This window comes from Trachurus japonicus, chromosome 23, assembly GCF_045865225.1.
Source record: "Trachurus japonicus isolate A0001 chromosome 23, Traja_1.0".
NCBI classification, from domain to species: domain Eukaryota; kingdom Metazoa; phylum Chordata; class Actinopteri; order Carangiformes; family Carangidae; genus Trachurus; species Trachurus japonicus.
Window position 1 is genome coordinate 15,550,329 of NC_140929.1, and position 288,358 is coordinate 15,838,686.

General features: G+C 42.3%; 10 protein-coding genes across 22 annotated transcripts; 6 read left to right on the plus strand and 4 right to left on the minus strand.

Moving 5' to 3' along the window:
- Positions 1–22,467: 22,467 nt before the first annotated feature.
- Positions 22,468–31,347, plus strand: wnt7ba (wingless-type MMTV integration site family, member 7Ba). The gene is made up of 4 exons (XM_085768627.1): positions 22,468–22,826; positions 24,175–24,401; positions 27,746–28,017; positions 28,965–31,347. The coding sequence occupies exons 1-4, from the start codon at positions 22,744–22,746 to the stop codon at positions 29,442–29,444; spliced, it is 1,062 nt and encodes a 353-aa protein (XP_085624753.1). The 5' UTR covers positions 22,468–22,743; the 3' UTR covers positions 29,445–31,347.
- Positions 31,348–31,410: 63 nt separating this feature from the next.
- On the minus strand, positions 31,411–40,436 carry atxn10 (ataxin 10). Its single transcript, XM_085768626.1, has 11 exons — positions 40,235–40,436; positions 39,582–39,764; positions 39,190–39,275; positions 38,993–39,089; positions 38,741–38,905; positions 38,521–38,601; positions 38,107–38,263; positions 37,857–37,974; positions 37,291–37,475; positions 35,117–35,180; positions 31,411–33,544 (listed from the first exon to the last, which is right to left on the minus strand). The coding sequence occupies exons 1-11, from the start codon at positions 40,363–40,365 to the stop codon at positions 33,360–33,362; spliced, it is 1,452 nt and encodes a 483-aa protein (XP_085624752.1). The 5' UTR covers positions 40,366–40,436; the 3' UTR covers positions 31,411–33,359.
- Positions 40,437–42,136: 1,700 nt separating this feature from the next.
- LOC146962744 (fibulin-1-like) lies at positions 42,137–55,671 on the minus strand. The gene is made up of 17 exons (XM_085768869.1): positions 55,420–55,671; positions 54,990–55,098; positions 53,829–53,964; positions 53,576–53,729; positions 52,813–52,884; positions 52,563–52,652; positions 52,307–52,444; positions 49,993–50,133; positions 49,744–49,887; positions 49,498–49,620; positions 48,859–48,984; positions 48,049–48,168; positions 47,813–47,944; positions 46,962–47,085; positions 43,632–43,774; positions 43,133–43,273; positions 42,137–42,997 (listed from the first exon to the last, which is right to left on the minus strand). Exons 1-17 carry the CDS (start codon positions 55,490–55,492, stop codon positions 42,858–42,860), a joined length of 2,106 nt encoding a protein of 701 aa, XP_085624995.1. The 5' UTR covers positions 55,493–55,671; the 3' UTR covers positions 42,137–42,857.
- Positions 55,672–56,848: 1,177 nt separating this feature from the next.
- LOC146962745 (transcription intermediary factor 1-alpha-like) lies at positions 56,849–68,142 on the minus strand. 5 transcript variants are annotated; one of them, XM_085769887.1, is made up of 19 exons: positions 67,298–68,142; positions 66,082–66,203; positions 65,821–65,968; positions 65,419–65,551; positions 65,011–65,127; positions 64,768–64,882; positions 64,533–64,679; positions 64,326–64,440; positions 62,938–63,077; positions 62,463–62,687; positions 62,218–62,340; positions 61,974–62,121; positions 61,824–61,881; positions 61,266–61,392; positions 60,292–60,596; positions 59,891–60,002; positions 59,711–59,785; positions 59,117–59,278; positions 56,849–58,403 (listed from the first exon to the last, which is right to left on the minus strand). In XM_085769887.1, exons 1-19 carry the CDS (start codon positions 67,569–67,571, stop codon positions 57,843–57,845), a joined length of 3,207 nt encoding a protein of 1,068 aa, XP_085626013.1. In that variant the 5' UTR covers positions 67,572–68,142; the 3' UTR covers positions 56,849–57,842. The 5 variants fall into 5 exon arrangements, with proteins under 5 accessions (XP_085626013.1, XP_085626012.1, XP_085626016.1 ...); XM_085769886.1 differs by having other exon boundaries at positions 62,463–62,708; XM_085769890.1 differs by having other exon boundaries at positions 62,218–62,280; positions 67,298–68,062.
- A 249-nt stretch (positions 68,143–68,391) lies between these two features.
- LOC146962746 (aldo-keto reductase family 1 member D1-like) lies at positions 68,392–70,834 on the plus strand. The gene is made up of 9 exons (XM_085769892.1): positions 68,392–68,488; positions 68,644–68,811; positions 68,959–69,075; positions 69,181–69,258; positions 69,653–69,775; positions 69,911–70,020; positions 70,107–70,272; positions 70,373–70,455; positions 70,555–70,834. The coding sequence occupies exons 1-9, from the start codon at positions 68,396–68,398 to the stop codon at positions 70,595–70,597; spliced, it is 981 nt and encodes a 326-aa protein (XP_085626018.1). The 5' UTR covers positions 68,392–68,395; the 3' UTR covers positions 70,598–70,834.
- Positions 70,835–71,594: 760 nt separating this feature from the next.
- On the plus strand, positions 71,595–90,526 carry kdm5a (lysine demethylase 5A). Of its 5 annotated transcripts, none has more exons than XM_085769558.1 (28): positions 71,595–72,992; positions 73,783–73,860; positions 74,278–74,400; positions 75,282–75,452; positions 76,301–76,492; positions 76,756–76,834; positions 76,954–77,045; positions 77,147–77,305; positions 77,475–77,594; positions 77,774–77,932; positions 78,847–79,028; positions 79,162–79,324; positions 79,426–79,545; positions 79,638–79,832; positions 80,635–80,816; positions 80,932–81,056; positions 81,448–81,598; positions 81,764–81,884; positions 82,050–82,226; positions 82,324–82,502; positions 83,876–84,194; positions 84,289–84,849; positions 84,986–85,144; positions 85,418–85,546; positions 85,644–85,791; positions 86,042–86,262; positions 86,445–86,918; positions 89,504–90,526. In XM_085769558.1, the coding sequence occupies exons 1-28, from the start codon at positions 72,846–72,848 to the stop codon at positions 89,867–89,869; spliced, it is 5,292 nt and encodes a 1,763-aa protein (XP_085625684.1). In that variant the 5' UTR covers positions 71,595–72,845; the 3' UTR covers positions 89,870–90,526. The 5 variants fall into 5 exon arrangements, with proteins under 5 accessions (XP_085625684.1, XP_085625685.1, XP_085625686.1 ...); XM_085769559.1 differs by having other exon boundaries at positions 71,618–72,992; positions 81,767–81,884; XM_085769560.1 differs by having other exon boundaries at positions 71,618–72,212.
- A 1,449-nt stretch (positions 90,527–91,975) lies between these two features.
- LOC146962748 (sodium- and chloride-dependent GABA transporter 2-like) lies at positions 91,976–98,592 on the plus strand. Its single transcript, XM_085769561.1, has 15 exons — positions 91,976–92,029; positions 92,349–92,540; positions 93,191–93,325; positions 93,494–93,634; positions 93,723–93,810; positions 93,924–94,056; positions 94,275–94,409; positions 95,207–95,310; positions 95,550–95,674; positions 95,795–95,907; positions 96,039–96,176; positions 97,351–97,453; positions 97,612–97,712; positions 97,867–98,037; positions 98,233–98,592. Exons 1-15 carry the CDS (start codon positions 92,023–92,025, stop codon positions 98,380–98,382), a joined length of 1,836 nt encoding a protein of 611 aa, XP_085625687.1. The 5' UTR covers positions 91,976–92,022; the 3' UTR covers positions 98,383–98,592.
- Positions 98,593–100,058: 1,466 nt separating this feature from the next.
- On the plus strand, positions 100,059–121,640 carry usp15 (ubiquitin specific peptidase 15). Of its 5 annotated transcripts, none has more exons than XM_085769637.1 (22): positions 100,059–100,217; positions 100,981–101,108; positions 101,459–101,589; positions 103,485–103,611; positions 104,245–104,390; positions 105,285–105,346; positions 105,841–105,930; positions 110,156–110,303; positions 110,765–110,938; positions 111,150–111,308; positions 111,597–111,821; positions 111,912–111,995; positions 112,331–112,425; positions 112,776–112,986; positions 113,086–113,182; positions 113,275–113,556; positions 113,873–113,943; positions 114,739–114,854; positions 114,955–115,104; positions 116,132–116,235; positions 116,732–116,820; positions 118,725–121,640. In XM_085769637.1, the coding sequence occupies exons 1-22, from the start codon at positions 100,129–100,131 to the stop codon at positions 119,109–119,111; spliced, it is 3,165 nt and encodes a 1,054-aa protein (XP_085625763.1). In that variant the 5' UTR covers positions 100,059–100,128; the 3' UTR covers positions 119,112–121,640. The 5 variants fall into 5 exon arrangements, with proteins under 5 accessions (XP_085625763.1, XP_085625761.1, XP_085625764.1 ...); XM_085769635.1 differs by having other exon boundaries at positions 112,776–112,964; positions 113,061–113,182; XM_085769638.1 differs by lacking the exon at positions 105,841–105,930 and having other exon boundaries at positions 112,776–112,964; positions 113,061–113,182.
- Positions 121,641–130,752: 9,112 nt separating this feature from the next.
- LOC146962750 (protein phosphatase 1H-like) lies at positions 130,753–154,782 on the minus strand. The gene is made up of 10 exons (XM_085769641.1): positions 154,382–154,782; positions 146,530–146,719; positions 144,008–144,382; positions 141,364–141,476; positions 141,075–141,159; positions 139,735–139,853; positions 135,345–135,408; positions 133,972–134,079; positions 131,607–131,758; positions 130,753–131,152 (listed from the first exon to the last, which is right to left on the minus strand). Exons 1-10 carry the CDS (start codon positions 154,615–154,617, stop codon positions 131,005–131,007), a joined length of 1,590 nt encoding a protein of 529 aa, XP_085625767.1. The 5' UTR covers positions 154,618–154,782; the 3' UTR covers positions 130,753–131,004.
- Positions 154,783–158,240: 3,458 nt separating this feature from the next.
- Positions 158,241–171,403, plus strand: il17rel (interleukin 17 receptor E-like). Its single transcript, XM_085769642.1, has 18 exons — positions 158,241–158,540; positions 159,796–159,823; positions 160,490–160,639; positions 161,749–161,855; positions 162,034–162,148; positions 162,501–162,545; positions 163,844–163,983; positions 164,359–164,430; positions 164,526–164,580; positions 164,689–164,852; positions 165,636–165,680; positions 167,336–167,393; positions 167,563–167,708; positions 168,793–168,852; positions 168,934–168,991; positions 169,748–169,876; positions 170,777–170,824; positions 170,938–171,403. The coding sequence occupies exons 1-18, from the start codon at positions 158,418–158,420 to the stop codon at positions 171,051–171,053; spliced, it is 1,659 nt and encodes a 552-aa protein (XP_085625768.1). The 5' UTR covers positions 158,241–158,417; the 3' UTR covers positions 171,054–171,403.
- The last annotated feature ends 116,955 nt before the right edge of the window (positions 171,404–288,358 follow it).

A 288,358-nucleotide genomic window follows, 5' to 3' on the forward strand; every position in this document is an offset into this window, starting at 1 on the left:
CGGAAATTTGCCAAAAGAGGAAGTTTACACTCGGGCTAACGTGTTTGGGAAGAGCTGGTGTAAAAATAAAAATAAAAATCCCTGTACAACAACATGAGCTAGACAGGGAGTTCATCGAGGTCACTTACAGGACTGAGTGTCAGGGTGGCGGTCCACTGGGTCAGTAGCAGCTGGGTGATGCTGCTGGCAATGGCCCCAAAATTAAAGTAAATCTACAACAGAATGACTTCATACAAAGAAAATCCATGTCGTGGAGTGGCCCAGTCAGTTAACCCAGCAGAGCTGCTGCCACTCACATCAGACATCCTAAAAACATGGCTGAGCTGAAGAGGCTGTGTAAAGGAGGAAGGGTCCTAAACTCCCCCTGGACATTGTGCAGGTCTGATCTGCAGCTATAGAAAACACTTATCACGTATTAGAGGTTGTTGCTGCCAGAGAGCTCTGGCCACTTAATTAAATCAAAGGCTTCAGCTACTTTTTCCAACAACACTGTAAATGTATAGTGGGTGTGTGTAATAAAGTGTAATTAACTTAACTTGTCTATACTTGTGACTTAGATAAAGATCAGATCACATTTTATTTTATTAACAAAACAAAAACAACTTGTGCCAACGGGTTCATATACTTTTCTCTTTCATGCCGATGTATTTGGATGTGTAAATGTTACACCGAGAAAAGCAAGTGCTGTATCTTATTCTATTTTTTCATTTCCAGTGGTAGGCCTTTCAAGAAAACCTATCGGATCCCATATCACATCCAGTGTGTCTGCTGGCCATGCTGTATGTGGAGTGACACCTGCAGAGGTCACACATGAGCTATGGCTCTGCAGGGAGAAGGGCAGAGGAAGTGGAAAGGGAAGAGAAACACCAGAGACTGAGACTATGAGGTGACCACCAGACTCTAATCAAACTGTTTTGTTATGGACTTATGGAAAACTTAGGTATTTTAGATTTTCTGTATTGCTAAAGCCATTTCTGTTTTGCAAGACTTTACTGTTTTACTCTACCAGATGAAATGATTCTGCACTTTCTTTGCTCTTTTATCCATCAGTTATAATTTGGTTACTTTGCCAATTATGTGTTAACATGCATATTGTTTATGCAATGCAAAAGAATGTAAACCTATATTTTTTCAACAACCCAACACTATAAATCATCAGCTCTTGTGCTGACTCAGCTACAGTATAAAAACTTTGCTTTAATCAATAATTTAACCGGAGAAAGGCATCAAGTGGCTAAAATTGTTAGACTTACAATAATTTGCTGCTTATACATCAAACCCACAGGGCAGGACAGGATGGCTAAAGTGCACTGGTGGTTCCAAGTCAAATCTCCATCCAGAACAACACAAGAAGACGGCTGAGCTACCACAACAAAATAAAAAAATGTAAAGAAAGTATTCTGTCCCACTCCATCAGTCAAAAGCATGTGCTGCAGCCAATCATTCAAAGCCACAGAACTTTATTTCACAGTGAAGTTCCTAATGGTTCCAAACATACTAAATATGTCACGCTGAATTATGGGGGAATGGTATAAATTGATGCAAGAGACATGCAGAATTTTTCCATTTGATGTAATGGTGGGGCCATAAAAAGACGGCTTCTTGAGGTGGAATATTTCATTCAATACAAGAATTAAATTCTGTGGCTTCAGAGAGGCCTCGTGTACAAAATACTGTTTTGTACGTGACTGTGTCATGTGTGTGGAGGAGGGTTTTTTCTCACTTAGGAAACACTTATGATTAAGAGGAACATCAGGTTTCGAGCTGCTTCAGTGAACTCAGTGAACTCTTCTGAGTCTGACATTGATCTTGCACTACTGGAATAATACTGCACCAGTAAGCCCCACCCATCTGGTAGCTCATGTAAGTAAAAACAAACATGATAAAATACTTGCAACCAGGATTTCACCCAGACCATTGACAGGTACTGCACTGCAGTTACAAGTGTTTTTGTCAAGAACACTATTTGTTCAGTTCTCTTGAGAGATCATGCACATTAATCTGACACTGTTGTCACAAACTTCAGTCAGGAATCTTTCCTATAACTTTCATTCAACTACTTTGGAACCAGAACTGTCCCCATTGAGTAAAACGTTACTCATTCACAGTACAATTCACAGAAAACCACATTTTCGCGTATCGTCAATTCCATGACTACAGCATAATGTTTTGATTCATGAGGAGTCAAAGACGTCAACTTGTTGGGATTAACTCCGTGGAAGAAAATAGAAATCTTAAATAATCACAACAACTTTATCTATGCCTGTAAGTCTTCTCATGTATGTTTACATCCCTCTAACTCTTTAACATAGTAACGGCACTCTAAAGCTAAAGTCAGGCATCTTTCCCCTTCTACAGGAAAGTCAAAGTGCTGACAGTGTTGCCGCAGCAGCTGCAGCTCCTCATTATGGTCTATTAAAAATATACTCAGGTGTATTGAGACATTAGACAGAGACTGTCAGTTTGAGCATTAATCCCCTTATTTTCTGTCTTGCTACCACTTACATTTTAACAAGAGATGAGGAATGATGCCCAGATTGTGCATTAGGCTTAGTGTATTTTTTTTGTCTTGCTCTCTAGACATAATATTAATGAATACGATACGCTATCTTTTAGAGAATTAATTTCAATTTCCATTTTATTCTTTACACTTTATATAACCTTACTGGATTCAAAATGCATTTTTCAAGAGAGTGTTTGACTGAGAGAGAAGCATGCAGCTGAAAGGATTAAAATAAATGTATTATTATTTGTGTGAGACAAAATAAAAAAGTTTGAAATATTTTAGGGGCACAATAAAACATACGCACGTAATAACAGTAGCTCTGACCCACATGCCCTCTAACCAATCTCAAAATTTCATTGTGAGTAAGATTGAAATTTGAAGTGCCATAATGTGATTGTTTTTGCTCCTATCTTTCTGCACAGCCTTAGTGGGCGTTGGTGCGTGTGTGTGTGTGTGTGGTAGAGTCCTCATGTACTCACCTGTTTTGCGGCATCCGAGGCCTCGTGGTTCCACATCCTCCTCCGCGTCCTCCTCGCCCTGCATCGAAAAACACAGAGAAAGAAAAAAAATCTCAAATCACTAATCAAACAGTGGACAGTCACCGCTCTGCTGTTTCGACCTGCACTAAAAAAAAAATTGATGGAGGACTGTGATTGATTAGGACGTGTGCTGCGTGGTTCGGTTGCGTGTTGTTCTCCCACAGAGCGCCTGGACAAGCTGAGAACAGGACATTCTTAGTGGAACATTGCTGCTGTTACATGTCAGTGCTGTTGGGCAAAGGACCAGCTGGACTTTATTCAAAATATCAAGGACACTTAATCTTTTCATGAAGTACAGTAACAAGCTTGTCTTTTCTTAATTACATCGATGATACCACAATAGAGGACATGTATATAAAAGAAGCATGAGAGAACGGTTTTATTTGCTTTGAGGCCATTCAAATGTAGATGATGCTATCAACAAATTATGTCCATTCTGAGTATAATAATGAAACACTTCACTGATTCACTTTCTGCCCTTTAGGAAGGTCAAGGCGCAGAGTCAGCCAGAGCTCGGACAATGGTGGACGTTTGCGTCAGGCTCAAGGGAACGTGGGTAAGGCAGTGGTTTAAATGGAAGCAAATCAGCTCTTCTGCTGCTGCTGCATTGATACAAGGTTACACATACAGTACACACAAGCAGTACAGGCAAAGAAAAGGCTGCTACATTATTCCATGAACAGTACAGTTGTGCATCTCCACTGAATGTGTATTCATGAATATTTCTGTTATACTGCTGCAGCAGCAGTGCTGTATCGTACTGCGGTCTGGTTCAATCTTGTAGACATAAACTCAAACAGTTAAAGATTTTGAAAGCATGAAAGAGGCTGAGTAGGTGGTTTCAGAATATCTGGTCCTATTTAATTCCTAAAAATCCCCTTTTACTGCAATATGTACAAGGAACCTTGAAGATGAGATTATCTGCAATTAGGGTTTAGGTCATGCTGTTTCAACATTTCTAACATTTGCCTTGGCCTGTATTTCATTCTTGGAATAAGTGTCATCCGACATGAGTTGTGACTGAGAACAAATTTAAACTCAGTGACCTTCAGGCTGAATAAATCCACATCAAGTTTACAACCAAAAAATTATTATAGCTTTGGTCCGAGGAGGACGATGTATACAAGCGGTCTTTGGTATTGTGGCTATGAAAGGAAATTTATTTGAACAATTTAGCCATTTATCTGTTACCCAGAAGGGTTTATCAGCTGCTTTTAGCTCTAGCTCTTTCCATACTATCACAGCTTAAAGGATACAAAGGGATCCAGAGTCTTTCACAGCACCTCAACACTTTAATAAAGCTAGTTTGTGTAGGTGTTTTATGTTGTTTTTTTTCTCCTCATGAGTACATAACGCGGGCAGCCTCTTTTTGCTGTGGGTATGTTAAAACTGAACCGGAAGAACCTGCACTGCTCCCCACAGAGCCCTGCTTCATTTGCTTTTCGTCTCTCCTTTCCTCTGCCCCCCTCCCTCCCCATGTTCTCACAGGACTCGTGAACTCTCCATAAACTCGCTGATTCCCTCCAGAACGCTGCTGTCTACCCGAGATCAGTAGAAGTAGAAATAAAACGAAAGACTGAGAAAAAAGCTGAAACCGACAATAAGGTATGGGGGAATGAAGAGAGGAAGAGGGAGGGAAAAACAAAAAGAGAGAGAAGCAAGCCAGATTGCAGAGGGCTGAATCAATGCAGCGGCCTGGTCCCTTTTTTTTCTCCCCTCTCTTTTTTTCATTTTTTTTCTCTCTCTCAAATGATTCACAGTGGAAAGAAAAGGCCTTTTCCCTGTCCTCAGTTGAACTCCACATCAGCTTCCTGTTAGAAAGGCAAGGAGGAAACACCCAGAGCAACGCGCGCGTGCGCACATACGCACACACAAATACACACAGAGGAAGGCCTTCACTAGTGGATTCTTCGCTGCCAGAGAAATTAGGTCAAGCACTTAAATGCCCTGCACTGAGATGCGCAGAGATTTAAAACGTGAAGTGTTTGGTGGGGACAGCAGAGACATACCAGAGCAACAAACATGCATGCACACAACCGCTGCACTTGGAAATAACCGCTCGCTACACACTACACTGTCAGCTCATGGCTTGCCACATTATTAATACCAAGAAAACTGAAATAATCGGTGACAGACGCCCACTGCTATTACTTTTAATACACCATCCATCTGTGCATATTAGAACAAGACAAGGTGGCTCGGGCACACACACACACAATAGAATAAATGATATGTATCTGAAAAAGAGGAACACCTTTTATGTCTCTTCACAGGGAGAAACCAAAGCACTACGTGCATGCATTCTCAAAATGCCAGATGACCTGATTAGGGAGTGACAGGAGTCTCTGTGCGCCTCTAAAACTCAGCTCAGGACAGGACAGCACAACACGCCACACTGCAGTATAACCGTGCGCGCCGAAAATCCCCCCCACCGCCCCCCCACCGCCGCCCTGCTACGCCAACCCCACCGCCTCCCGCTCTCTGACCTGAAATGCCCTTAAAGAAACAACACACCCCATCGCCATCACATCCAATCAACTATTCATAGAAAGGCTGGATTGCGCTGGGCCTGATCTTGCCGTTTAGGGTTTCAATCAATTGCGTGAGATATGAGAGACAGGGAGGGAGAGTGGGAGGGAGGATGAAGCTGTTCTGAAAGCAAATGAGAGAAATTTTCGGGTGAATCCAAGCCTCCTCTCGTCTCCATGTTGGCCACTGCAGATATGGTCCACAACGGGGCTCTGAGCTACAGGGTGGCAGGGTAATTCAGACAATAATCTCGCCAATTTTCACTCTGCAGCCATGTGCTTTCTCCTGTCCCACTGACTCACAGTGGAGAAATGAGCCCCGGTCCATTGTCTGAGGGCCACCTGTGTTTCTGCTCCATTTTCTCGAAAGCACAATGGCATTTTCCTGTTTATAACGGTGACTGCGCTTTATAAACATGCAATATCGGGGTATTAATACATCATATAAAAGAGCCTGTTTGCGACCGGGAGCCACGGCCAAAAGGTCATACTGACTCTCATCATATTCTCGCGTTTAACGGTTCCGTTTCTATTTCCAGTGAAAAGATGAGAAAAATAACATGCAGCATTAGACAATGCGATAACAACACAACGCCATGTTTCTGTCCATGTTCGGCCAGCACAGATCTTTTCCTGGGACACACTGTTGCATTACAATTTCGACACTCTCCAGTATGAACATAATCTTACCCAACCAGACAACCAACCTGCAGACAAAAGCTTTGATAGCACATGAAGCAAAATACATGCCCAGATGTGCAGGATGCCAGACACGATCTAAACGGACAAAGAACCCTTTGAGATAAACTGATAAAAGTGTGTTGTTGTGTGTGTGCCACTTTTACACTTTTGTGCTGAGCATAAGGTGTCGATGTACCATGGTTAAAAGTTATCTAAGGCATGGACAATATGTGTGGAATGATCTGAGGCAGCTAAACTAAACAGAGACCATGTCTGAATCCCAAACACAACATGGTGACATGTTGAAATGTCACCGTGTTGTCCACATCCCGCAATTTCATGCAGTGTAAAATGTAATTTTTTCTTTCTATGACAGTCAGTGCACTACTGTATTTTGTTTAAGTGTCTCACATCAAGATGGTGATCCAAACTGATAATTTTTCAGTAAAATGTGCAATTGTATCTATTAATTATTTAAATCTAAACAATTTAGGCTATAAAGCAAACTATATGAACCTATAAAGCACTGTTTTTGTTTTACTGTCCACTGGGAAAATCTACGTTTCCTACCTGATGAATGTGCAGCTCCTGTTATGACTCCCCACTCACACATACATGTAATACCAAATAAATATTAACACAGACATCCTCATTTTAATTTTGCCAAGAAATTAAAGTTGCTATCCTTTTTAAAATATATATATGTCCTAGTCTTTCAAAGAGGCTCGCTGGACATAAGAGGAAAAACAGCCAAGGAAGCTCTCCATACAGGCCTTTTAACCATTAAAAATACATTCAGCTACTGCTGACTTAGCTCCTCTCAGATTTCAATGAATTAATTTCATCAAAAACTTCTCTGAGGGAAACCACAGTGACACATCAGGGGAAACCGCACAGCTCTACCATATGTCTCATGTCTTACAGACACTGATTATCTCAGGGTGAACAGCTCGGGAAACGCCGCTTTTCTAATTAAATGCACATTTTACTGAAATCTTACAAATTGCTCACATGGAGAGCGGTCATGTTTTGCGCTGGATTGACGTGATGTGCCCGGCTGCCTATCTCTGCATCGGGGATAACAAAGGGAAAGATTATGCCTCTCTCTCCCTCTCTCTCCGCGAAGGGAAACTAGGGCAGTAAAAAAGGCGACCTCTTTTCTTGTATTGCGAGGGAGAATCTACAGCCCAGCCACCGTTTCATTTCCACATAAAGGCGAGACGACGTGAGGGGACTTGTTCTCACATTTACAGACGATTGTGTTAAGACGTTGAGCTGTTATTCCGAAAGCGTTTGTTTTTAGCACCCTGGAAACTTCCCCCCAAGGACCGCGGATCGGTTCAGTCATAACAGTGTCAATATGCACTGACCCAGTCTGAGGGAAACACACCGCTGCATGCTTACGCTTTAAAAAGTCCGTCCTCTTTGTTTTTTTTTTACGCATTTTACGCAAATGTAAACCTCTAAAAAAAATCACCTTATAAAGAGAAATGGGTAAATTAAACACTACGCACCGGTAGGTGACAAGTTCAAGTTGGATGGTCTCTTCCTCCGGGGTGTCCAACTCCAAGTCCGCGGGCTTTATATTTCCTAGACGGCTGCTTGTCCTCTATTATGTGTCTGGGCGATTTGAGAGCAGGAAATAAAAAAATAAAAAACAACACAAAGCGACAATATTTGTAGTCTGAGAGACAGAAAAGGCTCGTCATGTCGAATATGTCGGGAGACAATCTCCGAGAGCGACTACCGGACAATTGAAAGAGTTGCCCCCCTCCCCCTCCTCTCTCTTCCTCTCTCGCCGGCCATCCAGCTCGGTTCAATGGGGACACACAGGCTGCAGACTGCGCCGCGCGTCCTGCGCCGCCGATGAACCAGATGCGTCAAGTTCAGCTGAGGTGAAGCCCCGTTATACAACCAGCCTGGGTGTGCAGCAGCCTGCACTATCGCGCTGCTTATTTAATGTCTCCTAAAAGGTGAAAAAAAAGAAAAAACAGAAAAGGCACATCACACTGAAATATCTGCAAAAACTAGACTGTGTTGAGACATTATTAAGCTCTCCCTCACTACCCCACCACCCCCTCCTCCTCCTCCTCCTCTTGCCCCCACCGCGGATCTTAAAAGCACTGTTTGCTTTTGTGAATTTACCTGATGTCAGCCTTATGAAAAAGACATTTTAACAGTGACACTCACTACGTGGGAATTCAAAGACACCTAAACTTAACGGGGTGAATTTACGAACAAGCTAAATTATCATGTGGGAATATTAAAGGAATAATAACCTGCTGTTTTTTTTACGAGATTAAGTAGCCTACTAAAACAAGAGCACTATAGGGTCACAAGCAGTTTCTTTTTACACAGACTTCATCTCCACCTGGGATTATTTTAGAAAATAATACACCGTGTTTTTCATCTGTCACCCCCACTCCCCCCTCTGAACTTCTATGTATCAGAAAGCCTGCATGATTTAGCTTTAAAGTTGTATTAATATTAAAAATAGTCTATGCATTTCAAACAACCAGCAGGAGTAGGTTTAAAGAAAATTAACACACACAAGTCATCCCTAAAATCATAAACCTGGCTGTGTCGCCCTCACACAGTGTTTTAAAGAGCAAATAAATCATTAAAAGACAAGTGCATTGTCCTGTTAGCTCCATGATTAGCTCAGCAGCTAATTGTTGTGTTGAAGCTAGCCGAGGAAACAGCCGAGTGTGATTTAAAAGCTGCATTTCTCACACCTGTTGGGCTTACGTTAATGAAGCTGCTTCACCTCTGTCCCGTCTGCTGCTTAATGAAGGTCTCAGTTATCTGGTTGCACACCAGAGGTGACTCGGAGGACAAGCCCGGACTTGTTGAGTTAGAGCCGATTTGCCTCGCAGACACATTATTGATTAGGCAGCTGTGGTGATGAGGCAACTTAGAGCTGATAAAGGACCAGTCCGACATTCAGAAAGCTATTAAAATGACCCAATTGCAAAAAAACAAAAAAAACAAAAAGAAAAATAGGCATCATCTGAGATTAATTCAGCCTCTGATCTTGTTTTATGGGTCCTAATTTAAGTTATTAACACATGTGAAATTAAACAATATTCTTACTGTTTAGGGGCAATAGGATACAATACATTGGTTTTAAGCTTCCTCGTGAGTGGGTGACAATATTAATAGACCAGAGTGTGTTTTTCATGTTTGCTTTTTCTCTCTCTCCTTCTCTCTTTCTCTCTCTGAAATAGATAGATAGATAGATAGATAGATAGATAGATAGATAGATAGATAGATAGATAGATAGATAGATAGATAGATAGATAGATAGATAGATAGATAGATAGATAGATAGATAGATAGATAGATAGATAGATAGATAGATAGATAGAATCAACTTTTTAAAATGTAGATAGAATATATAGAACAGAGCAGAATGAAGACACTTAACAGGAAAATACATGTTACACTCCTTTAATGATGAGAACCAACTCCTGCAGAGACACCATTTAAAATGCAGAGAGAAATTAAAGTGCATCAGTTTTCAGAATATAGATAAGAATCTGGTAAAGGTACTTAACTTTTAATATGGACTCCCTGAAATTCTTATTAACACACTCCTACATTAAGAAATATAGTAATATGGAAAAGAGTGAATAAGTAGTAAAAAAAGTTCATTATTAAATTAAGTTGTTAATTAAAATCCTCTTACTGTGAAAATGACTTCAAATGATTTCATTTGAAAACTGTATTGTCCTTTACAATAAAAAAAAACACATTTATTATAATAATCTGTTAAGGAAACAGAAATACTTGAAATTAATATTTAACTAAAATGCTCTCGTTCATTCATTTATCGAAGTTTAAATGTTTGTGTTTGATTTTTTTCCCCCCTCTGTGCACGAGTCGAAGCATCAGTCCCACTGCACTGTGAACCTGCCCAACACAAACGAGTGTATCGAGTGGTGGTAAATTATATTGACAGGTGATATTACAGCTGCACTAATTGATTCTGCTCTGTGTACAGTATATCTATAGCCATCAGCACAGAGATCCTATAGGATTATGAGTAGTGTGTGTGTGTGTGTGTGTGTGTGTGTGTGTGTGTGTGTGTGTGTGTGTGTGTTCCTACAGCTCCACTGCCTATGGGCTGGACCTGTTGCTTCAGATAACAGGGATTAGAAGGTGACACGAGTTCATATTGACACAGATTCACCTGCTATGACTCTAGACAAACAAACACACCTTTTTTTTTTCGAGGGCATTAAAAATACTTTCACTGTGTTTCAAAGTAAAATGTAACAAGGCTGTATTACCAGAGACTGCTTTTTAAGTGAAAGCAGTGTGTGCACTTTTATTGTTATTCACTAATATGCTGCAAATTAATTTTAGCCAAGTCTAACCCTTTAAAATAAGAGTGTGTAAAAAAAAAAATAAAAAATAAAAAACAGTAGCCTACTAACTTTTACACTGTAAAAGCAAATATTTTAAACACTGCTGAATAAGTTTTTTTTCTTTCTTTTTTTTTAATAACAGTGACATTGTAGAATTATCAGTTTTTGCTGCTGTTTGTGTTTGTTCCAGATATGGGATTTAAACCTATAACTGCAGCTTCTACTGTCCTTTATATTATCACACACATACACACACACACACACGAATGACATATTACAAATGAAGGTATCGAAAGGCATAGAGCATGACAGTCATTTTAGCCAAGCCTAAAAATGTAGTGAAGGTTTGGTTTTGGTTTTTTTTTACTTAAATTTAATCTATAACTTTCCCCCCTAATTTGATATTACTTATTAGTGGTATTTATACTAAAGCAATTTATTATTTTATTTTAACCTTTTTTTTTTCCTTTTATGTCTGCAAGTTGAATATTTTTTTCAGTTGGTTTTGCATTAATTTGTTGAACACATAAAAGAATGAGACATTTTGTAATTCACTTTTTCCTGTTCTTTGTAACTTTTCTTTCACTTCCACCAACATCGGCTGTCAAAAAATAACAACAATGTCGTAAAAAAAAATCTAAATATGTCCATAAAGTGAAATGTCACTTCAGTATGACATTAAGAGATGTGAGTCCTGCTGATGGATATAATGTAGATAGGGTATTAAGCACTTGCCATTCAAAACCTTACACCTAAATGGACTTCAGCAGTCAATACTCATCAATCTTTCATTTTTTGATTTGTGCATATCCCCAATCCCTCACTTACATCAATTAAGAAAAATGTATTGACAAAGAGAAAGGTATCGACTGCACTTTTTATTTCCATGATTTGAACCGGCATCATGATCGAGGAGAGAGGCGAGGGGTTGTAGAGGTGGCCAGGACACTCCATTTGGCACTACTAATTTGCAATCAGACACTCTCTTTGAGCTCCCTCTCTACCACGTCTCCAGACAGTGTGGATGGCAGCTGAGACAAAGCTAGCATTCTCCGCCGCCCAAGACCCCTCTCAGTTTTATTTCAGGCCACTGCTCTCAGACACAAACCCTTCTGCATGGAGAACCCAAAGACAGCACCTAGAGACAGGAGAGGAGGAAGGGGCGAGCTCCGAGGAGGAAGAGGAGGAGAGGCGGAGGTGTGGGTTGGGGTGTGGTGTGGTGCGGTGTGGTGAGGAGAAAAAGTAGGAGGAGGCTTTGTTGAGGGGCCAAACTGCTGTGTCTCTCCCCCACCACCCTCACCACCCTCACCACCTACCCTCCTCGGATGGTACCCTGGCCCTGCTCCTCTCTACCGTACTGCACTGCAGTGCCACGCCCCACCTAGCACCATGAAAACACGCTGGTCTTGATCGATGACACTGCTCAGACCACGAGAGCTGATCACGACCTGTTCCGCCATTTAACCGCTCCGAGCAAAACCTGATTTGAGCAAAGTGTCAAAATCGTGTGGAGTCTGACAAACTCCCAGGCAGCTCGGTTTGGCTACCGCACATGCACCAAATAGAGAAAAATACAACAACGACACATTATACAGAAATGAACCGATCTGACATAATGGATCCGAATTGGGTCTGACCCAACTTCATTAAGCGGATTGGGCCGTGACATGACAGAGCCTCATTAAATTCAGTTTCTTTGTCATTGTAACTAATGTCACCGGCTTTAGTGCCACAGAAATCTGACACACATAATAACTTGCATAAAATTTATCCCAGTGGATTGCACTAAGAGAGGTACAGGTTTTAATGTGTCCTTGCAGACAAGAAGTTGGATTGGAGCATCCTCCACTTTCCCCCACATCCCAGCAGCCTCAAAGCTGATTTTTTGTCCACATCCTCCTCTGTGACTAGTATGCACTCAGTACTTTTTTATTTTTGTATTAAAGTTGTGTTTATACAATGTAGGCTGGCTAAGCATGCATGTTTTTACAGCAACGCCCTGTTAAAGGAAATAATAAAAAGGAATAAAGGATAATAGCTTTTCCTGGGGCTTCCTGGGATGAGCACATGTCCCTAGTGTAACCTATATCTGGTTTCATCTTTTAGAAATCAGTGCGAGTGCACATGCATGCTGCGCTACCGTCTGAATGTGTCCGTGCCCCTGCGTTATCGCTTTATTATCAGCAGTCCAGTGGAAGTACAGTATGTTGTGGCTTGGTTGCCACAGGTAACAGGTCAATGATTACCCACAGTGCCAAGGGTGTCCTCAAGCTCAGGTCAGAGCCACTTCCCCCAAGAGGGAGAGGAACAACAGTGGGCTGCAGCTGCCATCTGTAACTCTAGGCCTGTGTAGTTATCAGTGTCTTATCTGCTTGAGAAGCTGCATTGTGTTCACATTGTGCATGCGAGCTGTGTTAGGGCAGGGCCACGCTCCAGGAGTTGGTGCTATTTTATGCAATGCGGACATGACATGATTTCTTTATCTTGTAAGTAGTCGTTTGAAACGAGGAGGTGCTACCTTTTTCACGTGATTATCTCACTTTGGAGCCGACTGCCACATGTTTAGCTGTGACTCAATCAATGAATCAATGACTGGACCGTTGTCCTTCATTACGCATCCATGTTTGAAAGCAAACCCTCGAAAAGTGAAGCTAACAAAAATACAGAGGAGGGAAAAAACTGCCTCAGTCCTCTTTGGGTTTTGGGCTGATTCCCACAGGTTGTCTCACTTATTAGCTGCTTTCCTGCACTGGACCCGAAGAGCACAATCCCTCTCAGTCTCACTCAAACACATAACAATGCCAGGAATGGCTGCATTTGTGCAGTACGACCATTAGGCAACATCCGACTGCCTAATTCATTCAATTTCTCCCTCTGCCATGCCAGCACAATTGGCCTGAAAGGGTGCAGGTGGGGGGCAGAGGAGGCTGGGGAGGCTTGTTGCCGAAAAGCAAGCAAGCTAAAGTCGGTCACAGCTCTGGCTGTTTGAGGTCCGGACGGGTTAGAGCGCCGGTCACGAGACAGACTGTTGGGAAAATCGTGTCCTTGAGTCGATCCCTGCAGGGCTCCGTGGTCACCCTGACCCCCCACTCTCCGCTTGACCCTGACTATATCTTTAGCAGTGAACGGTACAAATTACTGGATCGCATGGCTCTGCTCTGTCCCCTCTTCAATCCCTTTTCTCGTTTCTCACTTTCTTTTTCTCTGGATGACCACAAACAGCCATTGTCACTGCAGACCACGAGAACAATTGGGTTCTTATGCTGTGGCTGGTCAGGGGATGGGAGGGTAAACTTCAGCAATGACTGCACTAAGTAAATTATAGCTCCAATGGCCTGTGTGGTTTGGAGAGGCTGCGCTTTGTGAGAGGTCCTGCAACTAAAACCACCACTTCAGCACATTTGTTGCCTCTGCAGTGCAAAATAACGACGGCACAGCAAACACATACGTTTTTTTCCTTTTTCTTAACTAAACTGGTGTGCTTCACATTCATGCAAACACTTTGATCTAACAACAGTAGATGGTTGTGAAGAAGCAGGAGCAGCTCTTTTCACTTTTTAAACTATACTGAGTTACATCTTATGAAAACTGATTAATTGCGTGACTGCAGGGCAATGAGGGATTGCCACAGTCCTGCTCCCTCTCTCCCTCCCTTCCTCTCTCCCTGTTCCCTCTCTCAGATCGAGGCTCCGCCTGTCGACTGTCCTCCCGCGCTCCAATCGCTCCACCCTCCCGCCCTATCCCCTTTCTACATGACATCATCTGCACATCTGTCGTCCCAACAGGGTGCTGGTGACACAGACAGGCCACAAAATTAGTAGAGCTTTCTCCCTCCGCCTTTGTCACCATCTCTTTCTTCCCCACTGGCTCTCGGTTTCTTGCTGTTGATCTCTTTCTCCCCGTCCCTCTGAACTCCTTCTTTTTTTCCTCTCTCTAGAGGTGCTTTTCTTTCTGCCTTTCTTTCTCTCCCTGCACACCTTTTTTTTTTTTTTTTACCCCTTTCCCCCTCTGCATTATATCCTGTAAATAATATGGTTGCACACTACATTACATCTCCCCGTTTCCTACAATGCGGCACGTACATTTGAGCAGGCAGGAAGCAGCCATTAAACTAAATGATCCATGGGCCTCACCCCAGCCTTGACCCGTGTGATTGTGAGCAAACTCAATCAGCAAGGTCAGCAGTAACATGATGTGACTCTTAGGAAAGTTTTTTTTTCTTGACTTTCTCTGATTTGAGCTATTAGAGCCTGCTAAAACCGGTTAAGAGGTCGTGGTTATATCAGTTTGTATGGTTGTGTGTGGTTGTGTGTGTGTGTGTGAAAGAGAGAGAGGAAGAGAAAGAGTGGGAGCGATTTTTAGTGGGTTTCAACAATGCCCAACCCATTAAAGGCTGAGTACTTCCAAGGGAATAGAAACTTACAGAAGTGTAACACATGTTTGATTCCCAAAGCCCCAGTGCAATAATTCTTCACATATGAATTACTAACAGAGCAAATCAAGTCATACTGGATCACACCAGCTGCAGTGGAATTACAACTTTGGGTGATGTATATGGACAAATACTATTAATTCTATAATTAACCAAGTTTCCTTCGAAACATAGGCACTTGTCATATATTCATTATTTACAAATGCACACACACACACACACACACACACACACACACACACACACACACACACACACACTGTATATTTACGTATATATGTATATATATATATATATATATATATATATATATATATATACAGTATGTGTATACATATACGTATCTGTGTAGGGCTTAAAGGGAGAAGAGGATCACATTTTCTTTGTAAAAAAATTAATAAATTAAAAAATCAAGAATACACATGCATGTGTGCAAAATAGAAAGCATTAAAAAAGACAGACAATCAGAATTATGAAAATTTAAATAATTGATCAACGACTATCCACAGCAGGATGTCAAGCAGCATCACTTTTGGTTTGGGGGCTGTGATCTGAGCCAGACAGTGTTGTGCATTTAAAAGATACCAGCACAGAGTAGAGCAGATGGGATGTGAACCCAGGATTACACAGGGGGGGATCAGGAGCTTTATGACTCACACACACCCACACCCACACTACCAACTCCTAGAAGTATTGCTCTTTTGTATTTATAACTCTTGGTTATCCTTTAAGTAAATCTTACTAATAGACATTTCATATTTTGGGAGCAGCATGTTGCCAACAGACAAACACAGTAGTGCAGTGTAACTGGATTCTGAATTTAGAAAGCACTGTGTGATTTAGATCTGTTTTGTAGTTACTATGGACACTTAAGCCGATCTAATGGGTTTTGAATTCTATTGTAAATTATTAGTAAATGGCTGCTTTTCCTATTGGTAAGTAAAGATGATTATAAAACTGTGAATTACAATTTGACTGCAGGTAAGTGAACACATCAAAATCTAACAGCTTTTGCCAGTGGTGAAATAATATGCAGGAATAACCTTTGAATTTGTGTTATTAAAAGGCTTTGTGTGTTCAAAGACCCAGGACTACAGCTTTGTGGGAAGCAACAATGAACGCAATTTCACTTTGATTTCATGTTCACTAAAAGCTCTGGGATTGCTGGAGAAAAGCGTCACGTGTCCCGTGTTTATACGAACAAACACGACGGTTAAATTTTGAAATTTCGATGGTAGGAACCAAGATGGTGGAACTACTGAGGGGTGTTGGGAGTGACGGGGCTGTTGGACAGCTTTGCCTCCCGTACTTTGAAACATAGGAGTAAAGAGCCCCCTTGAGGATCCCAAAATTACTAACTTCAAGCATTACTAGTGGCTCGAAAACTGCTGAGACATGATAATATCAACCCCTCCTCGGGTTCAACACTTAATATTTTGCCAAACATGCAAAGAGTAAGAAATAAATGGAATAAGAAAGAAGAAAAAAAATCTCATCTAAATTTCATCAAATATGCATTAGTAAGTTAATACTGGACTGGATAGTAATGCAATATGATGATAAAACTGTTTTAAACATGACGCTGGTGTCTAATTTAAGAAAACACGCCACGGCTGCGGTTCTGAGGCCGAGGAAGACAAAACGGTGGAGTGAAGAGGACGTGCTTGACCCAAACCAGAGAGGTCTGAGCTGTACGAAGCTCTTCTCTGGTGCTTTGTCTCCCTCTGCAGTTGTAACTGAATAAAAGCATGCAAAGGAAAGCCAATGAGGTAGTATTGTTGCAGAGAGTGGCACAGTAACAGAAACAGTAGGTTTCACATGAATAACAAACAAAGATTGAGAGAGTTTCCATCAGTGTCTGAGGGTGTTATTTTCTACTCAGTCAGAGACGGATGAGGACAGTAGGTCTTGTAATTTTTGTTTTTTGGTTTTGTCAACTTACTCATAAATTTGTTTTCCAAACCTTTTCTCATTTTCTCAACATCTGCAACATGTTTACTACACAAAATCAGCATCTCTACACCAAAAACCATAAATCCTCTTTGGATAAAAGAAATATTTTCTCAAGACATTTATGTACCTCGTGGCACTGTTGAAAATATGGTCTTCCCATCATCTTCTCCCAAAAAGGTTCAAGATGCTTCAAAGGCAATAATTGCTCCACAATAAGTGGAGCTGTTGTTCTGCAACATGGGAACAATTCCCCTCTGTCATCTTTTTGGGTTTCATAGATGCTCTGAACAGTGTAAATTAGATTTGATTACAAAGTCGTTTCTTTTAGTTGTGTCATAAATACTCTGTTGCCTGTTAACCCCCCGGGGTTGTTTTGTTTTTTATCTGCAACACTGTTTTCCCTTCGCAGTGCAGGGGGGTGAGATTCATTTCACCAACCACACTCAGATTTCTGGTGCATTCCAACATGCATTTTGCCCCATTACACATACAAGGACCATGTGTCTGTCTTGCCATATTAAAGTCTAAACAACGGCTCTGACATCGCAGTAAAGCTAGAGGGCCACTTGAGCGGCATGAAGCTGCAGTGAATTCAGAAAATATTCACATACTTTCACATTTTAAGTTGCAGGATTTCTTTTTTTGTCTTTCTTTTTTTGGCTAATTTATCATAAAAGTGAAATGTGAAACCTTTTGTGCAGGTAATGACTACTGCCTGCTGTCCTGCAGACATAACAGTTCGCAAAACTTCCCCTGAAGAAGGTTTTCACCGCTGTGCCGTAAAGCCCTGATCAGTGGAGTGATGCAGTAATGGTTGTGTTTCTGAAGGTTTGTCACATCATCACAAAGGATTTCTGGAGCTCAGCCAGAGTGACCTCTGGGCTATTGGTCACCTGTCTCCTCTGACTGCTTAGTTGTAGTAAGAGCTCAAAGATGAATAAGAGAAACTGAAGCTAAAAAGAAAATGTCACAGTGAAGGCTCTGAAAACTTATGTCAATGTGACATTTCAATTTTTCCTTTTTAATGAATTTGTAAACATTCTGATGAAGGGTGCTGTCTGGAGACTGATGAGGGGGAAATGGAATTAAATAATTGTAGCAAAACGCATGATGATGAAAAACATGATGGTAGTGACAGGGTCTAAATACTTTCTGAACGCGCAACCTTTGAATAGCTGTAAAGTATATAAACATTTTTAATGCTGACAATAAATAAATCTACTTAAAAAGTAATTTTCATAATAAATCTCTTTGTGTTTGTTTGCTATTGCCTGTTTAATCACAGTGTAAATGTGCAAGACTTTGACTGTTGGCTGTGTGGTGGGCTTTGGGTGTGCTTGTGTTTGCGTCCTTCTCAGTAATACTGATGACGGCAACAGTGCATTGGGTATTCTTTCAGTTATTATTCATTGTTATAGTTTAAGCTCTTGAGTTTTTCATTACTGTCTGGCTGGGAGAGAAAAAGTCCTTCTCTTCTACAATGTAATATCATTTAAACATTATTTCATTTCAATAGGAATAAATCATTTTTGATTTTTGTTTTCGAGCGCTTGTCATGTCATTAAAAGAATCTTTTGTAAGAGTTAAGGTCAAACAAGATGCTGTGTATTTGTTCAGTGTTGAATTTATGGAGCACAACGTATGACAACAAACATTAAACGTTGAATCTTGGTGAAATCCACTAGAATTACTGGTCATGTTGCTGGACATATGGTCACAATCTTCTTCTCTGTTCCTCAGTTACAGCACTGAATAACTGCCAGAAGTGTTTTTGCAGAACCTTATGATGTCACAGTGAAGCTGACCTTTGACCAGATATAATGTCACCACTTCATCATTTCATCGTATCAGCCATATGTTAAATTGTGTCATGGCTGGTGCATGGATTTGTGAGGCCACAGCGACCTTGACCTTTAACTACTGACCACTAGATTCCACTCGCTTCTTCATCGAGTCCAAGTGAATGTTTGGATTCAATTTGAAGACCTTTCCTTTAAGTTGTTAGGGAGCTATCACGTCCAGAAGAACAGGGCGTACGCACAGACCGATAAGCTGAAAACATAACGCGTCTTCTCTGCAGCTGACACCAGCATGGAGGCATAAAAATACCAAAGGATCAATGCATAAGTGGCAGGTTGTGGTGGCTGAGGCTGCAGCAGCTGCTTATAATGTTGGCGTGAAGTATTCAGCAGAGGACAGGTAAGGTCACACTACAACACTGACCGCAATAATGGAAAAGGACATGATATTGCATGCAGGTAATCATCACAAACTTGTCTTGGAAGTGGATGAGAAAGTGAGTGGGGACAGAAATGCATGCGTTAGTGAGAAGTGTCCGGTTATTATGGGCTGTACAGCCTCATGATGAATCTGACTGGAAGTCACTAGTCCGCTGATAACCACAACGGTGAATGAGCCAATAAATGAAGCAGCAGCTGATGCCAATCAGCTATAGTGGCTTTGGTGCTCAGCCTAAGGTTCAGTGTGCTTCCTGGAGTACTAATAGTTTTATCATCTGTTTCTCGAAACCACCAATGTAATACAAAATATCCCGATACTACGCTCTATTAATTTTTCCTGCTCAGCAGTCCATGAATTACTGCATGAATTTCTCCTGAAGTCACAGACTGCTGATGAGCTCTGCAGCACCTTCCCCTGCAGTTTGGGCTATGTGGGGATGGGTTGGGACTGCCAGCGCCTGACAAGTAAGTCCTGCTGCTGTAAAGAAAAGAAACGTCACTTAGGATGACTAATCAGGTGTTTACTATTATGATCAACAATCCCACGTTTCCTCGACAACCACTCAGGAACCCCGCTGAGGATTCTGGGCTCAGGGACAAGATAAGCGTAAAATCCCATACAGCCATAAAACATCATTATTAATCTGGACTTTTTAGGCTCCCGTCCAGCCTGAGGCCCCTCTGCGTCAGCGCTCCAGTCTCGCCCCCCTGCTCGTCTCCATGCCTGTCATTCATCACCGTAACGCGGATGATGCTATCAAAACCGTTTCTGTCAAAACTCTGACAGTTGTCCCGGGAGATTAAAAAAAAGACAAAAGTCATGTTAGTTTTACAGCCACTGTCATCACTGCGCTGATGTCCTGTGCAGCAGTAAAACAAATTCCTGCGCAGCCCCGCACTTCCCATGTCTCCCTGTTCACCTCGTCTTCTGCACAAAAATATGAAAAGAAACAGATATCGGTGTGCGAATGCCAGGACAGTGAGTGCACGCTGCTTAAGTGCTATCTTGGCTTTGGAAATTGTGGTTTAGGAGGATTATTTGGACAGAAAGAGAGGAGGGAGAGGGGGCGAGAAAGAGAGAGAGAGAGAGAGAGAGAGACAGAGGAACTGCAGTGAAAGTCATAGAGAACACACACAACACAAAGGGTTCTGGCCTCTGCTGCCCCGAGCCAGAGGTATTATCTGCTTGTTGTCCACTGGAATGGCTGTGAGATTGAGCTCCTGTGACGGGGGTTTCAACAACCAAGACCAATTTAGTGGCAAGGCTGCCTCTCATTCTCTGCAGCAGTGGGTACATATTCCACTGCAGCTATAGTTACACAGTCTGAGTGGGCACAAGGATCGGGCCAATCTTACAACAGCCAAAGAATGAAAGGTATTTTAGTCTTTTATTCTCCAAATCACTGCTATCTCTCAAAATGCTCTGCTGGCAGCTGCTGAGAATTTAAATTAAAAGGTTCATGTCCACAATACAACCCTCAATAATTTCCTAACAGAAGGTCCCACTTTTGTTCGGATGATTGATATCTCATTTTGGAACAAATTTTATTAATATTATCTCCTTGTGGTTATTTGCACAGCTCAAGTGAAGCTAAGAATGTCTCAATTTTCAGTCTCCAAAATGTCAACAACAAGCAAAGAAAATATGCACTTTGTCCTTGGTCCACTCTGTGAAGCAGACCTATAAAACGCCCCATCCTTTGAAGGTCCTTGGAACTGAACGGGACTGTCCCCTCCCATTGTACTTTTTTTAAACTGCACTTCAAAGTTCAGCAGCAAATAGGGCACTGTTTGCAGGGAACATCTTTAAAAGGAAGCAACAGCAAAAAATTCCTTTTGTGTTGCCCTCGTTGGCCTTTCCAACAAATTACACTTGGGCACCTCAAAGACTCCACACGGGTTTAACGAGGCTATTCACCACATAGAAGACTGTGACATATAGGGCAACTTTTCCTGTTGCTTTAAAAGGAAAAATGCTGTTAAAGACGTCTTTTTAAACTATCGCAAAGGGGAAAAAAAGCCTTATTCATCAAAAGCTTGATCAACTCTGACTTGCACTTCATGCATGTGTTTGAGGATCATGACAGTTTCCTTCATGTCACCACATGAGGGCGTATTGTTGGTGATACTACACCAGCAGAGCATACAGTATGAGCTGAGACCTCACAGTCTGATCAACTGACTGACTGAAGCATCTGCCCTCCTCAGGAGCCAATCAGCGACAATCTGAAGCTTCAGCACTGCAGAACTGAGGTCTGCACAGAAAAGGGGAGATTTTTTTTTCTCTTCACACATTCATTTTAGTCTCTAGTCGTCCGTATAGGGCTGCCGATAAAAATTATCAACATCATTTATTTGTTTGGTGATTGTTTTCTCATTGTCTCCTTCCTCATTGTTAAAAATGGCAATTATAATTCCCCACACTCCAATGTGCCTTATCCAATGGCCCAAAAACCAAATATATTCAGTTAAAATCCATATAAGACCATATTCAAGGCAAATTCTCACATCTGAGAAGTTGGATCCAATTATTTTTGGGGCATTTTTGCTAAAAATGTCATCAATTCAAGTCAATACATCCAAAAAATAATAAAATCCAACAGCTTTGCACAGTAATGTGTCCCACCCTTTTTTTCTCTCTCTCTCAGACATTATTCTATGTTATTTGAACACTTGAAAAATAAAACATATAGTCATGTGCAGCGTGATAAATATGTCAGGTGAAGTTACTGGGTGCCACTAGGATTCTCTGATTAGAGACGGAAATCCAAGTTAATTGATCAGGGTTGACAATAGTAGAGGGGAACGTTGACATGTTTTAATGTAAAATCCATAAAGGAACTTTTTGGGGCCAAGATGGTTTTAACTGTATCCAGAATATCATAGGTTTGTTCCCAGGCAGTGCTGGTGCTGAGAAAAAACAAAACAAATATTGACAGTTCAGATGTTCAGCAACTTTACCTGTTGTGATCAAGGCTGAGAGAGAGAGAGAGAGAGAGAGAGAGAGAGGTTGGGTGGAGGGGGTGAGGGAGGGGGGAGGGGGGCACTGTCTCCCACACTTCCAGTGCCACAACAGTCTCACTTTTGGAGACGTGAGCGACGCGTATCGGACATCCGGAACCCCGGCTGACCCCCCCTCCTCCCTCCCTCCCTCCTCCCTCCCTCCCCTCTTCTCTCTTTTCCCACCCAGTCCTCTATGAGCCCAGGTGGCAGAGCGCACTTCGGCCGAGGGATGCAGCCTCTCATCTCCAGCACATGGACAGCGGAGCTTGGAGCTGTCGCAGCGCGCCACGGCTGCACTAGCTGAAGACACCACCTCTGAACGGCGGGGAGAGAGAGACGACACTTGTGCCTTTTAAACTTCCCGGACGTCAGATTAAAAAAAGGGATTTATTTGTTCACACCTCATCCTCCTTTTTTTTTCTCTCCCCCCCTCTTCCATCTGTTTTTTCAAACCGCAAGAGCGCAGCACAAGTGGTGTTCAATGCGCAACCATGCTCATCATCTCGTCTCGCAGTGCGCTGCTGTCCGTCTACTACCCACAGATCTTCCTCATCCTCACCAGCGGTAGCTACCTGTAGGTTTCTTATCAATGTACTTGTTCAGTTCAATCGCCGCTCAGCTTGACTTTGAAGCTCACCTGACAGTGTGCAGGTGGCTCTTCCTTTACGCGCAAAATCAAATGGCCAATTACGCACCAGGAAATTGAATAGTCGCGTTAGATCGCGCGTGGCGGAGCTTAATGAGGTTGTTGCGGGGTTTTAATACGAGAGAATGTGAAACGTGCTTCTACAGCTTTTCAAATTTGCTGAATGGAAAATATGGATATAGGCTATTTTTTCTGTTTTTTCTTGTGGTTACATTTGGTTCTGGCGTGGCAGAGAGATGGATGGAAACGGAAAAAATGTAACTTGGAATATCCACTCAGCCAAAAGTTTGGAAACATTGGTAGGAAGTGCGTGACTTGTGTCGTTCAATCAACTTCATTTTTATTCCACAATGGAATCACAGACGACCACGGAACAAGGGCTGCAGGTTTTTTCCCTATAATATGAGCAGTAATGTCATTTTCATTCTAATATTGTGCCATAAATCCACAGCTTATTAAAAAAAAGTGCCTGCAGATTGGGTTGAATGAAGCCAATATTTAATCTACATGATTTTTTTTTACATGACTATAACGTGTGCAGCTGATGAGATAACCTGCTCTCATGGATTTACACATTACACCAGAGCCACTTTGTCATGGCAGCACCTGGTCAGACAAGTCCAATATGAAAGCAGCATATGGAAAAGAGTCATATTGGACTGATCCTCGCTCTCTCTATAGGAGCAGACCAATGTAATGAGCTCTTTCTTATGACATTCAAAGACCCAGGCCCTCACAAAGAGAATGATTGCTGCACCATACATGCTTCTCATTCATAACAAGGGCAGGTCCTGAAACCTAAAATAGCTGTGGTGGTTCATGTTTTCTGTAACAGACAGAGGGAGAGAGGGGCAGACAGAAATGAACTGGATTTAGTCCCATTTCTATAATTAACTATTGTTCTTTTTCATGTCTTTATGAAGGTCCATTAAAATACCTATAATGTGATCTGGGGTAAGGATGGATGACACAGAGTATACTCTTATTGTACCTTTCGATTTGGTCTTGTTTATCATCATTAATTTGTAAACTGGCGACTAAAATGAAAAGTTTGGTGAAACTTTAGTTTCTTGTAAATATGGTATTATTGTTTGGCCCAAATCAAGGATAGATAATGCTCAACTTAAATTCAGACTATATATAGAGTACGTTCACAGGTGAATCTTTGTTTTTCCGTTTCGTCTTCTGTTCTGCCTTCAGTGTTATCTATATGGCCTTGTAAAAACTGCTGCTGTTCTTTCTTCTGTCATTAATCTCCTTCTCTCCGTGCCTATAGGGCGCTGTCCTCGGTGGTAGCTCTGGGTGCAAACATCATCTGCAACAAGATACCGGGACTGGCCCCCCGTCAGAGGGCCCTCTGTCAGACTCGCCCCGACGCCATCATCGTCATCGGCGAAGGCGCTCAGTTGGGAATCAATGAGTGTCAGTACCAGTTCCGCTACGGCCGGTGGAACTGCTCAGCCCTGGGCGAGAGGACGGTCTTTGGACAAGAGCTGAGAGTAGGTCAGTCTGTTTGAAACTCAGATCTTAATGGTTTTACCTTAGGAAATCAGATGAGTGGAGTGAGTGATGGTAAGAAAGATGGTCCAAGGCCCCCAGAAGATTTCAATAACGTTTTGTGGGGTTCAAAGTTTTGTTTTGTTTTAGTAGATAGATGACAGGATATAAGGACAAAAACAGGAGATGACTTGTAACGAAGGTCCTCAGCTGGAATCAAACAAGGGATGATGGTCTTCAGAGACGCCCCAGGGGCAAAACTGGTTCTCACCTTTGTAAACACTAAGTGTAGGGAATCCCGGGGTTGTCCACATGTCCCAGACATTTCACAACACTTAGTCAGATTAGACTAAATGAGATGCAACCAGCAGGATGACAGGTACATAAACAAGAACAAGACCATCTGAGCAAAGCCTGAGCTGTGTGGCTTGGCTGTGATTTCCCATTCACAGAAACTGAAAGAGCCGAGCAGTGCTTTGACACCAGCCCGTCTTCTCATCTGTGTTGTATTGTTCTTCGACGTGTAAATCTCGTCAGTGACATAGAGGGGGAAAAAAAAAAAAAGCTGCAGCATAGCTCGACTCAAGCAGCGTGAAACAGACTTTGAGACGGGTGGCAAAACTTTAACGAAGACATTTCTGTTTTGCCGCGCAACCACAGTGAATTCTTGTGAAGACACACACAAAAAAAAGCCCCAACTCCAAAGGCTGTGCTAGCGTTCCCCAAAGAAAGTTCAATCTGGTTGATGTGTGGAACATCACTGTGCTCGCAACACACTGTCACAACAAAGCAGCCGTAAATGGATGGCGAAGTCTTCCCCTGTGAAGCCTCGTCTAAGGCCTATCTGGGTGTGCCATCTTCTCAAAGTATTTTTAACCACAGAAACTAACACATCTCCCTTGTTTTAGACAACATTCTTCACCGTTTCATTTCTCACAGAAGCCTGTTTGCTCCTAATGTGAACCTCTTATATAAATTGTATTTCAGTCCGAAATGTTTTGTTGCGGTCTTGCTGTGGGTTTGGATCCATGTTTAATCTAGCAGCTCTGGGAGCAATCACTTTCTTCTACACGGGAGACAGGGAGACAGACGTCTGGATCCCTTTATTTCTTTTGTCAGAGGAAATGTCTCTTTTCTCTTGTGGCGTGTAAACGAGCTTCGAGAGACACTTCGGGCCCAGCTACGTTCCCCCTGTCCTCTCTGTGTAGACAGCTTCGCCAAATAAGAATTAAGATTAAGGCTAAAACTAATTAGATCTGTCTAAAAACTAATTAGAGAGTTGTAGCTAACGGCGCAGAACGTGTCAGATTTCCAGGCATGTTCAGGGATACTTTGTAAAGCTGGTTAATTTTCTCATCCTATTCTTATCCATGTCTGCTTTTTTTTTTTTTTTTAAGGAAAAAATGTTAGACAAGGCCATACCCACCCCCCTACCCCCCCACCCCTTCTTGTGTCACACATATACCATCCGCCACTTCATTTGATTGACCTGCCAGGGCTGTGAACTCATTAAGCGTTGAGAAAGACCAGAGAGATTCATGCTAACCACTAATTGAAGTCAGCTCCAGCAGCTGGATGGCAACAATGGAACGCTGCATGCACGGCTGTACAATCAAAACAAATCACAGTGCGAGGAGATGGCTGTTTGGCTATTGCATGCGCCTGATGCCTTGAGAAATGCTCACCATACAATATATCTGAATGGGCCGTGGATTTAGCCTGATGAGAGAAGACTTCAGAGTTTGTTATGAGTTATGGACCGGGGGAACCGCAGGCCCGATGGTTTCAGCGAGTGAGTTTGTCAGGTTGGAAGGGAGCCATTAGAATCGCCTCTACAGAGACGCCATGCATTAATACTCTGGGCTGTTGAGGAGAATGAAGGCCCTGCATTATCCTGATTGGAGAGGGGGAATATCCTGTTACCGATTGTTGTGCCAATGAATTCACTTCCCCCCTCCACGCCATAAATATAAATGTGTTTATTCTGAAGTTCAAATGGTGACATACAAAGGCTTGGAAATGGGCATATCTCAGTCAGGCCTGGCCGCAGATTATTTCAACATGTAACACAGCGGTATCATTTGCTGTAATAATGTGGACCGCCTAAGACGGACACAGACTGACACTTAAGCCGCGTGAGAAATTCCATTGATGAAAAACATTAAGACAGCAACTCCACGAGTGCCGATCCAGAAAATAGCTCCTCCAGTCAGCCAGTAGATGTCACTTGTGTTTTCTTCACTATACAGATAATTGTTCTTACTGGAACTGAGTACTGATGCAGATCAGAGATATGACAGAAAGGAAAGAAATAGATATTATCAGATTATATCACACTCACCCGCACCATCACAATCTCTTATTGTAATTGACATTGAAAGGGATAGTGGGATTATTTCAGTTGAGGTGAAAGTGTAAAACTAGTCACTGCTATTGAGCAACAGGTACTTAATTACTTTTACAAACACATATAACCACAAAAGTGATCCTCCTCAGACCCTCCAATTCAGTGATGCACTTCAAACCAAGGCTTATCTTTCATTGAAGTCATCATCCGGAAATTAAGTACTGCACTAGAGTAAAGTTTGAGTTTTGCTCACAGGACACAGTTTCACCTTTCCCCTGTGTGATCAAAGATTATTTTTTACTAGTGTAGATCAGCCTGTATGGATTGACTGACAGTTTCCTCCGAATGCCATCACCCGTCAGTCATCCTGCCGTCATGCCTAATTATCTAGTTCCACTAATTTCACTATTTATAGCTGTTAATTATACAGAGTGAAGCAGACTTCCATCTGCACTCTACAGGTATTTGCTCAGGTTAAGCCACAGCGGATGGCCCAACTGGCTTGTTAGGGTGTTTCTGTTGATGTATTTAACACTGATTCTCAGGACTGTGCAAGTGTGTACAGATTCTGTGTAACTGACACATCTGTTATCCTCCTATTGGTCTTAGATGTGAGAAATTACATGTTCATCACTATTATAGGTTCATGAAGTTTAAGGAGGCCAAATAGCTCCAGCATAGCTTCTATAAGAGTTGATTTAGCTGTACCAGTGTGGAAGTACACGGCCTTTGGTGATTGAATATTAGTGTCGAGCTTAAGAAATGTTGGATCCTACATTTCACACTGCTTCAATTATTTTGTACCCAACATTTATAGTTTGGAACAGGGGCCCAGTGCTAAAAATATTGACTCTCAAGCCAAGACAACACTGAGCACTCCTTGTGACAAGAAAACAACATTTACATGTGTAAACTTAGTGCCGTATAAACAGCTAGAGCACTTTCATTATGCTACTTTCCTCTCCAAATCAGATTTATTCAGATCCCTCTCTATTCTCTTCAGGCAGCAGGGAGGCAGCATTCACATATGCCATCACTGCAGCTGGAGTTGCCCACGCAGTGACTGCAGCTTGTAGCCAAGGCAACCTGAGCCAGTGCGGCTGTGACCGAGAGAAGCAGGGCTACCACGACCAAGAGGAGGGCTGGAAGTGGGGAGGCTGCTCGGCTGACGTCAAGTACGGCGTGGAGTTCTCGCGGCGCTTCGTAGACGCCCGGGAGATCAAGAAAAACGCCCGTCGGCTGATGAACCTGCACAACAACGAGGCTGGGCGAAAGGTAATGCAAAAGTCTTGTACGCCACAGACTGTCCATGAGTATAAAAAAATATTTTTTAAGTTATTTATTATATATTTGTAACAGTAACTACATATGATTAAAAAAAACTCCTGTGCAGCAGAGTGTGGGTGGGTAAGTGTAACCGAGATGTAAGAGTTGGCAGATCCAGCTGCTAAATGTGGAGCTGTGCCACACTCCTAAACTTCATTGACTGAATTACTACACATCAAGTCAGGACAGAGGATATTATTGCAAGTCTCTCCCTCTTCCTTTCTCAGTTGCAGCACCAAAGACCACACTTCTGCACCAGCGCACACACTAAACCAACCAAATCCAAGAGCAAACTCCCACCAGAGTGTGATAGCAATTTAGGGTGCAGGGATTGTGTTGGGATGAGATGAGATGAAGTCATATTGTCTTGTGATCAAAATTTACCGACTATGAAATCAGTTATGTCAATATCGGGCTCAGTGTCAAGAGAAAGCAGTCACCTGTCAATCTGTCATGTGCGTCTGCAAAAATACAAATATTTTCAGATGACGCATTATAATATAAATCGGGCTGAGACCACAATGAAACTCTATCTGTGCACAGTTGCACAACAGTTCTGGTCAGTTTTCTCGGCCTGTCACGCCATTTTGTGGTCTGAAGAAAGGTAAAGTTAATTAGAGACTACAGTTTTTGGGGTATGAGTTATTTTCCCCAGGTTTTTGACATAAAGTTGGCACGCTGGTTCGTGTGCTGAAAGTTGAAATAGCCACAGAAAGCCCAGCTTACCAAAAGAGACAGATTTCAAGGGTATGCAATTACTATTAACTGTTTCAAATTCATGCCATGGACATATGAATTCAAAATGAAACAAAGTTAAAAATGTATGCGTTTCTCCTGCAGAATATATTTATAAATTTGGTTTATACTGACTGAACCTCTGTTCTATGTGTGATCAGATCCTTGAGGAGCGGATGAAGCTGGAGTGCAAGTGTCACGGTGTATCTGGTTCCTGCACCACCAAGACCTGCTGGATCACGCTGCCAAAGTTTAGAGAGATTGGTTACCTGCTGAAGGAACGCTACAGCGAAGCAGTTCAAGTAGAGCCCGTCCGGGCTTCGCGGCTCCGCCAGCCCTCCTTCCTACGGCTCAAAGAGGCCCGGGGCTACCAGAAGCCCACGGACACGGACCTGGTCTACCTGGAGCGCTCGCCCAACTACTGCGAGGAGGACACATCTACAGGAAGTACGGGGACAAGAGGCAGACTGTGCAACGGCACCTCGACCCACACAGACAGCTGTAACGTGATGTGCTGCGGCCGGGGATACAACACGCACCACTACACGCGTGTGTGGCAGTGCAACTGCAAGTTCCACTGGTGCTGTTTTGTGAAGTGCAACACCTGCAGTGAGAAATCAGAAGTTTTCACCTGCAAGTAGGGAACGAGGAATTGGGATCATGTGGCGAGGATGGGAAAACAGACAAAAGGGGTAGGGGTACGACAAAGTGGAATTTGAAGTGAAGGACTTGGAAGTATTTATTCAACATTTTGCACATCTTGACATCCTATTTGGAGTTCTTTGAAGCAAGGAAAGACAGACGTGAAATGGAACATGAGGTTTGGAGAGTTTGGGGAAAAACAAACATGAAGATTTCAGAAAAACATTTGCTTGCGTACTGGTGCGAAAACTGTGACATGATAAAAAACATGTTGCAGGTGAAAGGATTTGATCTTCTCTTATTTTCCTCCAGCAAAACAATACCTTGACAAGACAACATGACACAAAATGTAGCTCACGGATGTTGTGCAAGAGAGCGCAACGAGGAACTATCGAGAAGACTCGTTACACGCCAACTGGAAGCAAAGTGCTTTGGACTGCCATGAATGACGACCGGCTCCTGATGAAGACTGAAAGGTGGCAGTGGAATACGTTTAACTGTACGCTCACACTGTATTCTGTTTGAACACTGAAAATAAAACGAGATTATTTATGTAAAAATATCAAAACTTTCAAACTGTAAGTCTTACAGGACCGATAGCCAATTCAACTGCTCTATAATATTTTTCCTCTCTTTTATGATCTTCAATTGCTACTGATACATTTCAAGCTGGGAGTAACAGATTTATAGTTACATGGAGTCCCATTTTCAGCCACTAAAAATTCCTTTTTATATGTTTATACATTATCAGTGGTCAGTGGGGTATTTTGCTATATATAAATCCTTTTCTTTTGCACTCACATAGTCACATTCTTCCTTTTTTTTCTCCATTGGACATGAGTAATTTGGGGGGGCTGGTGCTGTCGAGTGCTGCTCTCATGGACATATTCCCCCTCAGGGCCCAGACCCTTTGTTACACAAAGAGCCAAAGAGGCAGAAACCACTGGCATACTATTTTAAGCATCCAACTTGTCAGTTTCAGCGGCACTTCCAATCCTGACTGCGTTCATTGTCTTGTTTTCAGAGGGCTCTTGACTTCTGAGAAAAGCATGTAAGCCTCAGTGGAACCCCATAGAGGTGCAATCATGTTCAGATACATCCAACATTCCCATGAACGGCAGAGACGTGGAATTCCACATCGTGGCCTCTGCTTACACAAGGCCTTCCAGCGCGGTTTAGGCCTGCCTGGGTGGATGGCATGTGCCCCAACCACACAGAAGGGGGTATGAGAGGATCAAAGGCCTCCAAGCTATTTTTGGACAGCACCCTTAATGTATTCAGAAATGTTTATTTAGGCTTTATATAACTTACAAAACAATTTGAAGAGTATATTTTTATATGAGGAACGTGGCACTTTATGTCATTTATAGATGGAAAACAAAGTCACTATTTACCAGTGTTTCTAATGTCATTGTATTCAGATTTGAGAGCTATAAATTATTTGGAATTTATGTCTTTGATCAAAGTTCCTAAATTGTAAATACTCCATGTGTTTTATCGCAGTAGCCCAGATTGTCTATATCGATGCGATCCGCTACAATTCAAAGTAGCTCCTAAAAGTTGAGGGATTCATTAAAGCATTGGAAAGTCCAGAAAAATCTTGTGGAAACCACTGTCAAGTATTTGATTTAATACATGGAAGTTGCTAATACATAGTACATTGGACGTTTCAGTAAAAAGGTAAATGTGCATCTTAGATTGAGGAGTTTCTGTGTTTCCAGTTGTCTTAATAGCGCTTTCAGTGACAAGGAGCAACTCTTTGCTTCCTAAAAGTATAGTTATATATAACTTAAACACAGATAATTTAAGTTTATTTGTTCTGTGGCTAAAACAAAGTCTGCATCACTTACAAAAATGGACAGTTGTATTTTTTCCTTTTTTACCAATAAAAATCTGAGCATCCTTTTAATGCCTCTTGAGTTTTATGTAATATATTAGCATTATTAAAATCATTACAAAAAGCTGTTTGTCACACATAGTACTTTATTAGACATTATGTAAACATATCATTTGAACCATTAGAATGAAGCATGTACTTTACACCCTGACAATGTGTTTTTGCTTTAGGTAAATATCAAACCAGAAGGCACAAATACAAAATAGTAGAGGCCTATGGAATAAATCGCTGATATGGGAAACAGAAGAACTTCTGGCCTTGACTGATGTGGTACTAATGTGTTAGGAGGTGAACAGACTACCATGGCCATGCCACCTCATTCAGCCCGGCTGACTCGCACAGCCTCTTTCCTGTGGGGCTGAAAAGCATTGCAGCCAGCCAGTCGAGCGCAAGTAACAGCTGTTTTGTTAGCTGTCTGAAATCCTGGGGACCGGAACCACATAAGCTCCCTTCACTATGCCGACGGATTGAGGGGAGAGTCCAGCCGATTGTTTCAATACATTTTGTCATTAAAAATCAGAGGCAGAGCAAACAGGGTGGAGCAGGGTGTGGGCAGGCCCGTAAAGCGCTGTATTGTTGAGGTGTCAGGACTGTTCAGCTTATCCAGCAACAGGAGGAGCAGGGAGGGATGTCATTCTGCAAACTAATGCTTCTGGTCTGATTCACTCACTCATTCACTCACTCACTCTTCGGACGTACACTTTCAGTATGCTCTCAACCACTGACTACTGATCCAGTGTCACTGATCAACAGAAGAAGCACAAGCACACACGCACATGCACGTACAGCTCGATATGAAGGAGAGTATTTACGGAATCCTAAAAATAATCTATGCAGTCAGGTAAAGGTCAAAAATAGCTCAGAGCAGGTAGAAGCAGTCCAAGGTGTAAAATATAAACTCCAAGTTGTGAGTTTATAGACAGTTAATGATCTATGATGCATGCCATTAGCTGTCATGCCTTATTTATCTACAGTACTGTGCAATAGGACAGAAACAGAGGAAGAGTTAGATGACGAAGAGTAAGATGAAAATTCATTATGAGGTGAGTGTAAAACTCATTGCTGTTGTTGCCTTAAGACAAGAAGTACTGCAAAAGCAAAAGCAAGCAGAGCTACAGCTACAAGCTCATGCTCTACCGATGGTTTTTAGACTACAAAACATGCATTGTTTATTAGTTTTAGTGTTGAAGTTAGCATTAAGACATTCTTAGATTAATATATTTATTATTATTTATATTATGTCAATTTAAATTAGCAGGTATTCAAAGCATCTGAACGAGGAAAAAAAATCTTTGTCTCTCTGGCAAAGACACCGCCATTTAATTAGGTAAGGCGGTGAGGGGGTTGATTATATCATGTTTTGGTCATTCTCTGTTTCACAGTTACTGCAGAAGTCACTATGGGCCTGGAATTAAACCTCCACCCCTGCTGGTAACATCAGTGTCAGTGAAAAGTGAAAAGCCCGAACACTGTGGTGCTCTTTGTCTTTGGATTAAACCGCAAAGCATAAGCCCTGCCAAAAGGTACCAGCATGTGCTCGTCTCTCCCAGACTCTTCATTTCCCAGACTCAGGTCAACACAGAACAAGAGCTTCTAACGGTCTGACCTCTACTTTTGTACCAGGGGGACCCCATGGGCCTTTTGTTCATCAAGAATACCAATGGTCCCTCTGAGCATGATTATAAATATAACGGAGGTAGAAAAGTAAGTTTTACATACTCTTCTGATAGAAATGTCTGATTCAAAGTACTTCTTTGCTTTCTATTCTGGCAGTGTGGCTGTCAGTTTTTTTCTGGACAGGCACAAAACATGTGTTTGACAGAGGATGAGACATTCACCCTCAAATGAAGCTTACTACTAGTACTAGCTAACAATAAGGAGGCTGGGAGCACTATAGGCGTACATGTTCACACAAGCGCATGCACATGTACGCATTTCCCTTATAGACAATTATTTCACATGAAAACCTGCTTGTGAGTTGAGGATCTCCTTTCTCCTGGCTCCTTCTCCCAGGTTTTTATGAGTCTTTCCTCGTGGGTTTGAGCAGCAGGCTTCCATCTCGCTCCTCCACCAGGAAGCCCAGCTCCCTGAGTGCAGAGTAGTCGGCAGGGCCTTGGCGCTCCAGGTCAGCGACCAGTTTCTGGTTCGTCGCGTTGTTTTCTAAGAGGTTCCTGATGGCGAAGATGGCCCACTGGCTGATGACTGAAGATCTTGAGTTAAAGTCAAAACCACTGTGATTGATACAGGCTGTGGTTCTTTCTGGTATTTTATAAACATGTCAATGGTTAAAAAATACTAAAACAGCTAATAACTAATAGCTTAAGTTCAAGAAGGAAGTTGTGATATATGATTTATTATGTCCCTGTACTGATTCAAGTAACGCTCCCACTTCGAACCAATTTCATCTTCCTTTACGTTGTAAAACATAATGTATGCTTTTTAGATAATCACATTTTTAAAAACTGCATAAATACAAAGGACAGTTAAGTGGAGACTTAACAATAAAAACGAGTAACATATGCCAAAGGTTTCCAGTGTCTAACTCAAGATGTTATGCTCTTGAGAGCCAGGTATTTTGCCTTTGGTCACTGAGTAAGCAGAGAGCCCAACAAACAAACGAGTTTCGCAGACAGGTTACGTTTTGTGATAAAAAACATTCTCAACTCACCCCTCTCTAGTTTCATGCAAAGTCCAATAAACTTTTTTGTTTGACAGTCTCTCTGATCAGAAACAAATGCTGACACCTACATGAAAATACAGTGGAAGGGGTGGGCAGCGTGTGTGTATGTAAGCATATACAGAGGCATGAGGACAAAGGCTTGGCTCAGACCATTGACCTGGGTAAAAGACAGTCTGGCACAGTGCCCTCTTCAGGAATCTAATACCAACTGGTAACAGGAAGCCCAGAGGGGCAACTCAGTGGCTGCATAAGAGTACACTCTGTGAGGGCACTACTTACAGTATGTACACTAAGTACATATGAACATTTCCTCCAGTTCAAGGTCATTATCATCTGGTCCACAGCCAAGTTGTTACAGTAACAGTATCTACATTTACAGCACAGAGGTGCCACAATATAACAGCAGATTAGTGCAATGTAATGCAAATCAATACTTCAATAAAATCATATCTCAGTGAATCTTACACTGTTCTGTTTTTGTTGACAATGGGTCAAAGAGATTTTGAGTGGAAAGCAGTTTTAGAGGCCATAATTAGTGGTGTTGTTGAATTAAGTTTTGTCATTGAGAAGTGTTAAAATATTGTATATTGTAATATAGTGGGGGCTGATAAAACATATCAAAATGCAATCTAATACAAAAGCACCACTGTGGTCTAAATAATTACCATAGTACTGATTTAATGCCTCTGACACAGTGTCAAGAAAAACAATATTATACACAAAGCAGCTCCAGTGTACTAAACAAACTCCGCTTGAGCGCTTCTCCAAACAAAGTAGCATTTACAAGCAGACCGACAACGACTGCATCCCATCAGTTGACACTGTTGACCAGCTGCAGGCAAAGATGAACTGAAAGATGGTGAGCAGGGGCCATGTTCAAATTTCAGCAAGTGCACACACACTGCAGTGATCAAGGCTTGATGCAGCAGTTATTTTTGGTTGCAGACTCACTAACCTCCCTGTGTAAACACACCAAATTCAGTCCCAAAGTGCCAGAATACAGGACAAATGTACTTATATGACCTCCAAACAAACTTGACATACATTTACACAAACACAGATGTGTCTCCATTTCCAGATCAGACAAAGGATACAAGGGTTGTTGCTGTCTATGTTGCAGTTGTCCAAGATGAGGGGGATGCCTTCCAGTTCTCTCACCTGTGGAGAGCAGTATATTGTTATATGTGGATCACACTTCATTTTCAATGACAGCATTTGCTATTGCAGACATCATATTATAAAACAAATGGACCTAAAGTTATTGACAGATTTGCTTTACTCAAGTGTTTTTTGACATTATTTACTTTTCCCACTCAATGTATCAAGCCACTCCATATTGATTGGTCTATGGATAAGAAAATTCAGGTTTTTATAACCATTTTCAAAGTAATAGGTGAGAGCAATATTAAAAAGGACAAAGAGATTTTGCTTTTCACCACACAAATCTGATGGTCTGAAAAAGCAAACATACCACAAGCGTAGATTGCCCATTCTTTGTGAAAACAGATAAAGTTCTCATCAGTACTATTCAAATCTTACACATAAACATTTCAGGGAATTGTAGGATTTGGTCAAGCAGAGTAGTCTAGCCAGAAATCACTGTTTTAAGAGAAAACAAACGAAGTTCCAATTCATTAAGGAAAGAAATTCTTTTAACCTAAGTGTCCCTGTCCTTAGCAGAGCCTCAGGTCCATGCAAAAGCAGCAGTGTGGTTGTGGTTCAGTCTGCGACCATCACAACAGGGTGATCTGCTCTGCATCATTTGTCTGATTCTATAGGCTTAATTATTGTCTTTGCTTGCTGTTGCCCTCCTCTTGCCATTGTGGTTTCTCTTCAAATATATTGGTGGGAGCACCAGCACACCACCAAGTGCTGAGTTTCAGAAAATGGAAATGTCATTTCAACTGTCAAAGAAACAAAGTCCACTAGCACAAGCACCCAGGTCTGCGTTTTCCACTTTCAGGACGACTGTCTGAAGTTGCTTATATTATGTCCAAACCCATACAGAGATGAATAACAAGCCACTGTACCCTGACTTCAGTCCGGTGCATGCAGTTCAGTGCTTTGCATGCACATCTTAAATTACAATCTCTCCCAAAGGTGAACAGAATGACATTTGGTTTACTGGAAGAGATCTTAGTGAAAACAGATATGGGGTGATTTCTGACCACTGACAGACCACAGATCAGCATCCATAAATATTATAGAGAGGCCAGTTGAGGGTGGCCATCCCACAGGCATTCCACAAATCTGTTTCTATTAAGTAGGACTGAGTCTATAATGTGCCATAGATAGAGGCCAACTCCTCCCTATTCACTTTATCTGTTTTTCATGTTAATAGCGAGATGCTGACAGATGGCGATGGAGACAAACTGATAAAACACGAGGGAGGGAATGTTTCACATTTCAGTGCAAAACCAAGCTGCTGTGCTGAAAGAACTGGTAAGCCTACAGCCATAGGAACACACAACCTCATGCTCCATTAGATATTACACTAATTGTGCTCCTCAGTTCCTCTCAGTCCTCTGGAGATCATGTGGTTTGGTAGTACAACAGTCCATTTTTCAGAACCAGCAGTTTAAAGATGCAACTTCAGTGTAGAGACAGGTCTGTAAAATCGAGACAATGATGGCCTCTTCTTGACCGTTGACCCCACTGTGTTAGATGGATTAAGGTGCTCACTACATTTCAAGAGGCCCCACATCCGATCAGTAGAAGGACCCAGTGGATTAGGAAAATGTGGAAGAAAAAATACCAACTGTAAAATAGAGTCACTAATAAGAAACTGTCTAAATCACAAATAAATTTCCTTTGCTGGAATTCCTTTTTTTTTTTTTTTTTTTTAAATCATAAACACTTAACACAACCATAACTTATAAACAAAAGGGGAAAATGAACACTTACATTTAAGCCCAAAAGCAGCAAAGATTTAACACTGTTCCTTAAAAAGTGACCAACAATTAACACATTTTAATATTTGTTTATGGTTGATGTTCTTTAAAATAACTACCAACTTTTGAACTAAAATATCTTTTTTTTTGGCTTTGATACATTACAATTGCAATGTTTTTTTAACCCCAGAGCAGGAGATTTCATGCATATTTAAGGATAAAGAACAAACTAATAAAAACATGTTCTTATTTTTTAACCTGCACAGAAAATCTGTATAAACTCTAATTTGATTTGTTTGGGCTATGTGGGTTATGTCCACATGTTTAACTTTAGGCATATTAATTGACAATCATTCATGCAGCCATCCATTTCAAACCTTGTTCTGGTTGTTAGCATTGCTGTAACAGAGGTTTCCTATCAGCCGGATGAGGTGAGCCTTGAAGCTGATGACAGGGGAATGGGAAGAAATGTCTCCATCTCCACTGAGGGAGGAGAAGTTCTGAGCAGCGCTGAAAATGTTCTTACTGGCCTTCCCTATGGCATGTACCTGCTCCAGGAGCTCTGTAGTGAAAAAGCAAAAGGGTAAAAAGCAGAAACTGGTGAAAAAGAGAAAAAACACACATAAATTATCTCAATCTTAAATTTAAACTACTAAAGCCAATTACAGATTAAGAGGGAATTTGATTTCTAGATAAATTTACTTTAGACAAGTTGTTCTAGCCATGTTTGGACTTGGTTGGGTCTTTTATCGCCTGTCAGCATGGAGGAAGACTGTGTGCAGGAATTGTATTTCTGTGGCTGATTTGATGAGAATCTGGATCTTGCACAGCACAGAGAGCCTATGGTGTATGACATATTTACCCTGAGACAGCCAAACTGGACCCACAGACTCCATTTGTGGATCCGATCAGTGAGGTTATGTGAGTATGTGTTTTCGTTTACCAACAGTGGTCACTAGAAGGTCAGGGTGGTCCTGTAGGAACATGAACTGCCTGTGGTCTGAGGTCATCTCACAAAGAACGTCCAGCGCACTAATTACTGTCAGTGCCTCCTGCAGGACCTATAAGGGATTACAACCAACAGGTGTCGGTCACACTGAAAGGATGTGCTCTTAAAATAATACTAAAAGAAGATTGAGAAAACGTTTTACATAGTTCAGGTCAAAGTTCTTAGGGATCTGGTTTATCTGTACCTCATCATTGGAAGCAGAACCAGTAGCAAGTGAAAGCACAGCTCCACAACCTTTCTGGAAGGAATTAGCCAGGAAACGAGCTACACTAGATGGGATGCCACACTCCTCGGAGTCATCCTCTCTCAGCTGGGCAAATAGAAGCTCTAGAAGAGTAAGTCTGAAAAACACACATCTGTTAGACACATCTAGAGTACCTTTCAGTATTAAACACCAGTTTTCTGGGTAATATTCTGTGACAGGTAACCTTTCTGTACACTTGATGATATTCTGCTGTATCACAATCAATTATTAAAAGGACTTGTCTAGATTGTGATTCAATAAAACCGTCTTTATCAGCATGCCATTTTCTGTAAAGGAGATGTTGGTCCATCATATTCTTGTTTATGCATCTGTTTGTAGTAAAAAGTAAATTACCTCTCATGGTGAGACATCCCTGAGTACATGCTCTCCACCAGAGCTGAAGACTTGAGGAAATGTTGGGTTGCAATGAGAACCCTGTAAATTCAGAAATAGCAAATAAAAACGTTTATTATGATTAATTAGTTATTACCAGATATAAGTAATACCATTAAATGACACAGATTTTTGACTCTTTGTACACAGATTACATGCATTCAAACACACACACACTTACGTCCAGTCCAGATCAGGCTGAGTCCTACAGAGCTCCATCACCTTGAGTGCCAGCTCAATTTTGCTGGGCTCTGACAGCTCTTCCACCTTCGCTTCATCCAGACATGTGTGGAGCACCATGGATGCATAGTTCACCGTCTTCTCATCATCAGAACTGAGCAGTTGCCTGTTGACACATGGCCGGGTTGACTCATTGTGAGGGGAAAGGAGGGTAGTTTAAATTATATCGGTTTTTACTAATATTACAACTTACAGGAGAAGATTTGGGAAGCTCAGCTGCCAGATGTCGTCTTTACACAATTGGTTTCCCACAGCTAAGTTGCCAAGGAACTGGATCCCACAGCGGAGGGCTGTACAATGCGGAATAATTAATATGAATAGGTTAACATTAAAAAGTTAAAATATGAAGATCAACTGATATTATTAGGGGTGGAATGACCAAGGACTTACGTTCATATACGGCATCTCTGCTCTCCATATTTGTGTTCAGAAGGAAACTCAGAATTTTGAGGGATACATCAACAAACCCAAGCTCCCTAGATGAAAAAGAGTATTACATTATGTTGTGCATTATGTATTATTAGATGCTTCTTTTTGACAGGCTGCTGGAAATAATCTTAACACATATAACACAATCTAATATAATAACGTTGTAATACAGCCAACAATTTTGCATTTTTTATCAGACTGTCTCATAGTCTACTTTTTGAGACCATAGGATTATAAGTCAAAAAACATATGACAATTATTTAACAAAAACAGTTTCTGTAGCTGATGTTCATCTTGACCATTCATTATTCTGTGTCACCATCTCAATGACACATCACTGTGTCTTCAAATACCTGAGCAGAGTCTGGTTGCGTGTGCTCTGGACACAGGAGTTCCTCTGGGCCCTGAAGCACTCAGCAATCAACTGCAGCTGCAGGGCGGCAGACTCATCGTCTCCGTCGGCGGTCTGCAGGTCATCACTGAGCCTGGTCAGGACCTCATGAAGACGGGAAAACGCCTGCACCTCCACGGCATCCCTGGAAACATAGAGTTCACCAAAAAAAAGAGGCAACAAATGGGAGAAATGTCCAGTGAAAACAACATTTAAACTGCAGGCACAGGTGTAGCTAGCAACATTGTTAATTGCCCCTTTCAGTTTCAATTATTGCTATGATAATTAGTTCCACCTGTGTTTTTGCTGCTATGACAATTCAAAATGTCTGCTATGAAAATATTACTGTCGTCATTGTCATCATGTGTAGCGGGGAAGCCTCTTTGCATTTATATCTGTAAACTCACCATATTGCTGAATATATTCTCAAACCTACATTTTAAGTAAGTTAACACGGTGACAGAATAAAACTGGCCTAATTAAGACATGACAATGGGCCAGTCCGCTGATATTTGACACTACGTTGTCAACGGCTGTTACTTCAGGCTAGCTTAGCCGGTGAGCTAACACCCTCGGTTTCCGTTCTCAAAAAGCAGTGAATGACATTGTCCGTACCTGTACTGCCTGTCCCGTAACGCAGTTGTGAACGTTTTCAATGCCTGTAGGTGCTCAGGGCAGTGGTTTTCATTCAAAATATCAGCGATAGACGCTAAAAGGTCCAGGTTGCTGTTGGTGTCTGCTGCCATGTTTCCCCTGCTTCATGCGTAATGGGCAGGACGTCCGGAGGAATCTCTGACACGTGATTGGTTGAAATCAGGGCGAGGGCGGAGTCAAAGCATGTGCTGCTGTTTTCACACAGCTTCACTGCTGCTGGATCATGCAGTATGCCTACTCAAGAGTAGGAAGAAATTAGTTGGTATTGTCTCTCATTTGAAGTAGTTATAGCTATTTATTTGTTTCAAATTAGTAGTAAGTATATTAGTAAGATACTCTCAGCCCCAAACTGAGTCTGTCTGGGCCAAAACGCTGCTCAAACTATTGTTACATCTGTGTAGGCTACAGTAGCCTATGTGAATGTGTGTGTACAACTGTCATGTGACTGCGGCTGCGACCAGCACTTTTTAAGACCAAGCCAAATTCCCTCTTTGAAAACAATAAAATTCACCTCATAATCTTAATTTAGATCACACTATCCTCCAATTTATAATTTTTGTTATGTGCAGTGTGGAATAGGCCTACCAAATGGGCAATGCTGCTCCGTTATCACTCCAATAATAGTCCTTACTAGCTCTGTAATTTGGTCAAATACAAATCTATTTAGGAATATTGAGCATGAAAGCACAAAGCTATAATAATCAAATATCTAAACAAGATTTTGGGACCCCATCTCAAATGTCAGAAATCAAAGAAGAAACTGCCTCTTTAAGCACTTGTGCTTCTTAGTTCCTATTGCTATTGCTTCATGAATTAGTATAACCAAAACACCAATTCTATCTTAATCATAGTTCTTTCCAGTGTGATAAACAACTTCACCCATAATGTCCCCAAAGGGAATTTTGTCTCGGAGCAAAATTAAACACAAAACACGCACAGCCTTGAACATGAGATTCATAAAACCTGATAAAATACAGTAAATGTTAAATCAAATGATGTGAACATGAATACTAAAACTTACCACACAAGCCACAGAAAAGAAAAGAAAAAACACATTAACTGACAACATCTTATAAACTTGGAGCACATCTAGCCATCTTCATCCAACACATCGCATAATCATCATTGCTCATGCTGTATTTAGTCACTCACACCCCACAATATTACCAATGATACGCTCAATAATTTCTGAGATATACGTTTTCTTCTGGCTATACGTTGCAGCTGCACCCACATCTTAAATCCCTTCACCAAAATCAGTGTTTAAAAGGTCTGAAGCCCATTTCATTGAGCGCAGACAAGCTGGGGGACCATTGTTGCAGCTGCAACAACAAAACCATGGGTTGGGCCTTTGGGATTTCTATGTAAAATGGCAAATTTTAGATCACAGGAATTTCCTCTGTAAGGTTGTCCCCTGTGTTTTGACTGGCCAAGCACAGCACAGCGCAGTGGTGAAAGACGTATCGATGTGGAAGAGAGCAGATTATGGATGGTAAGATGTATCCACCTCAAGCAATTTGTCAGCTTTAAGATGAGGTACTCCAAGAACCAAACATTCCCAGTATAGGATTGCCATTAGTCATTCTTTGAGGGGAATAACTGGAAATATCCTCACAAACTGGAAGTGGTATGGTATGATTGGGAATCTGAAGGGTTTGAGTTACAGGAATAACAGGACATCCTATCAGCTTTTAGTTATTCTGGAAACCTCAGTTATTCTAACTAGACGATGGTTAGTTTAGTCTGCAGTGGGAACGATCTTCGGCACAAAACATGAACACAAATAACTGCACCGAGTCTGTATTACTCACAGATGGTCGCTCAGCCTGATGGTACAAAACAAAGTCGGTGCTGAAAAGCAAGTTCATATACAAATCATTTTATTTTCAAATGAAGCATGTTACATCTGGTCTGTCAACAGATGAAATGGAGCAAAACATCAAACAGCTCCACAGGTTCACCAGCAGTCTATCATAGTGGCACTCGTAACAACAAAGTCTGACTTCAAATTAAACGCAGAAGACAGTGGTTAAGGAGATGACAGCTGGCTTTTGCCTTGTTAATCGTTGATTCTATTTAATTCCTCTCATGTAAACAGCATTTGACATTCAGCATACATCTAGGTTAGAGGTATTAAATGAGAAAAATGTCCGTTTTGTTGCTTAAAAAATAACTTTTTAGCCATTCTGCCAACATGGCTCGATGTTGAACAGTCGGTCAACCCATTACTTTGGTCCACACTGAAACATGTAACCAACTGTTGCCTGTTCTTCATAGGCTGGAACTTCTTGAGTTCTCCTCCAGCACCACCAGCAGGTTGACATTTTTCAGTGACAAAATCCTTAGACTAATGTGTTGTGTAAAAAACATGTTGAAATTAAAAAATACCTATTGCAAACTAATGTTGATGTCTTGCTGTAACTGAATCCGGTGCAAAAATCTGCAATATCATCAACGTCTAAGGCTTTTTTTTTGTTAAACGTATAGGCTACAGCACAATAAACGTGGCATCTCCAAATAGTCAAAATTATAAATTATAGTTGCCAAGTTATGTGTTGTGTTTTCATCCCCTTCTTAGCTCAACTCAGAACCAGAACTCAGAGATAAAGATGTGGATGATGACGACGTTGCGATGGGAAATCACTCCTGACTTGATATAATTCATCCCCACCTCCAACACGAGATTCCTGGGGCCGATGATCGGTTTCACCTGCTGAACAACACCTGAGGAGGAGAGGACACAGACTCAAAATGTGTGTTTTGCAAAGACATACAAGAAGTACATGGATGTTTGTGCATAATAAAGTGATGTGATACAAGATTGACTGGCTGATTCCAAGTGATACTCTTTCCTCTCACCCATAATCATTCCCTGGTGGGAGCGCTTCACCACGTCGAAGGAGAACTGCTCATCTGTAGTCATGATTTCAAAGAGAACATCGGTTGTGCCCAAGAGAGGAGCAGGGTCGGCCGCCACAACTGTCCGCAGGAAAACGATGTCTGTTGGACAAAATGGTTTGAAGTTTTTATTAGTCTGATAGAGGCAAAACCAACCACCAATCAGCTCTTCAAATCAGATATCTATCCTACGATTAGACAATTTCCCTGTGGGTTGAAATATGCAATTGATTCTCGTGTGCTGTGGCAAGTTGGTGGGTGGAAATAAGTCGCAAATAAGTTCTGAATGTGCTATTACAAGCTACTGAGTTAAATAATAGGATACCGAAAATGAGAACAAATTCATACTGGCATCACACATTAGACATAAAAAGCACATTACACAATCAAATGCAGCCGTAAATGTTACAGCGAAGGCATCGGAGAGCCGTTTCTAAGGATTCATTCCACTTCATCGTACCCTCTGGTCCACTGAAGTCTCTGAAGGTTGGCAGAGAGAGGACGGTGTGGGTGAGGAGGTGGATGGGGTCCAGAGTACAAATGGTGTCTTTAAATTGGCAGGCCTTGATACAACGTATACCGACTGAAGCCTCAGGTCTGGATCTGAGAGACAGACAGGCGTGATATAAAAGAAGTATGGGGGAAAAAAACAGGAATTAGGACATGTGGAGGGGAAGAAGAATATAGAAATGCAGATACACTCACTCTATACACATATATATGGCAGCAGAAATGTCAGAAAGATGTTTGACCAAAACTGCACAGTTGAGTTAAGCTAGAAGAAACCTGGCAACACCTGAATAGCCCCATAGACCTCTATGGTTAACCAGGCGATGAGTGCCGTAGGAAGAGGCCAAACCCCGACTCCAAACCGTGGAATCATATTTGCGAGGGTTCCCCAGTGTGAAGACAGTAGCGCTTTCAAACGCAACCTCAAAAACTGCTGCAGGAGCAGAGCCATGTAATTAGCAGCGAGCAGGTGAGTCCAAGTAGTTCGCAAAAAATCCGGAGGCCAAAGCCGCAGAGATGATTGTGTGGTATTACGCACCAACTGAAACGCCACCAAATGCCAAACCAACAGAGGGTGAGGGTAAGAACGGATGTCATTTGATTTGATTCGGTGACATCATATTCACAGCATAGAAGGGAAAACATTTTTGACATAATCAGCGACGGAAATACAACTCCAAATGACTGTTTAAACTCTTTCCCCAAAAAAAGATATTAATTTCACTATGAAGCTTTTCACTGTCTTGACTTTATATAATCCAAAGATCTGGAAGAATTACAGTCACATTTATTTCATAACTTCTCATTTTCAATCAGCTTCCAATATGCACCAAACCCGAAAAACCACCAGCATGAATGTGGACCAGTGGAAAACACAGCTACAAGACTTTTGGTATCATTTACAGCAAATTAACTGATAACCACCCAATACCAACACTAAAAGCACCATCCATCATGTGTGCTGTGATGCCTCTGCACCACTAATTGAGCCCCCATGCTGGCTTGGCCCCAGGTGCCCATAAATAAGTGCCACGCTTATTTTTCTTTCTTGTCCGCTAAGGCGAGGCCCGTTTGATCCTACGGTGAAGCCGCCTGGAACAGATCGTAGGAAAAATAGGTCTCTGTATTAAAAAATGACCACAGCGGAGGAAGCACAAGAGCAGTGGCAGAAACCGCTCACAGTGTGTATGTGTGTGTGTGTGTGTGTGTGTGTGTGTGCATGTGCTAAAATATTTAAGAGTGAAAAGCCATTTTTATCTGTCACTTTTTTAATTCCAAATACATAGGAAGTACAAATAAAAGGAAGCTGCCGCAGAGACATGAGGTAGACTTAATGCATATGAACAATATTGACACAGTGTTGTAGAGACCCTGAGCAGTTAATGAGCCCCATCTAGTGGCAAGTGCAACGTCCTAATATACTCAATACCTTCTATCCAATGTCTGGATTGTTTTATCCTTGCAGGGTCATGGGAGGCTGTGGCCAATCCCAGCTGATCTAGGGTCAGGGCAGGGTGCACCCTGGACAGGTATCCAGTCTATCACAGGGTTTATATAAAGAGATGAACTATGCACACGCACTCATTAACACCTATGTACAATTTAGTGTTGCCAATCAACCTAGTGTGCATGTTTTTGGACTGTGGGAGAGAAGCCATGCTGGCACAGGGAGAACACACAATCACCACACAGAAAGGCCAAAGACCCAGGGGCGGTGCGTGGCGTAGTGGTTGAAGGCCAAAGGCCCAGGAATCGAACCCTGAGCCTTCTTGTTGGTGGCAGTGCTAAGTAACCACTGTTCCACCATATCACCCCCAACAATTACTGGGCCCCATTGAAGTTTGAAGTAAAATAGCTTAAAGGGATAGTTCAACATTTTGTCAAATTGGCACCTTTAATTGTCGGTGCAAGCTATTTTTAGAACGGCGGAGCAGAGCCGCAAGCTGCTCAGAGCTACGCTACGGAGTTACGCTACGGAGTTGTTGCCCCGACGGGAACGCACATCAGCAGTTTTGCATGAATTTACCTCGAAAACAACTCTGTCTCGTAACGTCCCGTTATTATCTCATAGTGTGGTGAATGTTCAGGTCACAACTTGTCCACAAGAGCATTTTGGAGTTGTTGGATTGTGTATTTGATGAGTTTGATGAGGGATCCCAAGAAAGAGCCTAGCGTAGCTCTGAGCAGCTCCGCCATTGTAAAAATAGCTTGCACCGACAATTAAAGGTAACGAACCTACTCCTAAAACTATAGGGATTATGGCAATGGGCCGATTAATTTTCCTTCTTGGGTATAATCAGTGAAATATTAATGTGAGACAGTTACAGCCCCATGTTGTCTAATGTAACAAGAAGATGCCAATTACATATTAATATAAAAAAGTTTTTTTTCAAATAAACTACACAAATTCACTTTAAGGGACTTGTTTTTGGCACTGACACAAGAATTGTAGATGTTGTGTGAAGATGAGTGGATGGGAAGCTGTAGTTATTAAGAAATATAGATGGATGAAAATGAAAAACAAATATAAGAAGTAAGAAAAAACACAAACACAATAGAAATGTTGAAAAGTATTCGTCTTAATTCTACAAAGATTGTTAATATGGGAATGTTCTCGAGGGTCGGATCGCCTGCTCGTAGGTGACAAACACGGCAATCTTGGCCATGTACAGATGTGCTCTTCCGTAACGTATCAGCCTCATCTCCACGGTAAGAAAGAAGTCCCGGGGCTCGGACAAGGTGCGGCGCAGAGAGATCACTCCTCCGTGGGCCTGCTGCTGCACCATGAAGTACCCCTCCTCGTCTCCGGACGCTATGTTCAACAGCATCTGGTCCCCGGGGACCGAACTGGAGGGTCCCATCCGGAAAACGTCAGCAGGGACGGGGGTGTTGGTGGGGAAGCTGATGTTGTAGAAGGAGATTCTCAGCGGAAGCGAGAAACACGACGCAGGGTCCCGCGTGAACTCGCAAGTTGCGCGCTCGCAACGGCTGAAAGGGAAAAAGTAAAAGGTGGTGCTCATTGAACGGAGGGCAACAATGGCTTCACGCACATGGGCGGATGCAGGAGTCGAGTTTGTGACCAAAAAGCTGCGAGCAAATGTAAAAAACCGTGCACCAAATAATCAAACAAAATGCACATCCCAGGACATGTGAGTGAAATAAAGAGCGAGTGCAAAATGAGAGAGATGACAGGACGGAGATGCATCATGCAAACCTCAGCGGGCAATCGACCGTATCATTTCAAACAATTTGCTGCAACCCAGCAGCCGTCAGCTCTTACCCCTGTGCTGCTTGTCTGAAGTTTGGAGGGCACTGGAAGGACAGGCAGCGGAATCCTCCCTGGATGTTGACGCAGCTCTCGGAGACAGAGCAGGTGTGGCTCCCTGCTGCACATTCATCAATGTCTGAAAACACAGGAGGACACAAAGAGGTCAGACATTTGGGGCGTCATATAGCTCAGTAGGTCCTTGAATCCCCCGGTGGCCCTTTACTGCTGCGTGTCATCCCCATCATCATCCTCTGTCTCTCCATTTCCTGTCTCTCTCTGACTATCCCATCAATTACAGCCCCCCCTCCCAAAAAAAAAAAGGTCAGACACCCAATAATGACCTGCACATTCACCACCCTATGAAATAATAACGGAACGTTACAAGACAGAGACTGCTTTGCCGAAAAACTGCCCCAACGGGAACGCGCATCAGCGGTTTTGCATGAATTTACCTCGAAAACAACTCTGTCTCGTAACGTTCCGTTATTATCTCATAGTGTGCAGGTCACAACTTGTCCACAAGAGTGTTTTGGAGTTGTTGGATTGTGTATTTGATGAGTTTGATGAGGGAAACCAAGAAATCCCATTAGCCTCCGTAGCGTAGCTCTGAGCAGCTGCCGGCTCTGCTCCGCCGTTCTAAAAACAGCTTGCACCAACAATTAAAGGTAACAAACCTATTCCTAAAGCTATAGGGATTATGGCAATGGGCCAGTTTGCCAAAAATGTTGAACTATCCCTTTAAATCTATAAAATTATCAATACTAAAGAATATTTGCTTCTACTGTAGATATTGTGTGCAAATGAACAGATGTATTATGTTAAAAAAAAAAAACAACTGTTTTGGTTCAGATTCTTCCACTGACCTTGACACGTGCGTCCATTGGATGCGAGGGTGTATCCGGTGGGTGGACAGGTGCAGTAGAAACTTCCTGGGGCGTTGGAGCAGCGGTAGGAGCACACATGGCCTCCAGCAGGCAGAGCACACTCATCGATGTCTGAGAGGAGCAGAGGAGGAGAGAGGCAGGTCATCGTCTCTAGTGGACACCCCTGATATACGTATATATACTGTTTTTCGTGAGCTGATGAAGACCAACAGTACCTTCACATGTTATCCCATCAATGTCACTCAGCTGGTAACCACGGCGACAGTAGCACTGATATGAGCCGTAGACATTGGCACATTCCTGGCTACAAGGGTTGGCCTCACACTCGTTCACATCTGTCAGAAAACAAACAAAGGTAGGATATGTTTTTTTTGTTTTTGTTTTTTACAACTTAATCAGCTCACAGAGGAATTCTTACTTTCTCCCTCGCTGATGTCCAGCAAAAGGATCGTGGGATGGAGCAAATACGAGAACAAGCAAATACGAGAACATTGTGTCAGGGTGAATTTAGTATCTAACAGAAGCTCAGGTTTAATTAGAGCAGTACTAAAGAACTTTCAGTTTTGGTTGAGTTTGGCGGTGCCTGTGGACCAAAGCGGTAGTGTTTTGCCTGAAGAAAGACTCCATTTCCCATGAACACTAGCGTGAAGCCCTGTAAATATCCTGCCTTAAAATTAACAGAAGACATCAAAACTAAGTTTCTGTTTCCAGTGGATCATTTCAAAGTGAAAACACAAACATAATCCATTGCTAAAGTACCGTTTTGCCTGTTCCCTCCTTGTTGTGACTCGCAAAAGTGAAAGTGAAACTTAAGTGAGAGCAGGGTTCCTACCATGCTCCTCAAGGCTGCTTAGTGCCAGAGAAAGAGATACAGACCCCCTCAGGCCATGACAGAGGTGTCATTCAACTTGTTGTAAGTCGATGTATCATCACAAAAGTTATGAAAATATTTTATGAAGGTTGAAAAGTTCCTTAGTGTTGGTTTAAAGTCTAAATGAAATCAATCAAATGAAAACACATTTTACCATCACAGTTTCTGCCATCATGGGACAGTTTGAAGCCGGTGGTGCAGCTGCACTGGTAGGACCCCTCTGTGTTGTCACACTTGTGAGCGCAGAGACGTCCGGGATAATGCCTGCATTCATTGATATCTGAGGAACATGAAGGGCAGGTCGTGAATGATAAGAGATTTACAAAATTGCAAAATCAACCTTAAATTGAGATGATTGTGAAAGTTTGAATTTAAATAAAATATCAAAATATAATGTTAATAATACACGTATGATAACATCTTAATGACACATGTTTGGACTTGTGGATATTTGCTTTATCAAATCATCTGCATGCCTTTTCACAATCCATTAAGTGCAATTAACTCTGAAACTCTCTCTTCTTCCCTACACTCATCCGAAAAAAAAGAGAGAAATCAAACACAAAACAAAGTTAAAGCTGATTTTGATTGACAGCACTGTTAATATTATGATTTTCAAATTTTCTGTAGGTAGCACAGTAATGTTATCACCATGAATTCAAGTGTCTTTTAATACTGTGAATAGATTTAATTCCAACTTATTTTATACCACTTTTTTTCACCTACCCAGTTTAATTTAATATTAATATACAATATTGTGGCGAGAACAAAACGATAATGATAAAGATGGTACCTTCACACAGTTTGGTGATGCTGTTGAAGATGAAGCCAATCTTGCACTCACAGCGGTACGATCCCACAAGGTTCACACAGCCATGGTCACCACACACGTTACCTATACGACACTCATCTACATCTACAGGAGGAGAGAGGGCAATAACAATTCTTTATATTAAAAAAAAATTAGGCATTAAGGTGACAGAAAGAAAGAGTGTGAGAGGAGAGTGGAGCAAACAGATTTTGTAGGGACAGTATCTACCTTCACAGCGTGAGCCGTCCATCGTTAGATGATAACCTCGTCCACAGGTGACTGAGTTCCTGCGACAGGTGTAGGAACCTATAGTGTTGATGCAAGTGTGGCCTGGCAGGCATGGACCGCTGTTGGCCACACACTCATTTATATCTAATTAGATTTAAAAAATTAAAACAAAATAAACAGTCAACAAGTCAGCTCCTTTTTTTTTTTTTACCTGTGAGATGTTTTTTTTTTACTTGACACTGAACTCACCAATACAGCTGCCGGCAGCGTCCTGAATGTAACCGGTGTCAGCGCACCTCTCCTTCGGGTGGCAGCGGAACGAGCCGGCTGTGTTGGTGCAAGAGAAGTCTGGTCCACAGTTATGGGTTCCCAAAGCGCACTCATCAATGTCTGGAAAGTGCAAGATCATCATGAATATATCATGTAAAAACACGTATTACACAGTTGCACATTGCTCTTTTTATTCCTATTACAGCCTACAGGATAATTGTGGTTTAATTTTCACGGTGACATGTTTGGAAGAGATTTGTCAATAAAGTTTTGAGAAGATACACTTTATCTATTAAAGGGATAGTTCAACATTTTGGCAAATTGGCCCACTGGCCCATTGCCATAATCCCTATAGTCATAGCAGTAGGTTTGTTACCTTTAATTGTCGGTGCAAGCTATTTTTAGAACGGCGGAGCAGAGCCGTGAGCTGCACAGAGTTATGCTACGGAGGCTAATGGGATTTCTTGGTTTCCCTCATCAAACTCATCAAATACACAATCCAACAACTCCAAAACGCTCTGGGGCCTCATTTATCAAAGAGCGTGTAAAAGTCCTCTTAAATTTTCAGTATGACGGAAAGGCAAAATGTGCGTACGACCAAAAAATATACACTCTTTTCAGATCTATCAAACTCCACGTACACACGGCTGCACGGTATTTCCCTTGATAAGTCACACCGGACCTGAGAAAAGCGTGGATGAGAACACGCCTCATACCCAGCCCCCTAAATGGCCCCACACAACCATATGTGGTCAATGCAAATCAGTTACGTGCATATTAAGTAGCCATGTGCACTCTGGAAACGTGTGGAATGACGTCAGGGGAAGACGGTGAAGACAACAGACGGACGGAGAGCGGAGAAAGAAGCGGAATTTCTCTGAAAGCGAGATACACGGTAACACGGCAATATCAGTCAGAAACATCATCTTGCATTGAAAGGCTACAATAAAAACAAAAAACTCCCAAATCTAAATGAAACAGAACAGAAAGAAGAAGAATCATATTTATTCTGCCCCTTATTTTAGATTATGTCATAATAATTTAAAGCAGGGTTTCCACTGCCAGTCAGTGCTACTTTGCACCCCTTTCCACTAACCCCCAACTTCCGTTCACTGGAAGACTTTGATTTTCATTTGTGCATAGCTATATATTAAAAAAAAAAAAAAAAAAACATTGAAGTCCACCAGTCTGTGACTTTTCCTAAAATGATGTTGGGCAGCACCCATTTTTGTTAAATACAATAAATATTATTCACACAAAAAATATCGATCATGTTTTCTCATTTGCTTTGATTTGCGCCGACATTATTGGGCTTGCTGCTTGCTTGTGTGTGTCCAGTCTGGCTACTTAACACACGCACGTTGCAGAAATTATTTTCCAGACTGGACAGACTGGTTGTGGAAGAGTGTAGTCTACATGCAGGGGAAAAATATCAATTTGATATCAAAAGAAAACGAAATTCGTTTTATAAAGCCAGTATTTAGGAGCAAACTAGTGTAAATGCACAGGGGAAAAATCAGAGTCGCTGTGCTTTTCATGTAAAGTGCCGACGTCAACACGTGTGCGGTGGAGGGGGGGTCATCATCACCACCACTTGCTACTTCAAACAGTGTCCGCGCTCCTCTCTCCCTCGCACACTGCAGTTCTCTGACTCTGCAGCGGCGTCGCCAATTCCTCCTGTTCTTCAAAAAGCGTGTAAATGCCGGTACGCCATGGTCGGACTGGTCGTAAATTTCGGCACTTTCTCCCGACAGGTTTTGGTTTGATAGATCCCAAATTAGGCGGAGAAAAGTGCGTACGCACAAAACGGGGGAAAGAGCGTGTAAAAAAACGTGTATCCACAATGATAAATGAGGCCCCTGGTGGACAAGTTGTGACCTGCACATTCACCACGCCATGAGATAATAATGGAAAGTTAAGAGACAGAGTTGTTTTCGTGGTAAATTCATGCAAAACCACTGATGGACGTTCCTGTCGGGGGCAGTTTTTCGGCAAGAAGTCTCTGCATTTGCCTCCGTTCTTAAAATAGCTTGCACCGACAAATAAAGGTAACAAACCTACTGCTATGACTAGCCTATAGGGATTATGGCAATGGGACAATTTGCCAAAATGTTGAACTATCCCTTTAAGATAAATAACATTGTCACAATCATTTCATGAGAAGAGGTAAAAAAACAACAACAACAACAAAAAAGAACAATTGCAGATTTAGAGGGGATTGACAATTACAGTCACCTCTTTTGTGATTTGGGGTTTTGTTTTTGTCATTTCTACAGCGCCCCTGCCTTGTTACCTTGGCAACTGTTGTTGTCTTTGAGTTCATACCCTGTGCCACAGCCGGCTTCCCTCTGACAGCGAAAGGAGCCCTCGGTGTTGATGCAAATTTGGCCGAGGATGCAGTTGTGACTGCCCGTCAGGCACTCATTCACATCTGAGGAGAGAGAGTTGAGAGTTTTTCAGGAGATTGCGTCGACACGTTTTAGATTTAAGATCTGCTTTTCAGCTGTCAAACACTGTGGTGAAATCAGGCCTCGGTTCACACAACTCACCCTCACAATTCACTCCATCCTTTTGCAGTTGGTACCCATCGTAGCAGGCACACGTACCGTTGCCAACGCACAGCTGGGAACAAGCGGAGCCTGAAAACAGCACAGAGGTAAATGAAGATGTCATGGTGTGTGTGTGTGTGTGTGTGTGTGTGTGTGTGTCCCAGATTGTAGGATGATGGAAGACAAAGCCACCACCGGGCAGACGCTTAAACCTCTTACAGCTCGTACTATAAGGAAGGAGATCACAAACCTTTACAGGCACCCAGTTCCTTTGGAGGCTCGGTGGTGGTGATACTGGTCTGAGGTTCTGCTGTGGTTGTAACTACAGAAAAAAACGCACACACAACACTTTACAACCATGTATCTACAACAATCTAATTCCCAGCAAAGGCGAACAGGGGTCAAACACCTTGAACTCCAACCCCAGAACTCAAACATACATCCATATGCTCTTATCACTCTGGCCTTTGCACCACATGAGCCAGACAGCGATTTGCTTTCCTTGACAAACACTGTGTCTTCCTTGATGGTGCTTGTGCTTTTTCACCTGCAAGCCAACCAGGCCACAAAAAAGCTACAAGCCACGACAAGTCACCATTTGGCAGAGGGTGTCTGACTCTGCAGCTTAGCCTAGTGACTGCTGCTGTGACCCAGTCTGTCTGTTTGTTTGTCTGTCTGGCAATCTGCTCCACAGCTGCCACATGACGGCCATTCATTCATCCAGCCCTTTATGTTAATAAGGCTGCCTGAAACCTACTCCTTTAACCCTCTCACCCTAAACACTTATAAAATGCATTAGTTTCTGTCAGAGTCAATGTTTTTTTGCCCTCAGAGGTTAATAAAATCATAATGTGCTGAAAGCCTTTTGGCTCTTATAGTGTGCAAATGGCCGTGTTTATTGATTGTTTTACAAAGGCCTCCATTGATTTGAGTGTCACAGACATGATAAGACAGAGAGGAGCTAATCAAGACATAAAAGGCTGAAAGAAGAACAGATATTCTGTTTTTTTTACCCTGATCATTTGCTTTCACGTCCTCTGTTGTGTTTTGGCCGCAGCAGGTTTTCGCCGTGTGCACGCACTGTCTCCCCAGCGACAGGCCCGGCAGCTCGCAGCCCGAACCCCGGCTCGCTGCCATCAGGCCGAGCATGCAGCAGTCACAGCACGTCTAAACAGGGACACAGTTGTTTTTTTTTTTTGCAAAGTCAGACGTCATATTCTCAAGAAAACAAGTGACAAAGCCTCAGCGTGCTGCGTTTGAAACCACCTTCGAGATCTGAGTCTCCCAGGGCTCCCCTTGGAAGAAGGGCCTCTCACACGCTCCTTGACTTCGGCCCATTTTGATGCCATTGTCGCAGAGCTTGTCCGCCACTGCTGAGGCACAGCACTGCTCCTGGCTGATCCTTGAAAAAAAAAAACAAAGAGCAGACGTTTAGCACCAAACCCTCGTCGGGGACAGAAACAGCAATCTCAGCTCTGTGAGGACAGACTCAGATAAGAGGCATTGTAGTGTCGGAAACACTTTCTATTTACATTAGATACAGATGACCAGCTGACTGCCAGTGGATCTGTGTTGTAATATTTCACTCGCAGCAAGGAGTTAAGTACTTAAAACTCAACACAAAGTGACTACAAACAACAGATTTGTCACTTTTCTACCATTTTTTTTTATATAAAGTGAAATTCTTCATTTGGCTTGGGAGTGAATTCTTGCTCCAGTCTCTCTCTTCCTGCCCTCCCTTGGCAAATGTTCCTTCCTCTGACCTCCATGTGTCGACCAGGTGTTCCTCTACTTCATCAATCACCACCTCCACGTTCTCAAAGTCAAACGGGGGCCCTTCGGTGTTAAAAATGCTCCAGGGGGCCACTTAACGCCTGTACTTACTATGTAGTTATTATCCGGCAGTCCTCCCCCCCCTGCAGCGGGATGGCCGGCTAAAGGGGCTGGGGGTATTTCCTGCTTTTAAAGACGCCATCGCAAGCACAGGCCTACAGGATACTCAGTTTCCAGTGCAGAATTCCACTCACCGTTTTGAAGATTTTTCTACCTCTAGTGTGATTTAATCATGTGTTTTTATATATTACAAAACTAGTCAGTATACCAATCAGTTAGCCTACCACTGGTGAAGTAACACTCCCTGCTCCTCCTGCTGACCCTTCTTTGGCCTCTGGACTCATGGACATAGCCTATGATTTAACAAGCCTGCCAGGCCTGGACTCAGGGGGCCCCAAGGCCAGACCCCCGGTTTGAGTGACTTTTCTTATTGGGAAGTTGGTGAAATAACTACTAAAAAGACACAAAATAACAGAAACTCATCTCTTTGGATCTTTGGACCTCTAGCTCTTACATCTGTACCTGTCATGATCCGTCAACGGCCGTGACCCCCCCAGAGCTCCGAGGGGGTTGGAGAAACCAGGTGTTGCTTACCTGCAGGTGTGGGAGGACGAGATGAGGGGGAGGACTGTGCAGTCTTGTCCTCCCAGGGCACGGTCCCTCCCGTCCTCACAGCACTCCTGTACAGTGGGAGGCTGGATCTCTGCGGGGTCTGAAGGCGATGTGCATGGAGATTAGAAATGTACAGCAGCAGCATGCACACAGGCACAGCGGGTGGAAAAACCAGCAAAGGCTGCCCCCATGATGAGTGCCAGTGACTGAGTCACAGTTAATTAAAATGGGCTCACACACTCTGAGAAAGTGTGGAAAATAGTCTGAGGCTGAATTTCTTCAGCACCTTGAGCTTGGGTTAGAAGATTCACAAAAACATGCAACCACAGGATATGTAAAGCTCTCACAGTCTGAAAATGTGTCACACATTCTGCACCTCCATGATAAACTAAGTTAGGAAACGTCCTCTTACCTTGTCCACGCACAACTCCGTACAAAGACAACAGAAGTAATGTCCACTGCGCCATCGGACTCAGTGTCGCCATTTAATGTAACTGTCACAACCGCAAAGTTTGTTGACTCAGTGAGGTTTTTCTTTAAAAAAAATATTATTTTCAAAGTAGCGGTTGAATCAGAGCAGATGACGGCGCGAGGCTCCTGGTGAAACGCGCCCCGTCACGGAGGAGAACATCCCAGAGTCACAGCGGCTCCGGGCTCCGCGCTGGGAGGCAGGAGACACGGGGGCGGGGGAGAGAGGGAGGGAGGAAGGAGGAGGGGAGGAGGGGATAAGGGAGCCGGGTTTGACTGGACGACTTCACCAGCAGCAGCAGCAACAGGCTGCAACAGAGCCAATTAACGTGAGCAACCGGCAGGACAGGGATTGAATGACCGAGGAAATGTCAGGTTTATCTGTTAAAACTGGTAAACTCACACTTATAATAGTAGCCTAATCATTTTTATATTACAATAATGAAACCCAAATTAGACTATTAAATGAAATAAATAAATACATAGACAAATAAGCTACAAACGAGCCAAGAAATCCAAACCTGTTAATGAGAATATAAAAAAAAACTTTTTTTTTTTTTTTTTTAAGAATATTAAATAGGCTATCGGTTGCCCCCAATACGGACTTTAAAAAAAACAAACAAAAAAACCTAATTAGACAATTAAAGAAAATTGAACAAATGAAATTCAAACCTACAAAAGAAAATAATTTGCACCTAGTTTTGATTTTGTTTTGTAAAATAATAAATAAGCAGAGAGCAGATTCAAACCTAAAAGTAAATGAGTAATATAGATATTGTCATATTATGATTTATTTTTAGGAATATTTTTTTAATAAGTGAAGTTTAAGATACCTATGACATGGAAGCCCAAAAAACACCCCAATTAAAGGATGAAATGAAAACATAATTAAAATTAACTCAGTATTTCAAACCTGTAAAAGTAGTTTAAACATACAGAAGTGAATATAATAAATGCAAAGAAATTTCTATGCTTTGGTTTTGTTTTTTAGGATATTTTATAGCTACTACGAAGGACACTTAAAAAAATAATAAGGAAAGAAGGGTGGTAGGAATAAAAATGTTTATGTGGTTTGACTTGTTTGGAACCAATTCTGAAATAAATAAATAAATAAAATCAGCCTAAAAATGACAATGGCAGGCGCCGAGCAGCAGTCAGATCTACATGTAACACTGTTTATTACAAAGACTGTGAATGCAGATGCACTTAATGCTTGATATTGTCATTGTCAGGTCCCGTAGAAGCTGTGAAACTGGACAAAAAACAAATCTAGTGTCAGTGTGTGAGCTGACCACAAAGGAGTGTGTAGTTATCTGAAACATCGGTCAAAACAGTGTTTGCTTTTTTAAAAATTAGCCAGATGTGTGCAATTACATGGATTTTGGATTATTCCAGGAGGAAACACTGAAGCACTGAGGTTTGTGGCTAACGTTACGTATACAGGAGTGATTGTGATGCAGAGGGACAAGGACACAGTTTTGGAAAACACTGTCGTCAGAGGCTGATAATGAGAGAGTGATAATCACGTCTCTGAATTATCTATGACTGCAAACATTTAAAATAAAGTCTGAGAAGAAATGTTCTCTTGATAGAAACGGACAAGGCGGCTGTGTGAGAAATCATCTTTGGGACTCTGGGGGTTGATAAGAGGCCTCAAACTGGCAACAAAGAAATTAAACCATGATAGCAACTTTTTTAAAAGCCAGTTTTTGGAGGAACTGTTACTGCTATATGTGTCACTTCCCTCTGTCCACAAACTACAGTACATACAGCAGCCCTATTTGTTGCATACACAGCATCTTTTTTTACAACACGAATAAAATAAAAAATAATACTATTGCAATAAAACATAATTCATTTATGAGCCAAACGGCTAGCACAGGTGGGCTAAAGTCTATAAACACAAAAATGTATTTATATTAAGACATCTTGCATGCATTACTCATCCAAAGTCTTTTTTTTTCCTAAGTATGATTGCAGCATTTTGTGACTTCAGTCCATCACATTATTATGTACAGGAGATAAGCAAAGTAACTAAAGATATAACTTACACATGATCCTATCAACAAAGAATACCATTTGTGTGCTTCTCGGCGTCGTCGCCAAAGAGAACGACTTCCTTTGTTACAGTAAAATTGTAACGTCTGTCCAGCGACGACGCAAACAAAAACAGCTTATTTCCTCAATTCAATGTGCATCTACGGCATCACTGATACTAAACACCGTCAGTTTAGTGCAGCTGCGCCTTTCGTCTCCTATTGCAGATATAACATGGTACAAAACAGTCTGAATGCAGCATGTGGGTCCCCACTGGGGCCAATTCTGTTGGAAGACTGAAATCATCCATCTTTTCACGTCGTAGTCCCTCTATCCCTCCTCTTTGGCTGTGTCTGCTGGAGCCGCCCCCTTCTCCTGGGTAACGGGCGGATCCACAGTCTGGTCTGTGGGGACCTCCAGCTTCTCCTCTTTTGGGGAGCTGGGAGCAGCTCCATCTTTTGTTCCACTATTGGCAACAGGAGGAGAAGGAGAGCTTTCCGACGCCTTCACAGGACTTTTCTCATCCGGCTTCACCTCCTCTGCAGGGGGCGGGGCCTCCTCAGGAGCCGCTACAGTTTCCTCTGTCTTTTTCTCACCTGTGCCGACGGCCTTCTCCTCCTCTGTTTGTGATTTTTCTTCCTCTGTCGGGGCTGGCGCTTCTTCCAGAGGAGCCAAATCCTCCTCTACGGGGGGGATTCCTTCCCCTGCGGGACTCTTTTGCGCGCCTTCCTCCATCATCTCTTCCTCTTCCTCGTCTATCTCGTCCTCCAGAGGGGGGATCATCTGCTCCTCCCTCCCACCGGGGAACACCTTCTCTGGGTAAACCAGCTTCAGCTGTTCCTCAAAGTAGTCCTCCAGGTACAAGCCAGCACTCCCCACTTCTGAGGTCGCCTGTAAAGTCAGTGCACAGAAATGTCACGATGCGTGTGCTCTTATGAATATCTGAACGTTGGCAGCTTTGCATGATTATTAAAGGGACAGTTCAACATTTTGGCAAATTGGCCCATTGCCATAATCCCTATAGGTTTAGGAGTACCGGTTACCTTTAATTGTCGGTGCAAGCTATTTTTAGAACGGTGGAGCAGAGCCACGAGCTCTTCAGAGCTACGCTACGGAGGCTAATGGGATTTCTTGGTTTCCCTCATCAAACTAATCAAATACACAATCCAACAACTCCAAAACGCTCTTGTGGACAAGTTGTGACCTGGCAGTTTTTCAGCAAGCAGTCTCTGCATTTACCTCGAGAACAACTCCGTCCCATAACATATAATTACTATCTCATAGCGTGGTGAATGTGCAGGTCACAACTTGTCCATAAGAGCATTTTGGAGTTGTTGGATTGTGTATTTGATGAGTTTGATGAGGGAAACCAAGAGCGCAGCTCTGAGCAGCTCGCGGCTCTGCTCCGCCGTTCTAAAAATAGCTTGCACTGACAATTAAAGGTAACGAACCTACTCCTAAAACTATAGGGATTATGGCAAAGGGCCAATTTGCCAAAATGTTGAACTATCCCTTTAAGTGATACTATATGATAATAAACAGAAGATGTGTTTCCTCATATTAGCTCGATCGGCTTGAAGGTTAGAAACAAAACCGATGCTTACCTTGTAGTACTTTGCACAGTTGAAAAATATGAGCCTGACATCTGCAACAAATCCCTCTGGATTACTGTAACATTCACCGTCCTTCATCTTCGACTCCAGTCTCTTCTTCACGATCGATAAATCCATCGGTGTCTTGATCAGCTCTTTGTATCTTTTAGTCTCCTACATGAAAAAAAAACATTAAAACATAAGACCCTGATATGAGAATGCAAAAAATGAAGAATAAACACACTGGCGTAGTGGTGTCACTGTAACTGAGCAACTTTTTATGTTCATTTTTTAAAGTAAATTTTGACTGATGTCGTGTACTTTACCACATCTATCAGAGAACATGTTTCCTCATAATGTAGCAGCTGCTATACAAGAGAAACAATAAATGAGGGTCTTAATTATAAGTAATGAAAATGACACCCAATAATCCTCAAAGAACTGATAACAGAACGTCTTCTACTGTATTTTATTTTCTATTGACTTTCCTAGATGTGTAGGACCTTGTAGTTCTCTGTTGAGTGGTTTAGTAATATTTGATGAGCTATTGTGTATGTTTTTTGTTTTGAACTTCACAGCCTAAGTACTAAATGAACAGTGTCTTACCGATGGAGAAGGCGCCTGCTGGAAGTCCGTGCTGAAGTCATTGCAGAACAGACGCAGCAACAACCTCTCACACCTCTGGATGAAGAAATGAGAAAGTATTGTCATGACACAGGACGATAAGGCTCTGGGACACATGGACATGAAGAGTAAAAAAAACATAAACTTTGTGTTGGAGCGTACCCTTCTGTCGATGGGTGGGAATCCCTCTGAGACGGGGTCGTTCTTGCTGTCGCAGTCGTACTCCATCTCGGGCGACGCCAGGTCTCGACAGAACGAACAGAACCACTCGCCGCTGAGGACAGAGAAGTGCGGACACAAGAAACTGTGAGGACGTGTCACCGTGCAAGGACTGAGCAGACACTGCAGAATAAGTCTGTGCTCACAGATTCTGTCCTTATTCTTTTCTAGTATATCAAAATGTACAGTAAAAAGCTACACAGCATATTTCATAATTGCAGTGTGTAGATTTGAACACAAGGACCTCCTCAGATTTACCTCCACTCACTGTGATTAAATTTAACTTATAAAAAAAGTAATTATTGCCCATTATACTTCAGTAACACAGTATGTCAATCTCTCACCTGGGAGACTCGTTCAGTGTGGGGATGTGGCAGGACAGATGGAAAACTTTGGGACACTTGTCGCAGCAGAGCAGCTCTCCTCCGTTTTGGCAGACGGCGCACCAGTCCTCATTAGGATCTTCCTCTGGCTCCGCTCTCTTTTCAGACTCCTGCTGTGCCGCCGCCTGTGGACGCTGCTCTTTCCCAGCTTTGGACTCTGATGATCCAGGGACCGAGACTGAGACAGACACCTTTGGCAGCTGCCGGGGCTTCGCCTGAGCCCCGGTGCTGCTGTCGGGCAGGCTGGAGCCTACGGTGGACTGCACCTGTACGCGATGACAATCAGGATGGATGCAGTTAGATACAATGATATCAGAAAACAGGAAAGTGAGAACTTAACACTATCAAATCAGGAGACAGAAGAGTCTTTTAATTTTTAAAAACTGCCATTTTGAGAGCTGAACTAAAATGCCACACACTTTATTACAATATTCAAAAACAGTCTCGGGGGCGGTGTTTGGCTCAGTTGGTAGAGCACCCGCCCCATGTGTTGAGGCTATAGTCCTCGCTGCAGGCGGCCCCGGTTCGAGTCCCGCGTCGGACGGCCCTATCCTGCATGTCGTTCCCCCCGTCTCTGCTTCCCATTTCCTGTCACACTCTCGACTGTCCTATCGAATAAAGGCATGAAAAGCCAAAAAATATACTTTAAAAAAACAACAAAAAAAACAGTCTGGACCAGGGCCGGCCCAAGGATTTTGGTGGACTGAAACAAGATTTTGTTTGTGGCCCCCCTAAACACCCCAGGTGCAAACACCGAATTGTTCTTGAATTGCCCCTCGGGGATAAACAAAGTTTTTTTGAATTTGAATTTGGATTTGAATACACACACTGCTTACAACTGAATGGACAGACACACACACAGAAAAGTGTTAAATGAATTGAATTGAACGCCGGTTGGTTCATTTCAACTCATGTCAGTCAAGTAATTCTCTTACAAAACGAACTTCATCCTCGTCCTCCGGTTCATCCTTGATGACGATGACGGGCCCTGGGGACAACCTTCTTCGTCGCTTGGCTGTAGGGGCAGATGGCTGCTCAGAAGTCTGCCTCCAGGAAGACGTCCTTCAACGCGCAGATTGCCAGAGAGAGGAGGAGGGAAGATTGTGACAATTACATATTTTAAAAAGAGAGACGAGCTGGCCTTGTTTTCATCAGACGTTTTGGAAGATAAGTTTGTCCTCTGAATGTCAAGCTGGATGTCACGAATAACAGAGCTTACTGGAGACGTGGACATAAGTGTCACAAGGACACAGCGTGTTGTTAGGGGAACCAGTTACACTGTAGGCTGTGATAACAAGGCTGATAATAAAAAGCGATGAAGTCAACTGTTACAAAAATAGAGTTTCATTTCAATATTGTGTATTTAAAAAGGCTTTTAATCATCATGTCTATCTTCTTAACTGGAGCAGCTTCTAAACAAGTCCTGCCTAAAAATTAAAAAAAAAAAAAATCTACAATCTGATGACCCAGATTTGTTGGGAATCTTTTCTTACCCTGTGCCTCTGTCTGTAGAAGATGGCTTGGACACTGGGGAGTTCTGCCTTCCTTGGGCTTGAGAAAAGAAGGCAACATTTTTTTTTTTAAAGTGATGACAAAAAATGTAAGTTAAAATGTATTCTCATATTCAGGACATGGATACAGACCTGTCGCATGATTAAGTGTGCTTGTTTTGTCTGCGCTCGCTGAGGCTACACTTGGAACGTAGCTGGGTTTGGGGATAGAGATGGTGATGGAGGGGACGGGTCCGCTCGGTTCACTCCTCTTCAGGAAGGAAGACTCAGGTAGGCCCCGCTGAAGGAAATAAAACAAAAAAAAAATTATTTATTACTTTCCCTCTGTAGGATCCTCCTGGTGTTAGACTGAAAGTCTCTCTGGTCCCTCTCTAACCTGGTGTAGTGACATCTGGGTGGCTGCTCCGGCAGACTGAGGGTGTGGGTAGCGGGATGTACCCTGCAACACATCCATGGGTTTCGGAGGAAGGCTGGAGCTATGGATCAGATCTCTCAGAGACTAGATGTAGAAAAAGAAATCAAGTTTAAAGAATAGTTCAGATTTTTTTTTTTTAAATAATCTGGCTTCACCTATAAGTCAAGTCGTATTGCTGGTCTGTCTCTGATCCTTGTCTGTCTTACCTGAGCAGGTGGGAATCCTGTGTTGTGAAGCATGGAGGAGGTGGGGCTTCTGGGGGTGGGATGGGAGCTCCCATACCTGCGTCCTACTTGTGTCATGTTCGGGGGTCCCTGGGAGGGGGAGGAGCCGCCGTGGATGGGCCTGGTGGGGGGCGGAGGGCCGGGGGGTCCCGGGAGCCTGACGTTCTGGTACCAGGACCAGTGGTTGGGTGGGGGCTGTCTGTGGGGCTGTTGGGAAAGCTTGTCAACCTTGGACAAAGGGGTAGTTAACATTGCTATTAGAGGTACTGCCCTCTGTTGACATTATAAGCTATGATATAAAAGAAGGTATGAGTAAAAAGCACTGAGGATGTCTCACAGAATCAGAGCAGTAAGGGTGAAGGACAGACAAATGTATCCCTTTATCCTTTCTAATGACGAAAACTTGTTATTAATTAACTCTTGACGTATTTCAAACTGTTTGTTCTGGGAGTACAACCTGCATCTGGAGCTGAGCCAGCGTGCTCTGTCGCTGCTGAGCCGAGACCGACAGATTTGCAGGAGGTGCTTCAGCTCTTGGAGCCGCTTGATGGTTGGCGAGGGGCGGCCGTCCTGGTCCTCTCTCTACAACCAGAGACCCTGGACAAAAAAAACAAGCAGTTTAAACAGTCAGTAAATAATTACAAACCGGCTGAACACTTGCTGCGTGTTTCCATTGCAACGTCAAAAAAAAAAAAAAAAAAAGCGGCGAGAGCTGGATAAGAATCACAATCGCCCAAAACTTGCAGTTTGTCAACGTGTCTTATCTCATGATCAATGAGATAACCTATTCTCTGGTCGTGTCGTTGAACAGATGTTTTACCCTCCAGCTGATGATCTTTCCGACTGCTTCTCTCTGATATCTCTCAACACAGTTTATCCAGAGATTTGCTGATATTTCCTTTGAAACCGATGCCGATATTGCTGAAAACGCTAGATTTCTCACAGGAGCATGGCCTGCGTCAGTCCTGTGGCCCGTTTTTCCGTTTCGTATTTTTGACCCGAGCCTAAATTCAAATATGAAAAACCATGCATATTTTCATTTTTTTTGTTAGATTAAAAATCAAAACAAAATAATCCGTCACTTTTTCATTTTTTGAATTTTGATTGCTATTGAAAATAGAAAGAACGAATGATACACGAATTAGCAGGCTACACAGACATGACAATGACACCACTTCTTTTTGTTGAACAAGGTAACCGGACTTGTATCCAGTAGTTCCCCTTTAAAATATTGTCTCCTAAAAACAACAGAACACCTAACAAGTGCATTAACACGAGTGCTGCTGTCCACTACTCGGAAGAACCTGAAGATTTTGTTTTAAAGAAGCTAAACAGCAGCCAGTGAGAAAAAACGCTTCAGTAGTGATAGTTGTGTTTAAGGAGCAGTAATGATTACAGCCTAATCTAGTTTTTTTTTTGTTAGTTTTTTATGTACATACATGTTCTACCATGACAAAAGAAGATAATGTAGAAGATAATATATAGTATTGTCAGGTCCAAATTCAAGATTAAGAAAAGTATTTTGACCAGATGAGATTAATAGGCTGGAAGACGTGGTTGCAAAAATAATCTTGTACATTCAAGAGCACACTGACAAAAGATAAAATCAAAGTAAAGGACGACATGGCCAACACGTCTTTCCAGGAAACGGCCATGTACTCATTACTCTGTTGACTTCCTCCCTTCCTTGGCCGCTGTAGGTTATTAAACATCACAAAATCAGTGGGGGTGTTGTATCTGAGATAATTCGCAATGAGCATCACTGGCAGTGTGTATGAAGAAACATTCGGTTGACACTATTCACTGCTGCGTGACTCGTACTGTCTCAGGTGATGTCAGTCTTACCGAGGTCGACGTTTGTGGCCCAGAAACCAGAGCGGCACTGGAAGCGAACAGAGCTCTGAGGGACGATGGAGGGATTACAGCTCGCTCTCATCAGGTAATGGATCTGGAAAAGGATCTAGGAGGCAAAAAGTGAGATGATTAGTTTGAAAGTGCATCTAAAATAATAAAAAGCATTGTAAGCTTGTGTTATACAATGTAGATACGCACCAGCCTCTTGCAGTACAGGAGCGCTGTTCCGCTGTGGCTGGCTGTGGCCCATTTGGTGAAGCTAATAACGTGGTCTAGGTGTCTGCTCAGAGAGTTCACATCCTCCTGCTGCTTTTTCAAACCCAACTCGTGGTCTTTAGTCAGAGCCTGAGGGCACATTTATTCATGAAATATCAAGAAGCATCAGAAAATCAAACATGACTGTTGACACAGTGCAGAATTAACCACCTCATACCTCAAGCTGGTTAACCAGGATCTTCCCCTTCCTGTTGATCTCCATTATCAAATTACAGATGGACTTCTTTATTTCATTCGTTACACCCTTTCGGTTTTCTTCAACTTGTTGCAGCCTGGGGGATCAGTGGTGGAAATAAAACTGTAAAACGTTGATAAATAATCCAACATCATGTTTGAACGTAAATGAATTAATTCAAACCAAAATCTCAAAAACAGTTCCAGCTGTGAAGGATAACGTTACCCAGTGCTGATGCAGCCAGAAACCTCCTCAATGGCTTTTCTTTTCTCTTGCAACTGCTGAGTCATGTTCTCCAGATACTGCCTGTGGTTTCTGTACGCATCCTCCAAAAACTGGTAGCTACAAAAGAAAATCAAAATAGGAAAAAAAAAAGGGATGAATGGTATTTTTTCTGTCACATTAATTTATCTTAAAAAAAAAACACAGAACTTTTTTCTGGTAGTAGTCGGATTCTGATGTGACATATGATCTCAATAAACCTATAATATATATCAAATTTGCTTAAAATCAGGATCACATTGGTGTGACAAGCTGCATAACTATTGTGAACCCTAAAGGGACCTTACACCTATTAATATTTGTTTGGGAAGATAAATGGTAATACACGCTGTGATGCAGTAATCCACCTACTTGTGATCCTTGTGCTTTAGCAGCTGACAGTCTCGGCACGTGAGTCGGTCGCACGTCTCACAGAACAGCTTCAGTGGCTCCTGCTTGTGGACATCACAAAACACGGGCTTCTGTGTGGAAATACCTAGAGCCTCTGGGGTGCAGATAAAAGGGAAATTTAAGAACACACACACAGAAGGAACACATTTTCTACACGACCCAGGACTCTGGCAGGTAGAAAACCATTTTGGCATCTTATCTAAACACCTGATAGTGAACCTGCCTCTCATTGTCATTATGCATCTTTAGGCATGCATGACTTCCTGATGATTGTACGCAGGAATATCCAGCGCTATTTGACAAATTATCTTAATTCAATATGAACAGGTATTCATTTTGATGATTTGATTGCTGTGAACACACCTGGAGACATCTCCTCCTTCTGACGTATGGTGTGATCCCTGGTGAACTTAACCCTCTGATGAGCCTCGATGCATGTGACGCACAGAAACTCCACACACTCCACGCAGTAACCCGTCGCTTCTGTGTTGTCATCGCAGCTCATACACACCTGTTGGGGATGAGAGTAAAGAACAAAATGAGCAAATTAATACCACCAACACTACAGCTTGAGGGAAAGTCGTTGCCATACAACCAAATCTGAGTAAGCAGGAGATGACCGACCTGGCTGGTTTTCTCCACAGTGCTGCTCGGCACCTCAGCAGAGTCCTTGACAAAAAAGTTATCCAGCACGTCCATCTCCCAGCATTCCTGTCTGCATACTGGACATCGGATAGCGCCCACCACTGCAACGACAGACCAGCTCCATTTAGTCAAAGTGTCAACCCACAACTGCTTACATGGTTTGCATTTGTGTGTTTGATAATAAAGAAAACACACAGTTGGACAACAAAGCATCTAAAAGAGTGATTAAATGCTTTCAAACAAGGATGTAACTGCACTCTGAGTGTACATGTACTTTATGAAATTGTTGTTTTTTTGTATTACTGCTTTATGTTTACGCTTTGCATGTATATTGTATTGTTTGTTTCAATTATTGTAATCAGGCCGTCATTGGAGAAGAGACTCTCAATAGGCTTTATGCACAACTCCACTACTTCCTGAACTTAACCCTCCTGTTTTCCTCCTGGGTCTAGGGAGGAAGGACAAAAGGAAGGAAGGAAGGATGAAGGGAAAGATGGGAGGAAAGAAGGAAGGGAAAAAGGAAGGAAAGATAGATGGAGGGAGGGAATAGATTGGGTCAATTGGGTCAAAAAGTAAGGATGAAGGGAAGGAAGGAAGGAAGGAAGGAAGGAAGGAAGGAAGGAAGGAAGGAAGGAAGGAAGGAAGGGAGGGAGGGAGGGAGGGAAAAATGATTGTGGAAAGAAGGAAGAGAAAAGGAAAGGAAAGAAAGATGGAGGGAGGGAACAGATTGGGTCAATTTGATCAAAAGAGGAAGGAAAGAAGGAAGGGGAAAGGGATTGTGGAAAGAAGGAAGGGAGAAAGGAAGGAAGGAAAGAAGGAGGGATGGAGGAAGGGAACAGAAGGACAACAGGAGGGTTAAACAAGCTCCTTTATTTCCTGTCTTACATTACTGGACAAACTGATTAATCCAGGTGTGTCTGACCATTGTGACTACTCAGACACACCTGGATTAATCAGTTTGTCCAATAATGTAAAACAGGGAATAGAGGAGCTTGTTTAAGTTCAGGAAGTAGTGAAGTTGTGCATAAAGCCCATTGGCCCTTCTTGAACAAATAAAGGTAAAGAAGAAAGCAATGTGATTATCATTCCTATTCTCTGGCTAACCCAGCCTGCTTCACTTCGTAACCTGCTCCCATCACAGCTGCTGTTATCAGGGAGCTACATGACCTCACATCAACAGACAACTACTTCTCACATGGTTTACTGTTGTCGACTTGACCTTGCGAGTCCCGCCTGGGGTCGGCGCTCCTGAAGGGGGCAGGCAGACACCTCTTGCAGAAGGAGTGGAGACACGGCAGGAGTTTGGGCTCTCTGTTGTGGAAGCTCAACTTGCAGATGGGACATGTGTCCATCAGTCCGAAGGTGCCCTGCTGTTTCAGTCTCTCCTCCTCGGCCGGCAAACTTTCCGCCTCGTTTTCCACGATGATGACAATGTCGTCGTTGTCAACATTGTCCGCACCTTCTTCCATTTTTTCTTTCCTTTTGTTTTTGTTTTTTTGACACCGCTGCTTCCCGATCTTTCCAGGCAACCAATCAATATATCGTTGCGATGGGAAACAAAGGAGCAGCCTAAGATTTTAACTTAACAAGGCAGATAAGGGATGTTAACAGTCATATCTTTACATTAAAACATCACAGGCTTTCCCTTTCATCCTGAAAGCTGGTTTATTGAGCTGTACGAGGACAGCTTTAGTTTGAGTCCATTTGTTTCCGCTTTGGAAGCTAATTTAGCAACTTAGCCTGTTTTAATTGCACATATGCTACAGCCAGTAAACACTGCATCCCCCGGTCCGTGGTGGCTCTTATCATACTGGCGGAAAGATAACGGCGTGAAGTCACGTATTAAAATAAAACCATCCTACATACATAGTGTTTTGAAGCTCATTTGTCCATGGGAAAGGCGACCATCTGTGCTTTCGTAGCCCATAACACATACCATATTACCCAGAATGCACTGCGGCTTTCCTTTAAAGCTACAGTGCCCCGTTATGGCCAAACTACTACATCGTACAAAGCGCAATTTTAATTCAGACTTTCACTATCGTCTGCACCCTGGCTGTTATTGTTAAATCAGCTCTTTGTGAAAGTTAATATTCAGTCTGTTTGGGACATTTTTCGGCGGTTATTTGCGTCTTTTTGGAGGGGTCTGCTCTTTGTGCCTGGGAGGAGTCTCACTGTGTCAAAAACCTCCTCTCCTGGAATTGCATATTTACTACTTTACTCTGGGGGATACTATGACACAAGGAGCGACTGTGGCAAAAGTTTGATCCCGAGTAGCCACACTTTAGCGAGGATGAACTTGACGGCTGAGATGCACTCTATTCCTCTGAGTGATGGGAACAGCATACCCCTGATAGGACTAGGGACTTACGGAAATCCCCGCACGGTAAGACATATTTTGATATTTTGTCATATGACATGAATTAAGAATCGACCTGGTAAGAGTTAAATATGCGCACTATTCACGCATTTATTTTCGAGATGTTATTCACACATAATACATATTGTTTTGTTTTGTTTTTGTCTTTTTTTTTTTGATAGACCCCTAAAGGAACTGCATATGAGTCAGTCAAATTGGCTATAGAAACGGGGTACAGACACATTGATGGGGCTTTGGTCTATTTCAACGAAGATGAGGTGGGACACGCAATCAGGGATAAGATTGCAGATGGAACTGTGAAAAGAGAAGACATCTTCTACTGTGGAAAGGTTGGCAAAGTGTGATTGTTGGGTGTGGGAGCGTTTGGAAGTTGCTGACCATGACTTTTTTTTTTTTTTACACACACCAGTCGTCTTGGCTACAAAGTCTGTGCAGCTGTTTGCAACAACAAGTTTTTTTTCCTTCCTTTTCCACAGTTGTGGAACACATTCCATCCTCCTGAGCTTGTGCGTCCCTCTCTGGAGAAAACTTTGGTGACATTACAGCTGGATTATGTCGACCTCTATATAGTAGAAATGCCCACTGCCTTCAAGGTACACACATTCATTTCAACAACAAAAAAATGTCATTTTTTCTTTTTTACTCTGATTTCACCACAAACTATAGGCTACTATAAATAATCCTGTTATTTTCTTAAGCCAGGAGATACTTTCTACCCCAGAGATGAGAATGGGAAGTATATTTATCACGAGACAGACCTGTGTGCTACTTGGGAGGTGAGACTTGTTTACCTGGACTTATCATTAAAGAATCATAAAAAAATGGTTTATGGAAAATATTTTCCATTTTCTAAATCTACGATTAAGACTTACAAATTATTAACTATTGGAATCCACTGTCCCTTTCACTCCATTGTAGTTTTATTTGACTCAGTGTAGCTGCAGATATTTATTACTAGTTCCAAAGGTTAACAGACATTACCCAATCATTATGCTGTGCTCAAGGTCGTTGGCCAACCGTCAACATTGACCAAAAATGGTTGACGTTGACCAAAAAAAAGAGGAAGTTTACTGGCACACAGTTAAAGATCTGTGTGCCAGTAAACTTCCTCTTCTTTTCTTTCTTTTTTTTTTGTTAATTTGTTGCTAATTTGTGCTTAATCTTGTTCAGGCGTTGGAGGCTTGCAAAGATGCTGGGCTTGTAAAATCTCTTGGAGTATCAAACTTCAACAAGCGACAACTGGAACTGATTCTTAACAAACCTGGGCTGAAACACAAGCCTGTCTCAAACCAGGTACACTCACATTAATGTTCTGAAAAACAGATAAAGGACAACGAAAGAGGTGACACTCAATAAAATCTCACTGCCTTCTTATTATACTGAGTCTATCCTAAAAACTAACAATATTTATCATTTGTTTAAACACAGGTTGAATGCCATCCCTATTTCACTCAGCCAAAGTTGCTTGAATACTGTCGACAGAAAGATATTGTCATTGTGGGATACAGCCCCTTGGGGACATCTAGAGATGCATCCTGGTAAGTGTAGTTTACACCCAGCATGCACTTGTAAATTAAAGATTTTTTTTAAGCAGTGTAAAGTAAAACACTGGTATTTAAAACAGGGTAAACCTGAAATGCCCCCCACTGTTGGAAGATGAGCTACTGGTATCAGTTGCGAAGAAGTACAACAAGACCACAGCCCAGGTAGCTCTGAGGTTCAATGTGCAGAGAGGTGTGGTCGTCATCCCAAAGAGCTTCACCCCTGATCGCATCAAAGATAACTTTCAGGTTTGTTTTCACAGCTTTATAAAAGTGCACTTGAAAAATCACTTAAATCACTTAGTAACATCCAAAGTGCATTCTGAATCATTTGTTTTATATACTGCAGATATTTGACTTCTCTCTTTCTGAGGCCGAGATGAAGGCAATTGAGGGGTTGAACAAGAATATTCGCTTTGTGGAGCTACTCATGTGAGTATAAGGCAAAATCTGTGAGTGATTTCCTAATTCTCTAATAAATAAATAAATAAATAAATAAATAAATAATATTTCTCTGTATTGACCCAACAGGTGGGCTGATCATCCAGAGTATCCATTTCATGATGACTACTAGACACCACAGATGTCTAGAGTTCACAAAGATGTGATCCAAAAACACAATTAAATGTAATTATTTACTTTATAGATTTTTGGGCCTGCATTTTGAAAATAATTTTGATAAAAATGTTTTTACTTATTTCATGACACATTTCTGATAAACAACGTGACCAGTGTGACATCCATATTGCAGGGAATTTTAATATTTAAATCCAAAGCAATATATAGCTATATATATTTTATAATTCTGTCAATATGCTTTTGCTGTCGTTGTTTGTTTTTTCATTTGAAAGTTGCATGTCTTCATGAAATAAAATAAAATAAAAAAAAGTTTCCTTGTCACCCTCATCACTTTGTTGGACCCATAGACTGTAAAAAGAGACCGTCTCGCCGCTGTGATGCGGAAGTGGAGGATGAGTAGGTTACTCACCTGCCGTAACCTTTCTTAGAAACATTAGCAACAGTAAAATGTGTAATTTTCATTGTAATAAATGCATTTGTATTATTATTATTGACATATCTTAAGCAAAAGAGTCAACTGAATAAATCTTGCATGCAGCTGAACACAGATTTATTTTGTCTTTATAATGAAGCTTTGTAGAAACAATGCTGCATTAAAGTACAGTAGGAAATATACATTTTTCGCCTGTTGAAAATATAGTGAAGTTGTACAAAAAACAGTCAAATTCATTATGAACTGTAAGTGACCGCTAAGTTGTTGCATCTAGAATAGTAACCGTGCAAATAAAATTACCAGACGAGTGTTTGGTTGCAACATTGTAGGCTTATCCTCATCTACTTGGCGAATTGCATTATTTCAAGTAGTTGACACAACTAATAAGATCACCACACAGTCCTCTATATTCAACAAAACAACAGCTACCTGTCTTTATTCATGGTAAAAGTTGTTTTACTCTGTCATTCACAAGTAAGACGCCACCCTAAAGTTTTTTATTTTATTTTTTTAATCTAGGCCTATTTACACAACCACCAAACTCGGAAGTGATAAGAAATTTACGACTGTCCATGAAGGCACCACAGAAGCTCTCCCAACCCGTGCTAGTTGTAGCTAGCAACGTTGGCTAACGCGGCCACAGTATCTACACACGACGTTAAATAATAGGGAAAGTGACTGTTGGCGAAACAAAGCTGAAGGATTAATGCCCCTTTTCTGTGTGTTTCCGACCGACCCACTGAAGCCACGGCGGACCACCCAGCTCGGCCGACATTGACAGCTAACGTTAATGTTAGCTGCGCAACGGGCAGCGGCAGCTAAGCTGATTTTTTTTTAGCATCGCCAAATTAGCCGTGTGTGCTAGTGTATGTTTGCTTCAATGAATGAGGGTGGATGCATTGAGTGAAGACGACCAGTCAGTCAACAATGTACGCTTGCTGCTACTAGCCTCCTCCTTGTTGTGGTCCGGCTTGGCTGGTACTTTGCCACCGAGGTGCTCTGCTCTGCTCGACGAAGTGGACGAGTTTATTCTGGTGGGAGAGCCGACAAGCGAGCGGCGTGATTACGTGAGCTAATGAACACTGTGAGCCGCTGCTGGTAAGCTACAGGACTTAGCCGACCGTGGATAAGTTTTGTTGGAAATGCATCATCAAGAAGAAATCATAACACTACCCAGGTACGGAGACGTAGCAGCGGTAGCTATGTTGGCCTCCTTCTCCTCCTCCTGCACAACATAAAACACACAGCCGACGTTGTAACATAACGCCTGATTGTTTTGTTTTGAGTGTGTGTTTGCAAACTTCAGTTTAAAATCCCGTGACCGTCTCTGGTTTACGTCTTCGCTGCTGAGTTGAGGTTTTTTTTGGTGAAGCTGTCCTGTCGTCTGCGAGAAGGAATGATGGCGATCCGGACTGACCCTGCCCTCCGTCCCAGGTAGGGGAGTGGTGGTGGTGGTGGCGGCGGCGGAGGAGACTCCCCGGCCTGGACCGGCCCTGCTGTTTACGGATGATGAGGATGATGATGATGATAAATACAACACCAGCACGGTAGCCGCTCGGTTGTTGTATTTATGCCTTCACTCTCAGATCAGATTATGATTCGCCATCGCGACTGGGGGATGCCTTGTCACTGAAATGATTTTGCCATTGAGGAGATTTTAAAAGGATCATGATGGACACAGAGGAAGTTCCACAAGAAGACAAAAATATTGGAAATATAATCATGATGAACTGTTGAGCTCAACTCGGTGCATTTTTTGACCTGCATTATTATTTTTTAAAAGACTGTTTTCACTGGAGCCACTTCAAACATGTCTACATTTGCTGAGTTCGTCCCACCTCCTGAATGCCCGGTCTTTGAGCCGAGTTGGGAGGATTTCTCAGACCCTTTAGGATTCATCAACAAGATCCGACCCATTGCAGAGAAAACGGGCATCTGCAAGATCCGACCCCCCGAGGTAAACTCTTGTCATCTTAAACCGTGGATTAAAACCTTTTGCGGATTTGCTTCGTGTTGTCTTGCGTAGGTAGCGCTGCTTTACTTCGGGCCTGCGTGAATTTTGCAATAGGCAACGACTGTTGCCATTACTCTAATAGAGGTCAAATAAGGCTTAATTTATCCGCGCTCAAACGAAGATATGTTAACAAATTTGGTTCACATCGGCTTTTTTTATGTGTTCTTCAAAAAAAAAAAAAGTTTTTAAAGGGGCAAAGTAAATTCAACAGTTCACACAGTGGCTTTGTTTTTGTTTGCCTGGTGGCTAGCTAAGTTACAGTGCAATGACTGGACCACGTTAGCTGCGAAGATGCGACACTGAACCATATGCAGGCCTGTAGCTGCTGTCAGACATCTACCCATATAATAGGTCTGCTGTGTTTATCATGTGTTTTATGTACATAATAAGAAAACCACTCGACTAGATCTTCTTTTTCTTTGACCTGTGATATTTTTGATCCTGTTGCAATCTGTTGCATTTAGAAAATAGTAGGTTCAGATAGAGGTATGTAATACTATATGTACACTTATACTGTACTAAAATAGGCTCAGTAGTACTTGTGTATGAGTGGTGGTGCTGTTGTTATTAGTACAGTAGTTGTAATCCCCCCACCTCCCCAAATAAGCTCTGCTCATGTCCTTTTTCTTTTGAGCAGCATTGGTTTGTTTCATTCAGTGTTGTTCGTGACATTGCTTCATTGTTGATGTTTTGCTTTGGGCAGAGTTGATGTTTCTGTTTTCTTGTCTATCAGGACTGGCAGCCTCCATTTGCCTGCGATGTGCGTAACTTCCGCTTCACCCCTCGTGTACAAAGGCTGAATGAGCTTGAGGTGAGTTTGCCAGGGCAAAGCATTACAACACATCATAACTATGATAATGAATGAAGGCGTGTCTAAAATGTTGTTTACGGAGAGGCTGAGCACAGATACATTAAGAAAGGAGGTAGGTGTTTGGGAAATTATTCTAAGTGAACCAAGTTTTTACTCTCTTTCCACCAACTTTGTCTTCTGTCTCACACATGTTGAGGTTTGGATATGTATTCATGACAAATTGCATGTTAAGCAAGGGACAGCAGGATAGTTTCAGTACCAGAGTTTTAAGGTTTTAACTTACCGGATCAGTACTGTATGTCCGTGCACCGAAGTGCAGTCATTCGGACATAATTCCGCCCGAGGTGTCCAGTGTGTAAAACAGCAGAGCAGTGCACTTAGAGTCTGACCTCTCTCCCCTCTCCCCTGCCCGTCCAGGCCCTCACTCGGGTTAAGCTCAACTTTCTGGATCAAATCGCAAAATTCTGGGAGCTGCAGGGATCCAAGATTCGGTTCCCTCACGTGGAGAGAAAGATTTTGGACCTCTATCAGCTGAGCAAGGTAACACTAGATACGTTTAGAAGGTTTTACTGTGTGTGTGCTGTTGGTTAGAATACATATATATAGCTTTTATTTTTGTGCATAAATTGGGATGGATGTCTTTGTTGTGCTACAAGACGTTTTGACACACCCTGAAAATATCTGTGATAATCCCAGTTTTTATTTGGCAGATGCTGTAATTCAGTGGTTCCCAAGCTTATTTGTCATGTGAGCCTTTTTATCATACCATGAGTCAGGCCCTCACTCATACGTGTTGTGATTCTCCAAAAGTGGTCATATAAAATGTAACACAATTGATTATGAAATGAAAATCATTTCAATTTCTCACCTGTGTTTTATTTTATTGTAAATAATAATTCTCTTTAATTTTTGTTCTTTTGTACTCAAATTAAACATAGAGAATAAGAATCAGTCTGCCTTCAAAATAAAATAAATAATTTATAAGAAATAAACAATAAGCAACCTTCGTTTGTTCTATTAAACTCTTATAACATTCATAACATATAACATTCAGCAGTAAGTGGAAGTTTGAGCCATTTATCAATATTTGGAGTAGCCTTGGCATGTGTCTTCACAGAGTTGTGCCACAGGTTATTGTCTCCCCAGGGGAACTAGTTGTGGTGCACATGTACCATTTAAGTAATAGGCTTATGAAATGACTAGGAATATTTACTTATCATCTTGGAAATAATGTATGAATGCTTCCATGTCCCCCTGCCTGTAATGTGCTCCTGGTTGGGAGTCACTGCTGTAATTGACTGCTGCTGCACTTTGTTTGTTGTTGTTGTTCCACTTGAGTTTACCCTGTCGTAAAAAGAAATTCCCTTATCTGCTGTTTTGGACTTGACCATGTGTACACCTGCATGCTGTGTACTTTCCAGATTGTGTCATCTGAGGGTGGCTTCGAGACGGTGTGTAAAGAGAAGACATGGTCCAAGGTGGCCAGCCGCATGGGCTTCCCGTCTGGAAAAGGCACCGGCTCACTGCTGCGTTCCCACTACGAGAGGATCCTGTACCCGTACGAGCTCTTTCAGTCTGGAGCCACACTAACTGTGAGTGATGCTGATGTCAGTTTCTAATTCTGTATCTGGTATTCACCACTTTATTTTCCCATGATCCATTGCGTCACACCACCCCGGAAGTCGGTTGTTTACGTAGCAACAGCTAGCGGCTAACGTAGCAACCGGACATCCACAACTCTTGCGATTGGCTTTATGGTCGTTACAGGCTCCATTCATAAAATCTTTAACTTTCCTTGAGTTGTTTGTGCATCCAACAACAGCACATGTCGTACCGGAGGACATTCTATGAACTTGTAATAATAATAAAAACACTTCTAAGACAGACTGCTAGGCTAGCTCCATTCTGCTTGAAGTGAGACAGAAGTGCGAAACCGACTTGTCGGTGAATTGAGTGTCATGGCGACACCCAGCGGCGTTCTACGGAAAGTGGTGAATAAAAACTGTAACTAACTAAAATTCATTAAAACTTAAAAAAAAAAAAAAAAAAAATGTAATAAGCAAGAAAACAAGCCCATTTGTTCGTCTTCTGCCAAAACACAGTTTTGAAGTTTGAAAAATCCACAAAAACATGTTGTTGATGTTGCACGCAGATTCATGAACGCAGCCATTTTGCACTATTGTGTACAAACACCCAACATGACTAATTGGAACTATACAGGCATGTACAGCATGTGAGTGGGTGTTGATATTGAAATGATTCTTTTCCCATTGAGCTAAATTTGTTTTGGCTGCTGCCAGTGTCTCTACTGTAGGACACCAACCAAACTTCATTGAACCAAATCCAACACTTCTGCAAATAACTTGTTGGCTAATAATAACATCATCCCTTATTTTCCAAAACCCGAATTTGCTTTAACCCACCTGCATTCTCCAATCAGGGCATCCAGCGGCTATATGACGAGGGTGACGATTTGGAGGAAGTAGATGAGGGAGTTGGTGAGGAGGCGGTGGAGGAAGAGGAGCAAGACGAGGAGGAGGAAAAAGAGAAAGAGAAGGATGGAGAGAGCGACCCAACGCAAACCAAAGATCGAATCCTGCCTGAGAGACGGTCCAGGCGCCTTAAGTCTGAGGTAAACACGGATTGTTTCTGCTCCACCGTGAAGAAAGTTTCATTCCTTTTGTCACAAATTTGTTGTTTTTTAATCAGAACAGTCATTTCACCACAAACAAAAGCTTAGTCCTTTTTAATGTTGGCTAAGCTGCTGTAAGCATCCCTCCCTGCCCCTGTGCAGATTCCCAGCTGCGGCAGGCAAGCTCCCCAGAGTAAAACACTTGGCCTCGTTGTGGGAGTACGGTTTCACAGTGTGCTGCTGTTGTTGCTTTGTTTTTCCAGAGAGAAAACAAGGAGCCGAAAGGCCTCAAAATCTTCAGCACAAGTCCCAAGATGGTTGGCTTGGAGATTGTGTCAGCTGGTATGGATCATATTTTGTTGACCTGTATTTTTACACACGGGAGACACCGAACGGCAACGAAGCAGACGTTCTATGAAACTATGAATGTTTGTTTTCTTACATCTGCATTTCTCATTTAGATGACGGATTCAACAAGAAGCAGCGTCATCTCAAAGCTCAAGCCTTCGCCATCAAAATGAGGCCACGCAAAGAAACCCTCGAGGTCAACTTTGTAAGGACCAGTTGTGTTTGTTTGACGGCAACGTTCACTGTATCTTTTGTAACTCTGTAAAATGACCACGCCCTGTGCGTTTCGTGACACTGATCCCCCAGATCGACCTCTACCTCTGCCTGGTGTGCGGCCGCGGCGACGAGGAGGACCGGCTCCTGCTGTGCGACGGCTGCGACGACAGTTACCACACGTTCTGTTTGATCCCGCCGCTACAGGATGTGCCCAAGGGGGACTGGCGCTGCCCGAAATGTGTCGCTGAGGTAACGCATGAACGCCCTCAAAGAAAGTTTTTTGATGATAGTTTGAAAGAGGGTTTTAAGTCATGAGTATTGCTTCCTTACCTCTGTTGTGTAATTAAATGTCTTTGTGCTGATTGCACTTAGAGTAAATCCCTGCTGTAATGAATACGTTGTCCATCTTCCCTCACAGGAGTGCAGCAAGCCCAGGGAGGCGTTCGGCTTTGAGCAGGCTGTGAGAGAGTACACACTCCAGAGCTTTGGAGAGATGGCTGATCACTTCAAGTCTGACTATTTCAACATGCCCGTGCACGTACGTAAAAATCAGATTTTAAAACTAGACCAGACGTCCGCCGTTTCATGGATGCTCTCCTGTCATCTAGCGGCGCCATGCTCTGCTGTGACACTTACAAGTTACACGTGTTCCTCGCAGGCTTTTGGAGTGGAAAGATAAAAGCGGGGACTTGAATTAGTTCCACTTTGTGCCCACAGATGGTCCCCACTGAGCTGGTGGAGAAGGAGTTCTGGCGCCTGGTCAGCAGCATCGAGGAGGATGTCATCGTAGAGTACGGGGCTGACATCAGCTCCAAAGACGTGGGCAGTGGATTTCCCATCAGGGATGGCAAAAGGAGGCTGCTGGGAGACGAGGAGGTGAGAGAATGGCTAAACAGTTTGTGTTTCTCTGAACTTTTCAAGTGTTGACTTTACAAATCTTCAAATCTTAAAGTCTTGTTGTATTTTTCAGCACATCTACAATCTCTAATAGGTGCTTATACCCTAAAGTGGAATATCAAAAATGACATGCTTTATTTTTAGTCTTTTTAAGTCTTTTTTAGCCCTGGAATGGATGTGGCATCACAAATCTTGTTGCACTTTGTTTGTTGCAAAGACAATAAAGGCTATTTGAATTTGAATTTGAATTGATTATTTAATAGAATATATCAGAAGTGACCATATTGACAAAGCAGGGTACTATCTATGTGCATTTTAAACCAACAGAAACGTCCACATGTTGCTGTAGTAACTTTCACCTGCTTCCTACACTCTATCTGAGCTTCATGTTCCAAAAAGTCAGCCATTTGGCAAAAATAACTATTTATATATCTCTGTGTCCCTGCCACAAGCACCTCCACTGGGAGGCTGTGAAAGCTCCAGTGGCAACACCACAGGGCCACAGGGCCGCAGGGCCACAGGGCATCCCTGAACCAGACACTGTTGACACATGCTCCTTTTCCAGAACCTGCAGTAGTGCACTTTTCTTACACCGCCCATGTTATTATTATTATTATTTTTTTCGAATTTATGTTCAAAAACAGATTTTTTATTTTGGAAGCAACTGAACTGGTGTTCATATTTTTACAGTAAGATGTTTTCTGTGTGTTCAATTGTCTTCAAATTATAATTTTTTAATAAAACACTACAGTTAGGTACGAGATGCCCATGAGTGATTTTATTCCTCAGACATCCATCCAGTAGTTTCCCTAAAGACTTTTCCTCTTTTATTAAGTAAAAACATGACATTTCCCCCGAAGTGAAATAAAACACTTAATTTCCTCTCTCGTCAGGAGTACGCCAACTCAGGCTGGAACCTGAACAACATGCCGGTCCTGGAGCAGTCGGTGCTCACCCACATCAACGTGGACATCTCGGGTATGAAGGTGCCCTGGCTTTATGTGGGCATGTGTTTCTCCTCTTTCTGCTGGCACATCGAGGACCACTGGAGTTACTCCATCAACTTCCTGCACTGGTGAGATGAACAGAGCGCAGGACTTTGTGACAGCACTGCACCATTTATGCTGATGGAAACTGTGTTTTTTGGTGTGCCACCTTCGATAAGTAGATGTCTTTCACGTTAATTACTGTCTTTCTTTGTTTTCCAGGGGTGAACCGAAGACTTGGTACGGAGTGCCGGCCTCTGCGGCAGAGCAGCTGGAGGCTGTGATGAAGAAGTTGGCTCCAGAGCTCTTTGACTCGCAGCCGGACCTCCTCCATCAGCTGGTCACCATCATGAACCCCAATGTCCTCATGGAGCACGGTGTCCCTGTATGTAGTGGGACCTTTGGGAAGATATTAGATCTTATTAGTTATTGATTGCTTGTTCAACATTTTTATCAATCATGTGCGTATTTCCTGCTGTCTCTCAGGTGTACAGGACCAACCAGTGTGCAGGAGAGTTTGTGGTGACCTTCCCCAGGGCCTACCACAGTGGCTTCAACCAGGGCTACAACTTCGCGGAGGCTGTGAACTTCTGCACTGCCGACTGGGTGAGGGAAAACAGATATTCTTCTTGAATTTAAACTTTTTTTTTAACCCTAACCCTAACCCCTAACCCTAACCCACCGCTGTTGTCGTTCAGTTACCTATGGGTCGTCAGTGTGTGGCACACTACCGACGGCTCCAGCGCTACTGCGTCTTCTCCCACGAGGAGCTTCTGTGCAAGATGGCTGCTGATCCAGAGAGCCTGGATGTGGAACTGGCTGCTGCTGTATTCAAAGAGATGGGAGACATGATGGAGGAGGAGACTAAACTGCGCCAGGCTGTCCAAGAAATGGTAAGAAGTAGTTGTTCTTCAGTAGACAGATGCTGGTAGTTTGTGGTGATCAGGTTGTAAAGTTAGATCAATATTAACAGTTTTCACTCGTGCTTATCTTGTTCCTAAGTTTTATAGGCGTGGTGAAAAAAATGATTAAAGATTAATCGCAATTATTGTATGGATTATTATTGCGTTTTTTAAATTGTAATACGAACCAGGGAATACACAGTGACTCCTGCGGTTGCTGTCATGCAGGATTTACCCACAGCTCCATCTGGGCTAAAAGCAGCGTGTGGATACATTTTGTTTTTTTCTCCATCCATAACGTCCTGTAAACTTTAGCTTTATGTCCGATAACGTGGGACTAATGTTGACAAATGATGATTTTATTGTGTCAAATTTTTAAAGTTCCAAAGCTGAATCTTTGTTCTGTAGGAAAAACTATCTTAACTGAAACTATGGACATTTATTTGCAAGTGTGGACATTGTTTTGTTTTGTATTGTTTTTTTGACTGTGAAAGACTACATCTAAAACAAAAATGAATGAATTAAAGATAATTTTTGGTTGGTTTGAGGACTAACTAAATAAAAGAGAAGTTAAGTAATTCAGCAGCTTACTGTTTTTTAAATGGTTCAATAAGTTTGTGGTATATTTTGGTTACTGTTACTGTCAAATGGGAAATCAGTGATCAACAATAATTGAAAATCGAATCAAGACCTCAATAATCGTAATCGAATCGAATCGAATCGGGAGGTCGGACCGATTAACCACCCCTAAAGTTTTGTGTGTTCACCACTTGTTTTACCTCCTTACCTGCAGGGCGTGCTGTCCTCTGAGCAGGAGGTTTTTGAACTGGTCCCTGATGACGAGCGCCAGTGTCACAAGTGTAAGACGACCTGTTTCCTGTCGGCGCTGACCTGCTCCTGCAGCCCCGATCGCCTGGTCTGTCTTCACCACGCAGCAGATCTCTGCGACTGTCCGCTCGGCAACAAGTGTCTTCGGTGAGAGGAATTGCTTTGTGGCCCAATACCAGTTTGGTTCAGCCTATTAAATGAATATCTCTTCATTTGTAAATGAATCGGCGAGCAGAACATTTACTTGCATGTTATATTTCAGATATCGCTACGATCTGGAGGAGTTTCCATCCATGCTTTACGGAGTTAAGACACGGGCTCAGTCCTACGACACCTGGGCAAAGAGAGTCACAGAGGCCTTGGCTGCCGACCAGAAGAACAAGAAAGGTTTTTCATATTTTATTACTACTACAAATACATACATGTTGTATGGCCGCTCCCACACACTGGGACACTTAACCAGTGGAATTACGAGCCATCAGTGACCTGGCACTCTTCAAGACCAATCTTAAAACTTTTTAATTTAGAATGGCTTTTAACATTGATTGATGGTGCGACATCTCCCTGTTTTACATGTATTGATTTTTTAAAAATGTTTTAATGTTTGTTTTATTCTTGCTGTGCTCTTAAATTCAGATTTTTACTTTATATCTTTTTGTAAAGCACTTTGATCATCATTTTAGATGTTGTAAAGTGCTATATAAATAAACTTTTTGATTTGATGTGATGCGTGTAATGGTGTTTTGTGTCATGCCATGATTCTTTTTATTTGTCTCAGATCTTATTGAGCTCAAGGTTTTGCTGGAGGATGCAGAGGACAGAAAGTATCCAGAGAATGCTCTGTTCCGACGCCTCAGGGAGATGGTCAAAGAGGCGGAGACGTGTTCCTCAGTAGCTCAGCTGCTGCTCAGTCGAAAGCAGAGGCACAGGTCAGTGAACATGGATACACACAATCAAATTCAACAGAAAAGCAATTGACTCACAAACCAACATGCACACACTAGAAATTCATTTTTTTACTTTTGAAGATGAATACTCCATCTGCTCAGGTTTAAAGGCGAGCTCAATCTCTCTTTTTCCTTGTGTGTCTGCAGCAGCCGCCTGCGTTCTGAGAGCAGTCGAAACCGCACCAAACTGACTGTGGACGAGCTCAAGGCCTTCGTGGATCAGCTCTACAGGCTGCCCTGCATCATCAGCCAAGCCAGACAAGTCAAAGTTAGTCCCATCTATAGATGCGTGCTAACCCAAGGTCACGTGTTGCTAGTGATCTACAGTTCACACCCTAATTTCTCCTTTTTCTCATCCTCATTCCCTCTTTTTTTCCCATAACACCCTATTTTCCTCAATTAATATGATCAATCTACTATCATCTGTTCCCAGGAGTTGCTGGAGAATGTAGAGGACTTCCATGAGCGAGCCCAGGCAGCGCTGTCGGACGAGATGCCCGATTCCTCCAAGCTGCAGGCGCTGTTGGACCTGGGCAGCGGCCTGGATGTGGAGCTGCCTGAGCTTCCCAGACTCAAACAAGAGCTCCAGCAGGCCCGCTGGCTTGATGAGGTGGGCCCTGATTAGAACCACAACCCTCTTTGTGTTGTTTCAGTGTGTCGTTGTAGTTGTGGCCTCATGTGAACATGCTGTCCTGCTCCTGTCCCAGGTGCGCGTCACCCTGGCCGAGCCCCACCGGGTCACCCTGGAGCTGATGAAGAGGCTGATAGACTCGGGGGTGGGTCTGGCTCCCCACCATGCTGTGGAGAAGGCCATGGCCGAACTGCAAGAGATCCTCACTGTCTCAGAGAGATGGGAGGATAAGGCTCGTGCCTGCCTGCAGGCCAGGTAAGGCTGCATATATACAAGTTAATGCAAAGACATTTGCAAAAACTTGCTGAGCATTTTTGCATCCTCCTGCCATAATCCCTATAGTCATAGTAGCAGGTTCATTGCCTTAATTGACCCTTCGCCAACTCCTCCCACAAACGGCTATTGTCCAATCCTACGTTAGCAACCGTAACTATAGGCCTGGCAAGCTTTCCGCAGTGAGTCATTACGTTTGCTTTTGTGGACACATTTTGAGACTAGGACGAAAAACATTTGTTTGTAGAGAAGGATGTTGTTGTTGCTGCTGCTACTACGGCGGCAGCGGCGGCGGCAGCAGCAATATAGAGATGTTCAGATACGAGCAGACTTTTTTTTCGACTTGAGCAAGTGTAAATATGGGGATAACCATATGTTCACCTCCGAAATGACAGCTGTACTTTTACCGCGTTTACCTGGGCTTTTAGGCGAGGGATCCTCCAGGCAGGGACTGCTTTCACTGACTGATACAGCGGTGGGAGAAAACAAAACAGCAGCCAAAGCTGTATGTGGTTCACAATCGCCCAAAAACTTGCAGTTTGACAACGTTTCATGACCAGTGAGATGACGTAAGTCTTCGTGGGTTGATAGACGGTAAAATTACCGGTCCTTACTGCTGCTCTGTACATTGTCCAGTCGTGTCGTTGAACAGATGTTTTATCCTCCCGCGCGAGTCACGTCACTGAAAACTATGAATGATCTTTGTGACTTCTTCTCTCTATTATCTCAGAACAGTTTATCCAGAAATTTGCTGATATTTCCTTTGAAATCGATACCAAATACTGCCAGGAGCATGGCTGGGAGTGAAAGCTTGCCCGCCGTAGCAACAGTAACCAAGGGGGCGGGGCTTACGCGAAGGGTCAATTATCAGTGCATGTTGTTTTGAGATCCACGGGGCAGAGACGGGCAGAAGTGAACACAATGGAGGTGAACGGTACTGGTCTCCTGTCCCTCATCAAACTCATCAAATACACAATCCAACAACTCCAAAACACTCTTGTGGACAAGTTGTGAACTGCACATTCACCACGCTATGAAATAATAATGTAACATTGTTTTAGAGTTGTTTTCAAGGCAAATGCAGTCGGAACTACATTCCAGACATGGCTGCTGGGCAGATTGATTTCAAAGCCGCAAGTAGTTCACAGTATTTGCTTCATGTGTTGTAATGTTACATGCCTCTGCCCCGCTGATCTCAAAACAACATGCACCGATTATTAAAGGTAATGAACCTACCGCTATGACTATTGGGATTATGGCAATAGGTGATTTTGCCAAAATGTCGAACTATCCCTTTAAAGTTGAGTCATTTGTCATGTTTAATCATCACATGTCTGTCTGTGCTGTAACCCCAGGCCTCGACACAGCATGGTGACCTTGGAGAGCATCGTGCTGGAAGCGAGGAACATCCCAGCATACCTGCCTAACATCTTGGCGCTCCGAGAGGCGCTGCAGAAGGCCAAGGAGTGGACGTCGAAGGTGGAGGCCATCCAGAGTGGCAGCAGCTTTGCTTACCTGGAGCAGCTGGAGAGCCTGCTGGCCAGAGGGCGCTCCATCCCCGTCCGGCTAGATCCACTGACCCAGGTGGAGTCTCAGGTGGCTTCAGCACGAGCCTGGAGGGAGAGGACCGGTCGCACCTTCCTCAAGAAGAACTCCACATACACACTGCTCCAGGTGGGCGTCACATGTAAAGGACTCTGTTGATTTGATGCTTGGCTGTGAGTTGGTAAAATTAAATTAGGCAAAATTGTTGCGTCTCCTCTCTTAGGTTCTCAGTCCGCGTGTGGACATCGGGGTGTACGGCAACAGCAAAAGCAAACGGAAGCGCGTCAAGGAGCTCATGGAGAAAGAGCGAGGAGGCTTCGACCCCGACACCCTCAGCGACCTGGAGGAGAGCCTGGAGGAAGTGCGAGACCCCTCCACCGTCGTAGCAGCCTTCAAATCCAAAGAGCAGAAAGAAGTGGAGGCCATCCACTCGCTCCGCGCCGCCAACCTGGCCAAGATGGCCATGGCCGACCGCATCGAGGAGGTCAAGTTCTGTCTGTGTCGGAAGACGGCCAGCGGCTTCATGTTACAGTGCGAGCTCTGTAAGGACTGGTTCCACGGGGCGTGCGTGCCTCTGCCTAAGACTGGGTCTCAGAAGAAACTGGGCGTGGGTTGGCAGAGCAACAGCAAAGACTCGAAATTCCTGTGTCCGCTGTGTCAGCGGTCGAGGAGGCCGAGGTTAGAGACCATCCTGTCGCTACTGGTGTCGCTGCAGAAGCTGCCGGTGCGTCTGCCAGAGGGAGAGGCTCTGCAGTGTTTGACAGAGAGGGCGATGAGCTGGCAGGTACGCACAGAAAGGACGTTAGTGACCGTAGCTTCTCAGGTTACAGCCAATCACCAGCTTCATTTTAAAACACTTGCTTTGCTTATGATCCTAACTAAATGTCCATCCTTCCTCTGGTCTAACCCGTCCCCACCAGGACCGAGCGCGTCAATCTCTGGCCACCGAGGAGTTGTCCTCGGCCCTGGCAAAGCTGTCTGTGCTGAGCCAGCGGATGGTGGAACAAGCTGCAAGGGAGAAAACTGAGAAGATCATCAATGCTGAGCTTCAGAAAGCTGCTGCCAACCCTGACTTGCAGGTACAAAACGTACACAATTGAAATTATCCAGCTATCTGATATTCAGTCCTAATAAAGTCTAACATCAGTAAGACCCAGGGTGTTGCAGTTCTTGTTGTAATATGGTCTTGTACCAGAAGAGGGCACTCATGTCTAAACATTACAGACGTGAACAACAGTTTAAAGTATGAGGAAATGCAGGGAGTAAATTACAGGTAGATGTTATTTTGGTGTTTGTGAAACTGCTGTTGAGAAATTTGCAAAACATTAGTTTCATCATCCTTCCTTCCCCAGGGTCACATCCAGACTTTCCAGCAGTCTGGTTTCAGCAGAGCCACATCACCTCGCCAGTCTGTGGACTACGACGACGAGGAGACGGACTCGGACGAGGACATCCGGGAGACGTACGGTTACGATATGAAGGTCAGTTCAGCGAGGCGGCTAAGGCTGGACTGTAACCAGGCGACACTGCTCACACAATAATAACTCCCTTTCTCTTTGCGTGTCCATTTTGTCTCAGGACCCAGGTGAGGTGAAGCCCTACCTGTTCTGCGACGAGGAGATCCCTGTGAAGTCCGAGGAGGTGGTCAGTCACATGTGGCCGGCCGCCACGCCTTCCTTCTGCGCTGAGCACGCCTACTCCTCAGCCTCCAAGTCCTGCGTGCAAAGTGAGGCCACATTTACTTATTAAAGTTTTTGCCAACCTTGTCATTCGATGTGCTTTGTTGATTCAGCACATCTATAACCTCTCTTTTTTTCGCCAGGCCGTTCAAACTCTAATGATTCATGGCTAGGTTTTATTTGAACACTTCTCTTTCCTATACACACACAATCTTGAGAAAGATTCCAGTGTGTGTCCTTGATTTCCTCTGATGTAAGTGCTTTCATCATCTCATACGCCAAATATTTACATGTCAGACCTAGGCACGCCCAGGAAGCAGCCCAGGAAGACCCCCCTTGTCCCTCGCAGCCTGGAGCCGCCGGTGCTGGAGCTGTCCCCGCAGGCGAAGGCCCAGCTGGAGGAGCTGATGATGCTGGGAGACCTGCTGGAGGTGTCCCTGGATGAGACCCAGCACATCTGGAGGATCCTGCAGGCCACACACCCCCCGTCTGAGGAGAGATTCCTGCAGGTCATGGAGGTAGGGAGGTCATTTATTACGCAACCTGATTACACAGCCTACAGTAAATCGCCGGTTAGTGGCTGAATATCAGGATTATTTTGTGTCTGAGTTGCTTGTTCTGGTGGAGAGTTTGTAAACGGATACAAAGATTGCAAGTGAGGAAAATCATGTTTGAAATCGTTCCTGTGTTTTTCTTACAGCCGGATGATTCTCTGATGGAGAAGCCTCTGAAGATCAAGCTTAAAGATTCAGAGAAAAAGAGGAAACGGAAGTTGGAAAGAGCCGAGCACCACCACATGCTGATGGCGGCCGCAGCCGCAGGCGGGGCCTCGGCCATGGGAGAAATGCGCCCGGCCAAATCCAAAGAACTGAAAAGAGTCGGCCTAGAGCTGGGACTGGGCGTGAAACCCAAGAAGAAGAAACTCAAACTCAACCTGGACAAGAACCGGGAGATGAAGCAGCTAGCCAAACGATTAGCCAAGGAGGAGAAGGAGAGGAAGAGGAAGGAGAAGGCGGCCGCCAAGGCCGAGGCCATCAGGGAGGGACTGGAGAAGAGGAAGGAGAAGAAGATTCTCGACATCCCCTCCAAGTACGACTGGTCTGGAGCCGAGGACTCCAACGATGAGAACGCCGTGTGCGCAGCCAAGAACTGCCAGAGACCCTGTAAAGATAAGGTGAGGGCTCGGTCAGCGACCTCAACAGCTTTAATGAATTTGGTGTTGAAATGTGTTTCAACACTCTGTTGGTAGGAGGCTGTGTTTCAGCAAAAGAGGCACAAGGGGTGAATGATAGATGATTGATAGACACAGCCACAGTTTATCAATTAACAGAGGTCAAAGGCGACCATGTGACTGTGCACCTATTTGAAACTCAAGGTTCTGAATCCTTGAAATATTATTATTGAAATATTCCTTTAATGTCTTTACTAGGAATATGGTCATAGTCATTGTAGTCCACAGTCAGTCTGTGTTAATATCAGTATTTTATAATACTTACATATTGAAATTCTACTACTAGTTGTCAGAATCACATTGTTAAATGTTATATTTACTCAACTGAGTCAAGAACAGCTGCAAATTATGAAATAGTTACAGTTTCCAAAGCCTTAGATGGTGTCTGTAACTGTCTGATTTTATCCAAACCGAAAATCTATCGGAAATGATCTATCAAGTTGTTTGACTTATCGAGTAAAAAAAAAAAAATGTTCAGCTCAAAAGCAGTGTAATCTATCACAGCACACATCATGAATCAAAATCTGGACATTAAAAACCCTGTAGGAGGCTGTAATTGAATATATTTTAAAAATCACCAATTAGATTCAGTCAACTCTCTTTGTTTAGTGGCCTATAAATGCATTCGTCACTGTGATTACAGCCTGTGAATGCTTTTATTTTTTGTGCATCTTCCATTTCTCTACATCTCCTCCATTGTAAAAATGTCTTTTGAGTTCCCATTAGCGGTCACATCATGTTCCTAAAGGTCAGAAAAGGTTTCCACTACGTAGTGACTGAGCTCATGAAATGAGGCAGGATGCTGTGTTAAATTGTAGCTGCTGTCGGAGGACCACGATGTTGGCACGGTAGCCCGCTGGACAAACTCAGTATCATCCCTGCTGCAGAGGGAGAGGTGGTAAACGCTGCTCCATTCTTTGATCAGAGCAGGTTTACAGGCCCTTGTGACTGTAAACACATGTGAATGACAGTTTCTTTGTTTGCTGAGCACAGAGTTAATAACAAACACTTCTCAAAATGATCATCTTGGAACTTTATTGAATATCAACAGCTGATTACAGCACTGGAACACCTTAAAGAGAGTTACACATAACGTATTAACAGGACACACAGATGTGGTCCTTTTTTGAGACGGCACGCCAAGACTCTTGTGTCAAGTTAACCAGTGGCCAGTCTCCTTCCCCTCCGTCTCCACGGGGCAGCCAATCAGAGCTGAGGAACCGGTTAGGCCCTGCAGCCCAGTGGGCGGAGTGAAGATGGTGAAAGGTGCTGCTCTAAACTAGTCAGACGTGTCAGACCTGAAGTTTTGATGATTTACAGTTATATGATTTTTAATTTAAAATTTGATAATAGGACATCGCCCTCTCACAGTCAGACTGAGAATTTATATCCAGGATGCGAGTTCAGACCTGACCTGGCCAGCTGGGTTTTTTCAACATGGGGTTTGAATCTGCTCTCTGTGTTTCTAGCGAGTTGAAAAGATTTTGTATCAGTGTGTTATACACTTTGACACCCTTGTGACCTGACCCTGCCTCTAGCAGCAGCCATGCTGGGATGGGGCTTTGTCCCAGCAGACATCTTGGCATGTCACATTAGGAAACACACAAGTTTAACTGATAACATACAGAATGACCCCATACTGTTCAGCTACTCCACAGAGATGTACCCGTCTGGACCAGGATCCCTTATATGGAAAAACAGAAAGGACGATGCATTTGCAGATAACTTAAAGATAACATGATATCACTCTGTATTACAACACTTCTGACCAAATTGACTAGTTTTCCTGATTTTTACTTAGCTTTTTCTGTTCTTTATGCACTGTGTCAAAATATGTGTAGTGGACTTGCACTCTGTGTGAAGCGTTCAGATTTGTTCTGGCTCTGTATTCCAGTAAATTAGATCAATCAAACAATGACTGACAGCTTTGACACGTGTTGTTAAAAATTACTCATGATGTCCGTCCAGAATTTAAGGTTTTGCTTGACAAACCACAGGCACGTGTTTCTTTAGAATAGGGATGTCACGATTATAGATTTTCTTTGTACAATTATTGTCAGAGAAATGATAACGGTATTACGATTATTATGCATGAATTAATTTCACAACATATGAATGTGTAAGATCAAATACAGTCAATATATAATTACATTACTAATTATTTACACTAAATATTATTAGTAGTAGTATCTACTATTAATATATAACCAATTATTAATCCTCCAGCGGAAGTGTTTTAAATATTCAAATCATTAATTGTCATTTATGTTTAAGTTTATTTTAATTGTTTGTTTTTTTATCACAAATTAAATGACAAGCTAACATTTAAATTCCTACCAATTGTGTTATGTGGTAAATAGACCAGTATTTCTTACATTTACCTTAACTTTGGTGCACATCTGCCTCTGACGGTATTTAGAAATCTTTATGATTAATTAATTGTGGCGTTTAATACATCCCTACTTTTGAATGTTCTCAACTCGACCCGCTCACATCCGCGTTTGTCTTCCCGTGTGTGTGTTTTCCAGGTGGACTGGGTGCAGTGCGACGGCGGCTGCGACGAGTGGTTCCACCAAGTGTGCGTGGGCGTGTCGTGCGAGATGGCCGAGAACGAGGACTACATCTGCATGGACTGCTCGCGGAAGGCGGCCGGCGGTGTCGCGGGCGTGGGAGGCGTGGGAGGCGGCGGCGGGGGGATGACGGTGGTGGAGGAGGTGGCGGAGGAGAGCGTGGTGGTGCTGTCGACGTCCATGTGCAGCGTGCAGAGCCTGCCCTCGGCGGTGGCGGCCTCGTGGTCCCACCCCGCCTCCGCCGCTCATCTCAACCCAGCAACTTCACATCAGCAGCAGCAGCAGCAGCAGCAGCAGCAGCCAGAGCCTCAGCAGGGCAGTTAGCAATAACACAACAGCCCAGGACTGAGTTTGAACACTGTACCTCGCACAAGAAGCATCAACACAAAACCAGTACCCAGGCTCGTGCTCCTACCTGCCAACCTGTAAGACTGCGCGGCGTCCGACAGACAGAATATGGATGGCAGAAGAAGGGACAGGAGGGCATTTCTGTAACTGCCTAGATTACAGAGCACAAGAGAAACTCACTGCATCAGGAAGACGGAAGAATCCCTCGGACTCCAGCAGAGAAAAAGGTTGTTAGCGCACAGACGAGACTCAGCCCTCCTACAAGAGTTTTAGGTCTAGAAACCTCCACCAGCTACTTTCCCGGTCTTTCTTCTCAACAGTAACAACAAGTCAGTCAAACAAACACCCACTTACTCCAGCTGTTGTGTTCAGGCAAATAAACAAATATGTTCCCAGTCGTGTTTTACTGGACATCCTGAACCTCCCCCCACCTCTCTGCCCTCTGCCTGGCCCTTCAGACTGTAACATCTCAATATGTAGGACTCCAGACTAGGAAAAAAAAACAATTGGTTGTAATGTAGTGGAATTATTTATAATGTACATAGCTTTTAAGCAATTAAACAAATGGATTGTGGCTTTTTTTGTTTTGTTTTCTCACCTTTAATAAACTATTCCTAGTCAAATGATCAATAATTGCAATGTGTGTTTGTTTTTATGCATTTAGTTTTGTCTTGTCAGAACAGTAACAACCTTTGCAAGACACATTTAGCTAAGTAATAATATTAGAGTTACATCAAATACAAGGATGCAGGCTATAGATGGAATATTTGCATCTTATTTTTTCCAAATATTACTCTTGAATCATGCTTATGTGACTTATGGTCATGTTATTTAGAGGTTGATTGGTTTTCAAGTCGCAGGTTAAGCTTCACACTTCCTGCATTACTCATTAGCTCCATTAGAGGAACGATGTTGTTGCATGTTGTGCAGCTCTGCATGTTAAATTACATGTTGCATATGGGTTTTTTTTTTTTTTTCCCTCAGTCATGTGCAGGAAAGTCTGTTTTCACACAAACACTTGACTTTTGTTAATAGATGAACAATTTCAAACATTTACATCTGTTTATAATCTGCTCTTTACATTTGGAGATTCTGTGACTGTCGGGAAAAGCAGTGGAATATATTAATGCAGAAATATTTGCAAAACAAAAAGAAAGGGGGGGGTACGGGTGGAAGCTGGGTCGTGTGTGTGTGTGTGTGTGTGTGTGTGTGTATATGTGCTGATCTCCACCTTTAACTCAGCTAAGACAAATCCGGTGTGAACTGACCTCAGCTGCTTTTCTCCTCCATCCAAGTGACTCACCTCTGTCACCGAAGATATTGCTGGAAATAGGCAGTCGCCCTGCGCTCCATCACCTGCTGTGGTCTGATCGCCAACACGATGGAGGTGTCACTGTATGACACAGCATGATGGAAGATGTGTCTGTATTTTGGGAATGTTTGATAATCTCTTGAATTCCTAATAGATCCCAACATTTAAGTCATTAAAATAGGATGTACAAGATGTATAAATGCAAAAATATTTGAATAATCGAACACATACTATGAGAATGTTTGGAAAAAATATAAGACATAAGACTTTATTGAACCCACATATAGGAAATTCACTTGCAACAGTAGCATAGAAGTACAGGACAAGTAAAGAAGTAAGGAAACATAAAGACTTCACTATGCAAAACAAAAATATGTCCTGTTATGTACAAAAATGTATAGAAAAAACTATATAAATGTTGTTTAATCAGAGATATTGCACAGTGTGGGTGGACATGAATACAAGAACAATATATATATTTTGTACAGGTATTTCTATAAAGCACGTATTTCATTAGGCAATGTCTTTAGTAAGTGAAAGCTGACACAGAAACTGCAAGTTTTAATGTCTCACTATTGGAATGTAATGCTGTGCCTTATTTTAACCTCAGAGTGATGTAGATGATGCACTTTGCTCTGAGGGCAGGAGGGGGTGGGTGGTGGGGGGTTCAGAGAGAGGGAAAGAAAAGGGAGGCTGGCCTAGTTTAGCATTACAAACCCCCGCCCCTCTCCGCTGTCATGTTAAATACTAAAACTTGAGCATTTTCACACAGATAAACCTCCTGACACGGCTTCAGAGAGTTACACACTGCGCCGCGATGAAAGGTAAGTCATGCACGTCAGCTATAGTTTGCCTTTGCACTTATCTGTAACGGCTGCAATTCATAATGGCCATAAAGCTCAGAATTTATCTTTTTGTTTTGTGGGGGGGTTTTTTATATTGAATTTGTAAAAGAAGAATGCATCTTCTTTTCTCATCCTCTGTTCTTTATATTCACACAGTTTTAAATATCCATTGATAAACCTGTCTGCATCCTGAGTGACACTGAGAACAGTGAACTCAACTTCAGACACTGGCCGACGACATCACCCAGCTTCTATTATCTGCTGCAATGATCTCATTCCTCTCTTGCCTCCTTCGTAGGAGACGCCTCTAAAGCAGGCCTTCCTAATGGCATCAGCAGAGCCAAGGAGCCTCTGCCCCCCTCCGAGGAGAAGATGGAGGAGCGGGGCCAGTGGAGCAACAAGATCGAATTTATCCTGTCGGTCGCCGGCTCCATCATCGGCCTGGGCAACATGTGGCGCTTCCCTTACCTCTGCTACAAGAACGGAGGAGGTGAGTGGGTGATGAACTGAGTGAAGTGGTGGGTCAGTCGGGAAGATGTCATTTCTTCTCCGGTGCACGTATACAGTCATTTAGTGAGTAAATGTAGTCAAACACCCTGATAAAGGTCAAAGCAGAACACCTGAGCACATCAAAAGTCTTTAGACTCTTCAGCTCAGGTGAGGGAAATAAAAACAGATATATGTGTGTGTGTGTGTCTTCCCCCTCATTTGCGTGCTAAATTGGACGCCCCTCTCCCTCCCTCCTTCCCTCCCTCCCTCCATGGGGGTGGCAGGGTCAGGGTTCAGGGCCGAGCGGGGTCAGACAGCTGTTGTTGCTCCTTGCTCACAGCAGCTGTCCCTGCCGAGAGGCGGAAATCTGAGCACGCCAAACATCCTCGGCCGCCCGACGGGACGCCAGGGTGACCCTGGTTTGTTAAAAGGGTTTTTTAGCTCTGACTCCGTGTCCTCGCTGGTTTCCTGTTGATGCTCTGAAGTTCCACAGACAGGTGGACTAGAAAGTCTGAACCTGAGCTCAGTCAGGTTCCTGTGGTGCTCTCTTCTGGATCTGGATCATATTTTGTCTTGATTAGATTTTTTTTAAAGGTATTTTTTTGTATAATAAATGGGACTTACCTGCCTTGTTGTGCTGTCTGAACTCAGGTGCGTTCCTCATCCCCTACCTGATCTTCCTTTTCACCTGTGGCGTTCCCGTCTTCTTCCTGGAGACGGCGCTGGGCCAGTACACCAGCCAGGGAGGCATCACCTGCTGGAGAAAGATCAGCCCCCTGTTTGAAGGTAAGGAGCGATCACTTTTGTTTGAAATCACTGTTAATACCACCAAAATAAAGACTTGAATACAAAAAGACATCTGTGGTCTTGCTTTTTGATTTTCACTTTACACAATTATTCATATTATTATGATTTTACAGCATACTTTTATGTACTAACATGTCATTCCTGCAGGTCTTGGCTACGGCACCCAGGTGATAGTGCTTCTGTTGAACTTCTACTACATCATCGTTCTGGCCTGGGGGATTTTCTACCTCTCTTTCTCCTTCTCTTGGGACCTGGCCTGGTCGTCCTGCAACAACACATGGAACACAGGTAACAAGTGTGGACCGAAATACAACTAATATTCCCACTAATGTTTTTGAATTGTTTAATAATATCATTTCTCTCCCCCTCCCCACAGAAAACTGTGTGGAGTTTCAGAGGCGAAACGACTCCATCAACCAAACGATGGACCTAAACGCCACCTCTCCTGTCATCGAGTTCTGGGAGTGAGTTGCCGCTGAGACTGAGTCTGACCTCCTCCTCTTCCTGATGATGCATTAGTCGCACACAACCGCTGACAATAATGCGTCAACCTTGTGTTTCTTTATGGCCTCTCCAGGAGAAGGGCGCTGAGAATCTCCCCGGGCATTGACCAAATGGGCTCTCTGAACTGGGACATGGCCCTGTGTCTGTTCATCGCCTGGGTCATGTGCTACTTCTGCATCTGGAAAGGGGTGAAATCCACAGGAAAGGTGGGTGAGAGGTGATTCAGAGTTTTTATCCTAATCTGCACCTTGGTTAGAGCGTAAGAACGAAAAAAAACCAAACAGGTGACCCATTTTTCTCCGTTCTGGAACAGTTCTAGGTCAAATTAGGATGACATCTGGTGTTTATTTTTTCTTTTTTTTTGGCATGGTTCTTTGTTTTGCATATGTCACATCACTGTGTGTGTGTGTGTGTGTCTGTATAGGTGGTCTACTTCACTGCGACCTTCCCCTATGTGATGCTCATTGTGCTGCTGATCCGAGGGCTCACGCTGCCCGGCGCCGCCATCGGCATCAAGTTCTACCTTTACCCCGACCTGGGGCGGCTGGCCGACCCACAGGTATTAATGTCTGCCGCTTGTGTCTGGGATGTAATTACCTACAGGTTAATTCACACAACGCAACAACAAAAATCACAACGAGAGGCCGTCTCTGTCTTCTGCACCCCCCCTCCCCGTGGGTAAGGGCACACCAGATGCAGGTATCCCATGGTTCTCTGCTGGGGAGCCTAGTTTCTGCTGGGTCCATCTGCTCTCCATGAAAGAGGCAGGGACTGCAGGGATCAAGTGCAGGGTCAGGCCGCCGCTGGGACTGTAAACACAAGCTCTACCAAGATTGTAGAGCAGACTATTAACTCAGCTTCTCCCCGATGAGAGAGCAGTCTGCACTGACTCTCAAAACAAATTCAGAATTTGTCATGTTCTGTTATTATTTTGTCGTTTCTCATCTATCCTGTCTTAGTTTGCCTTCTCATAATTAAGTATTATATCTCTGAAGGACATGATTCATCAGTGGAAAAAGGATCTGATTCAGCTATATGTAACGGATCTTTCTATATTTACAGAATGTCAGTTTGTTAATGAGTGTTAGGACAAACAAGAACAATGACAGATTTTTAACAGTTTACCATTGTGCAACCGCGTTAGTCAATGATTGTGTACGTGGAAACACGTGAATTCCTTTGGATTGTCCAAACACCGAATAGCACGTTTGTGTCAATACATCAGCCTAAGCGTGTGTGCACTGCACTCTCATACTGGATAATGCATATACTGTATGTCATTTAGCAGCACTTTAAATATCTGCATCTTTTTTTTTTTTTTGAAAGAAAAGTTTTCAAATGTTTCCTCTGTGCCAGGTGTGGATGGATGCTGGCACCCAGATCTTCTTCTCCTACGCCATCTGCTTGGGTGCTCTGACAGCCCTTGGCAGCTACAACAAATACAACAATAACTGCTACAAGTATGTGACAAATATCCTGTTTGACTACATTCCTGAAAAGAGGTCCTGTCTAAGATTATGTACAATCTGTTTTTGCACCTTTCTGTAATCATCATTAAAAATAACAAAAAACAGAAAAAACCACAATCATCTGCTACAAAATGAGACTAAAAATACCATTCAATTTCCAGTTGCATTTCCTCTGGGTTACATTATTTTTGCTCCACTGCTCTTAAAATGAAATCTGCTGTCTGTTGCAGAGACTGCCTGTCACTGTGCTTCCTGAACAGCGGCACCAGTTTTGTAGCAGGTTTTGCAATCTTCTCCATCCTGGGCTTCATGTCTTATGAACAGAATGTTCCCATCTCAGAAGTAGCAGAATCTGGTGAGATTTGCATAAACTAAGGACTAGAAACAATACGTTTTTATCCGTAGGGACAGTATTTATAAAAAAAAATAATAAAAAAAACAGTTAAAGTTTTAAGTTAACGTTGTCTGTGTATAGGTCCGGGCCTTGCCTTTATAGCTTACCCTCGTGCCGTGTCCATGATGCCCTTCTCTCCTCTGTGGGCCGCCCTCTTCTTCATCATGATTGTTTTCCTGGGGCTGGACAGCCAGGTGAGACGTCCTGCCCTACTTTCAGTTCATCCTCTTCATTTCCCATAACAAGAAGGATTACTGACCCCAAACCTGTGTCTTACCCGTCTCCCCTCCCCCCTCTCTCTCTCTCTGCACCCGCTTTCCATCAGTTCGTGTGTGTCGAAAGCCTTGTGACCGCCATAGTCGACATGTTCCCCAACGTGTTCCGCCGTAAAAACCGCAGGGAGCTCTTCCTGCTGGGTGTCTCTCTCTTCTCCTTCCTCATGGGCCTCATCATGCTGATGGAGGTAGGGGCGACACTCTGGGACCACACACACACACACACACACACACACACACTGATGCAGGCTGCACAGAGACAAAAAAGCATCTGCAAACATCAACCCACTGAGCTTTCATATCCACTGTCTGTAACTGTTTCGTTTTTATACCTAAGGTGATGGAATTGCTTCCAAAACAGCATTGAGATAATGTGACATTAAGTATCTCTTCTGAGACCAATGAAATACGTTACACACATTATACACACTCCAAATCAGGCTGTTGCTGGAGGAGGGAGGTAAAAACAGGTCAGGATGTTTTTGTTATGTTGAAATAAATTCTTAACGGAGTCCAACATGGTTGACATGGTTTCACCTCTGCACAGCTGGAAACATGAATGCTCTGCAGAGGTGTCAACAAGTCATCATTTTGTAAGTACAAGCAAGTCAAAGGTTTTGTGCAACACGTCTCAGGTGAGTCTCAAGCGTTGCTGTGCAGCGCCTCTAGTCATAAACGCTGTCTGAAGTCTCTCTCCATTTTGAGCTTCGGTGTTTCAAGTCCTTTATAAACTCTGTAGAATTAGTGTTTTTAAGAAATGCAAAAGATGCCACATTCGATATACTATGTCATATGTCATTGCCAATGTGGTAATGCCTAAATGTGCAGGATAATGCAGCTTGCTGTTGTTTTACATGAAGTTAACGTACTGTGCTTTATAAACTGTCCTCTGTCAGTGTCTCTAGTTAATCTGTGGCAACAGTGCTTGGATTTAAACAGCTCACACATTTCACTTTACACTGGATCTATCCATGAACCACTATAGTAAAGTAGTAGAATAATAGATTAGATTTTTTTCTCTTAAAACTCCTACAGGTTAAATTGAAGTTTTTTTAATAGTTTTTTTTTCTGTTGCTTTGACACAAATGTTTTATCCCTTTGTGTAGTATTCATACATAAATAATGGATTTCACATTATTTCATATAATACATATACTGTATAAGTGAATATTTTATTCTTTCTTTCTATTTCCCTATGTTTTGTGTGAGGCTTGGGGTAAATTGAACTAAATTTCTATTGAGTTCATTATATTATTTAATGAATTAGAAGCCAGTTTTCTGTGAAAACAAACTAATTAAGTGCATCAGGTTAAATTTGACTCAATACTGTATCTCTCTCTCTCTCTCTCTCTCTCTCTGCAGGGGGGCATGTATGTTTTCCAGCTCTTTGATTACTATGCAGCCAGTGGCATGTGTCTTCTCTTCATGTCCATCTTTGAGACTGTGTGCATTGCATGGGTCTATGGTAAGCCGCTACACTGACTGTTTTTCTTTTTTTCTTTTTTTAATCATTATTATTAGCAGCCGTATTTGTATTAATTGTGTGTCAAGTACTTGTTGACATTTAGCTGTGAGTAATAAGGCGTGTGGATGTCAAAAAATGTCTTGACTGTGTTATTTCAGGTGCCGATCGCTTTTATGACAACATTGAGGACATGATTGGCTACCGCCCAGGACCTTACATCAAGTACTGTTGGTTGTTCTTCACCCCGGCCACATGCATCGTGAGTATCAACAAACTAATGACACTGTATGTCATTGCTTTCCAGAATAATGACCCAGGTCGACCACATCTGAGACCTTCTCTCCTCTCCTATAGTCAACCTGAAAAGAAATCAGTCTTCACCAATAGTAATATTTGTTTGCTTGTTTCTCCAGGGTACATTTGCCTTCTCCCTCATCAAATACACACCTCTAAAGTACAACAATGAGTATGTGTATCCATGGTGGGGTTATGTCATCGGCTGGCTGCTTGCTCTTTCCTCCATGGTTTGCATTCCCCTCTGGATGGTGTACAAGATCTGCACTACTCAGGGGACACTCCGAGAGGTAATGTTAGCTCTCCCAGCTTTCTAAGTGGCACACCTGAGGCTGTGGTACCTGTGTGTTAAGTGTGACAAATCTTGGTCATCTATTAGACCTAGTTCTCTTTGGACTCTTACTGATTTGGTCTGAAACCCATCTGGACCTGGTCTTGATCAGAATACAACTACATCTCATTAACACTGGTTTATTTCTCTACAGCGCATCCAGCTGCTCATCACGCCATCTGAAGATTTACCCAAAACCAAGAGGGAGCAGGAGAGGTTACTGGCCATTTTTGCTCCTGAGGGAGAGGCCACCATGAATAAAAATGGCTACTTACCTGTCACAGAGAAAGACTCCACCGTATGAGGCTGCCGTGACAATGTGTACTGGAGAGACATGTAGGTTTTGGTTCTGTTGTTGACTCGCTGCAACCCTTCCTCCATCCCAAAGTTCACTACAGGGAAAGATACAGCAAACTGTCAAATCATCTCCGTTAATACACAGCATTTTTGGAGGACTCAGGAGTTGGGTTTGGCAGCACCTGTGCATTTCAGGGATGGCAGGAATGTGATAAAAGGAGGATAAGGAAAATGAAATTCAAAAGTAGTTTGGCATTTATTGGATTACGTAGAAGCTATAGGGTAAAGGGGGACAAGGGCATGTTTTTCAGGGACAAAAGTAATTTGCTCTGCTCAAACTGAAATCCATTAATATGTTGCCATATACTATGCAGATATGCATTTCAAAGATGTTAATAAAGTAATCCGAGGTCGGCTGAAATGTATGAGTCAGCATGGTTCTGGAAAAATGTTACAGTTTCATAACAGGAGTTAATGGCATTTTACATACAGGTGCCTCCAAATGTTTCAAGAAATAAAGTTTTTCTCTGCAGTAAAGGGGCGAGTTGTGCAAAAGAATATGATGGAAAACTCAGTAAGAGTACAGGTTAACCATTTGTTACCACTAAAAAGTGGTCTACAAGTCCCTTTGTATATCTGACATCACTTCATGGCTACTTAGTCATACTTGTATCATATATATATGTTGTATTATCATAACTGATTTGGAGGAATTTTACTTTTGTATTTACAGGAATTGAAATAAAATGTTATATTTTACATGAATAGACTGTGACAATGTAGAATGGTGCTGAGAACTGTACTTACAACACTGTAGCAGTTAACATAGTACAAACAGTGTAGGTTCATATTATGTACTGTAACATGACATGGCTGTACAAATGAATGTGAATCTTGTAAGTACGTTTTTAAATAAACCTGCTAATTTTAAAGTTGTATTGAGCCTTTTTACCACTGTGTTACTCTCACTTCTGAGGGGGTCTGGAAAAGAAAAACTGAGGTTGATATTCAAAATTTTAAATGAATTCTTTCAATGTGAACCAGAGGCATAGAGCTGCCCGGCAGGCAGGCTCCATGAATAGTAAGTGCAGGGCAACTGTAGACTTAATGTCTGTGCACCACTGCGTACACCATCTTTGTTTTGTTTCAGGACTACGCCTCTAATCTAAGTTATCATTTATCATTATTCATACCATATTTGTCATTATTTATTCATTATTGTCCTTTCTTAATGCATTCATTATTGATTGTTATGGAAAGGTTTAGTTTGCATAATCCATCTACATGGCATGCTGCTTCACATTCTAAGGAGCTGGCACTCTAATAAGAGGGTATCTTAAACATTTTACTTTTGCACAGTAGGAGAGGACGCCTTGTTTCTAACCAGATCAGGTTAATTAAATAATGGTCTGGTTATGAAAGGTAATAATAAAAAATAAAAAAAACTGACAATGTCCATTGAGAATTTCTGCATCAAATGCGGCTGGTGCACTTGGAGGAAAAGTCTCAATTGCTTCTGGTTGGGCAAACAGGTTGACGGGGGGCAGTTCCTCAGACATCCGAAAACGCTGTGCAGCCACAATGATGGGGCAGTTTTGGAGTATTTTTCTAGAATAAGTTTACCACTAGATGTCACGCTACGCCTTTGCTGCCAGCGGCCTTCTGATTGGCTGGAACAGCGGCGTCACTCTCTACGTGCCTCGGTGACGCCCCACGCTTTCCCACCATGCAGCGGGGTGATGTCTGAGGAAAGATGGCGGAAGGAGGAGCGGCTGATCTGGATACCCAAAGAGGAGAGGTCGCGGCACTGTTGAAAACACAGCTAAGGAAGGGAGACACTTGGTAAGACTTGAGCTGAAAGCTTTTCAGAGATGCTGCGTGGCCGTGGGCCGGCTAAGCCGAGGGCTGTCAACGCCGAGAGGGATAAGTAAAAGCCGAGGTGACGGGGCCGTGTTGACAGTTAGCTCCGAGCTTCATGTGTGTCAGCTCGGCGGGGCTAGCGGTGTTGGAGCTAACGTACGCTACCAGGCTGTCAGCGAGCAACTGACTGAGCCCATATTTATCTTTAAATGTGTATTCAAGTGGTTGTATGTACCCCTTACCGACTACCGTCTCGCTTTTTATCTCATGACACGAACACAATGAGGCTAACGTTACATATCGTCTGTCGGAGGCTAGCACTTAGCTTCTCGGCTAGACCACCGAAGCTGTAACGTTAAGTAGTTCGCACAGTCAGTGGGTTCATCTGTCGACTTCGGGAAGGGCGGAGTCGGGGTAAAAAAAAAAAAAAAAAAAAAAGCACCTGTCAAAATCACAGAGCCAGCTGGCCAGGCATGCAGCAACCTGAACTCGACTCGGCGTCAACTCAGCTTACTGTTACAAGTATCAATCTGTGTAATGTCTGCTCCTCAAAGGCAGATTTGTTCAGGTCGCTGGCGGAAAGGTAGCCTGTTACCTGTCCAGATCATTGCCCTTTAACGTGTAAAACAGGAAAGCACCTTATGACTTTGTTACACGCCTCTTGAACTGATCTGTACTGATTGACAGTGTCACACCTTGATTTGCTTCATGCGAGCCAATATGTTCCCACCTGCCTTCCCTTCAGGTACCTGGTGGACAGTCACTGGTTTAAACAGTGGAAGAAATATGTGGGATTTGACAGCTGGGACAAGTACCAGATGGGGGACCAGAATGTCTACCCAGGACCAGTTGATAACTCTGGTCTCCTCAGAGGTAAGATAGATTAAGATTCACCTGTTTAGACCATAAACCGCCTTTATGAATGTGTTTAAAACACTTTGTGGCCTTGTACATGACTCGGGGGACCCCATGGTAGTAAAGCTTAATCATTCTGGAAGTAATAACAAAGAGTTGGGAGGAAAAGGGAATGGAAAACAATATTGTTGACAAAGTCTATAGAGCAGGCTCTTTTTTTGGAGGGGGGGTTCATAGAAAGCTCTCCAGCATACCGTTTTCTTTGTCTGCTTTGTGTTACATGAGACAGTCAGAGCAGGCTCGGTAGTGTAAGTGAGCAGTTATTGTACCCCGGCTAAATAAGCTTCTATCTTCCTCCCTCCCTGTAGATGGTGATGTTCTCGCCATCAAGGAGCACCTCATCGATGAGCTGGACTACATCCTGGTCCCCACAGAGGGCTGGAATAAGCTCGTCAGTTGGTATGGACTGACAGACGGTCAGGAGCCAATTGCACGCAAGGTAAGGATTCAGTAATTAGCATGAGACTATGTATGGATTACAGGGACGGAGTGCGCACTGTGGTAGAAGTGATGGGGCACGAGCAAAGCTGGTTTGGTGGTTTCCTCTGATGCAGTGTAATGGTTGTGGTCAGTGGGTATTGTGTGCTTAATAGTGTTGTGTGGCTTGTGCTTGAAAGGGATTAATGTGTGGCCAATGAAACCACTTGAAATCAGGGTGTCAGAAATGCAGCAATTGTAACAAATAAGTATGTTCAGTTGTGACATTTAGGCACTACATTTAGCTCAGATTGGAGAACAGTATGCTTATCTTAAACCCTAAAAAAAAAGCTGTGGTATGTACTGACTAGTCCACTTGATTTGTCAGAGATACACTGCACAGAGGAGCCAGAAACAAAGAGACTATCTTTCATCAGTAGGAAGCAATGGCGGTGTGTTCCATTCATTTCCTTTAGCTTTTCATTCATTTCTTTCATGAACTGTAATTGTTTTGTGGTTTTATGAGTCCTTTGGTGCACACATTTGGCTTTAAGTGTGGTTACAGTCTGTAAGTTACCCAGTTAGTCAGTAGAATCCTTCGTGATGGCGGCTACGGCTTAACTGGACCGACGGTATCAAATCCCAACTTCAAATCTTGCTAGTCATGGCATCATGGCTGCTAGAAGAGGGTCCTCTTCCCCCCTCCATCCCTATCACTCTCTGCCCCCCCACCCCTCTTTCCATTGACCCTCCCCTTTTGCCATGTATGTCGTGGGATGTATCGGGTGGCCGCCGGGTTTCTATTTTCAGGCAACGTTCTGGATGACTGAAAAGCTACATGGAGCGATCTGCGAGACACAACATGCAGGAGGTTCATTATCAGTTTTTCTTTTTTTTAAGTTTAACTCTTTGTTTCTTTCGTGGGGGGGTGTCATTCTGAGGTTGCGGGGGGAACACAAGAGTTAAAAAAAAAGGATTTAGGAGGATTTTAGTTCCAGGTTTCGGTGCTATGTTTCCTTCCGCCGGCTGTCCTCTTGTGGTCTGATTGCCAACACCAGCGGAGTGCTCCTGCGTGTCCTTGTTTTTTGAAGTGGAGGAATGCCGGCTGAGGTCACACTGAGAGACGCAGCGGGAAAAGCTTTTGAGAGGAGTGCAAGTGCAGTCGGGGGGGGGGGGCGTGGGTGGGGTAAATGGTTTTGGCTCGGCTCTGATTTGAGAAATTCTGTCACAGTTTGGACATGAGTTGGGCTTTTTGCTCTGCGCTTACAAACACATGGGTGTTTTGGTGAGGGGGGGAGGATAGGCCCACCAGCGGACCGGGACTTGGTCAGGGGAGGGGCTTGGAGAAAGTTGGGGGGGGGGGGGGTGCTGGGAATCTGAGCCACGAGTGTGTGTGTGTGTGTGTGCATGACTACCGCAGTTCTCATGGACATTTCTGAAGTTGGTACTGTGTGTATATGTGAGTGTGTGTTGGAGGGCGCTGAAATAAATAGGCCGGGACCCCTCAGCTGTTTCTACGAGGTGCTGCTAATTTAGGCGCTTCACTCTGACTGTGCTCCTATCAGGACGCCATCTGAGTGGCAACCGGGCCAGCAAACCCTGCTTTGTTATCCACTAGGAACAGTGGCTAGTACAGCCCATAATTTACCTATTCTGTTGAATCGTTTAAGGCAGCAAGTTGACAACCAGAATAACATAATACAAGAGCTTCATCTCATATGCAGCGTTTATATTAAAAGTTCAGGTACAGTTGGAAGTGGTACAACAGGCTCTGTATGGTTGATTTATTGTGCTAAGCTGTCAGGCCAGCCGCTGCATATTTTCAAAAACACAGAGAATTTGCATACGATTAATCATGGATTCAACATTAAGAGACATGAGTGGTTAATAATAGCCCCTTGTGTTTGTTCTCTCCAGGTGGTGGAACAGGGTATGTTTGTGAAACACTGCAAGGTGGAGGTGTACCTGACGGAGCTGAAGCTCTGTGAAGACAGCAACATGGACAATGTGATCACCAGACGCTTCAGTAAAGCTGACACAATAGGTAGGCCCGAGTCGCCCCGGAGTAACCGCCTAGAAACGCTGCTGGTGATACCAGAGTGGTCACTAAGCTGCTCCACGTTGATCTGACAACTGTAAAGGATTTTGGTCTTTAGCAAAACATTCACTGTAAATGTCTTTATTTTAAAACTTTACTCTAAACATATAGTAGCAACAGTTGTCATGATTTTATTTAGTGGATCTTTTAGACCCAAAACTACACACTTATCTTACACAATAGTCATGTTATTCTTGTGTAGTTCTGTAATGTCTGAACAAACATGCTCATTTTGACAATGAAATTTCTTACTTGCTGCAACTTGTTATTTCTTAGTCTTTTACCACTAATAACCTCTGACACTCATAATATGCAGATAATAAAGCACGTCACTAGTAAAGAATCAAACACAAGATTGCTTCTAAAATCCTGTCACTTAGTATCAGACTTATTCACGCCCCAAAACCATGTGGGTTTTGATTCAAAGCAAACGTGACAACAGATGATTTCCTCGATTACTTCCTCATTTTTGGTTGAACCGTTTTTATCGAGTCTTTTCACTTTCTATTCCGCTTCAAGTAACCAAACTCATGCTGTCCTCTTCTCTTTTTCTGTGGCGATATTCACGCTGCGCTGCAGATATGATAGAGAAGGAGATGAGGAAGCTGTTCAGCATTCCTGATGAGAAGGAGACCAGGCTGTGGAATCGGTACATGAGCAACACCTTTGAGCCTCTCAACAAACCTGACAGCACCATCCAGGATGCCGGTCTCTACCAAGGACAGGTAGGAAACTTTACGAGACAGCCCGGCATGTTTTCCTTTTTCCTTGAGATGACAAAATGTGACAAATGCAGCTTTATAAAAAATCCCTTTTTCTCCCGAATCTGTATCCAACAGATTCCCACAACCAGCAGAGGGCACAATAACAAATCACAAGTGAATAACTCACTTTTCTTTTGCATACATATCTCTATAATGTACCATGTAGTATTTAAATGTCTAATTTTGTCTTTACTGCTATTTAATCTTAGTCAGCCAGGCTCAGAGCAAGAAACGGTGTAAAAGTAAAACTTGCAGTAATGGGAAGTAGCAAAATATAAACCTATTTCTAAGAAAATAAGATTATTTAAATTACCTTTGACAGCGAAGTTGGACTTCATCCTTTAATGAGATGGTTTCAGTGTTGAAACCCACAACATCTGTTTGTCAGCTGCCATGTGAGGCATTCAAGCTCTCTGTGTAAGCTGCTTAAACACGTATGTCCTGGCATCCACCTGCCAGATGAGTCCACCGCTGATTAATTTAGTCACCCAACAGACCTTCGATCACAGGGCTTCTCTGTTCACCAACAGCCGCTCCAGCCTCAGACAAATCCTCACTGAGCCAAACAGCAGATAAGATGCATCCCACTTCCTGTCTTCCCCTCTCCTATTTGAAACAGACACTGTGTGTATAAAGGAAACAGAGAAATTATCAGGGTCGTTTCCCATCATCGATTTGCATTTCACAAAATATGTCTCTCCTTTCACCGGGCTCTGCATTATTAAGATGTTAAGACAAACGCAGCTTATCTGCCGCAGAGTGCAGATGAGGAGAGAGATACCTCTGTGAGCTGGCATCTTTAAACGAGTGAACGCAGATGGAGCCCTCCTTTTTCTTTTCTGCCGTCTCCCACAGGTTCTCGTAATAGAGCAGAAGAGTGAGGACGGCTCATGGCCCCGAGGCTCCACAGCACCCAAGTGAGTGAGCAGCGCGTCACCTGGCTTATATGTCTTTGTTGACAGAAGGAAGAAGTTACAACAGAAACAGAAAGGCGATTTCTATGCTCTATCCAAACACTGCTGGTGATGATGACACATACAGTAGACAATGTATAGTTTAATTCCTTTTTCTTTTTAAAAATTTTGGTCAGTTCGAAGGGGGATAAAGATAAATGATGTGACATAGCACCAGAAGTTTCCTGAAACGCTTTTCAGCCTCGCCAAATTGAAAACCCCTTTAAAAGTTTCGCTGCTAACGTCACTACAGCACCTCATCATCTTCAAAATACTCCTCCTCCTCTACGACTTTGCCTACCTCCTTCGCTTGACGTTTTGTTGCTGACATATCTCTCTATTTATTTTATCTCATCTCAGTTTTATTTAATGGACACTTCACACACCTTTTTTCTTGGATGGATCCTTTTTTTTTTCTTCTCTACTCTAACTCATGATCTATTCTTTATCTTTTGAAGGTCATCTGGTGCTTCCAATCTCTCTGCTTTGCCAAAGATCTCGCCTTCATCTCTCACAAACAATCATAACAGCAGCTTCAACAGCAGGAAGTAAGGCTTAGTAGTGGGTTGAACAGCTGAGGGGTGGGTTTTCCTTTTTTTTTGGGAGGATGTTGACAGCCAGAGACAGAGCCTGGAGGTGTAGCCCGGCGCAGACCTTGACGTTAACTTGGCTGGAATTTCAGAATCGAATTGGCTTATGAAGTTGGTCCTTAAGTCTCTCCTCCTCATTCGAAGCGGTTTACAACATCGCAGCATCAAGTGTGTCAAAGTTTGATTTCTACAGGTCTGTCTCTGGCTGTAGTTTTGGGGCTTAAAGCTGTTTGCAGTCTCAGCTGTACGAGCTGATGGCAGGGAGGGGGAAGGGTCTTTCTGAGGGATTGATCTCTGTGGTATTTCCATCAGTGACAGCAGTGCTTTCTACAAACGGCCCCACTGGTGCCTCTGGGTGCCTTAGTCAGCGTTTAATTACGTTTGTTAATAGATAGCATCTGATTTTTGCTACCTGACTGATTGATAGCTTTGGCTAAGGCTGCATAATTACGGGTAATGTGATAATTATTTCAAGCATTAATTTGTGCTACAGGGCCTTCATTTCACTCTTACTACCTCATCAAACAGTCAATCATAACACTCACATAATGACATATCAGTGATGTGTTTGGAGTGCAGCTACAAGCCTGAGAAAGACAAAAACCTCTGATTTGATACCAGATGTATCCAAATAACATGGTCTGCATACATGAACTGAATTGTTTTCAGTAGCAGTATAAATATAAGCTTTTATTCAGTTCAGTCAATTTCCCTATGGCTTATTTTCCAGTCAGATTCCGATTTGAATAAATGCAGTTCAGAGATGCAGCAGGAAAGTCAACGCAGCAGCCCTAAGAAAAAAAAACATAACAATAATGTACAATTGTCTCGCAAAAAAAAAAGCTGAATCCACAGTACGTTGCTACTGTCTCAATAAAACATAACATAATCGTTGCCATAATACATTTTCAGACATAAAAAATAATCCTGTCGGAGCATTAGGCAGCATTGTGTGGTGTTTTAGAAGCGGTGCGCCCACACCAACAGCCCTTACGTTATTTAGTGCAGTGCTGCTGTGTCTTATTGTGCTCGTAATTACAACTTTGAGATAATAAAACTTTATTTGCGCTTTATTTGAGGCACGGCTACAAGCTTGACAACATAAAGATAGTCATCTGCATTTATTTATAACTATATTGTCACATTCAGATTCTCAGAGGTTCACTCTGAGCAGGTTATTTCGTTTTTACTTTCCTCACTTCCAAACATGGTCACAAAATTTGACCACCCAAATCTCCGTCTTCACTAGTTTTGTGTGTTTAGGGCTGTGTTTAGGGCTGCTGTTCCAGCTGTGTGATCAGTCGCACATCTGGATGTAAAGGAAGTTTAAATTTAGAGGTTATATCATTGAAAAATCACTGTACCTCTTTAACATGCAGCCCCAGTGTTAGCCTGCACTTCTCATGCTTTATCACCTTCAGTCAAGACAGAGATGATGCAAAAGTTGCGCTGCATGAGGTCAAATCAGAGAATCATTTCACATATCAGTCTGGATTTCCTCCTACGCCAACAGACGAGTGAAACGCAGCTCTCTCCAGCATTCAGTTTCTGTTGAAGTGGAAATGCTACTGTAACCTGATGAAGGGTTTTCCTCTAAAGCACCGGCACCCAGAGGACGCGCCGGCCCTCTGTTAGAGAGCACTGCTCGTCCGTGGGTGGAGCTTTCCGCCTCTGCTGTCCAGTAGACTCTTACTGTCCCCCCCCTTCGTCTTCCACTCGATGTGTGTGATTTACTGCATGCCCGAGTGTGTCTGTGTTTGTGCATCTCAGTTGTCGACACTTTGCATCGCATTTCTCAGTACTGTGGGAATGCAGCAAATGTAAAGAAAAAAAGAAAAAAAGCCACCAGCTCGGCCACCCGAAAAATCAATATTGATAAAGAAGGAAGGTGAAGCGAACCGAGCCCGTCCCCTCCCACGCTTACCAGCTTTACAGTAAAAGAGTCTCACCCGTTCTATCTCTGCATCTACACTACTGGCTTGTAGTCAGGTTCATGGTTTCACATTGTCATTTCTCTGCGTTCTATCATTTGATACCAGGGGCATCTTTTTCTCCGCGCAGTGTTTGTTGAATGCATAGTGTGGGTGACTTGGGGAAATTGGATCTTCAGTCCCAGCAGCTCTCTCCTGTCCCTGATTCACTATAGTGCCAGTGCTGTCGTTTCCTCTGAATTATGCATTGGGCCTTTTTTTTTTCTTCTTTTTTTTTTTAACCCCCCCTCCTTCATTTTAAGTGCTCTCACATTACATAACACTTGTCTTTTTGATTTTGTGGTTTTGCTCTGGTCAGTTTAGCCTTAGTAGCGATGCTGTGTAACAGCAGTAAGTGTCAGTGTCATACGAGGCGGTGTCCCCTGATTTTGGCAGGCGGTCTCTCTCTCTCTCTCTCTCTCTCTCTCTCTTTTGCTTTCTCTTTCTCTCTCTCTCCCTCTCTCGGTTTCCTTACCTCTCCTCTCCCCTGAGCTCATTGCGATGCACACATTCTGCAGTCTAAGTGACCTTCAGAATACATTTCATTTGCTCCTGCTCCCCTCATTGCTCGCCTCCACACCCTGTGATGAAACCACCCTCTTCTCTCGGCTTTATTTTATTTATTTAGACCCTCCCCTTTAAAAGCTCCCATACAGACACCCATGGCATATTAATGAGGATGGGTAGAGGGAGTGTCAAAGTGTGTGTGTGTTTCACTGAGGAGGGGTGCAAATAGTGTCATAGGGTGCATTTTAACAGCAAGAGAAGGTGGAGGAGAAAAGGGGAGGGTGTTGAGATGAAGGAGTACGCAGCCTAATGTGTGACTAGAGTGTTACAAAAGGGGGATAATTGTTGTCTCGGCACAAGTGCGTGTGTTAATGTATGTGTATATGTATGTTAGAGAGAGAGAGAGAGTGGTGGAGAGATACTCAAAGAGAGTTAGGCCTGTGAATACTGCAGCCTCAGCTGGATGCAGTGGATCAGCTGCTCCCTCCATCCCCATCTCATTTCTCTTCTGTCAGCCTCCCCCCCTTGTACTGTCCGCCCCTCCCCCTCTATTCTCTCTGCCTCTCTCTCTCTCTCTCTCTCTCTCTCTCTCTTCCTCTCCTCTCTCCCTCTCCTCTCTCCCTCTCTCTCTCTCTTTCTGTGCACCTCTAGCTTCGGTAGCAGTAGTCTTGAGCATCCTTGCTGCTGCTGATGCTGCTATAAATATCTGCTGGTAGCCGTAGAGCGGCAGAGAGCAGCAGGCAGGCCAGAGGGAGGAGCAGGGGACCAGAGGACAGTACGGGACAGTTACAGGACATCTGAGGCAGAGAGGATAACAAGATGACAGGCGGTCGAGCCCGAAAAAGAAGAAGGGGGGAGCAGAGAGGAGGGGAGCTGCTTAGTTAGCTCTCAGAAAGAGGAGGAGTGTGTTTTTGTGTGTTAATGCACTTTGTGGTCCGGTTGCTCGCCTGTGCTGGACTTGGAAGTCAAATGGAGGCCTGAACTTGGGTCCGTGCTGCTGCTGCTGCTGCTGCTGCTGCACCTGCACAAGAACGACCTGAGTTATCATTGGTGCTCAACAGTGGATTACTGGAGCTGGACATTACCTCGCGGCCTCTCGAAACCAGGATTTTGCATGCGCCGGACCCGAACCGAACCTCATTCCCGGCTGCCGGCCGTGTAGTTTCCTGCGGAACATGTGGGCCGGCGTGGGCCGGGGCGGGGCTGAGATGTCATGCTCCTGTGTTGCTGGTGGTGCCTGAGGCCTGAGGCGGTGGAGCTGGACAGCAGAAGGGTGGACCACCGTGTGTTGAACTGCGAGGCCACTGCTTCCACCGCCATCACAGCTGTTTCCCTTGACCAGTGGGAGGAAGAGGCCACCAGCACTGGTTTGCAGCCACCCCAGAGGTCTGCTGATTGCTGCAGCCGGGGGAGGCCTAGCTTTAAGCTCTATATGATTGTCTAGGAAGCCTGAGAAAAGCCTTTGTGGTGGTGGCGTGGGGGGGGGTTTATAGTTTGGTCTGTGGTCAAAAGAAAAAGCGGAAACTGAAGCTGTGTTTGCTTTGTCTTTAAATGTTTGTTTTTTTGAGTGTTTTAACAACTTTGTTGTGAGATAATGTTCAGTGTTGCATTAACATAAGTATAGAAATAAGACGCCTTCATGGATTTTCTGTGCTTGACCAACACTAACCTGCCTGATTGTGCGTTTTTCTATGTTTATTGCACAGTGTGAAGAATTCAAGCTATAGTCTGCCGTCCTACCACCCCTACAGCAACAGCTATGACTACTCAGACCAGACCAGGCAGAGTGAGCGCTCAGGCCTCTGTGGACTCTCCAACCTGGGCAACACCTGCTTTATGAACTCTGCTGTGCAGGTAACGAGCACGTCTTCTGGGAGCTCCACACAGATCTAATAAAGAATTATTCTAAATGCCTTCCCAAGCCTTCGAAAAGGTTCATTTGGAAAGTCTGGAACAGTTTTGCAGAGATGCTGCAGAACTGTGTCTGACAGCACTTTGGGCTCAATTTAATTGTGTTCATGCTGCATGGTTTGCGCCCAGAGAGACAAATCTCCCAAGATCAAGGTGCAATACATGAGGAAACATGTTGCAAGAGTCTTGAAGCTGTGCTGAAAACTTCTAGTGGCTCTACACTGCAGTGTTTTTTGTTTTTTTTAGTCACAAGTCTGCATATGTACGTATCATAGAAGGTATTAAACTAAAAATTAAAAAAAAGGCTGTCACAGCATGGAAGTTTGAAATGCTGATCTCATGAAGTGTCTAAATCCACCCTCTGCTGATTACCGCCCTCTCTCTCTCTCTCTGCACCCCCTCAGTGTTTAAGCAATATCCCTCCACTGACGGAGTACTTCCTCAAAGACAAGTTCACAGACGAGCTGAATGAGGACAACCCGCTGGGCATGAAAGGGGAGATTGCCCGGGCCTACGCCGAGCTTATCAAGCAGCTGTGGTCGGGCAAATACAGCTACGTCACCCCAAGGCCTTTCAAGGTGAAAACAATACAATTCTTTGATTATTTTTTATCTGTACAAGTGTCACACACGGAAGCTGTTTGTGCGATTTGTACGGGCAGTCGTGGCTGAGAATGTAAAGTATGCCGAACTAGATCTCCACTCTGAAAGAAGCACACGTTCCAGAGCTTTTCTTTTTTTCCGTTTTTTTTTTAACCACACGTCTTTGCTCGTGTTTTTCCTTCTCCAGACCCAGGTGGGCCGCTTCGCCCCCCAGTTCTCGGGCTACCAGCAGCAGGACTCTCACGAGCTGCTGGCCTTTCTCCTCGACGGCCTTCACGAGGACTTGAACCGCATCAGGAAGAAGCCCTACATCCAGCTAAAGGACGCTAACGGCAGACCCGACAAGGTTCAGCACAAAAGATAATTCAGCTCATAAATTCTGATCCTGGACTGAAATTGTCCTGTAGCCGGCCAAACTTATTTAAAAGCTAATGAGCAGTAGTATTTGTTGTGTTGCCTAGTTACTATTTGTAGTCAACTTAGTCTGTTTATTTTTTAACAAACGGATTGTCCAAGCATTCAGATATTCTGCACAAGATACTAGAGTGTATCTGTGTGTTTATTTATGATCATCACATTTGTATAGTTTCATGGTCACCTGTAATGTGTGGTTTCTGTTTGCTGTGTATTCCAGGTGGTGGCGGAGGAAGCGTGGGAGAACCACATCAAGAGGAACGACTCCATCATCGTGGACATCTTCCACGGCCTTTTCAAGTCCACCCTGGTGTGTCCTGTGTGCTCTAAGGTCTCTGTGACCTTCGATCCTTTCTGCTACTTGACTCTGCCGCTTCCCATGAAGAAGGAGCGGACACTGGAGGTCTATCTGGTCAGACTGGACCCTCTGGCCAAACCCACCCAGGTAGCATGCAGAAAACAAGCTCGCTGTTGTGTCATAACATTTTGATATCCAGCGAGGATAGCAGGTTAATGCCATGTGTTTCTGTTTCAGTACAAGCTGACGGTGCCAAAGGTGGGCTACATCTCTGACCTGTGTACCTCCCTCTCCAGCCTGTCTGGGGTTCCTGCTGAGAAGGTATAAACATCACAATCGGCTCCGCTCTGGGCAGTAATCCTGCTCTCTTATTAGCCATCTCACTCTAATGTTGACATCTCCTCAGACAGCACAGACCAAAAATAGTCCGTTCCCTTTTTTTAAGCTCTCCCTGCCCACCTGCTTCAGCAGCTCGTGGATAAAATGTTGTATCTGTTTCCTTTTTAGATGAAGGGATACAGAGCTGGATAAACATTGTATCAGTGGATGCTGAGCAAATAAATGATCTTTATCCCATATCAGTTCAGGATATGTTCTGTTATTATGTCTAAATCTTAAATATTTAAGACCTGTTTCTCTTAATGTTTTTCCTCCAGATGATTGTAACTGACATCTACAACCACCGTTTCCACCGAATCTTTGCCACCAACGAAAACCTCAGCAGCATCATGGAGAGAGACGATATCTATGTGTGAGTGTCAAGCTTGGCTGACAAAACCAGATTAAAATCAGACTTGGCCTTTTTTCACCATGTAAAGAACTTTTTTGTCTTTACTCATGAATCATGGCTTAAAAGATGCAGCATGAAGTCGGGTTTATTAATCAGTTCAATTATGGATGATTTGAAGTCTTGCTTGATAAATGTTTGTGTTTTGACTTCATCAGTGACAACATTTGTGACATGAGAGATTTAAAGCGCAGACCAGTTGGCAGTGTGCCACTTTGATTTGCTTCATTTGCCAAAGACATAACTTTCACGCCTGTAGCTGAATTAAAGCTCATCCAGTCCAACTTCAAAACGGAGCCCACTTCTCTGTGCAGATTCGAGGTGGCGGTGAACCGGGTGGAGGACACGGACCACGTAGTGATCCCAGTGCACCTGAGGGAGAAATACAAACAGTCGGGCTACAACCACACCAGCACGCCTCTGTTCGGACAGCCCTTCCTCATCGCTGTGCCCAGAACCCTCAGTGAGGACAAACTCTACAACATGCTGCTCGTGCGCCTCTGGTACGTCCGCGTGTCTCACACTGTCTGATCAGAATTGTTTTTTAGATTTATTGTACCTGAATGCCTGTGTATATTAAAATGGCTTCCTGTTTACAGTCGGTTTGTGAGATCTTCAGTGGAGGAGGAGGAGGAGGAGGATTGTGAAGAGACACAGCCATCCAAACAACACACTGTCAATGGGAATGCCACTAATGGACTGCTGGAGGAGGGGTCGCCAAGTGAGTGCACAAACAATGAAGTTTTAAGTTGCCTAAAATGATTCTTTAGTAGCAGCAGAGGTGATTTCAAAATCTGCTGTGTCGTCCCTCAGGTGAGATGGAGACCGACGAGCAGGACGATGAGTCGAGTCAGGATCAGGAGCTGCCTTCCGAGAACGACAACAGCCAATCGGAGGACTCGGTGGGCGGGGACAACGAACTGGAGAACGGCGTGGTCGGCCCGCAGAACTCCACCAAAGGCCAGCAGACGGCTGAGCACAACAGAAAGAGACTTTTTACATTCCAGTTCAATAACATGGGCAAAACGGACTTCTCGCTCATCAAGGAGGACACCAGGCAGATCCGCTTCGACGAGGGACACCTCCGACTCAGCGGTAGGAAGCACGGCCGAGCGAGGAAATCCAGAACCCATTTTAGGAGAGAAATAAATCTTCTCATAATATCCTCAGTTTAAAATTCAAGCAAAGTATAATCAACTTCACCACTTAACCTCCAAGGACTATTCACACATTTCAACTTTACAATTTAATCAAGGCATAGGAAAGTAAATGACTCATTGCATAAGCACCAGAATAAATGATCCTGTAAATGCATGAAATGAGCAACTACACGATGATGATTAGAGTGTAAAGTAGAATGAAAGCTGACTCATCTGATTCATGTATCTACATTCTGGCCACCTTTTCACAGACCGCTCTTATCTATCCTTGGACTGGGAGCCAGAGATCAAGAAGAAGTACTTTGACGAGACGGTTGTTGAGGTAAAGCCAACAGCGGAAACTTTGGACGTTCTCTGAAAGAGTTGTCTGCTCCTCACGGCACCAGTGGAGCAGAGAAGCTGCGTCACTTTCTACCACACACACACACACACACACACACACACACACACACAACACTAGTTTAGAACAAAAGCAGTTTGCCATCAAGTCAGGGAATATGACAGTGTGACCCAGACAGGAGCGACGGGGAGTCCTGGTGACGAGCTTTAATCAAAAGGTCAGAGGTTTGATGTCTGTAGCTGCCGCTGGTCAGGCATTAAATGTCCACCCAGCTCATTACAGGCTGCAGTAGACACACACATCCTTGTGACATTTGAAATATAAATAGCTCCTGCCTTAGATTTAAATCAAATCATTTTAGTCATTTTAAATAATTATTGTATTCTTAATCTAACAAGACGTAAATACAAGGCTGGTTTTAGATTAAATGTGTGTTAAGGAGCAGTGAATGTGAATCTTCGCTTTTCCTCCAGGGCAAAAGGCGAGTTCAGGCTCCATTTATACACAATACCTTGTCTGTTAAATTGTTTTAATTAGAACGAATTCATAGGTAACACACTCATGACACTTTATTAGCCTGAATTGTAACTTGAGGAAAAACATGCAATACTCATTTAAAGCCTCTCTTTAAAGTGTAAAGGCGTTATCTGTTTTAATTCTATTTATAGAATTCAATCAGTGTCCAATGAGACACAACAGTACTGTGCTGCTTTTCTAACAGTTCTCTGTGTGTGTGTGTGTGTGTGTGTGTGTGTGTGTGTGTGTGACGGAGAGCAGGACTTTGACAAGCACGAGAGCATGGAGTACAAGCCTCAGAAGAAGGCTTTCTTCAAGCTGAAGGACTGCATCGAGCTGTTCACCACCAAGGAGAAACTGGGAGCGGAGGACCCATGGTGAGACACTCCATCCAAACAGAACAAGTCACGAGCAGGCAACGCTCGGCCAAACGCTGAGTCATGATGCGTCACCTAACCTGTGTGCACTCTTGTACAGGTACTGTCCGAACTGTAAGCAGCACCAGCAGGCCACTAAGAAGCTGGACCTGTGGTCTCTGCCGCCAGTGCTGGTGGTCCATCTGAAGCGTTTCTCCTACAGCCGCTACATGAGAGATAAACTGGACTCCCTTGTTGACTTCCCACTCAGGTACAAACACACTAACACACTAACACACACACACACACACACACACACACACACACATACAGAGGAAAAGCAATTTATCACTGGACCAGAACGCTGTGTTTTCAGCAGAGGTTCCCATATTCTCTCCACACCTGCAATACATCATCCACATGCTGTGCAGTAGATTCACAATAAACACAATGGGGTCCAAAGGTGTGAGACCCGCTGTGCATGTAATTATACACAGTGTGTAATTATTCACACATGCTGGGATTTATTCCCATACATAATATTGTGACAATATTTCAATAGATTTGGTTAGTTGTTAGTCATGTGTGATGGTTTCTAAGTGCTGGGGATTAATGGACATCCATTGTTTTGTACATCACACACATTATTTTAATTTTTTTCGGGGGGATTTATGTTTTAATGCCCTTAAAGGGATAGTTCAACATTTTTCAATTCAAATTCATGCAAAACCGCTGATGGCGTGTTCCCGTCGGGGGCAGTTTTTCGGCAAGCTGTCTCTGCATTTGCCTCGAAAACAATTCAGTCTCATAACGTTCTGTTATTATCTCATAGCGTGGTGAATGTGCAGGTCACAACTTGTCCACCAGAGCGTTTTGGAGTTGTTGGATTGTGTATTTGATGAGTTTGATGAGGGAAACCAAGAAATCCCATTAGCCTTCGTAGCGTAGCTCTGAGCAGCTCGCGGCTCTGCTCCGCCGTTCTACAAATAGCTCGCACCGACAAATAAAGGTAACGACCGTACTCCTAAAACTATAGGGATTATGGCAATGGGCCAATTTGCCAAAATGTTGAACTATCCCTTTAAGATAGGAGGAACTTTCTGCTGTTTTAATATGAACAAGTTTTAGCACCATTTAATAACTTTTGATACCTTTTATAAGCTGCTCACATACCAAAAAGTATTTATTTATTCATTTTTGCTATTTATGCTGTATTGTTACATGTTGTACCTATGTCTTACACATCTCATTCATACATACACATGGCTCCTGACCTATTACTTGTGTTTTCCCCTCAGAGATCTGGACATGTCTGAGTTCCTGATCAACCCGAACGCTGGGCCGTGTCGCTACGACCTGATCGCTGTGTCTAACCACTATGGTGGAATGGGAGGAGGCCACTGTAAGACTCACACACTTATCGGCAGATATCATTTTGATTATCAAACAGCAACTCTATCTTACGCTCCACTCTTGTCTGCATCAAGACAAATGGAATATATATGACAGACCTGGGGGGCTATGATTGCAGCAGTCTAGGGGGTTTGATGTTAACATCAGTCGTGATTTATGGTGTTTCTTTCTACTTTTCTTCAAACACATCAAACACAACTTTGTTTGACTCTGAACCTCACAACAGGCTTAACAGCAGGGCTTCTCTGCATCTTTAAAGATAAATCTGTTTGCTTTTGTTTTAAGGACTTGACTTGTAGGCAACCCTGCACACGTGATAAAGAAGAGTGCTGTGGATACACTTTTTAATTCAGGACTATGGAATTTATAGAAATTTAGATTTCTTTTTAACAAAGTTGCAAACCTCTTGTCTGACTGTTTAAATGCACCTATAAAGAGGCAATAAGAATACAACAATAATCTGTTTAACTCTTTACTTTCTCTAGACACCGCTTATGCTAAGAACAAAGACGATGGAAAGTGGTACAACTATGACGACAGCAGCGTGTCTCCCGCCAGTGAAGATCAAATAGTGGTGAGTGTCCTCATTTGCAGAAGCCAAGCAGCAGACTCGCTGTACGTTTAGCAGAGCGGCTATTTGCTGTGCACGAACTGGAACGCTTAATTTCATCAAAGTAATGAAATGTCTAATGTTGTGACTAATTATGATTCTGCCAAACAAAGACCTCCGACTGTGCTCGTACTGAGCGTGTAGGTATTTGCAACGAGATTTTTTAAATTAAAAAATAGAGTAATTGGCAAAAGGCTTTTACACCTCAGCACAGAAGGAAGTGTAATCACTTTTGATGAAACAAGGAAGTGACCTGTCCTACATTTCACGTTCATCCTGCTTGAATATAGTTATTTTCAAAACGAACAGAAGTTGCAAACAGATGTTAGCTAACTAGTATACCATCTCCTCAATGAACACATTTTCAGAATATTCCTGTTTCGCCGCCTCATTCCTGTTTGACTGATATTACTTTCAACACAGGAGTAATCGATGATGATTCAGCCAGAGATGCAGCTCTGTATTACATTAATATGTGTACCGGTAGTTTGATGCTGTATCTGTATTTGGTTCTGGTTCTGTATCTGACTCGTAGCACTAGCACTGAAGGCAGCAGTATCCACATAAACATTGATTTTGATTCTTTAAAAAAATCAGATGGTAAGCAAGACGTTTTTGGCATAAGAGAATATCTGTCCGTCCTTGAGTTTTAATATCTGATTTGATCCACGCTGCAGAATTAAAATGTGCTGTGGTTTCATTGTTGTTGTTAACAAACCCGATGAAAAGAAAACTGACAATATTCATCCGTCTCTTAATACTTCACAGCTCTCTCATACACAAACCTATTAATTACTAATGAGGATGTGCATCTTTAACAACTGTTCGAAAATTGTTAAAACAGATGGAAAATAGTTTTTTGATAAACGCTACTAGAACAAAAGTGAGCTGAGGTTGTTACAGACTGTTTTCAGCTGTGGATTAATAAACATTTGTCACTTTCTGGCCCAGTGTAACAGTGACTCACTGGCCATCTGTTTTTAGGACTAAACCTCTGGATATTAAGCTACAAACAGCACTTGTTACTGGGACCAATTCATTCATGTTTTTTCTTTTGTGTCTTTTTAATGTGGCAATGTTGCACAATACAAAAAAATACACAATATCTCTAAACTTTTTAAAGGGATAGTTCAACATTTTGGCAAATTGGCCCATTGCCATAATCCCTATAGTCATAGCAGTAGGTTCCTTACCTTTAATTGTCGGTGCAAGCTATTTTTAGAACAGCGGAGCAAAGCCGTGAGCTGCTCAGAGCTACGCTATGGAGGCTAATGGAATTTCTTGGTTTCCCTCATCAAACTCATTTGCCTCAAACAACTCCATCTCATAACGTTCTGTTATTATCCCATAGCATGGTGAATGTGCAGGTCACAATTTGTCCACCAGAGCGTTTTGGAGTTGTTGGATTGTGTATTTGATGAGTTTGATGAGGGAAACCAAGAAATCCCATTAGCCTTCGTACTGAGCTCTGAGCAGCTTGCGGCTCTGCTCCACCGTTCTAAAAATAGCTTGCACCGACAATTAAAGATAACAAACCTACTGCTATGACTATAGGGATTATGGAAATGGGCCAATTTGCCAAAATGTTGAGCTATCCCTTTAAGTATTCCAGTACAGACAGATTTGTTATTACTTGTTTGTGTGGGAGGAGTTCCCCAGTAGGTTGAAAGATGTTTGCAATGTTGAGCTTCCTGTTCCTGTCATTTTCAAAACATGCAAAGTCATTGACCCAAGTTAAAAACAACAAAACAAAAAGAGAAGTCAACATGAAAGCTGAGCCACATCAGTGTTTGAGCTCTGTGTGCTGTGATTTACAGTATCTCTAAGTCGCTGTAGCCAAGTGATGTTTTCTGTGTGCGTCTCTGCAGTCCAAAGCAGGCTACGTGCTGTTCTACCAGCGCCAGGACACAGTGAAAGGCACCGGCTACTTCGCTCTGGACCGCGAGGAGGAGGAGGAGGAAGAGGAGGAAGAGGACGGAGAGGAGGAGGAGGAGGTAAATGAGAACGAGGAGAGACAGGAGAGAAAGGCCGCCTCCTCCACTCAGGGTGCCTCATGTGCCGCCGCCACCGCCGCCGCCGCTGCTGCTGCTGCCGAGAACGACGAGGAGGACCTGAACGAGAACCGGCGCAGGAAGAACGACAACGAGCAGGAAGAGGAGGAGGAGGAAGAGGACGAGGAGGAGGAAGAGGAGGAGGAGGGGGAGGAGGAGGGGGAGCAGGCGCCCAATAGAGACGTCACCATGAAAACCAACTGAACGCTGAGTCGAGAGGGATGCAGATAAATGGAGAGAGAGAGACTGGGATCTTTCCATCCAAAGCCATATGGACACACAGCATGGCGGCGGGCGCCACCGGTCCCACCCAGCGGCTCGGACTCGGCCGCTCCACACGGGGGGCGGGGCCAACTGTAGGTAATGACGACGGCTGTTAGGTCAGGGGGTGCTGCTGCCCGCGGTACGCAACTCTAAGAAACCAGAGCCCCCTCCTCCTCCTCCTCTGTGGTTGGATCACTGTGTGCGCGCGCGTGTGTGTGTGTGTTGCAAAGTGTGTGCGAGTGCGTCGCCATTGTCCATGCGTTTAGGATTTTCTCACTGAACGACACCGGGTATTGATTTTTCGAGGCTTCACAGTGCGTTAGTGTCGCGCTTTTCAATCTCCCTACGCTCTCTGTTTTCCTTTTGTCGTTTTATTTTTTATATATTTTTCGAGAGCAATGCATCGTTTGCATATCATTTTAGTACCGTTTAGATATTTTGTAAATATTTTAAAACACTGAATCATAGTGGGTTTTCATGATGCGCTGAAACATTTTTTGAACTTGCACAATCAACCAACCATCCACCTTTATATATATTGTTTTTGTTCTGTTTTTATGTGTTATTGCCAGACAAACTGCAGGTGTTTCACTATGGCGTCGTCTCTCAGAGGGTCTCCTCACATGAAGCTGCCTTCTGTAAGCAAATGTGGAGTGGTGACGCCCCCGTAGCTGTGCGGTTTTATACAGTGTCAAACAGCCAAACTGTCCTAGCTTTGTACTGCTGCTGCTGCTGCTGTGATCTCGCATTTTTACAGATTAGACGTAAACTGACTTGAACCTTAGTGAGTTAAGATCCCGCTTCAGCTGTCTCTCTCTGGTCTCGATCGTTTATACCCAAACAGGAAGCTGCAATATAATCCAGCCAACTTTGCGGAATAACCAAACAGATTCTATTTTAGCTGTGGAAACGAATCAGGAGATGAGTCGGTATTGAAATTTCTGTCTTAATGAGCTCGACAGACGTTCAAGGATCAGTCCATAACAGCTGGCAGACGCAGATCTTTCCCTTCAGCTCTCCCTCTTGAGTTCCTCCCGGTAGGTGGTGTTTTCAAAGCTTTACCACGGCTCTGCACTCGTTCTCTTCTTCTCTTCATATCGGAGGAGGCGCGGCGAGATTAGGAACAATCGGTGATTTCGCTGACATCGGATGCATCGTCTCTTGTTTGGATCACCTCGGCCTTAACTCTTAATCTCAGACCAGCCGCCTTTTCTTTGCACATCACTATCACGCCATCTTTTCTTTGCATGTTCCCCTCCCAAACACACTAACACTCTAGTACGAATGTCCATATTTACTTTTCTATCGCAGCCACATCATCTACAAATTCTTTTCTTTTTTTTGTTGTTTTTTTTTAACCCACAAGAGGGCCAGAATGTATGCTGAACAGAATGAACACTGACCAGATGTATGTGGTTGATGCCTTTTGATTCTTTATAGGGACAGATTTGTTTTTCTTTTTCTTTTTTTTTTTTTCATGGCTCCCTTTCTTGGTTTGGTTGAATGCGATGGTAATAGATTTCCTCACTTTGATACTAGCTGTATGAATCCATGGGTACTGTCGAATGCGTCCCTTTCCAGATGGGGGGTGGTGGGCGGGATGCTTTCTTTTTGGTCATGAGCTTTGAGGATGGATAGGGAAGGAAGCAGGGAGGAGGACAGAGGACAGAGGACGGGTGGGGTTGGGGGGAGGGGGGGACAAAGTGAAATCGGTGGGGTGAGTCTGCCTAAAAGGCCTCTCAGCCTCTGGGATCATGATACAGTGAAAATATTTTGTGGCAGATTGTTGCAGGATATTCCTCCATCGGTGTAACTCATGATAAAAACTCTATTCTCCATGGTGGAGTGTTATGTTTTCTTTTTCTACCTGTTCGTTCCATTGTAAACAGCATTAGCGTACCTGTTGTTGCCTCAGAATATTAGATGTGTACCATGCCTTTATGAGCATCTGTGCTTTCCACTTCAGTGGGCTTTTCATCGCCACGGCGCTGCCTTGCTTTTTGGGCGACTCACCCCACCCCGACTGAGTGAGATGTGATTGCTACTATAGGCTTATACAATACTGTACATAGGAGTTCACTCTGTGAGTGCACATTTGATAAAGTTTATTTATTTATATGTAAGCATTTAATAATAAACAGACAATATATTTAAAACCTTGGCGAGACCTGACGTGTCGGGGGGTGGGAGTGGGAGTGGGGTGGGGGGGGGGTGCTGTGGCTGTAGTCCACACATACACACCAGTTTGCAAAGTCTTGCCTGCGCTCTTGTCAGGGAGGGAATATTTTTAAAAAAACAAAGGATGCTTCTGTTGTTTTGGGACTTTTTTTGTAAAAAATAATCCAGACATCCTTGCATGATGAGATAATGGGGGTTTCCAGGTTTGGCTGCACTTGAGTTCACTTGGGTTTACATTTGAAATGTGCATGTGTATTTATACACAATCTTCAATAAAGTTGTGTAAAGCTTCCTGTGGGTTCTGCTCTGGTTTTCTTTCCTCTCTGTCTCTGCCTGTGTGTGTGTATGTGTGTGTGGGGTTCCCAAACTTTTCCATGGCGAGGCCCCGAATAGCATTAGCTTCTGGTCAGTGACCCGCTTTGCAAACCCACTGAGTTTTGCAGTGGTAGTGGTTAACACTTTATAATAAGTACACTCTAAGCATTAGTGAAGCATTAATAAATACTGAATTCTTCATTTATAACACATGAATACTCATTAGTATGTAGCTTATAAATACAGTTAGTGCTTATCATGTTTATAAACTACATACTAATGAGTATTCATGTGTTATAAATGATGGATTCAGTATTTAATGCTTAACAGTGTGTACTTATTATAAAGTGTTACCGTTAACAGTTAATGGTCATGATGTCATGAATGATAATTTGTCTGGCAGGCAATTAGAAAGATGAGCATGGCAAATAAGGTTTCGATCTTATGATAATGCCCAAAATACAATAATTCGGTTTTATTTTGCTATTTGCATTTCTTCTCATCTTCCCACCAATTGGCTGAGGACCCCCTAGCAACCCCTGGCTGCCCCCACTTTGAAAAGCACTGCTCTAGACCCCCACCACTGTCCCTGATGGGTTTTCATAATAAATTAAAGATACACTTGTTAGTTCTTGATAGAGAGGATTAACACAACCTTAAATCAGTATCAAAGTTAGAGGGAAATCTTCAATAATTTACAGTTTTCTGTTGAATGATCAGTGTTTAAGTATGAAAGTGAAGCTGTAAAAGCTATTCTACACCCTAATGCCCAGTTGTGCAGTTTCTGTTTTCATCATCACCATCCTCCTCCTCATCCTCATGATGAAAAAGCCTGATCACAGCAGTGCCTCAGTCCTCTCTAAACATCAGCTCAGAGCAGCTCTCAGCCTCTGAACCGTGTGTAAGTGAAGAATTTCAATGAGCTTTGCAGTTTGCCCTCCATTTTCTCTGCTTCTACCCCGGTGAAGGCAGCTCCAGCTGAGCTGAGAGGAGGAACACGGTGTTCTCTCCGGGTTCTGACGGGTTCTCTGCCCGCTCGCAGCTGGGAGGTCCCTCATACCCCACCCCCAGCTCAACCAACCCACCCCGACCAGCGACTCTTCCCCCCGACCAATAGGAGGCAGGAGCAGGGGGACGGGGCCGTGTGCAGAACAGTGGATCACTCCTCAGAGAAAACAGAGACCAGAGAGAGAACCTAAACTACAACTCTACTCACACAGAGATGTAAAACTACATCACATAGATTAACCCAGATAATTAACACCTCTGCAGATGAAGAAAATGTAATACTAACTAATAAGAAACATGGCAGAACTAGGCCTATGTAACATTTTTCCAAAGTGAGGCTTTGTGGATTTTCTGGTTCATTTCAATTATTTTGAATGGGAACTTATGTAAAGATTCAGGTTGACAGAACAAATAATTTCACAAGGGCATATTAAGGTCTATGAATATGTGACTTGCATTCAATAATAATTATAACAATTATAATAGGATATAGTAAGAAGAAGAATGATAATGGTGATGTTGATCAACAATATTGATTACTATTATTAGTAGTGTTTGTGGTATTATTGAATAATGTTTTGTTGATTAATTAATTGAAAGAAAGCATTGATAGATTAATCAACAATGGAATTGATGGTTAATTACAGACCAATATTTATCAGAAAGTTTTAAGGATCAATTTCAGTTTGAAATAAATATGAATCACAAAACACAACTCCGCCCACACCAGTACATCTTTCCCAGATTGAGGGAATAAATTAGCTCCATAAATTGCTTCTTTATAAAAGAAAAATAGATATTTATATAACTGTAGGATACACCTTATAAATTGTTTTTATTTGTTGTATTTGAAAAAAAAAATTATTTAGAAACACACATGCAGTGCTTTAAGACAGTTACCAGACTATTAACCTAATTTTTCACAAAAATATGGATGATCAATACCAATATGATCACCAGTAATAAGTAGGAATGCTCTTACCTCTGTATCACTGTAGCAACAGGATCTCCACCTCCCTCCTCTTCCTGCTCGCTGCCAGCTGGTGGCGCTCTCCGACAGTTTCCTGTCGGCGCGGAGGAAAACTCATCGGAGTGGTACCTCTGCGTTTTCTCTGATCTCTGCTCGTGCCTACACCCGTCCTGACGTTCCCCGCGAATTTTATCCACGCCGCTCCGCCACATCCACTCATTTTCCACACCTACCTGACAGACACGCAGCACTGGCAGGAGGGGAGAGAGAGCCGGAGAGAGGGGCGAGATAAAAACCCCTCTCCTCACCTCGCTGTGGATTTGTTTCACGGTTTACTGCAAAGCGTTTGAAAACGAGTGGATTTGATCGCGGGGCAACTTTTGATTTTTTTCCCTTCTTCTTCCACTCCGCGACGCAGAGAGAAACAGACAACAATAGATTATAAAACAGTCTGCTGCAGTTCAGCTGCGAGCTGCGAGGAGTCGGTGTGGGATTTTTGCGTTTTTCTTATTCCCAACAAAACTGCTGTAACGTGGGGGGAAAGGAGCTGTGTATTCTGACTTTTTGGTAGTGTAATTGAATGTCTCACTGTGATTCTAATGCCAGACAAAAATGCTGTTTTCCATCCTGTCTCATCCTTTTAAATGCAGATTTGATCGTGTCTGGTGAATCACGTGCTGCGTTTTTTGGGGTGATATTTTCCACGCGTAATTGGATGCTTGGAGGTGCAGCACACATTTTGTGCCACCTATAGATAAGAAATCGGTTCCCTCTAGTATTGATTTTCATTGATATTATGCAGACTCTGTTCAAATTTAGATTTTTGTCTAGATCATCACCAACAAACAAATTCCACTTTCTGTGGTTTGGTAAAGCCATGGATGTCTGGTAGGTTGTGCACATCCGATCCTCCAAAGGGGGGAAAGAAAAAAAGAAAAGAAAAACACCCACCACAGCACGGAGGGTTCCGCCGATCTCACCTGCCATTTGTCATTTTCACCGGGGTCATCCGGGGAGAACAGCCGGTGCAGGAAATGTGGGTGAAAGGGTAAAGGGGGTGTCTTTATTTTCTTTACCCCCTCATTCGATGCTTTTGGGTGGGGTTTTTGTCTCGCTTTATTGCGGCCACGTTTTTTTTTTTTTTTTTGCGCGCACGCCATTTTTTCCCCGTGCGCTTTTACGCACAGCGACACGGACTGAATGGAGATCGAGACTCCAAAGGAGATCCTCCAGTAGAAGAAGGAGCACAGGGGCAAAAAGGAGGGGAAGACAGCAGCACCCCGGGGGGCCACGCGCTGGTTGAGGTAGTAGTTTGTGCTGTTGGTCGGGTTGTCATATTACCCCTTGTGGAGATGACTGCGCAATCTACTGCCTTGCCGGCGCTGGTGACTTGCGACAGTGGAATCAAACCGGATCAGAAGAGGCTGGATGGAAACGGCGCCCGTGCCTTCATAATCGATCAAAGTATTCATTAAAAAAATGGATGAAACGTGGATGAAAGAACGTGTGAACAGGATGAAGATCTGATCACATGAAACATATGCAAAACTGAAATATCTGCTTCTTTTTTAAATCACTATTTATTAAAATAAAGCTGATTTTAATCGCATGCGTCACGTGGATTTGTGTTTATTTCCTCTATAACATGTGTGTATTCAAAATCCTACTCAAGTAAAGTGTCACTATAATGCAATAATAGCCTACTGGTTCAAGTATTTCAAGTCAAAGAAAAATGTAAGTCTTATTTTGTCATCTATTAAGATTATTCTAAGTAGGTATCACTTTCCTGAGGCATCTGGTTTTGACCAGATGCCTAATCTTAAAAGTAAAAAAAATTAACATGTGTAGCAAAATTACTGGAACTTATAGACTAGATTTAAAAAAAAATGTGTTCTTCTTGCTGAAGGGAGGGTGGTGGCGGCTGACAGGGGGTGAATGTTAAGTTTTCAGGGTCAATATCAAGCCCTGTCACCTGTGGTGCGGAGCCAGGAGAGGGTGGTAGGTCAGTATCAGAGTAATGTATGAGACAGTAGGTGTTAAGGAGTGAAGAAGATTGGCTGAACCATGGAAAAATGTGAAAACAAGTAGAAGTATTTAAAATTGGTATTTGGGAGCCAGAGTGGTGTGCAGCTGAATTCTGGGCTGTTTTCTATACTATAATCCCCGAGTGGGTCAACCAAGGAGAAGGACATTACAATAATCAAGTCAGGATGTAATAAAGACATGGACGAGAGTCTCTGCAACAGATATTCAGCATCATAACAGAAAGCTGAGCTGCACCTGTAGAATCTACTGGTCCAAAAATGACTGGAAGATATAGGATGTATTGATTTGTTAGGTTTTTCATAATGTTGGAAATAGATAATTCACAGTGCACATTTTGTTTTTGAATAAAGACACTATCTAATATCAAAGACTGGTCTGAGTAATAAATAAGCCTAATGATTTGTTCCAGTTAGTATTAGTATATACAAAGCAATGGAAGCATTCGTCTGCTTCTTTCTGCATTTCCTCTGTGATTAATGTAGCTGTAATACAGGAAATCAGTTTGGGATAATGGTTTTTACCCGGGTTAACCTCATCATCATTAAGAATTGTCTCCATTATTGTGAACATTGAGTGCGTCCACCGCAGAATATGAATCAACCCTGTTCTGTCAGCGCTGGCCGTAAAATGTTTGAGATTCAGTGAGCACTCTGTAGCACCACTAATGAATCCCTCTGCTCTCCTCCCACTAAGTCTAACTAGTCTCATGGAGGCCAGTTGACCCTGTTGGTTAGTTTTTTGTACTTTCCCACAAGGAGACCCCAGGGAACACAAACAGCAACAATATTGATTAACTCCCCTGCTCTTGTGCTTTTTTGTTTCTTGCTCCTTCACATTGATTTGGTCTGGTAACTTACTCGGACTGCAAGAGGAAAGATTTGGGCATGTATCGATTTTCAACGCTTGCAATATTGAGCTTAAGTTCCTCATTTCTTTTTTTTTTTCTTTAATCACACAAACTACATTTTTTACATTGAAGTTTAACATTTATTTTCTTTTTCTTTTTTCATTTATGGAAAAGAAACACTAAAAGGTAAACATTGCCTTTTTTCGCCCCCTCAAGGTCAAAGTTGCACAAAGAAACATTAAAAATATTTCTTTTTGACTTCATAAGTTGTTGTTTTGTTTTTTTCGTATACAAAATGTACATTTCACATTCACAAACAGAGAAGGTTGCAGGTAGCACAATGGTCACTTAAAAACGGTTCCCCACTGGGCTTCAACATCCTCTTTGCTACAGAAAAAACCCTTCAAGTTCTTCTAATTCTCATGTACTGAACCTTACGGTCTAAGGTAGAAAAACACAACAGCAGTGACTACTTTAACAACATAGCAACTTCAATAAGGGAAACCTACAGTCGGACTGAAGGGACAAAGCAGTCTTTCAAGTCTAAACACCTCTGGTACTCACCTATCCACTCTCATTTCTTTACAAATGTAGTGGAACTAATAATAACCATCATGAAGGACCCCTCCCGTCCTTAGACAAACACTCTTTAACAGCGTGTCCAGTTTGACTACATGATAGTTGAACCTGAGTTGATGTGCAGCAGTTGGGTGGCACAGAAGGATGAGCAAAATAAATGATATATTCAATCTTTGACATTCATCTAATAGAAAAAGGCTTAATGACAGGTAGCAGGATGAACATTCAACACATACAGTATTCTGTTGCCACGTTCACTCTTTGTCTCAACATGCTTAAAACACATCCAGACCATGTTGGAAATATTTGAATTTGCAATGTTGACCTGAGGCCTGTGTTAAGACAAAGATTAAAGGTGGCAGCAGGACAGTTTTCAAAAAGTAAAAAAAAAATCAATAAATTATTAAATAGACAATAAGATTAAAAATAAAAACAAAACACCAAATGTAAAATAGCTCAATGAAAGAACAGATACAGCTCCTCGGCTACAACAGCACATAATGATATGTATCGAGATAAATGGTTTTCAAATGAAATGATCTTTGATGGAATGTACAGGAGGAAAAATGCACCATATGAACTTCAGGAAGATGTAGACTACATTACTGCTGCTTGTAAGAGGAATGTAATTAATAATTGTCAACTGCAAAAAAGTCCAAGCTAAGGTGATGAATAGCCCATGAAGCACAATGGCACATATCAAGAGACTTCAAAGAATAGTTCAACGGTTTGGGAAAAAACATCTGGTGAGAAGACTGGCGCCAATTTTATCTGTGCGCTAATGACCAAGCTAAATATCAAGCTGAATATTGCGCCAAATATTTAAATAATATTGCCCATCAAGCTAAATATCAAGGTAAATATTAGCTATTAGCTGTAATTTTGTACATAGCTACTTAATTTAAAAAGAAAAAACGAATGCGTCAATTGAACTGTAGGAGCAGCTTTGGTGCCGTTTACTCCCTTTTCAAAACTAAGCTAGGCTAAAGTAGCTAATAGCTGTTAGTAGCTTGATATTTACTGTAGCTACAGATTTCACTGCTGCGTCCGTCTTATCCTACAGTATGTTAAGTGTATTTCCCCAAAATGTTGAACTACTCCTTTAACAATGGCTTCCTCATCCTGGCACTGCACAATTTCCAAATGAACTTCTTTGGATTCAGTCAATCACATGTTCTCCCTGCTTTGTAAAAATAAGGAGTCATAATCTCACGTTACAGTCAAGCCTAAAGTTAAGCAGCGCTACTCCAAAACTCTACATATCCATTATACAGGATAAACAAATCATAAAACCTAGGGAAAAAAAGAAAAAAAGGGGGATTAAATAAGTATTTTAAAACATGCAGTTCATTTTAATTTAACAATCTTTTTTTCTTTTTTTTTCTCAGCTTGAGTCAAACTCCTCTCTCTCTCTCTTTTAAAAATAATAATCGTCTGAAGTGTAAGTTTCTCCTTCCCCCAGACTGCTTCTCATCTCCTGCATCTTAACCCACTGTGGCTGGCTGAGCAGTGCAGCCTGTATGAACACAGAATAATAATGGAGGAAAGAGGTGAACACTTACATATACACATCAGTTTCTGAGGCCACAACAGTTAGGAGACAAACGGTTGTTTTACTCTCTGAGTTCCAGTCGACAAGATGAAAAATTATTTTTTTTAAAAACGGCTTCTCTTCATTAGGATTTTTGTTTCATTTCATCCCCTCCTTTACAGTAACTCACACCCTCTAGCTCGTATGCTAATTAACTGCAATAGAAACGATTAGAAAAAAGAAAAAAACAACCTGATAAATAAATATGCATGGTTACATTTACAAACAATAACATTACCACTATCTCTTTGATACATTACAGTAACGCAAATTCAGTCAATATAAAACAAACAGCAGTGTAAACCATTGCACCATCGCTCATATTCCCAGGCCTATAATATGTCACTGCATGCACTGACACACAGTAAATCACTACATCCAAACACATTACATCATTGCACACGCACCTGTCCCTCTGAAGACAAACGTGATCCGTATTGAGCATCTAAAGCTTATGTAACATGCAAAACATGTCAAAGCGAAAGGAAGCTTTAAGTTTTTTTTCTCTCTCTCTCTCTGTGGAACTTCTGTTCAGATTCCCTTTGATTGTATTACGTGATTTTATTTTATTTTTTAATCAATCTTATTTCATCGTCCCTGCTGCAGGGAATATTTGCCTCATCATTACATGTATCATGATCATGGCCCCTTGGTGAGTGTTGTGGGTCAGCCTAAAGTGCAACTACAGGTACAAGTCATTTAACTTATGTCTTTTTTTACATTTTCAAAGAGAGAAGAGAGTTTAGCTACATTTGGAAAGTTACTCTTGATAATCTTGCAATTTTGGAACTAGCACTTGAAGATGGCGCCATGAGAGCGGCAGCAACTAAAACTACTGAAATTAATCTAAACGTTTGGGTTCAATATCAGATTAAATGACTTGTAACTGAACATTTTCTCTTTCACATGTTGAATGACTAAGCAATTCTCATATGAACTTTGTTCATAAACCATATCGAACTTCCCACCCCCCCACCCCGCCCCGTTGCTCCATACAATCCCAGATCCCCTTATCTGTTTTACCATCCCAACAGTAAAACAGTTCCCCTGTGAGTCTATACGTGCTACTATGAGGTGAGGAACTTCAAGTCTTCATCTTTTTTCCTTCTGCGTCTCTGATCTGTTCAGCAAACTGGCAGCAGTTCTGCAGCAAAACAATCCTTCAAAGCCACACTGTGGCGAAACGGAAAATGCAGCTGACCTGTCAGCTCTGTCCATGGTCAGGAGATGGAGGGTTTTTTTTTTTGTTTTTTTTAAATAAACAACTTTGACTGTACAGTACGCAGGAAGAGGAGGGGAGTAAAAGAGAGGGTAGAAAAAGGAGGGGCAAGGTATTTTACAGCATCGAGACAGAGATATGAAGAAGGGAAGAATAGAAGAGCATTCGCCTGCTGTAACTTTCACATCTCTGCAGAAGTTCAGGAGCTGATGTCACACACAGTATTCTCTTTAAAATGCCAAATTACTTAAAAGGATAGTTCACCCAAAATTCAAATTGCATTCATTATCTACACATCCTCATGTCGACTAAGGGCTGGGAGAAGTTTCAGAGCTATCTGTGGCTTCTCTGAGTTACAGGGGGTCTCGGCGTAGCAGTGCATGTCCATATAACGGTTGCAAATGGATACCAACTGTCTTCGTAACAAAAAGACACACCAAAAACATCCAAATACCTCCATGCTGCTCGTATGTAATGTCCATCTTGTATTGAAGCCCCGAAATGCGAAATTGTTCTGAAAAAAATTAAATAAGTCTATATTTCATGCTTGTTTGTAGCGGAAGCTCCTTGTTTATAGAGGAGCTTCCGGACATTACATACGAGCAGCATGGAGGTATTTGGATGTTTTTGGGTGTGTCTTTTTGTTACGAAGACAGTTGGTATCCATTTGCAACCGTTATATGGACATGCACTGCTACGCCGAGACCCCCTGTAACTCAGAGAAGCCACGGATAACTCTGAAACTTCTCCCAGCCCTTAGTCGACATGAGGGTGAGTAGATAATGAGTGCAATTTGAATTTTGGGTGAACTATCCCTTTAATTTGATTTCTGATGCAAATTTAATTGACTTAAAAAAAAGACTACTACTGCAGTTTCCCTGTGTAACCAAACTGGTGGCTGACAAACTATATGCTCCACATGACCTCGTTCTAAGGGAGAAAAACAAAAGGTGCAAACGTCACTGAGGGAACCAGAATGGGGCGGCGGGGGAAGAGGGGGTTCAGGACTAACCAGTCCTGTTGGTTTAAGACCTTCAGGCCCTTCAGGGTCCTTGAACGGCAGTGCCTCCGTCAGGCTCTTCAAGGCTGACGGTTGCCGTACATCAGCGGTATGATAAAGACTGAGATGTCGTCCCCGGAGCCCAGGCGCTCGTTGGTGATCCTCCAGCCCCGGTCCCTCAGCACGCCACGGGCTCGCATGACCAGGTCCTGTGCCGCCATGGTGTACCTGGACAACAGAGACAGCTTTAATATCACAGTGAATCTGCAGTTATTTGGTTATATAAGAAGCTGCGGCTCATTTTATTCAGTTTGGAACAAGAGGCTACTTGAAAATTCAATTGCGTCCTTTTTAAATGTAGAAGGTGACGGTGGCAGACTGTGATGAGATTTTAATATTTTGGTTGAGACAGTTGATGTCTGTAGACTTAAAGTGATGAGAGGACACTTGACCCTCTCTGCTCTGCTGTGCCAAATGTTTTAGTCAAAATGCGCCACGATACAAAGAGCAAGTGGTGAGCGGCCAAGGTTGCACTTTATCCTTGGAACAGAAACTGAGCCTGTTAAATAAAATATGCAGCAAAGTGGCAGTGACGGCGTTCACATTTGGGCACGGCAATGGAGCAAATGTGAAACTGAAAAACAAGACGGGAAAAAATGGAAAAAGAGACAAAGCGTCTCACCTGTGCAGGTCGTCGGGGTCGCAGTTGGCTAGAAAAGAGGTGACCGACTCGGCGACTTCCTGGTTGGAGAGGACGTCCCAGAGTCCGTCTGTCCCCATCACCAGGACATCATCAGCTCCGTGCTCGTAGTACGTCAGGTTATAAACCTTAACCTGCGCAACAAACCGCAAAACATTAATGTTCATTCTAAAACACTCTGATCAAGTCACATCTCTATGTTTCAGATCTTCAAAAATGAAGTAGAAGCATCACCACAAAACCACAAACATTTGGTAGGTTTGGGGAGTCTGGTGCCTTTGAACATATGAAGGATATAACAGGTTTATCTATTTGAAAATCTTATTCATAATGTTGCCAGACAATTGTAATAACAACCTAAACCTGCTCGTTGCAAAGGCAAGTATCTCTGGTGGATTCACTATACATGAATGTGGACAAATGCACCAATCAATTAAACTGCAGCAGCTGCAGCTGCTTGGTACATAAAATAAAACCCAGGTCGAATTTTTTCAGATGTTTTATTTAATTTCAAGATAATAAAAAAAAAGAAAGAACATTAAGAACATCAAAAAATAAAATGACAGTGTTATTTGAATGATATTACTTGTGCGCTGCCATTCAGGTGACAAACTCGTTACATTTTCTCCAAGTTGTTTAATCGGGCGTCGTATAGCTCAATGGGTTAAGCAGGCGCCCCCATACACAGAGGCTACAGTCCTCACTGCAGCAGACCCCAGCTCGATTCCCCCAGCAACCCTTTGCTGCATGTCTTTCCCCCCTCTCTGTCTCTCCATTTCCTGTCTTTCTCTCTGACTGTCCTGTCAATAAAGTTGTAAAAGCCCAAAAATATACTTAAAGAGTCCCAGAGGAGTTTGCTTTTGATTATAAAAGAGTCTCATATTAATGTGGATGAATCTACGTTACCCACACTTGTTAATGGGTCCATTTTCGATAAATATATCGTTTTGTCTTTATAGTTATTTTGATATTATCATTTAGTGGTCGGCTCGCCCAGCATTTCCTGCTTTCGGTTTCCTGGACGCTGCCAGGCGGGTCATGAGAATAACGCTGCCGGATCGCTGTTTATGGTCGGAACTACGACGGAATCTGATCGTCTTCGAACCTCCGACTTTCATTCTTGATGAATGAAAACATTCTTGGCAAATCGCTTTCGTCCGTCTTGCACCGGTCCAAGAATTTAACCGTGCGCGCAGAGGCTCATGGGAAATGTAGTGTGAAAACACTTCGCTATCCGAAACTCCTCGTAGTCCCTTTAAATTAAAAAAAAAAAAGTTATTTTAAGTTGTTTTCTCTCTAATTACCCTTGTTTTCCTACTTTGTCTTCAGACGTGTAGTGCCACCTCATGTTCACTCAACATGTTGCTATTTGAGGGCATTGAAGGCATCAGCTGGACTGGAAGCACCACATACTGGCTTTGTCAGCACAGAAGAACAGTGACCTCAAATTATAAAGATTTCCTCTCATGGAAGTTTCTCATCCGCACTGACATTTGGACTCATCTAGAGCTCTTCACACCTTAATGAACTCAGTGCAGTTTTCATTCGCTGACAGAGTTTGGTGAGAGGTGAGAGGAGTTGTGTTTGTAGGAGACAGAGAGACACAGACAGAGACACAAAGAGCTGAGAGGAGTTAAATCCTCCACGTGAACCTGCTGTGAACCCGGGTATTAATGAATTAAAGATCAAGCAAAGAGCTCTGGGAGGAAAAAATGCAAAACTCTGTAAGACGAACTACGTCAGGAGATGAAAGCGCTTTGAAACCGGTGCCAGACAGTCAGACAGGTGAGCTCATATTCTCCAGCAGCAGAAGACCTGGTTCAGACAGAGTAGGCAGCAAAATGCCACTTCTAGTGACTGTGGAGCAGATTTAATGGGGTGCAGAGGAAGGGCAGGTCGTGTGACCGAAGTCATGACACGGAACAAGCGACGGAGTCGGGGGCTGGCGAAGAGAAAAACTACAGATCTCACAGATGGAAAAGAGGAGACGGGAAACATCTGCAACATGGAAATTTGTAATAATCGTAGCAGCGACAGGAAGCAACTCAAATCTGAGAGGTCAGGGAGATAGATGCTGACATGTGCACCCACAATCCTTTGTGTTTGGGGAAAACCTAGCATGACAAAATGAAGCACAGCAAAACCTGACACCTGCTGTATGTGTTTATGTCTTCCTGACTGCACCAGAGACAGGACAGGATCATTAGGACTCATCTGTGTACCCCATGCTCCCCAAAATTTACATAATAGCTGGATTATAAAAAAATAAAGTTTTCTCTTTCATGGAAAAAAAACTGTTTCTTTATCTGTTTTCAGGAGGTGTGTGTGGTGGTGTAACGTGTGTTACCTCAGGGCAACAGGAGAGGAAGGGCTTGATGTAGATGTTGGAGTCGTGAACTTTGAGATCGTGGTCTCCGAGGCCGCGCGTCACGCCGATGGTGGCCAACACCCGAGCCTGTAAAAAAAACAAAAAAAAAAAACAAAGACGGGGCAGGTTTGCTTTCAGCTTTTCTTTGAACATATGGAGAGAAACACGGTTCTCCATCAGCACGTACAACATACGTAGGCGGCGGAGCCGGTGACAACTGCTCGCTGCACAGTGTGTCGCGATGTAGATTTGCATTGAAGGCGAGATAATGCATACAGATGGTCTTTGTTTTTAAATCAGAGGGAATACGTGGGTAAATACAGATTGCTATATGTCAGGCTGGCAGGATGTTCGCCGGTTCAGTCTGTCAGATCTCACATCTGTTGAAATCTAAACGTCAGGTTGTTGGCACCGGCTGAGAGCTCCTGTGTTGCATTGATGTTCATCATGTAGCTGTATATACACCGAACAGGCTGATCTTCCTTTAACACGCTGATTTGTTCCCTACACGTTGTGTGCCAAAGGAAGCTGCATTATGTGCAGCAGCAGTCCTCAAATATATCACACAATGTATGAATGAATGTATAATTTAAAGTGTTGGCGTGTGTCCTGAGGGCACGGAAACTCGGCGGTGTTATTTTTCTATTCCTTTAATTATCAAAAAACCTCCTTCAATATTCCTCCACTCTTTCATCCCTGAGTGACTTTAAAGACAGAGGAGCTGTGTGGTCGACAGAGGCTTTTTCCTCCCTCCTCTCTCTCTTTCTCTCTCTCAGACGACGACTTGTTTCGTCTCTTTGCATGAAACTGAGCTGATTGAAAATATGAAACAAACTGACACAACTTGAAGCGTTTTTGTGCAATTTATTTAGGGGAGATGTTTTCAGTTTTTCCGTGTCTACTTCTACTTCTCATCTCTCCCCCTGCTGTCCCAGTGGGGATTAGCTTCACTTCTCAGAGAGATGACTGTCATCTCCCGAGTGCTGCGTGTCCATCCGAACACCAGTGTGTATGCGTGTGTATGTGTGTGTGTGCGTATTAGAAGTAGCTACTGGAGTGAAACGGATGGACCGTCTCCTCTCTCTTCTAGTCTGGATGTACATTGACACAAACACACACACACACACACACACACACACATCCACATCCACAGCGGGTTACTCGCACATCAGAGACCAAGTGTTCGCCCACTCTCTGGGTAGCTGGCAGGCATGGAGAGAATATGTGTGTGTGTGTGAGTGTGTATGTGTGTGACTGACAAGGTTGGACAGAGTGATTTACTTTTTCCTCTACACTGCTGAATTCTAGATATATGTTCAGGTCGTGGACTGGACACATACACACACACTTACCTTTTTCCCTTCACCGTATATCAGTGGAAACTTGAGATCTTCATCTTCGATGGTCTTGTACGCCCTGTGTTTAACGACAGAAAACAAGATCATGACACACACATACACTCTTAAAACCCTCCTGTTGGCCTTTTGGGTCCTGTTTCCTTCCTCCATCCTTTCTCCCATCCTTCTTTCCACAATCCTTTTTTCCCTCCTTCCTTCCTTCCTTCCTTCCTTCCTTCTTTCCTCCCTTCCTTCGTATGCCCCTCTGCTTCCTTCCTTCTGTTCCTTCCCTCCATTTTTCCCTTCCTTCAGTCCTTCCTTCCTTTGTTCCCTTCGTCCTTATTTCTTCTTCCTTCCTCTTTGACCCAATTGACCCAATCTGTTCCCTCCCTCCACCTATTGTACCTTCCTTCTTTCCTCCCATCTCTCACTTCGTCCTTCCTTCCTTCCCTTCGTCCTTCTTTCCTTCCTTCCTTCTTTCCCTTTGTCCTTCCTGCCTGCCTGCCTTCCTTCCTTCCTTCCTTCCTTTTCCCCGTCGTCCTTCCTTCCTTCCTTCCTTCCTTCTTTCCCTTTGTCCTTCCTTCTTTCCCTACGTCCTTCTTTCCTTCCTTCCTTTTTTCCCTTCGTCCTTCCTTCCTTCCTTCCTTCCTTCCTTCCTTCCTTGACCCAGGAGGACAACAGGAGGGTTAAAAAAAAGGGGGCAGAGTGGAGTCAGTGAGACGAGTGAGTGTAAACTTCCAAGGTTTTTTTTAATTAGACCGTCTCTCCTCAGTGTCACATCGACTCTGGGAGACATTTTCGTTCTTCAGCAGCACCAACAGTCAGCACTTTCTCCAGCCTCTCCCTAAGGTGCGTTTTTTTAAATTTTATTATTTAACACATGGCCACAGATGTAACACAAACAAATGCACCTGCCATCTGGCTGACGACTGGGCGCTTTTGTCTCACTTTATCACATCATTATTTAGTTAATGTAATTTGTGAATTGTAAACACAACCTGCCTTTCACCAAACATCAAGACACAAAGTTAGCATCCAGCTGGAGAAGGTAATGAAACTAAATGACCACATTTTTCTATATGGAGTAGGAGGGGAGGAGAAACCAGCCACAAGAAGAAAGAGAACTACAAAGTGATCTCGCTCTGCATCAAAGTACCAAAAAAAAACCCATCAACTACACTGTCATAAAGTAATTTCCCTTTTCTATCCTCCATTGTTAAAATTCAATTCAGTATTGAACATTTATAAAACTTAGGGACTTTCTGGGGTATTTTTTATTTTTATTTTTAAAAGGAATTGGTGCAGCAGGGGCTGAGATATTCTGTCTTTGAGTATTTTAGCCCCTGATATATGGGATAAGGCTCCAAAAATAGATGCAACTTGATAGCTTCTTTTTGTCAGGACCCTCCCTGCCTTGATAGAAATCCCACAAAAAAATCTTCAATAAATAATATTTGAAGAGGTTCACTAATATACTAAGAAGTGGGAAACAAAGCGACTGATATTCTTTGTGAAGGTTTCCCCCGAACTTTGATTTCGCCCGCGCCTCCATACGAGAGCGTTTCTCTAGAGTGCAATAACAAGTGTTTTGCTGCTGAAAAATTTAGTGAGAGAAAAAAGGAGTAAAGGGGGCGAGGGGGGATGGGAGGGTGGGGTGTTGGCGAGAAAAACACAAGCCAACAACACAAAATAAGTTCAGAAGTGCACAAGTGGAAGCAGAAGATTTGAAAACACACTTAGAAATGGAGCTTTGATGTCAGACTGTAAGACTCCATGGTTTGACGCTGATGTACTTAAACTAGCTAGATTAGACTTGGCGTCACCAGTCAGCGAAGAATATCAACTACTTCAAACGGCTTCGTATCTGACCGCCGTTTGCTCCGTCTGTCAGTCTGTGTCTCTCGCTGCCCACTTGTCTGTCTCAAACTGAGATATGTACTTTTCGCAGCCCCAAACACAACCCTTGTCTTTTTTGCCTGGGCTTTTTTTTTTTTTTTTTTGGTTTTCCTGCCTGCCTTTCTGCAGGAGGAGTGAAGATACAGCTTCATCTTCTATCAGCCATCCTCCCTTCCTCCCTACAAACTTTACATCTCTCACTGAAAGAGAGGGAGAGAGACAATGAGTCATACACTGCACTAATTTATCCGTTTACTCTGCTGAATGAAAATGCTTATATTCAGTCTGACCTTCTCCTTTGCTTTGACCACCTTATAGAAACACTTATAAATGCAAAAAACAGTCACTATTTCAATTAGAAATATGAGTTTTAAAGATTTTCCGTGGTTTATATCTAAACATCCTTCAGTTTTCATCTGTTTGGTTGGACAAAACAAGCAATAAGCAAACACAGCCGAGGGCTTTGAGAAATCCTGACGAGCAGTTCGGCCCCTTAAGCTTTGGCTCCTTATGAATGCTACCTTGCTCAAGGGCACCTCGACGGTATCTGCTTCTGGTAAACAAGCTACAGTAGCCAAAAGCAGAGTCATTACAGTCTCTTAGTTTTCTCAAATGTCTCAAAATTATTCTCCTGCTGCCTGGGTTTGTGCCCGGGCTAAAATTCAACACGAGGAGATTTAAAAATGAGACAGCTGAGCTATGGGGCTCTGTGTTGAACCTTGCTAATTTATTGAATAATGTCAAGTCCAGAGGGCTGTCATTGAATGCCTGCACTGAATCTTGTTAACTTATTATTTATTACATTGTATCTAAATTTCATAACAGAATGTACTGGTGTTTATTTATGAACTTACAACAGCCTCTGTTTGGATAATATTTCAGAAATATGGCTTGTTAAAAATGAAAATATGTTATAATCATATTTTCTTATCAACATAGCATCTGTAATGTGCAAGGGGTCACAAAATTATCACCCAACTTTGACCTCAGCCCCATGGCCTTTTTATTTTAACATTATCTTCCTATCTGTTTTGGATAATAGCTCGAACTTTGCTGTTTCGGTTTACTCTCATTTCTAACCTTCTCACTGTAGCAGGAACCTGTCTGTAGCACAAACAACGGCTTAGCTTCGATAAACCCACTGTACACAAACTACCCAGCACCAAACAGCAGAGAAGAAAAAGTTAGCGGCTAGCTAGCTGGGTTAGCACAGCCTCTAAAAAACAGATATTTCCCTCAGGGGTTTGTGTAGAGCAGTGATTCCCAACCACGGGGTACCTGGAAACATTTATTAATTTATTTCTAAGATGATAAGTAAATATTACCAGTCATTTCATAAGCCCATTACTAAAATGGTAGGCTACGTGCGCGCCATGCCAAGGCCACACCAAACATTAATAAACAGCTCAAATGTCCTGTTACTGTTGCTCCGGACTCAGAGAGCTGAATGTTATAATGTTATGAGAGTTTAATAGAACAAAGGCGGGCTGATTTTTATGTACTATTTATTTTTATGTTTATTTTTAGTTCAAAAAAACAGAAATGAAGGAGAATTATTATTTAAAATGCATAATAATTTTCCGAGCTAACAGGACAATGAACAAACTTTTGTTCATTGTCACAACATTTGTCACATAGAAACATGACTGAAAATAAATGTCAATATTGCTCAGCTTGTATAAATTAGCTGCTATTTGCTAACAGGTTTGCTATCTTAAAACATGAAAGTGTTTTGTTTACAGTGTGTTTCCACTGCAACAACAAATATAATTTTAACATTCCAAAATTTAGCACGATCCCTGCGCAGGTAATGACAATGTTTACACAATACCATATCCTGTTGATAGCCATCAACAACATATAAAACCACTCTAAGCTACTTCCTTGCGTCAATAAGAACTACAACACTGTAATCCATACAGTGGCTGGCTACTGAGGGAGTGGGCCCTTATTGTGAAATATATATCACACACACACACCACAGCAGTGCGGCGTGTGCATCTGTGTGTGAGAGCGAGTGTGTCAGTAAAAGCACATCTCATTACTGGCTTCCACTGCAGCCACAGTTTAACAGCGTGGTGCCTCGCAATCCCACATAACCCTGCACACACGGACCCAGCTCTGCTGTATCATCGTATCTTATCAAGTTAGACTGCTCCCTCATTAGCTCTCTGCCGGTCTTCTCAGCTCTGACTGGGTAGAAGAGTTTGAGCAGCAGTGCAGGAGGGAAAATGAGTGCGAGGAGCAGGGATTCAAACCATGGTGAGATAAACTAATGAAGTAGTTTTGAGATCAGTGTTTCATTTAAAGTGATGGGGCCGGGGTTAGCACTCCCATAAAATTAGAAGGTTTCATTTCACATCATAACTTGACAGGTATGATTCATAGTGAGGCAGGCTTTATTGTGGATATGGAGTCTGCTATCTCTAAGTGTTTTGTCTGCTCGGGGAATATGGTGTGTAAAGGAGAGAAAATTAAAGAGACAGAGGGAGACTGGAGGGGGACTCACCAGCCGTTCATGGTGAAGTCTCGGTAGAGCATCCTCTTGCCCACCTCCTTTCTCTGAACCCTCCGGGGAAATTCCAGGTGCGTGAACTCATTTCCTAACAGGTGAGGCTGCATGAAACCCTGGAGGACAAGACAGCGATGGTCCTCGAGTCAATCAAGCTGCTAAACGTGTGGCAGATTTGCAGATACAATGAAAAGTCATTTTTCATCACTTTGGTTTCTTTGCCCTTTGTCACTTCACTCATAAGCCCGATTCATCCTGAAAAGCTGAGGCTGGAAAGATATGATATTGCAGAATTAAAATTCTGCTGACAATATATTGGCCACTTTTCTTTCTTTTTTTTGCCTACACACATAAAACAAACAAATGTCCAATGATTCATTCATTGGTGTATAGCTCCTGGGTTCATCATGATGTAAAAAATAGTCAAAGTTAAAGTCCTGAACAATCAGGAAATTGTAGTATTCAAAGAAAAGAAGAAAAATGTCTCTTGAGACTGTTATTCTGTTACCTATCATGTTATGAGATTAATACTACTCAATGGAATGATATGTAAGAAGCATTTCAATTTTATAGATGGTGTCATCAGTGAATTGCTTTGTGCAATCTATAATAAAAACCTATATCTAAGTTGCAGATGTGAGCAAATATTTCAGAAAGTGGAACCATATAATATTTGAAATTTTTATCTGATTTTGGTCTATCATCAAAAATACCCCACACGGAAAGAACCTATAGGTTTTAATATAGGTTTGATATATGACATACATGAAATTGGCCATTTTCATATATATGCATATATGCTAATATATATGGTGCATATATGCACAGATAAACTGCATATAGGTTTCATATATGCGCATATATCCTCAAGAGGATATAAAGGCTATATATATATATGCTCATATATGAAACCTACATGCAGTTTATCTGTGCATACTGTATATATATTAGCATATATATATATATATATTAGCATATATGCGTATATATGAAAACGGCCAATTTTATGTATGTCACATATATTCAAACCTATATTAAAACCTATAGGTTCTTTCCGTGTAGGATTTCCGGTTTATTTTCCATCAATTCCTCTGGGTGAGCTCCATCCATAACAAAGTATCATAATGCATGTGCTCAGCTGATGAGCTTGTTGCACGTCCTCACACTGGTTGCATTCCCCTGTTGCTCGGCTCTGTACGAGAAACTGACGGACTTCAAATGCCTCATTGATTGTGTTGCTAACAACACTGTGTGATTAACCTTTTGACAAATATGTCCAGACTTATGTATATTATTATACTCTTCACAGAAAAGACACAAAGGTATATTTTTCTTACCAGGAACTGGAGTCGCTGTCGCTCTGATTCAGGCGTGAACTCTGTTGACACGGGAACAATCTCGTTGTTTCTAATAATGATGGCCCTGCGGAAAAGTTGGAAAAGTAACGTAACCTTGCCTCATTCAAAAGGAACAAGCAGCTCTATTAGTGGCACCTTCCATCTCTATCTCCCAGCATGGCTGATGCACTGCCATTATATGTCTCTGGGAGCCCTGGGGTGCACTGCAGTGTAATTAACCCTGCGTCCTTCACAAACCGTTTCATTTAGAAGGGATGAGCGCACGCACCTGCTGTCACCTGCGTTCCCGACGTATAGTTTCCCGAGCAGGTACACCACAGTGAGAGCCGTGCATCCTCCTGTGATGTTGTACACTTGCTTCTCCTTCTCGATCTGGGCGTCCTGGGGAGAGAGAGACAGACAGTTTCTTTAATGAAGCGTCACTTAAGAGGACGGCAACAAAACAAAAGGTCGTTAAAACCAAAATCCACACTGTGAGCAGCCCACACAGGCAGAGAGAGAGTTTCAATCCATAGTCTGTGTCTCGTTCTGCTCAATAACTCTAACACAGTAAGTGAGCAAGAGACCAGACCGATACAATTTGATCAACTTTTCAGAAGGGCAGACCATGTGTGTGGGCATAGTTGTCAACTATCGATCGATTTAACCTGAACCTCTTGTTGCCCGTGTGTCAGTAAACAAGTGCTTGTCGTGCATGAATAATGCAGATGGTGATATGTGAGAAGCTTTCTATCTCCACTTCCGAGTTTTACAGAGCCTTGTGCTGTGGCTGTGCAAGTGCACACTCCCAGATTGCAGTTATTTTTCTGCTCATTTTATGAAAAAAAAAAAAGTCCAAGCTTAAGATATTCTCACTCCTCCTTTTATGTCATTCCTATCCTCATATTCATACAACCGGTACATAATCACATGAATTCCTCCCAGCTTCACAGGTCTGTGCAGACACCCTGCAGACAGAAGTCTCTGATGAGCAGCTTCTCCCCCCCCACCCCCTCCGCAGGTGGATTTCTTTCTGCAGAGGCCACAGCTTTAACTGACGCAGTGATCGTCTACAACAAAGGATGTCAAATCAAGTGTAAGACGGTTTCTAGCCCACAAAACGGAAAAGGTGACGGGCGGAGGGGAGAGAGGGGAGGAGGGGGTTGATCTTAAAAGAGCTTTCGTAGTGATTTTTTCATAAGTAGTCCTAGGGTAGAGCTTGAACAATGTACGCTGCATTCTGTTGCCATCTAGTGGTGATGTAATGATATTTAGTGTATGAACACGTCTCTCAAAGCAGTTAGAAAGAAGCATACACTCCAAAGCAGAGATGGAAATGTCAAGGAAACACACGACCGGATGGGATAAAAGAAGCAGTTCTGTTTCAGGCGCGTGCATTAATTATTTTTGGATCCATTTGGGAAGACGCAAAGGTAGATTTCATAGGGCTGTTTCTCCTTTCTCCTTTGATTCAACAGCAATTGATGGAGAAACATTTGGTGCGATGCTGCGGCGAGGACAGACAACCACGGTCTAACGTGTACGGATGAGTGGCATTCAGCCAGCGGCCATCATTTCATAAGGCAGCCAGATGCCAGTTTGTCCTATAAACTTTGAACAGAGATGCTAAAGGTTGCGGTCCGTGTGTGTGTGTGTGTTTGTGAATTTGTCCTCAGGTCAGAATATCAGTACAGACAGCAAAGCAAAAACAAAACAAGGGATCCAGAAACTGACACCAGCCTTCGTTTATCTGTAGCTGCATGCAGATGTTGGCTCCATCAGTCTCTATATTTCCCTATGTGCTTGGTATCAATGTAAATATGGACTGTATACACGCTGCGGTGGTGTAGCTGTGCGTGGGTGCTGCCAAACATGTGATGCATTTAAGTGTTTTAAGTGTTTATTATTTAAATAGAACCCACTGTGAGATGACTCCATGTCTTTCAGTTCAATAGTCAAGAGGATTTTAATTCCAGTGACAGTCGAACACTTGTGGAAAGAGGTCGGCTTCATTTAATTACACCACATTGAAAAAGGGTAAAAGGATTCAAGGACTCAAGATGTATCTCAGCAGATTAAAGCCAAGGCAACAACAAAGGACGCCTCAAGTGCTTCTCATCTTTTTGACCCCATCTCGTCGGTTAATCCTGACCTTTGCTGTGTTTTTATGCACCTCATGTTCAAAGCCACGCTGGTGAAACTCGTAATGACTACGGATAGCACCTAATGACGGCTTTTCATTATGTGTATTTATCCCTTTGATTAATTAACTTTAAAGGAAATCTCAGAAAGCTGCTTCCATATTGAAATGTTTCGTTCTATCCTATCAAACCCACTGATGTTCAGTTGATTGTCTTAAAAGGCTAAAGAAGGAAACTGAGACTAATATATTTACACTGTATGACTTAAATGACTTGAAAGATGAATTGATAATCAATCAAAATTGTCAGAGATTAATTTGCTGTAATGATCGGTTTTATATGACTGCGTTCAGACGGGAAAAAACTGATAAAAATTGTGGGAAAATGAAAACTTGACCCATTAAAGCATTCAAGTGTTGCAGCATTTTTCCATGGCGGATGTTTACACAAGTTCTTGTAATAGTGTGATTCATAACACAAATGTATTCCTGTGTATTTCCTGCCATATTTCAAAATGTCAGCCCAACCTTAATAACATTAACACTTAATGTGGATACTTTTAGAGAGCGAAGAGCAGGAAAAAAAGGACATAAAAGCAGAAGTGTCAGACGACTGATCCCTGAATCCCTGATGATGAAAACTTTTCTGCAACCTTCACAGGACATTTCTCAACATAAGAGCATCAACCAAAATTAAAATTAATAAGTAATGATGCATGACGGGGCGTGAAAAACTTTCAGGACTGATGGGGATGAGCTGATTCAGACACTGTACATCATGACTTTGACTCACCATCTCTTTGAAGGCGTTCTCTATGGCTCCTATCACCAGGCTCTCGTGCTGGATCTTCTTCTCCGTGAAGAAGCGAGGCGGCGGCGGCGTGCTGGACGGGGAGCCGGGCGCGCCCGCCGCCCCTCGCAGCGAGGCGGCGCGCGTCAGGGAGCGGTGAGGGCCCGGGATGCTTCCCTGGAGGTAGGGGTTGTTGTTGTCAGGCTCTTCCCCAAGCACGGTGGGAGGCGGGGAGGCCAGGTTGCGCAAGATCTCAATGACGGCCTGGAGCTGGCAGGCGATGTGGTGCTGCAGCAGGCGGGAGGCGACCACCGCCGCACCGGATCCAGCGTGACCATCGAACAAAGCCCAGTAGTGAAATACCAGCCCTTCACTGTCCTGCAGACACAATGTACAAAATGTTATTATATATTTAGGGAGAGGGTCTATAGGGGGATCGCCATTCAGATCCAAGTGTGAGAGTGTGAGTACTACACATCACAAACAGTAAAAGTAAAAAAAAACAAAAAAAACATGTACCTAAACTTATATCACACCCACATGACACAAAACCATTCTGTGAATAGGGTGTGGATGGAAACACTGAGGTCTTTCCTTGTGCAATCAGTGACTAAACACACACACACACACATAAATCAGAGTTGGGACAAAAATGATCTTCCTTTTTCACTTCTATATGTTTTTAAATTTAAATTTGACCTCCCTTTTTGTGCTGTCGATAGATAGATAAACTTTATTATAGACTCGTCCAGATTAGAAAATACAAGAAAAAGGTTTAAAAAACAAACAAACAAAAAATAAAACAGTAAGGGGTCATCTAACAACCCATTTTTAAAAAGGCACTTATACCAGTGTTTCCAGAGCTGTGACGTGCAGCGTGTGGCACTGTACGTGATGTTCGTCAGTTCCAAAACAACAACCATATTCAGACGACAAATGAACTTAAACATCACGATTCGCTCACATGGATTGAAATATTTGAACGCCCAGTCATAACAGTTCATTGTAACAATCAAAAACAAAACTATGCAGATAGTATCACACCAGTCTTTAGCTAGATAATATCTTTCTTTTCTTTTTTTTTAAAGGGGAAACAGATGAAGACAGACTAATGCTGCTGGATGAACTTGTGGTATGAGTGAGTCATAAGTGAAAGGAGAGACCCAGGAGAAAATATCATGACTCATTCTGTCCAACAGTGTGTGGGAACTGCGGAGGTCACATCTCCAAATCTCTTCCGTCGAGGGGAACAGCCCGAGTCCTCCTCAAACACTTCCACGCCAGCGGCGTTACACCATCTGCTTGGCATTACCTGACCCTCAAAAGCACACTGTTCCTCTGCTGCAATTTCATCTGAGGATTCCTACGAATCCACTTTGTCTCTGACTCAATACTCTGAGTGAGTGATTCTCATATTTTTGATGACTGACACTACTAGAGAAGTATGACAAAAACACATTGTGAAATCCTAACTCAGAAACTGTTACTTTGAATTATAAAGTCAAGCATGTTTTATACAACATACATAATTTATACAACACCATATTACAGCAGACGTTTTCTCAAAGCACCTTCACTGTACTCTTTATATTTTAGCATTGTAGCTTTATTTGATTTCAATGACGCTAATCTTTGACTTTTATCAAAATATCATACACCATAAACTGTTGTCTTAAAACCTGCTTGTGTTTGTAAAAGAAAAAATAAAATAAAAAGATCCCACTCATGTCAACAGTACACAAAGCTCCAGCTAGCAAGTGGTTAGCTTAGCTACAAGCAGAACCCTCTAAAATTCACTTGTTTCGTCTGACAGAAAGTGTAAAACCACAAGTTTTTGTTTGTGCTCAAGGTTTAGTGAAGTTATCAATTAGCACCTTTGAACAGAGCTAATCTAGCTGTTTCAACTTGTTGACTGTTCATGCTAAACTAATCTGTCTCCAGCTTAATATTTAACATTTAGTCCAGTGTTTTTCAACCTTGGGGTTGGGACCCCATATTGAGTCGCTTGAGATTCAAATGGGGTCGCCTGAAATTTCTAGTAATTGATAAAAAAATTACTGATGAAAATATATTTTTTAATTATTATTCTTTTTCAAATTATGATTAAAAACACCACACACAATCTTAAACAACTGTATTCTATATTTTAACTTTCTTGAATAAAAATCGAGTTCAAATAAAATGCAGCATATACAAATTGATGAATCTTGAATGACGGGGTTGCCAGAAATTTGTGATGTCAAAATGGGGTCACGAGCCAGAAAAGGTTGGGAACCACTGATTTAGTCACAAGAGGGTTATCAATGTTCTCATATACCTGTGGACAAGAAAGCTAAGTCAAAAGGTCAAAACCATTCTTTACACTTTATCCTTCAAATTGTAGCACATTTAGAAATGTTACAGAGATTTAACCACATTTTTAGGGCCTTAATGTGAACACAACTCCAACTGTTCTGCATATGCCTGTGTGCCTATGTATGTTCACTGTATCAATCCTGTGTTTGTGTTTATGTGTGTATATCCACCTCTCCCAGCTTGCCGTGCTCCATGCGGAGCCCGAGTCCCTCCCCGTTGGGCAGAGAGTTGCGTCTCTTGGCGGTGGGGGTCTTGCTGGGTGTGGAGGGAGGGCAGTAGCTCATTGGCCTCCTTCTGGCCACCACCACCTCGCAGCAGGCCTGGTCCTCATTCAGCGCGCTTTTACCAGCATTAATCACCCTGTGGGAGAAGGAAGAGGACAGTCAGCATTGGTATACAGGATGAGTCATATTTAAGGCTATAGGCTTGTCTACAGAAATTCAGGCGTCTTCTCTTATATGAAAATATATTTAGCAATATACCCTTTTCGTTTTTCCAGTTTAAATTTTGCTACAAGCAACAGATTCACCGCTGGCTGTGATTTGCCAGTCTGACAGCTGTGGTCCGGAACAAAGGTTTGAATGAAAGCCGACCTCAGACGCTTTTTGTAGGATGAAACGGTGCTGCGGTCTTTAATGGTTATTATGGCTCACTGCAGGATCACAACAATTAGTCAGAGACGCAGCCTGAGGTTTCTCTCTTTTCACCCAGTGAGGCAGCTGGCTTTGTATGTTTCACGTTGCAGATGATGATCAAACAGAAAGCGCTCGTTTGTGGTACGGCTCTGTTGGGAGTGTCCTGATGCATCGGGACAGTCGCTTCTGGGTGAATTAGTGGTCTTTGTTTGTGTGTGAGTTTGTACACGCATGCCTAAAGGTGTGCGTGTGTGCATGTGTGTGGTCTTATTCAGCCTTATTTAAGCAGACAGGACAGACCACAAAGAGAGATGATGTCGTGACCCAGTAACAGCTTAGGCCAACCACACACAGTAACTATGTGGTTTGACTAAACATAATAATATGATGTCTCAGGTTCTTGCTCTGACAATTTTTTGTGTTGTCATCACATGTGGTGCAGAGATCAGCGCTGACCGGATGCCTTATGTGATCTGAAAAGAATAGAGCAGCTGTTTCTTTTTATTGACTGTTTCAATAAAAAGCTTTACAGGCAAAATATGCGACTGAGTGGGTCACAGGGTGGAGAACGTGATGCAGTGAAACTGGCCAAATGTTGTACTTTTTCTTTTAGCAATAACTGTTGATATCATCATAGCTATGATTTTGTCCTTTTCTATTAAACATTCAAGTCCAAATCACTTATGGCTGGGCGGAGCTGTCCATGGTACTGAAAAGGGAATTTAAAGGTGATAGCTACAAGTTTAATTCCTTCTGGCCAGTAGGTGTTCCACTCACACTGCCTGCTCTCGCTCCAACCTTCCGTTTTACTGGTTGCCAGTTACAGCAGTAGCTAAAGTTCTAATGCTGTTGCCACAGAGATCATTCCATGCCGACGTTGCCAATGTAACCAGATGTAAATATTTATATATTTTGGACCCGCCAAAATTTATCAAACAATTATTTATATACTATTTTTAAAAAATTCAGTAAAATTAATACTTTTATTCTGCACCCCTCTAGACATTCTGTGGATGTATTTTTTTTTTTTTTTAATTAATCCTTTTGATGAAAATCTTTTTAACGATTTGCAACTTTATTCTCTTGGTTCTGTTGCTGAAAGATAGGAGGACCTTGCTGCTGTATTTTTGCAGTCATTCGAAGTGTCTTCGTTATTGCTCTTTTTTCTGTGGACTTTCAGTTTCTGAGTGTTATTAACTTTGTCAGAGCTGACTGACTGATGTGGGAGAATCTGGTGTAGAAGAAGAGAAACTGCAGCAGAAACATGAGCTCTCCTATAGAGGTAAGACTGAAATATGACTGTAAATTTAAAAAATTTCTCCTGCTAGAAGCGGTCTTACTTATCATCAGCGCATCCACACTGGAGAAAGGCCTTATGTTTGTGACCAGTGTGGGAAGAGATTTACAGCTAGAAGGAGTCTCACCGATCATCAGCGCATCCACACTGGAGAAAAGCCCCATGTTTGTGACCAGTGTGGGAAGAGTTTCACTGCTAGAAGCGGTCTCACCATACATCAGCGCATCCACAAGGCCTTATGTTTGTGACCAGTGTGGGAAGAGATTTACAGCTAGAAGGAGTCTCACCATACATCAGCGCATCCACAAGGCCTTATGTTTGTGACCAGTGAGAGAAGAGTTTAAGCCAACCTCAGACTCTTCTTTAGCACTTGAACTATTTGACAAATGAAATGTCTCAATAACATTTATATGCATGCAACCTGAGTGGTCAGATTTTTTTGTTGTCACAAGTCATTTTTACAGAGTTACTTATTTTCGATAAGTAGGCTACCTTTAGCCTACTTATGGTCAGTAGCCTACTTGTGGAAAAATATTTTTTAAAATATGTAAGCTGGCGTTAGCTTCAATTCCTAACGGTAGCCTAACGTGAATGTTGATAATGTAAATAGAGAAGTAGTAAAACTGTGGATAGTCAACAACACACCTGAGATAGATTTCACTTTATTCAAGCTTGGAAGATGCTAACAAGCTTGTATTTTTAGCCGAACACCGGAACGTTAAATAGCTCAACGGTTGTTGTGTGACGGTGTTAGCACAGAGCTAACACACTGAAGTTCTGAGACGTCTCCACACCTTCCCTGAAATAAATCTCGAAACAATGTTTCACTGTGGCATCATACAACAAAACAGTCATCAATTCACAGCATGACAGGGTTGCATTAACAATACATTCCCAGTTATTTTCACAACTCAAAGGTGGCAACCCTAAATTAGCTTAGCCCAAGACCAGGCTAGCAGACCTGTTAGCATGACTTGCGTAAGACTTGTTTACACAGCTGTAGCATTTTAATGCATATAACCCAGTTTCTACTTAGTGACTCAACTGAATAAAACCCCCTCCATTAGACACATTAGCTTCCAGTGTTAAATTACACACACAACAACTAATTTGCAGTGATGCACTTTCACTGGCCCGCTCAAAGGTCGCTCAACCTGCAGAACCATTAATGACCGCTGATGTAACAGGGCTGCCAAAATATGGAGGAGAGAGTGAGATGGTGACGACAGATCCATCAAGACTGGCAAGTCCGACAGACATCTCTGGAGGCTGTTGTGCGTGTCTGTGTGTCTTGAGAAATTGGCATGTCTATTTATAGACTCAGACTGTGGGATGTTTTCTGCTAGGCAGCATCATTGTCTAGTTCTTAGCCTCAAAGGCTTGTTAACCCTAGATGGAAAGAGATGAAGAGGTTCAAGGAGAAACAGCAAAACAAAAAGGCATGTAAGATGTAAATGAGGCTATATATGCTTATGTATGTGTTTTCTAATATATTTTAGATATTCTACTGTTATCTTCATCACAACAAGTGTTTGTCTGCCTAGATTTCTTATTTTCACATTGTGTGTAAAATTAAAATTTTTAATACGTATAAACAAAGAGAATTTAATTGAAGAGAGGCAGAAGGAGAAAGAGAGAGAAAACATGTTTGAAAAGCTTGTTAGCTGCCTGTTGCACCTGTCTGGTCACCATCTGGGTCTCAGAAAAGAGAGGAAGGAGGTGGAGGGACAGTGTTGGAAACATATCCGCATCTTCATCACAATGTGCAATGATTTAATGAGAGGAGCATGCATAAATACAGACCTCTGTATTTGATTTTTTCCAATATGTTCTAATGTCGCTCTCGTCTTATTCCTATTAAAGTTACTTTTTATTTGAAATCTTAATAAAATCCATAAAGCCTCAGAGACAATTCATTCATCATTATAGCTGCAACAGTTAGTTGAATTGATTAACAGAAAAGGAACAATTTTGATGAATGATCGATCATATTCAAGCAATAATGTGGGAATGTGCTACATTTTTTTCTTACAGTATATGACATAATGTCTTTTCAAACTACTGGTTTAGAGAAAGAAAATAAAACAATCTGGCAACTTCTAAAGGTTTTTACACACAAACCATTAAATCAAGACACTGACAAGGTCCCTGTTACAGAGACGTTGATTGATCTTCTCCAACCACGTGTGAAAAATGTTTTTAAAAACTGCTCGCCATGTCTTGTGGTATTACGGGATCTCCTGAGCCAAAGCTGGCACTACTTTGGTTATATGTGTCATTCATCATCATGAATGCATAGTATAAAAGCCATTATGTCCAGGGGGCTGGATTTCTCTCTGATTACTCAGCTCTGCTTTCGAACCTAATGCGTTACCACTGCAGCCATAATTACAGTGGAAAATGCCCTCTGAGTTATTACGGCTATAAAACCCTATAGCACATAGATCGCTTTTAAGCTTGTTGACACACACGCACACCGGTCCAGGATGCCTTTGTCTGCATCATCTAATCTACTGTCAGCAAACACAGTAATAAGATGACCTGTGCGAGTACGAACATGTGCTGCTGATTGTGGTACTGTATCTGTGATAAAAATGTATTCATGTGAACTTTTCAACCCTGAATGTAAAAACTATGAGGGAAAGAGCCATCCTCATCCTTCATAACTACAGCACATTTAATTTAATAATCCTTCTATGTTTCATGAAAGGTGCAGCTGGTGCTATTGTGCACTTGTGATTGGGAGTAATCCTGCAACTCATTTGTCCTCATTTCACCATTTGCAGGAAGAGTGATAGTCATTTTTATTTCCCTGCCAATCAAATTTTTGTTTCATTTGGAACAATTACCTTCCCCCCCATTAGGAACAAAACCTAATTTTCCCCTCCATTGTCAGACATCTAATGCCCTCTTTGTTTCTCTACCCTCTGCAACAGATTCTGGGCCAGACATTGGCCCCAAGGATGTTATAATTATTTGGAGAAGCACAATGGCTGAAAGCTCTGCTTCTATTTAACTTGGAACATGAAAGGCACAATAACAGTGAAACAGCTATGAGTTAAATACAGAAACAGCCTTTCAAAGAGTCAAAAAGCACTTTTTCTTCAGGATTTTGGTCATGATTGGACAACCACCTGAATGCACGAGATAAGAAAAGACAAAAATGAGTTTGAATGCAATGTCAAAATGGAGGCTTTAGATATCTCCTAATGATGCTTAATGAGACTGTGAGGCCTGTTACTAACATAATGCTGTAATTATGAGAGGGGGGGGGGGTTATGATTTGCCCCTTGAAATTCTTTACATCTTTTGAAACAATGAGTCTTATTTTTTTTAAATTATTTATTTATTCATTTATTTATTTATGTTTTTTAGGGGGGCTTTTAGGCTAATTGATAGGATAGCTGCAAAGAGACAGAAAATGGGGAGACAGAGCGAGGGTGAATGGCATGCAGCAAAGGCCTGCCGGTGGAATCAAACCGGGGCCGCTGCAGCGAAGACTACAGCCTCTGCATATGGAGCGCCTGCTCTACCTAGTGAGCTAAACGACACCCTGAAACAATAAGTCTTTGATTTCAGAAAAAAGCACGTAAAAAACATCAGCCTATTTGGCTACTTATCTTAATTATACATAAATTAGCAAGTGGCAGAACATCAGTGTTTTCTGTTCCTATTTTCAAGTTGTACGTTTGACTTGTAACATTACAAGAGAAAACGTCTTTAGGAAGAGGAGCTCCTTGAGTTCGGTTAACATAATGCTACACTGCATCCTTAAATGGAGCTGCTAGCGCTACCCTGCACTTTGATATAACAGCATTCTGGTGTGTGGATCAATGCTACACAGTGGATATGTTAAGTGCAATAAGGGCTTTTTAAAACGCTCTTAGGTTGTGAAATAGTTGGCTACTAATGTAGGCTATAAGCTAGCGTGATATGCTAATGTTTGCACTTTAAATCAAGGCAAAAAAAACCCCAACAACTTTTATTCCTAGGTTTTTGGATCATAAAAAAAAACTAATAAATTGTGATCCCTAATCAATCGCCTTTGTCCATTCTGCTGTTTGTTGAGGGCACTTATGCTTGTGTGAAGCAGAGTGGAGACGGTACATGAGAGTCAAACGGCAGCTGTAATGACAACACAGGAGGCTTTAATTACAGATAAACGCTGATTCGAGCTGAACTCATTAACCACACCGCTCCCCAAAGAGACACTTCACGCCCGCTCTGAGTATCAGTGCGAGTCGAGTGTGTGTGAGAAACGTGGTTATTCACAGTCACTGGGTGATAGAGTAGTGTGTCAGACACACACTGAGGAGTATCTCTCAACATTTTCCACAAATCCCTCAAACTTTATCTGTATGATTGTATTATAATCCAGTGCCAGAGAGGAGAGGAAGGGAATACACACGTCTAATAATATAAAAAGGGACTTTGAGAGAGTAATGTTACATGATTCGTGCAAAAAGAGCCTGGCTTTGCTGAGGAACTACTATAAAATGCTTTCAAATGTAATCAGTTATTGGATTAACGCTGAAAACAGAGTTGCATCAAAAGCAGAAAGGTGCATCATATCTCAGTTTATGATGGAGGCCGAAATATCACCTGATATGTAAGGAAGTAAAGGAGGTACATTGACGGGTTAGGGACATTTATCAGGACAGTGGTTCATTAATGAGACCCCTCTTATCTTTATCTACACAGTAACTGAGGAGCTATGTGACATACTACTGCTTAATCGGCATTAGTTCCAGATTTGCTCCTTGCTGACTACTCAAGACTTTGTGTTCCTTATTGTGAAATGCCAACCACACACACAATAAAGGCATCGGAGCCGAGAGACAGATTTCTATCTAGGAGTTCACTTTTGTGATACATTAACCGTGGCAGAGGAAGGGATGCAGCAGCAGGGAGCTCAACTGCTGACATCATGTAGTTAATGTGTTCAAAAGACTCACAAACAGACACGCAAAGGCAGCAAGACTGAAATACCAACAGAACAAACTGCTGACATTTAAGTTAAAGTCATTTCTGCCATTTACCACACATTATGATCCTGCTGTGCTTCTTGTACTGCAGCTTGCTTTCTTTCTTTCTTTCTTTCTTTCTTTCTTCCTTCCCGCTGACCTGCCGTCGATATTACACAGTACATTTATCACAAGTGTGCTGATTATTACTTGAGAGAATCACTTTGTCCTGTTAAGAGCTCCCTGCTGGTCGTGGCCCCCCAGGCTACATCCTGCAACGCACTGCAATCATTACATTAACACATGTGATCCAACGTCCAGTTACAGCCACATGTAGACACCTGCAACACACCAACGCCTCATCACGCCACTTTCATAATAAGTAACTGCATTCATGTTTTAATGCACTTTAAAAAACAAACAATTAAAAAATGTAACAGCCTTAAGGACTAAACATTTTGTCAGCGAATGCACTATATGATTCTGAAAATTATTATTGTGCACTTTTCAAGTCACATAAATGACACTAAATTTGGAAATGGGTTGTTATTTTTGGATCACAAAAAGAGTTTTCCTATCAGGAAAAGTGCAACTACATAAGTAGCCTAAAACTGCTGTGCAAAATGTGAGGCCATAAACAAATTGATCACTGCTGTACAGCTGTATGTTGATACTGATGGAAGCAGCAACAAAGTCCTCAATTAACAGCGATCTAGAGAGTGATCAAAAGGCCATAATACGAGGCTGCATCTGACTCAAGTGCTTTCACACACTGACACAAAGTGAGCACAGTTGTAGCCTAATACCCCCGATGCTGCTGGTGGAGGATGCATCATCCCCTCGCACGTGAACACCAGCTTGACTGCTGTCATCGTGTTGAACAGCACGCAATTACAGTGTGGCGCTAAAAGCTGGAGCAAAGCTGCGCAGTGGAGATGGGTGCAGGTCACAACAGGTGCAGCTGTGGTGCTTTGTGTTGTCAGCCTGACACAATGAGCGCAGGTCTGAGGTGAAGTGCAGAGATGGACACCTGCTCCTGGGCCTCCTCAATGCATGATGCTTTACATGATTATACCACTGTGGTGACAGGCAGGAGCCGCAGCAGCAGCCGCCGGGGTTTACTTACTCAGCGTATCCGGTGGCCCACGGTAATCTCCTGGTTTCCTTCAGGATGAGGATGGGCCGGGCTATGTGGTCCGCGGAGCACTCGATCTCATCCGGGGACAGGCCGAGGAACTCGGGTCTCATGTACGGGAATTTCAGCGGCAGCTCGGAACCAGGGTTGCCCCCTCCACCGGAGCTACCGCCGGCCATGATCCCACCCATGAATCCGGCCACGGCGGACTTGACCCGGGTGAGCATGTTGTTGGCGCGTCGCGGCGGGGCGTCCGTCGGCCGGTGCGCGGCGCCGCGGCTCCCTTTCCCCGAATTCCCCCCCAGCTCGTCCGCGCTGATCGACGGCAGGCTCGATGGAGAACAGGAGGCGGAGGAGCAGGAGGAGGAGGAGGACCTCAGATTACCACGGCTTCATTCATTCATTCAGAGCCGAGGCATGAGCCGCAACCGGGGGGCAGGGCGACGAAAACAGCAGAGATGCTTCAAGTAAAACCCTGCACACCCCCATGGACAGTCATTGATAACAGCTCGGCCGTCGTGTACGCGGAAATACTCTGAAGATTATCGAGTCATGTGACACATCCAACGGATCCACACTGTAAAAAAAAAAAAAAAAAAAAAAAACAGAAAAGAAAAGAAAAGAAAAACAATCAATGATGATCTTTCTGGTAGCCAATATGAATCTACTTAAAAAACAGCATTAAAAAGAAAGGAAAGAATAAAAAAACATGCAAAATACAATGATGTGAAATCCATTTTTAACTTTGCTTTATTTTCAATTGTTGCAGAAATGTTCAGGAAACAAAAGCAACAGACAACTTAAAACTGCTCCTTTTGAAAACAGAAGGCCAAACATGCATTGGAAACAATAGGCAGCTGTAGCCTATAATTTAACCTGTTTAAATCAAATCACCCCGACAGTAGTTAAAGGGTCGAAAAGCTGCAATGACTCAGTGTGACTGACATTTTTTACAGTGCAGGATGAGCAAAGATTGATAATTCTTACAGGGCAGGATGAGCAGCTTACAGCAGCTGACAGCAGGTTAAAGGTAAATCAGGTCTATATCCGTGATACGGGCTATAGAGGAGGTCTGAGCAGAAACTTACCTGTGGGAAAGAGCCGCTTTTTACAGTCAGAGGTGTCCGGCACACTGTCATTTTGCTGTTGTCGAACATCCCAATGTATTGTATTATATTAGGCCTATATTATATTATATTATAAAATATATAGACACTCAAAAGAGGGATGAGTTTGGGGTGTTTCCTCCAAATAAATCCCAAAGTCTTAGCTGGAGCAGTCTGGAGCAGCCCGAGGGCGTCACTAGCCAAAATAATGTCACCGTGTTTGCCTAGACTGAGCTACAGGTTTTCTCCCTGTTACGCACAATCACATGACCAAAAAACATAGGGGACACTCAGTGATGGCCCAAAGTGTTTTGAGTCTGCTACCAGTCAGGTAGTAGTCAAAGGTGAACAGAGACAAACAGCCTGGCACTTAGCCCAGCCTGGGATTCCCTTAATCCTTCCCAGTGAAAAAGGTGTAATATGTCCCTGTAAGAAATAAATGGGATACGACGCAATGGCGAGATTTTGGACTTGATTTAACAAGTTATTCAAGATTAAAGCTTCTGTACTCGCGTAATTCGTGCGTAATTACGCGCAACCAGATTCCTCCGTTTAATGGCAAAATATAGTAAATCAACTGAAAGAAGATCTTCAACTTTGTGGTGATTATGTTAAGTTATGATATGACATAACATGATATGATATGATATGATAATGATTATTGTTACTAATTATTATATTGGTGTTGTCTTCTATTGAAAACTATGGCTTTTTATTAGCTATCTAAGAATGAATTTGCAACACTAAGCTTGATCACTCAATGAATTTAAGTCAGGACTAAAAAAGCTTAAAAGCTGGGACCAATATTTACCTGAATTATTATCCAAAAAAAGGCTACAGGTACTGTAATACACACAGAGTCCCAGTAGATAGAGCCATTACACTGAACTAGTTTAACAACTTGAACCCATTTTTTTCACCCACTTCTGGGAAACAGTAACAAAAACTGGAAACATCTAAGATAATAAATTAAACCACCTAATGTCAGTAGCTCTGTCATTATTTTATGCTCCTTTTATGATCTATACAGCATAAAACATGTGTTTACTCATAACACCTTTTTCACTGGGGAAGATTAAGGGAATCCCAGGCTGGGCTGAGTGCCAAGCTTTTTGTCTTGGTTCACCTTTGACAACTACTGGTAGCAGACTCAAAACACTTTGTGCCCTGACTGAGTTTCCCCTATGGATTTGTGAGCAATGGGTGTGTGTTTTTTCCTGTCTGTGGTTCAAAGATAAAATCAGTTTTTAGGTCATGATTGTAAGTGAATGTTGTATGGCCTATAATCAGTTTATTTGTCTGGCTCTGCCCTTTGATGTTCTTGCACAACAACATTTAAAAGAAATGCACTACCTGACAGTAAACACGTTGACTTTTACTTTGCCTCTGTGCTCACTATGAAACTTTGCTCTCATGTGAGTGAGAGCATCAAATAACCTGTCATTATCTTGGAGGTGCTTAGAAAGCAAACAGAGGCAATCTCTTCCCTGTCCCATTCCCAGCATGAGCGGCGGGAAGTTGTTGTTGGGAGACATTCCTGTAGTTGTTCTGCAGAAACTCTCATCTGAAAAAGTACATTCTGCCTCCAGCAGTAGACAACTATGTTTGAGCAATGTTTAGGCAAGGTATTGAGGATTGATTGATTGACTGAGTATTGAGGGAATACTGTATGTGAAATGGTTTAGTAACACTAATTTATCGCTGTAGACAACGGATCAAAATATTGAAGACGTTGCCAGAGAGAATCATCATCATCATTTCCTTTACAGCTGTGCTCAGTTTTAAAACCTTCTTTCTGCTCATTGTTTAGCTTTTCAACATCCTAACTGTGTTTCTTCACCTTCAACGACACTCATAATTCCTGATGGACCAGGCGTTTTTCAGTGACAGCTCTGAACACCTGCAGTGATCTCGGCTAAGTGTAGCTTCTGCAGCGAGCAAAAACAGACGTCACTGCTGGATCTCTAAATGCAAATATAATAGGATGTCTAAAATACAGATATATAGAGATATTTATAGGCTTCAAGCTGCACTTTTAGGCAATGAAGCTAAGAGGAAGTGTCCTCTCTCTGCGGCCATAAAGGGTAGTGAAACGTCAGGGGGACTTATAATGACAAATGAATGCTTTGGCTAAAAATAATTTTGCTTGTTGACATATCAACCAAATGTCAACATGTCAACAAACATGACGCAAACGTTTTCCTGTCACACTCACCAAACGCACACACACACACGCCCCAAACCCAGAATCCCAATTATGTCTCCAAAATATAATCCTACTTTGCTTGTAGTATTCAACCATCAAAATATTTAGGCAGATATACTGAACATGATACTGAATACGCTTAAGAATTCAGCCTCTTAGTCCAAGTCTAAAGCTGGGTATTTACAATATATTTTACAGTAAAAATGTATATTTCTTTCAGGGAAGAGACTGTGTTTTTTCCAAGTAGACAGTAAATCTCCTGCTGATGTCTGCTGTGGGGCGATGACAGTGCTGAGAGGGATTTTGTATTACAGGTTAATATCTGGCAGTCAAATAATTGCTTTAATTCTTTTCTAAAGAGCTAATTTTGCTAATTACAAATAAATAAATGAATGAAGAGCCAAAAAGGATGAGCTTGTATAACAGTAACACTATACTTTGATACAGCAAGTAACAAGGATATTCAGGAGGCTCCGCCCATTGTCAAGCATTTAAATCCACTCATTTCTGCTGCTTGTCTTTCATTTTGTGCTTGGCTCTTCACACACACACCAGACACACACACACAACACCAGAGCCTCCTCCCCATCCAACCATCTGCTAGGCTCCCCCCCAAACCTCAGACCCTGACACTCAGCCTGGTGGAGAGGAAGAGAGGAGGAATCTGGGGACAGAGAAGACAAAGTAACAGATTGAAGAAGAAGAAGACTAGTCCATGATGATGATGATCCTGTGTGTTACCTTGCTGTTGTCTTGCTTTCATTTGGCCCTGAATGGAGCTGCAGCAGAAAACAAAGGACTGGAGAGGATAGACACATGTGGCACCACATGTCCTCAGGTAACCCTTAGAAGCATTAACATCCCATGATGTGCACCCTCTTCTGTCACTGTGCTTCTGTTGTTTTAATATTTTAGTACAGCCGCTGTGATTTATTTTACTAGCCTAAGTTAAAAGTACTGCTGTTCCTCAATATTATATTTTTTTCCCCAGAGGTTAAAAAAAAAAGCACACCCATGCTGGCAGCTGCACTGTGCTACTTCCACTGAAGCCACATGCACTATTACTGTAGGGCTCCTGCTAACATGATCCACTGCAGTTTAAAAAGAAACAAAAATCTAACATGAGTATTGTTTTCACTTACAGTGTAGAATGATTTGAGTTGGGATTTTCTTAAAGGTTCTCCAAGCTGAAGTGCTCAAGCTGTATAGCCAACTCCTAACACTGTGTTACTCAACTTTTTACTCACTTTACTGTTTCTATGTTTCTGCATTTAACAAACAATGGTGTTCAGGTTAAGGGAGATAAGCTGGTGTTTAGTTCCTGAAGGATAAAGTACTTAAGGAATCCCTTACAGGTTCCTTACTTAATCATTTACTCTTTACTAGCTTAAGAAGGAAACACCAGTTAAGCTACATGGATAGTTAACAAACCATGTTGACTTTTCTCTGAGTCTTTGAGTGACTTGGAAAGGATTTAAACTATTCTCTCAGGGTTGCACAACTAAAACACAATTTCTCCTGGTTCAACACATCACAGTGACCTAATGTTGGCTCTGCTTGGTCTTTCAGGGTTAAGCTAATAGGTCAAAACAATACTTCTTCAAAAATACTGCACTGAAAGTGTAAGTGAAGAACAACATTTAATCAAAGAAAAAAAAAAAACCTCTACGTCAAACAAGTAAAAAAAAAAAAAAAATCACGCAAACGAATCACGCAATCACTAGGTGAAGGAGTAGCTGCCGAGATCTGACATAGTTTTGAAACGAAAAGTTTTTCCTGCAAGGTGAATAAACAAGGATGTATATAACAGAGGTTTGGAAGTAAACCTGCTACTGTAATCCATGTTTTGTTTTCTTTGGCTGAATTGCATCACTGTGTAACAGACCATAAAGTCACTCAAGGTAGCAATTAGAAAAGATAGCAGCTTCGCTGTAGTATTAATAGATTGCAAATGGACTGAGACAATTAAATTACATGTTGGGAATCCCCTAAAGGAGCAATGAGGATGTAGAAAACTCCTTTGTTTTGGGTTCTTTGTTTTCACTGAGGAGAATCACAGCGCCTGACTGTCTCTTTATCGCTTCTCGCTCTAGGGTCTCCACTGCAAGACCAAGGCAGACTGTGAGTATAGGACACGCACGCCCATTGTATCACTTGCACACAGCACAGTTCTGCAGAAATACTCGCCTACTGTTACTGATGATGTTGCCAATTTACCAGCAAACATGTTATTCAGTGCTCAGAGTTGCGTGTGAAACAAGTGAAACACGAAAACCAAAACCAGTGAAAGCAGGGTGCATCACCTATGATAGGGCATGAAAAACCTTTTAATTGCATTCTTGATGTGTAATGGAGCCTAAATATCAGATTTTATTGTAACCCTGCCACGCAATTGATCACTGACTGCAGACATGTGGGCGGCAGATTTATGTTTTTAAACCTGAGCAGAACATGTGAAGAAAGGGTTTGACTGAAGGCCAGGAAGCACTTAAGAGCAGTTAGTCATGATGTTGTGAAGGACAGGAAAGCTGAAGGGAATGTGAGCATGTTTTTCTCCTCTTTAAGAATGAAGGAGGAAGAAATAATAGCACTGCTACTTTTTTGCTTGGCTGCGGGGGTTGGAAGGTTGGAGGCCTCTTTTCCAAAGAAGCACACACCCCATATTAGCTTGCTTTGCCATTAAACACACTGAGACTGTTCAAACAGAGGTCACTTGGTGTTTTGATGTATGACTGTATGAGTCAAGATGAGAAGGCAAAAATGATGTGTTCATGTTTATCTGTGCAGACGCCTTCCCCCCTCCATGTCGGAATGGCACTGAAGGTTTCGACACGGCCTCCGTGTTGCGCCAGGTCGACGTCTCCACAGTCATGAGCTGTGAGGGGAAGCAGAAGTGTTCACTACACCTCAGAGTCAAGACTGTGTTACAACTTACTGGTATGAAATTGTGAATGTTTTTGTTAAGTCATGCTTTGTCACTAAAAATTATAATTAGCATGCTGATGTTAGCGTAGTAGCATAGGCTACACAACTTTCTAGGATTTGGCACAGTGCAGGCTGACAAGAGTAAGAGTTTTTTAACGGGTGGTCATAAATCAAATAAAAAGCTAGTATGAAACACATTAAAATGTTATTTGGATGATGCTGTCAGATAAAAAGTTGACTAATAAGGAGATACAGTACACAGGGGGGTTACCATTCTGTGCTGAGGACAGGATGAATGAACCCTAACTCTACTCCCACATTAACTTGCTGTTAATGAAAGTAGATTTCGGGGAAACCAGACCGTGCCAGGTAGTGACATCACCTTGAATTATACTTAATTGTCTAGCTTACAAATTTCTTATATCTGATGTCATGAATGTATCTTGATACTAAACAGCAGAACACTTCATTTCTTGGGGTGTTTTGTAAAAAGGTTTGCACAGCATTCATTCAATGCTTTAATAATATCAGGACCAGCAATTGCCAACGGCTTAGTCAAATAACTTGGTCTGCATTTATTTCGTCAGGTGGCTCTGACCTTCACTCCCACTTGTTACCCAACTTCTTTAAAAGTGCTAATAAGGAAGTTTTAAATGCAACTCATGGGTGTAGGCAAGCCAGAGTGTAACTTGATAAGTTTGCAATGATTATCTGTGGCGATACATGAAAGCTTGTCCACATTATCAGTGAAGGAAGTCAGATTTATAAATGTAATTGCTTTCTATGTCCAAACTTCTTCTTTCACATAATGATTGTGCCATTTGACATTTTCTCTTCCTGATTCTGCACACAACTGCACAATCCAATAAGGTCAAAATATGCACACATTTTGCCCATTGCAGCAATGCTTTGTAGTAAACTCTCCTGAATCCCTTACCTTAGCCTTACCCATCCGGGTCGGAGTGGGGAAATCCCTGTGATTAATCGCTCATTCAACGAAAAATGCTAAACAAACTGTGCTTCCTGATTGGAAAGTGCACAAGTGCCAACTCATGCTGACAGCTATTAATAGCTCTTGAATGGTTAACCAACTGTTACTGTTTGACACTTTTCTCCCACAGAGTTCATCCATGGTTTGTCTGTTTGCACCGTCAGCACAGGAATGATGATAAACTGCCAAATTTTCAGCTTCACAAAAGCGTCACGAGGAAAAATGTCAGGGAAGCAGGTAATGTCAACAGCCCTGAGAAAGGTGGATCTGTTGTTGTGTTCATTTAATCTATCTTGTAGAACAAGAGGAACTACATCAGTGCTGTAATCCAAACGCATACAACAGTTTCCATGATGTTGGCGAACACAGCAGAAGTATGACAAATTGTGCGTTTGTCTTTATCTTTTATTTGAAGGTGGAAGTTGAAAATGACTGCACTGAGGTTTCTCCGAGCCAACAAGTGCAAGTAATAGTGAAAACCGTGCCAAGCTACTGTGGCATATCCTGGACTAGTACCTATGAAGCTCCAGGTAAGAACATGTGGTGTCTATTTGCATAATTATGCAAACACACGCTCATGGGGACGTGCATAAACAGGAAATACAGAGACTGAAGTTAAGATAAACTACATAGTAAGCAGACAAGGCCAATAAATGGTAATGGTGAAGTGTTTCCTTGTAACTGCTAGAGACAGGCATCGTGACAAACACTTTCACAGTTATGTTAAGATAAATGTTAATGATTCACGTTTCGGAAACTTGTAGTAAGTTGTTATGATTACGTAAAAAGTTGTACACCCAGGAGGAGCGAGTTACGTCACATTTGCTTTGCTGTCACCTTTGGCCATGTTTCATCTTTTCAAGTTTGTTCTTTTCTCCACAGGGTGCATGAGTGAAGACTTGAGAAGACATGTCCCAGAATGCATCAGTAAGTGCACTTCTCTTAAGCAAACTAGGCACAGAAAAGCTTTGGTGAGTTATGGTTTCATACCACAGGCTGTGTAAAGCACATTTTCTTCCCACCAGTATTGTTTTGTTCTTTTGTAGGCCTTACTCACACCGTTAAAGTTCAGGTCACAAAAACCACATAGAGGCTGTTCTATGTTAAGCTTTTAATATGACGGTTGATGGGTAGGCCAAGACAGTACTACATGTATCTTAAGCCAGTGCAAACAAGTTTAAAGGGATAGTTCACCCTAGAATGATATTTCGCTCATTATCTACTCACCCTCATGTTGACTAAGGGCTGGAAGAAGTTTCAGAGTCCACCGTCCCTTCTCTGAGTTACAGGGGGTCTTGGCGTAGCAGTGCATGTCCATATAACGGTTGCAAAGGGACACCAGAGCTCTTCGTAAAAAAACACACACAAAAAAACATCCAAATACCTCCATGATGCTCGTATGTAATGTCCGTCTTGTGCTGAAGCCCCAAATTGCGTAATTGTCCCGAAAAAAATTAAATAAGTCCACATTTCAAGCTTGTTTGTAGCGGAAGCTTCTCGAAGCTCCTCTTCCTGGTCCGTCCAAATCTCGCGTGATTTGCGCCGGCGTCAGTGCGGTTACTGCGAATCACGCGAGATTTGGACGGACCAGGAAGAGGAGCTTCGAGAAGCTTCCGCTACAAACAAGCTTAAAATATAGACTTGTTTAATTTTTTTCGGGACAATTACGCAATTTGGGGCTTCAGCACAAGACGGACATTACATACGAGCAGCATGGAGGTATTTGGATGTTTTTTTGTGTGTGTTTTTTTACGAAGAGCTCTGGTGTCCCTTGCAACCGTTATATGGACATGCACTGCTACGCCAAGACCCCCTGTAACTCAGAGAAGGGACGGTGGACTCTGAGACTTCTTCCAGCCCTTAGTCAACACGAGGGTGAGTAGATAATGAGCGAAATATCATTCTAGGGTGAACTATCCCTTTAATAAAGATGTAGGACAAAGGACAACTACACCCTCCAGTTCCAGTTAAAAATGAGTTAACTGACAAAATTAAAATGGAAAAAACATGTCACAATGACGAGGTTTAAGTCATCAATAGTCTTTACACACATGGCTTTGGGCTACGGTTCAGCTGCTTTTTGGGCTTTGGGTGTCAGCCACGTGCAGTTAAAATACACATCAGAGACTTTAAGACCTTAATCCCTCATTGTTTGAAAATCAATCAATGTAGGCTTGTTGAAGTTGAATATCTTTTTCACCAACACTGACCTCCGTCTCTTTCAGCTGGTAGGCTGTCATACAATGTAAACCCAGAGAGGAAGGAGCTGAGCGTCCGTGTGTCGGACATGCTTGAGGATCACAACTACTATGTCCGCCTGTGCCACAAAGGTTTCATCTGCTACGGCACAGGGGAGATGACACTGGTTAGTCCCTCTATTCATTGGAATCAGGTTTTGCCTTTAAAGACACTGAATATGAACTCAGACAGAGTACAACATGTTCAGGGGATTACAGAGTAAAACGCAGCGTGGCTGTACTTGCTAATGATTTTTTTTTTCTATCAGAGCCATCTATGATATTTGAAACCATTCTTTGCCAAGTGAGTCAGTAGGTCATGAACTTTGGATTTAATGTATTATTATCCACTTGCTGAGTCACATTCTACAGTTGCAGATTTAAAGCCCCCAATGCAATACCGTCATCAGTTCCCTAAATCCTCTGCTCATACGCACCAAGCACATACAGGCATGCCAAAGGAAGAATAAATATAATGTGACAAAACTTTGTTTATTTTTCAGATAAAGAAGGAGGAACCTGTAAAGGCTGCCACCCTCCTTTACTCCCGACCTTTGCCCTGCCTCTGCATTGAGGTAAAGTTTCTCTCAACACTCCTTTAAACACATAGCTGACACATCTGTCACTTGTCTCATGAACTCATTGATTTCTTGTTCATTTTCTCTTCCAGGGATGGTCTGCTGTGATGGATGCCCCCAGGGTACAGGTCTGCCCATTCAAAGACCGTGAGTAATTTTCTTGTAAATGCTTCAAAAGTTCAGTTGTAAATGGTACTGTGGTGTGATGTGGTGTAACCTATGATGTAAATGACTGTTAACTGCCCCTCAACACAGGTGTTGAAGAACTGTGGTCTGGCGTTACCTTTGACCCAGTGGAGGAAACGCTATCATGGGAGTCCCTGTGTCCTGTTACAGCTGTGGTCACACTGTGTCAGAAAAGAAAGGGCAGCGCCTGTGTGGATCTGTCACGTGCCTCGCAGAACGTGAGCAGAGGAAAGGTACAAACTTTAAAAAGTTCCTGGCTGCTGCTGTTGGTGACCAATCACTTAAAAATGAAAATCATGAAGCAACCATTATTACGCAGATCACGAGAGACGGATCACAAGGAACCGCGTCTGAAAGATGACTAACATTTGTGGCATTTCATTGCCAGATAAGTGATCAGGAAGGTATTAGGAATTCAGACGTAGACTGTCATAGTTTTGTTGGCGCAAAGTGTGACGACTGTTTGCGTTGCTATGTGTCTACACGTATAGTAGTAAACGCTACATGCAAAGTATGTGTGTCTCCCATCCTCCTCTAGGACTTAGTAATGTTTATACTCTGTAAAGAAGAGAGATAAATGACGACAGCAAGAGATTTTATTATTTATTTTGCTGACTTTTAACTGAACCAGTCGTGTTCTGAGAGCGATGACTCCCAGGGTTATTACAAGTAAAGTTAAACTAACAAACAGTTTATATAAACAGCTACAGTCAAGTCCTGAGAGCGAAGTGGCCACAACAAGTCGAGCACCTGGGAACCCTTAGACGAAAGTGTGACTGTATTTTTATGGGATACCGTCATCTGATTTAAACCTACAGCTGTGTCACTTAAGAGGGGAACTCTCTGTTGATATGAAATAACCAGTGACGCAGAGAGTCTCAACTAGGTAACTGCCTAAGACAAAAACAAGCTTGACCCCCAAACAAAAATGAGTAGTTGCAACAGTAACAGTACTATGTCGTGCGATGAGAAATGCTATTTCATCAATAACTATTTTATCAATCTTTGCTTTCCAGATAACATTTAATAAAGTGGATCCACACCCTGAACTGTGCATAAAGGTAATAATGACCTTTCCCCCTTTGGCTCCTTTGAAATGTTACAGTTAGGGCTGGGACTTTAACGCGTTAATTACGATTAATTAATTACACAACAATTTTAATCGCAGTTATTTAAAAAAAAATAAATTATTATTATTATTTTTTTTTTTTCTCACGTGTGTCTACGTGCGGTGCGCCCGCACGCGAGAGAGGCGGCAGTTTGAGAGGCTGACTGGCAGAGATGAGAGCTGGTGAAACGCTAGCATGGTTATTTAAAACACCATCTCTGATCTCTGCCTGCACATACTGTAGATACACAGACACGGGCGCACGCTAAATGCGCTATATAGCGCTAACTGCTCAGCTGCAGTGGGACAGGGACAACATGGAGCCGCCTGTGTGATTGGTTACTGAGTTTTATTAATGTTTACATCAGGCTGAGTTCAACAAATCAGTTTATGCTACTGTGATTTAAGTAGCCTAGTTAAATACTACAGTAATCATCATAGTGTATTGGAAGGAAAGACCATTTAATCTGTATGTATCAAATATCGATTAATGAATTAATCGATAATTTGCATCCCTAGTCTGTTGGTCTTGGTTAAGTACCACATTGAATGCTTAAGCTTATGTATTCAGTCATTCAATGGTATACTAAAATCCATGTGAAAAAAAAATGCTTCTCACTGTTCTCAGGTCAAATATTTATATGCGATTAAAATGCGATTAATTGCGATTAATTAATTACAAAGCCTCTAATTAATTCGATTAATTTTTTTAATCGAGTCCCGGCCCTAGTTACAGTAGAAGAACAATAGCTTCATTTTAGTTTTAAACTAGAGATGCCTCCTCACTTGTATGGTACGATTTAGGAAAAGGTTGTTGTTTTTTATGCCTCTTTCTTATCTGATTCCAGTATTTCATTTCATTTCATTTCATTTATTTGGATCTCCATTAGCTTTGGCTAAGGCCATAGCTATTCTTCCTGGAGTCCATACCCAACACAAATCTTTCCACTGCAGTAGCCAACACAACCACAGAAAACACATCACACACACACACACACACACACACACACACACACACACACAAACAAGCAAACAAACAAAAAAAGTATGATGCGTTTCTACTTAAGTAACTATGAAACATAGTTATATTTGAAGACTGATTCCTGTCATGTCTGTATAGGCCTACTACATACATTAGCTTTGCATACAGTACAAATAAAGAAACTTACAAGGGAACACATGTCTCGATATATATATATATATTTTTTTTGGGGGGGGGGATTTGTTTCTTGGCTATTTACTATCAGTTAGCTAGTAAGCTAAGCTAAACAGCACTAGCGTCCTGTTTTCACACATCTAAAACTGGTGATATCCACCTTCTTGTCTAACTCAAACGTTTAACACCCCACAGTTTATTCAGCCTAGTTACACATTTATGTTCATGGTCGTGTAGTTACTGCTTTGGAGCAGTTGCTGCTTGCTTAATTGCTAATCATTGGTGATTTGAAATGCGTGCAGAGAGAAGAGTGAGCCACACCATTGTTTGTTCCATTTAATTTTACGTGATAATTCACTTGAAATCTAGCAAGCTCAAACAAAGATTTAATCTGTTCACTGAAATTGTTTACCAATAACAGCTGCAATAATTATATCTCATATTCTCCTCAGTTTACTGTAGGCGCTCAGTCGTGGACCAGGTGCCCCTTTGCTGATGGGAGATTCCAAGGTATCACTCTTAGTCACTTTATATGCCATGACTATCTGAATATCACAATATTATACATATCATGTCTATAAATCACTAAGAAACAAGATTTTCAAAGTGATGAAATATGTAATGTGGTATGGTAGGCTAAGACTGCTAATTTCAATGACAAATGCATAATACTTTCCAGCATGGGCAGTGGTTCCAGCAGGAAAACACAGCCCTAATGAAGTAACAATGACATCACAGATCGACGCAACATTTTCCGTGGGGCTGTGTGCGAAATCCCAAGAGCCTGGTGTGTGTCAGATCGCCAAAACACACACTGTACATGTGGTAGGTCTCACACACAAATTCATGTGAGGCGGAGTACATTTACTTAGTGCTATGCTCAACTTTAATGTGGTTGTATTTTACTTGAGTATTATGTTTATAGTGTACTTTCTACTGCACTTTATTTATCTGACAGCTTGACTCACTAGTTACCTTTAAGATGGATACTATGGGCATAGATGGATAATACCACAAGCTTTTAAAACAACAACAACAAAAAAGCCATTGCCATAGTACAGAGCGATTTTTCTCTCTTAGCTTCTCACATTGTTTCATTTTAACAAATATTCCAACAATCCACCAAAATCAAAGATTAGAGAAAAACATCTGAATTTCCCTGCAGGGATGAATAAAGTTTTACGCTACTCTGCTCTACTCTACATCAATTTTATCGTTTCATGTCTCGTCGCTTTTTTCTCACCTTACTCATCTCCCAACCCCTTAGAATTATCTCATGCCCTTAGCTACAATCGTAACATGCTGGTTAAACACTATTAATCAAATTTGATCTCATTTAAGATGAGGTCATAGCATATGAGATACGTTACGTTAGATTAACCCATTCAGTGCTATTACTGTAAACTTTAATAGTCTGACTACATTCTGCTGCTGTACCTTTGTATTCTTACATTGCTGTATTGGCACTTTTACTTTGGTAAAACATCTGAATGCCTCTGGCACAAGCAGATTCACACCATTTTCATACCCATCAGACCTTTCACTGACCCCTTGTGGCTTGCATGGATGCATGACGCAGCTATCAAAACATACTAGCCTACACAGTTACTTATCAGCTTCTTGTCTGTTTACTGCTGTTTATATTTCTATTTCTGTTGCTGGGAAACCTTTCTCTATACCTTGTCATAGTCTCAATCTTTAGTCAACAACAGGATCTAATTACACCCTAAAAATAACATTTTATTGGAGGACATTTAGGAACACTTAGCAGCATGAAACAACAAGTTTTATGCTCTTGTTGAAGGATAATAATTTATGGGTTGTGGCTGATGGCACACAATAGAGACAGGAAAGGAAACACCATCATCAATAATCTCTCAAAGATTTTTTTATGTTATCTCTTTCCCAGGAGAAAAATAAAGCAGTTGGATTAAACCTTTCGGAGGAACTATGCAGCTCTTGTGTCCAGGTAGGCTTATTGTTAATCTGTCCATTGAGTTAGAACTGTATGCTCCTTGATGGTCAGACTAAACCTGCTGTGCTCTGACAGGTGAAGAGACTTGATGTGAAGTATGGAGCCACGGGCATGCACTGTTTTGAGAAATGCAGTAAGTACAGTTTTTGGGCTATGCTCCTTAAAAACGGAGAGAACCTCTTCTCTTCTCTTCTCTTCTCTTCTCTTCTCTTCTCTTCTCTTCTCTTCTCTTCTCTTCTCTTCTCTTCTCTTCTCTTCTCTTCTCTTCTCTTCTCTTCTCTTCTCTTCTCTTCTCCCTGTGAGGCCTGATCTGGAGGTCACAACTTGTTCTTTCTTTCCGTAATTACAACCTGCAGCACTACATATGTTTCATGCAAAGTGTTCCCACTACTTTGTCTTTTTTTTTTCTTGCGGTACAGTACTTATCTCATGTTTACTTCCTTGCAACATCTAATGGGATGATCATTATGCACTGTATGTCTCTCTGAAGTTTGCCGTAAAAGGTTTTTGGCATCATTTGGAAAAATAAATGTACTCCACTTGAATTTGGAGTACAGTAATGGATGACGAATGTAAACATGAGGGTTCTGAGGAAAGTCAGGTTGTAACATACTGTCACTACGCTGTTCACAGTTCATTTGAGGTCCAGGTTCTTGTGTGTGTCAAGTCCTCTGGACTGAGCACCATGTGTCCATCGTTTATGATGATGCCATAATATATGAGATACAACATGTCAGATGAATCCATTCAGTGCTATTACGGTACTTTAAAAGTATAACTACATTTTGCTGCTGTATCTTTGTATTTTTTTGTTGCTGTATTTGTACTTGTAGCATGGTAAAATACTTGAATGCCTCTCAATCGAGTATGCTGTCGATTCTCCTCACAGATCCGTCACATCACAGTCCTGTGAAGAGCCATCAAACTTCTTTGGACTTGACTTGGGTTGTTGTACCAACTGGCGTTTGCCTCGCAGGCATCATAATCATCACTCTGGTGCTTCATGTGCTGCTAACTGGTAGGTATCAAGTTCAGGCCTGCAATATTGTCTTCTCTGTTGACATAGTGAAATGTAAATACTTGTACCTCAATTGATTTAGGCTCACTTCCAGCAGCCTCCTTTCCAACCTTTACACGTTGTGGCACAGTCCTGATAAGAAACCAAGCAAGGGGTGCAAGCCCTTTTAATGATATCTAATTGAAGTGTGTCATAACAGTTGCAACAGATCCTACAAAACACACAGTGTTAGTATCTAACCCACATGTAACGACCTGTGAACAAGGTGTTTGATTTGTCATTCTACCAGAACAAGTTCACAAACCTGTAACAGTCTTTGAGCTTTAAGCTTTCTACTTGAACTGCATCTGATGAGACGATTTGTGTTTCCACTGTGCGTCTTGAACCATATATCAAGTTTAAAGCAGAAGTAAGCGGAATGTTTGTGTTAATATAAGTCTTAAATAGTTATATCTTCCGACAGCAATCACTTATATGGAGTGTTTGGTCCAAAACACGGGTCTGTCAGTCACTCTGCTCTGCTGTAAACCAAGGAGAAAACTTTCCTTGTATCCTACAACCTTTATCCAATGAGGAGAGAGAACGGCATTAAAGGGGCGGTCCTCTCTGTGTGTGCAGCCAAGGGATACGCGTGAATGTGGTGACGTAGGGACGAGGGCAGGGACTGCTAACTCCATCGGCTGACAGGAAGTTAGCCAAAACGACCGGATCGCTTACTTCTGCTTTAAGCATGACTTCTGTGAATGACCGGCCTACAGTAACCTAGTAACAATAGCCCACTGAGGATGTATTGTGTGTGGCGAAATGCGCTAGATAAAATTCAAAAATTTGAATGAAAACCAGCCACTGAATTTGTCCCCTGGTTTATTTCCTCATCTCATTCTTCGTTTTTCATTTCAGTGCATCAGAGGAGGAAACAGAAAAGACGTAGAGATAAAAAGCAAATGGGTAAGAAAATCACCTGATTTGTTTAATTTTTTGATGACGCTGCAAGCAAATCCATTTCCGCATATCTCACGTCACGTACAATTCAAACCTGACCATATTTTTTGTTGTTGCAGCTGCTGCCTTTGACTGCGCGGTCCCTGCATTACAAACTCAGCCCCATACAGGGATCTTCATACCTGATTCAGTGCAATGTGGGAACACAGAGAAGGCCAACCTGATCTCTGAATAAACAAAGAATGGTGTCGCGGTCAAACACAACACTGTGATATTAAATACTGTAAGTTCTCTGTTGAAAGCAGTGTACAATGTTGAGACATGGACCTTGGGATATTTCAAATGTTATGTATGTTTCTGTGTATGTGCTGCTTGTTACACTTATTTACAGTTTATATATTAGTTTTTTGAATGTTTGGGAGAAAGTTACATTATATATTGTGTAAAATGTTCATTCATCTAAACCATTTCCATACTAATTTAAAAATTTATTTTCAATAAAAAAACAAAGAAATCTGCTACTTTTTAAAAAAATCCAATAACACTGTTTCATGATAACCATTCTGTGCCCTAATACATTTGTTTTAACACTAATAACATTTTATTTGTATTTGTGTATTGCTGTACTTAAATGCACTCACAATATTACGTCATTTGACAAATGTGTTACAACCAACACGTTTGCTGACTGGTGATGTGCTGCTGAACACTCAGAGCTTTACCTGGTAGTCAGGACTCTGCTGTTGTCCTGTCCTGAATTGCAAGATGTTTATTTTATTTATTTATTTTTGAACCACACCCAGTAGAGGATTCCTACCAGCCCCCATAAACGGAATACCTTTATACTCAACTGTTTATGAGAACTGAGTCCTCATGCTATTGTTTGTTCAGACAAGCACTACTGGTTTTCTGCATTTCCTTTTCCTGTTTCTCTCTAAGATTCATAGAAATGTCCCATCAAGGTCTATGTTACTCATACCAGCAACATTTACTGGAAGCTCACAAAACATCACACCTTACAGTATATGGACAGGTAACCACACCAACGATCAGTCATTAACCACTATTGTTCTCATTATGTCTACTGAGTCTTTTAGCCTCCTTTAGTCATGGTTTTGGTTTCACAGGCTGAAACTTCGGTGTTTTGTTTCATTCTCACTCTCATCAGCATCATTTCTAGTTAGGCTACTGCACATTTCACCAAAAGCTCTGACAAAGCCACCACTGTACTCAACATGAGACAGTCAGTCAGAACAATCAATGGCTGGTGTCACAGAGATTCAGACTTTATACAGCAAAAAAAAAAAAAGATCAGATCAATATTTTTCTGTTTCTGAATATTATTAGTATGTGAACACTTCTTGTTTAAGAGCTGGACACTTGCACATTTGTGTGACATCCTTGTTGTTTTCGTGCATTACTGGAAATAAAGACTCTACGTACATGCATGTAACAGTTTTTTGCATTCTGTGTACTGTAAATATTTAACCAGTTCATCAACCACAGTCACACATACACATACACACACACACACACAAACAGTGGGGCTTTGAGCTGTCACCTGGAAGTACATTTCATATATCTCATTATCTTCATTTAATATTTCATACTCATAACTCATGAAGTTAGTTGACTTAGTTTCAGTCACATATTATATTAAGATTACCTCTCAACTTCTGATCCATTTGTCTCTATTGATTCCAGTCCCATGCGTTAGCTCAAAGAGGTTTGATGAAAGCATTTACATCTGATTTGCAATAGTAGTTGCCAGACATCCTGTGCACCAACACTATAATGGCCTCAGCCTCAATGCTGAGAAGACATCTTCCTGTCCTGATCTCTTCCTCCTGCTGTTCACTGTGCTACCCACAGCTTTTGCAGGAATTATTTCTGCTTGGTTTACATAGACAAATGTTGTTGCTCATAACAGGACAGGACTCTTCCAGTAAGAGAACAGTAGCGTCTCTGTGCAGACACTGAGGGCCTGCAGGCTTACACAATCCACCCAATGAGCAGACGAGGAGCTTGTTGATGTAAAAGTCTGAATGGGTCAATTTTAGTCTGGGTGTGATAAAGATGTATTTCCTTGTTGGGTTGGTCCTGAATGGCCATTGAAAAAATATGTTAAACTATGGTTATTTAAATAAATGAAATAAGAGTTTTACATTTACATAGGAAGTCATTCATATTCATCTTTTTCCCCAAAACAGGGACAATTTCCTCATGAAGGAAATTCAAACCATAAAATATTACCACATGTCCCCAGTGACTTGTTTACAGTTAGACCTGTGTGTCATAATTAATCACAACTTTGAGGAAACATTGAGGAAATAATTCAATTAAACAGGATTCTTATTACTGTAAGCACGATCATAGTTCATGGTGACAGAGCAAAAACCTTGATCTGACATTAGGGCTGTTGATTGTTCCCGACATTACTACTGCTTACTCACTTGATAACAGATAGGTTACAGTTTTCCCAGAAGGCATGTCTAGTGTTACATGCATGAGGTTTTTATTCAAACACATTTTGGGACACCCGCCAGTGAGATTCATTCACAAATTCTATTAGGTGGATATTTCATACAACAAAAAATCCACCCATCCATGCTTATCCATAGGATCTAGAGGGGTGGGGGCAGGGTAAGTCCTGCACAGTCCTACAATCTATCACAGGGCTGACTCACACAAACTATTAAAAAGAGGAGGACATGGTGTGAACATGCAGACTCCATCCAAAAAGACTCCAAATCTCTAACAGCGCCTGTTGCTCTGATATGATTCACAGGAACATACATTTGAGTAGTACATCAGACCATCATCATCACCACAGTTACAATAAAAAAAAACATCCACCTAAGCCTTCTCTTCCTAGCAGAAACCATGCTGATCTATATATAACTGACTTCCTCCTTTTCTCGCGTCATAAACACAATGTACGTCAAAGAATACAAGACAATAAAAACTGTGGGTTGTTAAAAGCTGTTTGCACAGATGACCAATGGGCTTGTTTTTTTATTTTTTATCAGACAATCTCGTACTCCCATGGCTAATTTGCTCAATGACATATCTATATATTTTTTTAAATATATTATGTTTTTAGCAACCAGGCATCACGCCAGGATCCCATGAGATCATTTCCAATTCCTCTTTCAGTTTGTTCTTTTGTCCTCCCCCCTTATCGTCTCATCAGGTTGACTTCCGTCTATGTGTGGTCTTATCTTTCCCCCTTTTAGTTGCCAGAAGGTCATGTTTAGTTTGCTGTGTCTTTGTAGTGTAATTGGTTCCTTGTTTTGTCTGCCTACAATTGCCATTTACTATATAGGCTTGTTGAACTTTGGATTGCTGGATTTGCAGACTCATCATTCTGTAAGCATCCTTCTTAACTGTGTCATTGAGATGATTCAACTACATTAGATCTGCTTCAGTGACTTTCTCCCATGTTTGGGTGGACTGTCATGAAATTATCACCCCTTGGGGTGGTGAAGTATTAACCGTCAACCCACAGGTTGTGGGTTCAGATCTGTCAGGACCTTTCTGTGTTGAGCTTGAATGTTCTCCTTGTGCCAACTACTCACAACAGTCCAGTGATAGATATTCTATGTAAATTAGGTTTATTGGTGATTCTAAATTGCCCACAGTTGTGAATGGGACTGTGATCTCACCCAGTGTCAGCTCATCACCTCTCCCACAGGCCTGCAGGTATTTCTGTGTTTGGACATGGTAGGCTACTAATACCAAGACCATCTTCTCCAGTATTATGACTTTTATTTGTGATGAGTGTATTCCCGCCTGATCCTTGGTGTGCCTTAACACCTCACCGTCATCCCTCTGTAAGTTCCTGGTTTGTCGGCCAAACTCATCCCCTTATTTGTCTCATGAGGAATCGGATCACTGCCTGATTCACTAGTGTCTGCCCTGACTCAACTCTGTTGCCTTTCCCACTAACTTTTAGAGGTCCTTAAACAAACCCTCATTGTTCACTGTCTGTATTTTAACAATTTTTTAGTTTTTTAGTCTTAAATTGTTGCATCATGTGCACCATCATTATCCTCAATTCATTTATTTTAATTATTTATTATTTATTATTGTTGAGCAAAGTTAGCATGCTAGCACACTTAACTTCAAGGATCATAGGAATATAATTCACACCATGCTGCTGGTGTGAGCATGTTGATATACACAGAGCAGTCCTGCTTTAAGCCAATGAGCCTTATAGAGGACAGAGCCCCCTTACGAAAGAAAAATATATTGCAATATATTAGAAAATATCATGTGATATATTAGGCAATATATTCCCATATATGGGATTTAATTTTTATATTTTCCAATATATTGCAATATATGCATGGATCATATATGTGTATATATTGAGAAATATATTGAAAGAAAGACCAAAAAGGCACTATATTTTTAAATATTTTATATATTTATATATATATGCATGGATCATATATGTGTATATATTGAAAAATATATTGAAATCAAGGCCAAAAAGGCACTATATTTTTTTTAATGTTTTATATTTTCATATATATGCATGGATCATATAGTGTATATATTTGAAAAATATATTGAGATCAAGGCCAAAAAGGCACTATATTTTTTTTAAATGTTTATATTTTATACAACATACACACACACACACATATATATATATATATATATATATATATATATATATATATATATATATATATATATATATATATATATATATAATGTGTGTGTGTGTAAAACATTTAAAAAAATAATAGTATAAGTATAGTATGTGTATATTTGTAAAACCACCCCCCCCCCCCCCCTGTAACAAGTTAAGTAATTTATCTAACATCACAATTAGTCCGAAGCTGAAGGTAAAAATTCAATTAAAGTAAATATCCTGCATAGTTCTCCTCCTCTGTGTCCTCTGATCAGAGCGGTGACCCTAGCAACGGTGTGTTTTACTTAGCAATGGTCTGTGAACCGATTGCAGGTCAGGAATTATTTTTTTTATTAGATATAAAAATAAAAAATAAAATGTTACCACAATGAAACAAAATCCATTGGCTGTCTCATCGTGAGCATTTGAACATGATTGGTTGATCTGACTGACATAATGGCTCTTGGCCAATGACAGCTGTGCGCGCCTTTCCGGCGCCAAATTTGAAAATAACCGTTACTGCTGCTGTGAAACGGGAACCGCCGACGCACTTCAGTCGTTCAAGAATGACCAGTCATGTGGATTATTTTTACGATACGGATAAATGGACAAACAGTCGGCTGGAACCTGGTCCTAACGAGAGCTTGAGTGAATTTAAATCCTGCAAAAAATACCAGGTAAGATATTTCTCTGTTATTATTGTGGCGTTGTTGGTGTCAGGGATTCAAACGAGGCGGGCTCTGGTGAGAGGGAGGGGGGCTGTGTAACGTTAACGGATGTGAAGTCCTGGACATGTCTCGACATGTCACCATGGAGGGTTTTTTTTTCTTATTCTCCTTGTTCTAACCAACGGTGAGGAGGATGTTTCAGCCGGTACATGGCTTCATTAACGTGTTACAGAGAAAAGGGTTAGAAAGAAAAGAGAGAAAAGCTAATCGCCATTAGCACATGAGCTATACGGCTTTCAACCCCGTAGTAGCATTCTAGCGAGCGGCTAACTGGTAGCGTTAGCGGCTAACTGGTAGCGTTAGCCACCGGTGTAGGCACCAAATGTGGAGGCTCCGGGCTGCCAAAACCGCCCTGACTAATCTGATGTTTGTTAAATCTACAAAACGAATTACCGAACAAACACCACCACTTCTGTGTGCACGCCTCTGCAACTAGTCATGGCTATCGTAGCCGTTAGCTTAGCTGCTGCTGACAGCTAACAGCAGCAGCTAAGCTAACACCAGGACGTCAGCTGTTAAAACCCTCCCGTTGTCGGACACAACATGAAACTACTCCAGTTAGCTCAGTCATGTTGTAACAAAGATATCTGCTGGAAAAAAATATTTTTTTCATGGGCTGTTTATTGAGTTATTTAAGACACTGTTTTGAACACTGTGTAAACATAAGTGAAAGTTCCTTTAGAACAGTGGTTCCCAAACGGGGGGCGGTAAACCGGCTTCGGAATGTGTTTTATTTTGAAAATTAACCGGATTCTTCCGCTGTTTCTTTGTGCGACTTCCTGCCCGGCTTGACAGGCTCGCTCGCGGCCATAGCTCGCGGCTCGCGCGCCGCGCCGCTGCTGCTGTGAACCGGAGCGACGTGGCTCCGGTGTGACACAGTCGTTAACATCAAAGGGCTCCGCTTCTCGCTGCTTCGCGGCTACTCGCGGCGCGCGCGTGTGTGTGTGTGAGAACCACTGCACGCACTCTGCTGCAGAAGAAAACAACATGAACTCTGCTAGTAACAGAAACTACTGGAGATGAGACACTACACTGACTGTGGCCTCTTAGCATGGTTACTAATACTCACTCCTGTTAATAAAAGTAAAGTATCACTGATATTAGTGTATACTCGGTTGATGAAGTATTAGTCATCCAGCTGAAAATGATATAGCCTGCAAATAAGCCATCATTAGTGAATCCAGTTTATACACACAGGTGTAATAAGTTCAATTCACCCTTCATAGGTTGGACAAAATAATAGAAACTTTAAAGTCAAAGAGATGTGGCAGTAATTTTTCATTAGGATATTAGTTCTAAATATAGTGTTATTTGAGTAATAATAATCAGGATCATCCGCAAAATAAAATAAAAAAAAAATCATTCTATCCTTAATACTGTGACACAGCTAAAGATATTTTGTCCTTGATTAATTAAAGTTTTACTCTGTTTCTAATTGACTGAATACTCTTTGTTATGTCAATCTGTATTTTACACAGCCAAGGACCCACAGCAGTGCTCTACCCATGAGATCATCGTGCTGGAGAACCCGAAGTGACAATAGAGCAAAAGATGATGGGGTACAGACTTCAACATGCAAACAGTAGGCAAACAGACCAAGAATTATGGCAAATGCATTTTGCTTCTTAAATTTTTTCATTAAACCTAGTTCAGATTAATTTCAGTTCAAGTTTTTTAAAGTGATAGTTCACCCAAAATTGAAATTGCACTCATTATCTACTCACCCTCATGTCGACTAAGGGCTGGGAGGAGTTTCAGAGTCCTCAGTGGCTTCTCTCTTACAGGGGGTCTCGACGTAGCAGTGCATGTCCATATAACGGTTGCAAATGGATACCAACTGTCTTCATAACAAAAAGACACACCAAAAAAACATCCAAATACCTCCATGCTGCTCGTATGTAATGTTCGTCTTGTATTGAAGCCCCGAAATGCGAAATTGTCCCAAAAACAATGAAATAAGTCAATTTTTCGAGCTTCTCGAAGCTCTTCTTCCCGGTTCGTCATATTTGGATGAACCAGGGTCCTGTTCTCTTCCCAGTTCGTCCAAATATGACGAACCGGAAGAGGAGCTTTGAGAAGCTTCCGCTACAAAACAAGCTTGAAAAATTGACTTATTCAATTTTTTTTTCCGGGACAATTTCGCATTTCGGGGCTTCAATACAAGACGGACATTACATACGAGCAGCATGGAGGTATTTGGATGTTTTTTTGGTGTGTCTTTTTGTTACCAAGACAGTTGGTATCCATTTGCAACCGTTATATTGACATGCACTGCTACGTCGAGACCCCCTGTAACTCAGAGAAGCCACGGAGGACTCTGAAACTTCTCCCAGCCCTTAGTCCACATGAGGGTGAGTAGATAATGAGTGAAATTTCAATCTTGGGTGAACTATCGCTTTAAATGTATAGCACCATCCCATACAGAAGTAATTGAAATTTCCACAGGACTGATGCTGGCTAGCCTCGCATCACCAGGCTCTTCAGACAAGCAAAGAGCCTGGTGTCAGTTACCTCCCAATTAGTCTGCATTCTGGTTCCTGTCTGTAGCTGATACCGAAATCACCAAATTCACCAAAATAAAAGTATTCACCAACATAAAACTTATAAAATAACAGGGTACCCGCGGGGTCTTAAAAACTTGAAAAAGTCTTAAATTTGATAACTATAAATTAAGGCCTTGAAAAGGTCTTAAATTTAGTTTACAAGTCTTAAATTTTCATTCTCAAAGGTCTAGGGGTGTAACGGTACATGTTATTTGTATTGAACCGATTCGGTACGGGGCGTTCGGTTCAGCACAGCGCTGTGAAACGAGTGAGTTTCGGTACAGAAGTTGTGTGTGTTTACAGTCCGCCTGCAGCTACACGTGCAGCCCGTTTACGTCGTGGCTATCGCTAATTGCTACTGCTAATGCTACCGCTAGCGAGAAAACAGAGGCTTGAAGACCCTCCTGCTTTTGGGAGGAATGGAGGTGGAGGTGGAGGTGGGGGGGCTGTGGCTCCTATCTCCTCTCCGTCTGTCTGCCTGTCCGTCTGTCTGTCTGTCTGTCTCTCTCTCTGTGTCTGTGTTGCGCACAAGCTCCAGTACATGTGGATCTGCTGCAGATGCGCCCAGAGCAGGCGCACGTCGCTGCTGTGTTGACACTACGCACTGTGCCTCGTGATGACCCGCGTTATTCATTCATCATTTATTTATTTATTTGCGGCCGAACGGTTTGCATCGTCAGGCAGCCGTTGTGGCATTTGCCCCACATTGCCCTATGGTCAGTCCGTCACTGGCTCGAACTGTTAGTGCTGCACTTTACATGTAAAAAAAAAAAAAAAAAAAAAATCATTGTAAGGCTGTATGTTTTGTTATTTTGAGAATAAATTTATTGAACTTATTAGGCAGCACTTTACAACAGTAGCCTTTTATATTTTTTTTCATATTTTGTATAATGGCTTGGTTTAGTTTAATAAGTTTATTTGTATCAGGGACAGAATGTACCTACAACATAGCATTAGTAGGTGAGTAAAATAATTACATTTGACTAAACACATGTAAATTTGGTTTAGAAAAAATTCCTAATAAACAACAAGCAAATTTATGTTTTGCATTTTGTTCTCTTACCGAAAATGAACCGAACCGAGACCTCAAAACCGAGGTGCGTACCGAACCATGATTTATGTGTATCGTTACACCCCTACAAAGGTCTTATTTTTTATCTATCTGCATGATACATCGCAACAACATAACTGTATCTACTTGCAAAAAATCATGGAATGCTGCGTTGGCAAACGTAAAATGACTGTTGCGAGGGTTGGTCCTTAAATTTCATTAGATGTGGTCTTAAAAAAGGTCTTAAAAAGTCTTAAATTTGAGTTGCAAAATTCCTGGGGTACCCTGAATAAACATTAACTTGTAATACAATAAAAGCAAAATGTCAATTTAATGGCTCGGGGACTTTCTTGTAAATTATATTCCTTAAATTAAAGAGTTTTAACCGCATTTTATTAGCTTGGTGCTTTTATTTGAAGGAAAGGTCTGTCTCTCTCGCCCTGGATCCGTTTCCTACCAAAACCAGCGGGTCAACGGCCCCAGACTAGATGCTGCTGACTGAGTGATAGAGTTGAGGAAATCATTGACTATACAGCTGAATACCGACTGAATACTAACATTAAACTAGTGGTCTATTATCTTGTTTTTTACTGGTGTGGAGTCTGGACTCCAGTAGGGATAGGCATTTCAAGCGAAAGTATTTGATAATCGCGGAGTACTAATCGATTGACTCTTTGACACCCCCCCCCAAACCCCCTGTGAATGATCTGATGTTTGATGTTAGGTTGAACATTAGAATGAAGCAAAGGACGTCAGAGCATTTTATACAGATAATTTAAATAATATTTAAAAAAATCTCTTTTTTTTCTCTCTTTTTTCCCTAGATGCACCAAGGAGGCCAGCTGATTACTAACCAATTGGAGGGTGGACATCTCTTCATCTGCTACATACATACATCTGCTTATCTGCTACATCAATTTTCTTTTGGCTATTTATTTCTTTTCCACAGTTCCCAAAAGTATATGTATTGTCTGTTCAATGGCATTCTTTAAAAATGTTTGCACTGTTCAGAAATGTAGAGTCAGTCACATTTCCTTTGTCTGACCATATGCCAGGCCTGTTGGCAGGGTTCTTACGGATCCTTAAAAAGGTCTTAAAAGGCATTGAATTCATTAATCTAAAAACAAGGCCTTAATTGGCATTAAAATGTCTAAATCAATTTTTCAAAAGTCTTAAAAATGTTAACACTTGGTAAGTGTATATTTATGGTGGCCGTCAACGCTAAATTTCTCACAGCCACCAGATTCCGAGTCAGTGGTGATTTTTTTTTTTTTTTTCGGACTTTTTATGCATTTATTTTGAAAGGACAGCTGGAAAGAGACACAATCCAATGTTCATGTAGCAGTCACTTTACCTTGGATCACATAGGAAAGTGGGTAAAATTGTCCCTAACCCTATGTAATTGAATGTGAGGTGTTTCTTTTTTTTCTGCATTTGTGTTTATTATGAAGTTGGTCTTAAATTTAATTTCAAGTGGTTTTAAAAAAAGTCTTAAATTTAACTTGGCTTAAGCTGTAGGAACCCTGGTTGGGGTTTAATAGGCCTGTATAGCTCCCTACCTCAAACTGGGTTCAGTATCTGTGCCTGATTAAAAGAAAATAAAGGTTGCTTTTGATGAATTACCCAGTCTGTGTTAATATGTGGTATAAAGGTTTGTGCACATATTGCAGTTTTGCATATTTAAGTATTCATCCACAATATATTGAACACATATGTCATGTTTTTGTTTCCATATAATTTTCCATATATTAAATATATTCCACAATATATTGAACACATAGCCATACATATATTTCATGTATAATTTTACATATATTTATAAATATCTACCATATATTGAACATACATGTGACACTATATCTTTTCATATATTATCAATACATTTTATCATATAAATCTGAATACATTATGGTGGATATTTATAAATATAAAATTGCATATATTTTGGGATATATAAACCCATATATTATATATTCAGGTTTAATATATTTCAATATATTGAAAGGGGCAGTTTTTTGTATATTTTGCAATATATTGCAATATATTACAATATATTACATCAATATATAATATGTTGTATAATATATGTGTCATCAATATATTTTTCCATATATTGCAATATATAATATATTGTATAATATATGTGTCATCAATATATTTTTCCATATATTTACAAATAAATATATATTGGAAAATGTAATGGAAGAATAATATATTACAATATATTACAATATATTGCAAGTAATATATTGGTAAATATATTTTTCTTTCGTAAGGGCCAATGCAACAGTTTTTTTGAAAGTTTTTTTAAAACTTTTGTGCGGTTATATTATCCTGCAGACAAGTCGATTCATGTGGGTCTTTCTCTTCTTCTTCTGATTTCTTTAATCACTGTCGTCGACATTAAAGAAATTATAGTATAGAGAATGCTGTTATGTAAATGTTGCTCTAAGGAAATACACTATGCAAATACACTTTTATTACTAAATTGTACTTGCACTTTTATTTAATAACCATGAACTCTCCAACACAGATTTGAGTCTCCAGTAGAGGTTCTCCTTATTTTTTTTTATTTTGTTGTAATGTGATATGTGATTTCCTCAGTACCCAGGAATTCATGTAGTTGAGTTTAATGGTGCAAGTAAGTCAGTGAAAACCAAAAAGGGTAAATCCCATATTATCTGTGCTGGCAGAAGACCATGAACTGGATGAAGGGGGAATAAAATACGAACTGAACAGCAATAAGAAGGAGACAAGGAAATGCAAGAAGGGGATAAATCAGTCCAGTACAAGGTTTCCAGGGAAGTTCAAAGGCATTTGAGTGTGTAACAGTTCAGCCCTGATGTTTCAGGGGTTTTCCTGATTTTGTGATTGAGATCTTTCTGAAACAGTTTACTTGAAAGAGCAAGGTGGTTGCTTATTTTCCACCTCTGCAGTTTCAAACCTAACGGTTAACTGATTATATCATAAAGACTGCATCACTTGGCTCACCTTGAAGCAGTGGCCAATGTTGGTACTGTACGTGCACCAACGCTACCAGCTGATTGGAAAGCAAAACATAACAGTAGATATCATTTAATCCACCTCAAAAAGGGGAAACACCATGCACCATGCAGGCAGTCAAAGCTTGTTTTGCTAGATTAAGTTGCTATTCAGAAGGGCAATGCCCCTGTTGTCAAAATGGGAAAATGTGTCTCTGACGACATGTAACTGTCTTTCATTTATTTAATGGTGAAGGCAGTTATCAATTATTTTCTGTTAAATAAATGGCGAACAGTGCCATCTTCTGGTCAGAGGATGTTGTCATTACAGGTGTAGTTTTTGGTTATTTATTGGAGAGGTTATATGATGAGGGTTAGAGAACAGAAGAAACACATCCTGGTGGTGCTTGTCATATATATATATATATATATATATATATATATATATATACACACACACACACACACACACACACATATATATATATATACATACACACACACACACATATATATATATATATATATATATATATATATATATATATATATATATATATATTATTATAACACATGACTCCCATATTGATTTGGTGATTACTGTGCTTTATTTTTTTTATGTTAAAGATAAAATCATACAGTCAAGTTTAGGTTTATCTTAATGTTGCCTGGGGCCCACTGGTGGTCCACAAAGGTATTGCCAATTGGCCGACCAAATATTTGCTTGCCAGTACAATTTTGTGAAAAAAAAAGAGTAAAAGATGTAAAAAGATGAATAATGTTTTAAATATACATTATTGCTATTCAGTTTGTCATTCAAGAACCCCTGTTCCTTTCTCCTTCTTGTATTAAGGCCTATGCAAGGTGACACATCAAACAAAAAAGCAAACGCCTCCCATAAATTCAGTTCAAACCTGAATGTTCAGTTGTCATTGTAAAAATAAAACGTTTGGTCAGCACATTTTCAGATTTCCAAATGGGCCCCCAGTTTTAAGGTTGGGAACCGCTGGCTTTAGGTTTAGAAAGCTGCACATAGCTGAAGAACTTGGGCGTCTTTATACATCCCCAAACTTCCATATACCTAAAACCACATACTTCCCCAAAACACAGTCCAAACCCTGGAAATCCACTTGTTCCAGGCTAAAGATACGTTTAAAAAACTGATGCTCAACTCGAGAAATTTCAGCTTCAAGTCAACCAATTGATACATAATACAGTTTTCTAATTACCTTTTATACTGTAACTATAAAGAATCATATAAATATACAGTCACCGTCATTTACAACATCTTAATTGTATTAAAACTCACTGATTAATTATACAGTGCCCCCATCATCAACTTTGAACCACTTTGATTCATTCTCAGGACCTTCACCTGTTGTATTGTAATCTGTAACAGTGGCCACAAGATGGCAGCGGTCACCTACTGTACACTGTGGAGCGACATAGTAGAGTAGAGATGGATGGTTTGTGCTCATGGTGCAAATCAGTGGAAAGTATTACAGTCACGATGTGGCAATAAGAGAATATAATAATAGGAGAAATGATTGAAAACAGTTGAAGGGGAAGAGTCTGCGATTAAGTGAAGCAGAGCTGCTACTGGAGCTGCTGGATAAATTGGAAGTGCACTTGGGCAAGGCATTAAATCCTGACAGAATCACAGCAAAGTCACATCAGGCTTTGAAAAAGAAGTCTGTGTTATAAAGGCGGCAAAACAATGATGCTGAAGGTAACATGGTGGCCGGTGCTGTTGGTAATGCTGGTGTCATTATTATGTAGATATGACATCCATATTTTGTTGGTTTATCTCATGTCAAACAAACTACCTACACTCCAGTGATGAGCAACCCCCCCTCCCCCCATCCCCCCAAAAAGAAAAACTGTATTTGAAAAACATCTGCTAAATGTCACAATGTCAGGGTTTTGACGTCAACCCTACAAGTCCAACATCTTCATGATGTTACATTGACATCCAGTGCCAGCGGGGTTGATTAGTGTTTTATACATTTCCCAGAATGCCCTTGGATAATCTCTGTAAAATGTAATACATTCAGCTGTGGGCGTTACATCTATTTGGACAGAAAATTTGCAGCACTGATTCCTTCACCATGCAGAAATAGTGAATATTTCCCTTTTAAGATGTGAGCATCGTACCCTCATATTCACATGCATTATATCCTGAAGCTGCGCCGCGTTAACTTTGATATGTGTACGACGTCTCAGTGTGAGGGTCCCACCTACAAAGAAGACCTCTCTTGTTCTGAGTGAGTGTTTGTCTTTGAAGTTCCAGGCTGCTGAAAACATTTCCTCAACTCCAACTCTATTGTAGCCGTGCTGGAATGATCTGAACATGATGTCATGCTGTCTAAGCTTGGCCAGTTTAGCCACGGGGATGAAAATGCCAGGTACGGTGCCAGCAGCTGGTTTTGCTGAAATATTTCCCCCTCAAAAACAATTAACGGACAAAAGGAAAACACCGAGGTATTTATCAGACCAACAGCGGCACCATGGGTCACACTTGAGGCCTCCAGGTAAAACACCACCACGCTTCTGTCTTCATCTCCCTCACTGTCTGTCTCTCCCCATCTCTAAGCCCACGCTGTAAAAGAATGACAAACGCGGAGGCCAGAGAAAACAGACAGGGATGAGCTAATCCTTGTTGTGTAGAATTCCAGACATTCCGATGGGGTGTTGTTGCCGGGCGAACTAATCGGTGGGCGCAGACGCGGAGCTCGCGCCGCGGCTTTGCGCTAAACAAACAAACACGGGTCTTTTAGAGCTGCACAGAGTGGAAATTTGATGTCAAACAGGCAAGTTTACACACACACATAGGGGGCTCTCAGTCCCTTAGGTATGTATGGAAAGACACATATCCGGAAACATAAAGACACACGTGAAGAGAGCTGGGTAAGTGGGACAAAGGTGAAAGGTGCAAGGGTGGAATATAAAGAAAAAAGGAGTTGGCAGGAGGATGAGACTGATTCATGAGACATATAGTGAACATTTGCTTCTTCTAAGGATGTTTTGGACTCTTCTTCCATCAGGGAGATTTCAGGCCTTTCAGAGTCCACATTTGTGAGCTACTGTGTTTATAGGCCGAGAGGTGAAGCGGCGGACGATGGGAAAACACGTGAGTGAAAAATGAAGGGATAAAGAGATAGACAGCGGAGGAAGAGGGGAAGAGGCGCTGAGGGTCGAGGTGGTGACAGATGACGAGGTTAAAGAACCTCCTGGAGATGAAGGGATGAAAGAGTGGCGGCGGTGGGGCTGTCAGGACGAGAGGACGAGGCTTATCGAGAGGAGGGGGGAAGAGAGACGGGAGGGCTTTCGAAGAAAAGTTACAGTGCTCTTAGGTAGGTCCTGTTGACGAGAAAAGGAAAAGCTCTCTCACACACACAGAGGCCTCTTTGTTCCTTTGTGAGTCATTCTAGAAAAGGGCACAGCTGTAAACAGTCGAGATCAGTCCATTAGGCCCCGAGGTGCCGGAGCTCCAGTGTTGACTGTGTATCCGGAAAGAAACGGCAAGCTTGAGTCATCAATAAACAGAAGAGTTAGATGAGTGCGTAGAGTGTAAGTGTGTGTGTGTTGGGGGGGTGGGAAGGGGGAGATAATAGGAGGCAGAGAGAGAGGAGGAGTGCAGGGTTTAGGGGGATAATGGTGCAGAGTAGCACGGGGCAATGATCTCATGCCTCTCCCTGCAAACAAGGCCTTTTCCATGGGCTCCTATCTCTCTGTCACCCCTCTGCTGTCTCTCCAAATCCCTCCCTTTCTCTCTCACACACTGGTAACTCCTTCCTATCCTCTCTCCACCTCCCTCTCTCTCTCTTTCTCTCTCTGTCTTTCTGTCTGTGCTCAGTGTTTATACTGGAGAGAAATATTTTGTGGTGGCGGTGGCGATTCTTTCCATCCCTCGCCTCTCTGTAAATGCCTTGATTTGAAGCGGGTGAATATCAATCCTCTCCCAGTGACACTCCAGCACCACACATACACATACACACACATACACACAATCAAACCTAACCTTTAAGATGTTCCTTCTGCCTTTTAATTAGCAGCCACCCCCCCTCGCTCATTTTCGACAGGACTCGGGTCAAATCATTGGGGATCGCGCCATAAAATGCCAGGTCAGTGGTAGCGAGGAGAAGAAGAAGCCCCTGGCTGCTGCTGCTGACCCCACCGGAGCCACTGGCCTTTGTCAGCTTGGTTGACCTCTGAGCTGTCGTGACCTCGGCACACGCCGGGCCTGCTCCCGGCTCCCGCCCCCTCCCCTAGGTTGTGTTTGTTGCCACGTTATAAAACCATGCGAGTGCACACCGACAATCGCACACACTCCAGAGTCCATCTGTTGGAAGGCAACCTGTGACCCTTGACATTTCAATAGTCGAGGTCAGGCCACGTGCCGACCGGCCAGCTGTGAAGGCTCCACACTCCTGTGCATGTGTGTATGTGTGTGTGTGGGACATGGGCAGGTGGGCAGCAGTATCACTACAGTATAAAGACAACACAACAATGGTAAAAGCAGTGGTGGGACACAATGAACTCGCTCAACGCGAACACTGCTGCAGGAGAAAGGGCAGGATGGAGGGTCACACTGACTGACCAGTAACAGACATTTTTACCTCGGCGGTAGAACGGCAAAGAATTAAAAAAGAAAGGAAAAAGAAAACTCCTTCATGTTTAACAGTCAAATATCAAACAGACAAATATCAACAGACAAATATCTCCAACATAACTCCAACAAAAACCCTGACTTTTTCACATTCCAGTTTTCATTTAGATTAAATTCTTTTAGACTAAGCATTTTCTTTTTTCAGGGTGGCTGCTTCCTCCTGTTTCCACTCTCCATGCTATAAGCTAAGCTAATTGGCAGCTGGCTCCATATTGATTGACTGCAGTGCTATCAATCCTCTCATCTCATCTCGTCTTTCCAATCATTTCTTGAAATGTAAAATTATTCATTTAAGGCATGATCTTGCTTTGAAGGTTTGAAACAGTTTCAGTGACTGGCAGTATTTAAATGCAACAGCTTGTGTTTTAATAGAGGCAGAAATGTAACGATGTTAGATTAGTGTCAAACAAATAAATGAAACTATATCAGCTTGGATAAACTGTATAAAGGTAATTGATAGCAAAAAGGTTTTTTTTTTTGTAATCTGGGCAAAATGACCCTTTAATCATCAGCCTGAGCAGCTTCACATTCAGATAGGACCATTGTGTGTTGATTATGAAATTCAACAAAGAAGACAAGTATGTGATTCAGCATGACTGGGGCATGTTTGTCTGGTGTGTGTGTGTGTGTGTGTGTGTGTGTGTGTGTATGTATGTGTGTGTTCAAACTCTTTGATCGTGTTGAGATGTCTTTGTTAGAGTGAAAGCTCAGCACAATCACAGCGCTCCTGTCTTCACTGCGAGAGCTGGGACAGGCTGAAAAAGAAGAATAACACGGACGCACAATACAGAAGCTGTTTTTTCTGCAGGGGGTGGATGGAGTGAGTGTGTGTGTGTGTGTGTGTGTGTGTGTGTGTGTGTGTGTGTGTGTGTGTGTGTGTGTGTGTGTGTGTGTGTGTGTGTGTACTGACCCCCCACTGTGCGCTAAACATGGAGGGTGGGGGTGGGGGTAGGAGAGGCCTGTGGGTGGATGAGTGCCAGGCCTCTCCTGCAGTTCTATAAGCTCCCCACTTGTCGGGCTTTGCTTGATAATCACTGATGTGTGTGTGTGTGTGTGTGTGTGTGTGTGTGTGTGTGTGTGTGTGTGTGTGTGTGTGTGTGTGTGTGTGTGTGTGTTTGGCACAGGAACTGGCATGGCATCAGAGGGATCTGCCAACCCCCCCATGCACAATGGTATTTGATGGTACAGGCCTGCACCCAACCACAGGCATATTCTATGCAAGATACCAGAATCCCATCAAAGAAAGATGAGTGAGTGTGTGTGTGTGTATGTATGTGTGTGTGTGTGTGTGTGTGTGTGTGTGTGTGATGAGGGAGGGGCAGTGGCTAATGCGTAAGTGAGAAGAATAGAAGGAAGGAAAAGACCTGTTAATGATAGGGGGTAGAAAAAGAAACAAGGGTAATAAAAGATAAAAGTTACAGTTGGAAATAAAATCATAACAGGAAAAAAAAAGATTAGAGATAAACAGCATCACACACACACACACACACATGCAGTGTCTCGCCATCACGCTGACCACCTACTATACATCACAGCACATGGAGGAATTTAGCAGCAGTCTTCACATATGGCTCAGACACTGGCACGTCTGTCTCCTCGCCGTCACACTGATATACTGCTGCTCTTCAAACCCGCAGCCGAGCCAAACCTGAACTCAGACGTCCACATGGAATGTTTTTCAATATTTTGTACGTGTATTACATAACATGGGCAATTACAGGCTCTTATAATATAGGCTTTTATTTCTGTAGTGTAGACATTACAAATTACATTATTTTCCATCAATACTACTGGCTGCTGTTGCTCAACGTCTGAGTCCACGTCAACCAAAGACGTTAAGTAAGGTCTTTTAGCTGTACACACACTGTTATTCATTGTTTTTACTCCATTACATAGTACGTCCACAAAAAAATGATGACTTGGCATTACACAAACCTCACAAACCTTCAATACCTCCTTTAAGAGAGCCTAAAGCCTTTGCTTGTGTTGTAAAGCTACATTATTGCTGTACTGCAATTTTCTTTCTTTCTTTCTTTCTTTCTTTCTTTCTTTCTTTCTTTCTTTCTTTCTTTCTTTCTTTCTTTCTTTCTTTCTTTCTTTCTTTCTTTCTTTCTTTCTTTCTTTCTTTCTTTCGTATAACATTAAATTAAATTACCCACATGGGCATATTTATATTTCTGGTGGCCATTGTGTCCCTGAATGCATCTGTATAAATCAGTTAGAACTTGACCAAAAGTTCTTTGGTCTTTTAAGTAGAAAATTGCCTCTTTAAAATGACTTTAGGAGCTGATCTCTTCACACCAAGGACTGATGTGAGCAACAAACTCCTTCAATACATCGTTAGAAAGTCTATTGTCTGCGGTTCGCTCAACCTTTTGTTTTCCTCCAGACGATCTCTTTTCGGAAAATCAAGCCCGTGACTCAGCTTGGGTTGTGTCCAACATTCCTGTCCGAACAGTATATGAGGATATACAATCCTGTGCTGGCAGAGCGAGCTGGCAGCCGCCGCACACTACAGTTACACTGCAGCAGCAGCAGCAGCAGCAGCAACGTTGGAGAGGCCGATGAACCCGTTGCCCTTTATGTAGTAAACGTTGGGGGAAAAAAGGGCGAACACGGCATTGTTTAGCTTGAGGGATGCACATTGTACACCTCCACTGCAATGTCTTTCATCATCACAGCATATCCATATGGTTGGCCTATATTCCAACATGCGTCCTCCTCATATATGGCCCCTGTGGGAATTCAATTCCACAGTAATCATGATGGTTGGATCCCCCCACCTCACATACCACACTACCCCCTCCAAGCCTTTTTTTTTTTACTATTATTGCCACCTTAGGGGCCAGATTTGGCCCCGTTGGCCCTCAGACCTTTTCCGCAGCATGCATCCCCAGGGATCACACTGCTACAACTCGTACGATTCATTGTGATGTACACTACGCGGCGTGTATGTGACATTTCAACATGCATTTTATGCATTTTCTGTGACAGTGAATTCGACTTGGCTGCGTATGCGAGTCAGCATCGCGTCATGTATGTCTTAAACAAACCTGATTTCAGATGGATGAAGTCCTTTCAGTGCGTTTTGTCATGTCCCTCCTGGGGGAAAAGCTCTTGGCGTGGACATCAGAGTGGCCCTGAGGGTGAATGCCCTGTAATTATACTACAATACCCAGGGGTGCACGGGGCCGGCTCATTAATGCCACAGCACTGATGGACTGTTGGTGATTGCCATTGTGGGGAGGTGGAGGTTTGGGAGGAGGGGGCTAGCTGAGGTCAGAGGCACAGGAGATGCTGAGGTGGCGATTTCAGTGGAGCTCAACGTGTTGTAGATTAGCTGCGCCTCACGTGTTTCTTCTCTCATTCATTTTTCTTTTGGCTGCTCTAGATTTACACAGTGCGAACTCAGCCCCTCTTTCCCATATAATGCACATATAGGGCCGCAGAGGGGGTTGGGGGGTGGGCGTGAGGGGCGTGGGGGGGGTGATGCCCTTCTGTCACAATCTGCATGCTCTTTAAAGAAATGAGCAGTGGAGAAGATGGATGTGATTAAACACAGACAGACTCCATCCCTGAAACTCCACTGATTTAGTGTTGGCCTCCTCCAACACTGTCACACTCATGATGGACAGTTTAATGAAAGTAAAAATTGAAGCAGCAGATCCAGACATATTATCTATTTTTCATTTTCATCTCCAAGCTTGTAGTCTGGATCTGAAAACAAACACTGACTCAAAAAAAGAAAAATGATGAAGAGAAACCGGAATCACAACACTGTCCATCTAAATAAGTTTTAGTTTCACTGTACAGTCATTAAGAGTTGAAGAGATAATGTGTTGTCCGGGTTTCTATTGTGATAAAAATCGTCACTTTGACTACATCATTGATTTTTGTAAAACTCCCAAGAAGGAAAAAACTGCAGAAAAGAGAAGAAAATACATTAAAATATTCAGGTTTATCATATTTATAGGGACACTGTAGTCATGAGTAAACGTTGGGATGTTACCTGCTAATAGCTTGGGACAGTGTTGCCCCCTTGAATCCTGTACTTTCTATTCTATTCTATTCTATTCTATTCTATTCTATTCTATTCTATTCTATTCTATTCTATTCTATTCTATTCTATATGAAATTCAACATTTTCAATCCAAGCCACAGCAACAGCTACATGTCAGTAAAGGATGAATAGCTGCTCTGTAATAGAACATACATGTGCACGCAGACACAGCCACACACACACACGTGTGCGTGCTCGCTCACGCAGCTGGGCCGCCTATTTTAAGGCTGATCCACAATTCATGTAGTTGTCAATCACAAGCCAGGCTGTCTCCTTCTGCTGCTGGAACAATACATCAAGACACAAAGAGCCAAACACTTGTTACCACTCTCACTGAGGATCCTCTCTCTCTTTCTCTAACCTTCCCTCTACTTCTATTCTCTTCCTCACATTTTTCTCCTTCTTTCCACCCTCCTCCTCCTCCTTTTCCTCCTCCTTCACCTTCCTCTCCCTCTCCTCTTCCTCCTTCTCCCTTTGCTGTGTATTTTGTGGCTGCTGTGATTTTTCCATCCGTTAAGTCACTGAATGGCCTAATTCAAACGATGAGCATGTGTTTGTGAGTGTGCTCCGTTGTACATGAGTCACCCGCCCACCTTACACACACACATACACACATGCGCACACACACAGAGACAGACAAGCTGTGTAAGACACACGTGCATGTTTTAAGTATTGTGTGACTGATGGTCTATTTTTTTTGTGAGTGAACATTGTACATTGTGTGTTTTTCTAATAACCATACAAAGGCACGTGTGCATCATTTGTGACTGCAAAGTGTGTGAATGTAATTAGGGGGTGGGTCTCTTATTCACTGAAGGTGGTAGAGGTACATGCACACACACACACACACAGACACACACATACACACACACACACACACACACACACACACACACAAGGTTTTCTTTTCACAGTGGAATAAAGGAAACAATCCCCCCAGGACCCTGAAGAAAAGGCGGGAGAGGTGGATGAGCAGTGGAGGGGAGAGAAGAGGAGAGGAGAGGAGGGTGCGTGGTTGGGGGTGGGGTAGGGTAGTGTGGGTGGGGTCAGGAGTCAGAGCAGATGGCAGACTGCACTGCCACCCCTCCCCCTTTGACTCCCTCTGCTCTTTCTCCCCCCCTCCCCTTCCCCCTCCCCCTCCCCCTCCTCCTCCTCCCTGATCCCTGATGGCGGCTCAGCGGGTTATGGAGTAGGGGCAATTAACGACAGAGCAGGGAGGAGGTACCCCATGCACCCACCCATCTCCACCCAAACGTGTGTATGTGTGTGTGTGTCACTGAGGACCACTCCATCAAGATGCATCCCCCCCCCCCCGCCTCTCCTACTCCCACTCCCACCCCCCAGGGAACTAAAGTGTGCGCACACACTTACCGCACCTCCTGTGTTCACTGCTCCATTAGTGATTTCAGGACAGGTGCAAAGAGGCTCCGCACCTGTCAATCAAAAAGCCCCATTTTGAAACACACAGCGATTTGTGGGCATGCATGTGCGGCCAGAACACACACTGATGCACACTCTTATGTACACACATGCATGTAAGCAGACAGACACACACCAGAGCTTCAACCAGGGAGCGATCAATTCATTAAATCTGAGCGTTTTCTCTGAAAGGATAATACCAGTGTAGAGTTTCCAGGCTTCAAAACGACCAATAATAACCCCACTATCTTAGCAATCAGTTGCAAAAGCAAGTCTTTTCCACCTTGCTCCCCTCCCTCCCTTTTTTCCCTTCTTCATTTCTTCCCCCTCTTTCCTTCTCTCCCTCCTCTCCCCCCTCTCCTGCCTCCACCCCTCCCAGTGGCACGGCCTGTCATGTACAGCCTATGATTAGAATAATAAGACTAATTAAATCCATATCGCTGAGGCTCTCAAGCACAGCAGTATGTGTGTGTGCGTGTGTGTGTGTGTGTCTGCTACTGTTGCCTCCCGCTCAAACCAGGCTCCACACATGACAGTGGGTTACTGTGGAAAGCCCTTTGAAACATAAACAAACCATTATAAATGCTCAGCTGTTGAACAGAGTTCTTTGGCCTTCACAAACAGGCAGCATGTATAGACTTTCCATTTAAGGCTGCGTCCAAGAGTGAGAGACTCTTAAAAGAGCCAAGAGAGTGAACAGTAACACTGTGTATAAATAGGGGGAGAGAGAGAGAGGAGAGAGAGAGAGGGAGGGAGTAAAAGCCAGGAGAGAGAATAGTAATATTGTGTATCAACAGAGATGGAGACAGAAAGTGAGACAGACTGAAAGCAAAGACAGAATAATAACACAGTGTATAAACACAGAGAAGGAGACAGAGTCACACTGAAACAGAAAGAGAGGGAGAGAGGGTATCTGAGTTCAGCTACACAAGCACTGAGTAAGGTACTTTTATTTAATCTAATTTTATCGTCCAGCTGCGTCTGGAACCATCTCCATGTTCGATGATCGTTCCAAACTTCCTGACACAGACAATCCTGTCAGTCTTCACGGGTTCATCTGAGTGCACGCGTCCCTTCAAGGAGAGACTGAGAGTCCATGTGCTGTTATCCTTGTTTTTAATAATTCATTGTGTGGTGTCGACAAAAACACACAAAAGGCAGCAGGATACAGCCAGAAGAGGATTTCTGTCACTTTAGATATGTCTGTTTGACATGTAATTTGTATAATTTATGTTCGTATGATGCTCTCACCTACAGTGGGGAAAATAAATATTTGATCAATTTTTCCCCTTATTTCACTTAATCAAATTAAATAAATGTATAACCTCTATATAATTATATTTTTTCTGGATTTTTTGTTAATATTCTGTCTCTTTGTTGAAATAAACGTACCATAAAAACTATAGACTGTCCATTTCTTTGTGGGGGAACCTACAAAAACAGCAGATCAAATGTGTAGTGAAACACCAGATCTAATCATTTCATATTGATGTAAAACAGCTGCATCTTGAGGCTCAGTGACCTGGTGACCGCTTGAACTCTCTCACAGTCGGATAAAAAGAGTTAACTGGAGCTAAATATTAATACCATCCGCTCCTCGCTGCAAACCGTGCCACGTCTCAGTTTATGCTCAGGGAGACGGTTAAATAAAATATGGTCTTTTCATTGCCTATTCCCTTAAATGCTGAGACAACGATTCAAAATCGTTAAACGCGCACGTCAGAGTTCAGAGAGGATTTCCTCTGGTGATGCAGTGACTGTGTGGAATCAGCTGATCTCAGTCTGCTGCTACAACTGGGACTTTTGCCTTTACATACAAGTACAAACCAGCAAACACATCAGTGGGCTACAAGGAGCTACAAGGGGTCTTCAATATGTTTCAGGCCAGGGACCCCCAACCTGATGGAGAGATGGAGCAGGGACCCCCTACTATATATAAAATTGTGTTTTACATTAAACTGGGCCTAGTGCCATGTATAAAGCTATTCAAATAATACACAGGCCGTGCCACTGCCATTTATAAACAGACCTTGTTCACTGATACCAATGCCAGCATCAACAATGTCTGTCAACTGCATGATAATCATGCAGACAAGCTATTCAAATTGGGTTTTTTATATGTAACATAAATGTGGAAATGAAAAAATATGAAAAATAATTGTCTAATCAACCCAAAATTTTGCGACCCCCCTGTTGAAGACCACTTCACTAATAAATCAGATGAAATACTGCAGTTTTATTCAATATAGTAGCATGTTTTTTTTTATCCTTTGCATCATGTTCTGTGCCTCTTTAAGTAACATCTTAACCCAGGCCTGGTACTGAGGTACTTGAGCATTGTTTTTTACGGCTCCTTTTTCTCCCATAAATCATGTGAATGCTTCTTTCAGCAGTGGCGACGCTGCAGACGCACAGCGACAGACGGGGAGACAGATTTGAAGTCCAGGTTACAGAGGACTCTTTCTGTTGGAAGAGAAAAGCTCGCCTTTCCCTCTTTCTGCCCCTTGTTGCCTGTTCGGGAGCGTTTACCTTTTCTATTAGCCATGTGGTACTGACGGGGGCAACTCAGGGGATCCCCTACCTGATATAAGACACACACATACACACACACACACACACACATGTGCGCACACACACATACACATGCACACACACAGTGGAGTTCTGTCAGTGTTGCAGACTGTCTGTCTCCTTGTCGATCCAGCGGTGACTGTAACTAGGTGTAATGGCCAGCCTGTGGTTAGCAACTCTATGGGCCTATTCACGAGCCCCCCCACCCACTTCTACACACACACACAGACAGCGCACACACGCACACATACACACACACACACACGTACGCACAATGTTTACAGTGGTGTATTTGGACTGAGCTGCTAATTGAAACATATTTCTTTTTCCATCCAAAAGAGTAAAGGGCATCCCTTTTTTCCCAGTGTGAAGGTGTGGTGTGTGCGCCTGTGTGTGTGTGTGTGTGTGTGTGTGTGTTCTTGTGGAATACTCAACTGCAGGGTCCACTGTGGCTCGGAGCCAAAAGCATTACCATACAAATCCAAGTGGCGCTGCCCCCACATTCTCAGCCAAGTTATTTGGGGTATATTGCACTCAGTGACACACTCTCTCTCTCTCTTACACACACACACTCACACACACAGACACACTCGCACAGGTACAGACTCAAAACTCTATACGATACTATATGATACTATACATGGCCAAGAAACTTAAAATGTATTATGGATTTTTCCTAGCAAGTAAACATTTATGTTCTGGCTCATAGTTATTCCCAGAGCTGTATGTGTAACAGGCTCTGAGCTGTGAGGACTACTGTATACACTTGGCAGACGCTCAGGAAAAATTACATAACTTAAAGGAGAAAATATAACGTGAATATATACATGTATGATCACCTGTGAAAATCTTAAAGAAACAGAGTCTCCTTTATCGACGTCTTTCTAACTTTTTTTTTATTTGAAAGAGTCTTGAATTTGGAGAGAAGCAACAACAGTCTGACACAAAGAAGAAGAACACAGACATGTTCTGTATTAATCACAGGCCACATTCAGTTAATGTTAAATCCATAGTAAAGCGGTGTCAATTCGGCCATCTGAATATATTCATCTACTGCTTATAGTCATCCTCATCCCAGGTCACAAGCTTTTCTCCATATGGATGTGTGTTGCATTTGGATGCTAACACTGTGAGTGAGTGTGATCTGTCAGGGATGGAGAAGAGCGAGACTTCCTGCACTGTAGTGGCAGACAGTTGAGTCCAGAAAAGTAGGTGCACTTCAACTCACTAAAAGCCAATACCTATATGCAATATGCACATCTATAAAGAACAAACCGAACTTGCCACACATCAGCTTGAATGACCTTAGATGGCCTTCCTCACATCTGTGTAAATCCACTTTGTAACATTTCTCTCAAAACGTTTTTCTCTGGTTTGATTTATCCTTTTTTTAATATATAGAATATTTCATCACTGCAGCAAACATGACTGAGGATGTGACTTCCAGTGGCGCAGATGCTGCGTTCACAGTTACATACTAAGCACATGGACGAACAGCAGACAGCGCTACAGGAGAGGGATCTTTTGATAATTTGATACCTCTTTTACTGCCACACAAAAAAAAAACCTGTCAGCATTGGAATCCACAGTAACAAATATGAATTAAAGAAAACAGCAGCTGGCGTTCTTTGCGAGTGCTTAAACAAACCTTTAACAGCCTCTTTGATGCTCAGACAATCCACAGTTAAAGGCTCTTGCAGACAATGGGCAGTTAACAGCTGCTGGCTCCTTTGACACAGTTTGGCAGCTTTATGACCCCCGGTGGCACCGGCAGCAGTCGGGATGGTGGCATCTGCTCGTGGGTATATGTGCCGCCGTCATTGCTTGAGTTACTTGAATTGCTCAACACATCCTGCCGAATGCCTTCGCTATGATCAAAGAAGGTCTGTTATGACGGCACAGCCCAGTAACCCCAGGAATTACTGCCATGTTGGACAACTCGGCACCTCGTGATTTACTGTATGTCCAGGGCCAACGTTCAATGCCGAGGCAGAAAGTAATGCAAACTTTATTTGGTGAGGCTCGGATGTGTAAGGCTGCTGTCCTGGAGCATGGATGTAATCTTCCTCACTTGCTCTATTCTGTACATGCAACATCATTAGAGTTGGACGGTGTTGTGTCCTGTATAGGTTATAAAGCCCAGAAAGGCAAATTCACAATTATTGATATTGTGTTACTGTATAGATAATATTTCCATCCATCCATCCATCTTCATCCGCTTCATCTGGAGATAATAAGAAAAAAAGTGATACATGCCCCTGTAGATGTGTCCATTTATAGAGTTGTATGGAAAAAAATGATGAATCCACATCACTTCATTTAGTTTAAAGGTTTCAGCTGCATCAAAGCACAGAGATACAAAGACTAAATGATAGTTGATTTGTATCATAGAGTAGACTATGGCAGAACCTGCGTTTATTTCCTCCATAGAGTGCACTGCAAATGCCCCCGAGCAGAGCCGGAGGTTTTTCAGTGTGGGCGCCATCACTGATGCTGGTGCTGTGGAAGGAGCTCACACTACACTATGTAAGATAAATGCAGTGAAGATGGCTGGAACAGAGCCTGGATGATGCTGTATAGAATAACAGTTGAAAAGGAAATGAAATTAGCCAAATTGATCTTCAATTAGACAAAAAAATAAGCTTCTATTCCATGACATTTGAAATGAGCCTTTATTTCTGGCGATGAAATTGAAACTTCAATGAGAGAGCATAATAGCCCACTTCACATAATGTGTGATTTAGAGAGGAAAATAAAAGCGTTATCTGGCAGTGACCGAGAACAACCACCAGTTATTTTTAACTGAACAGAGCAGATTGTTCTCCAGTGTTGTTGGGTTTTTTTTTTTTTTCATTTTAATTTTCCTCACAAATGCAGATTTTCCTTCAGAGATGTGACCTGATCTGCCTCTACATGCTACTGTAACACACGTGAACCTGTCTCTCTTCATGCTTCGTCTCTTTTCCCGCCCCTGTCTGTCGTCTCGTCTAACCGCCGGGGTCACACGAGGAGAAACGCGTATAATTTGACAAGCCCCTATCATCGCGCTCCCCCATCTAGTAATACTGCTCTCCTCCGGCTCACGCCGAGAGACCTCGCTCATTTACAACGGCCAAGAGTTCCTTTCTAAGTGGATTTAAATGGATAAAAGGGAAAGTCAAGCAATGCAAAGCTATTAAAAGGCTTCTGCAGGTCACTGTATTTTCCAGCTCACCTCGCATCATGTCAGACAGATTTGAGAAGATTCAATTGAGAGAGTATGTGTGTGTGTGTGTGTGTGTGTGTGTGTGTGTGTGTGTAGCTATGCTCTCTGCAGTGCCCAGCGGCTCAGATAAGAGGAATATGCACAGTAAATTTGGGTAAAGGGTGAAATTAAACATTTTTTTCTGCCTCCCGTGGCTAAAGGAAGTCTGGATTTGTATGGAAATCAGCTACGGGGGAAGCTGTCCTCAGATGAGAGGTCAGCCAGTGTGAATATTTGAAATGAGTTATGTATATGTTCGAGCCTTAGAGGGAAAGGTGATTTCTTACAATGGAAGTTAGTAAAAGCAGCAGCTCTTGTGCTGCACGAGTCTCGATTTGCGTAGTTTCTAAGTCAAGGTCGGGGTCGGCGACGTAGCTACACGTTCTTCTGAATCAAAAGCAGCAACAGCGGAGGAGTGTTTATGTTAAATAATCAATGGCAGACAACAACAAAAGACTGTTGTGTTGTGTCCTTAAAAGCCACAGCAGAAGAGCTGGTGTTGATGAAAAGCAGATAGAGAACAAAAAGGCAAAAACAAGTTTCAGCAGTGAGAGACAGCCAAAGACAAACAACCAACATCGGTTTCCAGCAAATACTCGGTGACGACACATGTTTGAGGAAAGAGGACAAACAGCTGCAAGAAAGATGAGGACACGATGACGTCTTTGCCGATGGAGGGAAACAAGGAAGAGAATAGTGGATAAGAGGCAGACAAACATTAACACAGAAAATCATTAGGTGCGCTTCATGTTTCTGAGAGTCCCTGTTGGTTTTGTTGCAATGCTCTTAAATTACCTGCAACAAATGACCATTTGCCTTGAGATGTGTTTGTGTTGTCAAGTTATTGCGGGATACTTCAGACCATGAAGTGAACATGAGTCATGTTTGTGTAGATAAAAGATTATACACAACATTGTGTCTTAATCTCATAAAAAGAAAAGATGAGACAAATGTGAATAACTGAGCAACCTTCCCTCTTAAAAAACGTCAACTTTTTCTAAACAGTATAAAGAGCTGTCCACTGACCAATCCGAAATGAGCAACTCTAATTACCACACATTGAACATGAACATTTTCATATGATATCAGATACAAATACTGCCATGAAGCTGTGAGGTCAAAGCCTAATTTGCGATCAACTTGTCACTGTGTTTGGATTGATGTTGACCCACCCACCCCGCCACAGAAACTCTCCAGGACGATGAGGTGAACACAGTGTGAGTGTATATTAGTTCAGTGTTTGCCTCTCTACCTTTCTCTAAAGCAACAAAAGGAGCCATCTGTAGCCTTTGTCTTAGTTTGGGGATAAGCCGAAGACAATCCAGCTCTCTCAGGACTGATCTGTGGTTGGGCCGGCGTCCTCATAATCCTATTAGGAGTGGGTGAGTTCTTCAGATCCAGCCAGGAGCATGGAAGACAGATAGACTGAGGCTTTTGGACAAAGAGCCACATGAGAGTTTCACTCTGTCAGGATTTATTAATATCTAATCAAATGGTAAAATATCATGTAGAAAACAGTTTTGAATATACATGTAATGTGATGAATTATTTCCTATTTACATGGGGCGTATTGACAAGTGTAATGTTTAGGCACTGTCAGGAAATGGACAGCACCACGATTCACTGTAACATTCTTTGTTAGACTATTCATATACATAACATTGTACATTATATCGACCTATTCAGTAGTCATACAGCATAATGTAGACTTGAACACCTCAAGGTCTAACTCCTTCACCTTGAACACTCATTCATCAATAATAAAATTTCCTTCTTTATCAATGGGCGTGTGAGTGTTTCTGCAAAGACTTCAATACAAGGCTGCTTTTTGTTATTACTAATAATGGGCTTTGAAGTCTAACAAAGTTTCTCCCAAACTTGTCAAATAACTGAGGAGGAGATCTGGGGGAAATCTGATGTTGTGGAACAGTTTCTGGAAAGAGGTTTTCCAATGTTTTGGCACGTGATCAGGGTGAAAGAGGTTGTTCTCTGAGAAAACAAAAGCCCCGCGAGAGGCTGACTTTTGACAGCTGCATGTGAAGGAGCGTGTTTATGAGAAAAGAGCGATACGCCGGTGTGTTTGTGTGCGGGGCGAGCGCGCTCACGTGCACGCTTGTCTGTTATTGTTTTGATCTGACCTTGGCGTCACCTGATTCTTCTTGTGTATGCACGGAGTTTCTGTCACATGCTGCTCCTCATGCACACTCTCTCTTGACCTTATCCTCCCTCCCTCTCTCATACACACACACACACACACACACACACACACACACACACACACACACACACACACACACACACACACACCCTGGGGCGTCACCTGCTGACTGTAAGCAGGGAGGCAAAGAGGAGAAGATGAGAAGATCATAATAGTGGAATTAATAACAAATAGTGCGGGCTGAAGTCAGGGTGGTTGTTCTGGGAACAGGACTGGTATGATCCTCCTGAAGAAATATTTACCGCACAGTAGGATCAGAGCCATCTCACACACATGCACGCACATTCTCAGAAAACTTTCATGATCACCACGCCGTATTTTCGCTCCTAAGTGGAAAATAACATTTGTGGGACTAGTGCATGTGTATAGTCTTACACCCTGCATGTGTGTTCCCTCTTTCCTTTCTCCTTCTGTTCCCTGTCTGCCGCACAAGTCACAGTTACGCTCAGCACAGCTCGGACCACCTGTGTTGCTCCGGCAGTTACGTCTCAGTATTAAATCGGGTATTGAGAGAGACTCTTATTCAGTTTTATTGCAAAGAATTAGATGAGAAGACGGATACCACTCCTGAGCAGTAAATATAAATGTAAGTCTAGTTAGCTTAGTTTGGCCTAAAGACATAAAACAAGATGAAACAGGCAGCGACTGCCAGGTTACAGGTAGTCATGAGTGACGCTAATTCTCTCCTTGCTGAGAAATAGTATATTGCAAGTAGGCCTTGACCTTTTTGAGGTTAGATAAACAAATAAAGAAGGCTTGTACTGTAAATCAGTGAGCTTTAAAGGTACTAGCAGGTAGACTTTGTTACCTTAGCTGTTTCCCTTTTTACAGTCTTTAAGGTAAGCTAAGCTAAACTCAGCTAACCTAAGTTAAGCTAAAATAACCATCTCCTCACTGTTGCTCTGTTTAGTGGACAGATGTGACAATCTTCTCATCTTACTCTCAGAAAGAAATAGAGTAAATATACTTCCTCAGATGTTGAACTGTTTTCTTTTACAGTTTGTTATGTGACTGGCTGCAGCAGAGGAATCAAAACAGGATCATAAAACTTGATTGTAGATCAAATCGTGGTGCTAATGCCCATAAAGTTGGAATAATTTTCTTCTCAGACACAATTCTCTTTTTTAATCCTTTTATAAAGGTTAATTGTGGTTTAATTTCCACAGTGATATGTTTGGAAGAGATTGATCAATAAGGTTTTGAGAAGATATAGCCTACACTTTATATATCAAGAATAACTCACATTGTCACAATCATTTCATGAGAAGAGGTAAAATATATATACATATTCCAACTTTATGGGCAACATTGTCAATGTCCGTCCATTCAATGTTAAACGTGCTTTGCCCTCCTGTGTCAAATGTCAATTCAATACTGTTTTTTAATTCAATACCTTATTTTATTTTTTTAAATCTTTGTTTCTGGACAGCACACATGCATGAATATGAATCAGCTACAGAGGTAAGTCGATATTATGTAATAATGGAAACAGACATAACTATGAAAGTATGAGGATGATCTACTAAATAATGCCACAGCAGAACAGACCAGTCATAACTGCTCAACAACAGACAAGACTAAAATGAGCTGTGACACTTATGAATAATTACACACAAAAAAAGGGAGACCACGAGATATGACTCCTCTCTCATGCCAGTGGTATTGGTGGTGGTGGTTGTGCTTCGTGGAACTCTTTCACATGTTGAAGAGCTGGGGTTTCCCATTTTTCCACTTGCATTTCACTCTTTCCACAGACTAAGAAAAACTGAATATGTGTTGAAAGAATATGGCACGTTTTTTTTCTGTTTGGTGCTGCTCAGATTTTCCTGTGTAGTCCCACCTGCTCGCACAAAGTGGAGGCTCTGAAATTACTTTTACCTTTGTGATTGGTCTGAAACCTTAAAGGGAAAATTTTGGAAATTCACTTTCCTGCTCAGTTAAAGAAGATTGTCAGCTCTTTTATGTCAGTCTGTTAATCTGAGACTAGAGCTAGCACAAAGAGTTAGTTGCCTACCCTGTTTTCAATCTTTATGCTAAACTAAGGTAAACACCTCTACAATCCAGCTGCCTATGTAGTGTCAATCTTCATCTTCATCTGTCAGATGCGTTACTGATGTTAAAATGCTCCCCTGCCTGGACTTCATGGGCAAAAACCAGACCAAGCAATTACAACAGCGAGGCCATGTTTCAATTTCACCGAAACAAGAGTTTAATTGCATTTTGAGGTAAACCATTCACTGATATGTGTGTATCTTTAAAACTGCACAGCGTGAGCTTATTTCAGAGGCCCTGTGGATCTCACTCAGCACACAAAGTGCCAAGTACAATTTAGGAAAATACTTTTTAAATAACCAAAACTGGAGGTGGGAGAACTACTGGGAGCCATGTGCGGTGAGTGTTGTGGAGTGTGGAACTTGGCACCTGCACCAGCTCTGTCCCAGCACACCGAGCTGCCAGGCAGCCGGAGGAGAGGCAAACCTCCACGTGAGGTGCCACACACGGTGCACTCACACACTCACACACACACACACACACGCATTGGCTCTGCTCATAATCTGCAAGCAGTTACCCTGTTCACAGAGGCACAGTTCCTACACACATTCAAAGCACCCATGTAGAAAACACATGGAAATTGGGAAACAGTCAAACTGTAAAAATATGTGTCATATGAACATGCACACACACAAATTCACACTATATACAGTGACTAAAATAGACAAAGCCACAATAGCATCTTCCAAAAAAAACAAAAACAAAACAACCAAACCACGAAGTACAGTAGTAAATTCCTCTGTTAGAGTCAAGTACCAAAATTAAAACACAAAAATAACTGTAAAATCTGCTATAGAGTAATAGTACAGGACAAAGCTGCTTGTTGAACTCAGCTGATCTATCTGAGGAGAGTCCCTCTCACCTCCAGCCCTTGTGACCTACTTTCACCTTTTTTACTGTTATTGTGAAGTGGGGTATTTATGTTCCTATTTTGTTTTGTTTACTCATCAAAATGCAGGTGTTTGCCACTGGGAATGCAAGGAAAATGGAAGATAATGCACAACTGAATGAAGCCACATACGCATGACTGAAGTGGGTACATCCATTTCATACTACCTGCTGAGAAAAACAAAAACACAAACAGGGCTTTGTGCTATTATCTGCTGATACATCTGAAAAACATGTTATCGCTCTTTTTTATGCTGCTAAAAACAGAACCTAGCAAGGCACAAAAAATGATAAAAAGCATAAATATCATTACATTTTCAGGTAGATCTGGACCAAAACCTGCAGTAACAGATTTGCAGACCATTTAGAGGCAGTGGAAACTGTTGTAAACACAAGACTGACATATTATCACCTTATAAACCTGTTCTTGTGAACGATCGCTGCTTTACGCATCCAGCAGAAACAAAGAACCAAAAGCATTCATTTGGATTTGTATTAAAATGTCTGACTCTCTGCCATCTTTACCAGCCAGTTGCTGATGAAGGCTGTGAGGTTTACCTCCTTCACAATCAACATAAGCATTTCATCTGTTAATGATATGAAAGCATTGATTAGAGCAACGTTTTAATTATTAGGATTTAAGTAGCCATTTAACAAAAAAGCATTGCAGCTCCCTTTAAAATGCACTCCTGCGATGGCTAACATGTCAAAAAAAAGCAGCTGGTGTGTGTGTGGCAGGGTGGGGGGGCTAAATAAGTTATAAAATCCATCATTTAGACAACCATTATCTCCCCAGGATAACTGAAACCAAGCAATGTCATGGCTTTCATGTGTGAAAGGAACTGCGGAGCAACATCCTGTCTGCATCCTGCGGAATACAGAGAGCTTCATTAACTGACTCTGTCGGCACGTGTCATAACTATTCATATGTTTATGCGTGGCCAATGTATGGATGGGTGGACAGATGGGTGGGCCGTCAATACAGCTGATTGACAGAAGCACAAATAGCCAACACACACATTCTACCCCTGAGAGCGTTTGATTGACGGATAGATGTCTAGAGGGGGTCTTTGTATTCAATGCTCCCTACTGCAGCTGCCACTTCTAAGCTACTTAGCACACACACAGATATATGTGTGTGTGAGTATGTGTGTGTGTGTATAAAAAGTAAATACAAGCACATTTAAATGCACACACATAAGCTTAGAGACCGATGTGTGTGTATTTGCTCACTGACACGTTTGCACACATGAAAATAAATGCACACACAACTGTCCGCTTGGCCCATGCATAATGCAGGATTGCCTCTGTGTTTACACTTGTCATTCATCTAATCAATACATTTATGAAACGCTTCCACCTGACCAGCTAACACACACACAGACACACACACTCAAATACTCACATGTGTCACAGTGCATTAACCACATGGGATAGACCTCATCTGCGCCCATCGAGTATCTGCTGTACCTTTACAGACGATTGATCAGTTGCATGACAGTCAGGTGAGGTCACTGTGTGTGCGTGGGTGCTTCCGTTCGTAGCCCATCCCCCGACAAACGCATTCCACGTGCACACGCACAAACAACAACAACACACAAACCGACCTCTGACCTAGGTGTAATAAGGCCCTCTGAGCGCAGTGGGAATGGGCCGTAAAAGCCACTGAACACTGACATTCTCATCCTCTGCAAGGTTACAGAGAGGTCATGGAACGAGAGAGGGAGAGAGGGCGACAGGAAAAGGCAGAAAGTGATGAATAGATAAATGGATTGATAAATGGAGGGAGGGATGGATGGAGGGATGGAAGGATGGTTTGGTTGACCTTTAGCCTGGCAGAAGATTGACTGAAAGCAGCCGGCCCCTGCTATAAACTCACGCCATCCCCTCGGCTTCTGGCCTTGTAAAATCAGAATACCATCAAGCCAATGATAGTTACTCTTGCAAAATACAGTCCTGGAACAATTGATGTAGATTAATGCCCACGCTGAAGATAACCTTGCAGTGCACTGTTGAGGTATAATAATAAAAGCATTTGAGCATCCGGGTACTGTTTGACTAAATAGAGTGCACCCACTTTAAAATATTGGGTGAATTTAATCAAAAATAAAATGGAAGGACGGATCTATTTAGGTTTTCTGTCATCCAGGTCATGTGACATTTAGTAGATGTAAAATAAGGACACCTACGCCGAATATCTGGGAGAATCAAGAGTAAACACACTTCTCTCTACTTGATCAGAAACAATAGTTTTAATGTTGGAGGGTGTTGAGTCCATCTTTTCATCCAGACAACATTTAAAGAGGCCAAGTGAATTATTTTCAGGAAAAATTCAAGGTATTTCCAAACATGTGTGTGCATGAGTCTGTGTGTGCACGAGAGCAGGCGCAGTAACCATGGAAACCTTTCAACATCAAGTTGACCCCTGATTGTCTTGGCAGTTGATGCCATTTCATGGTTACTGACTCGGTGTGTGTGTGCACATATGTGTTTGTGTGTGCATGTGCGCGTATTAGGGGGTCACTGGTGGGTGATAAAGTTGTCAGGGACAGTTAAAATCATTGGCACGTTCAATAACATCAAAGGAGGAGCATGAATTCCCCTGGTGAAAACACATAAAAAACATATAAAAAATTTAATTTCTAATCGATTTCAGGCATAAAACACAGATGACAATGTGTTGAACCAGTGGTTTAATGACATAATTTGTACAGCAGTCCGGACCGGTGTCTGCTTTTCAAATCAATCAATCTAAACAACAAACTAGGTTGTTTAAGCATTTCATTTTCGAGATAAAAAGCTGAAATTAGCTACACCAGAATGTGCCCAAATAAAATTTTTCCTACACATAATGTAACAAGTAGCCTAGGCCTAATTATGATTTTAGAGGACAAAATGTTGTTACAAATAAGTTGCGACATGTAGGCTACAGTTGTCATGCTAAGCACCCGCAGCTAAAAGTTGCCCTGCTTACAAATTTTTGTAACATTTTGATAAACTTGTGAAGAAATAGTTTGACATTTTAAGGGGAAAACTTGCTTTTTGGCTTAGCAATAAACAAGATTATTTGATACCGCAATCGTATTTGTATGCTAATTGTGACGCTGACAACCAGCAGTCAGGTCAAACAAACAGGTAACATTTTTTTTTAATTGTATGAACTAGTGAACATGAACTAGGTTATTCAAATCATTTCAACAAAGCCAGTTTTTTATTTACTTATTTATTATTTTTAAATCTTTTTATTTTGCCTTTCCAGTCATGCTAATAAGCTAACCTCTGGCTTTGTTTTCATTGTTGCTACCAATGTCAAAAAAGAAAGAAAAATTGGAGGAATTTGTAATTACTGGATACTTGTTTTGTTTTCATCAAATTTGATTTCTTTACCCGAGTAAATCAAATCAAATATCTAATGGGACACACAGTGAATGCTAACCATCCTCATTATGTATCAGCCATGCACACCCTTCTCCTCGGTGACAGACCAGTGGTTGGGAGTCATCTGCCGGCACTAAGTGACAGACTGCGGCTGGTCTGCTCGGCAGGAGGAAGAGCAGAGATGGACACTCATATCTCACTGCCTGCCAGCCACACTGCAGGAGTTGTCTGCTGTAATGGGCTTGAGCCACACACATGTTGGAAAGGAGTCTGTCCACGTGCACCCGGTCCATACAGATGGATGTGCGGCGTGTGCGTGCTAACATGCGACAATTCCGCACAGACAATGCACAAGGCGACCAGGCCAAATCACATGCAAGGATGTAGTGCGATACATGTAATTACACATAGAGGTTGCATGCCATACATGCGCATCCACAAAATGCATTAATCTGTGACACACACATGTAAATATATACACACTCCACAGGGGCTGTCTAGTGTAATACAACTCAGTCACGCTATACTGTGGCTACTGCAGTGTTGGGATTAGAGTTGGCTCATATGGATGGATCATAGTCTTAACTGAAATGACTTAGATTTAGACATGGAATATTAAGATGGCCTTATATGGGCATCAAACCTGGTTGATGCCACTGAGCTAATGGACCCAACCAAAGTTTAAGCCATCAGTTGAGCTATATGCAGCCATTTGATCTTTGCACATAGAAGTCATCATGTCTTAGATGGTCTTTCCTACAAAAAAGAGCATCCTCAGTTTATATGCTTTGATTCACTTTTAATCTCACAATTTGTTTTTACTTATTCCTTCCATTAATGGATGAACGTATAGCGTGATTTTGTTTTAAAGATGTACACAGATGCAGCTTGTGTGAAGTATCTCTCCCTGTGCTGCATCTAACCTTTGCACTGTAAAAAGCAGCAGTAATGTTCTCAAATGGGGCTCGGCTAGTTGTAGTAAATGCTGTATATGGCCTTAAAGCTGCACCCAGTGGCCTTTCAACCATACATCAAAGGCAGATCCAGTGGTGTGTGTTTCTTTTATCTTCACATCATTTGCAGAATTACAGTCTCTAATATAATGAAAGCGTCATATTTACCGACACAAAATGCACAAATACACATTCACTCACACAAAAAGGTGTGTTTCTGCCATGCGACAAAGGCTTGGGAAGGAAAACAAGTATGCTTGGATGAAGGATGGGATGAAAAAAGGATAGAGCGATGGATGGGGAAGGGGGAAGAGGAGGAAGAGGAGGAAGAGGAGGAGAATCGTGACCACGGCACCAGTGAAATGTCACCAGTGTGCCTGGCTGTGGCAGTGAAGTTGCAGGGCACTGCTGTGACTCAGTAGGAGGCAATGTGGCATGCTCCAGGGAACAGTGCGAATATCAAGGCGTTTTTAAAGCTCTCAGTATTCAGAATATTTATTAGTCTTTTTATTGACTGAAAATGTGTGAAGTATATATATATTCAGTGTCTTTTTTATTTTGTTTATTTACATTTTAAACAGAAAAGCTCAAGGTAGAATGTCTTATTTTTATTATCAACCGAACTGTTGTATATTTTCTTGGTTAATGATTAATCATATTATCTGAAGAATATAGCAAGTGATGTCCATTACATTTGCCTAAGCACCAGTTTATTACCTTCAAATAAATATTCACCTTTAACAAGCTGAAATAACAGAATTGATTCATTGATTATATAAAAAAAAAGATCTAAGATCTTCAGCCAAGATCTTATTAAATATTTACAATGCACTTGCACAAAGTAGGTTTGTCTAAGTGGTGCGTGACATGAAATGATAAATGTAATTTTGAAGTTATAAACTGCAACTGCAAACTACCAAGATGTACCAAACAAGCACAGAGGGTTCCTATCACTTTCACACTCTGAGGCAGCTCTGAGTAAATCCTCCTTGAAAATGAGTAGCAGTAGATTTATACAGCAGACAAGAGAAGTGTTTGGCCTGTAGGCAGTGGCACAGTGTTCTGACCTTTGACCCTCCTCTGGAAAAGAGACTCTACTCATTCCTTTTTGATACAGAAAAGAGAGCAATGGCTTCCTCTCTATCTGACTTGGTCTATTTCATCTTTTTCTATTTTTCACATAGAAACACACAAGGGCTCCTATTTCTGCCCTGTGCCCTCTGCTGTGTAAATGAAACTGTGTTGCAGCTTGAGCACGTATGTTGACTTACTGTATATGTGGAATACAGATAACACATCATTTTCTATATTAACCTGTTGATGAAACGCTTAAAGATCCTGAAGATATATCTGCGTTAGTGTTTCAACAACACTGATCCTGAGCCTAACCCTCCAACTGGGAGCGCCCAAGGGAAGAGAAAGCTGGAGCTGCATCTCCAGGGTAATAGCTGCAGGGCAACACTAAAGACAGGAACTCTTCTTCTGCCTGGTGGCACTGTGCCCTAGAAAGAGGCGGATGAATAGACACTTCGAGGATCTGCTCCTCAGATGGTTGCGGAGCTTCTGAAATCCGTGATCCAGTAAACTTCTTACGTCAGATTATCATGCGGCACCGTGCCAAACAATTTCTGGAACTTCCCGGTGACAAACAAAACCAAGGTTTGAAGTCCATTCTTGACACAGCTACGGTATTTCTGTCACCTCTGCATACCAGGAGACACTGTCTGAAACAGAGCGAGGCTGCTGCACACACCCACCACAAGTCTCAGCGTGGCCACAAATATAAACGCTTAAGATTTTCACATCAAGACGAGACAGCACCTACAAATTTGTTCTTCTCAGATCCACCGACAGAGCCAGTTAAACTTCAGCTACTTTTCCTCATAGTATAAATGTTTAAATTAAGTTGTCTCTTTGTTTAGCAGATGAAAGCAGAGCACGTGAAGGCAAATGCACTTTCCCTCTCCGCTGGCTGCTGCCCTCAGATAACCCCGCCCAAGCCTGTAGTATAGACTCAGTCTGTGCATGTGAGCATCTCCTCCTTTGTGTCTGCACATATTGCAGGGGCGTGTGTCTGATGCATAGTAAAACCACTACGCTGTGTTTAGTGCTACATAGTAGTTGCAGAGCACAATAGCAGCAACATACTACTGTACAGCCGAGCATGTAAATGAGGCGACGGCTCAGGTAGACAAAGAGACGCAGGAGTGCGTACTGTATTATAGCAGCAGCGTCGCATGTGCAAGTGCGTGTAGGCTGAAGTGTAGCAGATGATGTGGGAGAACTTTGACATGTGTGAAGCTGTGTGGAGGTGTGTCCGTCTGGAGTAGTCTGGAGTTTACTGTCTGGCTCTGTGCTTGGCATTGATATGACATTCCCTCTGCATGCTATATCTATTTTGGTAGTGTGAGTGTGTGTGAAAGAGAGAGAGAGAGGGAGAGAGAGAGAGATGCGTCGGGGACAAAGAGTTCACACTGCAGCAGTGCTGTCTGTCTCCTTCCCCTCTCCACCTCCTCTCCCACATCCCTCTCCCACCCTTCCCTCTGCACCCATCTCCATCTCTCTCTTGTCTCTTCTTTTTCTCCCTGCGAGTCCGTTTCCTTCTCCTCCACTGATCTCTCAGTACTTTCGTCTGTCTGGATGCACAGAGCATCGCTGTCTCTCTCTTTCACACACACACACACAAACCCCCCCAACCCCCCACACACACAGTTTGAGGCTGATATATACTGTCTGTACATTTTGTGCCACAGCCTGCATGTACCGTGTGGAGCCGCCTGTTGCTGTGTGTTGAATGAAGTGAGCTACATGAGCTGTTTCTCTTTTCCAGTTTGTAGTAACTGTTGTAATTTCCCACCTTGATAATACCTTCTACAATATTAATGCAGATTTATATGTGTGTGTGCTGTGTTTCTTGCATACTTTTATGATCATTTTCTGATGCGTGTTGCTTTTATTCCCGCTGTTCTCACTCCATCTCCCCGTTTGACCTCTGTCTCTCTTCCTCTCTGTCTCTCCCCCGCTGTCTCTCTCTCTCACTTTCCCTTTCTACCTCTCTATGTCAGATCCTCCCACTTTGTGTGTGTATAGCAGTAGAGCAAGACCATTTGATGCTTCTCTCTTACTTTTTTTTTTAAAGCTGTCGGGTCTGCCTCTGCCGGAGATGCTTGATGTGTGTGAAGCTGTTTGGTACTGATGTCTGCCTGTGATGTACAGCGTAGGACTCTACATAGTGTTAGGTGTGTGTGTGTGTGAGTGTGTGTGTGGGTGAGTATCCTCTCTAACCTCATACAGATAGAGACATCATCATAACGTAGGGTTTTCTTTATTGTCTTGAATGTGTGAGTGCGTCCATACACTCCATTATTTACAATATTCCTACACCCTGGTGTGTGAACACTATGCAAGGTGTGTGTGTGTGTGTGTGTGTGTGTGTGTGCACTGGTCTCTGATCTGCAGTGTGTAGTTCTGCCTGTGTACATCATGGTTTAGCAAGCGTGGTGCGTCTGTGTATTAATAGTGCCACTGTGTGTGTATTTGTGTGTGTGTGTGTGACTGGGGAGTGAAGCAGACAGTGCAAACGTGACTCCAGCGACGGGAACACAGAGTTCAGACTACTGCGCCATCCCTCCCTCCCTCTCTCCTCCTGTCTCTCCTCTCTGTCTCTCCTCTTGCATCCTTCACTCCTTTTCCCTCTCCTTTTCATTGCTCTCTTTCACTTTTCCTCCCTTTTTTGTTTCACCTTCCTCATCTTTCCCTTTCATTCCTTCTTTCTTCCTCTCTTCCATCTGCCATCACTTCCTCCTCCTCTGTCTCATCTTTTCCTCCCCTGCTCATCCTCTCTTCTTCTTCTTCTTCTTCTTCTTTCTCTCCTGTCACTCCACCTCCCTCTTTTGTCTTTCCCTCCGTCTCTCCGTCTGAGGCAACCCACTCAGACGTCGATGAATAATTCAGACTGTGTTGCACTGCAGGTTTTCCCCTTCTCCGCCCCTGCACCTCCCCTCTTCTCCTCGCCCCCTTTCCTCCTTTCGTCCTCTGCATCATCCCTCCTTCCTCCCTTATTTCCTGTAGAATCAGGGAGAGTTTTAGTTTTAGGTCGTTCTTTTTGGTCTCCAGCCTTCTTGAGTCTGTGTTTGATTCTTATTGTGGATAATTGATGGAACAAGTGCACATGCTTGAGAGTTTATCAGTGTAAAAAAGAAAGAGAAAGAGAAAAGGGGAGAGATCCCCTCAGTGTTTAGTATTCTGCAGCTTTTTCTGCAGGGGGATTCTGGGTGTCTCTCCTCTCTCTTTCATACACACATACACTTTTCAGTGGAGATGTCTTACACACACTCCACAGCAGGGCTCTCCCACTACCCCTCCCACCCTCAACACTCACACCTCCATCAGCATCACCCCTCTCACACTCTTCTCCCTCCTCTCCTCCGTGCTATCCATTTTCCGTCAGTGCTGATTTGCAATGAGGCGAGTCACCGAAAGCTCCAGAGATGTGAGGAGGAGAAGGAGGAGGAGGAGGAGAAGAAGGAGGATGAGGATGAGGAGGAGGAGAGCTGGAAGGAGACTTGACCGAGTGTCGGAAGGAGTGAGTCACGGAGTGGACGGTCAGTCGGGAGCACCGTGATGACCGTTTGGCAACCAGGAAGCAGACACTGTGTAGGGCTGAGATTTCCAAGAATCTGCCTGTGACATTTCACTGAGAATCCACAACAACACACACACACACATATACACATTAAACACGCAGACACACCACCTGCTTTACAGGAAAAGAGGCGTTGCTTGTGACGTGTGATCGCTCACGTTGGCTCTCAGGAGATTTAATCTATCAATATTATCATACAGTTCCAACCATCGCCCCTGATGAAATATTCACTTACTACACGTGATTTATTGGATGAGACCTTTGTAGTCATCCTGATGTGGAAAGTCCTCTGCATCATCACCTGAAGTGGATTTAATAGGATAAAATAATAAATGACCTTCACTTATACACAAAATTACTGAGGCTGTGTGCTATACATCATGAAAACAGTGGGTGGTCCTGATGTTTTAAACATATCGTGTGTATGTCTCGTGAGTTATAGCTGCTCTTCAAGTGTGTGTATAACCAGAAATGGGCAGTAAAAATTCAGATGGAGAGATGTAAATTTGGAAACAGGCTCCAGGCTCCAGTCGTCCTCCTGACAGGAGACATTTTTGTTTGATGTAAAGACAACAAATGGGGTTCACGTGGTAATCAAAAGGTAAGGAAATGCCAGTGATGATAAAAGACGGCGTGTTTTCCCTTTTAAAAACACACATAGCTCACGTTGCTTATCTTCCACATATTACAAGATGTGTATCAGCCCAAATAAGGAAGCTTTACCTCCCTCCAGAGGAGACGGAGACCAGAATAAGTGAGACAGGTCATGTTGGAAAAAGGAGAGGAAGACAAACAACCTATGAAAAGGATGGAAAAAGTGAAAAAGAAGCCAAGAGTCCAAAACAGAGGGCAGAGGAGGAGAGGGGGTAAAGAGGGGAAAAAAAGAAAAGGGGGGATATTTACATGAGGCTAACCTCCTGAAGTGGTAGTTGCCATGACGACCATGCCCTGGCGTCTGAGCACTCCTGGTTTGGAGGCAAGGGGGAGGGGCTGAGTGGCGGGGGAGTGTGCCCTGTGAGCCAATCTCTGCCGGGCTCCGACACATTTCCCACATGCAGAGCCCCGGTGTTAACTAGGTTACACAATGGTCTCCCAAAAAACACAGAATCACATCGCTCAAAAACAAGGCCGGCTCCTCCGGCTGCAGGCGGATGAAACAAGTCTCAAGTCTGTGTGTGTGTGTGTGTGTGTGTGTGTCGAAGAAAAGCCACCAATGGAGAAACAGTGAAACAAACAGCAGGAGGAGAGGGACAGAGACAGAGGCAGATCAGTCCTGTGACACACAAAGTACAGCGACACAAAGCGACAAGACACCCTAACACTCCCAGCCCTCGATCTGAAAAAGCGATTCGCTTGTGTTACATAATTGGCTGACAGAGCAAACCTGGAGCTGTTTGGTACACAGAGTCCTGGAATGTTCTGTCTCACCCAGACACGTCACATGACCGGGAACTAGAAAATAGAAAATAGCCGTTACTGTCTTTTGTGAATTAGGAAGGAGGAAATGAGGATGACAGTGCATGTTTCAAGGCAAATCAGATTGTTTTTCTATCCCAGCAACGGCCACGTTCACAGTGATGTTGAAAAGGTCATATTTTCCATTTCCAATGTGGGAAACATGATTATAAGAGAGAAAATTTGACTCCCTCAATTATGACTTGTGACCCATTTGTGACTTGTCCAACTGGGTCATGCTTTAACACTGAAGACATGTCGCCAGCGCTTATTCTCTCTCTGGGGAAGAGTTTAATGAGAAAACCAAAACCACTTCAAATATCAACGAGCGGTAGTGGTTAGCCTGACTCTGCATAAACCCTACGAGCCAGTTATATCTGAACGTAACAGAATCTGAATACTAGGCCCTGTTCAGACCTGCATTAACATGTATCCTCGCAAGTGATTAGCTCGAGGCACACATCTGTTCACATCTGGCTTCACGTCTCGATTGACCCGTTGTGATCAGATCTCACTTGCCTGCTTTATATGCAGATGATGCAAATGAAATGCAGTATTATGAAACTGTGTTGGGACTGGTGAGACCCTGACAGGGGACGTCAGTGGAGTCCAGGACATATTTGCATTCACACTGCTGAAGGACTGTGTGGACACATGTGGCCCAGACTACATCTGAATGTAGTCTAAGTTGATGGATCTCAAAAACATCCTCAAATCGCCTCAGGTTGGTTCTTGCGAATGGATCAACCAAGACAGATGTTGACGACAGGTCTATAATAATGTTGGTATTAACATGTAGAGGGGAAACAGGGACTGTTGTGTCCCAAAGCAAAATAGGAACTCACTTCATAGCACAAGAGTGGATTGTACTGTGTGTCAAACTCGACCTTTTGACCGAACCAGACTTGTAGTTTTCCATCGACCTCCTCACCTAACTCTCAACTATAAGTGTTATTTCCCGAAATGTCAAACTATTTTTTTGGTCCTCTATCTGATGGTAGGCTACTGTTGTGGTTCTCCAGACCAAACGTGAACCACTGGAAGACACAACAACTGCAGATGTGCTTGGTGATTTTTGTCTTCTTGCCAAAGTGGGCTGCATGTGGTATAATGCAAAATATGACTGAAACAAACAACAACAGAACAAATGAGACATCTTTTTTCCATCCCCTGTGTGTGCGCATTTGTATTTTCATATTTCCATCAGATATGAGGGGGGGGGGGATCTTATCACAGCCATGGACAGTCGATTGGAAAATTTGATACAAGCAGCAGCATTGTAGGATCGTTCATGAGGGCTCGCAGTTGTGTATTTGTTTGTTGTTGTCAGTGTGCTGGTGCCCGGAGAGAGGCATCGAGTGACGGGCGGCCCACAGGTTTGATCCTGCGGCAGCCGTGCGCCTGTTCCTGTCAAAATGTGCTCGATCACCTTCTCCTGTCTGCCAACGCCATCTGATCCCGCGGTGATTTGGGTTCGTGAATGGACTGGATGTCTCACAGGGACGTGCAACAGTGTCCTAAATTTTTAATCCCAAATGTGCTCTCAATGATTGCAGCTCAGTGTGGTTCAACCCAGGTAATCCCATCACATGTGTTGAGCTGTCACAAACAATACACCACCTGTACTCATTTCAAATGGGCTACTTAATTTGTCAAATCGTTTGATCAAGATTGAAATATCTCGACCAACTATTTCACTGGCTGACGTTAAATCTGGTACAAGCGTTCATGGTCCCCAGAGGATGACTCTTGCTGACTTTGACGGTTCTCTGATGTTTCCTGTACTAACCCATGAAGTTCACGTTTGTGGTTTTCTAATTGAAATTCACAAGACTGAATTTTGATTTGACACTACTGTTTTAGTTGGTTTTTCAAGCTAATTAGCAAATGTTACAAATGTGAATATGTTAAAGATTATATCAGCTCGAGGTCAGCATTTTCTTTTGAGCATGTCAGTATCTTAGACTGTGAATTAAAACGTATGAAGCAGTTTTGAAGCTCAGAGTGGGCTGTTCTGCATCTTGCCATCTTGGCAGCGCATGACTTCATCCAGTGGTGGACAGTAACAGAGTAAATTTACTTGAGTACTGTACTTAAGTACATATCCAGAGGATTTATACTTTACTTGAGTATTAGATTTCATTGGTAGTTACTGTAATTACTCTTACTTGAATACACTTTCAAGACAAATATTTTTACTTTTACTCGAGTTAATTTCTAGGAAGTCTGAAAAGTACTCGTTACTTTCAGGTCTGCTCTTTTTTGTTTCTAAAATACTATTGGACACAAGCTGTGTTTGTCAAAGAAGGAAACCTATCACAGTAATGTGTTAGTTATGATCCCATTCATTTATTTGTTTTATAGGTGTTTCTGCAGGCTTTATATAACATTGTGGTTCTAAAAGGTCCTTAAATTCATTTAGAAAAAATTATAGTAATTCATTGATGTGAAAAATAAGAAATTTACTCTTACTCTAACTTATACTTAAAGTAAATTTAAAAGCATGTACTTTTGGATATTTAAGTACCTTTAAAAGCAAGTACTTTTTTACTCTTACTCAAGTAACATGTCGACTGAGCTACTTTTACTTGTAACGGAGTAAATTTTGACCAGTAGTATTTGTACTCTTAAGCCGTTTTCCCACTAAAAGGCAGACGAGGCAGAAGAGTCTGGCATACCTGCGGAGCACCAGGACCACGGAGGACCACGGAGGACAGCGAGTCTGCTGCGGGCGGCCGTATAACGGACGTCTGTGGCACAACATGTCAGTTAAACAGACTGTCGCTTCTTTTTTTTCAATAGTTTTGGTCGGTGTTCTTTGATCTTTTGATCCTAGTCTCGAATGAGAGCAGAGCTTTGTTTACGTGATATGAGACGCGACCGGCGCAATGATGTGGTGTCACGTAACGCTCAGCGTCATCACGTAAATTAGCGGGTTGACGCGGGTCTGGCGTTCCCACTGCAAGCCGATCGGAGCCGAGCCGATTAAAGGCGATTTTAACCCGCGTCGCTTGCCGAGTCGTTTGACGTGGTTCGGTGCGCCTTTCCCACTGCCACCAAAAGCCGATTTTTAGCGGGTTTAAACAGGTTTTTTGACCAGTGGGAAAGGGGTATTTCTCAAGTACTGGGGTCGAGTACCCTGTCCATCACTGACTTCATCTAATGCACAGGAAATCCAAAAATGCGCAAAGAGGAGGGGCATGCAATGATGCAAAACCTGAAGACTGGATCAAATTTAAACAGTGAGTTATATTTGAAAAATCACCCCCGCCCCTACAGTTGTCATGAAAGACAAAAAACCATGCACAACATGTTTGTTTCAGCTGTAAAGTTTGACACGAGACTCTGCGGAGCCAGACTCGCCTTCGGAGCCTTAATTGATCATTTGAGGAACTCCTATTGTTGACGTCATTTTCGGGCCCAGAGGCTGCAGCTTTGTTTGCATGCTGACATTAGCATTTAGCTCAAAGGACAGACTCACAGATGCACTAGCATGGTTGTAGACATTAAGCCTTAGAAAATGACTTCAGTGATTAACCAGTCGTCAAAAGCATCACCCAATTAATTTATCATTGTGGCCATTTTCCCCTAAGATTAGGTTTTGACGACTGACACAATATTCATTTAAATACAATCCACATTCATTAAGCACAAAGTGATAACCCTTTCATAAAATGGGGCATATTACAAATGTTAATATAGGACAAAAGTAGGCAGTATCTATAAAAAGCAGAGCAACATTGTTTTCTGGGTGAAAGGTCAGCAGAGGAAGGTATCTAGCACAAAGTTTGCAGACACCCTCTGACAACATCCACTAATATGCAAATCTAGGGAATCACAAAGGCAAACACACGAGCAAACAAAGGCACGAAAGACATGCTTGTGGACATAGACAAACATTCAAAACGTGTGTGCACATGTTCATGTTTGACACCTTGTAGAAGTCTGCAAACCATCACTCGCCACAAACAAAAGGTGAACAATGACTGGAATGCAAATCTATGCTTTATCTTCAGCTGTCTGTCTGCGTGTAGTGAGAATTTCCTTTCCTCCTTCCCCCATTGAGGTGAACTAAGGATGAAAGGTTGAGGGGACCATATGTAAATGTGCCATTTATTAAGAGGAACTTTATGTGGATGAGCAGAGGACAGGGTTTGAGTCCATCATGTTGTAGCACAACAGCAACAGAGCCAATGGAGGAGTCTGATTATCGTCAGTATTTTTATCAGGTCAGTAAATGAAATACAAATGTCCAATCTATTGCAAGTTCCTCCTTGTTGCACTTGTAGTGTTTCACTCTGGACATATCTAATATAATAGTGAGATTTCAATTACTATTCCTTCACTTAAATATTGATTAATGTTATTATGTTGTTGTTACAATAGGGCTCTTTAAAATATAGGGGCTCTCGTTAAAATAACCATTTTTGAAATCTTTCCTGCGGTTGCATAAATTACCCCAAAGGCACAATAATCACATGCAACCAAACTTGGAGAACATCTGTAGCAGAGAATCAGCTCTTTCTTGGAAACTCTCTTTTATCTTGGAGGAAACCAGGCACAATAGCAAAGGTTAAAGAAGCAGCTTTGTGCTGTGGGATGAGAGGGAATAACGCTTTCACCCTCCACAGCTAAAGTCAAGGTGCCCTTGACCAAGGCCTTTGCCCCCGAGCAACTGCTCTGTGGCCAATGCAGCATGTGAGCTCCCGTGTACTGTATGGTTGTGTGTCTGTGTGTGTGAGGTTGAAAATGGATGGTGCTGAAAGGAAAGCACCAGGTCGAAGTAAAGAAGGGAACACACACACACACACACAAACATGTATTTTGCCATGACACCTTGAATCTATGAACAAACTGACAAATAAACAAATCACATCTCCAAACCAATGTTTAAAAGAAATATGGATAATTCATCAAGAGTCGGCCCACACAATTTGAAGATGGACCAATTACTATCAAATGTGCTGTAATTATTCACCAGAGAATTTTCCCACCGCTCACATGTACCTGTGAAAGCTAAGATGTCTGACAACAGCCTCCATCTGCCGTGATGGGCAGAGCCTCACATGAATCACACGACGTGTCACGTTTCTTTTTTCTTTTCTTTTTTTTGCCTGAAAGTCAGAAATTTCTGCTGAATGAAAATGAATGCAGCACAACTCTAACAGAAGTGTGAAAGGTGGCATTTCAAAGATGGCTGCATCTGTGTAAAGAATATGATTAGGAAGCTTTCTGTCACCAGCTGACAGCCCCAGTGTGGCTAAGTTGTGGCGTGACGATAAACTGCGCGACTGAAATAGACGTATCAGCTGTCATTTGAAAGACTTTTTGTTTTTCCTGTATATTCCCTGAAAAGATGGCTCCTCTGATCTCTTGGCTTTTTATAGTTTATTCTCTCCGAGACATGACTTTTTTCAAAGGAGACACAAACACACGCAGGTACACACACACAACCAAACACACACACACACGCATACTTCGATCTTTGACCCTCTAAAACTTGTCTAAGAGGGACCAGCACACTCAGACATGCTAGTGATCGCAGACACACACACAATGCACACACAGCACATGCACAGCTCAGGCCTCTGTTCGTCCTGATGAAGCTCTGCAATACGGAAAGAAAAAGTAATCCTCATTGTCTGTCCACCAGTTAGCCAGCGAAAGGCTAATCCAGTAAACACTGGAGTTCATCCAACGGTTGACAGATTAACCCACTCCATCCTGGGACTGTCACACACAGACACACACACACACACAGACAGTCTCCTCTATCTTGTCAGTGCTGGCCGTGTTTCTGATGATGAGGCAGAACTGGAATAATCCAGCTTTTCAGAGAGAATCTGGTATTGTAAACTGGAGCGAGACATGTAACTGTTAACCTCGGGTAAATGATTCTACTCTTATGGAGTGTTTCCATTTCATGCCACTTTATACTTTTACTCCATTACATCTAAAGACGTTTCCTGTTCTTGATAGAAGAACATAGGTTTAAATACACAACACACTGTCAAAGATTAAACCAGTGGAGCGTGATCCCTTTAAACTCTCTTCCTTATGGCCCCTTGTCATCTTTCAGACCTTTATGAACACCACTAAACTTCTCATATACTTACATGCATATTACTGTAAGAGGCCAAATTAATAAAATGTGATATTATTATATAAAAAACATTTTTTTTTAAAAAATATTCTATACAAAAACCCTTCTTTCTTCTTTTGTACCATATTTATCAAATTATAGCCCCATAAGACTAATTTAACCACATGTATATGAAGCAGGTAAAATGACTTCACCTTGACAAGGAAAATGCTACTTTTGTTTTCACAATAAAAAAAAAGAGAAATATAATATACAAGTCACAGGGGCAACTTACTGATTATACTTCATCTACTGTTCAAATTCAGGACTTTTACAGGTACTGAAGTAAAAATGACAGTATTGATAGGTCCAGTTGTATGTAACAGTGAGTGCTGAGCAGCATCAGTCAGTCTGGTGTCTGAAATTGTGACTTTGGGGTTGCAGTTCTGGGTTTCAGCCACCAGGGGCTCCCTGGAGTCTCTGCAGCAGCCCTGAGGAGGGGCGCGGCTCTGCACCGATCCAGGTCAATGAGTTCCTTGTGGTGAGGAGAACAGTCAGGCGCCGTGCCAGAGATGCGCACACATGCAACACACACACACACACACACACACATTCACATATATACTAAAAAAAAAAAAAGCAGTGTCACATCACATTCAGTAGTCTTATTATTAACCCCCAGTGATATTTACATAACCCTGTGCTTGTCCTTGATATAGCAGAGAGAGTTTGGGGGTGAGGCACACACACATACACACACACGCACACCATTAACCTGAGCACAGGATGTACAGTACCTGCACTGTGACCTACTGTATGTATCAGTGTGTATGTTTGACTTGTTGAGTGTTGAAGATGCCAAATGTAACTGAAGCTGCTTTGCTTCACAAGAGTAGAAAAGTGTGTATGTGTATGTGTGGACATAAAATGACCAGTGTCATTGATTCATGCATGTGCATGACAGGTATCTGTGAGGGTGTGTGTGTGTAGAGGGGGGGGTATTTTTTGATGAGGGCTGTTGCATAGCGTTGTGCGGCAGTGAGGATTGAGTTACATGTATAAAGTGCAGGGCGGAGATCTGGGAGCTGTGAGCTGAGCCAAGGTGCTGCTACAGTACTGCTGCGACTGCAACACACACATATACACACAGGGAGAGAGAGGGAGAGAGAGAGAGTGGGGGAAATGAGGTCGACTTGGCACTCCGTCAAATTTCTCTCTCCTGCTCGCACTCGCCAAGCGCTGCGTAGGATACTACACTACACACACACAGGGGCTCTGCTCTACTGCACCATTTTAGAAGGCTGTGGGCGTACAGTGCACACACATGCTGACACAAACTGCTTAAAAAAAGAAGAAAAAAAAAACAGCTACACACTGAATGTAGTAAGGTTTATTAAGTGGATTCACCTCAGAAAAAGAAAAATTCTCACCATTTTTTCTGCCATTTTCAGAAAGAATAGTTATAAGTTCTAATTATTTAATAGCCAGAATATTCTTTCCCCCCAGAAGTCACATATCAATCTTCTGCCAATTTGCAGACAATTTGTTAGCTGTAGGATTCAATAGTAGAAAAATGCTGCAAAGGGACTGAAAATCTATGTCTTTCATCATAGAGCAGAAGCCTCTGATTCCCCAAGCAGCTCAATTACTCCTCTGATGTGGTTTTCATTTTTCATGGTGACTCCTCCGTCATGACAGCTCAAGCAGGAAAAAAAAGAAAAAGTGTTGTGGTTTTTGCATTGAAAAAAAGGGGGGGGGGACAAAACACATCCATTGTTTGTTGAATTGCACACAAGGGCTACAATAATAAATGCTCCCTACCTGCAGGTTTAGTTCTATAAAACCACAAAAACTCAATGCGAGTGACATTTAGGAATACTATGTGTGCTTCACAGCTGCCCTCCTGGACTCCCACTCCCATATTCACCTTGAAAGCAATCTGTACACCCTTTCCTCCCTTCCCTCTCCCACCTCTCTACACGAGGAGAAAAAAAAAGAAAAGAAAGAAAGACAGAAAGAAAGAAAGAAAGAAAGAAAGAAAGAAAGAGAAATTCAGTTTGGCCGATATAATCCCTTCTGAGTCCTCCGTGGTATTTTAAAAAGACATTGGCCCTTACACAAGCTAAGCTGCTTAATATTAATACCACAGTCGTTCCTTGCCGTTTCCCCGTGTTTGCAGTGGACGCGTGTGTTGGGGCTATATTTAGGCTAACTGGGCTAATAAATAGGGATTAGGCAACTCGGTGGCGCTGATTGAAAAATGGTGTACGTCAGAAGGAAGCTGACAGATTAGACCCCCGGTAGTTATGTGTGGATTACAGCAGAGCCGTCACCTGACATGAGAGGCTGGAATGAGATGGGAGAGGTGGGATGGAGAGAGGGGGGGGGGGGGGGTCATTCATGGGGCAAAAGAAAGAGGAGAGAAAAAGACAGTGTACAGAGATAAAAGATGTATTCAGATCCTTTAGTTAAGCTGAGTAAGCACTGCAGTGTAAACCGCTGTCCTGCATTGAAAGTTGACTTAATTAAAGACAGAAAAAGTTTTCAGTATAATGAACTGATTTCCGTAGAATGATTCAATTTCAGCTTTTGAAATCCTCAAATTGATCTTTTCATATATAAATATTCATATATAAAGATGAATACGTTGTGTTTTTTTAAAATATATAATTCTGTAATATAAACTGGATTGCGCAACTCTGGAAAACCTTTTTTAACCTTTACCACAACAGTACAACAGTAGAAACATACTGTATGCTGTGTGTCTATTTGCTTCTAAACTTCCACTCTGACACTTTTGAGTCCACAAGTGTGACATGAGTTCACGTCGACAAGTAAGACAACATGGCATGTGCTTCAAATACTTGAATTGTGCACTAGTAACAGTCAAGAAATTGTAAAGTAGCATAAATGGAAATAGTGCAGTATGTGTTAATGCCTGTAACTTGAACTCAAGTACAGTGATAAAGGGACAAAAGGAAACAGGATGAGGAGGTAGAGAGAAAAAGAACCAAATAAATATGTGTGCTTGATTAAAAAAGAAGCTGCTTCAGAGAAAAGAAGAAAAACAAGGGAGGAAGAGACACGGAGATGGCAGGGAGAACAGGAGGGCCTATTGTCAGAGAGGACAGAGAGATAATGTTACTGTTTGTCGACTGTACACTAAGCAGGCATTTTGTGATGAGTTTGCTGGAAGTGGCTGCTAAAAAACCTCGTCTTTCTCATTTCCAGAACGCCCCTCACCCATCGCCGCTCTGCACTGCCGAGCTCAACTTACAGCATTTGATTGTATGGCACGTCGCTGCGTGAGTGACGGCTCTGTGATGAGCGGCGTGGACGCCCCGGTTACGCTGTCTCCTTTGATCACCGACGCAAAATAGCAAAAAGAAGAGACGTGTGGAAGCTCATCTGTTGTCCCTTGACAACCTTTTCATCGCTGACATTTTATTGTTTCCCTTCTGGCTGGGTTCTGCCCTCTGAAAAAAAACTGTTTGTGTGTGTGTGTGTGTGTGTGTGTAGTTGCCTGTGTGTATTGAATGGTGCACTTGAGCCCTGATCCCTGACATGCTAATAGCAGGTTTTCATCCTTTACAGATGTGTGTAGGACTGTTCTCTTGTACACACACACACACACATACGCTGTGTTTTGGAAAATTTGATTGAAGCTGCCGATAGTCGATATTCTGTTATATTTAAATCAGACAATTTTTACAGCCGTAAATTACATGCATTTAAAGTTTCCCGCAGACTTTTATTCTTGGCAGCCTGAAGTGACAGTGCCTCTAAAACAACATTTAGAAGCCTCATAAGAGGCACCAAACCGACTGGAACACTTAAAAACCAAGGTATTTTGGGTGGTTTAGCAGCCGCATAAAGAGCTCTTGTTGCATCGAGTAAAAAAGCATCATAATGCTGTTAAGTAAAGGAATTAAAGCGGAATTGACCAAGAGTCTACAGCCATGCTTGAAGCTCTTAAGGTAACTCGAAGCCGTGCAAACATGCCCATCGTGACAGTGTCGGTGGACTGATTTTGCATGGCTAACGTACCAGCATTTGATAAACAGAGTCCTAAACACAAAGAAGCAGCTGCTAATTTCCTATACAAACAACTGTACAGAGGGTGAATGGACAAAAACACTGTAGAACCAGAGCAGAGCATAAACCTGCCAAGACAAATAGTCCTACACATCTGTCAGGGCTTCAACAAAGCATATGAACTCATACAGTAGACCTCATTAACTGCTTTTTTTATTTAAAGTTTCAAACATTATTTCCTAAAACACAGAAAAGTGTCAAAAATGAATGGGATCTCTCCAAGGCCGTCCATAAAGTTTGGTTAAACTCATCACGTAGGTTTTGCGCAGTCTTTCTAACAAGCTAAGACACAGGTTAAAGTCTAAACCCCTTCATGATTATGTAATAATGAAACACATTAATAAAATGTATAAACAAATAGTAATTCCTTTATATCACCAGTAGCTCAGGGATGTATCAAATGCACACATAACATAGACAAAGACATACTCTCACACCACATCTGTAGGTCTGAACCAACGGGGACAGAAGTTTCAAGAAAACGAGGGGATTCGGTGCAGTCGCTGGCCTCAAACTCTGAGGCCAGCGGCCGCTGCGTTTTCTCCTGAGTTATGGTGCGATGCAGCTCCCTGTAATTTACCTTCTGCTGGAGCACGTAGGGCTGTTCGCCCAGCATTCCTTTGCCTGCCCACCGCAGCACATGAAAGCTTCGGCCACAGCTGTTCTAGATGGGGGGAAATGAGTCCCAGATGGCAAAGTGTTTTGTGTGTACGTGTGTGTCTGTGTTTCTTGCCACATAAGAGAGTGCTTTTACTGTACAAGTGGCCTGAGTCACATCCCCGCGGTAATGTGGGGAAGACTATTGTAGGACGGCGGGGGAAAGCGTAGGTGTAGCCTTACTGTATGTGAATGCACTTCTGCCATGCATCCTGCAGCTGGTATGCACCGAGCGTGCTCGTACACGCACAAGAGTTGCGACCATTTCCTCACACTGGAACCCATAAAGACGAGAGCAGAAATGTTTTTTACAACCTCGCAATCGACAAATTGCCGACGCTGCTGAGCGTACGTGCTGCGTCATGCAAGCTCAATAACGGCTCGAAGACGATTGATTACAGGGCTGCTGTCGACGTCCATCCCGCTGATAAATTATGCATGTCACAGCGCCGAGGAGATCCTTTTGGAAATATGGGATAATCCTGGTGGTTGGAGATTGACACTAGTCAACCCACTAGCCATTGTGCATGGATTGTCGAATTTGTTGAATTCATCCAGTCATCATTCCATCCATATATGCACCTTTCCATCTGACAACAGTATAGGAGAAAATCTTTTGAAATCGACAAGATGAATTAGCCACATCAAGCAAACGCTAAAAATAAATCACAATGAGCTGCAGTCCGTCGGGAGCGTAATTCAGTGATCAGCGAGCAACGCGATGCTGAGAAGTAGCCAGTCGTGATGAATGCATCTCTTTGAGAGCTGAATGTGCTGCTAAGGGTCAACAATGTTTTCTTGTCTTTACCAGACAGTTTTCACACGTGGGTGAATATGCCTTTGCATGCTAAAGTGTGTGTGTGTGTGTGTGTGTGTGTGTGTGTGTGTGAGTGGGGGGTACATAACATGTGTGTGCACTTTACATATCCTGTATGTGCATGTGCATGTCCACGTGTTACATGTTTGTCTGCAGACTATTAGGGTAACCACTCTCATGTTGAATGGCTTCCATTTCATTTGTATGTTGTGTGAAGGGTTTGTGTGTAGGCATACGGAACCTCAACGCCTCTCTTTTATAATGTGATTCTGTGCATCTGCGAAATACGCCTGTGCGTTTCAAATAAGGTGGAGCAGGGTTAATGCTTCTTCTTTGTTTCCCCGGTAGCGTTGCATCTAGTTTGTGATGCGTTCCAAAGAATGCATCTCTCTGTGAATATGGAAGTGTGGAGTGGCGTTTCTGCACCAACCACTGCTTCCACTTGATTGGGATGCATAATCCTCCTGTGCCACACCCTCCCTGTGAGGCTAATAACGCCTGGTGACACAATGGCTGCACAATAAACTAAACAAATTCAAATATGCATGAAATTAGAAATCTGTAAATGGCTCAGTGTCCTTTGAAAGAAGTGTTTAAAGCACCTGAAAAACTGGTCTGATGTCAGAATCAAGAGATAAGCACAGGTTGAGATTCTCCTTTTGGCTGTTTCATTCCTCTGTCATCTCAGGTTCGTGCAACCATGTGCAAAATATTTGACAGTACAGTGCATTCATTTGGCAAATGATTTTGACTTAAATTAAAGAGTCCCCGAGGAGTTTGCTTTTGGTTATAAAAAAGTCTCATATTAATGTGGATGAATCTACGTTACCCACACTTGCCCAGCATTTCCTAGTGTCGGTTTCCCGGACGCTTCCCAGCGGGCATGGGAATAATGCCGCCGGATCGCCGCTTATGAGAATCTGATCATCTTCGAACCAACTACTTTCATTCTTGAGTAATGAAAACATTCCTGGCAAATGTTTTCGCTTTCATCTGTCTTGCGCTGGTCCAAGAATTTCACTTGGAAATGTAGTGTGAAAACACTTCGCTTTCCGAAAGTCCTCGTAGTCCCTTTAAATGTTCAAACAAGAGCAAGGTGTATGTTTTAGAAGACATCACCAGACAAGTATTTTAAAGAAACCTTGTGTTACAAAATAACATAAATGGGTCCAAAATCTGCAATAAATGAAGATAAATAAATAATAAATGTATTAAAGTTATTAACATCTTCTGGCTGGTCCTTTGTGAGTTTTATCTCATGACTTTCATTCTAGGTCAGAGTTCACAGCTCCTTCCTGACCACCTACAGCACATGCGGCGCTGCACACAGGACAAACAACGTGTTATGGAGATCAAAGGTCGCTCCTGTGCCGGTATAATATCTCACAGTTCACACATGAGGGAAATAACAGATTACAACATGTTAGCCATCGCTCAGAGGAGTCTGGTGGAGTTAAGCAAGAAGGCCAAGCCTTGATAACTGGGTGGTTGTTCTTTTCTCAGTGAAGGCGATGACAGTGAACCGTCTTTCTACCACTCTCCATCACTGTCACAAGTCAATGATGCTGGTGCGGGCTGAGATGTTTCCTTGTTAAAGGTGTGAAAAGAAACAGCTTTGTTTTGGTGCCTGTTTTTCCAGGTTTTTTTGAGCACTTCCTTGACCTTCGCTCTTCACTGTCTGCACTTTGCAATCACAAAAAAGCTGCAAAAGAACAGAAAATCCATCTGATGTACGTGATACGTGACGTATCATGAGGAAACTATAGGTTCTACCACCAAGTGCCATTGATATTCTTAATTGAAAGGACTGAACTGATCCCAGAGGCTCAACACACTCATTGACCTTCTACAAATCAGATGCCGTCATAGTGATGTTATGGCACATAAAGAGAAAAGAAGGAGTACCACCCACCAGAAATCCTCTATTTGTCAGCCCTCTCTCACCTCGGATGTACCGTCACATAACTGTCGCCCTCTTTTCTCCCTTGAGAGCTGCCAGCGAGCAATGCCCCGCTGGTTCTGCCCCACAGTAGCGAGACAGCCGGGCGCCACGTTAGCAGCTTCTACGTCTAGACCCGGCTGACATACCCCCCTTTTTCTCCAGCCAGTGAAACGCGGTGCAACTTTATATTTCGCTCACACGCGGTGATGTCACCCCGATCGCTGCGAAGAAAACAGCAGCCCTTATTTGCATTTTGTTTAAGGCTGACAGCATCTTTTAAAATCCGTTCCAAATAACGTCTGACAAAGACCCTTGTTGGTTTTTCTCATGTTTTTTTTTCTCTTCCTCTTCCGTCCCTCCCTTTTCTTCATTCTCAATTACTCTTAACTTTCATCTGCACTCTTTACCCTGCAGCGCACACTCTTTCTCACACACACACACACACAGTACACAGCTAAGAGAAAGAGCCCTCTGTGTTCTGGAGACAAAAGCTCCTCTTTCTCCAGAATGGGAGCTGAGCTTCCGGTTGAAGCTCACTGTGTCAGAGGGGAGAGGAAGGGCAGACGACGGGCCAAGAATACGATATGCAACAAAGTGTGTGTGTGTATAAATGTGTGTGTGTGTGTGTGTAAATTTGCATCTCTTCATTTATTTGTGTTTTGATCCCGTGTGTTAGGTGTGTGAGCTTGAATATGGGCGTCTCACTTTGTATCCATTAATGCAATTGTGTCTCGCCATCTCTTTCTCTGGAGCTTTCCCTCCCAGTGTGTGTGTGTATGTGTGTGTGCATGAATGTGTGTGTTGTCAGGGTGGTCTGCCGGCTGAGTGAGGGCACCGAGTTTGTGTCAGCCTGGTGTGAACCAGTTAACCGCCCCCCTGCAGACACAGTAAGACTGATTGGTCGCCAGGGAGCGATGGGAGCGAGCTCAGTTCTCACCATTTAATGCAGAGATACAAACACCAGGGACTCTCTCTCTCTCTCTCTTCTTTGTCTTCTTCATTCGTTCATTCGCTTATTTCACTTCCTGCCTCTGTCTTTCTCTTTGTTTGTTTTTCATTGGCCTACTCCTATTCTCACCTTCTCTTTCTGCCTTTTGAACAACTTTATATTTGGACTTTCACTCACTTTTTCTTCTTCTTTCTTTTGTCTATCATATCTTAAAGGGATAATTCACCCAAAATTCAAATTTCACTCATTATCTACTCACCCTCATGTCGACTAAGGGCTGTGAGAATTTTCAGAGTCCTCCGTGCCTTCTCTGAGTTGGTATCCATTCACAACCATTATATGGACAAATACTGCTGCGTGGACCCCCCCGTAACTCAGAGAAGGCACGGAGGACTCTGAAAATTCTCACAGCTCTTAGATAAGTTAATATTAGAGTAGATAATGAGTGAAATTTGAATTTTGGGTGAACTATCCCTTTAATTATGAAAAGTATAATATCAAGATTATCGATGGACATGGAGAGCAACCGCCTTTGTCTTTATTTGACCCATAAACTATAAGGTTGACTGGCTAAACACCAGTAATGATGGTGGACTCAGCTGAAGTGAGTGTTTGCATGTGCGAACAGTGCACTCGGCCACTGAGTCTTAATGAGATTCGAGGGGTGTGATTGAACCGTTTAGCACTCATTGCTTGACATTCTCAGCTCTCAATTACAGCGTCAGGGGTGAAAAAAGGGGTGCAAACACAGGAATCCCTTGATCTACTCTAGCAAAGTGGAGCCCGAGTGAATGATAGTTGTTCCACAAAAAGTCTAATGCTCTAACTGTTTGGATAGTCCTGTTGTAACGCTAACTAATAAGGTTTGTGTCTGACCTCTTTTCAATGTTTTGTTGAATGATTTCGTCTTACATAAAGAAGTGGAAGGTTTATGTATTATTTATATACAGTTTCTTTGCTCTTTTGATATGTTGAGTTCCTCAAGGTTCAATTCTTGGACCAATGATTTTTTACTTTTTGGGGTGTACTGTCTTTCATAACGGTTACTTTTACTGTCTTCTTTATTTCTTTTTTGCAAATAATAAACTATTTATAATGTAAAGCCATCAAATATTTCAAAGCATTCCTTTGGCCGTTGCTGAATATTCTCTTATATATGTACCATAACACAAAAGTGTGATGTTATGCAAAATCAATAAAAAATTCTTGTCTAGTGAAAAGTAGACAAGAAATGAAATCAACTAAACCTGATTCTGAATTATACATACAGTCAAAATCAGCTATGACTCAAATTGTCTTTACATAAAGCACCACATTATGTCTTTGCTGATTTATGGCCACTTGAATATGACTCACTTTTGTAAAATGTTATGGAATGTTTTTTTTTCTTATATTGCCCCAGGTAAAGTATTTTAGTGGCTTACTTACGTACTTTAGTAATGAAATGAGACTATAAAAGTGAATCCAGCATGAGTGTAGCCGATGTCATATCTGGCCCTCTGCGTTGTGTTTCTTACGGCCTGCCCTAGGTGGGGTTCGATCCCACGACCTCCCGCACCGGATGCGACAATGCTAACCTCTTCGCCAAGAGGTTGACAACCACTTGGCGGGTTGGTTAGCACGTCTTTTATGGGTGGAGTGAGTGCACATCCGTTACATGAGCAGCAAACAATTTCAAGCTTAAAACGGTTCACTATGAAGAGACTAAACAACCAAGTCTGGACCTTGGGAAAGTCGGACTACTTTGTCCTCCAATCCTGCACTGGAGAATGTGATGCAGATTAAATGTCTTAATTAAAAATTGGGATGTTGGTGTTACACATTACATTATATATAATACACACAATTGCAAAAGATACACGCAGGTGTGCAGAATGTGGAAGTACTGTGTATATGCAGTATGCATGTATGGTTCTACAAATAATACTTGCCACACACACCACTACCCTACTTATAGTAATAGTGTTAGGAACAGTGACAAAAGTGCTCCTCCTGATTTCACTCCTCTGCTCTCCATCCATTGATCGGTGTCTGGGGCTCACTATAAATCTGGTGCAGCCGACAACAGAGAAGATTGCAGGTGGTTACCTCTGCACAAACACAACCCAGTTAGCCTAAATCAATGAATGGGTCCAATATCACGCAGGTGGTGAAACACTCAAGAAAATGTTGCGTGGTTTTGACAGTAGGACTTAAAAGGATGAAAAATTGGGTGTCTGCTTGTCACAACGTATGATGAAAATGTGAGGTTTTGTTGAGATGGCGCGTGTGTGTGTGTGTCTTGCATTTGTTATGAGCGTGCTTGTTGTGTAACGGTGTGTGTTTATGCCGACAGTTTGTCTGGGTGTTATTTCTTCAAATGTACATGTCGGGGCTTGCATCTGCATGCATATATGTGTGCATGTGTGTACATTTCTCTTGGAGGGCATACACTGTAGAATGTGGGTATGTGTGTGTGCGCCACTTCACGCATTGATATATACTATATGTGTGTGTGTGTGTGTGTGTGTGTGTGTGTGGGCTTGTGGCTAAAGGCTGTTTCTGATGCTGCCGCTCCGCCCTTATTGCTCACACCAGTTGTTAGCACATGCTGCTGAAGTGTGTCTGTTGGTTTATTGGTTCATACTCACCACAAACACACACACACACATAGAGAAACAAAGATTGACATGCAGTACATACCATCCCTCGGCGTACGCTGTGGCTGTCATCCCACCCTATACGATATACTATGTTCACACATACAGCACACACATGGGCACACGCTCGTATAGCACATTGACACCTCCCTGCAATTAGCTTTTTCTATGGTGTTAGCATAAGCTACTGTAAACTAGTGTAATCCCTGTTCTTAACAGTTTAAACACCTCCCACATAGATCCTCCCATACAGACCGCTGTGAGCTTTGCATTTGTATTCTGGCATTAACCTCACAAGTGGAACAGCGTACATACAGATGGGCTTCGTCGAGGGACACCGCAATGGCCGCGCTGCAGATGATTTTATTCAAAGTATAATACGGTTCATGCAAATACTGCAAATTGTTTTAGGCGAAATGGGTGTTAAATCCCATTCCTTTCACCTTAACTGTGAAAAAACACTTTTCCTGGGATGAGTTGATGGCCGACTCATGCATAGAAAAGGCTTTTTTTTAAGAAAATAACCACCTTTCATGGACATTTGAAGTGAACGTGGAAATATTCCCATTCCTGTTTTATGTTTTAATATGTGCGCTTTCCACGTCTTCCATGGCACATAAACGTTCGACACGTTTGTAGTCGCTTTCTGCGTTTACTCCGGTGGCTCATGAATGTTCTCCGAGCACGAGACGCATTTACACGCCAACTTAACTAATGCTGATTTCCCCATTTGCGCACACCTTACTGTACATCTGTAGGGATGTCTTTTGAAAAGGTTTCCATGTGGGATGTCTCTGATGTGCACGACTGAGGGGAAGAAACCTGTGTAGTCAGCGAGCAATGGGAGAGGTGGTGCGTTAAGGCGAGGCTAATTTGTTTGTGATTGGCATTGATTAAAGTCAGTCCCAGGAGAGCTCTGAACACACACCGGGACTCAGTCATGACACAACTACAGTGTGTGTCTTACTGTCTCTGTCTGTTGTTTTCCCCCATGAAAATCTGTGTAAGACTAATGATTACAGTTCATGTTTTTAAGCTGCTCCCAGTATTCAAAGGCGACACAACATGATCTTTGTTCAGTTATCTGCTGTGATTTAAAAACACTTGTGCTTTGATGGATGCAGTCTTCTCTGACAATCATTTCGACTGTTTATGGCGCTCTCCCCCTCCCAGAGCGTCTGAACTGAGTGCAAAGTGCTCGACTTAATTGCTAACACATTTTATTATGGGACAGCCTGGTGTTGGTACTCAGCAACATATATGAGGTGACAAAAAGGAGGTGTTCAACAACGTGTCACTTGTCTATCTGCCGCTAACATAATCCCACACTCTAACCCCATGGCGCGACCCTGAACCTAAGCCTCTCCACTGACAGGCCCTCTAACGGTATTTATTAAGGCCGGCCGGTCTTAATGGCACAGGGAACAGATCATCTATTCATCGGTGGGCAGAAACTTGATCTTTAAATGGAGAATTAACAATGGGACAATTGAATCAATGGGTGTGGTGGTTGCATTATGTGTTATGCTGTGACTACTCACATTTTGGATGAGGATGAAGGAAGAAGATCTCTGACGCCAACTCCTAGGGTTAGTTCAGGGGCTGATTCTATAGGAAAATAATAAAAATCACCTAAATCATCTGTTTTACACATGAATCTCAATAAAGTGATCAAATGAGAACATGTTTTATTTATTTAGTTATCATTCTGTCCCCTGCATTAATCTGTGAGCTCAATAACATTTTTGAACTGGCAAACTAAGAGGGTTGTTTGCAAACTAATTATTGACAATAATATAGTCTGAAGGCAAAATGAAAATCAATTTATACTATAAAGAATGAAAAAATAAACTAGTAGCACCACTGATATAATCTAAATATAGCAGTTGTTTTGTTTCTATACCAGTGACATTCATTTCCTTTATTTTGAAATGTTAACGACACAATAAGGGACTTCCTGTTTCCGTGCTCTTATGTCACCGAATATATTCTTAAAAATCCAAAAATTCAAAATCCATTTTCCATTTAACTTTTGTTTTTGTCTCACATTCTCACAGAATTGTTCTTCCGTTGCTGCAGCCGGCCCGTATCGAATCTCGACTTGAGTGGCCCTTTGCTGCATGTCAGTCCCCCTTTCTCTGCCTCCCCATTTCCTGTCTCTCTCTGCTATCAATTAAAGGCAAAAAAGCCCAAAAATGTACTTAAAAGAAAGAACATCTTCATGTAATGACTCATTGCATGTTGCAACTCAAAAATAAAAAATCTCTGATCTGAATCTGTTCAAATAATTTCTTCATTTTGATAGAGGAAACACTGTGATGTGCATTGTGATGTTTGTGTATCACAATGAAATCATCAGTGTATCTGCACATACACAGGTCAGGACTGTCACATGGCCCAAGTCAGGTTAATACAACTTGATAAATCAAGTGCTAATTTGCAGCGGTGTCTTTTCCGGGATTAAAGTTGAAAGTGAATATGACTGGATGTTTATACAGCTGTCAGTTTGAAAAGCTGTCACCATCTTATAAACAAGATTAAGTCTGTATGACTTATCCTGTTTTCTCTGCCTTAGCACTTGTTCTGCTCATCTCCACATTTTGGCAGACATTAACTACCTCTTTTTTTTTTTTTTTTTTTTTACCATAATGTATAATACCATTAATGTATTCCCTTACTGTTCTTTAGCAGTGAAGAAATGTAAATTTTCATTGAGAAACCACCTTTTCTGACCATGACAGAGCTTGGTGTCTGTGTGTTTAACCTTTGGGTAAAAAAGCGCCTGTTGCAAAATTCTCCTCAGGTTCTGCATCACTCTTCTTGTTTCCTGTGGTGATGGTGTGCAGACAGCGGCAGCGAGTCTTCTCCACACCCGTTCGATTACTGTTGCATTTGCATTGAACCAGTCATGTGCCTGGTTTGGGAGTATACAGCTGATTTCATCACCCTTTCAAAAAACAAAACAAAAGAAAACAGTCCCATCTTGTCTCATTGTATGTGGCATTGCTGCCTAGTATGTTTTTCTTTCGACACACTTGCATGCGTTTGTGTTTACTCTGTGCATTGCGCAGCGCTTGCATCGCTCTGTCTATACAACACGTTGAGGCAAGTAAATGCTGATGCAAAAAGATCGTCCTATAGCTCAAGCTATGGAAACACCTTACATGGATGGATGAAGTAACACTGAAGCAACTCTTGGTGTTGACTTGGCTCTTATGATGCCATCATGGCTCTTTTTCTCTCTCACACACACACACTAACGCACACACACACACCCCCATCCATCCATACCTCCAAAGATCCTTGACGGAACAAGTCAAGCGGAGGTCCTTTAATGTTATGGTCCCAATCGCTCTTGTTAATCTGTCCGACGTGACAACCACAATAATGCCTTTTCCCTGGAGCGCGCCGTGTGTGTGTGTGTGCACGCGTCTATGTGTGTGTGTTTAAAATATTGCAGTTAGAGAAGTGCAAAGAGGGACAAAATAATGTACACAAGGCCCCAGAGACAAGTTGGGGCCCCCACTAGTGCGTCCCACACACACACACACACATACGAACACGCATCCATCCTGGCAATGCATTCATCGCAGAGTAGACATCACATTAACCCTGTTTCCCTCCGGACCAGCGCCATTAGCAGGCCCGCAGACCCCTCACCCCCTCCTCCTACCTCCTACCTCCTCTACCCTTTTCCCTTGATCTGTTTTTGCCACTTCGGGGTTGCAAGGGGCCTTTTTGTCTCCTCTCTTGTTCATAAGCTGAGGACTTCGGGGGGATCGTGTACCAAGAACACGTCGGGGGAAAAAAGCATCTCATTACACTCCGCGTGCTTTGTACATGAGCTGATAAGTCCCAGCTGGGTCACCAACATGTTAGTTTAACAAAGCAGCGCATATTGTTGGATGCAGCGGGGGAAATAATGGGTGGAGGGGTTGAGGGAAGGTGGGATAATAAGAGAGAGAAAGAGAGAGGGAGTAAGCCACAGAGAAGGAAGTGTAGAGGTTAAAGATGATAAGATGGAACAGTAATGACCCTCATGGGTAGATTGGGATATCTCAGCTACTAATCTAATAGGATTCAGCGGGGAGACATAGATTACAATGGAGCAATAAAAACATTAAAAGTGGTAGAAGCAATAAGGGTGGAGTGAAAAATGTTAGTGACAGAGGCGAGCGTGGGGAAGAGGACGGATGACTCTGTGTCCAGCCTGCACAAGTGTCTAAGGACTGGACAGAAAAAGATAAGGATTAATGTGAAATATGGGTCCCTCTGTGAGCAGCGACCCCATTCCTCTTCCACTTTTTCCCCCATTACTACAGTCAGCAAAGCTTCAAATGAAGGGAAGGGGAACACCAAAGATGAGGTGAAAAAAAAATCACACAATTAATTAAACCAATTTGATGCTACTAACGGGAGCCTCAAGCGAGGAGCATAACCGACCTTGTGCTAATTGTCGCTACCGGTTCATTAAATGGTTTTACACAGCGCCATGTGACAGCACGGAGCTTCTTTAGAGATGCTAATAAACAGAATCCATTACAGAAACAATAGGAAAGCAGTAATTAGCCAGATCCACTACCCTAACAGAGTGGTGTAGTATGTTAATTTAGTCAGCTGATGAATTACAAACAGCGAGGGGCTGAGCCAAAAAATGGCTGTGAAGATTTATACACTGGAGACATGCTAACAGTATGTACTTTTGTGGATATTTAATAAGATCATTAAAATTAAATTAAATTCAAAAGTCGTATTACTTTGCACATTTTGCATTTCTTAACACATTTATGTTATATTTGTTTAACTTACAGCTTGATCTTTTTTATTTTTTGCATTACTTATAACGTCATTCTTTTTTTCTCACGCTGTGTAAAATGGCCTTTTCTTCCTTTTCCGGAATCCCATTTTTTTCATGTGTAAATCTCTAAGATATTTCTTCTTTTTCCTACTTTCTTTCTCACATAGGCAACATTGAGAATGAGATAAAATATCACTGTTTTTTTTTTTTTGCTTTTGAGCTGCAAATTATCAACATTGTTTCCCGTCCCTGCTGTTACTCATGAATAAATTACAGCTCTACCTACAGGAATTTCTATGATTTATGTCTGGTAAATGCTGGAAACTGTCAATTTATACCAAATTAAGCTGGCCATTATTGCCACCATTTCAGATGTGACAGAACATGTTTGTTTGTTGTTGTTTTTTTCATAATTTAAATGAATATTGAAATGAATATTCTCATATCGTACTCACCTGTTCCTGAAATTAATTAACAGGCAATATCCTGGAAATAGAAATCAATATTTACTTACATGATTTCATGCAAAGCACGCAGCCATATAACATGTTTACCATGTTTGTCATCTCCATTTCAGAGCAGCAACATGATGCAGTATTTACATTTCAATAAAAATCCACAGTGCACATGCTTTCAGCACTGCAAGACAACATCCAGCTAAGTTTATAGCCCTTATGGACCAATATCAGCCCTTTTGCATGATTCAATATTAGACCAATAAACATGCACTGTACAATAACCTGAGATCAGCGTAATCACAAACATGGGGACGGCGTCTCCCTTTTTAAATTGCACCATATCAGAGGATATTAGCATCCACATAACATAATGATCTGAGAGCCATGCCCCAGGTCCTATAAAACTATTAGCAGGGTATCATGCTGATGATGCTTTCACCCCCGGGGGTGACAACATCTGCCGGTGTGTGAGTGTGTGGAGGAACAGACAGAGACAAAGAGGGATGGCATGAGACAGAAAGAGCGCCATATAGCAGGGGAAATATGCACTTTAGATGCACAGGGAAGCTGATGTCGGCCATGCCAGAGCGGGTGTCAACATCTGTGTGCGCGAGTGTGTGACAGATACACTGACACACACTCGTACACACACAGACATATAGAAGAAGCCACATGGTTCCAAGCCCATTAAGCTGCTCATTAGAGAGCCAGTCACAGATGGTGCTGCTCTTTACACCACACTGGAAATGCCCTTAGAAAGCTTCCCATAGTCCCCTACAGCTATACTGTTCCTGTCCCACCCTCCCACATACACACACACACACACACCCCTGAGGCCTACTGTACAGTAGGTACACATGCCTCTGTGTGGGAGTGCATACATGCATATACTATACTGTACCCATGCATAAACACATCTGTAACGCTGTGCTGGTGTTTAAGTGCTGGTATTACATTAGTTATCTTTGATTCCCACCTTAACTCAAATTAACATACATTAAAAAGTCCTGTTTTTATGCTTAATCATACTGACAGTAATACTTTATCTCTCTTTATGAAAATTCAATAGTCAGAGAAATGACAGCTCATAGGCCTATTGATGGTTTGAGGATTTTTTATTTTTTTTTGGTGATACAAAGAAGTCAGCTGGTGCTCATGGGACTTTTAAATGGCAGATAATGGGAAAAGTACATCACATAACACTGAGATCCAGGTAGAGAAAATCTCTGTTGTTAAAGCTGAAAATAACTGTGAAGCTTCCATAGCTGGAAGTTACATTGAACTAAAAATCAGTATTAACACAATTCTACTTATTTTAAATCACCTATAGGCTACATATATATTTGTGTTTTCACTTTCCAATTTATCATGTGACAACAAGGCTGACCTGTATAATACTAGGATGGTGAAACTAAAGAATTAAACTTTGACCTTTCTGATTTTCAACGAATTTTCAACGTTCCTTTTACCAATCACCAGCGAAGGAAACATGACCGTTACAGGCCGTTATGTTTCTCCAGCCTTACGTCCTTTATCACTATCTCTCAAAACATCTACTTCTTTGGCAGCTGAGGCTTCGGGGTGGAAACATGATGCCACGGTATCTGTGACAGACGGGAAGGAAAGAAAAGAGCCGTCGTGGGCCTCTTCAGAGCAGGGCTCAGAGGGGAAAATGGGGCTAAACATCTTAACCTAGATAATTCCCCCGCCAAACAGCTGGCCCCTGCACCGCTGGCAGACTCTGCTAGATTGGACATATGCTCTCATTTGCGTCACTGTCCGCGCCGTAAAGCTTGTGTATAGAGCGTGCGGCTCAAATGTCTCAGTGCATCTGTATTATGTGTGTGTGTGTGTGTAAAGTGTCAGCCTCCACACTATAGGTTGTGTTGGTGTACAATAGGTGTGGAGGTGTGTGTGTGTGTGCGTTGTTCGGGGAGCAGATGTTTCATGCCCGCGCTATAGATCTCTCATTTTGTCGGCCTGTCTGTCAGAAATGAAACATCTCTATTAAATGCTGTGATGAGACAATGGAGCGCTGATGTACGGTCGCCGGCTCTATCAGAGATGAAATTCCTCATCTGCACCAATTCTCTGCTTGAGAGCCCAGCGGTCTTCTCTCCCTCGTTTCATTGCCCCATATCTCCTCTTAAACCCCTCCTCCTACAACCTGTCCCTGCTGCTCCCCTCGTCTTCTCTCTTTTTACCTCCACTTTATTTTTTGCCCATCTTTCTTGTGTTTGCGTTCATTTTTTTTTTATCTCCCTTTCCCCTTTCTGTCCAAGTTGCTTGATTTCTCCTTCCCCCTGGATTTATCTCTCTTTCTCTCTCGTCCTCCTTGATCAATATATCTCTCACTCTTCCTTTCCTTTCCTGTCTGTCTCTCTGACAGCTTCTTTCTTTCCGTCTCCTCCCTGTATCCCCGCCTTGTGTGAGAGACAGGCCCATAGCAGAGCATTATCAGCCCTCTGTCTCTCTCTGCCTGTCTGTCTCCAGGGCAAGCAACTGTGATGGGGCCTAATGCACTATTGATCCCTGTCACCCCTCAGAATATACCTGCTGATGCACACAGGGGCACACACACACACTCCCACACACACACAGGACTCACACTTGCTGCTGTGTGCACTTACATAGGCTACATGTACTCATTTTCACACACAATCACATGAACATGCAAGCAGGGCAAGAAGACCAAAGGCACATGAAAACAAGACAAACGCACACATCATGTGGCAGAAGAAGGATGACCCTTACTTGTGATCACAAAAGTTCACCGATTCGTCACAATCACGACAGCACTGTAGTAAATGGTTTACACACACACACACACACACACAGTTGCAGTGTATAACCTTTGCAGACAAGAGGCCGCCATGTGAGGAGCACGAGAGGATGTGAGGACCAGGATTGCTGTCTCTTGAACCCTTTCATCTCAGTCGCCACTCATTACCGTCTTTTCAGTCTTTGTTTTCAGTCAGATTTGTCGAGCGAGACAGACACACAAAGGCATCAGCATAACAACTGCAGTGCATTGTTGACTTCAGATTGATGGTGGTGGTGATGGTGTGGATAAATAACTAGAATATGAATAGTTAAAATTCCCCAAACTTACTCATCAATTAAACAAGATATCTCACATTATGTATTTTTATTGCAAAACTTGGATGAAATGCTAAAGGAGCTGGCCTATAAAAGTGTTGCTCTTGCTACATAGCTAGCATTAGCATTAACAACTGTTAACTCACAAGTGGAGAAGAAGCGTTATGATAATATTGGACAAAAATGCAAAGGAATCATTCAAAAGTTAAGGCTTAATTCACAATCTCACTAAGAGGTAGACAAATAGCCTACATCCAAATCCCTCTCGTGTTTGTACATTAAAATGAGTTTTAAGTTTTACCTTTAAAAACAGAAGAGAACAGAAAGCCTCTGTGACTTTGACCTGATTGTGTCACTGGTAGCTGTAGTTAGCTGCTAACTGTCCCCTGGAGTTTCTTTTTGAATCGTGTTAAAATGATGACAACTTTAAAGTCATAATTCTTCACAGCTAGCTATCGCATCATCTTCATTTCTTACATTAAAAACAAAAAAATAATCATGAAGCCCAAATTAAGGCCCCCCATGTCAGATGGTAGCCTACTGAAAAACACACAACTTCCTGTAAGCTCATCATAGGATCCTCTAATGTGCCGTACTATCGTTCAACGTAATATAGCTCATTATAGCTTCCTGCTTAGACCAAAGTGTAACCAATTTGCATTAATGCTTTGTTCCAAGTGTCTTTTCCTGTCTCCGAGCCATCACCGGCTGAGAAATCATTTCTGTAAACCCATGAGAGTTCACCAATCTAGGGAAAAGACCTATTTATCCCACACAGTATGTTACAGTAATCCAGCTGTCTCCCACAGTGTGTATCATAAAGATGCACAGCTTACAGAAAATAGGAAACCTAATGAAATATGATGTGCATGTGTATGAGTTTTCCGAGATTTACTCCCTTAAGTCGTCACTGAGTGGAAGGTGGGAGGAATAATCCATTGTCTCTCCATTGTATGTTAAACACAAGAGCGAGCACCATGGAAGGAATCTTTGACAGAGGCTGAATACATAACGCCGATGGATGGGGAATAGGTGGCATGTTCATCCCTCAACATGCTCCCACGCCGGATGAATGGGAGGCGATGCCTGAGGACTTAAGAGATCCACCAGCAGTGGATCTTAACTGATTGATACCATAGCACACAGACAGAGATGCAAGATATGGAAACAAAATATGCACACATGACAGGATGCATACTGCAACAATTATTTTCCTTATCAATAAATCTGTCTGACAGCATAATCCCAATTTCAGGGTCACTAAATAGCCTTGGAGGATGTCACTTGGACTTCATCAGCAAAGCGGATTTACATCCAGATGTAGCACACATTTTAACCAAATGTTGAGAAATTCCACAAGAAAATGCAAATGGATGCATGTTTCCATCCACTGGATTTGGTTCATCTATATAAACAATCGGTGGAGCTAATTTTCCAGTTGGGTGCCGCTGCAGAAGAAAAGATGATGCAGTTAAAGGAGCTCCAGCCAAACCTCAAATGGTGAAACAACAATGTAGGAAACATGAAGGAAATACAATATCTATGTGTGGTTCATATTCATCGATCTCAAACAGCTTTGATGTTTTTATGAACTATTCTTAATCTCATTTGGTTTCCATTTCCCTTTTATTGCATGTTGCTTTTATTGATTCCCCAACATTTTGGCTTCAGCTGAGCAGAAACACATTCGAGATATTAAAAGATTTTTTTTCAAATTTCCACACTTTTTTTTTTTTGTAACTTGAAAATATGCATAAAAATTGGTGGCCGAAAACAAGTTGTGTGAAGAAGTTCTGTTATCTAAATTTAACTGATTGATTTTTAGTCTAGAAATGATCACAAAACAGTATAAATAAACGATGTGACAGCGAGCCAACATGCACAAAACCAGAACCCTGAAACTGAAGCAGCCAATGTTAGAAAGCACCAAATTTGAAGAAACTGTTTAATATTCCTTGTTAATAAAACAGTTAATTAATTATTATGTTTGATGTTAAATCTCTGCTGATAGCAAAATTCATTAACAGACAATTTTTTTTTTTACATTTCTTTCTGGCCTGCTCTAGACTTTGAACTATTATGTTCATCCATATTGAATTTACCACTGGTGTTGAAATTGTGTCTCTGGTTGCTGTGAACAAACATCACTGCATGTTTACCTTCACAGCATGTAAATGAGCTTCGCCTGGTAAACACTTACAAAATGTATAGTTTTTGTGAAATCCAACATTTATATATAACCGGGAGAACAATAATAGAGAGACGCAGGATTTACAGTATACTGGTAATAACGTCTCTATTCCACCAGGTTCCTGTAAACCATATCTATCGGCTACAGTCACTTTTAGTGTTAAGTATAAAATGATGGACGGAAATGTTGAATGCTGTGGAATTACAGCATTCACATTATTTGAGGCTCTGCGGCTGCCACACTGCGTCGTCTCCATTTGGAAAAAGGTTTCAGACTTGATTAAGTTTTCGATCTCAAATGCATTTTCCACTCACTGAACAACATACATCAGAATACATAGATCTAGTTGCCCAGATACTTCAAACTATGACCCCATATATGGAAAAAAAACCTGGTCTACACATACTCCATACTCATATCAAAAAAATACCCAGATATGATCCATATTCTTGGGGTTGTGGCGCAGTAACATGTGCATTAATATGTATGTATATATAACGTCTGGTGCTGTGAATGATGCAAATGGCTGGTTTATCTATGTCTCTTTCTGCCTCGCTCAGTCTGTCACTCTCTGTCTCAGTCGCTCTGCGCTCTCTGATGGATGACTCTTAGTCATCGTCTGCAGAGATCAGTATACAGTCTGGGCCTCCGTCAGCCCCAGTGAATTAATGGCTGATGGGAGTGCAGTGATAGAGCCTCAGGATCAATACATCAGACCAAGAGAAGATGCTGAGAGAGAAACACTCGTCCTGTGTTTGTGCTTCAAACTATGAATATTTGTGCCTCCTTCTGTATTTCAGTGTGTCTGTGAGCACATGTCTGTGTGTTGGTGTGGTTGTGTGTGCTGCTTGGAGCTCAGCAGAAGTTTACATCTGTGTTTTTGTGAGTGTATTACAGGTTGTGACTCTGTTGACACAGACAAATCAAAAGCGCCCACTTCTCTTAATGCCCACTTTCCCTCGTCAGCGTCTTCTAGGCAGAGACGGCAAATCATTACCTCTCTGTTTTTCTGCCTTCTCTCCTTCTATTCCTTCTATTCTGTAGATCCAAAGTGCTGCTGTGGCGGTTTGTGGGATTAATTAGTAAGTGGAAAATCTTTGCAGGGACAGACACAGTTTGGTTGCAATGATTGATGGTGAAGCGAAAACATGCGAGAAGGCGTTAGACTCTGTGTTGCTCATTAATAAACTTCTCCATAATGAACTCCTAACTCCTTGAGGAGCATGTTTTTTTTAGTCTTTTATGAGTATTGAGAGACTCAAGGTTGGAAAACAGTCTCACAAACACATCCCAGGCTTCATATGTTAGGAGTAAAAGCAGAGAGCGGTTTTGTGAATTAGCCTACATACTCACACTGTGACTCACACCAAATGAGTCACAGTGAAGCAGCCGCAGACAAAGAGGCAGAAGAGTTAAAGGAACTTTAAAGCCTTGAGAGGGCGGAGATGTAGACTGTGTGAAAAGGGCTTCAACACAGAGGCGAAGGTCGATTATAATTTCTTACATTCAAGCCCTTCAGACCTTCACATTATCCCCTTGACCTTTTTTTTTTAACAACATTATTGGTAACTCAACAAAAACATGTGCATGCGTGCTGTGATATACGGTACTTGTAAAAGTAATGGAAAACCAAGAATAGGATAGCGTATGTCAAATATGTGTATTACTTTTACATTTTCATAGGAGTTTTCAAATATATTGTATTATGATATATACATGCACTCAAAACACAAAAACACAAAAATATCCCAGAATTCAGAGCCGTAGTTGCCCAGACATTTCGACCTTTGACCCCATGATGAAATCTGGACTGGACATGTTCCATTAACGAACATCAAGATGTCATATTAAAACATCAACAGACATGCTCCAGATTCTTTCAAAACCCTCCAGATTCTAGCACAGTGATGGTAGTATCACATAATTATTATGGTATAAAGAAGGTGCGTTTAACCATTAGCTACCTTGCAACTACCCCAATTAATACAACTGAGGGGCCACAGCAGGACAGAGGTTGAGTCAGTCCAAGAGGACGGCCTCACCCAGTGCTGTGTTGTACCATCTTCTATCACCTCCTCCCCTATAGGCCACACTTACACCCTTTGGGAGCGAGTCGATCCACTGAGACCTGAACCTTGTTACTACATTAGTCACATAAATGTTTTCATACAGGGAAGCTGTCATATAGGTGTGAAAAAACATCAGATAAGCTACTTTCCTTGTCATATTGCACAGCTGTTGGACATTTCAACAGTGAGCGATAGAAGAAGTCAAGTTTGAAAAAAATAACTACTTTTTGGTGAGAAGAAAAGTAAAAGAACCAAAAACACATTTGTCCTTCATATTACTACTTTTTCCAGCTGTGCCACTACTCCATCTCCTGCACCCGCTGACATTTTTTCTAAAGAGAAACAAAAAAAACAATGAACATTCACACATCGGACAGCTGCTGTGTGTCTAAATGGCAACTTCTCTCTATGACACCAGCACATGTCCGAGAAGGAATTTAATCCTAAAATGAAATAATAATAAGGCTTAATATGCTAAATTCAGGCAGTAGACATGTAGAGATGTAAAGACACTTTTCACACACTCTTCCAGTGTTGGTGTAGCTCCAACACTGATTTCTATAGAGACACTCCCTCTCTGGATTGAAGAGGAGGCTCCTTGAGTGCTGGTTGCTCCAGTGCTTGGAGAGGGGATATCCTTGCACACATACACACCAGTATTTGAACGTGAGGAGTTTGTTTACATTTCCACTTTCCGAGTGTTTGTGCGCTCTGCTGCTTCCCAGCGATGGCGGAGCATCGGAAATCTCCACTGAGCACGTGCAGAAGATGTTTACACTCCTTCTGTGTTTACTACCTGGCTCCTATGGGATGGACAAACAGAGGCGACCCAACATGCAAAGACACATATGAGCTTCTTGAACGTACACAAAAGCTTTTCATGCACACACACCACTACACACACACACGCAGAGAAAATGAACAGACACACACTTCATACTGGCTGCCTGTTGGTGGTGGTGTGTTCAGGTTCCAGCAACTAGGGGTTTGTTTGTTTGGTTTCCACTGCAGAGCCAATCAAGCTCAACTGCTGTGAGGGTATGGCTGTTTAGCTTAACACACATTCAAACGAGTGATGAGGTGTGTGTGTGCAATTACCCATAGACACACACACACACACACACACACACAATCAAACGCAGCTATTGTGTGTTCAGTGGGCACAGATTGCTCCAGAGCCTGGCTGATGTCTCAGGGATGTTTTTTTGATAAATTGTTCAGTCAAATTAATACTTACAGCCCCCGAATGACAGTTTGTTCCCTCTAATTTTATCTGTCGCATTAGCAACTAAAATTACAGCTTCTTATGGCTCAACTCGTTCTCAAGCTTTCCTAGTTTCTGTTAAATCCCAGAACTCAACACATGTACGTCAATAATCATAATCTAAAAAAATAAATAAATCTAAAACGATGTTAGTCGTCATTGTTAGAAACAAAGAACAGGCTACACCAGTGGTTCCCAACCTTTTTTGGCTCGTGACCCCATTTTGACATCAAAAATTTCTGGCGACCCCACGCCCTCAATCAAGATGCGCCAGCTTAGACATTTCTATATGCTGCATTTTATTTGAACTTGTTTTATATTTGAGTAGAGTTTGAGTAAAGTATAAAATACTGTTGTTTAAGATTGTGTGTGGTGTTTTTAACCATCATTTTAAAAATAATAATAATTAGTTAAAAAAAAAATTTTATCAGTAATTTTATTTTTTATCAAATACTAGTCATTTCAGGCGACCCCATTTGAATTCCAGGCGACCCCACGTGGGGCCCCGACCCCAAGGTTGAAAAAATGTGGGCTACACTGTCTGACCGAAATACAGTAATGACATGATAGCATCTTGTTAATGTTGTATTTCCTCAGGCACCCCAGTGGCTCACCCGTTCTGGCGGCCATGGGTTCAAATCCGACCTGCGGCACTTTGCTACATGTCACCTCAATATCTCTCTCTCCTTCACACTCTAAAATGCCCCAAAAATAACATGAAAAATGATTACATTTCCACCATTGTTCTGCCTGTTTATATTAATATTCTGCCATAACAGAGTTTAAACTGTCAGGCTGAAGACGTGTGCTCTCCAGATTTAAAGATCTCCTCCAGACACACTTTGAGACATGTCAAAGCACTCTGCTTTGAATGATGATTTATATCCATAAGTCATTTCAAATAACCAGTTGTAAATTGCTTTCTGAAGAGTTTGCACATCAGATGTCTCCCCCAGAAACATCTTCTTCATTTTAAGTACGGTGACAGTTTTCATCTAATTTTACTGAAATTCCAAAACTACGCAACAATAAATCAATAATCTGAATTCTATTGAATTTGTAACCCTGCATCATCATTTAATGAGATTCAATACTTATCAATATTCAGGTAAAAAGGAAAATGAAAAGTTCAAAATGACAAAAAATGCAGAAATGGTAATTTCAAATTAAATAATTCCGTGTGTGTGTATGTGTGTGTGTGTATGTGTGTGCACATGCATATTTCATCCACTGATTATCATGCTGGCTGTTTTTTTATTTGCATTATGTGTGTGTACTTACCGTAATTGTTTTCCTGTATTTGCATTCATGTGCTTTGGTTTGAATACCCTACAGTATGTGACCAACCCAGCACATTTGCCCATGCTTGTCTCTGCATGTGTGTGTCTGTGTGTGTGTGTGTGTGTGTGTGTGTGTGTGTGTGTGTGTGTGTGTGTGTGTGTGTATGTGCGTGGGTTGAAATGACCGTGTGATGACTCTGTTTTTGTTTGCATGCGTGTGTTCCTGACCTGCAGGTGAGTGAAACCAGGCTATGATGACACCACAGTGGGTTTACCAGTCAGGAGCTCCTGCCCTCCACTGACACCCACTGCTGATGTTAGGGTGACCTCCACCTGACCTTTTCTATCCTCCCATCCACCCACAGCTTGCTCCACTCCTCTTTTCCTATTGTTATCTCACTTGTTTCTTTCCTCTATTTTCCATCTCTCTAAACTCTTCCTCCACATTTGCATTTTTTCGGTCGCCTTTTTCTTCATCTTCCTATTGTGTCCCCTGTATTATTGACTTGTTGCCTTTCCTCCTTCCCTCCCGGCACTGAGGATGGCTGCAGTACATTTTGCTGATAAACTCTACCCTCCATCTCTTTCATCTCCAACCATCTGCAAACAATAAAGAAATAAAAGACAAACACAACTGGATTGACAGCGAGCCAGATCGAACTTGCAGGCAGACACAAATATTTTGTACCGTAAATGTTTATTCAGGCTCTGGCAGGCTCTGATGGAGTGACCTCACCAGGCTCACACACACACACACACGCACGCACGTACACACACAAATCAACCATATCCTTTGCAGTTCAGCTACTTCAGATCACCTAGTTTGTTTTTCATGAGTGAGATAACAGAGATTTCCCAGCATCTGCTCATTGTAAACATGTTCATATAATCCCATTATATATAATATATTACATGACTGGTCTTAAGTAACACACATGCACGCACACACACACATGCACAACAGCTTTTTCCAATAACACACAGGTCCAGAGCAGTCGTTGGTCATTGTTATGAAGACACAGGCTGTGAACTCAGTGAACCAGAAAAACAATTGGCTCAGACTTCCTGCTGGCTTCCTCTGTAGTGGGGCAGGCCCCTAACACTACTACTCTCTCCCTCGCTCTCTCGCTTTCTCTCTCTCTCTCTCACACACACACACACAATCACACACATACACACACACACACACACACACACATAAAATGCAGGGTGACAAGCCTAAGTGTTTTCCAGCCATCCTGTTTTCTAGCCTGAGTTTATTTTGGTTATGTGGCGGATCCATGCTGTACAGGAAGGGGTAGCCTCATTGTGCATGTGTGTGCACGTGTATGAGTGTGTGAGTGTGTGTGTGTGTGTGTGTGTGGAACTTCGGAAGAAAATTCCTCTGTCTGTCATAATATAAACAAATCCATATTAGGGACCCGTGACCAGAGCTCAGTGTAAACAGACGCACGTGTCAACAACTCACTTTCCACCATTGTACTGTATTGTATTTTCTTCTACTTAGTTGTTATGGAGATGAAGAGATAAAGATAAATAAAGGAAATAACTGAAATCATTTTTAGTAGTGGCTCCCTCTATAACAGCAGGCACAAGTATTTTTGTCTATTACTTGTAGGTAAAGTTGCCTATGATTGATCAGTACTTTTATAACTCTTACCTGTATGACTGATACAGAAATAACTTGCATAATAACACCCACTCCCACTAAAGTAGCCTATTTGTACCAATAGTATGAGCTGTATTAGGTAACAAGCCATTCAACAGAACAGACACTACTAAAATCATGCTGCTTTCTTTTGCCAGAGGGCTGTTAGTGTTTACGCAGAGTGAATTAACATGACTAACACTCACACAAAAACCCTTCTGTCTTTTAACATGACTCAGCATTCAGTCAATATTGAGAATGATTAATTCACAAAGCACCGTGGTTTGTGTTTGTTTGATGCCCTTTCTACTGGGTCTCACTGACTCACTGTGCGTAATTAGCAGCGAGAGCTCTGGGGAGACAGTGGAGACTTTTATGGAAGAAACACAGCATCTTGTCAGCCCACTGCCTGTATCAGAAACTGAGGCTGAGGACCACAGCGTCCCATCCCTCATCATTAGGGCTGTGTAGATTTGCCATAATGTGCCATATTCATTTCTGAGTAACTGTGAGATCCGGTTTGTTTGCTTGATAAACAGGAGTGAATGATAATGTCCAAAGAAAACAGGTTTCACCCTCTTGAATTTTCAGATATACATCAGTAAATGATACATCTTAAAGGGATAGTCCAACATTTCAAACTTACACAAACCTTCTTGACAAGAGAAAACGTCTAGTATGACACTATAGCCAAGAGTTGTTTTTAGCTTCATAGGCTATTTGCTTGATCCATAGGCTAACCTTCCTAACAAATATTTATCATTATGCATTAACACATTAATATAAATACATATCGTATTTATACAATCAAATAACAATAAAATAGTTTCATTACAAAAGTAGCATGCTATTTTGGGAACAACACTACAGCCAGCGTAGTAAAGCCTATAGCCTATATGATATTTTGTGAAACACCTTACATTTGTTTAACCAATCCTACTCATGTTTAACTACAATGGTAGGCTATAGATCCAGAATATGATAAGCTTCTCGTAGCAGATGGGAATTTAAAAGGCCTACAACTTGTCATATGTGCATTGCAGCAAATTTGCTATGTCTAATAGTTGTAGGATGTGCTGATAATTTCAATCAATCATACTTTCTCCTATGTATTCAGACGCTGGAACCACATGATAAATATAGTATTAAGCACCCTTTAATGATAGCTTTCAGGCAGCATCTAGCATGAGCGCTCATCTCAGACCCTCCACAGCAGGTGCAGGACAAAACCATTCAGGGGGAAACGCGAGTGCGATGTACACTCTGGCTTAGCTGCTCTGTGGTTGGGCAGTCAGTGGTGTGCTGACCTCACAGCATGCTCCATTTCCTGTTTTCCCCAGCGCCTGTGTCAGCAAGGGGGCTAATAGTACCCAAGATACTACTCACACTACTCATGCATGTACTCTATGCATTCATTATAGATACACATGAGCAGAACGGAAAATGCAGGATATTTAGTTCCCTTACACATGAATTAAAGCTTCTATCCCCCATTGCCACTATCTTCCCATCATGCCCTACATAAAAGGGTTCATATTATAAATAGCACCAGTTTTATCCACATGGATACATGACATAACCACACAGGGGAAGCAAAACACATCACCCCTCTGAAATTAAAGAAATACTTCAACATTGTTTGATTTCATTTTTTGTCAGAGAGATGCTGACTATTAACGCAGCAGTAGCTAGTTTAGCTTGGCAACAGAAACAGCTAGCACTTACACTGTCCAAGAATAATATCTGCCCATTAGCACCTATAAAATGTGCTAATTAACACGTTCTATCTTGTTTGATTAATCTATACAAAAAGTTGAAGTGTAAAAATAAGTTAAGTTGTTGTTTTACTGGGCAGAGCCATGCTAACCGTTTTGCCCTGTTTCCAGTGTTTATGGTAAACTGGGCTACCAGCTGCCAACCATGGCTCCATATATAGTACAAAGTAATGAGAGTGGTATCAATCTTCTCATCTAACTATATAGCAACAAAGCAAATAACTGTGTTTACAAAAATGTCAAGCAGGGGGTTTTTTTCTAGGCAACTGCTGTTCCTACTCATGCGTTTTTGAAAGATTTCTTTCATGAAGACCACAAATTTTTGAGTTAGGTCCACACAATGACAGTTCAAGGACGCACTTGACCCACAAGACCCTGAGCCTGATGGGGTGCCTGTTCGCCTTAGAAAATACATTCTTAAATGTTGTAGGCCTACAATTGTTTTTGTTTTATGAGTATTTTCCAACACACAGAATGGTTTCCAGTTAACGCCCAGGGAGTGTCATCCATCAGACTCTGACAATGATTTGGACCATAAATAGATGAAGTGGAGTTCATCTCCCCAGAGAGGATATGACATAGAGGGAGGCTATAGTTAGACAGTGGAAGCCCTTGAAACGCTACAACTGCAAGTGCAAAAAAAATTCTCCTGGACAATAAGACAATATTCCAATAACCTCATTTTACCGAACAACTGGGAAACAACTGAGCAATGTTTTTATTTCCACTGAGTCCACATGCTCTACATCCTGAGAGTGTGTGCGTGTGTTAATAACTGCTTGTGAGTGTGTATTCAACCTCCATGTCAACCTACAGTAAGAAGCTGTTGTTTGTGTGCAGATTTCACGGGACTTTCTAGAGCACTCGCCATTGTTTTCATGAAGAGAGAGGGTCAGAAGGCCACTGAGGTCAGCTGAGAGTTCAACTCATACACACATGCACCCACACGCCTGACCACACACACATAGCCTACACAGTCACTGTGTTCACCTTGTGATGCTTTCAACATCCTGTTTTTCCCCATCTTGATGACTTTCAGCACAGTGGTCAACAAATCCAGAGTAGTGAACACACAAACACGCATACACACGGTGTGTTAAAACTAGGGACATGGTGTCAAGGAAGCATATAATACTAATGACGTAAACATTTCCTGGTGTTGTCGCATTCTGAACTTCCCAGGTTATGCAATAGGAAAAAAAACAGTAAATAAAAAAGAGACTGTACTACATTTCAGGGTAATTGAGGTGACCAATCACGATCAAGGACAAAGTCTGAATGAATTTCACAGTGCTTGTCAGCTGTGCTGTCAGCACCATTCATGTGATTTTATTAAATGAAGAAGTGAGCTAATGGACTCTGGCACAGGTGTCTTCAACTGGCCTTGAGGTTAAAGCATGGCACCAGCAGAAATACAACAAGAACCGCAACAGAATTTATTATCAAAAACATTTTTCTTTATTTTTTCTATTTATCTTTTAGCAAACATGTCAATACTCCTACTCAGATACGCTTATCACTGAATGTGTGACTGGGTGCTTCCTGTGATAGCAGCTGATTGGACGAAACTGAGAGTGCTCATCTAAAATCACAGAGATGGCTAACAACACCAACCTGGTTCTACCTCAGACTGTGTCCAAGTATATTCAAAACTATGTTTCCTGGATTAGCATTAGTGCTGGGATTCCATTTCCTTCCATAGAAACCAAGACAATATTGGTACTGCTTTAAAATTTCTTCTCTATTATAAATAACTAATATTTAAAGGACAGCGCCAAGGAGGAATATATTGATTTAATTTGAATCCACTATAAAAGAATAACCTGTAACAAATGTCTATACTTAAATGTCTGTTTTGAATTTGATGTAATAATGAAGGTAGTTCTACAATGTTAAAGGTTTTAGCAGGTGTAGTGTTTACCATTGCAACCCTATTAGTTTAGCATGAGAGCAGTTCAAATCTGCTAATTAGCAAAGCTCATTAGTGGTGCTCAATCCAGGCTCATGGAATTAATTTTGAAGGTATTAAAATCCAAGTGCTATAGACACAATGAAATTTTCTGACCTGATAATTGTCCAATGACAAATATGAGGATGAGCAAAGTCATTACAATTTGTGCTAATTTGGAAATAAATGTCAAGATTTATAAATGCCTTGAATGGTAATTCTTTTCATTTCAGCTCTTTCCGATGTCGTACATGAACACCAGGAATGAGCACTGCTCACTGAGCATGCTCATTTTATAGTGAACAGTGAACTGAATGTATCTATTTGCAACTAATTAACATGAATTAATGGCACCCACGGACCAGAACATAGTGGTAATGCAACACAAAGCTGAATAATAGTCATATTAATTGTGTTAAAGAATAAGTTGTGTTTAACGACTACAAATAAGAATTGTGTTCAAGGCTACAAAGGATAAAGATATGTAAACCATATAAGTACAAGTGAAGTAAGTGAATATCTGCAGAAATTTCCATGGCATTTCAGAGAATATTGTGATATTTCAGTCTGGTTCAAGGTGGCTGGCCGATTGACGTCGCTCCACGTCACTAGTGAGAATGAAAACTATTAAATTGCATCAATCACTTCAGTGTTAAACAGCCTGCTCACAAAACATCAGGAGAGAATTTCTTATTTTAGACCTAGTTCACACAATAGTGAGGACTTTTCACATTCAGCAGGGTAATAAAAGAGCTTCTGACTGAATGAATGCAGCGCATCAGGAATAGCTACCTCTTTTGTTGAGGCGTCCTTGTGCGAGACCGTGACTCTGTACCTGCAAAGACTGTGAGTCGCTGCAGCTCAGAGCAACAGCGTAATAACTCAAAAATGTTCTTCAGATACCACGTAAACAAGAAAAAACCCAATAAAAACATGAAACTAACCGATGGTGGGTTTAAGCGGTGTTTGCCCGACTGCAGAGTAATATTCTATTGATTTGTCCAAAGCCGCCCTCACAGTCAGTTTTAACCCAAAGTGATGCTTGGCAGGGAGGTGGCAGCTTTACTGGAATACACTTCTTGTGTAACCGTTGGCCTTTCCACTATTGACGTGTCCTGGGATTAGGCCACGTTCTCCTCAGCGGGTAAACATTTGGGCTAAAGGTGGGAGGTCAGTAGTGCGAACTGATAAGAGAGAGACTTTGCGGGAAAAGTGAATATGCAATATTTTGTAGTTGTGTCCAGCTGATCCACCTGTGTAACAGAGCTCCTGTTGTCATCATGTGAGCTCAGAGTACATTCAGAATATTCATGCAAATGGTTTTCACTGCAAAGATACAATACTACACACACACACACACACACACACACACACACACATACACCTCTGCTGCTGGTGTTGGTTAGCATTGATCGGATCACTGCTTCAGACACACCGAAAGTCCCACAGGGTCGCTATAGCAACTAGAGCCAAAATAAAGCAGTCGTCGAGACAGCAGCGGCAGCTTCAGCTGGCACACACATGCACGCACACACACACACACACACACACACACACATGCATGCACACACAACCCCCCTCTGGCCTTGGCACCTAGAAACAGACACAAAATGAGCTCTATATTAGACCGCAGAGGGAGAAAGGAAAGGACTGAGAGGGAGAAACATCGAGGCAAAGCAGCAGAGGAGGGAAGAGCGTGTCCTGGAATAACCCCTGTCAGCTCTGTTCGATGTTCCAAAGAGGACATATTTAGCAGCCTCTCTGACTGGCAAGATCCCAGACTCTCTCTTAGTCTCTCCTTCACACACACAAACACACACACGCACACACACAGAGAAACACACACACTGCCCAGGTCTGGCTGGCAGTCACAGGATTGCCCAGGTTTCCTTAATGTAGTCCCACCGACTCGCTCACCTATTACATTACTTTATGTGTGTTTTATATATTTATATATACGTATATGTGTGTGTGTGTGTGTGTACCGTTGGTGCCAAGGGGCAGACAGGCCGGCTGTTCATAGCGACGCACTGTGAGCGCCGAAGCCTCCTCCTCCTCCTCCTCCTCCTCCTCTGGGCCGTCACTAGAATGTTCCAGGAGCTCGGAGAGAGGCTCTGCGGGGCCAAGCTGGCAACCTCCACGCCTGCAGAGATGACCAAACCTCCGCGGTGAGTCTGCGGCCAAATAGTGATAGTAACAGCAGGTCGGCGTGACGACAATTCTGGGCCTGCGAAGAGGAAGATGAATAATGAAATAAAGCTTGAAAACATAAAATTTCGGGGGGCTTTGGACTTGGACCTTGTGTTGCCTTCACTGTGCCAGTCCAATTTGAACCAATCTTCTTTGCTTCGCTGCACATAAATTCATATTTAGCATGCAGATAAAAATGGTATCAGTCCTCTAACTCAATTTAACTGCTGTCAAGATAGAGAAATAGTATCAGCAGTAAAGGTCAACCCATTCCTTTAAGACTGAGAGAGCACAGAATTAGATTTAAAAAGAAAAAAACTCTGTTTCTTTCAATGGTTCAGAATTTCAGTGAAAACACATTTTTCTTCTGGTCAAGGTGATGATGTAGGTTCAGCTCTGAATAAAGGGAGGTAAACAGTGTGCGATTTTATAAAAAGAAACATGGTGATATCTTTGGTCTTGGCTCTCAAACTGTCACACTTTGAAACAGGCTTAAAGATGTCCGTTTAGTGTGGCTGTTGCTGCAACCTACGTCTTCTAGCCGACCAATAGGAAGCATGAAATGATGGCTGAACATATGCAATGGTAGAAAACTTAAACTCTTAAAATTTGGCTCCCAGGGGACCTCTTTTCCTGAGCCATGACCAGATCGGTCCACAATCTCCACGTCCTTACCTGCTTTTCTTTGGATTATTCCCACATACTCCCACATAAATACCATTATTGTATTCCAGCTGCATTTGTTTGCCATTACAGCTACACAAAAGGATGCAACAAATCAAAACACTGAGAATCCAGATTGCATGCATCTGAATCATGGTCAATCCAGTCCAGAATTTATCGTGTGTAGGATCATAGAGTGTAAAATCTGGGCACAAATCCAGGTTCAGGGATATTTTACCCTCTTGTTGTATTGACTGGCATTGTAGCCGCCTTATCCTCAGACAATCTTGATGGCATTCCCACATTTATTAAATCTGTCACACATTGTGGCCTGAAATGACCTCATACGATCACTGGGCTCTCAGACTGTATGTGCCCGACGTTAGAGCACTGAGAGCAGCGTCTCAGTCTTCAGCGTTTCTCCGTCTGTCGCCAAGAAAAATGAACATACTGAAATTGAAAGCACTTTTGCAGATGACGGCTGAACAGTTGGGTGTCACCGTCGGTGCAGCGGAGTCAGAGAGACGTTTAATAGAAACTAGACTATACATATCAACCCCACATGTATACAGTATATTCGTCATTGTATACGCATTCATCATAATGTAAACATTCAGGTCAGATTTGTGGCGAGGCATGGTGAGAGTCCAGCAGTGCTTTTGCACGGCGGTCACATGAGTCATTTTTACATTTACATTTCAAGCAGACGTGATTCAGAGCAGCTTGGCTGAGAGAGCTCAACGCCCCTGCTGTGTCAGATACATCCGCCTGTGCCCATATCACCATCTGATGTTTGATAGGCAGGGTTTCCCTCTTGGTTTACAGAAGGCTGATCCGCTTTCTGGATAGTGAAAGGTGGTGGGAATTATTTGAAGCAAATTCCAAGAGATTTTTAGGTTTTTCACATTGTTTTTCAGCCATTATCCTTACTATATGTTTCAAAGAAAGCTGAAACCAATCCAAATGGATTACCTTCACTTAAAAAAAAAAGCCTTGCCACATGTTAATCAGTTATTTGACATATGACCAATCACATGAGGAGCAATGAGACACTGTCACCAAAACCGGAGAGGATAGTCTGAACCTCGGACAGATCAAATTACAGTCACTATCAAAACCAGCTTCATGCATAAGATTAAAATCTATGTTACATGTAAAAACTCTTTCTGCTGCATGTCGGAACAGCTTTAGTTTTTAAGACGTTACATTCAGCTTGTCTGCTCATCCATCCACATGTATGTACCTCCCATTCTCTTACTCAAACTTCTTCCAATTAGGCACAAGCATTCAGCTGGACTCAAGGATGAACTGATTTTGGTGGCCAGTGGTTAAAGGTCATGGTAGCCTCACAACATATTGTTTTGTGCTTAGTGAATGCAATATTGCCGTAAGGGAACACAAACACCTGGACTCTAGGATGAGCTGAGTAGATTAAGGTCAGAGGTCAAGATTCACACAGCATAACATTGACCTTGACCTTTTTCTGCCACTTTATGTTTCCTTTCCCTCATACGTTCATCCTGATACCTTTTTCATTAACACATCTTTAGGGAGCTCTGAAAAAAACAGTTAGATACAACACCTTACCACTGGTTTCAATGGGAGGGATAGGGTATGAGAATCACATGTCCACTATTAATAAACCCTGCAGTCCCCACATGCCAGCCCTGGCAGCTGCCTGTGGGTTTTTATAAATTGGGACATGTGACTTTGGTTTCTATTCTTACACAGATTAACAGATATGCCGCATGTTGTATGTTTACAAGTCTAATCATTTTAAGATGTCGCGTGGCACCAAGGAAACAATGGCATGTCTGTTTTCTACTATATAACATTTTAATAATATTTTTATTCATAATGTCTGAGTGGTATCTGTTTTACAGATGTCTGACAAATAAGAGTAATAAAATTGTAGACAAATAAAAGTAAAACAAATGATGTCTGTATCTAACCCTGTCAGTGCTACGTTATTGTGGTCAGAGTGTAAAGTTAAGATTTTGCCATTTCTAGAAGTGTTTGAGTTAAGTCGGTACAAGCTACATAACAGAGAAACAGGCAGTGTTGTGAAAGTTCACACCTCACTAAAGTTCATTCAACGTTCAGTTCACACTGATTCAAATGAACTAGTTCATGTTAATAGTTCATAATTTTGCTATTGAAGGTCGCAGCCTCTAAAATTGAACTAGTTCATGTTCATTTCTTCCCTTTTCTTTAATGAGCTGCTGTTCCTCTTTCACCCATCCCCAGTCCCCATCATTATCACTTCCATTAATCAATTAGTGTACACAGCTCTAGAGTCACAGATAGATATTACTTTTAAAAGCTGAGAAAACCCACGATGTGTAATCTCTGACTTGTCCACTGTTGGACAAGTCAGATACCACTTTAAAAAAATATTTTAAAAGACTCAGATTCATATTCAGATACTTCAGTTCAATGTATAATTTCAAAATGTGTTATCAATTTGCTTTTTTGAGGGCACACACTTCATAATGATTTTTTCCCCAATGGAATTTGGACTGATTTATTAATTTAAGTCGTTCAAATTGTCCATATATCTTCAGTAGAGCCAGTAGCTGTGTTGTCTGGCTGACCACCGGACACTGGACATTTGCTGGGTGCCACTGTAAAACACAATTATTCCTCTTCAGATGTTATGTGGCGGTTGGAAAACAGCCTTTTGATGCATTACGGCCATGTTCAGGTCCCTGGGTGTCATTAACTCATGTTAATTAGTTGCAAATGGATAGATTCACTTCACTGTTCACCAAAATATGAGCACACTCAATGACCAGTGCATTTAGCGCGTTCATGCAAAACACAGCTTAGAGGAAAAACCATATAAGGCATTTAGTCATGACACAAACTATAATGTCCTGGTTCTACTAATGTCTCACTTTATAAGAGTAAATGAAAATCACATTGTAATTATACAGTAATGTGCTTATAATGTTGGAACTATGTGCATCATTTCATATTAAATGTAACCAAACTGGTAATCATATACATTTGCATAATGTTGCATCTTTAGGAGAGGAGGTTTAAGTTCTTGGAAATCCCATCCTTAGGTTTTTTCAGTGACATGAAATGGTGCATCACACTCCAGTTACCAGGATTTTAGAGGCAGGAGACACCGATGCTTTGAAACAGATGCTTTTACACACATGAAGCGCACACACACACACATACACAGGCAAGAAAAACAAGTGGCAAGTCTGTCGAGGAAAGGCCCCTAGAGAGCTCTCACTCGCAGCTTGGCAGACCTGTACCTGATCCCTGAGCCCTGACACACACACAAATATCCGCGCATGCGCACAAATGCACACAATGCTTTCTAGGTAAATGAGCACTATCTACGGAGCGTTATGAATATTCATGGACATATTCCAGGGATAGTGGAGGAGACATGCCACGTGTGTGTGTGTGTGTGGGGGTGTGTACACATGTCTATATCTTTTAGCCCGGCGTATTCTCGCATCACTGCCCTTTCCTCACTATCGAAGCAATCTTGAAATGATCTTCGGAGCACACATTCACGTGTCTGCAGGGCTTGTAAAAGCTCCCTCCCTTCCTCTTACACACACACTCATAAATATACACACACACTCATGCGTGCACACACACACACACACACACACACACACACACACACACACACACACACTGACTATCCCTGAAGGGGTGGGTAGGTTGATGACTCCAGTAAACAATCTGTTCAAGCTTCCTATGTCCACCTAAGACAACAACACTCATAAAGATAGCTACAAAGAACACAGCAAAGTTCAACCCTGTGTGCACATGTGTCCAATGTGCACCAGTACACATGCATGGTTTTGTTTTGTTTTTCATATCTTGTATTATGTAAACAGTACACACACACAAACCCATGTGCATGAACCAGTCATTTTATTGACAGCACTAATTACACCAGCTCATGGTGCTGAGTGTTTACATGTAAATGAATCCTGATGGACTTTAGGAGGCATTGATCCGGCCTCCTCCCCACACTGGGAGCACTTAAAGCTGATGGTCACTGCGCACTCACTCACTCACCCATATCTTTTATCAAGCCCTCAGATTTATGCTCACAAATTACCCATATCATTTTTTATCCTAATGGTTTTGATATAGCTTTAGATGATTGTGTTTTCTTTTCATGAAAACGCAACTGTGTAAACTGACCGTTTTCTATATTTGCACAGTACACACACATACAGTTTACAAAAATAATAATTATCTTCAGAAAGTTGCAATTTTAACAATGAATTCTTGACTTGCTGTAGTAGCTAGTTAAAGTATACATTAGCTTCATGGGTTGGTTGAAAACATTTTCAGCTGATTTCCCCAACTCTCTGCTAATCATGCTAATAAGGGCCTTAAAGGGGAACTATGCAAGTCGATCGCTTTTTTACTGTTTTGGTCTCTTTTTTCTCTGCAGACCTCCCTCTATCATCAATCAATCAATCCATATGTTTTCTTTTTGGACAGTAGGAGAGAAAACACCTCTGATAAATGTAGCCTACTTGGTATGGTGCCACTGGCTTCTGTTGCTGGGATGTAAACTTCCCCAAATTCAAATAAAAAAGTGACACCACTGCTAACATTAGCTTAATGTTAGCCTAATGTGAGCCAGTCCTTCCACACAAATAAACAATAGACGTGTTAGTCGTATAGCATAGCCTACAGGTTTTTGTTTTTTAGTTACACTGCTTAGAAATCCTAATGGTTAAATCAAATAAACGCCATCGCTCACACTGTTTCTTTTGTAGGCTAGTTGTGGTTTCAGAAAAAGCTAATGGAATTAAATGCAGAGTCCCTGTAGAGACAAATTTGGGGCTTGGAAGACCTGTCGGGAAACCATGGCTATGTTTGCTTAGCTACAATTGGACAGTTGCTGTTCAGTGGAGGGTTTAAGCAAACAATCAATTCCCATTTTGTCCCATCTGATCACTGTGCTATGAAGTTACATGTGCATAATCTACAAAAAATATTTGCTTGTAGACACACAAGCTATAATCTTGATCAGTATTTAATTCTCTTTTGTGAGTTTCCAGCATGTAAATGTTTGACAGTGCATTAACATGTTTGCACAGCATTCCCAAGGGCCAAGTGGAGCATTGATAAATATTTTACAGCACGCCAATCCGCTTCCAATCGTAACGGCTGGCCATCCCAGTCGCAACAGGGATGGAGCTGGCTTGATGAGGCTGCAGCCTGCTGAGACTGGCAGGGAGCTGGGGTCAATTTCTCTCTAATGGCCTCTCATACAGTAGCTCTAATGATAAAAGATGAAGCGCAAAGGCACAGAGACGATAAACAGCAGGAAGGAAACGGGTGATGAACGGGAGTGGTGCATAAAAAAAAAAACGTGTTCGTTTTTTATTGATTTGATGATTCTTGCTTCTTTTAAATCAAAGCAGCGTCGTATGGTTTGTGTCAAGCTCTGCTCAGAAAGCTGTAAATAACAGCAGAACAACATCTGAGGCACCTTGACACGACCCTTCCCCTCCATCCCAGCTTTGAACACCCCAGTGGGTACGCCTCGCTTCCATTTCAGCCTCATGTCTTAATAGACCGATATCTTTCCCCATTTCTGGTCCTCTGTCATGACGAATCAGCGACAGGGCAGTTCTATTAAAGCAGAAGTGCCACAAAGTGAACGGCACATGTTATTGGACTATCACGTCAAACCAGGCGGAAACACTTGACTGATTCCACGGCAGGTATGCCGCGGAAAAGTGAGTCATTCTGGAAAGTCACACAGCAAGTAATCCATTTCTGTGATTGCAATATAAATAGCCATGTGCTGGATTAGATTGCATGTGTGTATATATGTGTTACGTGTATGACAAGTATGAGCTTGTATACTTTACTTTGTGTTATATAATATTTAATTCACATTCGCCAGTTCCCTATGTGCATGTTTGTGTATGTTTGACCTGCATTTCTGGAGAATGTGCGTGTGACAGGAAAACTACTTGTTTGTTCAAAGTGACAACCAGGACTCTGAGGAATGCAGTTCAACGAAGACCTTTTGTTGTGCTTTTCCTTGACCGGTCAGTAGTTATGTGTCACTTACAGCTCAGTCTTTATTTTAGCGCAGAAAATGTTGAGGGAAGAGTGAGGAGGAGGGGGATAGCCTATGTAGGTAACAACCCGTATGAGGTCACTTGAAGTGTTTTTGTCGTTCCCCCCCATCTGCTTCCTCACACACACACACACATGTTTTGACTGATGGAAGGGTGGGAGCTAAGAATAGCTTTTTATGATGTCGCTAATGTAAACACGCCAGTTTCAAAACCTTACAGGGAGGCTGCGGCAGCAAGGAGGTTAAAGATGGAAGCTAGTGACCTCAAGGAGTTTAAATAGACAAACTTGAAAAAAAAAGGGTTAAAAAGAGTGAAAGAGACAGTCCTCTTCTTTCTTAAACAAAGACGATTAGCCATTTGCTAAAATTGTCTGCAGCATCAAACGTCCCAAACTGCAGCTGTAAGTATGAACTCACTCTTCGTCATCTGGCCTTGTTAAATAAGCATTTTTTGGCCTCAGCCATAACACAGTAAATTACCATTATCATGTTGCAAAATAGACACTATCATTACTGCCGCTGCTACAGTATGCATGCACTTCGGTAATTATGCCATCAATAAAATGCTCCACTGTCCCACTAGATATATGATTTAAAAGGTCTGAGTCAGCCTGGTAACAGAAAATAAAAGAGACAAATGATTCCCATCACTCGAACCGCAGGATTGATTGCAACTTCATACTTCCACTCTTTTCTTTTTTCTTTTGTAAACATGGTGAGCTGCCAGGGCCTCTCAGCTCCTCATAAATTCACGCAGACAGAAAAGCAATCACAGAGAGAAGAAAGGAAAAGGAAAAACATCACCACGGATGAGTTCAGCCTACGAGTGTTTTTCATTTTCTCGGTAGTGTAGATACTCACAGTTCTGGATGCACACTATGATAATGGCTGGTGATACTACTAATGGGTTTATACAGCTGTGTGGAGCCACTGGGCAGTGAGTTTGGGATAAGAATAGTCACAGGAATAACTGAGTCATTAAGGCCTCGTGCCGCGGTCCAAAGACCCGACGCGGCCCACGCCCCTCCTCCAGGCTTTCCTCAAGGCTGCCACACAGAAATAAGGTCAGGCACAGGAAGTGTTTTCACTCAGATAAAAACGTGTTTGGCACACTCATCGTAGGTTCAGCACTAACAGCTGAGCTCAGAGTGAGATAAAATGAGGAAATGCAAAAAACATTCAAATGGCCAATATTACCTGAGATAAAACAAACAAAATGGAAACTGGCCGAAGTGGATCAAAATTCACATCGTAATCCTCTGCAGTCTGCTTCCTTGCTACGAGGCAGAGGGAGAACTGCTCAAGCCATCTCTGACTTCTTGTAGATCTGACACATTGTCACAAACAACATCAGCGAGACAAAGGGGAGGTCTGACAACAAGCTAATGTTAGAGTACCGGTGCTGCTGGTCCAGGCACGCTTTTGGTAAAGAGCCAATCAAAGGATTTAGATTATCAAGCAACTTGTACAAAATTTACTGTGTAAAATTTGGAAGAAATTAGCCAATGAGGGAGAAGTCATGACATAACTTGGCATAACATAACCATTAGAGTTTAAATCAATGCGATTTTATTTTTTGACAGATGTATTTGATTAAGAAAGAGAGATGAGGGGAGTCTTTTTTTTTGACAATTCTACGTCTAACATAAAAACTCAAGATTAAATAAATCTACTATCTACATAATCTAGAGTACCTTAAAAAAAGAAAAAGAAATTCCACCTCTCGGAGTGCCCCAGTCAGAGCCCAGACCTGAACCCAATAAGGATGCTGTGGAATGACCTCAAGAGAGCCATTCACACCAGACATCCCAAGAACATGGCTGAGCTGAAGCAGTTCCAATGGTCCAAAATTCATCCTGAGTATTGTGCAGCTCTGATCTGCAACTACAGGAAACATTTGGTTGAGGTTATTGCTGCCAAAGGAGGTTCAACCACCAGTTACTAAATCCAAGGGTTCACTTTTTCCACCTGCACTGTGAATGTTTAATATATATGTTCAATAAAGACATGAAATATTATAATTGTTTGTGTGGTATTAGGTTAAGCACATTGTGTTTGTTTACTTGTGACGTAGATGCAGATCGGATCACATTAAATGGCCAATTAATGCAGAAAACTAAGAAATTCCAAAGGGTTCATGTACTTTTTCTTGCAAGTGTATGATGTAGTTTTGATCGTAAGTTATGGCATTTTTGTATTTAGTATGTAAACAATCACATCCATGTCAATCAAACTCGCACATTACAACTACTGGGAAAGGTGCAAACTTAAAAACAATACAAAGCCAAATGTTTTTTCCACATATTTATTACATTATTTCTTCCTTATGAAATTTGAATGCAGCCATCTTACATTTGTTCAAACTATGATTAGTATCCATTGTGTTTTGCATTTTGGGACAAGTGTGACCATCAATAGGAAACTCCAAAGGGCATGTTAGCATGTTAGAGTACGTTCAACTTTATCACTCTTCCAGAGTAAATACATCTCGTACTCACTACTGGTACAATATGTTTTCCAGGACATCTATGTTTGCATTGCATGGGGTCAAACTGTCAAACCATGAATGACCATGAAAGCTGTAATATGTAATGTCTGTATGCAAAGTTCACACCTTTAAAAGTTTATTGAAATACAACCATCCACTGACTTCATATCTTGGACTTGGACACTCATGTGTTAGCAAGTGTCCAGTACGGTGAAGTGTCTCTTGAGTAAAGCAACAGTATCAGTGGAGTCCGATTGTGTTTTCGAGACATGCCACTTATTTCAAGGGTAGTCTTTATCCTTGACATGCAAAGACAGATAGGAGCCGCTTGTCCTCTACCACTCTGAGCAGCTTTTCTCTGAAACAGTGCACATTTGCAGATGGATATAAAATCTGGCTTTTGCTGGAGGTATTTCAGGGGTTGCTATAGAGCCAAATGAAAACATTCTTCAGTAGGTCAGTCAGCCGGTCTGCATGTCTGTGTTTGGACAACTGGACAGTGAGACCTTTAGAAAGGTCAGTAGTTAGAGTGAGGTGGCTAAAGATAACACACAACCGCATACATACACACACACACACACACACACATACAGCCAGAGAGATTATAAGAGACGCGGAAATGCTGAGTCAGAGGGGGAGCAAAGGTAAGAAAAATGTGGCCAGTGTTTGGAAAAGCTGCACACTCTTTCTTTCTCTTCTGCCAGTCTTATTTCCAGACACACATGCCCAACACACACCCACTGTACGGGATAACTGTTAACCGCAGATATGGCCTAAGCTGCTGTGTTATGACAGTTCCAAACCTGCAGCAGTCCCTAAGCTTGGTGCGATCCACTGTATCACTTAAGATGGTACAACCTGTACTCTTCCAAATACTATTAGACACACACCAGTAATCACCTCTTAGCTACACATAGTACATGGCTTTAAGGTTACGGAAGCAAGCGACCGCAAGGCTGATGTTAGGCTACAGCTGTTTCGAGGACGAGGTTGTCGATGATGAAGCCTCAGGTGTTGTGCTGGTCCTGCTCATTATTGCTCAATGAACCCTCCTTGGATAAGTCAAAGTTTTCCAGTTCATGTCAATTTGCATCTCCATCAGTGGATGGAGTCGAGTCACCACATGACCAAAACAGTGGAGCTCTTTGGTCATGTGATAACAGGTGGTTGTAGATGTAGGAGATCACAAGCCTTGTCTGTCTATTATGGGAATATAAAAACACATTCTTTGTTGCTCTAAAATTCTTTATACCTCACATGTGGCTACAAACACAGCCAAGGGGGCATGGTCCAAGGAATGATCAGATATTACTGGAAATGTAAAACACAATCAAAATGCGATACAGTATGTCACCACTTTGGCCCCGGGAGCCATAAACTTCACATTAAGTGTGATTCACATGTGATTCACTCCATCACACTTTATGTGGATCTAAGGTTGGCAGTGGAGGGTTTCCTCAAGGGGCAAAGCCTAACTGAGACATTAAATTGGTCTCACTGTGTTCATTGAGAGATGTGTTATATACTTCCACAAGAGGCATCAGCAGTTTATTTAGCAGTAAATATAAATGAATGGCTAATTATTATGAGAAAAGCGGGTAAATTCTGTTGCCAACACCAACAGGAAGTGAATGAATAAAACCCAGTAGGTTCAATGAGTGGTTGGATTAACATGTAATTTGTGGAGTTTGTGGTCACACCACAGCAATTAGCATTCAGCCAGCTACAATAAACTGCCAAAAGAAAACAAAGCATGTACATGTTAGTCACTTACAGCATACTGTACTTCCTGCTTTCTTGCTGATAAGTCTCATGTCCGCGTGTTAAGATAAAACCATGAGGCTAGTTTAGTTCAGCTTAGCATTATAAACTAGGGTGACCAAACATCCTCTTTTGCCCGGACATGTACACTTTTTACATTCTGTCTGGGGCGTCTGTTTTTGTTTATATATATACGTATATGTCCGGCTTTCATTGTTTTTCATGGGACTATTAAGCATGTGATTAAATTGACTGGCGCTTTGCACGAAAACTCCGGTATTTTGTTGTGTTTGGTTGCCACTGGGAGCAGACATCGGAGCATTGCCCCTGCTCACAAAATGCTGTAGCACCAAGTGTAACTTTACACAGGGGCGGACATCTGTGTGTTCTGGAAAATCACAGAATGGCCGGCGGCCGCCATGTAGTTGATTATCTAAGTATTTAAGTATCTCAAGGCCGGGCCGAGGGTTCTCTTTTTGGAAATCAAAATATGGTCACCCTATTATAGACCGCAAACAAAGAAGAAGTTTGGTCTACCATGAGGTGGGCCTATATGAAAACACACAGACAAACATCTCTAAAATGTATTAATTAGCATTGCCTATAGCCTATTGTAGTTGTATTTATTAGCTTCTGGTATTTAGTATTTATTATTGTTTATACACAAGTATGGGGAGTGCAGGTGTATCTCTTAGCTTTGGGTTAGGGTTATGCCAAGGTCGGTTAATCATCTCCTATGTTCCTACTGTATTTGATGGTGATTCATTTCACCTTAGTGACTCTAGTGTGAAATCTATGAAACTGCTATGGATGCTTTTGGTATGCAAATTATAGTCATTTCTTCTGCTGCAGACAGACTTCAGCCTTCTGACATTTCAACACATCATACTTTCATTAAAAATAATTATGTTACATCACCACTTATTATATGAGTGGTTTGTAATCAGTATGGATGATATGATTTTATATGTGTGTATAAAAAAAGTTGAGGGCAAGTAGCTCCCTTCAGGAGTTCATCTCTGTAAACAGCATGAGACAAAGTTTGCTGTGTACACAGTGCTACTCACCTGTGTCTACCTCAAATAGCTGTGATATTTACATTCTTCGGGCGCTTAGGTGTGTGCTGTCTTAACCGGGTGCTGCCTGCTTTGCTCAACAATGGCTAATCCCATTCTCTACATTACCCATTTGCACGTGCATGTGTGTCTTGTGTGATGTGCATGAATGTGTGTGTGTTGTAAGCTCACTCACATGATAGAGTTGGCCCGCGTGTGCTCACATTCCTTTCATAGTTAGCATTTAACCAGACAATTATCAAAGAATGCTCTTGTTTTTGTTGTTGGAAGAAACATGTGACCTGGAAGTAAGTGAGTGTGTTTGTTAAGAGTGTGTTTCAAGGATAACTGAGCTCAGCGGTGATTGAATGACACCATCCTTTCATGAGATGATCTTTCTCTTTTATTTCCCTCAAACAGGAAATCATTAATGAATCACATACAGATATTGTCTCTGATGTGGAACTATAGAGCATTTGACATTTCAGGATGAGCATACCAGTCAGCTCTGATTGAACAAAATCAATGAGAGAACCATCAGATCACTGTCATGTGGTTTATATATGAATGTGTTGCATTCACAGTGGGGATTCACAAAGACAATCTTACAACCTTGGTAATATTTTCTCACGTCTTCACATCTTTTCACTGTTGACTTTAATATAGCCTTTGGCACAAGATAAGGCAGAAAGACGATTACACCGGAGCTCCGCCTCTCCATTATTACCCTGTAATTTCACTGAGAATTGTTCATGAGCTTTCTCATTATCCATTGATCTTCTTAGCTGAGAAATGTTTAAACCACTTCAACTATTTATCCCTCTACTCTCACCAACCCCATCAAGGCCCCATCAACTGCTTCATGCTGCTATTTATGGCACTGCACCTATAAAACTGTTAAATCAACATAAATATACAGGTAGTATAGTGGTTTATGGGATATTATTGCTTAACATATGTGACAGGGACCTACTAGAATGCATTGCAGCTCAAGCAATGTCGTAAATATCATATTTTTTCTTCACCCTTACCACCCAGATGTTTTCTGGCTGTTGGCCCTCTTGTTGCAAAGGTTCATTTTTAAATAGGAAACCCTCACTGTGACCTTCCAGCAGGCAGTGCATTTGACCATCGGGCCAGCTTGTAGTGCAGAAATATGTGCACTTCACTCACAAACATTTACTGTATGTGTCAGCAATATATAACCTAACACACAGTCATTCTGTGAGCGGTAAAGATACATAAATGGCTCTGCTGCAAAACTTAGTCATCACTATAAATAGATGCTTTAGTAGCCCGATACAGTAGCACTTCCATGAATGGTGTGGAAAGCCAGAGAGTGTGTGTGTGTAAGTGTGCTTCTGTGGAAGAGTGCATTTGTCTCTGTGTCCATTGCTTTGATACTCACGTGCCAGGTCCGAGCAGCATGACCTGCGTTTATTAGCTTGATGAGTGGCTGTGTGTGTGTGTGTGTGTGTGTGTGTGTGTGTGTGTGTGTGTGTGTGTGTGTGTGTGTGTGTGTGTGTGTGTGTGTGTGTCTGATTGCAGCCTTGGGGGGCCGTTGACGCAAAGCCTCATGACGCACAGTATGGTCATAAGACACAAATGCAATGGCAGGAATGAGTGAAGTGACAGAGGGTAGGGGGTGTGTCTGTGTGCGTGTATGTGTGTGTATGTGTGCGTGTGTGTGTGTGTGTGTGTGTGTGTGTGCTCAAGGGGGATTTGACAGGAGGGGAAGCGGGGCCACAGGTGGTCAAGTGTAGAGGAGGCAGCGGAGGGGGTGGGGGGCTTGGGGGTGGGGAGTCGTGGGGGGCATTTGGAAGTGAACCATGGACAATGGCAGGGATGACGGTGAAATATGAAAAATAATGCACCAGGTTCAAACTTAACAAACCTGATATACCACATGTACTATGGAGTATATAGTGTATTAGTTTCAGATAAGATCTTGAGTAGAAGAAGAATGGTATGAGGTAATGAGAGAGGGGTTGGTGGAAAGCAGAAGGAAACATGCAGGGGCTTGGGATTTGTCTCTGTGAAATCTGGATCCTCCTAAAATGTATGATGTCACATTGTAAGAATTTGGTGTTTGGGTTAAATTTGGTCAGCGCCCATGATGAAATAGTTGAGGCAGCATGTGAGGGGTTTTTCAGCATGGCCTGCATTCAGAGGTGTAACTTTATACTTGATGTGTTGATAGCAGGATGATTTAGTGACTGACCAAGCGGGTCTTTGAAGTCTGGTGCAGCTGTCTGACTCTGTCAGTGTACGTCTCTGTCCTCATATCCCTCTGTATGGTGCTGCCAAAACAACATTGAAAGTTGAACCAGAGAAAGGCTAATGGATAAATTGGTAAAAGTGTTAGCTTAAAGGAGACTGTAAGTTAGGGATTGCTTCATGTAGCCGACATTAGCATTAAGGGCTGTTTATTAGCTACTTTTCACAGTTGTTTCATTTTCATCTACTGAAGTAAGCATGTGAACCAGCTAGTCGGTCTTGTCACTCTCTAATAGCGTCTCACTTTAGACTGTAGTCTGGAGATTATGGTTCCAGTTAGATCAAGTGTTATAAGATCTTCTCTTGTGGCCAATGATCTTCTCAAACCACCACCTGTTCTCAGCAAAAAAAACCCGCAAAAAAACACATTTGATGCCTGAGAAAACTTTAATAATGGATAAATTACCATCATAGCTGAAAAACAAAAACAAATAGAAGGTTCTATTATTGGCAAAAGGGACTGGTATCTGTAGTACAGTACAGGTATCTGCAGCTCCTGTTGAATTTACAAAGCTCGACATCAATCTTCAGCTTAATATTTCAATGTTCACTCCACGATTTTATTTTTTTGTTTCTTTTTTGGCCATGCCAGGCAGTTGTATTTGTTGAAATGGCTTCAAAATCCCACAGTACACACTTCCTGCTCATCACTGAAATGAAGATACACAGATAGATGGTGGGGACCAAAAACGGAGCTAAAAGACAAACAATTATGTAACTAAGCAGTGTCATCTTCACAACCAGTGGCATGGAAATGCCATGAAACAGAAAATAGTTAGTAGATAATAAAAGAAAGGTCGCAAAAATATAGATGTACTATGGGATTGATGAAGTATACTTCATCTGACAGGGCTTTGGGGGTATATCAAATGAAAATGATGGGAAACATCACTGTCCTTATTCACCGTCTGTCGACGATGCTCTTAGTCTAGACAGGGGTTAAGGTACAGGTGAGAGAGGAGTAGTGGAGGTAAGAAAATTGGATTAAGAAAAAGAGGATTTCACAGACAGTTTGTCTTTATCTTTTTCTCTCCTCTCCCTCTGATCTCTTCATGTGGCATGTGGGTGACCATGTGAAGCAGTTTGTACTTCATGCATTAATATTCACTGCGCAAAATTGTTGAACATTGTGTTCCATGGCATTCGCTGTACTGAGTCTCTGCCTCACGGGGGGAGGGGGAGGGCGAGAAAGAGCAGAGCAGAGGAGAGGATGTGAAGTAAAAAAGAAAAAAAGAAAAAAGAAGACATGATAAGATGTGAAGAGAGGGGAGGGAAGAAACTCTCCATGTCTCTGATGGGAAGTGAGAGAAAGGGGAGGAAAGAGAGATGGAGAGAGAGAGAGAGAGACGGTGGGTGGCACAGGGGGGGATGGAGTCAGAGCTTGACAGGGTAGCGTGACATTTTCCTGTGAGGACAAATTGTTCCGAAAAATCAACAAAGAAGCAAAAGAGAGGCAGGGTGACACTGCAGCAGCGACTGCAGAAATGTTAGAGCTTTTTTATTTATTTATTTATTTTTTGTTCTCTCTTTCTGAAACATACATGAGGGGCTTGCAGCGTTCCCGGCCACTTTTTCCCCTTTTGATTGGCTTAGTCCGCCTCAGCTCTGAGCACCACATCAAACCTAATCAAGGATTTCCTAATTGGCTCATGAGCTGGGTCATATGCTGGAACAAAACAGCGCACTTCATGTATGTCTGTTCCACGGTTGCACTAAAACCATCATATGCACTGGATTTGTGCAGACACACACATTGACGTTAAATCACCGCCATCTGTCCTCTCCCATATCTCGGTTAATCTCCTATTTTCATTCACTGAGCTCTCGTAATGTGAAACCGCGGCGACGTAGGGAGACTGTTATCCAATTCCGACTGGTTTACTAACCTCTTTCCCAGCCACGCCGCACTGCTCATCCTCTCCTCTCATCCCTGCCTCTCCCTCCACTTCCTCTGAGGCTTTTTAAGGACACGGCGTACCCAGTGCCCTCCTCTCTACTACTCGCCACTCAGCCTCCCTCCTCTTCCTCAGCTTCCCCTCTCTTTCTCTTCCCCTCTCCTGCTCCACTCCTCACCTGTCTCATGCCTCGAGGTCCTTGTATATTCCCCTGATTGTTCCCTCTCCCCTCTTTTGTGTCTGCGGCATTACAATGCCAAGCTGCTCCGCATAGCTGGCATACCCTGATCTAACATCTGGGCTCCAGAAAACAAAACAAAACAAAAAAAAAGAGAGACGAGGAGAGGAGAGGGCTGTTTCCCTTCCTCATGAATATTTCACCGACAGAGAGGGGTGATATGGTAAGTGGTAGAAAATAGGCCTTTGCACAGAGGTGTGAGAAGAGTCAACCATTGGCAAAGTGGGGGCTTGTGCACGCACATCCAGGTGCACGTGGATTCACATCGCACACAAGCGCACGGCCACCCGTGGAATTCTCGCACGTGCACCCACATGTATGACTGAGGGGATAAATCAGGTCCTGCTCTCATGCGGTCGTATATTTAGCCATGAGTGTTGCCTGTTGGCAGCGACTGGTATTTGGTATCTTCTTGACAGAAGAACCCGTGAGAGGGGTCAGCTGACACACAGCAGAGATTGGGGGTAACGGGGAGAAACAAACAGACATGGACATGACGCATAACAAGAAAAATCTAATTATAACATTATCAGTAATAAGTACAAGCATGATATTTTAATTGATCATAAAATAAATATGTGAATCATGAAAGGAAATTAAATCTTTAATAAGCCGTCGCAAAAATTTATTGTGTTTCAGTTTGGTGCTGTGGCTCATGTGATACAGTGGAACAAGCCTGAACAAGCACGAAACACACTGTCCCTGAGCTCACAACGCTCCACACTGGGACTGTGAGATACACAACATATGATGGACATGAACACAAATGCTTAAAGAGACAGAGAAAATTCACAAACCTCGAAATTCAGATGTGTGTAAATCTGAGCCCAGTGTTGTTTTATGGAGACTGAGCAAGCGCCAAATGTTAATATGGACCTCCTGCTGCACGAGATTGGGGACATAAAGGATCAGAGACACAAGACTATAAAATAACTTACATATCTGCCTCAACTATCACCAGGATAAAGAAAATAACATTTTTTTTTTTTTAATTCATAACGGTGGGTTTTCTGCCTAACTCTAATATCTTTTATTTCCTGCCTCATTTCTTGAGTGCATACAGTTGCAAAGTGGGAAAACTAAGGCTCAACGTTAATGCTGTCACCATTTTGGAAATAATTCTGTCAGTCTAAAGGCATTTATTGTGTCGTTATGCTTTACATCAACAATTGTTGGTTGAGCAAACACCATTTAAAAACCCTCCCCAAACACCATTCTCCACATCAGAAATGACGTCTGGAAGTGTTTTTTTGTTTTTTTTTAACTTTCTCAAAACAGACTCCACCAAACACGCTCGTCTTCATGCATCATTAATAATGTAAGAAGAGAAGAGAATTTGATTTGATTTGTTAATGTTTATTTTGTTCACCACTAAAGAACTGGAACAATAGAAGTACTGTTAACTACAGCGCTGAGACAGTATGTATTCTGTTCATTGATTGAGATTTAAAAACAACATTAGTCACTTTGACTGTTACGTAAGTGATGGTCAAGCCCGGCGCCGTGAGGCAGCAAGGTGATGTATGACGGTCGTCCGTGTTCAGTTGTGCTGAACAGTGGAAGTGGACACTTAAGTGGATTAAGTTAGCCAGAGGAAAGCTGTCCCTGCATGGTTGTGCTCAGTATCCACAACCCCAGTGTAGACGGATTCACTGAGAGCTAAATCTGTTTCTTCTGCTAAGCAGCATTTCCGATCTGTAGTAGAGTACGACACCAAAGCTTTTGAGGAAAGATTGTTTGAATGCATACCCTGTGATGGCAGGCTTTTTACACTAAATGTACCTGTAGAGCAGGGGTATTCAATTAAAATTCATTGAGGTCCAGTTACTAAACTTTAATCGAAGTGAAAGGTCCGAACCTTATAAAGTCCAAATGGTGTCTTATAGCCTACCCCTATGTCAATTAAATAAAATCAACGAAGTGCATTTTCATATCTATTGTCAATTTTCAACACAGGAAACATTTAACATAGTGCACTTGTATAGTAAACAACTAGCTTTTTTTTTTCTTTTTCTTTTTTTTTTACCATGAATAAAAGTAGCCCCAAGGCAAATTAATTTAAGGCCTGTATTTCAATTAAAGGGAACAAGACAGAATAAATAAGGGGGTTTCCCTGTTTGTTTTGTGCTTTTTTTTTTTTTTTTTTGAGGCCAAGGTGTCAAAAGCATCTTGATACTGCACTGTCATTGCATTGTCCCCCTCCATTAAATATGGAAGGAGGCTGAAAATCAGTAGTCCTGAAATGGGTGTTTTCTCTTCTATAACACACATTCTACATCTCGGAGGCGACGTCTTTCTACATACGGTCTTCCTGCTCCTTTCAAACGGGGCAGAGCTCCGCGTGAAAAAGTTAGGAGAGATACAGACCGAGGGAGAACCGGGGTCTGACACAACACCGGCGGAGAAGCAGGAAACAAGCACGTTGCACCGAATACGCACCGCTACGGCGTTGCTCTCGGTCGTGAGCGCACATGAAAGTAATGGGTTTGTGCGCGCAAGAGACCCATCTGAACGGCACACACGCACACACACACCTGCTTTGACCAAGGCGGCGGCGGCGGCTACAAACGCCCAGCAGCTCGCCTTTGACTTCAGCATCAACTTTTTTTTAAATTTTGGAGCAAGGCTGCACTCCGTCTCCTTTCTCTTTCCCTCTCGGATGCACTGGCCGCGCAGGGTAAACAAACGATCTGATTGGCTCAATTGAGTGAAGCTGCCGTATTGACCTATAGCTGAGCCCGCTGTCCCGTCAGAAAAAAATGCTCCAGGAAAATGTTAACTTAGTATTAGAGATTGGTCTCGGGTCCGGATCGAACCATCACTCGGTCCGGGTCCGGACCGAGGTCCGCCATTTGGTGATGCCTGCTGTAGAGGCATAATTGTCTTCTCTTGTATGTACACAAATCATTTAGCCTTGCAAACTCTACAGCTGCCACTTGCCTGTGCAGAAAACGAACGGCGCTTGTTCATCTCAAAGCCTGTTTTCTTGCAATTCCATTAAATTTTAAAACACGCCTTTTCCCCAGTGCATCTAAAGGGGAAAATGAAGAGGAAATAACCAAGAGGCAAAGCATGGCAGAGAGATTTATCTGTTGTTCTTTTATATTGTGGACCAACCAGGGAGGCTTGATTGTATCCTACATCTTTGTATGTTGATGGTGGAGTGTGTGTGTGTATGTGGATCTGAGGTGGGCAGGCTTCTGTCACATTATGAGACCCGTTGGCAATTCGCTCTGGTGTGTGATTTGGATTCGAGCGACAGGAAAAGGAAGAATACAAAAAAAGGAGAGGATGAGCAGGACGCGAGGGAGAGAGCGAAGATGAACAGACAGGTAACAGAACAAATGGAACGAGAAGGAGGAGATGCATTGCGCCGAACAACCTGCAAGGTGTAGTGTAGTGTATTCCCTGGAGAACCGTTACAACACACAAACACTCACTCTCTCACGCACACACACACAGATGTTGCTACACGGTGGCATGTTATCAATATTGTTTTTTTGCCGTGGTAGCTATCATGGTAGTGTGCGCCAATTACTCAGCCTCGAGCAGCAAATGTGTGGTCGCCACAGCAGAGGAAAAGCTACATGCCTCACAACACTATTGATCAAAACCTGTCCACCTGCCTCTGCATGTGTGCGTGTATGTGTGTGTGTGTGTGTGTTTGTGTGTGTCGGTGCACTTGTGTGTTTTCTGTGTGCGCAGGCATGCTTTTTTTCCCATTTCCACTTGTGTGTACGTTTGGTGGATGTGAAAGTGAGAGCAGGCAAAAGATGCTGTTTATGAAATTGGTATCATTTATCTTGGATGTGATGGAGGGTGGTGGAGGCTGCCAGGGGCTTCCACAGCTGGAAATATCCAAACACAGGGAAAAAAGCTGGTGGTCGATGTGTGTGTGTGTGTGTGTTGTTTTTAATGATTTCAAGAGGTGGGTCATCCCCATCAAGACTTAGCTTCCTCATATTAACCTGTGGCATCAACAGCAAGTCTGGGACTGAGGACCTTTGATTTAAGATCTTTAAAAAGCTTTTTGTGGTGGTTTCATGGACATCTTGGAAAACAACATTTTTCTTTTCAAATCTAAAACTACACATAGTGCTCCGAGGATGCTCAGCATGTGTCTTGTATCATTTGAATAACTTTGAAAAACCGCTGAGTATAATTAATAATTTCTTGCAAATTAACTTCCAGTGGTGCAGTGTCACTTAGGATTTGGGACCCCAGGAGGGAAATCTAACGAGTTGCTTAAGAAGAACTTTAACCACAACATATGTGTTTCACTATGTCATACTCATCTCTGCTTTTTCCACTTGTGAAACTGGAACATTGAAATAAACCTAGTGATGGTGGTCCAATGGGGCACTTTTCTTTTTAAGTGTCCCAGGCCAAAAAGGTTGGGAAACGGCACACTGAATTGCTTCTCTACAGGGTGACAAGCACGCCAGGTAGGCTATTATTACTGCTGGACTGACAGCAACATGGTTCAAACTGTCATCAATCAAACAGGTCAACATGCATTGTGCAACCTGGCTCTGAGACCACTCTGCATTGACCAGGGCTGCACATGAGCTGGCTTTGGGGAAGAGGCATTTCTTTTAGGGATGGACATTTAAAAAAAAAAAAAAAAAAATACCAGTGACAAATGGATAGCTAAAGGAAGGTCTTTTTGGAAGTATTTGGTAGATGAGAATATTGATATCACTTTCATGACTGTGCAATAGCTTAGCTGAGTGTAAACCAGCAGTGAAGAGCTCTCAATTAAAAATGGCTATTAGTCAACATTTTGTTTGTTGAAATTGTCATATTGGAGAGGTTTGTGAAGATAGCATTTGATTCTGAAAAAAAAAAAACCTTTACATTGTTTTTGTGTTGCTAGGCTAGTATAAACTAACCCCAGTCTTTATGCTAAGCTAAACTAGGCTAACAACCTCCTTGCCCTGGCTCCATTTAGTAGTAGTTATCACTCTTGTCATCTAACTGTTGGCATAGAAAGTGATTAATATAATTAATCTGTGTCCAACTAATCCTCTAAATTACTTTTATGTAAATAAACTAGTATGCATGGGGACCTCTGTTCTGGGTCATCAGTGATGTGAATACAACATCAGTTACAGATTTAAGTGTCTGTGAAAGGTGATGACCTCTGACAGCGGACTCACATGAACGGGGTCGAACACAGATTGGGGGGGGGGGGTTCAGTAAATCAGTAGGCTATATATAATATCTCCGTATTAAACAGCTGAACTGCTTTGCTGGGCAACATAAACAAACAGCTTGTCTGATTTAGCTCAGTATTTTTTCAGCACAGATGCTGCCTTTCCACCTGCTCACTGAAGTCTATTCAGGATGTGAACATCAACTCAAATATAAAGTCAATGAACTATGGTTCAGTGAATTTAATTTTATTCCAGGAACCCTTGACTTGAATGCTAACAAAGAGCGGGAATAAATTCATTCTTTCAGTCAAAGACAGGAAGCGGCGGCGGGTCACTCTAAGCAACACTGACAACTTTGGCTTTGCAACATTCCTAAATATAGCCAAAATTCTTTGGCATTTAACACACCACTTGAAATCTGGATACAAACTTCACTGGGGGATAAAAATAGATTGTTCAAATGACTTTGCTGAATGTAAAGAGGAGCATACAGTATGTTTAGATGTACCACAGAGAAGCAAATTGAGTTTGCAACGAGAGAACATTTTCCCCAGACCGTCCTTTCATTCACATTGATGTATGCAATCGGCCATTTATACCGTAGACTGCATGTAATTTGATAGGTAGTGATCTCTGATGAACGTCGCCTCTGCCTCTAACGATGATTAAAATGGAGAGCGCTGTAGTACACTCGGATGATTGACAGAACAATGTCATGGAGTGTGTGTGTGTGTGTGTGTGTGTGTGTGTATGCATGCAAATGAAAGCATACACACACACATACGTTTGCATCCGTGTTTGCACTGTAATGACTATGTCTACTTATATGAGTGCATTAACTGTAAATGTGCTCGTGCAGACATAACAGCAACACACACTCTGCTGCTGTTAGTGGATTGCATGGAGCCTACGTGTGCTTGTGCTGGTGTGTTGTGAAATATGTGACGCAGGCATTAATGACTTCAGATGGATCTGATCTTGCCTACTCTTTAGTATCTCTCTCTCTCTCCCACTCTCTCTTGGCCTGCATCAAACCCCGCCTGACAGCTTTGGCAGCTCGTCAAGTCTACTCCGCACACACGCCAATCAAGCCATGTCCGAGCAAATAAGCAATTAATCATTAGCATCCACAAGCAGCAGCCAATGCAGGGGGAGGAGGGAGGAGGGAGGAGGAGGGCAAGGAGAAGAAAGAGGTATCTGGGTTCAAACATGACTCCGCCCCCTTCACACACACGCACACACACACACACACACAGCTCCCTCGTGAATTCTGCGGTGGCACTGTATAACAAGGGGATTATCTTCTTAATAAGTCAGTGGATGAATTATGGAAATGAGTATGCGACGGTAAAAAAAAAACAAAAAAACAACTGGCCCGCATCTGTTGACTAACAAAACAAACTATTGTCCCTATTAGGTTTTTCCCCTCCACTCACAGTAATAGCGATTAGATGATTAGTCTGTGATTGAAATGATTAAATGGCTCCTACGGGAGAGCGTGTGTGCGTTTGTGTGTAATTCTGTGCACATGCACACACACACACACACAATACACAAACTGAATTTTCACTATTGGAAAGGAGGGATTTTAGGGGCCAACGTCAGGGTTCAAATTAGTTAAGAACTGGGGTTAGATGCAGGTTAAGCATTAACAGCACTGAGTGGAGATTATATATTCGGCCCCCATCTCACCACTCGTTACTATAACATATAAGCACCTTAATCGCCTGATGATGCCTGCAGTGTATGCTCTGTGCTCCATTCCTTTAGAATGAATGGATTGCCATATGTTTTCACAGCGTTATAGAACAAGGTCAAACTAGGTATGGACGTGGGTGGAAAAAAAATGCATGAGTAAATTTGTTTAGTTGAGAATAGACGCAATAAATGAATCACACTCTTGCTTGAGAGACTGCTCTCTCTTCTTATTCTGTTGATTTCTGATTTCTGCAGATGTCAGTCCAGGACATCAATGTGTGGTTCTGGAAAATAATCCCATAAACATCCTATAGATATTCAGTAAATAACTTTTGGATTGTAAAGCATCATGATCATGTGTAGGTGAATGTGAATATGTTTTACTTCCCTCGCTCATTCACTCCTATCTCACTTTATAGCCTCTATCGTTTCCTCTGTCTGTTTGCTTAGCCTCTGATAGAGATAGCAGCTTCAGAGATACTGGCTTCCTGACTCCACTTCTAATTGGTCAAGGAGTTGATGGTGCTTTATTGCCATCAGCTAATCTTCTGTCATTGGCCAAGGTGCCCGGGTCAACCTCTGACCCCTGCAGATAATGTCACATATCCAATTACAAGCCGGATGTGACCATATAATCCTACTGGGGGATTTGATTATGGCAGAAGAGGAAAATGATTTTGCTGTTGAAGCTGTTGATAGTCGATGGCGCAGGCTTGGAGATGAAGGCTTCCCCTGGATTGAATCGTGAAAAGCGTTTGATGAGATGTACTTGAGCTGGGGCTTTGCTGGAGAAGGAGAAAATGAGTTTACCCCGAAAGGTTTTAATAGAATGTTTGAAAAAAGAAAAAAAATCACCCCAGTCAAGCATGGATCCAGTGTCAAAATGACTCAATAAAGGGCAAGACTTGCATTTATAATACAAACACACGCACATGAGCCGCCTTATACGATGCCGAGCACCCCACCCCCACCCCAACACACAATAATAAACCACTGAACCCGGTCTTAACAGTGGCTCCTTCCTCCAAACCCCCACCACTGCTGAAGTCACACCCATTAGGTACATGGGATGAAACTGAAAGTGCATAAAAAATATGAGAAACAAAACCGGCAAGACAGGAAAAAAAAAAAAAGAAGCAAATAGAGACACAAAGACGAAGAGTGGACTGACAGACTTTCTCTCCCCTCCCAGGGGTCTGAGGATTTCACAGCTGGGGGGGTCCGCAAGGCTGTGCCAACTCCCTCTCCTCACCCGCCCACCCCCTCCTCACACACAGATCAGTAGCATCATTATTGTGCCTGTCCCCGGTGTGCCGCACACACACACACAGACACCCTCTGTGTTTACAGCCCAGCAGCGACGGCGCTGATATTACTGTATGTGTATCATTTGTGCCGCCGTCCCTCAAAAAAGCGGGTGTGACACATGTCACCTCGGCCCAGTGGCGGGCGGTGTGTGCCTCCCCCCCTGAAGATGCAAACAGAAGATAACAGGCTTCCCATCAGGCCGCTGGGAAGCCAACGCAGCTCCGAGCAGTTTAATATAGGGATAACTGCCACCGCGTCGCCGCCGCCGGCTGTTTTGCAGACGTATACACATAACACACGGCGGAATGCGAAGAATGAAGCTTTGACAGTCAGACGGTCTCTTGTTGATATCAGACATGTGGCGATGAAGCCGGCAGATAAGACGTGGCATTTTCTGATGTGACGTATTACCCCCGCTGAATTCCAATCAGACCTGCAGCAGCACATTAGGAATGTTGTACGATACAGATAAGACGCCTCCTGTGCTGCGTTGCTGCCGCGGCCCCTTGGTGACGCTTAATCATTTTATCAATTTGTTTTTGTTTCTGTTCTCAAATCAAAGATACGGAAAATTGTTGCATTTTTTGGTCAGAATTCCTGCCTGTTAAAACAAAGCTGTTTTTATGAGTGTAAATTCCATGCAACCAAGGTCAGTTCGCAGTTCGTTTGCTCAGGTGACTTCAAAACAGCCGTCACGTGAAAAAAAAAGATCCTGTTATCTCACCTTTCGTGCCTTAGTTTACATTGGTGTTGTCAGCTTCCTGTGATACATTGCCCCCAAAGTCCAGAGCGCCACACAAGACGCCACCGACTGAAGGTTGCTCTGCTCATATCTTGAGTTTTGTTTTCCCTGAACGCCCGGGCGATGACGCATCTGCGGCAGCTCCGGCCTTCACCTCACTACGGGACAGTTGGAGACGCTGCCTAATGTTTTTTGCTCTGATATCAGCATTTGTGGTATTCAGGAGACACACTGTCTAACTGTGGAGACACTTGTTTGTACAATCAATCCTCAGAAATTAAATGACGGTGCAAATAGAAATGGTGTATTGTGGGTAAAAGGAGAAGATGAGAATTAAGTTTGTGAATATAAAAATGTTCTGTGATCATGCGCCCATTTTTTCTTTTTTTTTGTAAGTTCACTTTAAGATTTGAAATTCAAAGGCCAAATGAAATAATAAAAAAAAATCTTGGCCGCCTTCTCCGTCTGCATCTCTCCTCCTCTTCTCCACAATTCTTCCTCCACTTCTTCTTTTTCTCCTGCCTCCGCTCTGTCTGTTTTTTCTTCTACTCCCCCGAGCAAAGGGGACAGCTGCTCATCCCTGATAAACGCCTGGCATTTGGTGCGGCGAGAGAAGAGAGAGGGAACGCGGAGAAGGGAGGAACGAGGGAGGGGTGGTGGTGGTGGTGGTGTTGGAGGAGGAGGAGGGGGGGTGGGTGGGGGATGGGGGGGTCAGATGGGCGCGGCACATCGATCGAGACGGCGCGGAGTGAAAAAGGCAGTGGGGATTAAAGAGCAAGGTTTTTTGGCAGTGGTCACTGTAGGAGTGGAGAAGAGGAGGAGGAGGAGGAGGAGGAGGAGAAGGAGGAGGAGAGAAGATGAGGTCTGATCGTGACCTAGATTCCAAGACTCCCAGACATAATAGGCAGGGCCTTACCCCACATGAACCCCCTCGCCCCAAACCCCTCCACCTCAGTCAAAACAATAACAGAGAGGAGAGGAGAGGGGGCCCTGTTTGGGGATGGTTCCCCCCCACCGCCTCCAGCCCCTCCCGCGCACTGCGTCTGGCCTCTCCTGCTGCTAACTCCCAGCAGCTGTATGTAACATTGGCTCTCGATACTTTGGAAATTCCTGGAAAGGGAACTCAGGGAATGTTGGGGCAATGTTTGGATAAACTTCGGCTGGGGTCTTTTGAACGGCCTCCAACTTTATTAGTTCAGGATTTTTTTTCTCTTTTTGCTCAGAGGAGAAGACTCCCAAGTGGAAGGGCTGAAAATGATTTTACATTGTATGCATTGAGTGTATGTTTACCTATGTGTTTGGGTTATTCCAGTTAGATGGAATGACTGAGACCAGATTGATGTCTCCCACATTGGGAAACTGCTATAGCCAGCCGGCACTTACAATGTTTACAAGGGGTAGCGGCCACCAGGGACTGTTTCTTGACCTGGATCAGTGACTACTTGGGGTCACCACTGGTTGCTTGGAGACAGCTCCTGGCCTTTTATACCTCTGGACACAGCAAGAGTGTTTGCTTCCTGCTGTTCCCAGTCTTTATGCTATAAGACAGGCTAACGGGGCCAACAGCCTGCTGGTTCCATTTCATTATTTTGGCCTTTTTAAGTGAATGTGTCTGAAATGTCAGTAGTTTAATACTCAGGACAGTTCCAGTAACCTTCTGGCTTGGGTATCATCACTTGAGCAAAGTTTCATCCTAAGGTCACACGATGAAACCTGAGTATGTCTCCAGTTGCCGTGGGATTTGGTTGAAAGCTCTGGGAAAAAAATGAACTTTGAGTTTGAAGTGCTGCATCACAAACTTAATTTTGTGTAACCGCATTATCGTCTTTTATTTCCACCTCGATTAATCATGGTGTGACCTTTCATATTCATCTAGTGACCCAAACCTCTCCCACAACTTAGGGTGGGACCCACTGGTCTAAAGGACCCATGTTTATATGATGAGTAAGATTTCAACTTTACAACTTTTCTGATCAGTTAACACTATGTTACCTTCATCGGCAGAGATCATGGGTAAAAATTATGATATTTGAAGCCTATAGACTACAGTATTTGTGATTGACAAAAAGTCTTAAGTGGATTCCGTCTTTCCTTAACTTGGCAGAAGTCGAGCTTCTTTTATCTCCACATCAGGATTACAGCATAGTTTTTGTCTGCACGTGTCTTCATCTCTCTCTTCCTCCTCCTGTCTGCTCCTCTCTGGCACAGTAAACCGGAGCTTATCTTGTACCCGTTGCCCTGGTTGTGGAGTCAGACCCAGACAGTCACTGCGATGTGAGACATCTCACTGGGATACACCATGTGACCCGAGGCTGCTTCCTGAGAGCCGTCTCCCCGTTGTGTCTCTCCAGGAACCAAGACGACGCTGGTGTTTGGAGCGTAGACTGAAGCCGTTCTGTAAAACTCATGTGGCTGCGATTGTTTGTCGGTTTGACGCTATACACTCTGATCTTGTTTCAGACAAGACCGCTGTCTCTGTGTGTCATCTCTGCTTTTTCACTTTCTGCCTTGTTTACAAGAGGAATTTCAAATCTAGGGTTCAGAAAAAGCTCCCGCACACTGTCTCACTCTCAATTAATTTATTAAAGCAACGTTTCAGGCATATCTAGGGGGAAAAAAACATACCAAACTAAATTTTGGTATTGTGTACAGAACCGTTGGAGCGTCTGCAACTAAAGCAGGTGGCCAGGTGCGTAATGAAAAGCAGAAGCACCAACCCCCATGATGAAGATGGCACTTTTGAAATGTCAGCAGGTAAAGATAGCAGCTTTGGAGATGTTAAACAACATATTTATATAATTTTAACTGATTCTGTTCTTTTAGTGCCCAAGTCAAAGGCTAATTCCCTTATTTGGTCAGATGCAGCTGATCGTAGCCTGACCTAAAACACTGGTTATTGGCTGGATTACCACGGGGCGGATCACAGGAATATTTGAAAAGCCGAGGTCAGTGGGTTGGTTGGGGTTAAACAGAATTTGGTTGTGAGTCAGGGATGAGGAGTTAGTGAGTGCAGGCGTGGGAGGATTGTGGGTTTTGGTGCAGAGCAAGGGAGTGAGAGAGTGATGGGGAGAGAGAGAGAGAGAGAGAGAGGCTCATCCCATAGCCACCAGCGACAGTGACCAGCCATTGGATTTGCACTCTGCAATCATTCCAAATAGACGCTGTGCATCCATAATAAGCATTTTGCACTCATGCAAAGTGACAATTTGCACGTAAATACAACCGTTGGACGATATGCCGCTCTATTTTTGACTCATGGCTGCACAGGGAAGAGGCTGAATGGTAAAATGAAAAATGCATGAGTGGAGAGAGAGGAGTTTTATATCATTGATATTTGACAAAATCATTTGTACAAGGGTGATTTGGGAAGAAAAAAAAAAGCGGCACACGTCAGCAGTGTGAAATAAAACTGCAGCCCGCAGCTCCTCACACATTCCCAGCAGCACTTTGGTTGTACTTCATGTCCGCTGGCTGCCACAGAACAATACTGTCATTACACAACTGGGAAAGAGGCTCTATTAAAAAGTACAGGAGAGTAAAAATAAAAAGGTCCCACAAGGAGAGCGCAGGGAATCTGCCAAACTGGCTGCTATAGTGAAAACATACAATTATCCTGAGCTACTTATGTGTTCACCCAAGGCCAAGTGATTGTAGGTGTGCTCTCAAACAGCACTATCCTCAACAATCCTCCTCCAAAGCAGCCGTCGGTTTCAGCTCCAAATCTGGCTGAACGGAGACTAATATAACCTAACTGCTAAAAATAACACAACGCAGCTGGGATATAAATAATCCTAGCAACTAATGTCAGGGGCACTTCCTCCCTTTGTTCCACACAGAGAAGGGCCAGTGGGTAAAAATAAAGAGAGAGTGGAAGAGGGAAAGGGAAAAAATGAAGGCAGAATCACATTAAATAAAGAGGAGAGAGACAATGTGGGCAGCGGAAAAGAAAGAGTCCCTGCACACACACAGTGGATAATGATGTGGCCCTGCCATGGAGAAGAGGAATGTGACAACTTTCCCTTCTCTCCCCTCAGATAAAGAGACAAGTGTCTTGGGGCCAACGTGGCCAAGCGGACGCTTTAATTACGAGAGGCAAAGGACGGGCAGGGAGGCTTGGGTGGCGGTGTGTGTGTGTCTGTGTGTGTGTGTGTGTGTGTGTTGGTGTAGGGATCCTTGAGTTTGTGGTGGAAAAGGGAGTCAGGGAGTGGAGAGATGACTTTATAAGTCGGGGAAAATTCTGCCTTTATTTAACTGCTAGGTCAAACTAATCACTTTTGATTTATAATAATGCATTCAAACACACACACACAAGCATGTATGAGCACAAAGAACTCACACGGGAGCGTATACAGCTCATATAGTCCATTTTGCTTCATGAAAGCAACTAAAAGTGACAAAGATCTTAAGGAATGCAGCTGACAGAATAATTTGACCTGATTTGAAGCCGCGCAGCTCGGCGACAAATATAGCAACGCAAAACACCAAAAACGTCTAAAAATATTACTCCACTCACGGTTTGAAATCAAAAGTGCCGTCTGCGTAATGACAGATAATAGCGATTCATTTTTTTTGCTAAATCGGGCCAACGATCAGAACTAATTCCAGTTCATTCAAATGTGGGAATAAATTAAAGTTTCTTTTCTGTAAAATGAAAAAGAAACTCAATTGACTTTGATGTATTTGGGACACTTGGAGGAGGCTCAGGTCCCTGACATGGCTTGACGTGGGGTTAGAGTGGACTCTCTTATTACAGGATGGGAGTTTTCAGAGGCTGCTGTTGGTTAAACAGAGGTTGGCGGTGCGCTGAATAATGGATGATTGGTCCCATGTTCGTTTTTTCAAGGTAAAATGGGCACCTTGTAAATGAGGGGCTGGTCAGCGCTTGCGGCCTCGGTGACATACGATACGGGACCGCAAACGTCACTAACGCACACAAAGACGCACAGAAAGGTGCACACACACACACACACACACACTGTGACAGTCACTGGTCAACAATAAGCAACAGGTGCAGCTGTTAAAGGAGAAAATGTGTGTGTGTGTGTGTGTGTGTGTGTGTGTGTGTGTGTGTGTGTGTGTGTGTGAAATAGAAAACCAGAATGGACTTTAACCACCGTGCGTAGACGGTGATGTGTCCTCCCCCCACCCAGACGTCAGCTTTAAAACAGAAACATGAAGGGACCTCTCAGTTGGTATAAAGGAAAACCTCCACCACATGAAGAGAAGAGAAAATAACTCTGCTTTTCATCCAGTATACTAACCATTTTCCTCAAAAGACTCAAACCAAACTCAGACCAAAACCAGCTGACCACCCTGGCTCCTTGATTGCTCTGAGGATGATGTGCAGGCAAATGAGCCCCTATGTACAAAAGACACTGGAGCGTATAGTGAAGTCACTGTGACACTTGACTGTTGCTCAAGGACACATTTTCAATTCCTGAGATCAAACCTGTGGCCTTTCTGCTTGCAGGTCATCGCTCTAACCCCTCGCTAACCCTCATTATTTAATCAGCGTGGTCAAGTGATCATGAGAAGCTGGATCGTGTGGAAGCTGAGAAGGCAAGTTATGACCAGGCACTCGCTCTGGGGTATGTCTTGACACACAGCCAGCATAACCTGAACCTCTGGGTATGTTGAAACTTTCCGACCCCCCACACCCGCCCCGGTCGGGGTCACAAATAAACTGGGGCTGGAAGGTAAAGATGCCTTTGAAAGTTCATTAAAAGTCATTCTGGATGTGCAAGGCGGGCTTTTTCATGAGGAACTGCTGACTCTACTCTATGTGACGCAAGTCAGCTGACATTTTCCAATTCACATGTCTCAAAAGAATCCACACAAATCGGTAGCGAGTCACAAATATCATTATACGGACAAACATGGGGAAAAGTAATGATATATGACCTGCAAAGTTTCTTCCTGTCGATTATTTTATGTAAAATTGACATTTGTTTAACTGTTTAATGCCATGACATCATCTGCTAAATCTGTGTACATATGACTCCAGTATGACTACAGTATAAGATGTGATCTCTAAACTTATCTCTTATTTAATATCATTGTGTTTTATTCTAACAGTTTTGGTGACATTGTTGATACTAGCTGCTCCTGCTTGCCCTAATTGTCCCATATTATTTTGCACTTTTTAAAAAAACATTTTTAATACAGCTAAGGATATTTTTCCACATTATGTAACATTCTTTCTTTTTTAGATGTAAAAAAAAAGAGAAGAGAGAAGTGGTCATAATTGAGCTGCTGCTGCGATACAAAGACCCAGTTTTCCCAAATGACATCAGTCCTGTTTCCAGGTCAGTCATCACTCATGAGTTTATATTGGGGGGGTTTTGAACGGTTTGGAGTTACAAGGTTATCACATGACAACATTTTCGTCAGCATATACCAGCACCTGCCAAGTCAGTGACACACTTCTCATGTCAGACCAACCTGTCCTATGTGTTTACTAAGCAGTGGCACCCTGCCTGTTTCCACTGCAACGCAATATTTGTCTTTTCCCTTTTGACGCTCAGGTTTAATCTGCGGCGTGAGGGACGGAAACGCTTCAGAGAAGAGAGATATAAAAAAAAGAAGCAATTAGAGGAAACAACGACGGAACAGTTACCACAGCAAAGCAGCTATTAAATTGGCCACAGCTTATACTTCAGTGTTATAGCGTCGACCTTGAAATGCATATATGCTATTAACAATTCCCACGGTAAATGCTTGGTTATTACCCCGAGCCACAGTCACCAAAAGTCTGTGAACGGCATAATCAGGACATTATGTTAATCTAATGGAGGTTCGCCGGCGAGGAGAGCCTTACAACGCTCGCCTCTACCTGTGCTGCAGGGAGAGCAGCCATGCATCCCACAAGTGAATGATGGATGTTGATTGAAGGTCATTACTTAGCACCCTGCTGAACTCCTGACCCCCCGCACCGAGGGGGGTGAAAGCCCCCCGACGCAAGGTCGAACAGCGGCTGGTTGAACGCAGCACATACGGGCGCATATAAACACCCATGCAGGGGCAGGTTTACACACAACAGAGCTACACACACACACACACAAATACACACAGTCAGACAATGGCTACAGCCCAAAGAGGATTCAATATCATATGCCATAATCGGCCTCTAAGCCTGAACAGAGGGGGTCCCTGCGATAGATAGAGCTTAGAGCGCTTCAATCCCATTTTATCTGCTTATATTTCCTGCGCTCATAACTTTTGGGACTTAAAACAAGCTAGGGTCAAGGTAAGGTCAACGCTTAGATGACCCTGTGCAGCTCTGTCATATTTCGTCGTGTTTTTAACCAAAAGGTTAAAACCAAAGAACCACCGTCTCCTATTGGCCACTTTCAGGAGAAGGTCTGTGCTCCGATTTTTTATTCCACTTGAAATTTTCATTCATCAGCGTTGGACAAAGCTCTCCACAAAACTACTCACGACCACACACACACACACATATACGAATGCGCGCAACAGAGACCAAGCAGGGCTACATCATCTCCTGGGATCCTGTTTAAACAAGCATCGAACAAAACAGGGGCGAGGAGAAAAAGCTGAAAATTGGATCACAGCGTCTCCCTCGTTTCCTCTTTTTTTCTCCCTCCTCTCTCTCCAAGCTGGCTTCACGTGAGACTGAGGGACAGGCTAATCCAACGGTAGACCCCCAAGAGAGAAATAGAGAGAGCGCGGGAGGGATGGTAGGGAGGGGTTGGTGGGGACTCCTGCCTTGGGGAGGAGGGAAACAGAGGGAAAGAGAGACAGAATTGGTTGGAAGAGAGATGAGGAAGGTAGAAAGACAAGGGAAGCCTCTCATACTGTAGCTGTTTCATTAAGGCCTCCCTGTGTCTTTTAGGAATACCTACTGTGCATTTAGAAAGTCTTTATTCTGCCCAAAGGAAGCATCGGGTAATTTACCTCCCCTAGATATACAAAGCTAACTCGCCACACACACAAACACACACATACTGAGATGTGCAGCTACCAGACTTAGCGGCCATACAGTCAGATACAGTAACAACACCTTACCTCTCTCCCATGAGACCTTCCCACTACCTTATGTGTGCTCTCCATTATGCACCAGCCTAAACTATACATGTTTCACTGCCAGACAGGATACAAACAAAGCCGGGGTTCTGCATGAATAAATCAGAGGTACAACAGCATGAATACATAAGGACAGGCATGTTAGAGGTTGTTATGAAAGATGTATCCTCGCCCACAAGCAGCAGGTCTCAGAAACATCCACACCTAGCTGTGGTTGTAGCCATGTTTTGACTGATAATTAATATCTTTATATACAGGTTTGGTATAGCGTTATCATCATTTATTGACTGTAAAAGACAAAAAAAAAGTTTCAAGAGCCCTATACTGGACACAGACCAGAAATCCTGTTATTACCCAACACTGTGCTGCTGTGCTGAGGATGTGTGACAGTGGCCGGTTGCACTTTGGAACTTATTGTGCGCTTGTCAGAGCCAATTGGGTCAGACAGCGGCGGTTCACGAGCAGGTGCAAAATGATGGCACGTCTCTATCACTGCATGTTCCTCTTGGGAGTGGTCAGAACCCAAAGAGGACTCATGCATCTCTCTGCATTTCTGTTTGTGTCTTCAATCTATCAATGCTAAAAAAAAAAAAGAAAAGAAAAAAAAGACTCAACATTAAACTGCATCTCCTTTTAATTATAAATAAATAAATAAACAAAATTGTGTTATTAGTTTCTAATTAATGAGAATATAGAGACAAGATTTCCATTGGCAGGTGTTTGAATGCAG

Coding starts and splice junctions, on each gene's coding strand:
- LOC146962746 (XM_085769892.1), top strand. CDS start 68,396: ATGAACTTGACGGCTGAGATGCACTCTATTCCTCTGAGTGATGGGAAC. Junction 68,812..68,958: donor ACATCTTCTACTGTGGAAAG/GTTGGCAAAGTG, acceptor CCTTTTCCACAG/TTGTGGAACACATTCCATCC. Junction 69,076..69,180: donor AAATGCCCACTGCCTTCAAG/GTACACACATTC, acceptor TATTTTCTTAAG/CCAGGAGATACTTTCTACCC.
- usp15 (XM_085769635.1), top strand. CDS start 100,129: ATGGCGGAAGGAGGAGCGGCTGATCTGGATACCCAAAGAGGAGAGGTC. Junction 104,391..105,284: donor CCGGTCTCTACCAAGGACAG/GTAGGAAACTTT, acceptor CGTCTCCCACAG/GTTCTCGTAATAGAGCAGAA. Junction 116,821..118,724: donor CCAGTGAAGATCAAATAGTG/GTGAGTGTCCTC, acceptor GCGTCTCTGCAG/TCCAAAGCAGGCTACGTGCT.
- il17rel (XM_085769642.1), top strand. CDS start 158,418: ATGATGATGATGATCCTGTGTGTTACCTTGCTGTTGTCTTGCTTTCAT. Junction 161,856..162,033: donor GAAAAATGTCAGGGAAGCAG/GTAATGTCAACA, acceptor TTTTATTTGAAG/GTGGAAGTTGAAAATGACTG. Junction 167,709..168,792: donor AAACACACACTGTACATGTG/GTAGGTCTCACA, acceptor TCTCTTTCCCAG/GAGAAAAATAAAGCAGTTGG.
- wnt7ba (XM_085768627.1), top strand. CDS start 22,744: ATGCTCATCATCTCGTCTCGCAGTGCGCTGCTGTCCGTCTACTACCCA. Junction 22,827..24,174: donor CTCACCAGCGGTAGCTACCT/GTAGGTTTCTTA, acceptor CCGTGCCTATAG/GGCGCTGTCCTCGGTGGTAG. Junction 28,018..28,964: donor ACAACGAGGCTGGGCGAAAG/GTAATGCAAAAG, acceptor ATGTGTGATCAG/ATCCTTGAGGAGCGGATGAA.
- kdm5a (XM_085769555.1), top strand. CDS start 72,846: ATGTCTACATTTGCTGAGTTCGTCCCACCTCCTGAATGCCCGGTCTTT. Junction 82,503..83,875: donor CGTGCCTGCCTGCAGGCCAG/GTAAGGCTGCAT, acceptor CTGTAACCCCAG/GCCTCGACACAGCATGGTGA. Junction 84,850..84,985: donor AGAGGGCGATGAGCTGGCAG/GTACGCACAGAA, acceptor CGTCCCCACCAG/GACCGAGCGCGTCAATCTCT.
- atxn10 (XM_085768626.1), bottom strand. CDS start 40,365: ATGGCAGCAGACACCAACAGCAACCTGGACCTTTTAGCGTCTATCGCT. Junction 38,906..38,992: donor AGCTTCCCAAATCTTCTCCT/GTAAGTTGTAAT, acceptor ATGTGTCAACAG/GCAACTGCTCAGTTCTGATG. Junction 35,181..37,290: donor ATGCTAACAACCAGAACAAG/GTTTGAAATGGA, acceptor TGCTCTCCACAG/GTGAGAGAACTGGAAGGCAT.
- LOC146962750 (XM_085769641.1), bottom strand. CDS start 154,617: ATGCTCACCCGGGTCAAGTCCGCCGTGGCCGGATTCATGGGTGGGATC. Junction 144,383..146,529: donor AGCACGGCAAGCTGGGAGAG/GTGGATATACAC, acceptor TTGTGTCTGCAG/GACAGTGAAGGGCTGGTATT. Junction 131,153..131,606: donor GACCCCGACGACCTGCACAG/GTGAGACGCTTT, acceptor TCTGTTGTCCAG/GTACACCATGGCGGCACAGG.
- LOC146962745 (XM_085769886.1), bottom strand. CDS start 67,571: ATGGAAGAAGGTGCGGACAATGTTGACAACGACGACATTGTCATCATC. Junction 65,552..65,820: donor GAAGGAGGAGATGTCTCCAG/GTGTGTTCACAG, acceptor TCTGCACCCCAG/AGGCTCTAGGTATTTCCACA. Junction 64,441..64,532: donor TCCTGTACTGCAAGAGGCTG/GTGCGTATCTAC, acceptor TTTGCCTCCTAG/ATCCTTTTCCAGATCCATTA.
- LOC146962744 (XM_085768869.1), bottom strand. CDS start 55,492: ATGGCGACACTGAGTCCGATGGCGCAGTGGACATTACTTCTGTTGTCT. Junction 52,653..52,812: donor GGAACTGGGTGCCTGTAAAG/GTTTGTGATCTC, acceptor TGCTGTTTTCAG/GCTCCGCTTGTTCCCAGCTG. Junction 49,621..49,743: donor GGACGGCTCACGCTGTGAAG/GTAGATACTGTC, acceptor CTCCTCCTGTAG/ATGTAGATGAGTGTCGTATA.
- LOC146962748 (XM_085769561.1), top strand. Junction 94,057..94,274: donor GGGTGAAATCCACAGGAAAG/GTGGGTGAGAGG, acceptor GTGTCTGTATAG/GTGGTCTACTTCACTGCGAC. Junction 95,908..96,038: donor TCCTGGGGCTGGACAGCCAG/GTGAGACGTCCT, acceptor GCTTTCCATCAG/TTCGTGTGTGTCGAAAGCCT.